Source organism: Neovison vison, chromosome 13 (assembly GCF_020171115.1).
Source record: "Neovison vison isolate M4711 chromosome 13, ASM_NN_V1, whole genome shotgun sequence".
Classification (NCBI taxonomy): Eukaryota; Metazoa; Chordata; class Mammalia; order Carnivora; family Mustelidae; genus Neogale; species Neogale vison.
The window spans coordinates 151,810,957-152,084,900 of NC_058103.1; the positions used below are offsets into that span (position 1 = coordinate 151,810,957).

Below are 273,944 nucleotides of genomic sequence, written 5' to 3' on the forward strand. Positions count from 1 at the left end.
TTAAAATAATCAGACAACCAGGGGTCACAGCAGTACAGGAACCGTCTAGAAAAAGGAGAGAAACAGTCCTGTGGGTCTCTAAGCACTCAGCCACGACTCGGGAGCCAGCTGCCAAGGATGAGAGGATCAGGGGTTGATGCTGAAGACACCCACCTCCTTCCATAAAGGCCAAACAAGAAAATTACACACCTGCCTGAAAGATCATGGTGTAGACACGAAAAGGTTTCAAAATGCATCCACACAAGCACATTGCTCTTTGAAATTTAAAGAAAAAATTTATTGAAGATCTGAAAAACAATTCCTAAAAGATTGACTTTTCCAGAAAACTGCAGCTACACAATGCATTGCGTCTATTATGTTAAAACGTGCATTAGACACAAATACAAAAACCATGAAACAAGCCACCGTTCAACAATCCGAGCGCAGGTAAAATGCCTAAGAACAACATGGATGGCCTGCAGGACGGGCTCCTTACCTGAAGCACCATTAAAAAAAAAAAAAAAGCACAAACGGATGAGTGTGTTCCGTTATATACACTGAAGTGAACCTTTGGCACTAGGAATCCGAGCATTTGTCATAGAGCATTAACACGTATTATAAAAGTGCGTAGTGTCAAAGGAATAGAACCACCAGCATTCAAAGCAGCTTTGTCGACTAGGCAATAGAACAGGCTACAGTATGTCCCTCTGTCGTCCGTCACTGAATACACTGGTAGCAACTTTGAAATGAAGAAAAAGAAAAGAAAAGAAAAAGGAGCTGTAACCCCTTTTATTTTTCTCTGTTTAAGGTCAAACAGAAAACAAACATCAACTCTGTTGTACACTAACATTTTCAAAGTACATCATTTGTACAGGAGGAGGACTAAACAAACTGTGTTTACAGAGGTCCAACGAAGTGCGGGCTGCCGGCCTCACACGGCCTTCCGGTGGTACTCGGGGGGCGCCACTTCGTAATCGCTGGCACTAAACAAGGCGGCCGAATTCTTTGCCAGGTATCTAAAAACAGAACGGGAGTCATTACAAAAATGAAGGAGAAGCCTACCGCGATCTAAATCACGGCACAGACGCCGCACCGAACCGTTTCTCTGAAAAGAGACCAAAATAAAGGCAGCCTCGCGGTCAAACACCTGCCACCCCAACTCAGATACCCGGGGCCACACACACCAGACAGTGGGGCGTGAGGACGAGAAAGCCCAGTCACTGCATTTCGGAACAGTCCAGAACAGCTGTCTGCACAAGACCACCCGAGAGCTGGGGCTGTGCTTAGGAAACAGATGTTGCACCCTAAAGGAACCTGCACTGTCTTCTTTAGCTCTCTGACACTCCTTGTATGAAATACAGATTCAGAAACTGCAACCGCCATGAAAACCGAAACGGGCCCTGCACTGAAGGGTCGGTGGCGTGACACTGCAGGAGTTCACAGCAAGTCCAGGCAGAGGGGACCCTCCTCGTCTGAAGGGTGAGGACTGCAATGCCACGGCCCTCTCCAGGCACGTGCTGCCGTCTTGAGATTAGAAAACATGGGGTTATCACTCTAAGGAAATTCAAATACAGAAACAAAGTAGAAACCGACTACCGCAACCTTTCCTCCCAGAACGGTGCCCAGGAACGAATCCACCATCTGGTAGGATCCACACTTTTCTACATCTTTCCCAGAGTACAACTGCTTCTCCACGAAGGGGGGCTCCCACCGCCACTGCTCCTGCAGCGTGGCTGTTTCCAGCGGCCACAAGGTGGCCAGCATCCCCATTGGGATACTTGGAGCTGCAGCCTTCAGCAGCGCCTGGCTGTGGAGAACGCGCTGCAGTACACGTGCATCCCACACCTGCGTGCTTTGGCACACGTCTGTGCACTTCCACATACCTACGGGGTCAGCTCTGGCCCGAGGGAAGCACGTGTGAACTTTCACAGGCACTGCTGAAATGGCCTCCGGAAAGCTGCCGGGAGCAGAACTGCCCTCTTGCCCGGTTCTGCAGTCCGGTTCATCGCAGCCAGCACGACAGAGACCCCCGACCGTGGAGCCCTGCGCACAGTTTCGGTGGCCGCCACTGCCACTGCCGTGGGAGCCCACCGTGCCGGCTGTCCCCGCTTTACTCACCGTGATCACAACTCTTCCGTGTTACTATTTCTTTCTGGGTCACTACTTTTAATCATGGGATTTTAACTTTTTACACAGTCAAGATGTTTATTTCCTCTATTGTTTGAGTATTTAGAAAGAACTTTCTCACTCTAAAAATAATGAAAATATTATCATTTTTTCCATCATTATCTTAATAGTTTCAATTTAAGATTTATGCTTTCGATTCATGTAGAACTCTGGTCTGTGACTTAAGTGTGCATCCCATTTGTCTCCTTCCAGAAGCCTCCTAGCCAGCTGTTCCCGGCAGACGCCGCTCCGGCAGACGCCGCTCCGGCACCCGCCTCCCCACTCCCGCGCTGCGCACGCGGCTCTCGCCCGTCCCGTCTACGGGGCCGACGGACCAGGGATGGCCGGGGCACTGCGCGAACTCATGTTCTTAATTCCAAGCCGACCCTTCCACTTACTTCAGGAAATCATGAAGATAATTTAGCAACAATGCAAGGCTCTTCTCATCCAGAGGAGTGTAGGCCAACATCGCTCCGATCCGCACTGAGTAAACAAGATCACGTAGTCAAGGTTACACAAGGGACAGCACTAGAAGCCCTGTTTTATTACGTGGGCAACAAATGCAATCACGGATTCCTTTAAAATACGTGACTTTAGAAACTCTTCACTTTTAAACAAATTTGGTAACATTTTAAATAAAAAGTTCGACTGAAATGGAATGTTCTATAATGTCATTTTCTGGTACCCTTTGATGTCAATTACGAAAGACAGAAAATATTAAAAACCCCAAGGACAGGGGCACCTGGGTGGCTCAGTGGGTTAGGCCTCTGCCTTCAGCTCAGGTCTTGATCCCAGGGTCCTGGGATCGAGTCCCGCATCGGGCTCTCTGCTCGGCAGGGAGCCTGCTTCTCTCTTGCGCTCTCTTCCTTCCTTCTGCCCCTCCCCACCACTTGTTACTCTCAGATAAAATCTTTAGAAAAAAAAGATAAAAAAATAAAAAACCAATGTATAAAAAGTAAATTTTTTCCCTCAACAGGACCTTACCGAATAATCTCAGTAGATGCGGTGCCCCGTACACCTGGGACATGGGCGCGTCCGGGTGGTCGGCAAGGATCTCGGCATACTGTGGTCTCTCAAATTTGTACAGGAGCTGAGTGCCCAACATCACGTTAAAGTACTCCTTTATCCCGGCCACAACCTCATTAACAGCATACTCCCTGACACAAAGACAAAAATATTTACTTTCAAAGCAGATCACTTAGGCGTGCCTGGGTGGCTCAGTGGGTTAAAGCCTCTGCCTTCGCCTCAGGTCATGATTTCGGGGTCCTGGGATCGAGGCCCGCGCCAGGCTCTCTGCTCAGCAGGGAGTCTGCTTCCCACCCCCCACCCCCCAGCCTATTTGTGACCTCTGTCAAGTAAATAAATAAAATCTTCCCAAAAAAATTTAAAAAGTCACTGAAAAGCACTGAAAAATGGGGATGAATTCAACCAGCATTAAGAGCAAGGGACTAGAACGGCAATGAACTTTTAACTAACAAAATTTTTTAAAGGGATTTAAACAAAAGAACAAGAAAAATCCATTCCAAAAATAAAACCAGTGGTAAGCAAACTACAGCCCTCGAGCTAAGAACAGTTTTTAAAAAACATTCGAAGCAGCTGTATTTCACATGGTTATGTATGTGCTCGTACATAATGGGCACCTATTTTTACCTGAAACATTTACTGTCTGGCCCAGAAAGAAAGCATTTGCCAACCAAACTCCACGTCGAAGCAATGAAATGCTACTTTGCTGGTTTCTGATGGCACTGTTTTTAAGAATAAGTGGCCATTTCAGAGGATTTATTTAGAAATAAAAATACTTAAAAGAAAAATATCCCTGTGTATACTTAAAAAATTTATATATTCTTACTTATTATCTGTGTTTCCTCGAGATTTCTTGTAATTCGCATAATCCTCTAGAATAGAATCCACGTTCTTCTTGGCAGGAAGATAAAAGAGCTACAAAAACAAAACCACACTTAAATAACACAGTATTTTTTTTTTTAAGAAAAATTACACTGAAAAGCTTTGATGCAACAAAAGACCAGCTAACAGTTATGAAATAGGAAATAGCACTGTTCAGCACTTACAACATGGGCTACTACTGTGGCTGCGGAACTAATAAAAATCTCGTTTTAGTCATTTCAAGTACGTAGCCAAGCCGTACTAGCGGTCACGGCTCTAAAGGCCAGTCATGTGCCAGACACAGCTTCCTGCCGTTCAGTCCGTGGAACGTGCCACAGAGAAACGCAGAACCGCGGCTCCCTGGCACTGACAGGTTTACTCTATGTGGGTCACGCACCAGACCCTGCTGGAAGCACACGCGAAACCGCTTTGCATCCTCATCCCCTCAGTCGTGGGAGGTGGGACAAGAGCACAAAAGGGCTGAGGAACCCGTCCGAGCTAAGTAACTGGCGAGGCCAAGGTTTGAATCCAGCAGTTCAGCTCAAGAACCAGATCAGGTCCATCTGTTGTTGTCTAGGCCTGACCAAGCAGTCCCACTCCTCGCCCCCCATCCCTGCCCACGCCATCTAAGAACGCGGCTCCTCGCTCTGGATCCGATGGCTGGGAGCGGCTGTTGAGGTCACAGCCGTACGCCCCGGTCCTCAGACCTGGAGCCGGAGAAGAGTCCGCTTCCTTAAACTGAAGGGAGCCACGAGCACCTTGCAGGAGGCCTTCAACAGTCAAGTCTGTACAATTTTTTTCTCAAAACTGTTTTCCACACTGGGAAGAACATCTGAGGACAATCGGAGTCGCGTTCAAGGTACCTGTTTTTGTCGGGTAATTAAGTCCCAGTCATCGACAAGCCACGGTTTCAGCTCCTCGGGAATCTTCACCTTCACTTCAACTCTGTTCATGAAGGTTTCCTCCTGGACAGAAAAGGGAACGGCATTAAAAACCCACTTTTTCCCATGGACACAAACTACAATTCAGGCCTTTCTCCACTTTTAGAGGCACCACTAACGTGCGCAGACGGACTGTGGAGCCGCCGCTCAGAAATTCTCAAATGAAAACCCCGAACGCTAAGGCGCTGGGAGGAGAGCATCTCGCCCTCCCAGGTAACTGGGTCTACTGGGTGCCTTTTCGGACCGAGGCCCCACCTCGTCGGCGCATTCTCTCCTGCAAGCTCGCGCGCGCTGCGCTCTGGCGTGGCACTTCCACATTTATATCACACGCCGCATTTACCCTCACGAGTATTTCCCATCTATTGTCGATATCCAAGGACTGTTCCAAGTGGGACCACCTTGAACTTAATACATGAAATTAAACAAACGGACTCCTAATGAAGTCTTTAATAACCGCCATGAAGGGGTCTATTCTGAGAACGTACCCCCGTTTCCTAACCTTGACGTCAGAAATGTAAAACTGTTACATCAAAATTAAATTAAAGCCCTACTTCCAAATTTGTACCTCTGGAAATCAGGAATGATTTTATCACTCAGAAATTCTAAACTCATGAAAACTAAGTTCTGCTTGCTCACTGCACAAAGTTCTACACCAACACGCGACGTACGAGGGTAAGGCACTACTCACGCTCTCCACGGTGGGGTCCACGCGGGCCCTCTTCTTGCGAGGTGGCGGCGGGGTCTCACTGGTGCTGCCGCCATCCCCATTTCCGGGTGCTGCACAGGTTTGGGAGAAGGGTAGAAACCTTAATAGCTTAATAGAGGAGAAACTCCTAAGGAAAACAGTCTGAAGCCCCAGGGTTCCCACCTGCCCATCACACAGGAGTTGCTCAGATCCGCCACAGAGAACCCTAGTCCCCCCACAAACAGCTCACAAACAGTTCTACCAAACATCTAGCGTAAGGCAACATTTCACAGTATCTTACATTTATTAAAAAAAATACTGTCTTCTCCACCAAAACTAAACATGCCACAGGTTCCTCCATGGTAAAAACAGTATCAGAGCTGGGTCTCCAGTCCCCCAGGACCACACTAGGATGTCCGGACTCGAGAATGCTGCCGTGACTCAGCTCTGACATGCCCAACAAACACACGCTTACTCTGCAAACTCTGTAAACGTTAACATTTAACACTAATTTCAAACTGCAAATGCTATAAAGATAAAATAATGAATTTTACCAAATTTAATATTCTTACCTTTCTGTTTGTTCTTTTTGGTTTTCCTAAAAGGAGAATGGGAGAAAAGAGAAAGGAAAAAAAGTGATTACTGCTAGCAGAAGTTCCCTTGGACCAGGTTTAAGTTCACAGAGAAATACCGCCTTGGAGGGTGAGACCAGGCTGTGAACCGCTCCCTGCTCAGACGACAACCTTCCCTGATGGCTGGCTACATGCACACCTCCCTGCACAGAGTACAAAAGTAAACCAAACCACGCTGGCAGACTCCAAGGATATTATTCATTTACAAGTCCACCGCATATGTTATGTAGTTTATAAGAACAAGTTCTACCCACAGTCCCGCAAGTTCAAGTATCCCCGTGAGCTAGGCACCGGACACCTCCGGGACGCACAAACCGCCCTCACCAGCCCCCGTCGCCCTGTCCTCCTCTCAACCAGATATTCCCTGCTCCGCTCTTCCCTGCACAGAACGAAGCTTCTCTCCTTCTTCTTGGTCATCTCAAATTGCAACTTAACTCCTGTCCATTTACAAACTAGCGAACAGCAAATTACTCATTTTAATTTCATACGTGACTACAAGGAAACCAGGAACCAAACCAGAACACTACAGGAGGCGGACTCTTCCGCTTTAAAAAACATTTATAAATATTAGTAACTCTACTGATGTAACTTAGAGCACGGGGTTCATTTAACAACTCAAATTCACTTTATATTCACGTTTTACCACAGGAAGTCTGGCCATCCAAAAGTACAGGGGTTTTTTTCCGGTCTCCCCAAGTTTGATTTCTGGAATACAAGTACTTGTTGGGACAGTACTTCTGGGTCAGATTAAACCATGAACGTTTACTGCTACGTGTCAAGAGCAGGGAGGGACCAAAAGAAACGGAGAGCCGGGACGCGCTCACTCCTTACCCACGCGTTCTATGCCACAGAATTAAAGAAAAACACTGACAACTGACCCTAACTCTGAAATCTATAAACTACACTTCACTGAATCACAGCAGTAAAGACTCACAGACATTCTTGCTTCAACCTTCTTGCTTACGTTAATTAAAGAAGCCAGTTTCTCCCACTATGCAGCCCATTTCCTACGGCAAACTGCTGGTGTTGTTTGTGGTCCTTTCTCTAACCCATGACTACGTATTATATAGTCAGAATAACAGCGGTTAGAGTCAATGTAAACAATAACTGGGGGCGCCTGGGTGGCTGAGTGGGTGGGGCCTTCAGCTCGGGTCATGATCCCGGCGTCCTGGGATCGAGCCCCGCATCGGCCTCTCGGCTCAGCGGGGAGCCTGCTTCCCCCTCTCTCTGCCTGCCTCTCTGCCTGCTTGTGGTCTCTGTCTGTCAAATAAATAAGTAAAATCTTTAGAAAAAGTAAAAAGGTAACTTCATATCTTCTATGTCTAAAATGAGATTCATCCAGCATATTCCTGGCGTTTTCAAGTTAAAATGTTCTAGTTTCCATTTTCGATAAATCCTAACACACGGTAAGTACCGAGTTTGAATTTTATTGGGAGAATTATATGCAAAACCGAAACAAAGCGCGTCTTACACGTCAACATTCTTCTGCTGCAGGCCGGACGTCTTCTTTCCCGGGGCGGCCCCTCTCATCTTCCCCTCTGCATACTGCTCCCTTCAAAAGTCATGTCAACGGTTGTCATTAAATGAGTGCTTATGTGGAAAAATAAATCGTCCCAGCTCGATTCCATTTGAAATTTATACGCCAACTGAGGTCCCACGCCCCCTTCCCAAGTGTAACTCCCACAGGGCCCAAGAGCCCAAGATCACAGGAATTCCCAACAACACCCGCTGTTTTCTATCGACCACTACAGACAGACTCAAGAAATGACCGGGATCTACTTCCTTTTTCTAGGAAAGGCTTCTGACTGCTTGAAGTTTAAAGCCCCAACACAGCAACTGACAGGTACCAAGAATCATTTTGTAGGCATGAGGCCAACATCATTTCTACTGTTCATTCCATTTTCCAAAATTAACTTACAGACATTTCTCCTCATTCTCATGCTACAAACCAAACTTACTGGTTGGCTTTTTGGAGTTCCCGCTGTTTCTGCAGATTGGTATCCACGTATTTGAGCACTCTGCTTTCTGGAACCCATTCATCCCAACTGAAATAGACAAAAGTGAAATTATCATTCAAAGTTATTTTATCACTATTCAGACTTCGTCCACCAATTTCTCTTTAGAGATCCAAGAGGTAAGACTTTGGATTTCTCTGATGACATCTAATTTACTAAGACTACAAATCCATTCTCAAATGAGTATCTGTTCTGTAAAGGAAGGAAACATTTCATACCCTCATAAGCTGCATTCCAAATCGCAGCCGCCATTTTAATTACAAAAACACATTATTCAAATCCTTCTTCAAATGACTTAGGAGCATGGCACTTAACAGGAGAGTCCCTAGGAACTACCCTTCCAGAGTAAAGAGATCCTGAAGAATGTTAACTCTCCCAGAAAAGGGAAAAAGAGTCCGTCAAAAGCTAATAATATGGAACATAACAGCAATGTTACAAAACTAGCTATGCATTCCTTTCATCACCTGTAAAATGGGGGTAACCGTACCTACCTTTATGGAACGGTTATAAAAATTAAACAGTACGTGTGAAACAGGAGTCTGACACGTGAGACACACTCAAGGCTGGTCAGGAACACGACCGGGTCTAGCACACTCAAACACCATCCGGGCCAGCTGCGCTAAGTCCGCAGATGAAACCATCCCCCGACGGTTTCTCAGACCACACTGTCCTCAACCTTCACTCACAAATGCAGGCACTAACTTCCAAGACCTAACCAGAAAGATCGCTTTAAACATCAAAAGGGAGAAGTATCCAGTTGTGGGCATCTGGGTGATTCAGTCAGTGAAGCATCTACCTTAGGCTCAGGTCATGACCCCGGGGACCTGGGATTGAGTCCCGCATCGGTGGGGGACTCTTCTCCCTCTCCCTCTGCCTGCTCCCCCTGCTTGTGATCCCTCTCAAATAAATAAAATCTTAAAAAAGAAAAAAAAAAAAAAAATCTAGGGGCACCTGGGTGGCTCAATGGGTTCCCGGGGTCCTGGGATCAAGCCCAGCATCTGGCTCTCTGCTCAGCAGGGAGCCTGCCTCCCTCCCGCATCCCCTACCCTATCCCACCCCACCCCACCCCACCTCCCTGCCTGCCTCTCTGCCTACTTGTGATCTTTCTCTGTCAAATAAATAAATAAATAAATAAAATCTTTGAAAGAAAAAAAAAAAATGAAGTTGCTTCAGCATTCTGGCACTTAGTAAAGCTCCTTCGAGATTTCTGATGCAGTTTTTCTCCAAAGGGGACATCAGAAACAAGGTACTTCGTAGGGAGCGCTGAACTAGTCACGCGAAGGGATTCTTTCCTCCTGCCGAGGGAGCTCCTTTAGTGACACAATTCAATGTATTTCAAAGCAAAATCTTTTATTGAATGATTCCCCTCTCTGACCTCTTACATAAGATAGCCAAAGGAGAGTAAGCAATTAAAGCGCAATCCTCAACATGATTTCCTAGAGAAAACTTGAAAACATGCATTTACCTAGAGGTCAGGAGGGGGTGGTGCACTGAGGGAGCTCCTTCAGGAACAGGAAAAAGGGCTACAATATCCTCACGTGTCTTCAAAGCTTTCTCAGAGCGCCTGGGCCTCCCAGCACTTCTGATACAGACAGCACAGTACAAAGTAATCTCAGTAACTAGCGCAGAATTTAGCTTAACTTTATTAAGATTTATTTACAAATGGAATATTTAAAATGTCTGTGTCAACAAGTTCCAATAAGGTCTTTGAAAATTTAGAAATATATTATTTCTATAGTATATTGTGCTTCTGAAAATATGTATATAGTTACTAAGTTTAAAAAACTCCAATCTGGAGACTGGGTTTCTGCTGCATGACTTCCTGAAGATAAGGTATTTGACAAACCATGTTCAAAATGAGACTCTTACTTTTACTTACACATCTACTATCTATTTCCACGCTCTCTAAATCAAGGGGAGCTGTCAATCTTTATTCACCACAAAGTTCCATTTTAGACCGCTGAAAATCCCTTCCCACTCCTATCCAAAACAGATCTAAACAAACACTTCCATCTAAAAACCAAATCAAGGGGAGCCTGCCTGGCTCCGTCAGCAGAGCGCGCAACTCCTGCTCTCCAGGTCCTGAGTTCAAGCCCCAAACTGGGCATAGTATTTACTTTAAAAAAAAAAAAATGTTTATAAAAATTTAAAAATAACAAAAAACAAATCAATTCCAGAGTTTCCTTTATGTGTCAGAAGCTGAAAACCCTTGCTGAACCACAGGAAGTGAAATACCTTTTGCTCTGAGGAACACCACGACTAGGGCAGTAACTGAAGGCCAGACGTTCAAAATTTTCCTAAGTCACAAGTCTAAGTTGAGAATTTTCTAAAGGTAGCTTGTCACTAATTCCCACAATTCCGGTGACCGGTGGCATTACTCACATAGTACTAAACAGAAACATAACACATTTGTTGGGCATTTGCTAACTCTTCCCCATTTCAAAATGGGTTTATTTAAAGGCTTCTCTAAATACGAAGATCAGATTTTCCACAATTATGCATTCTGACCTATATTCCAAATCACCTACAAAAAATACACCTTTGTTCATTAATATCCTCAATACACCTAAGAGATATTAGAGATCTCTAATGTTTAGTGCCATTTTTAAGTTCTCTTCCAAGGAATCGGTATATAAAATTAGCTGAAAATAAATCTACGCGGGGGGCGCCTGGGTGGCTCAGTGGGTTGAGCTGCTGCCTTCGGCTCAGGTCATGATCTCAGGGTCCTGGGATCGAATCCCGCATCATGCTCTCTGCTCAGCAGGGAGCCTGCTTCCTCCTCTCTCTCTCTGCCTGCCTCTCTGCCTACTTGTGATCTCTCTCTGTCAAATAAATAAATAAAATCTTAAAAAAAATAAAAATCAATCAATCAATCAATCTACGCGGACTATCATTTACTTGTGTTACTGAATTCTATCAAAGGAAAAAACATGATCTTAAAACCGCAGAATCAGGAAATACAAGCACTTGGCACTTTCAAAATTTCTTATGAACTACAAATGCCACTCAAAACCCAAGTCTTTAAACTATACAAATCTACCTGTAATTTTACACAAAATATTGTACATAAAAGAGTTAAGCACAAAACCAGTGTGTTCACAGCCATTCAGGAGAAATCTTAAAAATTATTTACACGTGTAAATAGGTAAGGGAGCAAATCTGTGCCATGAATTTGCGGCTTTCCTTTGATTTTCTGGAGAGAGTTCAACTTTCCCACACGACAGGCACGAACGAGATACTCTACTGCGTGGAGAGGACAGAGCATCTTCCTGGACTGCAACGCTCTCAGCTGTACCCGATGCTGACGGAGCGCCCCCGTGTCATGAATCTACTGCACGACTGCAGTACAGTTTCAGTATTTTCTCAATAGGGAAAGCTACAATACACACCAGGAGCCATACGATGAACTTTCCTGCATATCAGAAATAATTCAGATATTAGGAATCACACTTAAAATCATAGTTTACGGGGCGCCTGGGTGGCTCAGTCATTAAGCCTCTGCCTTCGGCTCAGATCATGATCCCAGAGTCCTGGGATCGAGTCCCGCATCAGGCTCCCTGCTCAACGGGAAGCCTGCTTCTCCCTCTCCCGCGCCGCCCCCTCCCCGTTTATGTTCCCTCTCAGTTAAAATCTCTTAAAATATTAAAAAATAAAAAAAATTTTTTGAAAAAACCAGTTTACTTCTACAAAACAGAAGGGTAATTTTCTCCTTGGTTTTCCCAATTTATTATTTATAATCCTATCGGTCATTATTAGAAATAGCTTGATTTCTAAGTGGGGGGAAAAAATCACAAGGAATGGGCTTTCACACATTTTAGATTTCCACCTTTCTACAACTGTACTAATGGAAGAAAAGTGAAGAGCCTGGTATTTCTTCTTGGCTAAAAGCATTCTGTGAAAAATTTTTCTAAGAAATAAAACTGGGCTGGGTCACCTAAGCAAGATCAAGGTCCCAGGGCCGGTGAGAGTCCGACAGAAGCTCCTCCCCCAGCACCGAGTGCTCACGGCATCCGACGGCTCACACGGGGACCAGGACACAGCTACATGATACAAAACCTTCAAAGTTGCTAGAAAACAACCCCAGAAGAACTACTTTCTGGCAATCTTTGAAGGACAAAACACCACCAATAAAAGTAATTTAAAATCTCTGATAGTAAAAATTACTGACTTCAATGTCGAAAACCAAAAATGAGTAAATTATTAGATGTGATACTTGTGGGTCCCCAGGAGAAAGAGTCATTGCTGAAAAAGAGAGCGCAGCTGGCTAGATATTCTAGAACACGTTCAGTCTACCGTCCGCTCCTGGTAGCGAATACGTACAGCACGCCTTAAAAAAAAGAAAGTCTAACCCTTCACGGTGAAAACTTAGGCTCTGCAATTAAATTTTTGTATCTTTATTAAACCATATTCTAAAAAGTGAACACGTGAAATCCCTCTCGGCCAACATTTACGTTGTCAAAGTTCAAAACATAGATTGGTCATTACTTCCTCATCAATCAACCTTATCCGTTTTCCTTTTTAGGCAAAAAATCCAACTAGCTTGGAGTCTAACTGTTTGCAATGAGTAACTGAGTGTATGCGAAGGCAAAAAACACGAACTGTCCTAAAATGTACCAAAACCAGGAAAAAAAAGTCGTTGGTTGCACGAGAAATAATGCGAAGAACTTGAGGTAGGACGGCTCTGCAGCCTGAAGTCTGGCACCGTCTCCATCCCACACAGACACAGGCTACGCTAAAACCACACGAGCACCGAAAGGCTTGGGTTCGTGACACACATGACACAGGCTACCTTGTTAGAAAGAAAACATTGCTTTTAAAGGTCTAATGCTAATACTCACTTTTTATTCCAACCACTGTAATGTATAAAGTATTTCACTTGTTTGTCCTTTATGGCAACCTTTACACACTGAAATAGAAAAGAAAGAATTCACTCAGAAACGGGTTTTGAGGAAGAGGATGAGCATCTGGTACGCTTTTCGGGTCACGTCATCTTTCAGACAGTCCACTCGACTCGGTGGCCAAAAACGAGGTCACGACCCGCGCTGGAGCTTCTCCTTCACGGACGAGTCGTCCGACCAGCAGCTGCCGGAGCAGGTCCAGCACCGCACACGAGGCCACCCTGACCCTCACGTCAGTGGCCCGAACTGCTCTCCAAGAACAGCTCCGGAAAGCCGTGTCTGCACTTGCTCCACACACGCCAGTCAGAAGCGTCCCACGTGTCCTAAACATGCAGCTCAAGAACGTCACGTATACCATATGGTCACAGGCGTCATTAACTTACGGGGGACAACGAACGGCTTCACGGCAGAGTATTGGCAACCAGCAAAGGACATGTTCTTCTTAAAAGCGCCAGGCCACCAGCACGCATGACAGAGAAGTGACTAACCCCGACGAGCCATCACTCCCCGCTCGGGATGGAAGTCTCTATCTCGGGCAAACCAGGAGAAGCGGGACAGTGAAGCTGGTCCAACGGCCACTTGCACACTGCTTACTGGAGTTTCTGCGGCCAGAGGGACTGGCCGGGTCAGGGGAGTTGACACAGCAAACGGGATATTCGGGGACAGAAATGACCAGCAGAGCCCACGAGGTACTTACAAACTGTCAGTATGACCTCACGGACACGTTCGCGCACACGAAGTTACCAGATTCTCCGTGAACCCAAGTTCAGCCATTTCAGACTTGAGAAACACACATCTAATCCGGGTACTCGAACCAGGAGAAACCGTGCGCGCGGCTATTACCCGGCCGCCGAGGGCCCTTTGAGACCGTGGGGGCCACTTTCACACACAAATGCTCACCACGAGTGCCGCGGACACCGCACCGAACTAACGCGGCACGTTCTGCGCACCGAGCTCGACCGCGACAAGCGTCACCCACCCTCCCAGCCTGCGCCCGGGCGCTAGAAGCCACCGGAACAGAACGCCAGCGACACTGCACTGGGGAAGGGCTCCTGTCCCGTGCCGCCGCGCGAACGTAAAAGCGGGCTCGACAGGAGGAGCGCGGCACTGGCACCGAGGCAAGGAAAGCCCTGGGATTCGCTCTGGCAGACGGCCCAACCGGGAAGGCAGGCGTCCTCGCGCGGAACGTCGGCACTGAGCTTGGCCCAGGCAGGCAGCTCGGGCTCACGCCGCGCTCCACGCTTCCACCCGAAGCCGGGCGCGGCGGCACGTGCTCCCCGGGCACGAACCACACCGTGCAACTCGCTCCCAGAGATCCCGTCTTCTGCCTTTGCCCTCGAATGCTCCTTCCGCAGCTGGGCCTTCAGCGGGTCGCAAGGCGGGGGGCAAGGCGGCCGGGCCGCGTCTGGGCCACTCAGCGAGCGAGAGAAGACCCAGACTCTAGGGACTGCTCCTCCGTGAAACAGAGACACGACCTGTCTTCCCACCAAGCCCTGCAGCCTGAGGCTCGAGAGTCGCGCAGCGGTCGGCTCAGCCGACTTCTCAGAGGGAACGGCGGCATACCTTCGCTTCATAAAGAAGAGGCCCGTGAAAGCACAGCACTCGCTCACCTGGAAAAGGGAGGAAAAACACGCGGAGTTAATTGCGATTTCTCTTCGTAGCCAAGGGTGACACGTGAGGGCCGGCACACCCGTACCCGCCCGGACAGCTCAGCAACCGGAGCACGGCCGCGCACACACTCACGCTTCGGCTCCGACCTCGGCCGTGCCCCGAAACAAGCACCTGAGCGCGCCCTGTAAAGAGCAAAAACGACGGGGATGTCCATCGTCTTAGATCATCCAATCGTCTACCTCCCAGCGAAGCCCATAAAACTCTGTAATACCTACCTTTCGGCAGAGTTTGAGTTTGGTTTTTGGGGTTTTTTTTTAAGGTTTTATTGATTTATTTGACAGAGATCACAAGCAGGCAGAGAGACAGGCAGAGAGAGAGGAGGAAGCAGGCTCCCCGCTGAGCAGAGAGCCCGATGTGGGGCTCGGTCCCAGGACCCTGGGATCATGACCTGAGCCGAAGGCAGAGGCTTTAACCACTGAGCCACCCAGGTGTTCCCCCCACCTTTTTTTTTAAAGATTTTGTTTATTTACTCAAGAGAACACGAAGGAGTGAGAGGAAAGGGCAGAGGGAGAGGAGAAGCAGACTCCCTGCTGAATAATGAGCCAGGAGCCTGACGGGCTGATTCCAGAAACCTCAGATCACGACCTGAGCCAGAATCAGAGGCTTAGCCCACTGAGCCACCAGATGCCCCTAGCTCAACTCTTAAGAAACCACAGGGCAATAAAGTTTTCACCATTTTAAAAGATTACTGTTACTTTTTTTAAAAAACTGACACTGGGGCACCTGGGTGGCTCAGGTCCTGATCCCGGGGTCCGGGGATCGAGCATGGCTTCCGGCTCTCTGCTCAGCGGGGAGCGTGCTTCTCTCTGCCTCTGCTGCACCTCGGCCTGCTTGTGCGCACACACGCTCTCTCAACAAATAATAAATAAAATCCTTTAAAAAAAATAATAAAACAACCCTTTTTACATAAATAAACTGGCAACTTACAAACCTTCAACATAAGTTACCCTAAAGCAGATCAGTATCTTCACTTTCGACATGTGGTACGCAGGCTCTCGCGTACCTACCGGGGCCCCGTCAGAACAGGGGTTCTGTACGGGGAGAGCAACGTTCTGCACTCTGCACCGGTTTCATCTTCCCGCGCCACAGGGGTGCGTGAGGAGCTGCCACAGAAGCAGCTGGTGCAAAAGCACAGACATGACCAGCCACCACTACCACTGGGGCACAGAACCCACGCAGCAAAGTAGGAATCCGAGGTGCACAGATCACGGAGTGCCGTGTCGCATCAGGAAGTCGGGACTTGACCCTGTCAGAAGGACTCCCAAATCTGCCCAACAGTCTCTTGGAGTTTTTAGAACTGCAGATGCTCCAGCTTTCCCAGAGGCCCATGAGCGAGCACCCAGGAACGCTCATCAACCCTCTCCACGTCACTCTTGTGCAGGGGTCCCCTCTGAAGACCCCGCCTGAGGCTGCTGGGCCTGTGCAGAGCCTCCCGTGGAGACCCCAGGCGGGAAGACCCGTCAAGGACCTCTCCGCGGACTCCGTGGTCTGAACCAAAAGCAGGGAGGAGGAAGGACAGGCAAGCAAAAGCAGCAGGTTTAAACTGACGTCCAGGCTGGGGCGGGCACTAACCGGAACAGGAAATGGAGGGAGGCGGCTTCGACCCGTTCTGGACTGCGCGACAAGGCTGCAGCCCGTCCAAAACGGAGCTCTAGAAAGCAGCTGGGGACCAAGTCCAGAGCTCAGGGGAGCGTCCGGCTGCAGCCACCCCTGGACACTTCCGGCAAGGACGAGACCCTGGGATACAGACAAGGTGCAGCGCCAACAGCAGCACCGGAGAGCAGGACTCCGTCCCCTAACCTCCCCGCCCAGCTGCAGTTCAGACCCTCGTGAAGGGCACCCGGGGGGGCAGGCTGGCCAAGCACCCAGCTCTTGATCTCAGCTCAGCTCATGACTTGAGCGTGGCGAGATCGAGACCCACCGTGGGGTGATCCCACGTGGGCTCCACCTGAACGTGGAGTCTGCTTAAAAACCAATACTGAAGACCCCCTGAAAACGGCCTTCTGCCAAAGACAACTGCAAGGAGGCCAAGGCCCTTCTGACCTGGGTCCTAGCTACCAGACCTGCTCCTCCTGACAGAAGCACAGTGAGCAGGAGGCCCGGGAGCCAGGAGAACACGCGCCCACAGCCTGCGCTGGGTACAAGGGGACAGACCTGCAGCGCGGCAGAAGAGCGGAGCGTCCAGGGTCAGACGCGGCCTGGAAAGCCCTGCTCCGCTCCCAAGACCAAGGTCAAGGTCCTCTGTCCAGGCTCTCCCAGGCAGGGCCCCCGAGGTTCCAATGCCCCCTGCTCCCACCGGTCTGGGCCACCACCAGCTGGCCAGCCCCTGACCGCGGGCAGCCGGCCGGTCCCTCCCCGCCGTCACAGAACTTCCAGGCGAGGACGCGGCCGCGTGCACACCGGCGGCCTCGGACACTGCTCACAGCGGAGTCGCAGTTCCCCGGAACAGGAACAAGAGCGTCCGACCACGCTGCCACCTTCCCAGAAGCAACGACGCTGCGCGGCGCCGAGGCCCCCTGCCGCGTCCCTGCCGGCACCCGCGCCCCAAGCCCGGCCGCGGACACCCAGCTGGAGCGGCCGAGCGCCAACGCCAGCGCCTCCCGGCCCGCGGGCCCTCCGCCGTCGCCCCTACTCCGTCCTCAACACCCCTTTGGTTGACGAGTAAAGCGCTTCCTCCAGAAAGCCCTCTGGGACTGCTCCGGACCCGGGCACCCGCTTCGAGCGCCCCCACGCGCGCCGCGGCCCCCGACAGGCCCGGAGCACACGGGTCAGCGAGGGAGCCGGGACCGCGGTGCGGGACACGCGGGCGGTGACGTCATGCCCCTGGGGTGGGGGCTCCGCACCTGTCGGTCCACCCGAGCCCCAAGCCGTGCGCGCCGCCCGCGCCGTCGGGCTGACCCGGCAGGCGGACCCACGGGGGGCGTCGGCGGGCCGTCCAGGTGGGAGCGAGGGCGCCGCGCACCCCGGTTCCCGGCCCCGGCGCCGCCGCTCGCGCCACGGGAGCCCGACAGACGGCGAGGGGCGGCCCGCTCCGCGGCACCCTCTCCGCCCAGCCCGCCCGCGACCCCCACGAGGCCGCGCCGCCCGGACGCGCGCCCGCGCCGAAGACGCCCGCCGACGCCGGCCGCACAAAGCCCCGCGAGGCCGCCGGGAGGGGGCGCTGCGCGCGCGAACGCCGGCGGCCATGATGGCGCGGCCGCCTCGCAGCGGCCATTTCGCAGCGGCGCGCTCCTCCCGCGCGGGGCACCGCCAGGCGCCCCCACGCCCGCCAGGCCGCTGCCCCGCACCCCGGGCGCCCCCGTTCCTCCGGCCGAGGCGGGCGGGGCGCCGGCCGCGGGGCCGTCCGGACTGGCGGGCTCCCCCCCACACGCCGCGCGCGGCCGCCCCTCCCCCACGCCACATCAGCTCCCGCCGCCGCCATGGCGCGCCCGCCGCCTCCCCACAATGGGCGTCCCCCGCGCCCGCTTTCCCCGAGGCGCCCGGCGCTCCCCGGCCTCCCCGCCCGCGCCGCGCCCGCGCCCGCGCCCGCCGCAATGCGCCTTCCGCACAAAGCGTCTGCCCGCGCCCCCCGGCCGCGGCCCGCGCAGCCCCCCGGCCCCGCCGCCCCCCGCCGCCGCCCGGCCGCCCCCGCCGCCTCTCCCCGACCGCCCGGACTCACCCTCCTGGAATTTGGGCTTCGGGTCCTGCTTCGGCGCCATTTATAAGTGATTCGCCGCCGCCTCCTCCTTCTCCCACCACCCCCGACTACCGCCCCCTACTCTCTACCCCACCCAGCGCCGCGTCAGACGCGCCGTCGGCTCCGCCGGCTCTACATCCCGGGCCCGATTTGCCAGCGCCCGCAGACCTCACCGCGCCGCGACCGCGCAGCCGCCGCCCCAGCCAACGGCCGCCCGCCGCGCACGCGCCGCTGCGCCGCGCCGCCCCGGGGCACGCCGGGACCGGTAGTTCGGCCGAGCGCGGGACGGGGCGGGGGAGCGGGGGAGGGGCGGGGGTCCGAGAGCGCGGGGGCCCGAGCCCGGCCCCGCCCGCCCGCACCCCTGCAGCACCCGGCTCCTCGGGGCCGCCCGCGTCGGGGTGAGCCGGGGTGGGGTGTGTGGCCGGCGGCGGTGGGCGCCCCGCTCCCGCCGCAGCCCCTCAGCCGCCCCCACGACCCCGAGGGCCGCGGACCCAGCCGTGCCCGCGCCCCGCGCTGCCCGCCCCCGGCACCCCGCCCCTGCCCTCCGTGCTCGCGGGGAGCTCGGGGTGCGGATTCTGCAGCCCCCCCCCGCTCGTTCCTGAGGCCGCCGCGCAGCAGCGTCAAACGCGGGGCGCAAGTGTGGGGACCCCGTCGTGCCCCTCGTGCCCCTCGTGCCCCTCCCCGGCCTGCCCCTGCCGTGACACAGCGGAGCCGATACCGTGGGTCTTCTGCCCACACCTGCAGTCACGTCTGTGTCCGCCTCCCGCGTCCGGGGGCTCACCGCCTCCCCGAGGACCCGCCGATTAACCGAGGGGACCTGGGGTCTCCTGCAGGGCCCTGGGGCTGCTTCCAGGGCCCCACTGTCCGGAACCTGCCGCTTCAACCTACACCACTGTGCACGTGGTGGTGTTATTTTGGGGCCCCGGATGGGGCATTCCTGAGTCAGAGGCTGCGGGCCTGTCCGCCGGCCTTCACCCGACGGTCTCCGAGAGCCCGTGTTTCCCGTCGGTGCCCACCGTGCTGTCCGGTCCCTACACCCCGGTGTCAGAGGAAGGCGAGCTGCGGCCGGGAAACCGGACCTGGAGCAGAACCTCCTCCAGAAATGGGGGGAGGGCGAACTTGAGGTGAGAGGGGGGCAAGGCCGAAGGGGGGCCCGGCCGGAGGGGGGGCCCGACGTGTCTTGGGTCCTTCTCTGCTGTGCTTCCGTGGTGCCTGCATATGTAGAAATTCATCAAGCCGTATGGTGTGAGTAATGCACTCGTAAAAACTCATCACAGTATACAGTTATGAGTAGTGCACATAAACAAAAATATCTCTTAAAACTCACTTTATTTGGGGATACCTGGGTGGGGCAGTCAGTTAAGCATCTGGCTCTTGATTTTGGCTCAAGTCACAATCTCAGGGTCCTGGGTTGGATGCCCCAATCCCGTTGTGGGTGCTGGTGTGGAGCCTGAGGATTCTTGACATTCTCTCCCTCTCTCTCCGCGCTGCCCACCCCCGCCTCTTTCTCTCTCTCTCTCTAAAAAACAAAGAAACCAAACCAAAACCATACAGAAAACTAGAAAGAAAAATACATTCCAGATCATGCCTGATTTCCTCAGTATGGCCCTCCAACACAGAAAGTCACTCTCTTACAGACCACAATACCATTATCATGCACAATTACCTGTGAGTCCCTAAAATCATATCATTCCCTTTCCAGATTTCCTCACTGGCCCCCAAATATTTGTATTTTTGTTGCTTTTTTTTTTCCAAAACTGAATCCATTAAATGACATTTCCTTTAAGATTTTATTCATTTATTTGACACAGAGAGATCACAAGTAGGCAGAGAGGCAGGCAGAGAGAGGGGGAAGCAGGCTCCCAGCTGAGCAGAGAGCCCGGTGCGGGGCTTGATCCCAGGACCCCGAGACCCTGAGATCACCACCTGAGCTGAAGGCAGAGGCCTAACCCACTGAGCCACCCAGGCGCCCCCATTAAATGACATTTTGCATTTGGTCGTTAAATCTCTTAAAACTATTTTATTTTTTTTTAAGATTTTATTCATTTATTTGACACAGAGAGATCACAAGTAGGCAGAGAGGCAGGCAGAGAGAGAGGAGGAAGCAGGCTCCCCGCTGAGCAGAGAGCCCGATGTGGGGCTCGATCCCAACCAGGACCCCAGCCGAAGGCAGAGGCCTCAACCCACTGAGCCACCCAGGTGCCCCTCTTAAACCTATTTTAAATCTAGGTCAGAAGCGCTTACGGTAGGAATCTATGGATGCAATTCCAAGGGTCCATGAACCCTTTGGTTCGTAGATAGCTAGAAAATTACATCTTTATTATCACCACATTCAAAGTGAAATCTAGCATTTCCCTTCATCAGAAATGAGGGAAACGAGCTACAGCAAGCCCTTGGCTTTGCCACCTGGCCCGTGAGGTGTTACAGTTCCCTGTGTATCTCAAGGCTGTCATTTACATTTCATCATGACCTTGGAATCACTGTGCTGCTTAGACCTGCTGCTAGATCTTGTCATTTAATGCATTAGAAATGGAGCATGTACATTACCATATTTTGATAACTCTATTCCAATAGAATTGTTTTCCTTTATCAACCTGTGTGTCTGTTTCGTACATTTGAAATCATTCTGAAAAGAGCTAACGACGGGCACTGGGTGGCTCAGTCATTGAGCGTCTGCCTTTGGCTCCGGTCGAGATCCCAGAAGGCTGATTCTCCCTCTCCTACTGCCCCTGCTTGTGTGCCCTCTCTACCTCTCTGTCAAATAAATAAAATCTTTAAAAAAAAAAAAAAAAGAGATAATGACTTCACCAGACTGCTGCACGGTGGGAGGGGGCTCTGGGCGGGAAACAGTCATCCACGCACACACTTCATTTTTACTGTCTTAGAGTGTACTCATGACCATGACCCTTGCTTTCTGAAGAACCTGAGCCTCGACTTTTTTTTTTTAATATTTTATTTATTTATTTGACAGATCACAGGCAGGCAAAGAGACGGCGTGGCGGCGGGGGGGAGTAGGAGCAGGCTCTCCGCTGAGCAGAGAGCCAGACTGGGGCTCGATCCCAGGAACTTGAGACCATGAGCTGAGCCGAAGGCAGAGGCTTAACCCACTGAGCCCCCCAGGTGCCCACTGAGCCTCAATTTTTGAATGTCTGACGTTCTAGATTTGTCTACTGGTTTACTCATGGTGTTAACTCCCTTCTCTTCTCCTTGTACTTTCCAGAAGCTTAAAGTTAGGTCTAAAGCCTTGATGAGATCTAAGTTGAGTGTTTTGGACAAGAATATCTTAAGCGAATCAGACACGTGAAAAAATGCTCATCATCACTAGCCATCAGGGAGATTCAAATTAAAACCACATTGAGATATCACCTTACACCAGTTAGAATGGCCAAAATTAGCAAGATAGGAAACAACCTATGTTGGAGGGGATGTGGAGAAAGAGGAATCCTCTTAACACTGTGGGTGGGAATGCAAGCTGGTGCAGCCTCTTTGGAGAACAGTGTGGAGATTCCTCAAGAAATTAAAGATAGAGCTTCCCTATGACCCTGCCATTGCACTCCTGGGTATTTACCCCAAAGATACAGATGTCGTGAGGGGCGCCTGGGTGGCTCAGTGGGTTAAAGCCTCTGCCTTCGACTCAGGTCATGATCCCAGGGTTCTGGGATCGAGCCCCGCGTCGGGCTCTCTGCTCCGCAGGGAACCTGCTTTCTCCCCTCTCTCTCTCTGCCTGGCTCTCTGCCTACTTGTGATTTCTCTCTGTCAAATAAATAAAATCTTAAAAAAAAAAAAAAAGATACAGATGTCATGAAAAGAAGGGCCATCCGTACCCCAATGTTTATAGCAGCAATGGCCATGGTCGCCAAACTATGGAAAGAACCAAGATGCCCTTCAACGGACGAATGGATAAGGAAGATGTGGTCCATATACACTATGGAGTATTATGCCTCCATCAGAAAGGACGAATACCCAACTTTTGTAGCAACATGGACAGGACTGGAAGAGATTCTGCTGAGTGAAATAAGTCAAGCAGAGAGAGTCAATTATCATATGGTTTCACTTATTTGTGGAGCATAACAAATAGCATGGAGGACAAGGGGTGTTAGAGAGGAGAAGGGAGTTGGGAGAAATTGGAAGGGGAGGTGAACCATGAGAGACTATGGACTCTAAAAACAATCTGAGGGGTTTTAAGTGGTGGGGAGGGTGGGAGGTTGGGGGAACCAGGTGGTGGGTATTAGAGAGGGCACGGATTCCATGGAGCACTGGGTGTGGTGCAAAAACAATGAATACTGTTATGCTGAAAATAAATAAAAAATAAATTAAAATTGAAAAAAGAATATCTTAAGCGATGCTATGCACAGGGACCCATGAAGACCCTGAAGTCTGGCTGTCTCGTCAGTGACGCTAGATCTGATCCCTGGGCTGAGGAGGTTAAGGCCATTTTGTTTTTTCATAATTAAACAGTATTTAAATTTATGGAGATTTAAGCACATATACAAAAGTAAAGGGGATGGTACGATGACCTATGCATCAGTCGGACTCTATGATCATTAACACGTCAATGTGTTAATACTCCCCAGCCCACTCCCCGCCCGCTACCGACCATTCCTCTCTCAGCCAAAATCCCTAACACAAGTCCCATACGTCATATCTATTTCCGTCATAAACAAGTCAGTACACATCTCTTTTTCATTTTTTTCTCTTTCTCCAAATTTTTAACGCCACATAGTTGACACACAGTGTAATATTAGTTTCCGGAATAGAATTCAGTGATTCATCACTTACAACACCCTGGTGCTCATCCCAGGTGAAGGGCTCTTTTTAAAATACAGTACTGTTGGGGCACCTGGGTGGCTCAGTGGGTTAAAGCTCTGCCTTCCGGGCTCTCTGCTCAGTGGGGCGCCTGCTTCCCTTCCTCTCTCTCTGCCTGCCTCTCTGCCTGCTTGTGATCTCTGTCAAATAAATAAGTAAAATCTTTTTTTAAAAAATACAGTACTTGGGTCGCCTGGGTGGCTCAGTGGGTTAAGCCGCTGCCTTCGGCTCAGGTCATGATCTCAGGCTCCTGGGATCGAGTCCCGCATCGGGCTCTCTGCTCAGCGGGGAGCCTGCTTCCTCCTCTCTCTCTCTGCCTGCCTCTCTGCCCACTTGTAATCTCTCTCTGTCAAATAAATAAATAAAATCTTTAAAAAAACACATTTAAAAAAATAATAAAATAAAATAAAAAATACAGTACTCTCAATACCCTTAAAAATAAATAACTTCTAAAAAAAATTAATTAAATAAATAAATAACTCCTTAGTATCTTCAAGTATCCAGTCAGCAAATAGATTCCCCAGATTGTGTCATACATGTGTTTTCATGAGTGGTTGGTTCAAATCAGGACCCAAACATCCAAATCAGGATCAGGATTCATACATTTCTTTGCATTTCATTTGTAAGGTATCTCCCTTTTTCTTGCCTTCTGCTTGTCAAAGACACTGAATCACAGAGAACTAGCCCGCTTTCATAAAATAAATCCTTTACAGAACAACTGAATGTCAAGTGTGCTAATATGAGTTCCAGGGACAGTCAGGTGTGCTGATTTGGCGTATCTTTGAATACATTCTTTTAGCAAAAATAGTCATCAGTCATCAGTCGGTGTATTAAATCACCAGCTAGCAATAAGAAAAGAATATTTTTTTTTCTTTGAGACCAAGCTCCTTTTTAAGTGTTACTTCTGACGGAACTGTGACCCTGACTCCCTCCCTGGAGCTCAACGTTTGCCTCCAATCAAACCCTCGCTTTTCCTAACGGTTTTAAAATGAAATGAAATGAGATGAGATGAATGGTAATTACTGAATATAGAGCATTAAGAAATCAATTTAAATCAAAATCCCCTCCTAATAGAACACCGATTAAATTAGTGTCCTGCGGCTACCATCACGAGGTGCCACGAGCCGGTGCCTTAACGTCAGACGTTCGCTGTCCGCCGTTCTGGCAGCCAGGAGTTTGCGGTCGGGGCGTGGGCCGGGCGCCCCCGGGCCGGGAGGGCCTGCCTGCGACTGTCGCCGGAGCTCCAGGGGTGACGCTTGGCCGCCCGGGTGGGGGCCGCTCCGCCCTGTGCCTGCCCGCGCGGGGCTGTCTCCCCACTGCTCAGGTGTGTGCCTGTGTCCAAACCCCCTGTGCCCACCAGTCGTGCTGGGTGCCGAGCCCTTTGGACTCCGGCGCGAACTCATCTTGACTAACGACATCAACGGAAACTCGATTTCCAGGAGGGCGGCCTTCTGCGAGACGGGCTGGGCCTGGACGGACGCATCCCGGGGAGCGCCCTCCGACCCCTCCGCAGCCCGTGTTCGGTTCCAGCGGAGGCAGGAAACGCTTCTGGGCGAGGCCGCGAGCTTAGGGCGGGGAGCAGGGGGCGGTGCCGGCAGAGCGGACTGGACGCCCCGACGGACGTGACCCTGTACGTTCGTGGAATTGAAAACCGGTGAATCCATACGTGGGTGAACCTCCATTGCCGTCCGGGCCATCCACCGCTCGCCTCTTCTCTGGTGCGGTTTTTGCCTTTGAGAAACCCTGCACCGCCCGCTCCCCCGCGGTGAAGACGGTTCACCTCGTGCCCTGACCGGGGCCTTTGGGGGTCTTCCTTTCCGAAGCGGAGGTTTTCCGCGCGTCTCCCGGAGCCCGACAGCGCGCCCGCCCCCGCGCCAGCGGCCTCGCGCGACTGCGGGGGTGCCCGGGGCCGCGGGAAGGGCGGGGGCGCCCCGTCGAGGGACCGCGTCGCGCCTGTGGGCAGAAACGCCCGGCTTTGACGCCGAGACAGCGGGTTTGGGGCCACCTCGGCCGCAGAAGGTCTCCGAGACTCCCGCGCGGCCGCGGGAAACGCTCCGTCTGGGCCGCTGACTCGGGGGAGCGGTCGGAGGGGCCCCGCCGGCCGATGTCTGAAGCGCTCCCGGCGGCTCCCAGCAGCGCCGGCACCGCGAGCCCTTCCCGGGCAGAAGGCGACGGCGTCCGAGGGCAGGAGTCGGCGCGCCCCGGACGCCCCGGGCGCCCCTGAGCTGCGGGCTGGTCGGCGCCGCCCAGTGCCCGGACGGCAGCCGGACGACACGGTCACGTGTGGGTCAGGAACACGCAGCGCGGCCTCCGGGCGAACCGCACGGCCTCGCCCCTCCAGAGCCCCCGATCCCTGACGTCGGAGCCCGGCCCCGGCCCCGGATGCGCGGCCGCCGCCGTCCCCCGTCCCCCTGCCCCCGGCATCCCGGGCCGCGCACGAGGGTCGCCGGGTGCCGCGAGCCCCGCGCAGGTCGACACGCCGGCGCCCCGGAAAGGAAAAAGACGCGCCGCCCAACGTGGGGCTCGAACCCACGACCCTGGGATTAAGAGTCCCATGCTCTACCGACTGAGCTAGCCGGGCCGGCGGGGACCGGCTGCTTCCCGGAGCCTTTCAGCGGAATCCGACTCCTCCGACCTGCGGCGGGCCTCGGGCCTCTCGCGGGTTTCATTTCTCCTATTTCGGGGGACGAAGTTGTTCTCTCCGCGCCGCAGCCGGATCCTGAGTCTGCGCGCGCTGCGGCCCCACAGCGGCGGGGGGTGGGGGGCGCGGGCGGCCACGGCGGCGGGGGGGGCGCGGGCCGGGGGTGGGGGGCGCGGGCGGCCACGGCGGCGAGGGGGGGCGCGCGCGGGCGGGGGGGGGGCGCGGGCCGAGGGTGGGGGGCGCGGGCGGCCACGGCGGCGGGGGGGGCGCGGGCCGGGGGTGGGGGGCGCGGGCGGCCACGGCGGCGGGGGGGGCGCGCGCGGGCGGGGGGGGCGCGGGCCCGGGGTGGGGGGCGCGGGCGGCCACGGAGGCGGGTGGGGGGGCGCGCGCGGCCACGGATGCCGGAGACCCGAGCGGGCGAGGGGGCGGGGGCGCGGGGCACCTGCTCTCGTCCACCGGAGACGCCGGGGCGTGCGCTCGCCCCCCATGAACGCGGGCCTAGGAAGGGTCCGACTCCTGCTCCAGTCCATCCTAGAGCTCCCCCACCCCGGGCGGGTGTTCGGCCCCGATGCAAGGGGCAGGGGAGGTGCCGGATACCTGCGTGGACGCGGACCCTGCAGAAAAGCTCAGAACTCAAGGAACCATAGTAGAGCTCGCTGGCCTCCGTGTGTCCTTGATTTTCTGGAATTTTTCTGAGGTTTTAGGGGATTTTGCAACCAAAGCACGGCATATTCTTCACACAGTAGGCTGTAATTGAAAAACGAAGGAGTCTCAGAAATTAACTGAAAATACCCTATAGTGTTGCCTCTCCCACAGATCTAAAGGGGTGAGGACCTTTATCTCCTAGACTCAGTGTGGGAAGGGACACTACTTCAAGGCTCTCCCCCGAAACTGAAAAAGTAAAGACTTGTTTTGCTTTTCTAGCAGGAACTGTAATTATCACCACCTACTTCCCCTCGATGAAGGAGTCCTCTGCTTCATGGGAAGGAAAAATCCCACAAACGTGTAGATCAGAAAAAGCATAATTTCGCAAACCCTTAGAAACAAGGGTTATCAAACTGTAATTAAACCATTCGGCTAATAGTTGGTGGGGAACTAGACATGCACACGGATCAGAGTGACCGGACCCACATGCCTCGCAGGCGCAGGAGGGGCCGTGGGATGGGAGAACACACAGACGGGTGGTCACCACCCTGGGAAAGTCATCTGAGTTTTGCTAGTGGCTTTACTAATTCATCCTCAACAGGGGAGTGCGTCTTTAGCAGTGATGCGGTGTGAAGGTCGCGGGGCCAGTGGCCTTTGTTTATTCTACCCAGAAGTGTCCTGCGTGTATCTGCCGGCCCGAGTGACTCCCGCTCTCCGGAAGCAACCAGCCGGGGGACGCCGCTCCGGACGCAGTAACACAAAATCAGAAGGTGGAAATGCTTTTGGGTTTTTTTAAGGTTTTACTTATTTTTAAAGATTTCTTTAAATTTTACTTGTCAGAATGAGAGAGAGAGAGAGAGCACAAGCAGAGTGAGCGGCAGGCAGAGGGGGAAGCGGGCTCTCCCAATAGGGGAATCGTTCCCAGGACAGCGGGACCATGACCTGAGCGGAAGGTGGGTCCTTAACCAACTGAGCCACCCAGCGTCCCTGGGGGGTGGGGACTCTGCAGGACAACGGGCCATGGGTCTTCAATGAGAACTGTGTTTCCAGAAAGGACTTCTGCTTGATGAAGAGGCCCAGGGGCAGGCAGATGGGATGGGCAATCCTGGATTGGAAGCTGTTCTGGGTAAGGAGCTGTCCAGCAGATTTGGGGATCAACGGGGCGGGGGGGGGGGTGGGAATGAACATAGCTGGACTATCCGGTGAGCTGCAAATTCACTCTAGAAAAGCGGAGGGGGCTGATTGGAAGAAGGGGACTGCGAGCAAAATGCAATCTCTCCTCTCAGGAAAAAGAAGGCCATGGAGTAAGTTATTAATGGTGACACTTGGGGCTAGGAATCCCAAGTTTTACTTTTCGAATTTTTGTTTGCCTTTATTCTCTAGCTCCCTAAAATGCATATAAATCCTTCCAAAACTGTTTTTTAAAAAAGGTTATTTAAAAAAAAATAGATGAGGGATGCCTCGGTCGTTCAGTGGACTGGGCGTCTGCCCTCTGCTCCTGTCTTGATCCTAGCGTCCTGGTATCGGGTCCCGCATGGGGCTCCTTGTTCAGCAGGGAGCCTACATCTCCCTCTGCCTGCTGTTCCTCTGCTTGTGCTCTCTCTGACAAGTAAATAAAATCTTTAAAAAAATAAATAATAAATTTAAAAAAACAGACGAGAAAGAAAAAAGAAAGTAAAACAAAGGTAGGACTGGAGAATGAGACCATGACCCGTTTTCCATGTTCACAGGTTGCCTTACAATTAGGCTGACAGAGATGAGAACCCAGAAGTCCTGAGTTCCTCTCCTGTGTAGGAGGATTGCCAATGTGGTCCACACCTTTCTAGCTGTCCAGGCGAAGGAGGAAAGCTGATCGTGGGGCTCATGGTACCTCCGATTTGAAGCCATTTAAACAAAACTAATTCCTGGGGTACCAGGACCAAAATGTTACAGCTCCACAGAGCCTGTTCTCAGAAGGAACAGCTGCAGACCAAGGATATCAGGATGCTTGCTCCTTTAGAAGTGTGTGTGCGTGTGTACGTGTGTGTGCATGTGTGCGCATGTGTGTGCGTGTGCGTGCGTGTGTGCGTGTGCACACGTGTGTGTTTCTCTTTTTCAAAATGGTGGTGGAATAACTCATGACGTAAAATTCCCTTTTTCAACCATTTTGAACCCCGGGGCTCTGGGGTATTAAGTGCCTTCATGTTGTCTTGTAACCATCATCCATCTCCCGGACTCTTTCATTGTCCCAAACTGACACTCTGGCCCCATTAGACTCTAGTTCCCCGTGCACCTCCCGCGGCCCCTGGGACCCACGATTTGACCCCTCCCGGAGCCTCACCCTAGTAGAATTATCAGTCCTTGTCTTTTTGTGATGGCGTATTTCGCCAAGCCTATTATCTTCAAGGTACCACGTTCTAGCAGGTGTCGGAAAGGCCTTCCCGTTCAAGGCTGAGCCGTATTCTGGTGCGCGTATGTACCTCCTCATGTTTATCTCTTCGTCTGTCAAAGGACATCTGCCTTACTTCACCTTCTCCCTGAATGTTGGTGTGCAAATATCTGTTTGAACCCCTGCCTTCCTCCTTTGGGCATACTTCCCAAAATGGAATTTCTGTGTCCTTGGGTAATTCTAAGTTTAATTTTTTGAGGCCATTCTGCAATTTTTAGCCTTTGTGCTGACCATTTCCCTAATGCGAGCCTCTATTTCTTCAGCTGCAAAATATGAGGGTGGGGGAGTGAGGGCGGGCTTCGGGAGGCCCTAAGGAGCTCATGACCGAGTGCCCGCCCAGGCCCCTGGATGAAAGTCCTGCTCTCCGTAGACTCTCCCTGAGTATGACAAGGATTCTTCCCAAGACACATGACCTGACTGCCATTAGGTGCTGGTCCTGGGAGGCCTGCAGGGGAGGGTGGACGGATGGAGGATGCGGGGCGAAGGTTGCACAGGCCCCTCTGCCTCACACCACCTGACCCCCAATTCTCCTGCCACTCCCGCTCTCCATTCATTTTCTTTGTTCTGAGGTCCCGGGCCTGAGACACAAAGACACTTGAAATCTCTCGCAGGGATTTTTCATTCCAAGGGACCTGTAGCATCTTCCAGAGTCACCACGGAGATGGCTGAGCTGAGAGCCAGCCCGGTCCCCTTCCCTCTGCCCTCGGGGTACCAGACTCCTCAATGATCTGGGGAGACCTCTGAAGCCAGCGCCATCTCTCGGATATTTCCCCTAAAACTCTCCAGGCTTGTCCACTGCCGGGATGAAGTCCGAGGTCGGACCGTCATCAGACCTGCCTGGCGTTGAGGAGTCTTGCTTCACCTCTGGGCCTTGATTCCCGACTCCCCCCACCCAGTCCCAACCCTGCTGCTCCAGCCACACTGAGCTGGGAAGAGAAGAACCTTGCATCCGCAGGCCTCCAGGAGGCCAGTGTCCTTCTCCCGGGCCCAGTGTCTCGCTCCCCACTCTCCTTTCCTAGCTCCATCCCGGAAGAGCCCGGTTAGGAGGCCCCTTCCCCAGGAAGGTGCTGCTTCCCAGATGGTGAGCGTGCTCTTCTTTGCACACACACGGTCAAGTACACTCCCTTCTGCCTCAGCGCTGTTTCTCGGCCAAGTGTGCAGGAAGTAAGCGCACGGGCATTGGTCTGAGACCAGCTGGGTCCAGATGCCCACTGGGAACCCATATAGCCTTGCTGTTCGTAAACCGCCTCCTGGACCCCGGAGAAGCCAGTATGCATGGCTTCTGTCTGGCCCGCAGAGCGCTGGACTTCCTCACTAGCCTGTGGGTCTGGCAGGACGAGGCCTGGCTTAAGTGAGGAGAATCCTGCCGCGCGCTCCCGTTTCGGGGATCTCTTTCATCTCCAGGACACAGGCTTGATGTAGGGAAGGAGTAGCCCCGGCCAGCGCTGGGCATCGTGGGGATGGGGTCAGGCGGCCGGGCGGTTCAGCTGAGGTCACACCCCACTGCCAAGTTCACCCAAGGCTGTCAGGAAGCCGACAGGCGACAAGAGCCCAGGTGAGGAGGAAAAGGAACCACAACCCTCCTAGGCTCTCGGCCGGCATGGAACACGGCACAGCCTCCAAAAGGGCAGGCAGGTCCTCCGAAGCTCGGGCCCAGAGCTACCCTCCAGCCCGGCAGGGCCACCACCTAGCACGGACCTATGAGAAGTGAGAAGTGGAAACACGGCCCCACAAGACCCGTACCCCGCGCTCGCAGCAGCGCCGGCCCCAACAGCCGCGACGGGGAAACCGCCACACGTCTGCCATCCGGTGAGCAGTAATCTCACCGTCTACCCCGATCCCCACACAGCCTTCGGCCAGAAGAGCAGCACGGCTAAGGGGGCAGCAGAGGTGTTCCTGAGGACACTATGCTCAGGGATAGAAGCGAACCGGAAAGACCGGGTACTGTAGGGTTCCACTCATGAGAATTGTCCAGAAGAGGCAGATCCGTGGAGATGAGACACAGCGGAGGCAGGTGGCGGGGGTGTGGGGGTGGACGACAAAAATGTTCTAAATTGCATGGTCATAATTCTACACCCATACATGAAAAACTCACTGAACTGTGCAGTTTAAAAAATGAATCTTATAGGGCCTCCAGGGTGGCTCAGCCCGTGGGGCATCTGACTCTTGATTTCAGCTCAGATCAGGGTCTCAGGGTGGCGAGATGGAGCCCAGGGTCTGCTCTGCGCTGGGTCTGGGGCCGATGGGGTTCTCTCTCTCTCTCTCTCTCTCTTTCCCTTTGACCTCCCCTCTCTCTGTCCCTCTAAGGAAAAAAAAAAAGTGAATTTTATAGTATGTAAATTATATCTCAATAAGCTATTTTAAAAATATTTTTTAGGGGGCGCCTGGGTGGCTCAGTGGGTTAAGCCGCTGCCTTCGGCTCAGGTCATGATCTCGGAGTCCTGGGATCGAGTCCCGCATCGGGCTCTCTGCTCGGCAGGGAGCCTGCTTCCCCCTCTCTCTCTGCCTGCCTCTCTGCCTACTTGTGATTTCTCTCTTCGGGTAAATAAATAAAATCTTTAAAAAAAAAAAAAATCTACCTTTAGGGACGCCTGGGTGGCTCAGTTGGTTGGACGACTGCCTTTGGCTCAGGGCGTGATCCTGGAGTCCCGGGATCGAGTCCCACATCGGGCTCCCAGCTCCATGGGGAGTCTGCTTCGCTCTCTGACCTTCTCCTCGCTCATGCTCTCTCTCACTGTCTCTCTCTCTCTCAAATAAATAAATAAAATCTTTAAAAAAAATATTTTTTAAAAATTTATTTCACAGAGAGAGAGAGGGAGAGGGAGAGAGGTCACAAGCAGGCAGAGAGGCAGGAGGAAGCAGGCTCCCCGATCAGCGGAGAGCCCTATGCGGGGCTCGGTCCCAGCACCCTGGGATCATGACAAGAGCCAAGGCGGAGGCTTTAACCCACTGAGTCACCCAGGTGCCCCTAAGCTATTGTTTTAAAAAGAAGTTGGGGGGGGGGATGCCAAAACAGAATGGGAGTTTAGATATATTCTAAATATTTAAGATAAATGTTTAGTTTTTTATATCTGTCCGTGTGGTTAGTGACAACATACAACCTCATTCTGACAAAAGGTCAAATGTCTAAAGTCTGAGTCTCAAAGCCTGGGGGAGGGGGGGCCTGGAGCCGGGGCCGCCGCTTCCCGAACCACCCCCCAGTTTGCTCTGTGACGTCAGGAAGTGTCTCTCCCGCCCCGGGCGCCGGATTCTTCATCTGCATCCCGGGGAGCGCCCCCCCCCATCAGGGTCCTGAAGGCGGTGGCTCCCCCTGACCTTCTGGGGAGCGCTGGCAGAGCCCCGGGAGGCTCCCGCGTCCTCCCACCCGGCCCTCCGGGCGCCGGCGCAGGTCGGGGACAGAAGGGGAACTGGGAGCCGCGAGCGCTCGCAGTGGTGCCATTGTGAGCCCGGCACAGCCTCTTTGTTCTCTTCCGCGCCGTCCCCCGCCGTCGCCCTGCCCCGGAGCCGGCTCTGCGACGGGCGGGCCGCAGGGCTGGGAGCGGTCGGCGGGGCGTCCCCGGGGCCGGAAGCTCGGTCATTCCGCCGGGACACGGGCCTGGCCGCGGCCGCCGGCTCACCGCGGCGGGGCTGGGCCTCCGCGCCCCGGTGCCGGCTCCGCGCCGTCGCGACCCCGGGACGCCGCCCTCGGCCCTTGCTCTCGCGCCGCCCTCGCTGCCCACGGCCCGGCGCCGGCCTGCGCGCTGTGTGGCCGCGCGGGCGTCGGGAGGGACGACGTCGTGCCCGGAGGGGCCTGGGGCGCAGAGGGGCCGAGGCGCCGCTCGCGGGCCCTGATGGACGACGGCGCCGGCCCGCACCTCCCCTCCGCAGGGCGCGCGCGGCTCGCGAGTCCCCCGCCGGGCCGAGCCCCCAGGGCCCCGAGCCCGGGCTGCGTTTCCGGGAGAGTCGAACCGGGTCCGCGCGGCGGGCGCACGAGGCTCCGGGGCGCGGACGCGGGGAGGCCGGATCCAGGGACCCGCCGGCCAGCCCCAGCGGCTCTTCCGACGGTGTTTAGAGAGGAATCAGAAACCTGGTTTTAACTAAAATGTTGGCAAGTAAGTTGTTCTTTTTAAGAAAAAGATTTATGTTAGCCAGGCAGCGCCCGTGCGCATGTGCGAGGGGGAGGGGCAGTGGGAGGCGGAGGCCCGCGGACTCGCCGCTGCGCGCCCAGCCGGACCCCAGGACCGGGATGTGGACCTGAACGGAAATCAAGAGTCCAGCCCTCAACCTACCGAGCCCCCCAGGCTTCCGGGAGCGCCAAGTGTATTTAATGCCCGCACCAAGCCCGCTGAACAAAACCCGCCCCTGGGCCTGGGGATTTGCCCGATTGTAGGCTAGCTCCAGTTTTCACTTTTCCAGGAACCTTCCCCCAGTGGCTGCGCCCCTTTGCATTCCCAGTACCAGTGTACTGGGGTTCCCTCTTCTCCCCAAGGAGCCAAAGCAATCTTGGAAAAGAAATACAAATATTTAACAGCAGAGCTGAGCTGTGGGCTGCTGGGGCCCAGGAGGCAGAAATCTCAAGTTTCTTCCCTGGGGAGTCCCTGTGTCTGCACTGAACCCTGGCCGACTTCCCCAAACCCCAGCTGAGGGCCTTCTGTGTGCAGGGCGGGTGTCTCTCCCTTACTTCACAGAGCAGCTCAGTGTGGTAGAGATGAGCGTCTCCGTCTCCCCGTCTCCCCGTCCAGCTCGGAGAGCTCAAGGCTCAGCGGGAGGCGCGGCCTGGTGAGCCCCGAGTCACGCTTGGACCTGTCTTGTCACTGTATTGCCCTCGTGAAGTGAACACGACACTGTACAGGAACTCACGGCACTTAACATTTTTAAAATAATAACCCTTTTTAAAAAGGTGTGCAGATTTGCTCGAGGTGACACAGAGAGTCAGGGAAGAGCTGTGCGGGTCTCCCTAAACTGCAAAATAAGTGAAAGACAAGCCACCCCGTAGCTAAACTGTCCCCAAACACCCACTTTGTGGATCCCGGCATTTATCAGAAGAAATGTTGATGGAGACTGAGGTTCAGCCATTCCAAGAGAGCTTTTAAATTGTCTTTCTTACAGAGTGAGTCCGTGGGAGACGGGCTGCACCAGAGATCTGGGGCTCGGGCACCTGGCAGGGCAGGGCAGGGCCTGGGCAATGTCAGAGCCTCCAGCAGTTCCAGCTCCCCCCACCCCCCACCCGCCAGGGCCCGGAGGGTCCAGGGGACAGGCTGGGCCTCAGCTATGTCTGCCAATTTCATTGCCCCCCTAGAACTTGCCTGGGAGACCTTAGAGACAGGGAAGAGAGAGAAACCGTGACCCGGGGGGGCAGGATGACCCCCACCTGGGTTGGCACACGTGTAGCACGGCGGGTCCCAGGTGCCAGAAAACCAGCCCCAGGCAAACCGAATGGGCCGGCTTGCCTTCCTCCTGGGACCTCGTCAGACTGAGGGAGAGAGGCCATGCCATGGGTTTCTGTCCTGGGCAACGTCTTGGGACCAGTCTCCCCATCTCTAAGGCAGTGGCTTGGCTAGAACCTGGGAGGCTGCCTCTCCCCCGTTCCTCGAGTTATGAACCTGGGTCTTGCTGACCGAACTGCTGCCTGTCTTCGTTTCTAGCTGGCCGTCTCCCTGGGGTGTCTCGGAGCAACCGCTGGGATTACCCATGGAGGCAGCTGGACCCCCGCAGGGGCAGCGCCCCCTGCCCCACATCCGCCCAGCGTGGCGGCGAGGGGGTTATTCATTCTCGGCACAATTCGGAAAGGAGCCCATCCACCCTCAGGCAGCTGAAAGTGGCTTCACAGATCTCTGTTTACTTGGCATTTTAACCAGTGACTTGAGAGCCGAGAAGCATCTGGTGGAAAGGTCAGGGCCGGGCCGTGCTCATGTGCTGTTCAGCCAGAGTCTCCACACCCCTCCAGGCGCGACAAGCAGATCAAGGAGGCCTGTCCCCGGCTGCTGCGGGAGGAGGCTCCTGCTCCGCCCGAGGAGGGGGTCAGGCCACAAGGGACTAAACTATGGGCACCCTGTGGCAGGTGCCCTGCAGGCCCCCAGGAAGTAGGGGAAGCCAAAACAAGGGGTGGCTGGAGTGCGTGACTTATCGGTGCACAGAGCGGGGATGTGCGTGCCGTTTGTCAGGCCGGCCCAGCCCGCTGCCCGTGTCCCTGACGATGCGCTGACAGGTGGGGGGCAGGCAAGGGAAAGGGGGTTCAGACCAGGAGGCGGAGAGTCCAGGGGCCGGAGAGCCAGGACGGTGAGCGCCACAGCCCCTGTGGGCGCACAGGCAGACCCCATCTCGCGGGGCCGGCCCCCCAGGCAGAGCCGCAGGAGTGGGTCAGTGCAAGGTCCGGGTCCAGAGGAGGCCGGCCGGGGAGCCTACGCGAGCGCCTGCTTCGCCGCCGCGCTGCCCAGAGGCTGCTCGGAGTATTTTCTAAGTCTGTCATGTGAGGATTTCTATAAAATCAACGTGGAGCCGACTGCAAACTGGATGAATTTTGAAGATAAAACTCAAGGCTGTAGGGAAGTTTTACTCCCAGGTGAACGCAGAGCCCTTCAGGGCCAGGCACAGGGACCCAGAGGGACAGCAAGGTCAGTTTTGCAGTTCATGGCCCCAGGGCACCGCACGTGGGTGGGAGGGCTCCAGAATGGGCCCTTTGAGTTGGGCCTTGATGTGGGCTGGGGTTTCAGCAGGGAAGGCTGGGGCTGGGAAGGGGGTCCGGAGCCCCTAGGGAGCGAGGGGGGAGAGGCGGAAAAGGCCAGGCAGGGCCTAGTGTGGGGCAGGATGTCCAGACCGACTCAGAAGCTGCAGGGGAGGGTGGGGTGAGGCTCCTGAGTCGGAATGCGGTGCCTGAGGGGGCGCCTGCCTCCTGCTCACGCGTTCCACGTGAAGGACCGGCCACGAGCCACTTCCTTCCAGGAGCTGAAGCTGAGAGCACGTCAGCTGCTCCGGTGGGTTTGGACATGAAGCTCTGCCGTGGACCTCCAGGCTGGCTCTGGCTCCCGCCTCGCCGCTCCGCCGCCCTGGAACCCTGCGGTTTTGTCAGCCGGGCCTTGTTTTCCTCCCCTGGGAAACGGGATGGGAGGTAGGAAGCGTCTGGAGCAGGTCTGACACCCCGCACACACGGAGGGCCTGTTCGCTGTCAGCGTTCTCGCTGTTCGGCTTTGAATGTGTCCCAATTTCCATGGTGCTTTATTTTTTTGCATCACTTATAAGCTTTTCGTGCAGCGGGCAGGATTTTGTTCTGCTGTTAGCGGGTTGTGACGGAGGCTGGAGGTCTGCCTGGCAGGACGGCACTCCTCCTGCCGTCGATGGTTCCGCGGCCGCTCACGGTGCATCTTTACGAAGTCACTTCCCCGAACACGTGAATGTCCTTTCTCTGTCGGCTGCGGGGCTTTGAACTTACCCCATCGATGGAGCTTGTTAATGGCATCGTTGAGGTTGTCTGTCCCTGACCTTTCATCCGCTGAGCGCCCGCTTCCCGAGAGCCGTGTCAAACCCCTGCCACCGCGTCACCCGTTGGCCCCGGTAACTCTGTCGGCTTTTGCATTATGTAATTTGAGGCTCTTCCATTTTGTGAATAGAAGCTGAACGTTTCCAAGCATCTTGCTGGAGAATTGTTACTTCGTATTGTTCCGCCGTGAGCTGCTGCCCCCTCACGATGCCTTCCTGCCCCTGGACGCCTTCCTCTGCCGCGAGCAGCGCGCGCATCCCCGTCCCCCGCTCGGATCTCCAGTCCCCGCCCTCTCGGCCTGCGGGCTGTCTGCGCCCTTGTGTTCAGGGGAGTCCGTGCAAACAGAATAGAAGGAGACTGTGAGGTGGTTTTCAAAGCGGGTCTGACAGCCGCTGGGCATAAACGCGTGTGTGAGTGTACATGTGTGCGTATGTGCGTGTGCATGCGTGCACGTGTGTCTGTGCGTCCACGTGTGTATGCATGTGCGTGTGTGTGTGTGCGCGTGTCCGTCGTGTGCGTGTGCCTGTCCTCGCCCCGCCCCTCGGCCATCCCAGGGCTGGACACACCGCCAGCCTGCAGCAAACGTGTGCTGGGTGGGAGCTGGCCGCGCGCGGACCGTGAACGGTCGGTAGCAGGTGGACGGCTGGGTCGGCTTACGGGTGAGGGAGATGGAGGCTACGCTGCACTTCCCTGCGTGGATCTGCTCGTGGCCTCTCGTCCACAGGGGCCGACGGTTCACGTCTCAGGGTGCGTGGGAGCCGTGGACCCACGCCTCCCTCCTCACCGTCCCCTCCGCTCCAGGGGCAGGACCGGGCTGTCCCTCGAGGCCACACCTGGGTCTTGTTCCCCACACTCAGGGCAGTCCCCAGTGAAGCCTCACGAGGGCCGGCTCCGAGCTGGGCTCGGGCCGTGACTGCCAACACCTCCTTGAGATCCACAGTCCTCCTCTGGGTGAGCACGCTTCGATGGTAAGAGCCAGTGAGAAGCGCCCTGACCTCCATCGAGGAAATGATTCACAAGAACGAAGAGTCAAAGGAACTATGATGCTTCTAGGATCTCCACTTTGTGGCAAGAAGTGACCCTGGAAACAGTTTTCATGGGAAGAGCACTGAGAAAAGAACACAGAGGTGTAAAAATGAGTCCCTGAATCACGGAGCCCTCATTTTATGGGGGAAGAAACCGGAGCTCAGATAGGCAACGTGACTCGCTCAGGGTCACACAGCAAGGCAGACCAGGGTCTTCTGACCAAGCAGACTCTAGGCTGAATGTCTCTGCCTCCCACACCTTGGCTGGTGTCCATGATGCGGTACATACGGACTGATTAGTGGAACTTTCTACAATAGTCTGTAAACAGGATGGTATTACGGGCACCTGGGTGGTTCCGTCGGTTGAGTGTCTGCCTTCTGCTCGGGTCGTGATCCTGGGGTCCTGGAGCCCCATGTCGGGCTCCCTGCTCAGCCGGGAGTCTGCTCCTCCCTCTCCCTCTGCCCTGCCCCCCTGCTCATGCTTTCTCTCTTACTCTTTCTCAAATGAATAAATAAAATCTTCAAGGAAAAAGAAATAGGATGATTTTTAATATTTTATTTGACAGAGAGATCACAAGTAGACGGGGGTGGGAGGCAGGCCCCCTGCTGGGCAGAGAGCCCGATGTGGGGCTCGATCTCAAAACCCTCAGATCATGATCCGAGCTGAAGGCAGAGGTTTAACCCATTGAGCCACCCGGGCGCCTTGAAAGGATAATTTTAGAACAGGCTGCCTGGGTGGCTCCGTCATTTTAGCATCTGCCTTTGTCTCAGGTCATCTCAGGGTCCTGGGATCGAGCCCCACGTCGAGTTCCCTGCTCAGGGGGGCGTCTGCTTCCCAGTCCCTCCGTCATTCCCCCCATTCATGCTCTCTGGCTCTGTTTCTGTGAAATAAATAAAAGTCGAAATTTCAAGAAATGACCATGTAAGAAGCTATTATGTCTGATTCAGAGCGCGCTCGGCTCCCGGACAGTCTCATGGCCTCTCAGGAGAGCACCCTGTGTCGCACTGCTGGTTCCTAGGGCCAGCGCTTCGGGCGGCTGCGGCCTGGGTGGCCGGAAGACAGGTAGGAACGACGGCAGGGGTCCTTCTCCCTGCTGTTGCTCCCCCCAAAACACAAGCCGCTGTGCATGAGTGAGAAAGGAGCTGCGTGGCTCTTAAAACGAACACCAAGAAGAATAATCACCATTTGGTGCTACCGGTGAAGGCACTGTGGGTCTCTCCTTTCCAAACACGTATCTCCTTTGTAAGCGCACACGCCCTCCAAGACACTAAGATTCTTCCCGATGGCCGATGGCCGAGCTTCAAAGAAGAGTTGTTGTGCTGTTCATAGCAGGAGACGCTGGGGCCTGCCTTCCCTCGGGCGCAGCGCTGGCCCTGGGATAACACACCTGCTGACATTCAGGTCGACCCAAGGTCCCGCCTGGACTCCTGGCCTGGACACCACGTGTGGCACATGGGTTCTTCCTTTAGATTCAAGCTCAAGTCTTCCTCCAGAGAACCGTCAGCCATGAAATTCAGGTGCAGATGGTTGCACCTGAGTCTGGCTCTGACTTTGACCCCTCCTCTGCAGCCCGGCTGCTGGTAATGTCTTACCGTGGCTCGGCGTCAGCACGAGCATCAGCTGCCGTCGGCCAGGGAAGGCACTTCAATCATGTGCCTTTTGATTTAGCTTCTGGGGCGCACATGGGAGCTAGGGGAGAAGGTACTTCCAGCCACATGACATGCATACTGAAGATATGCCCCCCCCAGTCCAGGCTCACAGGAGTGCAGAAATCACCTAGCACCTCCACACCCCTGTGGGATGCATCCGTCTGTCTCCCTCATTCTTTGTGACCAACCGGCATCTACTGGGATACCTCCAAGGACAGGGAGCTTACTACCTCATGATGCTAAGGTGCTCAAAAATGGGAAAGGTCTGTCATAGTCAAGGGTCAAAATCTGCTCCCCCTGACTTCTCTCCCCTGGGTGGCAGGTGCACCCTCTGTGGCCACCCAGGCCAGTGATGCACCCCTCCAGCACCCCACTCCATCATGCACATCTCAGGCCTTCAGGTTGCTCCCTGCAGCCCCTGATTAGTCAGAGAAGCCCCAGAATCTAGAGAAGACCGGAGGCAGGCAGGCCTCCTGGATGAGAGCTCAGAAGTCCCCAGCAACGGAGGGCTACCTTCCTGCCTTCTGCTTCTCCCTCGAGGACTTCACAGATGCTTACAGCTTCCTTACAAGCACAAAGGTGACACCTAAGTGGGAATCGGAGTAAGTCCTTAGAGGGTGAGGAGTGGACCTCATAGGGTTGGCGGGCTGGGGTGGGCAGAGGCTGCTGCAGGACATCCAAGCCCTGGACCTGGTAGGGTCCCCAGCGTTCAGGTAGGACAGGACACTGAGGCTGGGTGGGAAGGAATTCATCACCCTGGGTGTCCCAGAAGGCTGGTGGGGCGCTCTCAGCTTAAGGAACCTCCACGGCCCTCCTGGGCCAGACACTGCTTCTTGACGTCATCAGCCCCCACCCTGACCCCTGCAAGAAACCCACTCTGCCCCATTGCTCCCAGTACTGACATGGAGGGAGCTGTCCTCACTGAGAACCCCGCTTCCCAGGGTTCAGGCCTGGCTGGCCATGCAGCTGCTGGGGCCGCTAGGCTCTCCGCCCCCTCGCTGAATTCTCGGCTTCCGGGCACCGCAGGAGGCAAGGAGCCAGCTGGGGCCGCTGTTGGAGTGGTTGAGGCAGAGCTGGCTCCGCGGTCAGCACCCCCAGAGCGCGGGGCCCCGCCAGGCCCTCAGCAGGGCTGAGCGCAGCAGCACACAGGCCAGGCAGGGGCAGCAGTGGCAGGTGTCCAGCGTGGCCCGTGGCGAACACCCGCGGACGGCAAAGGGCGGGAGTGAAGCGCAGCGGGCACAGGCGTCCGCCACCGCGCCCCCCTCCCCACGCTGTCGGGGCGGCCGGCAATCCTCAAAGACTTGGCCGTCGGGCGTGGAGACTGTGTGAGCGTCCGCGACCCCCCGCGCCGCACCCTTTAGGCTCAGCTGCGGTCCCGCACCACGCTCCCGGTGTGGACGGGCCGCGTCCGCTCCTCCCGCCCCGCGACGGCCGCGAGGCTTCCGGGCACGCCGTTGGGTAGCGCGCAGCTGGAGCGGCGCGGGGACCCGCCCCGCGGTGCGCTTGGCCCGGACGGTGGAGGGGGAGCCCGGGCACAGCACGTGGTGCCCGCGTCGTGCCCGCCTCGCCACCCGCGGGCCGCTCGTGCGAGCGCTCTGCAGCCCTCGGTCCCCGAGCCCACCGCGCGCGGCCGTCGTGCGGGAGTCAGGCTCGACGGCGCGGACCCCAGCCGCGGCACCCGCCCCGCCTGCTCCGGGGCTAGCTCCTCCCGCTCCGTCCACTCCGCCCCCTCCGCGCTCCGCCCCGCCCCCATTCGGGGGTCCGCGCCCCCTCGGGCCGCTCCCGGGCCGGGAGAGGCGGGCTTGCGGCGCCGCGCGGCGGCACGTGGGAGAGGGGACTGGCCCGCCCCAGGGCCTCCGGGCCTTGTCTCTAGGGCCGTCCTCGGGACGGAGGCCCCGGGGCAGGGGAACCGTCACGAGGGTGCTACACGTCCAGCCGCGCAAGCCGGACCCTCCGCCCCCCGCCCCGCGCCCTCGGACCCCCCTCGCCTGAAGAAGGTGCTTCCCCCGCGCGGCAGCCGTGGGCCCCGCTCGCCCCGACCCCGTTTTGGTCTGTTAACGTATCCGGGCCCTCATTCGTTCCCAAGGCCGGCAGGGCTGCCGCGCGGGGCCTGGACACCGAGAGGTGACTAAGGCAGCCCGGGGAGCAGAAGCCGACGGGGGGGGGGGGGCGCCCTGCTGAGCGTACTCAGAGTAGGGGCCCCAGACCAGGGAAAGCCGGGAAGTCTTCCCGGAGGAGGCGGCTTTGCGCTGCTCACAAGACTCTCTCGGCTTGACGCACTCCAGTGGCTTCCTCTCCAAGCTGGAACGGAGTTACATTTCCTGCTTTGGCCCACGAGGCCTCGTGGCAGAGACAGACCCACAGCAGGGGCTTCAAAGCAAATCCGGAAATGAACCCCAGACCGTAGAGGTCGGGGCTGGAATCTTTAAGGCCTGGTATCTGTGAAGGCGCCTGGGCAGCGCCAGTGTGGCCGCCCTCCTCTCTGACCTGCCTGCCTAGACCCGGCGTCTGACCTAGGGGAGCCTAAGTGGCCCGAGTGGATCTCCTGTCGCACATCTTCCTGTGGCCTGGCCGACTCCTCAGCGCTGGCGCCGACCCCAATGCCACCCCTCGGAAACACCTTCCCTCCACGACCCCCTTCCTCACGTCCCCAGACGGTGCACACCGTGTGTGCTGTAGGCACTCTGCTGAACACTAGGGCTGCAGCCGCCCTGGGGAGCCCACCTTGTGCTGGAACGTAGGACTGAGGTCTTGCCGGGGGTGCGGACAGACAGGAGATGAGCTGCTGTGGGGAACGAGCAGCAAAAAAACAGAACAGGGAAAGAACACAGATGGTTCGTGACTGAGCAGGAAGCTCCAGGACCGTGGGGTGTCTGGGCTGAAGGATGGGAGGACCCCCAGGGGAGAGGAGGAGACCATAGTCCCCTTTAGGTCACCAGCCAGCCTTGTGTCCTGGGGCTGACCCAGTACCCTTGCCTATCTGTAAAGGAGGAGAAAGATAACCCTGGCCGGGGTCATGGGAGAATTAGCCCAGCGAATGGGGGAAAGGTCTTAGCCCTGGCCGCTGTAGACCCCTGCTCCTTCTTGCCTTCCTCCTCCTCCCCCTCCCTCTCCGTCCTATTCCCCCCCCTCCTCCTCTTCTCCCTCCTCATTCTCTCCCCCCTCGCCCCCCTCCTCCTTCTTCCCATCGTCCCCAGGTTCCTCTCTGGAAGACAGTCCCCCACTGGTCTTAGCTCTTGCCTTCTTTCCTGCCCTCATCAGGAGCTGGGAGGCAGTCCCCAGAGGCCAGATCTTCCCTATGTCTTCTGTCCACCATCAGTCCCCACAACCAGACCTGCTCCCAGACCTCTGCCTCCCTTGCCCAGGAGGAGAATCAGCAAGAAGTGGGATTCCCAGCCCAGTTATCAGAAAGGGGGAAATTAACCTGATTACCCAGCTCCAGTCAGGGCCAGACGCTGAATGAACTAGTAATCTGATAGAAAGTTTGCAAAATTAGTGGGATTTCTTCTTCTGGTGGGAGATGTCACGGTGTATCAGGTGGCTGGGGTTTTAGTCTCTGTGCTCTAGCCATTAACGTGCTGTGCGATTTGGGGCAAGTGACTTGCCTTCTCTGGTCCCTGCTTCCTCCTCTGTAAAATGGTCTGTAAGTCCCCTTGTGTTCTCATACCCTAAGAGCTCTCTGGGTACTTGTCTTAGTTCATTCACGCAGGACTTGTGGCGTGTTTAAGCCCAGGTCCTTTTTTCTCCTCTGCAGTAAGAGGAAAAGTCACACCACAGCATGCCCCCAACCAAAACCCTCCACGACCTCCTGTCCCATTTAGAGTAAGGTCCTTACTCCTCACCTGGGTATAGGCCCTGCCTGATCTGGTGCCTGCACTCTGACCTGTTAGAGTCCTCTAACCTCACACTCTGTGCTGGGATCCACCTACATCTGCCGGGGCCTCCCTCCAGAGCCTAAACCTTTGCTCACCTCCGGGGCCTTTGCACTTGCTAGAACCTCTGCTTGGCACTTTTCTCAGTTTCTTCCAAGACTGGCTTCTTCTTACCCAACAGGTCTCAGATCAAATGTTGCCTCCTCCAAGAAGTCCTCCCTGACTACCTATAATCCCCAACCCCATTCCACTTCAAGTCTCCCTCTCATCACCCTAGGATTAAAAAAAAAGGCTTTTAAGTAACTTTTTTTAAAGTAAACTTTTCAGTAAAATGTAAAATCCACAGACCACACGCATGCCTATGTGTCATAAGAGTATGGATGATGGGTTTTCACAAACCCAACACGCCCATATAACCAGCACCCACATCAAGAAGCAGAGCATAACGCATGGGGGGGGGGCGGTCGGTGAAGGTCCGTCATGTGAAAGCCTGGGGGACATCACCCATTCCGGGCCCAGCATTCAGGGACTCGGTTTGTCTCTGATGGAGACGGAGCTGGACCAGCATCCACGCTTACCCCCGGAGCTCTGGGGGCATCGGGGAGCACAGAGAGGGAGGAGCTGAGTGGGGGCACACGGTGCTGGGGTCCTCGCAGAGGATGTAGGCCAGAGAGGGAGAGCTGAGACCTGACTGGGGCCTGGAGGACTCATTCCTGAGCACGTGTGAGCACACCTTGTGTGGTGGGCTCTGTGAGGAGACCCCCTCCGGGCCTTGGGCCGGCAGAGCTGGAGGGGCCGTGGAGGACATGGGCTGGAAAGTGCCTCCACCAGGATGGTGGGGGGAGTGTCCCAGAGAGGGCCGGAGGGTGGATGGAGCCAGGGGAGGGGGCAATGCTGAGGCTGCGGTGGGGGGAGGGGACACCTCCTGTGTCCAGGCCCAGGGCCAGGATCGTCACAAAAATCAGCTCCTCTCCCTACAGCCCCCTGTGAGGTGGAGGACGGGGCCCCATTCCCACGGGAGGGAACTGGGGTGCCTCGGCTCTGCTCTGTGATGCTCTGATGGCATCTCCAAGGACCCGCACTCGGGATCCCCCCAAGACGAAGCAGTCACGGCAGGGAGAGGGTCGCAGGTTGGGGACATTTCGTTTTCTTTTGTAAAAGCAGTCTCTTGGCTATTGTTACGACAGTGGAAACAGAGCACTTCCACAGATCATGTTTCACCAGGGATGTGGTCAGTGTTTTTCCCTTTGGATGAATTCCCCCGCAGAGAGATTACAGGTGGCTGAGTCACTGGGCGCGCTGCTCCTGGGCTCCTGCCGCTCTGTCCCTGCCAAGGCCCCCCTCGGCCTCCCAGAGCGCCGGGGTGTGTGCGGGGAATTCTCCGAGACCATGTGCCCAGCGGTCCTGGACGGCCTCCAGGACACGCAGGGCTGGGAAGCAGGGGACAGCGGGTGGCAGTGGGGATAGGCCTGGCTCGGGAGCCCCCTTAGAGCCGCACCCCTCCCTGCCACGGATCGTGTGTGTGTGTCTCAGGGAGGTCGGAGCAGGGTTGGCGGCCGTGCAGCTTCCTTGGAGCACCGTTTGCCTCTTTACATCTTGAACGCATGTTACTTGGATATATATGTAAACTAAACACCAAAAGACTTTTACACATTGGACAGGTGCCAAGCGCTTCACGGGTGCCCGGTCCGACACTGCCTTCCTCGCCCCTCAGGACGAGTGTCACCAGGGCTGTGTTCTCGGAACTCAGCCCGAGCGGCCGGGGAGGTGGGACGGCGTGGGCCTGGGGCCGGGCGCACGCAGACCTGCTCTGGGTCCTGCACTGTCAGTTCCTGTGTGACGTCACGGCAGTGACGTAAGCTCTGTTCCTCTCGCCTGCGAATGGGATGCTCACCTTGCAGGGCTGCTGGAGGGTCAACTAGAAGATTCCGGTAAAGCGTCCGCCGTGTACAGGAGCCAGCGTTAGCTCAGGCATCAGAGGCTCGGACTGTGCCAGGAGCAAGCGGCCATAAGCGGGTGGTGGGTTGGGGGGTGGTGCAGGGTCCACACCGGGTGCACGGGACCTGCTATCCGTAGGCCCAGTGGCCAGGGCACCCCGCGGCCAGAGCCCGGGTGTCTGCTGTCCTGGAGCCTCCCGTGTGACCCACTCCAGTCCCAGACAGCTCCCCACAGTCTCCCCAGAACATGTGCCCACTGTGCAGAGAAGCGACACCCCCACCCCCCACCCCGCCTTGCACTCGGACTTGGGCTTATCTCTTTCATGGGGTTTCACGCCCGAGTCACAGGAGTGAGACCTGAGCTCTCGGTCAGAAGCCATGTTCCTGGGGACTGGAAGGCCGCCACTGGCCTCTTGCTCGTGGAGCTATGGGAGAGAATTCCCGCGCATTTCCGACCATGGTCTTCGAGACCGTTTTCCCCGCTCTGGAAACTCCGGATGGGACTTTTCTCGAGTCCCCGAGAGCTGGCTGGTGAGGAGGCGGAGAGGGTGTGTTCCGGGGTGGACCGGTCGGCTTTTTCTCCATTGTGCTGATGCCAGGACACCCTTGCAGTCTGGATGTTTCGGTCCCTCCGCCGGAGAGGCGCTCTCTTTGCTTGAAGGTCTCCTGTCTGGTCCCTCTGAGCTCTCCGGGTCTCCTGGTGTTTGGATGTTGGGTTTTCGGAGCTTTAGAATAGGGAGAAGTTTTCCTTTTGAGGTAGGCACATCTATTAGCTTTCTTTCCCCTACAGATTTTGCTGTTGATTTCATCTTTAAAGTATTCTTCCCAACCCCCAAATTATATAACCAGCTCCATTTTTAATGTTGGCGAGAGCAGCTTCGTCATAAGGCTCGAGCTGTTTTCCTTCCGCTGACTCCTCTCCACCGCGGGCAGCACACGTGAGTTTTCGTCGGGGGAATCAAGGAGAGAAACAAGGTATTGGTTACAAAAAGAAGAAAAACAATCCGCATAATCTATTTTATCCAGAATTTTAAGATTCTGTTTTTCTTTCTTCCCTCCTTCCTTCCTTTCTTTCTTTTTTAAAGATTTTATTGTTACATAATCATTACACCGAGTGTGGGACTCGAACTCGTGACCCCAAGATCCAGAGTCCCCTGCTGCCCTGACCGAGCTGGCCAGGAGCTCCGAGATTCTCGTAAATGTCAAAACAAGTATTTTCTTTACCAAAGTTAATAAAACCCATAGGAAAAAATGTTAAAGGATAAGTGAGCAGAAAGGGCTTCCAGGCCCTCAGTAAATGCAACAGAAAAGCCAAAGAAGTTTTCAGATTATTTCTAGACGCAGGGATGTGGGACCCCGTTGCTGAAGGGGTGGCGGGTCGGAGAAGGAGGGCAGCGGAGGTGATGAGCCCTGCAGCCTGCGGGTCGGAGGTGGGGGAGCGGGACCCGACTGTGCTGGGCTCCGGCTGGGGGCGCGGCTCACGAGGAGAGCTGCTTGGATTCACAGGCAACAGTTTCCTCCCGGGGTCCTGGTGGGCGCTGGCCTGGGAGACCAGGCCCGGCCCCTGAGGGCTACTGGGCTCTGGGTGGAGGCCAGAGCTGACTGCAGGGAACAGCGACACCATCACCAGGGTCCCCCTGGACTTAGCCTGGCTCCTGGCTCCTGGCAACGGAGAGGCGTTCAGAACGGAAGCCTCTGTGAATCCTCATGAAGGGGAAAGGGCCTTTTCCTGAGCACCTGTCTGCCTGAGGAAACAGCTCTGGGGGGAGGCGCTGCAACACAGAGACCCCCTTGATGACCACAGCCCACACTGGCCATCTGGGGAGTCAGAGTCAGGGACCCGAGTGCCTGGCCAGGCCCCGACACCTGCACGTGTGGGGCCCTCGGCAGAGGACGTGGGCTGTGTGCTCTGCACTTCTCCACCTGCACGCCCTGGAGAGGCGTGACCTCTACTCCACCTTGGGAGCAGGACGTTGCGAGACATTGCATGTAGGGCGTGGGGCTTGCACAGGGGACTCGGTGCGCGTTCGGTGTTCCACTTGGGCCTCCGTCTGTTTACTCTTCTCACTGCCCAATGGCAGTGAGACAGCGATGGCTCAGGACTCCCCAGGGGGACAGCTGCTGGGACCCCCATGCTGCTGTCCCTTTCCGTGAGGCAGACCACCCTCCAAGCTTGGGTAGCTGGTGCTGTGCATCAGAGATGGGGACAAATTGGCCCGAGTCTCTGGGCATCTGCAACAATTCCAGTCAGGCCTGGGCTGGTGGCTCAGTGACCCTTCCAAGGCAAGCATCCCTTGCGTGTCCCAGCCCACACTTAGTCCTGTCCCCCGGCGGGGGCGGGTGTTGGGGCAACCTTGCTCAGCAGTCTGGCCCCTACGCCAGAATTTAGAATGACTTTTGCAACTTTTGGGATGTAGTGGAGTGGAAGGGACCCACCAAAAAAGTTCCTTTAATCTGGGGCAACCTACCTCCCTGTCAAGGTCACAAACATGCAGGCCCGGGACAGTAAGCCCGGAGCGGGGCCCGACCCACAGATGAGCTCCCCCTCGTGCACAGGGGAGGGTCCCCGCCAGACACGGCTGCTTAGAATGCATCAGTGGGTAGAACACGGACTTCCTCCCCCGAGCGGTTCACAGTCTGGTGTGCGCTCGGCCCCACGCTAACCAGGGCTGAGAAGCATTTCCAGGCTAGGCCACTCACTGAGAAAAAGCCAGGGGCCGTTCGAGCGAAGCGTGCTGCCCCAAGCGTCCACACTCGTTTCCTGGCAGGATTCGTGGGAAACTGAGGCAGAAATGGCCCCCGGGAAGGAGCTCCGAGGGGCCGGAGATGACCCACTTTGGGAGGAGGAGTACTTTTCACGGTATGTAAAGGTTGAACGTTTACCCTGTGCTTGCCTGGCCCCCAGAACTCAAAGCACAACGAAGACACTAGAACATAAGCTCTTCGGTTTGCCACACAGGCCTTTGAACGATTTCGTCCTCTTGCCAGAGATTTGCAACCTGGACACTAGTGACGTTCGCACTGGACAACCCCTTGCAGTGGGGGCTGCCCCAGGCACCGTGGGAGGCTGGGCGGCATCCCTGGTCTCTACCCACCGGCTGCCTGTGGCACCTCCCCCTTGGCTGTGACGACCAAAAATCTCTCCAGACATTGCAAAATTCCACGGAAGTGAAATCACTGCTGGCTGAGAACAACCGCCCGAGAAAACCTGCGAAACGGGGAGCGGGGACCCGCGTCTCTGTCAGCCGGGCACGACAGTCCAGGCCCACAGTTTTCATTAAATTAAAAAAATTGTGTGCCTCATTTTACCGTTGTTACCTACTCGCTTATAACCCTAAACAGGCCAGGCTCCGCTCTGCTCGCTACCTTTTAAACAACCTGTCAATATACACATGGAAACATAGAAGCAGGACACTGCCGGCTTCTCCTTCAATTGGGTGAGTTTCTGGTCACCTTTTAGCGAAGTTAAATCTCCCTGGGGGTGTTGGGCCGCCTCGCACAGTGATCACTGAAACTTCAGCTACCAAGGTTGGGGTGGGGGAGTCTGTAATTGGACCTTCTGGACAGTTACATCAAACATGCTGAAATATCGGGCGCCTGGGTGGCTCAGTGGGTTAAAGCCTCTGCCTTTGGCTCAGGTCATGATCCCGGGGTCCTGGGATGGAGCCCCGCATCGGGCTCTCTGCTCGGCAGGGAGCCTGCTTCCTCCTCTCTCTCTGCCTGCCTCTCTGCCTACTTGTGATCTCTCTCTGTCAAATAAATAAATAAAATCTTTAAAAAAAAATGCTGAAATATCATCTCTCTCGTTTGGTTCAAAACGTACTCTTTGCTCCCCGAATTTGGAGTTGGCCTTGTCTTTCTGGCTGGGTTATGCCCCACGTCCCGAGGGCAGCACTGAGCTGGCCGTGCCTTTGCATCCCGGGCTGTCCAGCCTGGTTTGTGAGGAGGGGCGCCCGGGATGGAGGTCAGGACCTGGGACTGGAGCGGGAGCAGGCGGCTCTGTTGTCAGCCGTCAGAGAGGCCTCCGGTCAGTCTCCATGGCTGGCCGCGGGAGGGAGGGCGGCAGGTTGCGGGGCTGGCCAGGGAGGGCTGTGTGTCCCCTCACCGGGTCGTCCGGGTCTCTTGGGTGTCCTGTGCTGGGGGCTGCGTCCCGCAGGCGAGTACGACCCGACGTTGCCTCTCACGGTGGTGGGGTCCGCAGACCCACGCACAGACCGCAGGCATTCTGGTGATGGGCGCCAGGACTGGCGGGGCAGTGGGGGCTCTCCGAGCGCCGAGAAGGGGGAAGGGGAGACCGCCCGTGAGCGCTGACGCGGTCAGGGTCTGCAAGGACGAGTCTTGGGGGTACCAGGTCGGGGGTACCAGGTCTACGCCCTCTTCTCCCTTCACTGCGCGTGGCTGGCCCACACCCCTCCGGCATCCCCCCCCAACCCGTTGCTCCGCTCAAACGGCCCGCCCTCAGGTGCCCTCCCTGACCCTCCTCCAGTCTCCCAGCTCTACCCCCCAACCCCCGCCCCCGCCGCAGCCCCCTCAGCGGGGGGCCTTGTTTCCACGTCCGTCTGCTATGCCCGTGGTCTGCACGCCTCCTTCGGAGCGAGGCTCTTGACAACAGATACCGTGTCTGTGCTGTTCACTGACTTCCCCACATCTGCAGGGTGAGGAGGAGACGGGCCTGGCCGATGAGTGTGGAGTGGAGGAGCGGGGTGGGGGGCATCTCTAGAATGCTCGGGGCAGGCCAAGAGGAGGACTGAGCAGGGTCTAGGGGCTCGTGCACCAAAACGGAGGCTGGAGGAGGCGTGAGCCTGGGGAACCGACGGGAGGGGAGGGTCCACATACCCCCGGAGAGTGGGACTGAGGAGAGAAGCAGAGCGGGTGCTGGAGGGAGGGGTGCCCCATCCACGGGGGGCAGCATCCGTGTCTTCCAAAGGGTGCCCTGTTCACGGGGGCAGCATCCGTGTCTTCCAAAAGGGTGCCCTGTCCACGGGGGGCAGCATCTGTGTCTTCCAAAGGAGAGAGGCCAGAATGCTTTCAGATGGAGCGTGAGCAGCCGTGGGGACCAAGGAAAGAGGGGGCCCCAGAGCACAGTCCCTGGGGAAGAAGGAGGGAACGGTAGAAGCATTTGTCTCCAGCCGCTGGAGGGGCCAGATGCGGGGAAGCTCATGGGTGCCAGGCACAGGCTGGGTGCACGGGGTGAGATGTGCGTGGGGCTGGATGCAGCGGCCTGAATTGTCCCTGTCATGGGGGTGAGGGGGATGGAAGGGGGTTGGGTGGGAGCCAGAGGTCAAGCAGTGGGTGTAGCTAGGAGGGCAAGTGGGTGAAGCCAGGAGGGGGTGATGGGGGGGAGAGGAAGAAGGTGACTCGGGACCAGAGGAAGAACCCAGAGAAGGTCCTGAAGAGGGTGGTCTGGGGAGGGTGGGAAAGTGCCAGGGTCAGGTGAGAAGGTCCCGCCCCAGCCCTCAGGTTTCCCATGTGGGGCAGCTGGGAATGACAGCCTCGGCTGTGGGTAGCCTCGGCTGGTAGCAGAGGTGGATGAAAGGTCCCTGGGAAATGAGGGAATCAAGGAACTGAGTGGCCACGAACTCCCTGCGTCCTGGGAGGACAGCAGGGCTAAGGGTGCAGGACCTGGGAGCGACCTTCCAGGAAGGAGGGAGCGTGCAGGGGAGATGACAGCGAGGAGTGCGGGCCTCGGAGGCCAGGGGCGGGAGGCCGACCCCCGCCCAGCCCGGGGAACTCCAGGAGGTCCCTGTGTAGGGGACAGGGTGAGCGAAGGCCGGAGTGTCCTAGGACCAGGCTCCGGCGAGCACAGGAGGAAGGGCTGCGGCCACTGAGGACAGAAGGCGCGACCTGCGTCCACGGGACCCCGCTTTGGCCAGCGCTAACCCAACGGCCGCGCAGGAGAATGGACACTGTGGCTGCGGGACTGGCCTCACGTGGGAGCCACCGCCCACCCGCCAGACCACTGTCCTGAGCCGGCTTTGGAGTAGGGTCCACTAGGGAGTCCCCCGGTGGACCTCCGGACCCCTTTTCCCAGGGGGTCCGGCCTGTTCGGGGAAGGGCGACATTCCGGAAATTCCGGCTTGTAGCGGGGTTTGGAGGGTCGCGGCCCGGAGGCCCGGCTCGGCTCCGCCGCCAGAGGGCGCCTGCGGTCGGGAGGGCGGTCACGGCCGTCGGGGGGCGCCGCGCGCGCCCGGCCGGGACCCGCCCCCAAACCGCAGCCGGCGGGGCCCGCGGGGCGGGGCGGGGCGGGGCGGGGCCGGGGCGGGGGGCGGGGCGGAGGGAGGGGCGGGGCGGCCCGGCCGAGCGGCCCCCTCCCGCCCTCCCTCGCTCCCCTCCTCTCCTCTCCTCTCTCTCTCTCTCTCTTTCTTTCTCGCCGTCGGGCTCTCGGTCCCTGGAGCCTCCTGCGCCGCCGAGGGGGCGGGCCCTGCAGCCTTTGTTGCCGCAGGCCGGGTCCTGACGCGGGAGCTGCGCGCGGGCCGGGCATGTCCTGAGCCGGACCCGGGCCCGGCAGCTAGCGGACGGGACGGACGAGAGCGCGCGCGCGGGGTACCCCCCGGCGCCGCCCGCCCCGGCCATGCCCCGCCGCCCAAGCGCCCGCAGCGCCCGCAGCGCCCGCAGCCCCCGCAGCCCCGCGCCGCGGCTGCGCCCCCTGCTCCTACTGCTCTGCGCCCTGGCGCCCGGCGATCCCGGACCCGCACCAGGTGGGTGGCCGCCATTCCCTGACAGCCGGCCCCGCGCGGACCCCGCGCACCCCGGGGGATCGAGACCGGGAGGGGCCGGGGGACAAAGCCGCGCACCCGGCTGCCCCCGGCCCGTGCCTGGAGGCAGCCCCTCCGTCCTCGGGCGTACCGCGCGGGGCCCCTCCGGGGCTGGTCCGCGGGGCTGCACGGAGCGCGGTCTGCGCGCGGAGGGCTCCGTGTCCAGCCTCGTCGGCGCCCGGTCCGAGAGCAGCCGGCCGGGACGCCGCGGGCCGGGGCGCGGGGTCACAGCTCCGGGCTGCGGCGGGCGGTGGGCGGCGCGGGGGCCCTGCTCGCGCGCCCCCAGCACTTCCTGCCTCCCCTCCCCGGAGTGTGCAGACGCCCGAGCGCAGCGGACGGGAGCGGAGGGGAGCTTCTCTCCCGGCCCTGGGCTCGGCTCTCTCTGCCCCGCCCGGCCGGCCTCCGACGAGCCTCTGGCCGGCGTCCAGGTCTTCCTCGGCCGCGGAGCTCCAGGCGCGTCCGAGGCAGCCGGCCTGGGATTTTAGGAGCCAAGGGTCTAGGAGACCCCCGCCCCGCGCCCAGGGAGCCCCTGGTCTGATGCGGGTCGATCGGATAGCTTTGAGAGCCATGCCGGGCAAGCGGTCGGGAAGGCTTTGTAAGGGAGGAGAGGCCAGAGCCAGGAGGGACGGAGATGGATGAACTCGGGGTGGGCCGGAGGGAGTGGGGACGTCCCTGACGCCGGGCGTGGGCCACATTAGGCCTGCGTGCTGGGGATGGGGGACTCTTGCCTCTCCAGCACAGACACTGAAGGGAAAAGCGTCCGGGGCCGGAGTCTAAGGAGGCATTTAAACCAGATCTTAGAGGTTTTGGGGAGCCCTTGAGGGGAGTAGCTCATGGGTGCGGGGGTTTTAGGGAGGTTTCCTCTAGCAGCAGGGTATAGGGGGTGGAGAGGGAGCAAATATTTAATGCGCTCTTATTTCTCACCCTCTCTACAACAGCCCTGCAAGGCAGGTGATAGAAAGTTCTTTCAGGATCCAGGGGAGAGGCTCGGAGAGCGTGCCCTACCAGCTTGGGCTCCTTAGCTACCGTGTGAATCCTGTTTTCCCCCTGCCCAGAGCTGGGCCAGTGAGGACCTACCAGGTGATGGGGATGAGGCAGCAGGAAGTGGTTGCTCCAGCGGACTGTCCCTGAGCCCTTACTGGGGTCCAGGCCCCCTGGCAGTGGTGGGAGGGGGGGGGTCAGGACTCTCTTCACTTCCACTGCAGGCCAGCCCGTGTATGAGCTTGGCCGAGCTCCTGCCGCTCCAGGGCCGTAGTTAAGTGGGGAGAATGGTGTTTTCCCCAGCAGGGTTCTTGGGAGGATCCAGATGCTGGGTATCAGTTCTTAGCCCAGGGTAGAGTGACCGCCACTGAGACAGACCCACCGAGAGCAGGGAGACCCTGCGGAGTCCTGTGGTTCCGGCCTGCCGTTTGCGCTTACCTGACAGAGCAGGTGCCTTCTCTTGTCTGATCGGCCCCCCGCACTTCCGGGGGAATGTCTGTTCCGCTAACCCCTAGGTATACAGCATGGGGACCCCCGGCTGCCCCCACTCAGGATGCCTGAGCTGTGTGTCATTTTCTTTGGAGCTGACCCCGGAGTCCTAGACCAGGGGCCCTACCCTCTCAGCACTATCTTCTTTGAGACCAAAAGGGCCTATCTTGGACTCGCTTTTAGGAACTGTATCCTGACTTTTTCTTCTGTGACAAATCAAGGGGCTTGTGGGGGTTGATGGGACTGGGGCCCGGTAATGTCCCCATCCTCATTGCTGAATGGCACACATGAGCCCGGTGTGCATACGGGGCACATGCAGGCCAGCTGGAGGACACACATGTACACGCGCCCTGGTTATTTTTTCCTCTTTGACATGAGCATGGGGTCAGGTCGTTTGAAGGGCTGGACTGTGACTCAGGTTTTGGACAGAGAGGGGCGGGTAAACACATTGGCATTCTCTGGTAGAAGCTGCAAAGTGACAGTTCTGTCACCCAGAGGTGATACTCCAAGTACTTAACGCCCACCGTGGCAAGGGGCTCCGTCCGTTCAGCACAGGGCTCCTGACCCAGCAGGCGCCCTGCCTGGTGCCCGCAGCCGCACTTGCTCAGCCCTGTGCACCCATGGGGTCTGGAGCCACAGTTAGGCCCTGCCAGCCCTGGGGGGCTGAGAGTGTCGGCCCGTCTCTGCTAGGGGTCGGCTGTAGACAGCGGACGGGCTGTCTGCTTCCTAACTCCCCTGCCCCCCTTTATAAATCATTTTAATGGCAAAACAACTTAAGTTACAAAAAAGATGAGAGCAGAGCAAAACCAGAAAATAAAAGTTATTGTGGAGTGATAACTTCCTGTAAGTCTTTCTTTTTCTTTTTTTGATTAAAAAGCTCTTTCTTAAGCCATTAGGCAAAGAGAGAAAACAGGCTTTTAGGAAATCGCGGAGAACCCTTTAGAAGCTCGCTTGCTAACTCTGGGTTATAGCTTCGCTCCCGAGGGCTCCGTGCCGTCTCCGGTTCCCAGCACCTGCGAGGGAGCTCGTTCCACTCACAGCCCAGGGGAGCAGGTGCGGTGGTGGTCGCCCCCATCCGAAAGGTGGAGAAGCAGGCGGGGCGGTTGAGTTGCTCACCCGGGGGCTCACCTGCTGTCTGAAGGGCGCGCGAGCCTCGTGCCTTTGACCTGCCTTTCGGTCACATTTCTGAACCAAATAGGCTGCTTCTTTATAAGTCACCTCGAATTTCTGTCTTGCGTGGTTTGCCCAAGGTGGAGAGCAGGGATTCCCAGCAGGGCTGCATGTCGGGGCCGGGCGGGATTCCCTCCCCAGGGACACTTGCTTGGAGTTCTTGGGGTCATTTCTCCGCCGTCGTTCAGAATCCCCCTGTCATTCGCACCCCTGACCCCCTGTCTGATGCCCCAACACGTTGCTCTTGCCAGGAGCGAGCCACACGGCGGCCATTCCTTGGGGACCCGAGGGCTTCGGGCCGGCCCCCACGCCCCCTTCCCTTCGGCCGGCATTAGCGGCCTGGGCAGGGGTGGCCCATGCTCGGGGCACCGCTGGGAATGATACTGGAAATGGAGTTTGGGGATGCAGCCGCTGTGCCTTCCCTCTGCCTTCGTCCTTCCGCTCACGGCCCTGGGATCTCCGGGCAGGCGGGGTGGCGGAGGGTCAGCCCGATGACGGAGTGACGTCCCTGGGCCACACAGCTATGGAGTGGCCGAGCCGGACGAACCTTCCTGTGTTCCAAGCCCATGTGCCCGACAGTGCCGTATCTTGTCAGCGCGCCGTCTCATTTTACACGACATGTGTCGGGGGGCCCCAAGCTGGCCGCCTCTCTTGCCCGCACCGGTGGCATTTCCCGGGCCGGTCATGCGGCGTCCGCTCCGGGACGCTCCGGGGTCAGAGGACCTCACACCACCCTGTCCGATGAGGCTTCTCCTCACTTCTGTCCGTCGGGGCTGTGTCCCCTCCCCTCGCCGGGCCGCTCAGCACTGGCCCTACCCCCCTTTCTCGATGTTGAGGGGAGGGACAGTGTCTCACACGTTTTTCCCGGACTGTGGCTCACCTAACCGTCCCTCGCAGTTCGCAGCCGGGGGTGACGCAGCAGAGGCCACGCGCCAGGGCGGCCTGACGGAACAAACCCGGCGGGCAGCCTGTCTCTGGTTCCCCCGTTTCTGTGAGAAGTGCTGTGCTTTAGTCCCTGAAAGACTGCGTAGCCCAGAGGCCAAAGGGCAGTATTGGAGGGGAACACACTAGGGGGTGATGGGGTTGGCCGGGGGTACGGATCCCCTCCAGTGGGGCTCCCTGCTCCACGCCAGCCCCTTCTGCGAGGTGGGAATGGAGGCTGACGTGGATGGCTAGGACTTCTCAAGGAAAGCTGAAAGTGGAGAGTTTTGGACAAGATATGTCCCTTTTAAACATAGGCAACGGATTAAATATTTTTCAATATTGGTGCAAGCGAACATGAGGAAACAAGATCAACTCAGGGACGAGACGGAGCCCGCGGGCAGCACTGGACCCGAGTGCCCCGGCAAGGATGTCGGAGTGCGGCGTCTCCTGCAACAGGCCAGCCTGCTGGCTTCCAGAGCTCGGCCTTGGGGACTGTCACGTCACAGCCCTGCATGGCCAAGGGACATACAGACTCTGGGGCCCCAGAGTGCTGGGTCTATGCAATCCATCTGTCTGGAGGCCCCACAGCCTTTAGAGCTTGGCAGGTACTGCTGACGTCCGGCCAAGGTCACTCCCTGAGGAGGATTTCCGGACTTCCCTGATGATCACAGTCCCCTGAGGCGCTTAGTAAAAAAACACAGCTTCCCAGTCCCATTTCCTGGAGACATTGATTCAGCGGGTCTGGGATGGGGCCTGGGAACTTGGTTTAATTTGGTTTTCACAAATTCTTACCCGAAAAGTCTGGGAAACCCTTGCATTCCTGTCCTCCAGAGACTTGGAGAGGGAAGCTTTGCCCGGAGCCTCACAGAGTGACCCCACCCGTCCGCCTCAGACTGACCTTGCTCTTGGACAGCGTCCCGTGGGCTGCCCACCGGGCGGCCGTGGATGCTGGGGCGCGGCCTTGGCGGGGGCACAGCACTGGTGTGTGCAGAGCCGTCCGCACGCGGTTCGGCAGGAGACGGGCGAGGTGCTTTCTGCAGCCCAGATGGAGCTTTGGCTGGGCTTGGCTGCCCTCGCGGCCCCAACAGGCGGCCACAGAGAGGTCCCTGGTGGGACTTTCCCGGGCGCCCAGGCATTCCTACAGCCAGAAGGGTCATTGTCCTGGGCGGCCAGGATTCCGGAGAGCTGGGCATACACCCAGTTGGGCAGGGCAGGACCTCGGGCTGAGAGAAACATGGACGGGCCAGTTTCCTAACTGCTCCTCACAGCCTAGGGACACGAGCTTCAGCGCCAGGACCCCTGACCCCGACAGCGGCCCTGCTCTGATGTGCCTCTGTGTCCACACGAGATTCCTTTTGAAGACCAGGTCTGGTAGCTACACAAGTTTGCAAAATTGCTCTAGGGCAAGTCCTTTATGTTAGCGACTGGGAGACAGGCCCAGGCACGGACGGCTGTGAGCGCACAGCCGTGTTCCGGCAGAGACCGAAGCCATGTGGGGGGCCTGGAGTGTGGTCTCGGCTCTGTCCCTCTTGCTCTGTGGCTCTGAGCCAGTGTGGACATCCCCGAATCCCCCTGTGCTTTCTCCAGAAGCAGACTGCAGCCTTCACCCCGGGGGTCCTTGCCCGGAATCCCCGGCCCCAGGGACACGGGCAAGATGTACAGAACCACGAACTCCGACGTCTCTAAGACTTTGACCTCTAAGTTAGCGTTTTCTTCAGTTATGTGTGTCACACCCAACTACGGTAGCTTTAGCAGCCCTTGTGACTTTGTTTCCGACCCAGAAAACATGTTCTTCTGTCTCCAATACGGTTGTAGCTCATCAGTACTGCACGGTTACCGTAGCTGTTGGATTTGCCCCTAGGTCCTGCTTTGTGCATTCATGAAGGAACGCTGGCGTTGGTAGCCCACTCCCCAAATTATGCTGATGACTGTATTTCAGTATAATCTGCTTCCTTGGCACTCACTTGCATTGAATCCTATGCATTCGAGAACATTATTCTGACAAGGGGTCCATGGCAAAAAAGGTTAAGAGAGGGTGTGAGCGGGAACTGCTTGAGGACAGCAATGGGGATTCCGCCAACTGCAGGGGCCTGAGTGCACGTCTGCAAATTTTTTCCAGTCCTGGAACCTTCTCTCCAAATGAACTCTTGTGTGTAACAGAAATACAGAAGAGCCGCTCTGCTGGGGTCCGGGGGGGGGGCATGCATCTGGGTGGTCTTCCTCTGTCTCCCCATGCCAGGGGGCCTGGAGGCACATGCAGAACCCTCTGGCCCCTGAGTGCATTGTTAAATCCCCCAGGCTATACAGTCAATTTAGTAATCCTGATCGTCGGCAGGTGCAGTCAGCCGGCCAGGCCCCTGAGGGTTTGGGGGGGGGAGTGTCAGTTCACTGATTCCCACAAGAGCCCCCAGAGTACAAGCAGTGATTACCCCCATTCCACATAGTCACCCAGCGTTTACTGAGCAACTACTTCTTTTAACGACCCGGAGCAATAAGACACTCTTCTGGCTGGTAAAGTTCCAGCAAAGACTAAGGATTCTCGCCCTCCTGGGGTTCACCCGGGGAGAAAATCGACAAACGGAAACATAGTTGAAATGTGAAGCCACATGGTGTGTCCGAGGTGCTCTGGGGAAAACTACGGCCGGGAAGGGGGACAGGGAGCGGCGGTGTGAAGATAAGGTGCTCAGGGGAGGGCTCAGTGAGCCCCCGGAGCAGGACAGGACCCGGTGAAGGTTCTGGCCCGCGGAGCCCCACCGGCGGGGCAGCAGGTGCGAGGCCGCTGGGCCGAGTGGCAGGCGCTGGAGCAGGTGTAGGGAGGTGGGATGGAGCAATAGCCTCGCCCCGGGCCGCCTCACCCGCTGCCAGAACTTTGCCTTTTCCTGATACGCGGCCAGGTCAGGGTGGGGACCACGGCAGGGCGGGGCGCTCGATCCATCGGTTTGGCCGCCTGGGGAGGGGCGGGGGCTCGTGGGGGGTTAGCGGGTAACCCGGGCAGAGAATTGGGCTGGGGAGGCGAGTTTCGGCCGCGGCGGCGGCGGCACCGCGGCCTCCGGCTCCTCCGCGGCCCCTTCACTCCGGGCCGCCGCCGGCTTTCTCCCCGCAGGGCACGGCGTGGACGGCCGCGCCGCGGGGGACATCGTACACCCGGTGCGCGTGGACGCAGGGGGCTCCTTCCTGTCCTACGAGCTGTGGCCGCGCGCGCTGCGCAAGAGGGACGTGTCCGCGCCCCGCGCCGCGCCCACCTTCTACGCGCTGCAGTACCAGGGCCGCGAGCTGCGCTTCAACCTGACCACGAACCCGCACCTGCTGGCGCCCGGCTTCGTGAGCGAGACGCGGCGGCGCGGCGGCCTGGGGCGCACGCACATCCGCGGCCGCCTGCCTGCCTGCCACCTGCTCGGCGAGGTGCAGGACCCCGAGCTGGAGGGCGGCCTGGCGGCCATCAGCGCCTGCGACGGGCTGGTGAGTGCGCACCCCCCACCCTCCGGTGGGACCTGGACCTTGGCGGGCGTTGTCCTCCAGCCGGAGCACCCGCTGGCCTCCTTAACGCGGCCTGCGGTGGGTCCGGGTGGGTCTCCCAAGCCCGCATTTCCCGCCCTTCCCAGTGTGGAAGCTGCAGGGGCAGAGAGCCCCCTTTGAGAATCACTCTCTGTGTAGACCCGGGAACTCTTCAAACTTCAAACAGCGCAGCCCTCCTTCCTCGGGAGCCTCCCTTATGACTCTGTTCCCCCTCGGATCCCTTTAGGGTGTTCTCCGGGTCAGACAGCCGCCGGCTCCCTCTCCTCTGGGGAGACGGGGCCCCAGCCGGCCGCTCCCGTGGAGGTGCTGCTGGCTAGGGCTAGGGGCCGCCGTTGCCTCCCACTGCCACTCTGGGCAGCACAGGGACCTTCTGCTCCTGGCTGGGTGACCGGGCCTGCCCTCTATGGGAGGTGGGGGGCTGTGTAGGGGGGAACGTGTGTGCCCTGCCAGCCGTCCACCGTTCCCTCAGCTCCGAGGGCTCAGGGAAGCCGTGGGCTGGAGGACAGGCCGAATGACGGACAGCCCCCAGCACAGCTGCAGGCCACGGGGCCCTCGGGAGCCTGGGCCGGTCCTCCTTCAGCTCGTTAGTCTGGTAGAAGCCGCCCCAGCTGAGCCTGCGGGCGAGGAGACCAGCTCGGAGGGCACTGCCCACAGCCGCCCGGTTACACACTCAAACCCAGTCTCCGGGGTGCGCTTCCTGGCCCTCGGGGCTCTCGGCCCTGCCCAGCCTGAGGGGGGCAGATATGGGGCCAAGGAGGGAGCTGCAGAGGAGAGAAAACCCTTCTCCCTGCTGGAGGCCTAGGCTTCCTCTGGAGGTGGTGGGCTGCCCGGACACTTCCCAACACCCCCTCCCCGGCCTCTCTGAATGCTAGCAGACGGGCACCCGGAGACACCCCCGCCTGCCCCCTGCTCTGGCAGGCCCTGGGACCGGGGGCCAGGAGGTCCTGGTGCCAGCGCGCATCCCCGCGGCTGGGGCATGGGCAGAGCTGCCGTGTGAGTGATTCCCTGCCTCGGGGAGACTGGGATGCAGGCAGCCTCGAGAGGACACAATGGCTGGCAGCCGACAAGAGGGAGAGTGGTCTGGGGGCCTGGCCACTGACTCAAGAGGGCCCTCTGGGCCTGTGTGGAAGATGCCGTCTTAGATGTACCACAGCCCTGTTTCCTGCCCCTGACGGGTGAGGGGGGAGCGTCCTCCTGAGACTTGCGGCTTCCGAGCTCCACCATGGGCTGAGGGTTCAAGGCCCAGAGGGAGGAAAGTGTGTGCATTTGGAGTCAGTCAGGAGTGCTGGGAGCGGTGTGGCCTCAGCCGGCAGGACGGGCCTCGGGGATGGGTGGGCAGAGCGCCCAGTGCCAGCTCTCTCCGGTGACTCTGGCCCTTCTTTCCCAGAAAGGTGTGTTCCAGCTCTCAGACGAGGACTACTTCATCGAGCCCCTCGAAGGCGTCCCAGCCGAGTCCGGCTCCGCCCAGCCCCACGTGGTCTACAAGCGCCAGGCGCCAGAGAGGGAAACCGCGCCCGGCGACCCCATGGCTGCAGGCACCTGTGGGGTACAAGGTATGCGCCTCTGCTGCCAGCTCTGGGGAGGGCCTGCAGGCCTGGAGGGCTTTTCTGGAAACCTCCCTTGCCCACACGTCCATGCTCAGCTCCCCTGAATCAAAAGGATGCAGACAGGCCGGAGGACATCACCGTAGCCTCTGCCTTCCGAAAGGCCCATGCGCCTGGGGCCTCTGCTGCCAGGCCTGCCCTTGCCCTGGGCTCCTCCCTCTCCGGTGCCTCCCGTCCTCGCTCGCTGAAGCTCTGTTGGTTCCTCCCTGAGCAGCCAGCCCAGCAGTGCAGCTGGCCACCAGCTCCTTCCCGTCCCCACTCCGCCCAGCCCACCATAGCCAACCTCGGTTCCTGGGCAGCTCCTCCTCTGCCCGACGGCCACATCGCTGGCCAGTCGAGACGCCCAGCAAGCGCTGCGGGGCTGTGGGGACTGCTCAGTTGGCCTGCGGGCCCTGGGGTCTGCCTCGGCTCAGGGCCTCCGCTCAGCGGAACGGGACCCAGACTCACAGTCTTCCCGGCTTCACAGATGTGCGTCCTCCTCTCTGGGGCAGCCTGGGACAGGCGACCAGGTCTCTAGTGGGGATGGCCTCCCGGGTGGGCGTTGGGCCCGGGGGTCCCCTGCGCTGGGATCCACCTGGCTGCACGGACAGGGAGCGCCTGGGGGCCAGGGGGGAGATGGGGACCCATATCTACCCTACCATCATGCCCCGAGGGCACCTTCTGAGGGTCTGCGGCTGATTCCTCTTTACTCCTCTGGGGAGCTGGGGTCAGGGGTGGGAAGTGACCGGTGCAGGGTCACACAGCACAGGCCCGTGCAGAGCCACCGTGGGAGTCCAGGCCGCTAGCTCTGGGCCCGGCGCCATTCCCGCGGCCCCGGGGCGAGCTGCGGAGTAGAGGCCCTTGGGATGCACACCCTGGGCCAGCCGCTGACCCCCAGCTCCCGGGGCCCGCAGCATCGGCGGAGCCGGAGGCGCAGCGGGAGCGCTGGGAGCAGCAGCAGCAGGGGCGGCGGCCGCGGTCGAGGCGGCTCCATCAGCGCTCGGTCAGCAGAGAGAAGTGGGTGGAGACCTTGGTGGTGGCCGACACCAAAATGGTGGAGTACCACGGGCAGCCGCAAGTCGAGAGCTACGTGCTGACCATCATGAACATGGTGAGCCTGCGCGGGGCGCGGGGCACGGTGTTGGAGGCGCAGGACGGCCGGCCGGCTGGACCCCGCGTCCGGGCGGGAGGAGCGGCGTCCGGGCTCTGGAGTCCAGGCAGGCCGGGCAGGTGCAGGGCTCCACCAGGAGAGAGCGGGGCCCACGCCGGGCCTCTGGGGGGGCTGCTGCGCAGAGCAGGGGGAGTGGAGGCGGCGGGGGTTACAGCCGCTGTCCGCGACGACCTGGGGAGCCTTCGTTCACGCTGGTCTAAGCAGACCTTCCCGCTTTGTGCCGCGATCCCGGGGCGATGGGGACGTGGACACACCCAGTCAGGGCGGCCCCTGCCTGCGACACCAGCATTTGTGAGTGTGCGAAGGGTCTGTCCAGTGTTAGAGTCCGCCAGCTGCTGACCTCGGGCGACACCTGGCCTGCCGGAGCCTCAGTTTGCTCATCCGTGACCTGGGCGTGATGATAGGAGCCGGGGCTGTCCCTGCGGATCTGGGCTCCGCAGGCCGGTTGGGAAAAGGAGGCCGTGAGAGGGTGAGTGACCTGCTCAGGTCGCGCTGCACACGAGGCAGGGCAGACCTGGATGGGAGCTGAGGCGTCCTGTCCCCGCCCTGCCCAGTGCCCGGTGGCTGGAGTGGGTGATTCCTGAACTGCAGGGTGCCAGCCACCCCCTCCCTCCGGCCTCCCTGTGACAGGAAAGATCAGTGCCCCAGCCCTCGCAGGCCACCCAGGGGGCAGAAGCCACGTGGCCCCTCTCCTGGGTGAGCACGGTGTGCGCTCTGCGTGCCGGGGCCACAGTCGGCTGTGTCCTCTGCACTAGCCCCTAACCTCCCGCAGCCCCGAGACATCCAGCGTCTGGCCACCGCCTTCTAGAGGTGAGGCGGGGGTTCCAGGACAGGAGGGGCCTCTGGCCGTGGTCTCCGCGCCCCCACGGCTCCAGCCTCACCAGCAAGCTCAGCTCTGGGCCAGTTTCGGCCTGACGTGGCCGTCCTCAGGCTCCCGGCTCCTCATGCGGGGAGAGCCGCTGCCTTCCGCCTGGCAGGTCTGCCTTCCCGGAGACCTCAGAGCCCAGCCAAGCCTCCGTGCGGCCTCGTCTGCCCAGCACGGGGACGCCCTACTGGCCAGGGTTTGGGGGGACTGAGCCCCCGGGGGAGGACGAGCAAGGCCAGGTTCTAAGGCCACAGGGTCATCGACCCATCTCAGGGCTTAGCCCGACAGAGGCCCAGGAGCTGGGCTGGAGCCCCTGGCTCTTCATTTCCCCTCATCCTTCCTGGGAGTTCCCCATAGGCCAGGTGCTGGGCCCTCCAGGCTCCCCCATGGTGTCCCCTGGGGGATGGGTCAGCCATTTGGCCTGGGGCCTGGCCCCTTCCTTCCTCCCTGTCCAGGGGCACAGGACCCGTGCCTTCATTTTAGGAGCCCCGTCCCGGAGGAGGGGTTGGGGCTCTCATTGCTTTGGACCATATCAGGCTTTCCGGAGCCGGCAAGGCCGGCCTGGGTCAGGATGGAGTGAGATTGCCCGGGAGCCTCGCAGTGCTGCGCACCTGGGACATGGGGGCGGGTGAGGACAGCCTCCGAGAAGGGCTGCGGCCTCGTGAGCACCTGCTCGTCCGGTGTCCCATGGTCACGGCCTTGCCTCAGGCTCACTCCTACTTTACGGGGGAGGGAACAAAGGTTCAGAGAGGTCTAGGGACGTGTTCACTGTCACGTAGCCGATTGCTGGCCGAGCCAAGGCTGGAGCTCAGCTCTGCCTGCCTCCAAAGCCCCAGTCTGTCCTCTGCCCAGGGACAGGCAGCGGTGAGGCTGTGGTGGCCGGAGCTTGCTAGAAGGATGGGGGAACAGAGCCGAAGACATAGGCTTTAACCCACTGAGCCACCCAGGCGCCCCAACATTCAGCGGATATTTCTTTCTTTCTTTCTTTCTTTTTTTTTTAAAAGATTTTATTTATTTATTTATCAGAGAGAGAGGGAGAGAGAGCGAGCACAGGCAGACAGAGAGGCAGGCAGAGGCAGAGGGAGAAGCAGGCTCCCTGCTGAGCAAGGAGCCCGATGTGGGACTCGATCCCAGGACGCTGGGATCACGACCTGAGCCAAAGGCAGCGGCTTAACCCGCTGAGCCACGCAGGTGCCCCTCAGCAGATACTTCTTGAGTGCTCATCGTGGGTCAGCCTCTGGATGGGTCGCTGGGATGTTGGGGCCCACGCAGACATGGCCCGCGGGGAGCTCGGGTCTGGCCGGGGAGCGTGATGTTCGTGAAACCGTCATCCTGAGGAACATGCAGGTCAGCAGAGGGGCTGCTAGGAAGGATGAGTTCACGGGGCTTTGGGAGCGTCGGGTGGAAGGCAGGCTCCGGCAGATGTGCTGGAGGGGGAGGGCTGGAGAGGAGATGAGAAGACCGGTGTTCCAGGTGAGGGCACAGCATCTGTCAATGCCCTGTGGTAGGGACGCTCACGGGATTCTTGGAGTGAGCCAGATGGGTCGGAACCAGGCAGTGGGGACAAGGGAGGTGGTGAGCGAGTGGGTCAGGGCGGGCACTTGGTCCTCGCCCAGTGGACGGGAAGCCCCGCTGACTGCTTTGAGCAAGGGCACGACGGGGTTGGGCTTGAGTTTTGGCGGCAGGGGCTGCGAGGCTGTAGGTGGGCAGGGTGTGTGGGGACACTGCTGAGAGGCCTCCACAGCCGGCCAGGCGGGAGGTGCTGGCCCCTTGGCCTGGGCAGTGGCCTTGGGGGTGAATGCAGGGCAGCTGGAGGGGGCAGAAGGGGTTGCCTCGGGGGGGGTGGCACACAGGGCCCCCAGGCTTCCAGCCCGCGTGCCGAGGTGCACATGTGGTGCCCCTTGTCTAACCCGTCCCTAACCTTGGGCTCTCAAAGTGCAATTCGTCCCCGTTGTCAGGGCCTACGGCATCCTTCTGAAGCGTGTGTTTTGTCCATTCCTGTCCGAATGTTGTATCTCTGGATGGACTTACTTGCAGCCCCCCATAACCACCTGTCCTGCCATCTCCACCACCAGGAACCTGACGCCCGCCTGGTCCTGGGCCAGCCCCTTCTCGTGTTGGGCCTCCCAGAGAAGCTAGCTTTCCCTGGCCCTTTCCCTGTCCCTCGATGCACCTGCCATCTTTGGGGTGGCCTTCTCTCCCGGGACCAAGTGGGGAGCTCCGTGTAGCCACGGGGTCTCGGACACATGCACATCTGCCCCGCGGGACGGCAGGCCAGTGGGGAGACCCCGGGGGCTGTGCCCGCCCCACCCCTTCTCAGCTCTGCCCAGGTCTCCTGTCTCATGGGAGGGCTCAGTCCTGGGATGCTGGTCTGGGGTCCCCCAGGGCAGGAGGAGGCGGCCGAGCTGTCCCAGTGAGGAGAGCAGGCAGGCCAGGACCCTGGGATGGGCCGAGAAGCCCATATTTGAGCTGTGAGGCAGGGAAGCCGATCCCATGCCGGTGCTCAGGGCCGGCCGGGGCCTGGGAGGGGGTTACACGTGGACTCTGCCGGTGCTGGGCTGGGGACATGCGGGGACACGGTGTGCTGCGTGTGCGGCCTGTGTGTGGCTGGGGCTGTGCACACCTCTGCGTGGGTAGGTGGTGGCTGTCTACACCTTCCATCCAGGGTGGCAGCCCAACCCCGTCTCTCGGGCAGGTGGCCGGCCTGTTCCGCGACCCCAGCATCGGGAACCCCATCCATATCACCATCGTACGCCTCATCCTGCTGGAGGAGGAGGAGGTGAGAGGTCACGGGCCCCGGGCTGCCCCGTCCCCTGAGCCGCCCTGTGCAGAAGGGCGCCGGGAGCCAGCTCAGCCCGGGCGGGGCCCCTTTCAACCCCCAGTCCCTGGCCGGCCCTCTTTCCGGTCCCCTGGGATGTGCCTGCGGAGGGGTGGTCAGACGGGAGCTGGGACAGAGCCCACAGGCCCGGCTGTTATGCACCCCCCGCCCCCGTCCTCTGTCCTGCGTCCCCACGGGGGAGCATGGGGCCTGGCCCTCTGGGCTCGGGGAGGCACCAGTGGCCGCTCTCTGTGCCCCCAGGAAGACCTGAAGATCACACACCACGCAGATAACACCCTGAGGAGCTTCTGCCGGTGGCAGAAGAGCATCAACATGAAGGGGGACGCGCACCCACAGCACCATGACACGGCCGTCCTGCTGACTAGGTGCCGGGGCGGGGGCTGCCCCGAGCTGTGGAGGGTGGCTGGAGACCGGTCTGTCACTGTTCGGCGAGACCCTTCTCTACTGAGATGATGTGGGACGCCCGACACCGGCGCCCCTTCCCTGGGGCTCGCGACTACGCCCCTGCCCCTTCCCCGGTGCTCCCAGCGCAAGCCCACGACCAGGGCATGGACCCCGGTTCTGTCCACAGACCCGTTCGCACGTCCCCATCATGTGCACGTGTGCTTTATGCACTTTGATCGCACGTGTGAGTGCCTGTGTCCACCCCTGCAGTCTGCAGACAGGGCGGTTCTGTTGGAAGGAGCCCCCTGCCCCTGTTGGACAGCCAAGGCTGCCCTGGCCGCCAGCCCCCCCGCCCCTCCTTGGACAAATGCAAAGGGGTCGGAGGTGGGTCAGTCGGGGTCTCCCTCTGCTGGGTCCCAGCAGTGCCTTGGCACCCTCCCGGGCATAGGAACCAGAGTTCTGCTGGGCTGCTCCCCAGGCGCCAGCCGGTGTCCGTGTGCCTGAGGGCCCTGCCCCGGGCGTGGCTGCGGTGCCAGTGGGCTGTCCGGGCGGGAGGGGACAGCCGACCTCCTCGCTCGCTCGCTCTAGGCTCAGCTGGGCCTGGTGCAGGGCCAGGTCAGCCTGAGGGCGGCTTCCCTCTGCGCCCGCAGGAAGGACCTGTGTTTAGCCATGAACAAGCCCTGTGGGACGCTGGGCCTGGCCCATGTGTCGGGTATGTGCCAGCCGCTCCACAGCTGCAGCATCAACGAGGACACCGGGCTGCCGCTGGCCTTCACCGTGGCCCACGAGCTCGGACACAGGTACTCCGCCTGCTCGGCCCCCAGCTCCCCTCACTGCCCCTGGGGCACCGGGTCCCGGCTGGGGGGTCTGTCCTGGCCTGGCCATGCGCTGCCCCTGCCCCGTCCCCACAGCCAGGCTGCTCTCCGGTCCGGTGGGGAGAGGCCCGCGCGGGTCCCCCGGGGCCAGCTCAGGGAGAGTCCCGTGTCAGGTGGGGTTGACGTGGCCGGGACGTCGGCAGGGTCTGCAGCGGTCCCTCCACGGTGCCCTCCGGGCTCGCGTTCGGGCTCTAGGTCCCGCCACATGTGTATTCCTGGTTGCCCTGTGACCCCGGGCGAGTGCGCTGCCCTCTCTGGGCCTTTGTGCGCCCTGCTGGTGGAGCGGGTCGGATCCGGCGATGCTCAGGGTTCCGGCCAGCTGGCCTGTCCGCACGAGGCTCTAGGGTTAAGGGTGGTCCACGCGCTCAGCCGGCCGTGCGAGGGGGTCCGGCTGTTCGATGGGGCCGCGCCTCAGGCCGCTGCTCCGATGAGGGTGGCCCACAGCCAGGTCTGCCGCTCAGAGGTTTGGGGGTTCATGGTTTACCTGCTCGGGCTCCTTGGGGGACAGCGTGCAGGGTCTCGAAGACGCCCGTGGCGCTAGAAAGAGCACCGTGCCCTGGACTGCCGTTCCTGGCTGCGTTCCCTCGGCCGGGCGCCAAGCCTCTCTGAGCACCCCCGGCCGCTCTGAGGGCTGAGCGAGATGGGGTCTCTGCCAGGGCATAGCACGGCACCCCGCACGTCCTAAGTGCCAAGCCAGCATAGTCTTTCTTGGCTCCATCCCAAGGATGGCGTCCTGAGAACCTTTCTGTGGTAGGGCAGCTCAGACGCCCCTCCTCCGGCGCACAGTCGCAGGCTGAGGATGAGGTCCGGGGCTGCTGGGCCCCAGGGAGGGAGCGGGGGCTGCCCTCCCGCCCGTGCCCCCCACCGGCCAGTCCCCGCAGGTGCTGTCAGGCTCAGGCAGGTGTCCCTGGAGGAGGGCTCAGGGAGCACAGCTGTCCCTCCCCCACCGCAGGTCAGGGAGGCAGAGGCTCCCGGAGGGGTTGACCTTCCAGAGGCTGCACAACAGTCTGATGGGTTCACCCCGTGCAGGTGGGAGGGAAGGGGCAGGAGGCGCCGGGCAGGGTCGGGCAGGCACTCTCCACGGCTCACCTGCCCCGCGGCCTTTGCTCTCACACAGCTTTGGCATTCAGCATGATGGAAACGGCAATGACTGCGAGCCTGTTGGGAAACGGCCTTTCATCATGTCTCCGCGGCTCCTGTACGACACCGTCCCCCTCACCTGGTCCCAATGCAGCCGCGAGTACATCACCCGATTCCTGGAGTAAGCCCCACTGGCGGTGGGAGGGGGGCGGCCTGAGCGGCGTTCCGGTGCCCGCTGGAGGGTGGCACAGAAAGGCAGCCAGTAGCGCTGGGGGCCGGCAGGTGGAGCTGGGGGCGGGTCTCCCCCTCCCCCGGGGCTGGAAGGAGAGGCCGTCTGAGCTGGTCTGACAGTATCAGCTGACACACGTGTAGAAGGGAGCAGGGGTGTTTGCGTGGGGTCGAGGGGCTGGGATACAAGGGACCTGAGGGCTGTCGGGAAGGCAGGGGGAGAGTAGGGACTCGGGGACCATGCGTCCAGGATGGGGATGCGATCCTTGGGTTTGGGATGGGAAGGAAACCAGACAGGGCACAGGCCTGGCCACGTGGCCAGTGGAGTCCAGGGAAAAGTGCCGTTTAAAGTTTAAAGTGCCGAAACTTAAAAGTTATTCCTTTCTTTCACGCTCCCTAAATTTTGTTTATTTGCTATTTAATGTTTTAAACAAAGAAAAACTTAAAAATGTAAATTATTAGCATACATCTCACTGTTGACCTTTATTTTGTGCAGTGCTAGCTGTAAGGGCAAGCGTAAGAGCGTCGACCTGCCCCCACCCCTCCTGCCTCCTCGCTTCCGCTGTGGGCCTGGCTGAGACGGGGAAGTAGGACCAGCAACAAGGGACAGCACAGCTTCTGGTGGTTCATGTTTCTTGACACGTCACTGCCTTCTTTCTGCATTTGGAGCAAGTTCTGGTTCCAGGGGACAGTGTGGCCTCTGCCCCCTGTTCCAGCGTAGACCGGGTGCTTTCTGGGCCTGTCCTAACGTTATCCTGTGGGGTCATCCTGCTACCAACTTTAGAGGGGACGCTTCTCTGTTCTGCTGGAGCACATCGCCAAGTAGCTTTCTGAGAAAAGGCGTGTGGAAGTGAGGGGTTTGAAGGAGTTCCTTCTTTCCTCACCCCTGATTGGTAGTTGGATTTGATATCAGCTTGGAGCCAGAAGTCACCCGCCCTCAGCCTTTCAAATAATTTTTCCCATCATCCTCTGGCTCCTAACGTTGCTGCTGAGAAGGCTCTTTCCAGTCTTATTCCCAGGCCTCTGTCATGACCTCCTAAAACATCTGGAAGCTTTTCTTTCTCTTTTTCTCTTACAATGATTGGAAGTTTTGCAGTCGTGCCTTGATCTGTTTTTGTCTTGGAGGATTCTTTTTTTTTTTTTTTTAAAGATTTTATTTATTTATTTGACAGAGAGAGATCACAAGTAGACAGAGAGGCAGGCAGAGAGAGAGAGGAGGAAGCAGGCTCCCTGCCGAGCAGAGAGCCCGATGCGGGACTCGATCCCAGGACCCTGAGATCATGACCTGAGCCGAAGGCAGCGGCTTAACCCACTGAGCCACCCAGGCGCCCGTCTTGGAGGATTCTTGTTAGATGCCTTTTTTTTTTGGTTTTAATTCCAGTGTGGTTGATGCGCAGTGTAATACTAATTTCAGGTGTACGATTCAGTGATTCAACACTTGCATCCACCACCGGGCACTCATCACGACGAGTGCCCTCCTTAATCCCCATCACCTGTCTCCCCCGTGACCCCCCATTTCCCCTCTGGTGACCAGCAGCTTTTCCTCTAGAGTTCAGTCTGTTTCTTGGTCTGTGTCCTTCTCTTTCTTTACCCTTTTTGTTCATCTGTTTTGTTTCTTAAATTCCGCATGTGAGTGAAATCACATGTTGTTTTGTCTTTCTTTTATTCCGCTTAGCACAATATCCTCCAGTCCCATTCACATCATTGCAAATGGCAAGATTTTGTTCTTTTTGATGGCTGCGTAATATTCGTGTGTGTGTGTGTGTGTGTGTGTGTGTGTGTGTGTGTGTACACGCACCACATCTTGACCCATTCATCTGTCGAGCAGCTCTGGGGCTGCTCCCATATCTTGGCCATTGTAAGATAACGCTACAATAAACAGGGGTGCACGTATCCCTTAAAATTAGTATTTTTGTATCTTTGGTTAAATACTTTAGTGCAATTGCTGGGTCGTAGGGTAGCTCTATATTTAACTTTTTGAGGAACCTCCATCTGTTTTCCAGATTGGCCGCCCCAGCTTGCATTCCCACCAACAGTGTAGGAGGGTTCCCCTTTCTCTGCGTCCTTGCCAACATCTGTTGTTTCCTGGTGTGTTGATTTTAGCCATTCTGACTGGTGTGAGGTAGGACCTCACTGTGGCTGTAAATTGCATTTCCCTGATGATGAGTGATGCCGAGTGTCTTTTCTTGTGTCTGTTGGCCATCTAGATGTCTCCTTTGGAGAAATGTCTGTTTGTCTCCTGCCCATTTTTAGTTGGATTATTTGTTTTGCGTGTTGGGTTGTATCAGTTCTTTATATGTCTTGGATACTAATCCTTTATTAGATATGTTGTGGGTGAATACCTTCTCCTATTCCATAGGTTGCCTTTTAGTTTTGTTGATTGTTTCCTTCACTGTGCAGAAACTTTTTATCTTGATGTAGTCCCAATAGTTTACTTTTGCTTTTGTTTCCCTTGCTGGAGACAGAGCTAGAAAAAAGTTGCTATGGCTAACATCAGAGAAATTACTGCCTGTGCTCTCTTTTAGGATTTTTATCATTTCATGTCTCATGTTTAGGTCCTTAATCCATTTTCAGTTTATTTTCGTGTATGGTGTAAGAAAGTGGTCTCGTTTCATTGTTCTGCATGTGGCTGTGCCGTGTTCCCAGCACCATTTGTTGAAGAGACTGTCTTTTTTCCATTGGACGTTCTTTCCTGCTTTGTCGAAGATTCACTGACCATGTGACTGTGGGTTTGTTTCTAGGCTTTCTGTCCTGTTCTATTGATCTATGTGTCTCTTTTTATGCCAGGATCATAGTGTTTTGATTTCTACTTGTAGTATATCTTTGATACACTACAAGTATATCTACTTTGATTTCTACTTGTAGTATATCTTGAAGTTGGAATTGGGATGCCTCCTGCTTGGCTTTTCTTTTTTAAACTCGCTTTGGCTATTTGAGGTCTCTGTGGTTCCAACCAAATTGTTTGCTCTAATGCTGTGGAAAATGCTGTTGGTGTTTTGATCGGGGTTGCATTAGATCTGTAGATTGCTTTGGGAAGTGTGGACATTGCAATGATTTTTGTTCTTCTAACCCATGAGCATGGAATGTTTTTCCATTTCTTTGTGTTGTCTTCAATATTTTGTAGTTTTCACAGTACAGATCTTTTTCCTCTTCAGTTAAGTTTATTCCTAGGTACTTTACTATTTTTGGTGCAATTATAAATGGGATTTTTTTTCTTAGTTTCTCTTTTGCTGCTTCACTGTTAGTGTGGAGAGATGCAATTGATTTCTGTATGTTGAGTTTGTATCCTGGGATTTAGTTTTTCGGTTGAGTCTTGAGGGTTTTCTATATGTAGTATCATATTCTACTTCTTTACCAATTTGGATGGCATTTATTTATTTGTTTATCTATTTATTTAGTCTGACTGCTATGGCTAGGCCTTCCAGTACTATGTTTTGTGAACGTGGTGAGCGTGGACATTTTTGTCTTCTTCCTGATCTTAGAGGAAAAGCTCTCAGTGTTTTATCGTTGAGTGTGATGTTGGCTGTGGATTTCTCATATGTGGCCTTTATCATGTTGAGGTTCATTCCCTCTCATCTGAATCTGCGTTGTTGAGGGTTTTTATCATGAATGGATGTTGAACTTTGTCAGATGGGTTTTCTGTGTCTTTTGAAATGACCACATGGTTTTTATCCTTTCTCTTACTCATGTATCATATTGATCAGTGTGTGAACCTTGCAACCCCGGAATAAATCCCACTTGATCAGGGTGAGTGATTTTTTAAGTGTATTATTGGATCCAGATTGCTGGTGTTTTATTTACTTTATTTTATTTTATTTATTTTAAAGATTTTTATTTTATTTATTGGACAGACAGAGAACACAAGTAGGCAGAGGGGCAGGCAGAGAGAGGGAGAAGCAGACTCCCTGCTGTGCAGAGAACCTGATGCGGGACTCGATCCCAGGACCCTGGGATCATGAACTGAGCAGAAGGCAGAGGCTTAACCCACTGAGCCCCCCAGGTGCTCCGGGATTGCTGGTATTTTATTGAGAATTTTTGCATCTATGTTCATCGGGGATCTTGGCCTGTAATTCTCTATTTTAGTGGGGTCTTTGTCTGGTTTTGGCCCGGTAATGCTGGCCTCAAACTCTTCTTTAAGCGTTGGCAGAATTCATCTGGGAAGCCATCTGGTCCTAGACTGTGGTTTGTCGGGAGTTTTTTGTTTTTTAAAGATTTTATTTATTTATTAGTCAGAGAGAGAGAGCGAGCAAGCACAGGCAGAGTGGCAGGCAGAGGCAGAGGGGAAGCAGGCTCCCCGCCGAGCAGGACGCTGCGATCATGACCTGAGCCAAAGGCAGCTGCTTAACCAACTGAGCCACCCAGGCGTCCCTGTTGGGAGTTTTGATGACTATTTCATTGCTGGGATTGATCTGTTTAAATTTTCTGTTTCTCATTTCTTTTTGGGAAGTTTTATGTTTCCAGGGATTTATCCGTCTCTTTCATGTTGTTCAGTGTGTCGAATTGGAGTTTTTCTGAATTACAGCCCTTTGCATTTCTGTGCTGCCCGTCGCTACTTCTCATCCCCCGTCTCTGGTTTTGAGTCCTCTCTCTCCTTTCTCTCTGTCTCTCTCTTTGTCTCTCTCTGTCTCTCTGTCTTTGTTTTGATGAGTCCAGCTAAAGATACACCAATTTCGTTGATTCCGAGAAACGGCTCCTGGTTCCATTGATCTGTTCTGGTTGTTAGTTTCTTTCTCATTTATTTCCGCTCCGATCACTGTTCTTCCTTCCTTCCTTCCTTCCTTCCTGCTGGTTTGGGGTCTTGTTTGTTCCTCTTTTCCTGGCTCCCTCACAGGTAAGGTGGTTGGGTCATCTCCGTGAGACTTTTCTGGCTTCTTTAGACCTGGTGGATGCTTTTTCCCTAAAAGTCCTGTCTTTTCTGAAAATGTTCCTGTGTTATTTGATCATTTGTATTTTCCCCTTTTGGAACCCTCAACGTTCAGCTGTTCTCACATTCTTTACATTTTTTTCTACTGGTTTTTCTCTCTGTTTTCTGGAGGACATCCTATGTTCACCCTCTGTTAAGTTTTCTCCACTATACTTTGAACTTGTACTTCCTTATTCGCTAAAACCCATTGTTCGCTGCTGCCCGCTGCGGGGCTGCCTTGCTTCTCTCTGAGGTCATTCCTTCCGTGGGTTAAACTCTTCTCTTCCACAGCCTGCAATATCTTTCTTTCCTTAGTTTAGTTTTATTGATTTATTTAATAAATTTTGTTTTGTTTTATTTATTTATTTGACTGAGAGAGGACACAGAGAGAGAGGGAGCACACGCAAGGGGAGCGGGGGAGGGAGAAGCAGGCTCCCCCCGAGCAGGGAGCCCGATGCGGGCTCGATCCCAGGATGCTGGATCATGACCTGAGCTGAAGGCAGACGCCTAATGACTGAGCCACCCAGGCATCCCCTTTCCTTAATTTAAAAAACCATTTCATGTTAAAGGGTTTAAGCCAGTTCAGCTTCCTCTCGTGCCGGGGAGGCAGCCCTGGGATACCAGCTGGCAGGCCTCCGGGCCCAGCAGGCTCCTGGACTTGGTAGGGAGGGAGCGGCCGGGGTGGGGCTGTGTCTTCGGGAGCAGCGCTGAGGGCCCTTTCTGGAGCGGTTCTGTTTCCCCAGAGATACTGTCCTCTTGTCCTGGGAGCTGTGAGTCTGGCCGTAGCATTCTGGCACCAGGTGGGGAAGGGCCTTGTTGGTTTCCCGTCCTTCCCTGTGTGAACTCACACGTGTCCCCTTCTCTGTAGTCCCTCTGTAGGTGTCCCAGGGCCAGATCCCCGGGTCAGCCTCTTCAGAGAGTAACCCCGGCGCTCTGCAGGCAGGGCGGTGGCCATCACCTGGCCAGAGGGGTGCGGGAGCGGGGGGGGGGGGGTGCCTCCTGTCCCAGGCCAGGCCTCCGTGGCTCCCTGGGCCCTAAGCCTGAGCCCGTGTCGGGTTCGGCCCCCGGCTGGTCTCTCCAGCAGGCCTCGGCCACCCCCAGCTCTGCCCTCACTCCCATCGGCTGTCCCGCGTCCTGAATTTCGCTGGCATTTGTCCTGCGTCCTCGTCACCGCCCCCTTGCCTTGTGTCCTTGTTTATTCCTTTGCTGTCATCCTGGTGGGGGTGGGGGTGGCGTGTGGAGCTCCATCGGCCATGTTTTTCTCGAAGTCCCTCACTCTGGGTTTACGTGGGGACAAGAGCGTGTCCCCTGTGGGTGTGAGCAGGGACTCCGGCCTCTGCGGCGGAGGGGCGGCTGGGGTGAGGGTCAGGGCTGGACTCTGGCCTCGGCTCTTGCCTGTGTTGGCAGACACGGCCCGTGGGGCTCCTGACGGGCCTGCGTCGCGGCGGCTGCTAGCGTCCGGCCTGTCGCCAGCCCCGTGGTTCCTGTTCCGCGCTGGTGCCTCTCACCACGACTTCTAAGCAGCCCGATAAGACAGGTCTGAACCAGCGTGGTAGCCGGGCAAGGAGAGCAGGCCTGGAAAAAGTCCCAGGGGCGTGTCTCCTGTCCCCCCTCCCCCTGCGAGGGGGGTCTCCCCCACAACACCCCCAGGGCCTGTTCCCAGCCGTCCCCACCCAGGGAGCGCCCAGCACCCTGCCTGCAGGACGCACACGCACACGCAGGCACACATGGGGTCTCTGTGCTCTTTGCTGGAATGTATGAGGGCCTTGGCTCGGGGCCTGGGGCGAGGGCGGGAAGATCAGGCCAGAGCCTGAGCCTGCTGGGGCCTTTGGGAGGTTGGTGGGGGGAGGAGGGAGCACGGAGAGGAAGGGCACCAAGAGGGGCCGCGTGAGGGCAAAGGCCAGAGAGAGGCAGGCCTGTGTGGAGGGTGCTTTCCCGCCCCTCCACCCTGGAGGGCCAGGAAAGGGCCAAGGAAACGGGGTCCCAGAGGGAGGCGTGGTGCCAGCCTGTCCTCCATCTCCCTGCTGGGGTTGGACGGGCTTCACCCAGTAGGGTCTGGACGAGGGAGAGCCGCATGGACTCTGGGGCCAGGCAGCGTTCCCTGGGCCTGGGGAGGCTCAGAGGCCCTCGCAGGCTGCCTGGCTTTCCCTAGCGGACCGGAGCTCCCCGGCCCCCCTGCAGACAGCTGTGGGCATGTGTCGCGTGAGGGGCCTGGCGGGGAGCCGGCCGGAGGAAGGAAGGGCTGGCGGCCGCTGCCCGTGTGACTTTCCCGGGTAGATGCTGCTATTTATACCTCTGTAGCTCGGGCTCCCTCGGGCAGCCTCGGCCTCTGGAGATGAGGTCCACCAGGGAGTGGGACGGGTGGTCCAAGGCTGCCGACTCCCCATCTGCACTTGGGCCGGAATATGGCCCTGATTTTGGTGGCGGGTCCCGCGTGGGTCCCCAGGGCTCCCGACCCCTCACACACATGTAGGATGGCTACTCCGGCCGCCCGGCCCACAGGACAAGACACACGGCAAGTTCCAGCCGGGAGACAAAGGCCAGACTGGGGCTGCTGCGGGGACCTATGGGACCCCGAGCTGGAGGAGCCCCCAGCCTGGGTCTGAGTCAGAGGGGTGGGCCAGCCCTCCTGGCCGAGTGTCTTGAACTGCAGGAAAGAAGGAGCCCCAGGGCCAGGCTGACCCTGCCCCCCATGCCCCTAGCTGACACTTTGCCCCAAAGGCCAGGCCAGTGGTCAGAACGGGCCTTTCTCAGCCGGGGCTCTGCTGCCATGGTTTCGAACTTGCACTGGGGTGAAGCATTTGAGGTCAGGCGTGTGGGGGGAGGGGAGGGGCCGGCCCTGGCGCCGCCTGGCCAGTGGGTGTGTGAGGCCGCTGGCAGCTTGAGCCAGCATCCGAGCCTGAACTCCAGGGCCTGGGGGTGACCCAGGGCAGGGGACGCTGTGCTTCGGGCCCTGCGCGTGTGTGGAGAGGCAACAGGTGTTTGAGGAGCGACCAAGAAGCTGGCCGGTAATCACTGGGGGGCAGAGGCCTGGGTCCCCTTGCTACTCATTCGCCAACACTCAGTCTGGTTTCCACCAGCACGGGTGGTCCAGGTGGTCTGGGGAGGGGTCGCCAGGGTCCTCCGCAGGGTCTAATCTCAGAGGCTGTGTTCTTGGCCGCTCCGGGTGGAGCTCGGGCCTCAGGAAACCCCACAGACTCCCACCCTACCCTAGCCCCCACAGCTCCCCTCTGAAACTTGGAACTCCGGGATCCCAGAGGCTCCCTGCCCCGGCTTCCCCATATCTTTCACCGGCCCCGCTGTCCCGTGGTCTCCTCTGTGCCTGTCAGACCCCAGTACCTGTCACCTCTGCCCTTCTGACCCTAACCAGGATCCTCTGCTTATCTGGTCCCCCGCCTGCTACCAGCCACCCTAAGCACCCCAGACTGGAAAACTGGAGGGTTTCTGCCGACCCTCCCCTGCCTGGCTGGGGTGTCCTTGCTGTCTGGGCCAGCTAGCTACCCAACCTCACATCTCACTAGCCGCTGTTGCCCTGAGGGGGGTTCGGGGACACTTCTCTGACTCCTGCAGGACAGCAGTGAGCCCTGGGCTGGGTGCTCAGCCTTAGGGACGTGGCCAGGGCAGCGGGATGGACACTGGCCCCCAGAGCCAACAGCTTTGCCCAAGGGGCCCAGGGAGAGACGCATTGGCAGAGGTGGGTCTGAGCCGGCCTGGGATAACCTCTGCGGGGCCCTTCTGCCTCCGTGCACCCTGCCTGCTGGTGTGGGTCCCCTGCCGGGGAGGGCTGAAAGAGGGTGTACAGGGCTTTCCCTGGCCCGGTGGGCTGTCATCCCCCACAGACACCCGAGACCTCAGCCCGGGGTGGGGCGGACAGGGGCGGCTGCTGTATCAGCTGCCAGCTGATGCTCTCCAGATCCCAGAGTGAGGGGGCGCCGGCCCCAGGCTGCCGGGTGGCGGCTACAGGAGCTCCGGGCAGGGCCAGGGGCCGCCTGGGCAGGAGAGTTTCTGTAGGAGGGTGTGCAGAGCAGGCAAGGGAGCAGCTCGTGCAAATGTGTGACCCTGGGGAGTGGGGCTCGTTGCTCAGCGGCCAGAGGGACTGGAGGTCAAGGGGAGGGAACGGGAGCCCCCTGAATGCTAGATTGGGGATCAGAGGGTGGGCTGCAGTGAGCAAGGAGGGTTGGTGCTCTGTGCCCTGCCCTCCCCTCAGAGGCCTCCCCTGTGGGTCTCTCAGGCTGCCCCCCTTGCCCTGTCCTTCTGTGCCCTCTCTGCAGCCGAGGGTGGGGCCTGTGCTTGGACGACTCCCCCAGCAAGGATGTCATCGACTTCCCTTCCATGCCACCCGGGGTCCTCTACGATGTGGGCCACCAGTGCCGCCTCCAGTACGGGGCCAACTCCACTTTCTGTGACAACATGGATGTGAGTGTGGGGTGCGCACAGGGCCTGCAGTGTGCGCTGGTTTGGGCTCGTCCCCTTATGGGGTGCCTGGGAGACACCACGGGCTGTGGGGTCCACTGCAGCTTGCGTGGCACAGACCCAGGTCCGACTTCTGGGTGGACCCTTTGCGGACTGTGGCTTTGGGCAAGCCCCTCACCTCCCAGGGCTGCGTTATAAAGGGCAAAACAAAAGCTCTGCTGCGTGGCCCCGGGGAAGATCGCCGGAAGTGAAGGCCATCACCCTGTAAAAGAGTACCCAGGCTTGTTGGGGGGTGTCTTTCTGGCGAGTGGGTGGGGCGGGAAGAGGTGTGGGTGGAGCTGGCATGAGTGGGTGGGGCTAGTTTTGAGTGGGCGGGGCCGGGAGAGGCATGGGTGGAGTTGGTGTGAGTGGGCAGGACTGGGAGGTGAAGTTCTGGGGTGAGTGGGTGGGGTTAATTGTGAGTGGGCGGGGCTGGAAGGGCTGTGGGTGGAGTTGTTATAAGTGGGTGGGGCTGGGAGGTGTAAGGGTGGAGCTGGTATGAGTGGGCGGGGCTGGAGATGCTCTGGGCTGCAAACCCCAGGGCTGGGCACCCCAGCACCGCATGGTTGGGGGAATATGGGAGGGGCCCACTGGGAGTCCCATCTGCAGCCCCACCCCCTTGCCACCCCCAGAGGCCCCAGGCAGGGGTGAGAGTATGGCCTGTGTTGTCCTCCTTGCAGAATGTGTGCCACACTCTGTGGTGCTCTGTGGGGACCACCTGTCACTCCAAGCTGGACTCGGCCGTGGATGGTACCCGGTGTGGGGAGAACAAGGTAGGGGTGCTGCAGCCCCCGCCGTCGTGGTGGGTGCGTGGGGAGAGGCCCGGCTCCCGTCAGGGGCTCCATCCCGTTTTACTCCCGGGGAGGGCCTGGGTGCTGGGAGACTGGGAGGGGGCCCCTGACTCCTCCATCCCGCCGGGGCGGGGATGACGGGCGGCCCCGGTGCTGCTTCCACCCCCGTCTGTCTCAGTGGTGTCTGAACCGGGACTGCGTGCCCGTCAGCTTCCGGCCCGAGGCTGTGGACGGCGGCTGGTCCGGCTGGAGCGCCTGGTCGGTCTGCTCACGGAGCTGCGGCGTGGGTGTGCAGAGTGCCGAGCGGCAGTGCACGCAACCCGTGTGAGTGTGCGGCTGGGGACACCAGGGGCGGGTAGGATGGGGCGCCCTGAGCAGATCAGCCCCAGCCTCCTGCGCTCCGGAGTGTCCCCTCAGAGGCCACGTCTAGAGTATCCAGGGCCACCTTGGGTCACTCAGAGGGCATCCTGGAGGCAGCAGAGTCCCGGTGCTGGCCACAGTGCAGAGAGGGGAGAGGCAAGGCCCAGCAGCTCAGGAACTGGCTGGAGGGAGGTTAGACCCTGGACCTTAGAGGGATCAGGGTTCAAATCCCCTGTCTACCCCTCCCCTGGGTCTCAGTTTCCAGGGAAACCGTACTCTGGGGTGACTGCAGCAGGCAGCCCCCAGCAGAGCATGAAAACCCCAACTGGTCAGTGGGAGCGGCATAGTAAGGACTCACATCACAAGTGCCTGTGGGTCTGAGACCAGAGGGGACAGCTGTGTGCCCTGGGACAAGTGACTTCATCTCTCTGGGCCTCAGTTTCCCCACCTATAAAGGGTGATCTGAAGAATCAGGAGAGGCTGAGCCAGTGGTAGTGCGAACCGAGGCGCTCCCTGGCTCCTTCGGACGAGCCCTCTCGGCGAGGCTGCCCTTCCCAGTGCGGGGACTCAGAGCCGGCCTGGTCTCGGCATCCTGGCCTGGACTGGCTTGGGGGCAGCCACCCTGGCCCAGATGAGGGTGGGGTTCAGGTGCTGTGCTTGCGGGGGCCACCAGGAAGGAGTCTGCAGACACGGGGGATCCTTGGGACCCTGGGTCTCCTGGGCCAGAGATGGGGTGCTGGCCCCTCCCCAGCTCGTCCCAGGCTCCCGACAGTGCTCTGCATGGGCAGCACTGTCCCCATTTGACAGGCGAGCAGACATGGCCCAGACAGGGCCGAAGACATGCCCAGGGGCGCACTACAGGGTGGGGGCGGAGGCAGCTTCTGGCAGCCCCGGGTCCCCCCCCCCCCCGCCATCTTGTAGGTCCTCACATGCAGGGAGAGGGTCTGGGCCAGAGCCGGGGGCGGCGGGTGTTGGAGTCCCCGGAATCCCCAGAGTCAGCCCGAGGGCTTGCTCCCGGACCCACGTACACCGTCGGCGCTCACTGTGTGCTCCCTCGGCCCCACCTGGCTCTCCCCACAGGCCCAAATACAAGGGCAAGTACTGCGTGGGCGAGCGGAAGCGCTTCCGCCTGTGCAGCCTGCAGGCCTGCCCGCCCGGCCGGCCCTCCTTCCGCCAGGTGCAGTGCAGCCGCTTCGACGGCATGCTCTACAAGGGCCAGCTGCACAAGTGGGTGCCCGTGGTCAATGACGGTGAGTCCTGCTGCCCACGGGCCACAGCAGCCCCGGGGGCCGGGTCCTGGGGGCCCGAGGTCACCCACCCCAACACGGGGCCCCGCTCCCCCGCGATCAGCCTGGCTGAGAGCCAGCCACCCCAGGGCCTCCCTGACTCCCACCTCGGTTGTCCCTCATGTGACCTCTGCTTGGGGCCCCAGTGAACCCCTGTGAGCTGCACTGCCGCCCGTCCAACGAGTACTTTGCTGAGAAGCTGCGGGACGCTGTGGTCGACGGCACCCCCTGCTACCCGGGCCGGCCCAGCCACGACCTCTGCATCAACGGCATCTGCAAGGTGTGCCTGAGCCGGAAGAGCGTTTCCCCCACCAGCTCCCAGTGGGTTCCCCGCAACCTCCCCTAAGCCGGGTTTCCTGCCGGCCCCGCCCCTCCCCAGACTGTGCTATGGGCTTCCCAGCTCTGCCATCCCATCAGCAGAGACCCCACCCCTGCCGGCGCCAAGGCCCCAGCCTCTGCACCACGGACCTTCTCACCCCCTCCCTGCCCACGGTCCACGGCCTGTACTGCGCAACCCCCGCCGGGAAGCTGGTCCCCAGCTATGGCCCTGTGCCCTTCTGCATCCGTGACCCCAGGCAGCGGGTCTCTCTGTCCTAGAAAGGCAGCCCCCTCCTGCCTCCATATCACGGGGTTCACTGAGGCCACTGCAGGGTCCTGTGGGGCTCGGGCTGGCCGAGTGCGTCAGTGTTTGCTGGCGACACGTCGTCTTCTTTCCAGGACCAGCAGTGGCCTGTCCTCCTCACCTGTGTCCCTCTCTCCCTGCTGTCCCTGCCTTGCAGCCCCTGGGGTTGGGGAGCAGCAGGGAGGTGCTCGCCCAGGGCCTTTGACATTGATCCCTGCTTCTGGGAGACTGGCGTCCACCCTGGGTGGGCGTCCCTGGGGCGCCTGTGCCCCCCCTGCTCTCTCTGTTCACAAAACGTGCCCTCTTGTGCTACATGCCCCTCAGTGTGACTTTACAGCCGGGACGGACCTCCCCGTTTCTCACTGGGGAGGCACCCTCAGGGAGGCAAAGGGTCCCGCCTGAGCCAGAGGGCACGACCGGTGGGCAGGTCTCGAGTGAGGAGGCCCCTCCTCCCCGCTCTGGCAGACCCGGCAGCTGGAGCCGGGGCCCAGGGCTGGGGACTGGCGGCCGGCGCGAGGGCCTCCCTCCCGTGTATTCCAGAACGTGGGCTGTGACTTCGAGATCGACTCCGGGGCCGTCGAGGACCGCTGTGGCGTGTGTCACGGCAACGGCTCCACCTGTCACACCGTGAGCGGGACCTTCGAGGAGTCTGAGGGCCTGGGTACGGGCTGGCGCCCCTGGTGGGGGGAGCTCCTAGGTCGGTGTCCCCTCCTTGGCCCCCGGGGTTCCCACCCAGCCCAGAGATGAGAAGCAGGGAAGCCGCCCAGGCTGGTCCTGGCAGTTGTTGGGGCGCCTTGGCCCAGATGCAGAACTGTCTTCAGAGGGCGTCCTCCTGCCTGGGGACCCCGGGTTGGCTGATTGGGGTGATTACGGGTGGCCCCAGGCCTTTCAGAGGCCTCCTCCCTTCTGGGGAGGCTTCAGAGACCCCCAGCACCACTCCCACACCCCCAGGTCTGTTTCACAGACATTGCTTGAGTGCCTACTGTGTGCTAGGTGAGGAGGGCACAGAGGCGAGGAGCCCGCGGTGCAGCGTTTAGTTTAGGCTGAGAGCACTGTGGAAGGAGGTCCTGACCGGGGGCATCCTCAGGGACTTCCTGGTGGAGGTGGCAGGTTAGCTGAATCACAAAAGGCTCAGGGGAGGTGGGAGAGGTGTTGCACTGGGACGAAAGAGCCGGAGGCGCATCTCTGTCCAGGACCGTGAGGGTCGGGGTGCTGTGGGCCCTGAGTGTGGGCCAGGACACCCAGCCGCAGCCCAGAGTCCAAGGCACGTTACCTCGTTCCTTGGGCCTCTGTCTCCCTATCTGTCAGACGGGGGTGACGGCGGTACCCGTGTCCTAGGGGGAAGCATGTGCAGTCTGTGAAAGGACAGTGAGGCTGGCAGCGAGGACAGTGTCCAGGGGAAGGGCCAGGCTGGTGGCAGGGACCACAGCCCAGTGTCCAGGATGAAGACGCGTGGGTCCCAGTGGCAGGACTTCAGGGGCCTTCGGAGGTTTGCTAGGTGACCTAGGACAGAGAGATGCCTCTGCCTTTTGTGGATCTCAGAATCATGAGCTCTTGGTGGAATCAGGAGCCTGGGGGGCCGGGAAGAGAGGGGACGACCACGCCCCTTACCCTCGGCACCGCGCCTGGCCCACAGGCTACGTGGACGTGGGGCTGATCCCGGCCGGTGCCCGTGACATCCTCATCGAGGAGGTGGCGGAGGCCGCCAACTTCCTGGCCCTGCGCAGCGAGGACCCCGAGAGGTACTTCCTGAACGGCGGCTGGGCCATCCAGTGGAACGGCGACTACCCGGTGGCCGGCACCACCTTCACGTACCTGCGCACCGGCCACTGGGAGAACCTCACGTCCCCCGGCCCCACCGACCAGCCCGTCTGGATCCAGGTGCCTGCCGGCTGGGACTCGATGGGGGAGCAGGGGCGGGGCCTGAGGGGTCCAGCCCATCCCCCGCCCTCCTCTCCCCGCCTGTCCTGCGGCGGCCGAGTGGTCGGCTCCTTGGGGATGGCTGTGCGGGTGGGTAGGGGGACGCTTGGTGCTCATGGCCCTCGCCGGCCGCCCGCAGCTGCTGTTCCAGGAGAGCAACCCCGGGGTGCGGTACGAGTACACCATCCACAGGGAGGCGGACGGCCCTGGCCCGGTCGAGCCGCCCGAGTTCTCCTGGAGCTACGGGCCCTGGACCCAGTGCACGGTCACCTGCGGCACAGGTGAGGACGGGTCGGCCGGGGTCTCCGGGCAGGGGCCGGCTTCCGCCTCCAGCTCAGTGCTGACTGGCAAGCGCCCACGGACTGGAGCGCCGGCCCCCGGACCCCCGCAGCCCCGCGTCGGGAGTGGGGCTGCTGAGAGCCGCGTCTTACGGGCCTGCCGGGATGGGGCAAGGCCGGCCCCGTGCTGATGCGGCCCCCAGAGAGGCCGCGGCCAGCTCACACTTTGCTCTCTCGGCAACCCCGACGGGCCTCCCGCCTGTGCCCCTGCCCCGTGCCAGAGACCCGACCCAAGGCCCCCGTGAGTGTGGGCCCGGGCCTCCCCCAGCTCCTGCGGCAGACGGGCTGCCGCCCCCAGGCACCCCCACTGCCCCTCCGTGTCCGGGGAGCTAGGCGTCGGGAATCCAGGACAGACAACGGAGCGTTCCCAAAAGCGCTCGTTTGATGATGATAGGATGAACACTGCCCCCCGAACCCTGCCGCAAATCTTCAAAAGCCGTTGGAAGGCTCTTGTGCCACATAAGCATCCCTAAACTTACAACCATGAAAACAAATCCACTGGACAAACTAGACGCCGGGGCCTTGCTCATGGAGTGGCAGCGGTGGTCGGGGGTGCGTGCGGAGCTGGGGGTGCGGTCCCCGGTCCTGGCTGGCTGCAGCGGCTCAGGCCCCTGGGCGTGGTCCAAGCCGGCAGGATGGCCTGGGTGCCCTTAAGGACCCAGGAGCTTCCTCCTGTCGGTGAGTCCCCCTCACACCTGAGAGATGGCTCTCTCCTGGCCTCTTGTGCTCCAGGCAGGAAGGAGGGGCCTGGGGTTAACCCTCATGGAGGACTTGTGCCCTCTTCTCCCTGGCAGGACTGTGCCCCAGACCTCCCTTGGTGCACGGGGACTACAACAGGGGCCCACGATTACCTTCAAGCAGGATTATGTTAGGGAGGGAGAGGGTAGGAGGTGGGAGGCTCAGGCTGAGAAGATCCACTCTGCTGGGCTGTGAGGGAAGCAGGAATGAAGGCAGAGCCTGCTGGAGGGGGTCCTGCTGCTGGAGACGGTGTGGGGGTGCGTGGGAAGGTGAGCGGCACGGCCGTGCAAAGACCCAGAGGCAGGTGGTGGCGGGACAGGAGCATTGACAAAGGTGGCAGGGACTGTGGGGCTGGAGAGGAATGTGTGTCTGCTGGGGGAGGAGAGGTCTGATGAGTTTCCTCGAGGCTTCCCCTGTTCTGAGCACGGACCCTGCTGGGAGGGAGGCGCTCAGGCCAGGGTTGGGTTTGCAGGACCCCATGATGTCCTCCCTCGCTGGTGGCTTCGAGGCAGGTATTACTGTTACAGACAAAGACGCTGAGGTTCAGAGAGGCCCAGGGAGCTGCCCAAGGCCTCCCAGCTCAGAAGCCAGGGGCCTGGCCACCGTCCCCAGAGCCTGCACACTCTGCTCCCCCTCCAGGGCCAGAGGTGAAGGCCAGGAGGACTTGCTCTGGGAGTGACTAGCAGAGTGGGTGTGAGCTTGTGTTGGGGTGCAGGGCAGTTCAGGTGGGGGGCACCCTCGGTGCTAAGCTGAGGCTGAGCCCCCGCGGCCCCCAGGTGTGCAGAGGCAAAGCGTGCACTGCACCGAGCGACAGGCGGGGCCCGTGGACGAAAGACACTGTGACCCCCTGAGCCGGCCCGACGACAGGCAGCAGAAGTGCAATGAGGAACCCTGCCCAGCCCGGTGAGCCGGGCCCCCACTGCCCCCTCTCCTGGGGACCCCAGCGGAGCAGAGGGAACAGGGCAAGGCCTCTCTTCCCAAGCCCTGGGGGCTGATTGCCCCCGCCCCGCCCGGCCTGCCCAGGACATCCCAGCTGTTGTGTGTTCGGGGGCTCAGATTGGGCTTGGGACTTGCCCGGCTCCCCCAGGGGTGAGAGGGGGGAGGAACACGGGGGGCTGCGCCCTGAGCCATGGGGACCCCGACGCTGACAGCCTGGGTGCCCGGCAGGTGGTGGGCTGGGGAGTGGCAGCAATGCTCCAGCTCCTGCGGCCCCGGGGGCCTCTCCCGCCGCGCTGTGCTCTGCATCCAGAGTGTGGGGCTGGACGAGCAGAGCGCCCTGGAGCCGCCCGCCTGCGCCCACCTCCCCCGGCCTCCTGCCGAGACCCCTTGCAACCGCCACGTGCCCTGTCCGGCCACCTGGGCCGTGGGGGACTGGTCTCAGGTGAGCATCAGCACGGGAGGGCCCGGCCCCAGCTCCGCCATCGGGCTTGGGCTATGGGCAGGTGGAGGCCGTCTTCAGGGGGCCCTGACCTCGAGGCCCCACGGCGGGAGGGAGGGAGGTGGGGGCATTCCCCGGCTGGCCCGTGTCCCCATAGTCCCGGGGACAAGGGTGACCCGGCAACCCGCTGCCACCACCGGGCATGGTCTCGAGTTGGACGGGGCCAGAGAGAGCAGGCAGAGACCTCTCGTCTGATCTCGAGCAGGGGCAGGTACCCCACTGGGCCCCAGCTTCCCCTTGGTCTGTGCCCCTCAGCCTGGTTTCCTCTGCAGTGCTCGGCGACGTGTGGGGAGGCCACTCAGCACCGAAGTGTCTTCTGTACCAACAACACCGGCGTCCCCTGCGATGAGGCCCAGCGGCCAGCTACGGGGGCCCCCTGCTCCCTGCCGCCCTGTCCTCGAGGCCCGGACCCCGAAGGCTCGGGCAGCGGCTCCCCCAGCCACGAGTTCTTCAATGAGATCGACTTCTTCCCCCACCGCCTGGCCTCACGCCCTCTGCTCCCCTCACCCTTTGAGCCGGCTAGCATGGGCAACGCCATCGAGGAGGACCCGGAGCCGGGCCTGCCGGGGCCCGTGTTTGTGGACGATTTCTACTACGACTACAACTTCATTAACTTCCACGAGGACCTGTCCTATGGGCCCTTCAACGAGCCAGACCCAGACCCGGCAGGGGCAGGGGACTGGACACCCCCACCCCTGAACAGTCCTGCCGAGTCCCCCACAGGCACCCCCCTGCCGGTCTCCGAGCCTCCTGGGACCGCAAAGGAGGGCCCACTGGGAGACGGGACCCCTGCCCCTTGGCCCAGCCAGGCTGGCCGCGCTCTGGCCCCACCCTCGGAGCAGGCCCCTGGGAACCCCCTGGTCAATTTCTTACCCGAGGAGGACACCCCCACCGGGGCCCCAGACTTGGGGTTCCCTAGCTGGCCCTGGATCCCCGCTTCAGTCGGTGGCATGGAGACACCTGCTGCTCCTGGGGGCCAAAACAGGCTCCCTGGAGGGGAAGACGGGCAGAGCCAGCCGAGCCCCCCACGCTGGCAGGGGGCCAACAAGCTCTCTGAGGACGAGGAGGAAGACTTAGACGCCCGAACAACCAGCCTGCCCCAAGGGCCCCGCCCCACGTCTCCCCCTTTGCCCTCCTTCAGCACCAGCCGTGCTTCCCCCAGTCCTGACACAGGAGATCCGGGGACGGTGGGGACCGTGGCCTGGGAACCAGTTCTGGGTGGTGGCCAAGGCCCTGTGGACACCGAGCTGGGGCCCCCCATCGGGGGAGCTCCTTCCCCTCCTGCCCCAGCCACTCTGCCAGCCACCTGGGGCAGGGCCGGCCCCCTGGAACCGGGCACTCCCACCCCTTCAGCCCCGTGGGACCTGCAGACCGCGGCTGTGCCAGGAACCTTCCTTCCGATGCCCACCCCTGGCCTCGAGCACCCATTTTGGGAGCTGGCCCCAGGACCTGGCTCTGAGGCGCCCCCGAGCCCCGTGCTGCTGCCTGCACCGGCTCAGGACAGTTCAGCCAACAGCAGCAGAGTCCCCGAGGCCGAGCCCCTGGACCCCAGCCTGGCCGAGGACGGGCCACCAGCTGGGAATGCCAGCTGGGAGGTGGGAAACTGGAGCGAGGTAAGGCGCTGGGGTCGAGTAGGCCCTGCTGACCGTGCACTCGTCGGGAAACGGGCCCTGCCTCCCAGACGTGTGGGGATGCCGGGACGGTTGCCCGTGGCCCCACATCATCCTGTTGCCCTCCGTGTGCCCCCGGGGGCAGTCGGTCCTGTCAGCCTCAGGTTCCCATGTGAGCAGTAAGGGGGGGCGAGGGGCCCATCTGCCAGTCTCGGGGTCTCCCGAGGTCTGTGCCGGAGCAGACGGGGCCACAGTGCAGGGAAGGCGGAGTCGCACGCGGAGCGCGGCAGCCGGGACCCCGACCCTCAGACTCTAGCTTGCTTGCGCCCGGTGCTGCCCGGCACAGCTGTGCTGGTATGGAAGCCCTTCTGGGGTCCCCCAGGCCCAGTGGCCTCCCCGGGAGCAGTGGAGCTCAGCCCAGCTTCTCCAGGGGCCGCTCAGGCTCTCGTCACTGGGAGCCCCCTTGGGGCCCCACCCTGCTCGGTCAGGGGCCACGAGGTCTGACCTTGACGGACAGAGGCTGAAGGGCGCCCGCACATCATCCCTATGGAAGTTGTGTCCAGACGCCTCATTTTGGGGTGGGGAGGGACAGGCAGGGACTCCATGAGGGATCCAGACTCCCTTCCTAGGGGATTTTGGGGAGCAGTGAACCTGGTCGTGACCGCAAGGCCCCCTCCTGTGTCCCCGTGAGTGGGGACAGTTGCGTCTCCTTGGAGGCGGGCGGAAGAGCTCATTCTGCAGATGGGGAAGGCGAGGCACTGGCTCCCCTGCCCCCCGATGGGGGGCCCCGGCTGGGGGGGGGGGCACGGGGTGGTGCCCTCCCTCACGCCTGGGCCCCGGCCCCGGTCCCTAGTGCTCCACCACCTGTGGCCTGGGTGCCGTCTGGAGGTCCGTGCGCTGTAGCTCCGGCCGTGAGGACGACTGCCCTCCCGCTGGCCGGCCCCAGCCCGCCCGCCGCTGCCACCTGAGGCCCTGTGCCGCCTGGCGCACGGGGAACTGGAGTAAGGTGTGTGGGCCCCGGGCCTGTGCAGGCTGCGGCAGGGGGGCTCTGTGCCTCCGTCCTGGGGCTCGTCCGGCTGCCTCCTCCCCTTTCCCCGGGTTGCTGGGACCGGCTGTGAGCCCGTTACTGCCGGCTGCCCTCTCCCTCGGGGTTGCATTGACCCCGCCGCGCCCTTGTTCGTCCCCGTCCACCCGTGCCCTGGGCGGCTGCCCTGGCTCCTGGCCAGCTCTCTCGGGGTTGGGGCACGGGGTCCGCTCACCCCACACCCCGGCCTGCAGTGCTCCCGCAGCTGTGGCGGGGGGTCCTCCGTGCGGGACGTGCAGTGTGTGGACATGCGGGACCTGCGGCCGCTGCGGCCCTTCCACTGCCAGCCGGGGCCGGCCATGCCGCCGGTGCGCCGTGCCTGTGGGCTGCAGCCCTGCCTCAGCTGGTACACCTCGTCCTGGAGGGAGGTGAGGCCGGGAGAGCCCGGGGCGGGGCGGGGGGGGCCTCAGACTCTGGCCGCACCCCAGCCCTCTCCCTGCCTGTCCCTTCCAGTGCTCGGAGGCCTGTGGCGGCGGCGAGCAGCAGCGTCTGGTGACCTGCCCAGAGCCGGGCCTCTGTGAGGAGACGCTGAGACCCAACAGCACGCGGGCCTGCAACACGCACCCCTGCACGCAGTGGGTGGTGGGCCCCTGGGGCCAGGTGAGGCAGCCCGCGGGCGAGGTTAGGGTCCCGCAGCCCAGGCCTCCCTCTCTCAGGAAGGAATCGCCCCGTGCTGTGCACCAGGCTCTCTGGTCACCCCACACGGTGGTGGCAGCCAGGCCAGGGCCCCACTGTGCCGACGAAAGGAAACGGGCAGGTGCTAGGATGGGGTGCAGGGGTGAGGCCCGCAGGGCTCAGTGCTTGGAAGCCTGACGGGATGGAGGGCCCTGGTGGAGGCACTTGCCACCCCCTCCTCTTGGCTGCCCATGGCTGTGGCCGGCCCTGCCGCCCTGTATCAGGGTTTGCCCCCCCCCACCCTCCGGGGGCTCCTGGGCCCCTCCCCGGCCCTGCAGGGCTCTGAGGGGGCGGGGCGACGGGGTGGGAGGCGGCGGGTGCAGGGACTCGCACAGGGAAGGTACTGGCAGTGCCCCAGGGGTGCCCTGCCCCCCCAGGTCCCAGCCTGGCCCAGGGGGACCCTCACCGCCCCCCCCCCCCCCCCCGCGCAGTGCTCGGCGGCCTGTGGCGACGGAGTGCAGCGGCGTCTGGTCCGGTGCGTCAATACCCAGACGGGGCTGCCCGAGGAAGACAGCGAGCGGTGCGGCCACGAGGCCTGGCCCGAGAGCTCCCGGCCCTGCGGCGCCCAGGACTGCGAGCTCACTGAGGCACCCCGTGAGTCAGCGGCGCCGTGCGCGGGGTCGGGGTGGGGAGGACCAGGAGACGGGATCCTCAGTGGCCCACAGAGGACTGTGAGGCTGCGGGCCAGAGCTAAGGGGCCCCAGCCTCGTGGGCGCCCCGCGAGCACCTCTCTCTAGGGAAGGAAGGGGGGAGGCAGCAGACACGGCCCCCAAGCCGCCGTGTGACCTCCAGCACGCTCCCTTTCCCCCTGGTGTCCATGGCCCACTGAGTGAGGCCGGGCGTGGGTGAGCCGCCGGCCCCATTCTGGCCGGGGAGGGGTGCCCAGAGCATGCACTGCGGCCGCAGAAGATGGTCTCCCTGCCAGGGTCTGGCTGGCCGCCGGCGGCTGGCTCCTCCCTGGCCAGCTACAGCCTCCTGGAAGAAGGGCCCAAGCCAGAGGTGGCCAGGGACCTGGCAGCCCAGCCTCCCCAGCGCTGGACTTGCCCTGGACTCACACCCAGGCCCCCTCCCAGCTCTGTGGCCTTGGGCTCCACTTCCTGGGCAGCCCCCGGCCTGGGCAAGGTGGGGAGAGCAGAAATCAGGTGCTGGGGAAGGGCCCAGGAGCTGCTCGGGGAAGGTGGTGCCGGGGAAGACTGTCCGTGTGGGCAGCCGCCATGAGGTCAGGAAGAGGGCTCAGGGCCCCTCTGTCAGTGCGGGGACCCTGGCAGCTTCTCTGCCTCTCAGCCGCTGCCCCCCGCCCTGAGGACAGTCTGCGGCCGTCAGGGTGGCCGTCAGAGCCTCAGGGACTTGCCCTCACCTGCCGTCTTGATGCCACGGGCTCCTGGTGGCCCTGGTCCAGGCCCAGAGGAGAGGCGGCCTTGCCACGCTGCCCAGGGCTCCTCCCATCCCAGGGCCTAGACCTGCAGCGGTGCCGCTTGCCCTGCCCCGACGCCGGCCCCTGTGGGACTTGCCAGCAGCGGCTATAGCACCTGCCTCCACATCGGGGCCGCCCACGGCTCCTTGCCGCCCTTCACACTGGGCTCCGGGCCACGGGAGCTTGGGGGGCTGGGCTGTCTGCTGGGAACTGAGGCCAGGGGTCCGGTGGACTGCAGGCAGGGGGCTGGGGGGCTGGTTAGGTGGCTGAACCGCCAGGTGTCCCCCATGAGGCATTCAGGGCGGAGGCTGGTGTGGGGAGGGCACTGGGACGCCAGGATCCTGGAGCCCCAGGATGTTTGGATGGTTTGGGAGATGTGTGGCAAGACATTAAGAAAGCTTGGAAACCCCAGGGTGTGTGGTCACCATGGTGAGCGCTGACCTAGCGTGACCCATTGTGGGGAGGAGGGTCGCTGGCAGAGGAGGGAACTCTCCCCCTGCCCCCCGAGGTTAAGCTTGCGTGAGGTCACACCGTGATATCAGGACGCAGATCTGCAGCCAACAGCTGCTACCTCCTGCCCTCTGCCGGGCCCGCGGCTGTGCACGGCCTTTCCTTCTCTCCTCCCCCGGGACGTCCGCGGGCGTGAGCTGGGCAGCTGGGGGCCGTCCGCGGCAGCGGGAGCAAGGCCAGGAGGCTGGAAGCGAAGTGCTTCCCCAAATAGCTCCGATACGCGCGGGGCGGGAGGGCAGCCAACTGCAGCCTTCCTCCGTCCCTGCTCCGGAGGCCCGGGTTGTGCGGGGAGAGCCCGGGCCCACCCGCTCTCCCTGGGCCTCGCCCAGAAGCTGAGGCTGAGGCTGAGGCCGACCTGGGGGGCTGCAGGGGGTCAGGAGGGATGGAGAGGGGCGGCAGGCTGGAATTGGTCAAGGTGGTCGAGGTGGGGGTCCCAGGGCCTTTCCTCTGGAAAGCGGGGTGTAGCCGGGCCAGTTCCCCAGAGACCTGCGGGGACAGGCAGGACAAGGCCAGCGACAGTTGGAGCCCAGAGACCCTGGGAGTGGCGGGCGGCCCACCGCGGCGTCCAGGCTCCATCTTGAGGGGCCTCCCCGCCCTGCCTCCTGCCCCGTCCCCGCAGGCTGCGAGCGGGACCGTCTGTCCTTCGGCTTCTGCGAGACCCTGCGCCTGCTGGGCCGATGCCAGCTGCCCGCCATCCGCACCCAGTGCTGCCGCTCCTGCCCCACTCCGGGCCACGGAGCCCCCTCCCGCGGCCATCAGCGCGTTGCCCGCCGCTGACCAGCCCCGTCCGGGCCGCACGGATCCACTGACCCCTCACCAAGACGTACGGACCTCACGCCCCAGCGGGGGCTGCACCCGAAGGTGCTAACCCGGCCTGCTGGAGGCGGGCTGGGGACCCCTCCCCCAAGAAAAAGTATTTTTTTAAGTTTGCATAACCTTTATTGTTATTATACATAAACGAGCACCCAGTTCTGACCTGCCACGTGGTTTCCTCTCGCATCGGGAGATTTCAGGGCCCGTCTCCTGCTCTCCGTCCTCCTCACATGACCCCGAGGTGTATGGTGGCTCCATGGGTTGTGGGGAGCAGTGGTCCTGGCCACGCTCGTTCTGTGCCCCCAGCTCAGGCCCCAGCCCTTCCCCTGCGTCCCCACCCCAGGGCCTCAGAGACACTGCTCACGGCGACCGGTTCACGGCCCACCTCGGGCAGTAGGGACCGCCCCCGGGGACGGCCTTGAGGGCTCTGGACCCTCACGTTAACTCACCTGCACCAAAGGGAGGGGGCGGCAGCTCTGTGGAGCCTAGTGACCTCCCAGGGGTGACAGGGCTGCCGGCAGGAGCAGATGGGCGGCCATTTGTCCCTTTCTGCCATGGGCCTCGTGTTCAGAGATGGCTGGGCAGGTTGTAGCTGGTTCTGTCCCCCCTCCAGACCTCCACCCACGGAGCCGGGCCCCTGAGTGCGGCAGCAGGGGGCGGAGGTGCTACAAGGGGCTTTTGGGCTTCAGTCCTGCCCTGCCAGACCCAGCCGCTCCTCTGAAGTGGCCGTGTCGTTTGGAGCCTGCTCCCCAGTCCTGCTCCTGGGGCCTGGAATGCCCCTTCTCCAAATGGGGGACAGCGAAGTTCAGGGAGGTCCAGGCCCCCAGATGCCTGCAGGGGACACATCCTGTGACGTGCATGGTGGTTTCTGAGCTGTGTGTGGTGGGGTGAGGGCCACGTGGCCCTTTATGGCTGGCTGGGGTAGGAGGGCGCCGTGGAAAATCACTCCCCAGGGACCGAGAGCAAGAGACCCAGCAGCCGGTAAAGCCAGCGGCAAGTGCCAGCCGGTCCCTCCGAGGAAGGGACGGAGGGCAGAGCCAGTCTCCGGCTTCCCACTCTCCGCTCACACACAAGAGCCCTTCCAGGAACACGCCCCACGGGGCCCAAGAAGCTCCCAGCTCGGTGTGGGTCTGGCCAGGCCCTCCTGGAAGCTCCCTCCCGCTAGCTGCTGTCCCTGCAGGCCCCAGGGTGGCTGCATGCAGGGACAGGTGGGCTGAAGTCACTCCGGAAAGCAAGTCTCCCAGGCCCGTGAGAGCCCCAGCATCACTGCGCAGTTGGGGAGGAAGGGGTACCAGACTTCCTTCCTGTGTTTGCGACAGCTCCGCAGCCCCAGGAGGCCCTGGGGACCCATAACCTGTAACGGCCTCCCGGGGCCGGTGCGGTGCATGGCGGCAACCCTTCCGAGGTCGGGCCCTGCCTCTGGGCTCCTGCCCCACGCCGAGCATGGGGGTCCCTGTCCCAGTGCTGTGGCCTCAGGTGCCCCTGGCCTAGCTGAGTCTGTCCCCGGAGGAGACAGCTCAGCCCATCCTTATCCGCTCGCTCTGGAAATCCCCCCGGCGCCCCTCCCCCACACTGTGGAAACACATTTGGTCTTAATCATGCTTGCATGTGTTCCCGACGGTGGGGGCGGCGGGGGATGGCGTCCCCCGAAGCAGCTGGGCCGGAGCGGTCAGCCCAGACAGGAGGCAAACAGCCTGTGACTCAGGCGGGCACGACGCAGCTGTGGCAGGGCCTGGGGCTGCTCCGGCTCCTGACGGAAGCCCGGGACCCCGAAGCGCTCCCCTCGGTGCCCCCAGTTCCCCTGCGGCTTGACCGCGGCTCCCAGGGCAGCATGGCCGACCAAGACCCCCGACCCACGCACCCCGGGGCAGACCAAGAGTGTGGACCTAGAAACCCCAGCTGCAGGTCAGAGTCGCCTCCGCCCAGCCAAGTCCTGGCCCCTCCGAGCCCCATCACGAGGGACTGCATCTGCATCTCAAGCCAGAACGTCACACAAATTAGTAGTTTATTTGGGTTTTTAGTACGACTGCTCCAAAGTTCAGCTCAAAGAAGCCGCAGGGACACCGAGGGAGGTCACCTGCCCCTGCCCCCCACGCAGCCCCAGAAGCAGCCGCCGGCCTCCCCCGTCCCCCCGGTCGGGGCTGCCCCAGGCGGGCCCAGCTGCCCCGGGCACGTGCGGGAAGACGGCCCCGCACAAAGCCAGGGAGGGGTCTGTGCCTGCGCTGGCGATCGGCCCGGAATACCTCCTATGTGGACATGACGGGCAGGAAAGCCGACTCGGTCCAGCCCTGGGCGCCCTGGGGGCTGTGGGAGGGCGGGGCGCGTAGGGACGCGCTCCCTGGAGGAGCCGCCACACAGCAGCGAGGGGTCGTGCCGGCCACGGGGGGCGCAACCCCGGCGGCTCTGTTCCTCTCTCTCTCTCTCTCACACACACACACGCGCGCACGTGCACACGGAGCTATTCACAAAGGAGAACACGTTACATAAAATAGGTGTACGTAATCTAGAAAAACCTTGATAAAAATAGTTATAAAAATATAAACTGTAGTGAAAAATATACAAAAGTATCAACAGATGTTCGGCCTGTGAAATACCCAAGCAGTCCCCGTGCACGCCAGCCGCTGCCCTGCGCTGTGGGCAGTGGAGACGCGGGCACACGACCTGCCACTCTCCACCCCGCCCCCCGTCCGGGCCAGGCCGAGCGCCCCCCACCCCGCCGGACGCCCAGGGACGGGGTGGCCCCGGCAAAGCGTCCCCCACCTGCCCCCACGACAGCTCTCACGGCCACGCCCCGGCGACTCTAGCCCTGCCCTGCCGGCCGCGCCCGAAACCACAGCTCCAGCCGCACACAGGCACCTGTGCCCACCTCCGGTGCTTCGAAGAGGGGCCCTTCTGGGGCAGAACAGACACAAGCAAGTCCGAAAGGCAGCATCTTCCCCCAGGATACGGCCTTTCGGGGAAGTCAGCTTGGAAACCAGAGGCCAACCCTGCGGGGCCTCCTCGCTGCTGTGCCCCGCTGGTCAGCTGCCCGGGGCTGCGGCGGGCACAGTCTGCAGATGGCAGTGAGGCCACGGCCCGAGTCAAGCTCCAGCAGCTACCCCCAGCCCCTGCCCCGGAGCGCCGGTGCAGCAGGATCAGGGACGGTCCGCCGACCGATAAAGCAAGAACCGCCTTCCTGGGTAAGGCCTCTCTGCGGAGCCTCAGAAAGACGGCGCCCCCAGTCTGCAGGATGGCGAGGGCAGCCCGACCTGCTGGAGGCAGTGGGGACCCCGAAGCCAGGACCACACAGGCCCCAGGGAGGGGCGAGGCTGCCTGCAAGGACGCGCGTGCCTCTGGGCAGCACGGCAGGGGACCGCTCCCCCAAGCTGTGCCCCAAGCGATGGCCCTGGCCCAGAGGGTGGAGACCCCCAGCACCGGCGGGCAGTGTCACCCCCCGCCACACGCTGCCCTGTAGGGCATCCCCAGAAGCTTCCTGTGTCCCCTCCGGCAGGGCACGCCCCAGCAGTGGGCCTGCTGTGCAGAGCGGACGGTCTCCGCACACGGTGACTCCGCGGGTCACTCCGCAGACGGGAGGTCTCCCCCAGAGTCGCCCGGAGCCGAGCTGCGCAGAATGCGGGGTGGGACGGCCCAGCCACCCGCCGCGGCTGATGGGGCCAGGGGAGCGTGGGGCGTCCGGAGGGCCGCGGGGCACCGCGGGCAGCTCGCCCAGCACGGAAAGCGGCCGGCTTCCACAGGCCGCTTCTGAACGTGGATGTGCTTGCGCCGCTCACCTCACGGCCCCCGAAGCAGCTGGGCTTCGACCTGGGCTGGGGTGGGGTGGGGGGAGACGCGCAGCGCAGCGGGCCCGTGCAAGGGGGCCACCCGGGAGACGGCCCACGGCAGGTTCCCGGGGTGCGAGCCGTGCACCAAGCACAGACGGTGCTGTCAACGGGCTCTGGAAAGCGGCCAGCGGCTCCCCCAGGGCACACCGGGCAGTGCCCGCCCCACACGGGAAGGCTGGACGCAGAACAGACCCGCCCGCGAGTAAGAAAGGGCAGCGTGGCCGCAGACGTCCGCCCAGCAGACTTCTGGAGGCCACGGGCACCGCCTTCCACTTCCCGACGAGCAGAGACCCCCGCCGGGACCCTCTGGCACACTTTGGTTGTGAAGGCAAGAGCAGCGTCCTGGGGTGGGGAGCGCTCAGGTGTCCTCCTCCTCGTCACTGACCAGCTCGCCCTTGTCGGGGCTGGCGTCCCGCTCTCGCAGGAAGTCCTCGCGGATGGCCTCCAGCTCCGTGAGCTCGAGCCGCACCTTCTCCAAGTGGTAGGAGCGCCGGTTCCGGATCTGGCGCAGGGGGAACGGGTTCAGATCCCCGAAGGAGATGCTGATCAGCTTCCTGGAAGGACACAGCACGGGGACAGAGGTCAGCAGGGCGGGACACGGGTCGGGAACAGAGGTCAGCAGGGCACGACACGGGATGCGGAGAGAGGTCGTCAGGGCAGGACACGGGATGGGGACAGAGGTCAGCAGGGCAGGACACGGGATGGGGACAGAGGTCAGCAGGGCAGGACACGGGATGGGGACAGAGGTCAGCAGGGCACGACACGGGATGCGGAGAGAGGTCGTCAGGGCAGGACACGGGATGGGGACAGAGGTCAGCAGGGCAGGACACGGGATGGGGACAGAGGTCAGCAGGGCAGGACACGGGATGGGGACAGAGGTCAGCAGGGCGGGACACGGGATGGGGACAGAGGTCAGCAGGGCGGGACACGGGATGGGGAGAGAGGTCAGCAGGGCAGGACACGGGATGCGGAGAGAGGTCAGCAGGGCGGGACACGGGATGGGGAGAGAGGTCAGCAGGGCGGGACACGGGTCGGGAACAGAGGTCAGCAGGGCAGGACACGGGATGCGGAGAGAGGTCAGCAGGGCGGGACACGGGATGGGGAGAGAGGTCAGCAGGGCGGGACACGGGTCGGGAACAGAGGTCAGCAGGGCAGACACGGGATGGGGAGAGAGGTCAGCAGGGCAGGACACGGGTCGGGAACAGAGGTCAGCAGGGCTGGACACGGGATGGGGACAGAAGTCAGCAGGTCAGGACACAGGTTGGGAACAGAGGTCAGCAGGGCAGGACACGGGATGCGGAGAGAGGTCAGCAGGGCGGGACACGGGATGGGGAGAGAGGTCAGCAGGGCAGGACACGGGTCGGGAACAGAGGTCAGCAGGGCAGAGCACGGGATGGGGAGAGAGGTCAGCAGGGCAGAGCATGGGACAGAGACAGAGGCCAGCAGGACAAGACACGGGACGGGCCCTGGGGCATCTGTGTCACCTAGAGGCCAGCCCTTCATGCACAGAGGTTACGGGGCTGGCCCTGAGCCCCCGCCTGGGTGGAGGTCCATGCTGGCTGTGTCACAGGGCGGGTAAGGGTCCTTCCCTTTCTGGCTTCTGACTCCCTGTCTGCTGGGGGCCTGTAATGCCACCTCCCGGGGCGTGGGGTTATGAGTGCAGCCACCGGCGGCATGGGACCGTGTCCGGCACGGGCTGGGTGGCTGAGGGCCGGCGTGCCTGAGCGGGGCCAGCAGGAGGCTGGTTTGGGCTTTCCTGGGACGGCCCGGGGATACTCGGACTGCGCCAGCGCCGACCAGGGCTCGGACACGGTCCGCACACAGGCGGGCTGTCGACGGGCTTCACGGCACCCACAGGTCAGGCAGCAATCCCGCTAATGTGCCCCTGGCCGCCGGCCTGAGGGTTAACAGAAACAGAACGGAGCCCCCGGCTAGGGCTCCAGCAGGAAATGGGGCGGCCGCGGCCGCGCGCAGGCGAAGACAAAAGCCAGTCCCCCCGGCAGAGCTGCCCGCGCTCCAGCCCCAGCCTCGGAGCTGAGGCGTGACGGCAGCCGGCGGGCTCTCCGACGCCCACAGCTCAGAGAGCCTGGCGCCAAACAGCTCCCGCAGGAGGTGCCAGGTCAGAGAGCCCCGAAGGCCAAGTTCCCGCAGTGTTCGCGAATACAGGCGTGCGGGACGACGGAGCCGGCCTGAGGGGAGCAGGGCTGTAAGAGGCGTCTCTGGCGACAGACGTGCCAGCCAAGACCGGGGACCCGGGGCCCAAGCGATCAGACCCTCCTGACGCTCCACACCTCTGAGACCGGGCGCCCAGCCTCCCCCTGAGACGGGGCATCCAACCCCCGCTTTGCCACAGAAGGCAAACCCAGAAAGCACCAAAGTCTTTGGTCGGCCTGTGCTGCTGCGGCTGTCAGCCCCGCGGACACAGCAGGACGCTGCCCTGCAGGCCCGGCCAGGAGACCGCAGGTGTCCCGTGGTCAGTCGAGGCTGAATCCCCCAGAAGCCCCGATGTGAGACTGGTCTAACCCCATTAGCCCGACAGCCCGGAAGCCTGTCCCTTGTTCCCCAGGGAACCGCTCGGGTTTGCGGAACTGTGGGTCTGGGGTCTGGCTGCCACTGCGTCTGCGAATCTGAGTCCCGTGGGCCCTGACTTCCCGAAGCCAGCGGCTTCCACTGACAAGGAGGCACTGCCACCGAGGCCGGGGGGAGCTGGCGGCCTCACCGCCTGCACCCAGGTCATTCTCAACCCTGACCTCCCTGAATCTCCCGGAGGTTCACCCTGGACTTGGTGTCAGTGGCCGTCACCCTCCGGCCGCACACGGCAAAGCTGAGGTCACTGCTGCACGCAAGTCGGCACGCCCGAAGATACCCTCAGAACCTGCTTCCCGAGCGGGAGGCCCTACCAACGGCAACGGCTTCTGGAGTCAGGGGCGGCTTCCACCAGCCCCCATCTGCTCCCAGGGTCCCTTCCCCACACTGGGGCCCGGGGCTCTGGGGCCTGGAAGCTGTCCCGCTGTGTCTCATGGGCTGGCCAAGGAGGGGGTGCCTACCAGCTTCCCGGGGGCTCTGGGGGGGGGGGTCTGAAGCCTGTTGTGACACGTCCGTGGACAGAGGAGGCCATGTGGGGAATCGTGACCAGCATTTTGTTAACAGGGAATAAAACTCTCAGAATCTGACACAGACCTTTAGCAAGAACCAGAAACATTTCAACAAACTGTTTCATTTCTACACACTCTGGAATGGGCATCCCAGGTCCTCAGACAAAGCACCCGTCTTGGGAGCGACAGTCCCCAGAGACTGAAAGGAGGGCGCCCGGGGGGCTCTGTCGGCGGGGCGCCTGCCTTCGGCTCAGGTCATGACCCCAGAGTCCTGGGATCGAGGCTCGCATTGGGCTTCCTGCTCGGTGGGGAGCCTGCTTCTCCCTCTGCTTGCTCTCTCTCGTGCTCTTTTCTCAGATAAATAAAATCTTAAAGAAAGAGTCTGAAATCACAAGCCGCAGATGCTTCTCAGCGCTAGGACCTGTGGCTCTCACCGGGCTGCATGAGCCGGACGCGGCAGTGCACACGTGGGTGGGGACGGTGGCTCACGCCGGGCCCTGTCCAGCAGAGGACTGTGACCCATCCCCGGTGGCCCAGAGCCACACTGTCCTCCCCGGCCTGCCCAGCGGCAGGTCTGTGGGAGCCCCCGTGGGAGCCCTGGAGAGGTGGCCAGAGCAGCCACCAGCTGTGGTCGGGGCACACGCAGGACAATCGCCCCCAATGGGTGATACCGTGTGGCAGGGGGACAGGGGAGGGAGGGGGAGACGCCCCCGACACAGTTGCCAGAAGTCGCAGGGTCCTTCCGGGTCCCCGTCCTCTCCCACCCTCCAGGTCACGCCTCGTCCATCTCTGGGGGCACCTCCAGCCTCACCCCAGGCCACCCGGACGCCCCGGCCTCCCCTCCCCCCGCTGCCAGTTCTCTTCTTGTCTTTCCAACACCCCAGGGACAAAGCCTGGTCCCGCTCTGCGGCCTCCTGGCCATGCTGGCCTGCCCGGACCAAGCCACTCACACGGCCCCAGACACGCGGCCTCTCACGTCCCTGCCGCTGCCCCTGCTCCCCGGACCCAGGACACCCTGTCCTAGGTGTCCCTGCCCAGCCCTGCTCACCCCGCCTTGCCCCCCGCCCGGCTCTGTCCTGGGCCTGGGCTTCCCTCCAGCAGCCCCCAGCCCCTCAGACAGCATGTCTCCCCTCAGGTTCTTTATCGGGAACTGTCCCCCGCCCCCGCCCCCGTCACCCTCAGTGCCCGGTGGCCTGTCCTGCTGTGAAGGCTCGGCTAGCGCTTGCCGTCCCATGGGACAGGGGTCGGCGGCATCCAGGACGAGCCGTCCTCCCTCCTCGATCCCCCGGTTGGTGGAGGCTCCGGTGTCCGCAGCTGCTCCCGCTCCCCACTCGTGCACCGCAGGCCGGCAAGGCTGCTCTCCGCGGAAAAGGGCCGCCGCCGCCTCCTGCCGTTCCCGGGGCCCCCACCAGCGCTCACCGGGCGTCCAGGATGGTGCGCGTGAAGTAGCGCAGGTATTTGAACATGGACATCGGGTCCTGCAGCTTCAGGATCTCCTCCTCCTTGTACTTGAAAAGCGCCAGCGCAAACCGGAAAATGACCTGCAGGGAGCACGGGGACGTGGGTCGGCAGAACATCCTTTCCCCGCCCGGGCGGCCGCCTCCCGCACCCCAGCCCGCCTGCGGCCCCGCGGAGGGTCCCCTCCGGCTCGGGGACCTTCCTGCAACCCCGGCGAGCCGGCCACTCTGCCAGCACTGCCCGGTCGCCCGGCGAGCACACCCACCTTCGGGCCCTCGTAAAGGAAGGAGTCCCAGATCTTGAAGAGGACGTCGCTGACGACGCTGTCCACGAACACCACCAGGAACCAGTTGAACGTGATGAGGGTGTAGTCCACGCCGTGCTGCTCCAGGTGCGCGTGCACCCGCGGCAGCTTCTCGCTCATGAGGTCCCGGAACACGCGCTGGTCCACCTGCGGGGAGGGGCTGGCGCTCAGCGCACTCCGCCTGGGCCGCCGCTGTCCCGCTCGCCCAGCCTCGCGCCCGCCGTCCGCCAACGGTCACCAGGGTGCTGTGGCCTGGAAGCCGCCCGTGAGCCCGAGCCGCCCGGACAGGCTGCTACAGGGCACTGGGGGTCAGCCTCGCCGTCTGCCCGCGACCCGGGGCTCCCGGGCTGGAGGCCGAGTCCCGGGCCCGAGAGGAGCGGCGACCGCAGCCCGTCTGCCCCACAGATGCCCCCCGGGTGTGGGGACGGCATGGGGGTGTGGCTTCCAGGGTCCACGGGGTGGCCGGGGAGCATCTCACCCGCTCTCACGGGGCTGCGAGGGGTACCACAGGCCACGTGCAAACCACCATGGGACTCGGAGCTCTCGTCCTCCCCCCGTGCCGGGCACTGCGCTCCTCTGGGCATAGGCGCCCACCCACCCCGGCCCCCGAGGAGCGAGACACAGCGCGGGGCGCCAAAGGCCGGGCCTGCTGGGTCAGCGTTGGCAGCCCCGGGGAGGGGTGCTGGCGGAGCTCCCAGAGACGCGCAGGCGCCGTCCCGGGTGGCCGGAGAAGCACAGGTGGCCCAGGCTGCAAGCCAGGGATCCACGCAGGGGGCAGGTGTCCCCCGCGGGCTCTCCTGGCCTCCGGCGGGGACCCACACAGACACGCTGAAGTCACGGCCACCCCCAGCAGAGGCCCAACGGGGGCTCGAACTCACGACCCTGATATCATGAACAGCTGAGATCAAGAGTCATACACTTGGGGCAACTGGGTGGTCAGTGGGTTAAGCAGCTGACTTTGGCTCAGGTCACGATCCCAGAGTTCTGGGATCAGGCCCCGCATCCGGGCTCTCTGCTCAGCGGGAAGCCCGCTTCTCCCTCTCCCACTCCCCCTGCTTGTGCTCTCTCTCTCACTGTGTCTGTCAAATAATAAATAAAATCTTTCAAAAAAAAAAAAAAAAGTCACAGTCTTAAGCAACAGAGCCACCCAGATGCCCCTAAAATGACATTTTAAAAGGTTCTTCTTGGGGCACCTGGGGGGCTCAGTGGTTAAGCGTCTGACTTCCACTGTGCTCATGATTCCGGGGCCCTGGGATCGAGCCCCACATCAGGCTCCCTGCTCCGTGGGAAGCCTGCTTCTCCCTCTCCCGCTCCCTCTGCTTGTGTTCTCTCTCTCGCTCTGTCTCTGACAAATAAATCTTTTTAAAAAATAGCATATAGATTTTTTTTAAAAAAAAGGTTCTTTTTTAGGAGAATCTGAAACTTTAAACAAGCCCATGGTTCCTCCCTTTTAGAAGTTTTGATTTTTCCTTTAACATAGAAGCTTTAACAATCAAGAAGACTTTTTTTTTAAAAGGGTGTGGTTAGAGTCGAGTAAGCATTACTGGTTTGTATTGTAAAATTTAAAAGGCAACAAAACTTAAAATGCTAAAAACACTGTTACGAAATGATTATGTTACTGTTACAAAAATGATTCCAAAGCACCGTGAATCCCCCTCAGCACGTGAAAGACAACACAATACAGGAACCCTGCTGGAAACAAACGTTTTGGCCGATCTGCCTTCTGACTAGCGCAGGAGACCAAGTCTCAGAGATGAGAACGAGGTGTGTGTGTGTGTGTGTGTGTGTGTGTGTGAGCTATAACGGATACTCCTTAAAGCCCGCACAGACTAGAGCGCGGAAGCCGCTGTTGGAACGTCCCGCGGCGAGCAAACCAGCTGCCGGCCCCCCACACTGAGCCCCCCGGGAAAGCAGCCCAGAGTCTCACAGGGCAAGCTGGACGGCTGTCCCGCTGGGTGACACACCCCTGGGGACCGTCCCCGGGGAGCCCGTTCCTGTCGCCCCGCAGGGTCAGCGTCACCCACAAGATGCGGTGCCTGGACATTCCAACAACGGCCCTGGAACCCCACACAGGCAAGAGAGACGGACAGGTGGCCGCGGGGTGAGGGACAGCTGTGAGACTCCTTCTGCAGAGGAAGGGCAAGCAGGCGGTCCCCAGAGTGGGAGCGAGGCCACACCCCAGCCCTCCCCGGCAGGTGGCAGGGGGTGCCTGGCTCGGGAGGCCGCGTGCGGAGCAGCCCGCAGGGTCGACTCCAGCACCCTGCGCTCAGGAGGACGTGGAGGACAGTGTCCTCAGTGCCCACCAAGGTCCTGGCACCCAGCGTGCACTCAGCTGACAGGATGGACAGAGGCTGCAGACTGGCCCGTGGCGGCGGTCTGATGGGGACCTGTGAATCTCGGCGCCGGGGGCCGGCCACACTTGCTGCCCCACCGCTCGGCCTGACCCGGAGCCCGCCGTCGCCGAGTACCCGGGTTACGTGGATTTGCCCGGTGGAGGGCGACTGCCACCAAACAGGGCCGTGACAAAGCACAGAACGACACGGGAGAGCCCTCATGCTCTCGTGTGAGCCGCTGGGACATGCCCTGCCCCAGCAGGAGTCCCTAAAGTACACGAGGAGGCCCACTGTGGCTCCAGCCGGTCGGTAACACGGGGTTTCGTTTCCTTCTGAACATCGCGATCCCCAGCCTCCGCTTCTTGGAGCGCACCCACGACTCACTGTCGGGGAGGAAACAGTCTCTTTGGACTTGACAATGGCGTTTATGTGACAACACGATACATGTTTTATCTTACATCCACATAATTAAAACAGGTTCTCATTTCCTGCCTATAAGATAATCTACGAGTTTTTATGCTCCAAGCGCGAGCACAAGCTCGTAACGCACCACCTGAGTTCAGCCTGGAGCCATCTGCGCGGGCGCTGCTCACATCCCAGCCGGGGAGCTGAGGCGCCCGGGCGTGGACGGAGGTGGCCAGGCTCCACGGCTCACAGGCGGGAGGGCCTGGCTCAGAGGATTTAAGACAGACGGAGGCCTCACCTTCTTACTTTGAAATAGTCACCTGACATGCCCAGTCTGCAGCTGTTAGCACCCAGGCGTCCGTGACACACGGAATTTAATTTACTGACCTCTTGACTCCCATCAGACAGTGAGCACTGCCTTTTCCCAGGGCTCATTTCCCAGTTTACAAAATATTCTGGCAGAAAGAGCCTCCAGGTGACTTAGCAAAGTGACATGCTCACGGGGAGACCAGCGGAGCCTCTCCGGGGATCGGTCGGCCCTGTGGCACCAGGGCCGCTCAGGAGAGCTGCTTTGAGTCTCTGACCTGCAGTTTTCTCCCGAGTACAGTGGGGACAACGATGCCTCCACCAGGATGGTTTTGGCGCCGAGTGCCAGCTCCCTGTCCCCAGTCGGGACGTGCACGCACACCCGGCCACTGGCCACGTGGGGGAGCTGGCGATTCTGGACCGAGCATCAGGGCCACGGGCGGCCGCAGGACAAGCAGGCCCACAGGGAGGCCGCGGTCCCCCAGGCGCGCACCAGAGCTGTGGGAAGAGCAGTGGCCTTGGGTCAGCGGGCAACAGCCCAGGCTGAACGGGAGCTCTGTGGGGAGGCAAGCAGGGGACAGTGACTGGGGGTGGGTGTCAGCTGCACACGGAAAACGGTGCTTCCGCGAGCAAGGGTTCCATTGTAGGGCACCATGTGGTTCCAGCAGGGGACCCTGTGACACGGGGTGGTGAATGGGGAGGTGACACAGAGATGCAGGAACGGGGGTCCCTGGCTGGGGTCAGGGGTCAGAGGGGAGCAGGCACGTGAGTCGCCGGGCAAGTGGCAGTGACAAGAAGCCTAACTACAGGGCTGCAAAGGGACAGGAATGAGGCTGCATCCTGGCTGGTGGGCAGGGGCCAGGGGCAGGTGGTCACAGAGGCCATGCCGAGAGGCGCACACATACGGAACTCAGGGCCCAGCCAGGCAAACGGATGCCACCCTCACTGTCTACGACAGAGGGATCTTACGCGGGGACACGGCCACGGGTGAGAGAAAAGCCGAGAAGCCACGCGGCTGCTGGAGAAGTGGCCCAGAGGCAAGGGCAGGAAGCCCCTGCAGGCTGGAGCACAGAGAGGCTCCCGGCCTAGGGGCCTGCCAGACAGGAGCGGGCACCACGGAGTCGTCCAGGCCACGGGAAGCCAGCGTCCACGATGGCGGGGCGAGAACCGCCTGCCCTCCCCTCCAGCCCCCGCTGGTCCCCTGCCTGGGCCTCCTCTGGCCGCAGCAGGGCCGGGAAGTGAGGCCCATGAGCAGGGCGGCAGGCTGCACAGCGGCCCCAGACTGGCCCAGGGGAGCTCTGGCCTGGGCCCCAGGGGCTGCTCCTGAGCCAGGACTGCCCAAGTGGGGATGGCCCTGGGCTCTCGCCGCTCACATCGCCCTGCCTGCCCTGGCTTCAGGCTCCAGGCGTAGTGGGGCATGAGCTGTGCCCTCGTATCTCCTGCCAGGAAGGGGACAGCAGCCCACAGGCTGCCCCTCTGGGTCCAGCACTGCCTCCGGCTGCTCGCAGCCAGGGAGCGACCCCGGCAGGCCCCACTGTAGCCTGTTCCCACGAGACACACGCCCGGAACAGGTGGCCCCAGCGTGTGGACTCCCCACCGGCGTGGCCAAACTTCCTCTCTCTGAGGTCCGTCCCCCCGTGCCTCATTCCTTTCCCTGGTCTGGGGGTTCCCCAGCCTCCCCACTCCCACCCCCGGTTCTTCGCAGGTGCCTCCCCTCAGAAACCTCGGGCTCGTCCACTCCTGCCTTGGCCTCAGCTTCTCGGGAGAACCTGAAGTGACACATCAGGTTTCCAAGTACTCCTGGACGGCAGCTCAGCTGCCCAGATGGACAGTAGTGTCCGGGGACGGTGGAGCCCAGGAGGCAGCAGAACCGGGAGACAGCAGAGCCCGGGGACAATGGGGACAATGGAGCCCAGGAGGCAGCTGAGCTCAAGAGGACAGCAGAGGGGCACCTGGGGGGCTCAGTGGGTCAAGCCTCTGCCTTCAGCTCAGGTCACGATCCCAGGATCCTGGGATTGAGCCCCGCATCGGGCTCTCAGCTCAGCAGGGAGCCTGCTTCCCCCCCCGCCCCACCCCCATCTGCTGCTCTGCCTACTTGTAATCTCTGCCTGTTAAATAAATAAATAAAATTTTTTTTAAAAATCAAAAAAAAAAAAAAGAGGACAGCAGAGCCGTGGGGGCAGTGGAGCCCAGGTGGACAGTGGAGCCCGAGGGACAGCGGGGCTGCAGGGCTGGTCCACTTCTCATGGCGTGTAACGGCCAGCCCGGCCCACGGACTGCGGCGTGCCCTGCCCTGGGCGCCTGGCGCGGGGGTTGGGGTGGAGGCGGGAGCAGGAAGCCCCGACCGGGGCTCAGGTCGGCCCATCTCAGCTCCGGCTCCACGCCGCTGCCCGAGGCGAGGACAAGCGCGTACCTGGGACCCCAGCAGCGTCTTCGTGTAATAGTCTCGCGGCATGAACACCTCCACTATGGTGACGAGACACCAGAAAGCGTCTTCCTGCTCCAGATACAGGAGGGCCACGGCCACCAACCTGCAGGCAAACGACGGTACGGTGAGCGCCGGCCCCTGCAGCCCAGGCCGCGCGGCCGTCGGACCCCGGTGCCCCTGGTTCTCGTGGCGACAGCTCCTCCAGCCCCAGCAAACAACACCAAGTCCGCGTTCCTAGGCTGGTGAGCCGTTTTCCTCCCCTCTCTCTCCTCCTTCTCGGAGTAGTCTCCGCACCCAGCATGCGGCTCCAACTCATGACCCCAAGGTCACAGGCTCCACCGACAGCCAGCCAGGCGCCCACGTCTGATGTTCCTGATACTTTGCGAAAGTACGTTTGCTTCTCTCCGTTACTGCAGAACTGGGGATGCCGCATCACTAAGCCTAGCTGACGGCAAACCTGCTTTACGAGGTGGACCTTCCTCGGCTAGCCAGGAGGGGAGCGGATGGGCCGAGTGCGCCCCTGCTCAGACCCAGGAGGGGAGGGGAAGGCCGGGCCGAGAGCCCACCTGCTCAGACCCTGCAGGGGACGGGAGGGGATGGCCAGGTCGAGCGCACCTGTTCAGACCCTGGCAGTAGCCGATATCGGGGTTCCTCCAGGAGAAGGCAAGCAGCACGTTGCGCAGCTTCTGGATGCCCTCGGACGTGGGGCCGGAGTAGTGCTTGTTGTTGGGCAGGGTCCGCAGCAGGTCCAGCTCGATCTGCTTGGAGGCCGGGTTCTGTTTCTCCAGCGCCTTCTGCAGCAGCGTCTGGAAGTACCCGGGCTCAGTGCTGTCCTTGAACTTCCTGGCGTGCAGGTCCACACACCACTTCCACACCTTGGAACGGTGCTCGTGTGGGATGCCGGCCCGGATCAGGTTCTTCAGCTCCGGGGAGCACGCCATCTCCCGGTTCATCGTGCTTGCGAAGTAGTTCTCCCACTTGACCCCGGTGGACACCTCCTGGTTCTCCGTGAGGTGCAAGGTCTTCAGGTCCAGCGCTCGGACCTTGGCCACCAGCTTCTCCTCCTCGTCATCCTCTGGGACGGTCCTAAACCCGTAGATGTCGTACTCACTGTCGAGAGACACAGAAGGGAAACTGAGTGATGGGATTCTGACGAAAACACCAGCCAAAGAGAAAGAGCATCGGCCCCCGTGCACGTGGCCCTTGGGCCTGGGACCAGCCCCCGGAACTCGGCAAGCAAAGCAGCAGCTTCTTGATAGCAAGGGCAGGATGTGCTCTGTGGGAAGACATGAAATCTCTTCGTCCTAGAATAAAAATCCACTCCAGGTGGTTTAAAGCCCTTTGTGTGAAAAGCACAGGAGGAAAAATCGTGCCCAGTAGCCGGGCCACGTGGATATGGGTTTCCATGTCACACACGTCCACGTATAACTCGTGTGCTTGGAAAACACCATTTCAGAAGGGGAAAGACGGGGCAGAAAGCACCTGCGTAGATATCAGGGACGAAGACAGCGTAGGCGTGAGAAGCAGAACCACGGCCCCTCACCTGCGGCCGGCCACGCCATATGGCTGAGGTGCATGGCGTCCCTGGACGGGGCCAAGGGCAGGGCGGTCCCCCTGGGCTACCCTGGGCCAGCATACGTGCAGGAGCCCTTCACGGGGGGCAAGCAGGGCAGGAGCAGGGCGAGCAGGCCACTGCTGCCGCCAGAGGAGGGGAGAAGGGGGCCGGAGCCCACCGATGCCTGTGGCCTCCAGAAGCCGGAGAGGCTGCGCCCAGTAGCCACTGTGGGAACAGAGGCCTCGGTCTGCGAGCCCAGGAAGGGCGCGAGCGCGTGAGGGCACCCACTGAGCCCCGCAGCCCCGGGAAGGAGCAGCGGCTGTGATGCGCGAACACCCAGGGAGGCCCAGACGTCGGCCCGCCCTGGCTGAGCCGGAACACGGGCGGTGTGCAAGCCGCCACGTCGGGGACGATCCGTGAGGAGCCGCAGAAGACGGACACAGGGCCTCTTGCGCCTGCCGCCGCTGGCATGGCCCGTGCGAACCTGGCAGAGCTGAAGAGGCGTGTTCCCCGCGTGTCGGGATCCGCACTAGGAGCCGCACACGGGCGCCGGAAACACAAACCCCGACGCTGGCCGCCTCTCAGCTGTCACGAGGGAACGTGTTGGGACCCCACGTGTCCACCACGAGGCAGCAGGCATGACACCGGGGTTTGGGCTCTCCCACAGCGAAGGGGCACGAGGCCCGTGAAACACGGCTCGGAGGCCGCGTGTGTCCCCCTGGTGTGGTGGGTGTGGTGGGATTCGTGTGTCAGGACGTGGTCAGCTAGAGATACGCGCGGAAGCTCGTCAGGGGAGAACGCCTGGATGAGCCGGACGGTGCCCCAGGAAAAACCCTGGGGCGGGGGGGCCCAACCAGACGGACGGGAATTCCAGAGGGGGTGCGGGGGGCGGGGGGAGGGTCTGGAAGCTTCTGTAATGGTTAGGCAGACAGACATCAACGCGACCAACAGGAGGAGCCCACGAGTACACGAGGGGGACACACGCGCCCCGAGCCCCACGGAGGCCCGAGGAGGAACGCGAAGCCAGCTGCCCAGGCTGGCGTCCTGTTCCCGCCACGGCCACTCGGGGGCAGCGGCGGCGAAGACGTGAGGATGAAAACACCACCTCACCCTGTGAGAACGTGCATGGTGGGGAGACCTTCCCCCTCCCTCCGGCCCTCCCCCCTGGGGCAGCTCAGGGCACGTGGACACAGGGAGTGCTGTGCAGCAGGGGTGAGGGCCCAGGGCTGCGAGCCAGATCTGTTGCAGCCGGTCCTGCTGGAGCGAGGCCTCCCCTGGGGCGGGACCCGCAGTGGGCACCGAGCCACCTTGCAGGGCTGGCCGAGCCCTCTCCCCACGTGGGGGCCCCTCGGCTCTCCAGCCGTGGACGGGAGCAGCTGCGTCTCAGGACGGGGCCCCCACTCCTGCGGGGATGGCTGCACAGCGGGACCGGAGCCACAAAGGAGCCGACGGGAGCCGCAGACACAGATGTGCTCAGGAGAGGGGGCCTGAGCCCGGCCCCACCGCGCACCGGCTGCAGCAAGAACGCCGAGATCACCCGCTCTGGGGGCCAACGGTGCCGGTGGCGAAGGAGCAGCAGGACACACACACACACACACACACACACGCATCCATCCCCAGGACGGGGCTCCCTCCCCGCAGCCGCTGGTGCCCCCACCTGACGAGACGAGGCTTCACGAGCGCCTGCCCGGGCTGCTCCGGGCCGTCGGCCTGCAGGGCGTCCTCCAGCAGCTGCGCGATGACGCCACGCGCCGGGCCTGGCTCCTCGGAGCACACGGGCGTCTTGACCTCCTGCAGCAGGATCAGGTACTTGCTCTCCATCTGACACAGCTTGGCTTCCAGGCTGGAATACTGCAGAGAACGGGGGTCACCGCCGCCCCGACCACGACCAGGACACAGGAGGGGCCACCCGGGGCCGCGAGCCAACGGCGGGCGGCGAGCCCCAGCCACGGGGCAGTGAGCCGGGACTGCGTCGAGGACAGGAGAGTCCTGTCGCCTCGGGCCACCTGTCACGTCTGCACGGGCCACCCCAGGCCCCCGCCACCCAGGGCGCTGGCCCAGAGGACGCACTGCCAGTGAGACCCCAGATGCCGACACTGGCGTCTGTCCTGCACGGCAAAGGGAGCGGCAGGAGCCAACCACATGGCGGTCCCTACGGTCACGCTGAGTGGCACGTGGCACGTGGGCCATGAGAAGGGGCCTATGTGGCACTGACGTGTCCCGGGACACTGGGTCCCCAACCAGCTTGTCTGCTGCGTCGTCAGACACACCCCAGGACCACGCGGACATAGGTCTGGGGAGACGTGACCCACGGAGTGCAAAGCAAGGATTGCGAGGGCCGCCGAAAGCCACCGTGTGCCGGCTGCTGCGCAGGCGCGACCCTTCCAGCCGCCGCGCGACAGACGCGCACACCGACGGTTTCCCACCGTCCCGTTTACAGATGGGAAGCCAGGCCACACGACTCAACGCACAAAGTCACAACCCAAACCCCTCCGTTCGGGGAACCTGGGAGTTGGAGTCTACGGTTTTCTGTCAACCCCGTGACGCAGGCAGACGGGACACGTCAGGGTGCCTCTTGGAATGCAGCGCTCTACGGCTGTATTTTGGGTTCTTGTGCCCCAGCACAGGAGCAGGACTAGTTCAGGGTGTGCCGCTTCTGGATGTTCCGCGTCCCCAGCCACCGGGAAACAGCCGAGCCGCGCCCCGACCCACCTTGGCCATCAGATCCCGCTCCCTCCTCTCCGCATTTCTCCGCAGCGCCGAGAGCTCCAGGATTTCCTTGTTGAGGAACTTGTTCTGGGTTTTGTACCCCTGTAGGTTATCCTGTGGGCAGAAAACCGCCGTCAGTCCAGCCCGCTCTCTCTGATACGGTTAACGTACCGCCGTGTCCCCCGAGGGCCCCACCGAGTCCGCGCGAGACGACCGCCGGGCACATCCCGAGGACCTCTGCGGCCACCCTCGGGCAACGGAGGAAGGAGCAGGACCGCGTCCGCCGGCCGTGAACGCCACCTCCAACCCCGCACTGACGCGTCCCAAGGCCAATCCTCGTGACCATTTCCTCTCTAACTCGAGGAACGACACGTTCTCTGTGGCTCTCGCTGTCACTCAGGGGACAGAGAAAAGGCCACGCGGACACCCGGCACGCTCGACGGCGGAATCACGCCCGCCCCCCGCAGCGGACGACGCGCTCGGGAAGCACGTTCCTCCCGCGTGTACGTGCGAACATTTCCAGCTCTGGAGACGCCGGCGGCAAAGCGTGAGGAAGCGGACGCACCTGCGCCGAGAAGTCACCAGCTGTTCCCGTCGGCCGCGCCAGCTGCCGGCCGAGCCTCGCCACGGGGACGGGTTCTGCCAAGTGCGGCAACGCGCTCGGCGGCCGCCCAGGATCACCCGCAAGGAGGGGAAGCGTCTGGGAGGAACGAGCTCCGCCAGGCTCAGTCCTCTGCCCGCGTGCCCACCCCCCCGCTCTGCGGGGCTCCCGGGGCTGTGCTGGCCCCCGGGTCGCCGGGCTATTCCTGGACCGGCCAGGAGTGTCCGCCCCTCACGGGACGGAGGCCAGGCCTGCTCCTGGAGTCGTGTCCTGTCTCCGGGCCGGACGCCACCGTGGGAGTGGGGCCATAATCACCCCACGACGTACAGAGGAATGATAACGTCTCGACGGCCCCCTTGATGCCTAACACTTGTGGGTCCGCGTGAGACTCCTGGCAGCTCCGTGAGTGAAAGCCCTCGGGCCGCTGTCTCCGTGTCTCCGCTGAGAGCCGGCCACAGGGCTCCGGGCCGCACCTGACAGGCTCACAGCTCCTGCGTCAGCAGAACCGCACGTCCCGACAGACCCCGAGATGCCGAGGGCCAGCCCCACACGAGGCCTGGGTGCCCCAGGGCCCGTCCTCCCCCTCCTGCGACAGCTCTCCGGCCCCAGCCGACACACACAGACAGCAGAGCGGGCCGAGTACGCGGGCCTTCCGGTCACATCCTGTGTGACGTCGTCATGAAGACGCTCCCTAAACCAACGCCGATGACCACACAAGTGAGGCCCCTGCCTGTGCCTGCCAGGCCCCTAGTCCCTGCCGGACCCTGCCAGACCCCACCGGACCCCGCAGGACCCCCATCAGACCCTAAAGGACTCTGTAGGACCCCAAGAGACCCCGTGAGGGGAAGCCTGGTTCACAGGTGAACATGGTGGGGGCAGGAGGGGACCCGGCACCCAGGCGGGGTTCATACGCAGCAAAGCTGAGCGGCTCTGAGCTCCTCCCGTGCTTGCTACGACCGTGGCGTGTCTGTTCTGTACTTTCTGACTATTGTGGGTGCCCCGGGACAGGCCGCACACTCCCAGCACAGCCCCTGGTGTGTGGCTGAACCAACACCTGTCAGAGTCCAGAGGAGGAAAAGTGGCCAAACAGCAGGTCACAGAAAGACTGGCCGCACAGGCAGGGGGTGGTGACGCGGACAGCAGCCCCGACTGTGCCCGACGAAGCCATGGGGCCCCCACGCCAAGTGAGAAGAAACACAGAAAAGCCTGGAAGGAAGTACAGAAAGAATCAAGTACTTAGGCTGTTAAAATCCTACGACCCATGTACGTTCCTTCCTCAAAATACCCCAGAAACAGAAAGTGACCGCGTCCCAGAGCCAACGAGAAGCGTCCGCAGATTCCGAACAGGCAGAGTCAGAGAAAGTGGGTTGCGACCGTGACGGGCGAGGGCTCCCCGAGAAACACAGGCCGTGCCTCCCCACGGAGGTGTTCTGAGTTCAGGGTCAAGGCAGGAGGTCAGTCTGGAAACACGGCCGCCGTGAGAAGCAGGGACAGCAAGCACTCACGTGGCGGAACGCTGCCTGCATCCGCAGCCCCCGCCCCAGACCTGTTTCAACACCCGCAGAGCCGCCGTGGGGCCGGTGGAGGGAGCAGGCGGCGGCAGAAAGCTCGGGGCAGCCGCCGGCCCACTCGGGAGCCCAGGGCCTCGCACCCGCCCCTGAACAGCCAGCCGCAACCCCGGCCCCGTGGCCTCTCTCCCAAGTCACCTCATCACGGTGGTCTTAAAAACCGTGGAGAAACACTGGAGGAAAAAAGTCATAAAATCACCAAATGCATCAAAACCGCCCCGCCTGGCACGGCACAGAACCTACAGCGTGAACGGGGCGAGTCCTGCTCCCGATCAAGTCTGTCTGCTGCGTCCACAGGGCGCCGTGTGGACCAGAGACAAGCTGCTTGCTCCCGCACGTCCCCGCCCAGCGTGCCCACGCGGCCCGACGCGGTGCCGTCCGGGGTGGGCGTGTTCGCTCTCGGAACTGGCGCAGAGCCATGCGGTTCGGCCACGCCGGCCACGGCGGTGTGTGGTCCGGTCGCAGAGGAAGGGGCTGGAGCTCTGCGGCTGACCTCCCACCCCACACGTGTCTCGGAGCAGCGGCCACTCTGGAAGGTCACGTGCTCGTCCCCACGACACTCCCATCAGCCCAGGGTTCACCTCTCTTCTAGAATTCTCGCAGAGACCCCTGCGCGTCTACCACCCAGCTCCGTGCTGACAAGCCAGCGAGCCACTGCTGGGCACGTGGTAGGTGCCCACCGATAACCTCGACGTGCCCATCTTCGCCTTCAAGGAGAACGTGCCCTCGGGGGGCCAAACACCCCTGGTGCACGGTATTTATAGAAAGAGGGTACTCGGGCGAGCAGCACATTATGACTGGGTGGGGACTGGGGCTACAGACCTACTTGGGCCGAGCCGGGCCACATTCAGTGCCTCTCCGTGATCTGATGGCCGGGGGCACAGCCCTTCCCCACCTCAGCTCCGACCTGGACAGTCACAGTTCAGGAAGCAGCCTCCCCCCCAGGCCAGCCCCCAGCCCTCAGCGCCAGGCCCCTCCCAGCCTAGGTGCACGGACCCCGACTTGAGCAGGCCTGCCTGGGAGCCAACCCCGCACCAGCTGTTGGGAACAACAGCCCCTTGGCTCCCGCACCCCCGGGGCTGACGCAGGCCGTGTGCGGTGCTGGCCTGGGCGCTCGTGGGCAGTGGCTGACAGGCCCCGGGGCTACGTGGGGTAATGAAACTCTAGGGGTACAGAGCAGAAAGGGAGAGTGTCAGCTGTGACTGCAAAGGAGGTCAAGGTCCAGGAGGCCCCCGGGCAACGGCATGGTCAGACTCGGGACTTGCCACGGACGCTTCTCAGAGAAAGCCCGTCATCTGCCGGCAGGTGCTCCATCTGCCCCCAAGAGGCACCGCGGCTCCGCAGAGGCCCGCAGCCCTGGACGCCGTCCGACCCGCCCCGCAGCCGAGCCCGCGCCCCACTCACTTTCAGCCTGTCCAGCTCTAGCTGCTCCCTGCTGGCGGGGGCCGGGGAGCCGGGCACCCCCGCGGCGGGGGCCGGGACATCTGCGCCCTCGCTGAGCCGCCGCGAGAGCTTCATGATGACCTCGTCCTTGGCCTGGATGGTCTCCAGCAGCATGCCTAGCTGCTCGCTGAGCTCGCCCACCTTGCCCTTGAGCGTGCGGGCCTCCTGCTGCAGACTCTCTCTCTCCAGGGACAGCTGCTCCAGCTGGCTGCTGAGGCCCAGGATCTGGTCGTCCTTGCGGTGCAGAAGGTCAAGCGCGTCCTTCGGGACCCCCTCAGAGAGCCGGCTGCTGGCGAAGTACTTGTCGTACTGGGAGGACCGGACCGTCTGCTGCAGCAGCCGCACAAGCTCCTGGAGCCAGAGGGGAGGGAGCAGACGCAGTAACCATGTGATCTGGCACCGAGGAGCCCGCGCACGGCGCCCTTCCTCTCGGGGGGCTTGGAAACGCTGGCCCCTGGGCAGAGAACAATACTAGGAAACGGGAGATGCGGACGCGCACGCCATCCCCCCCCAGGCCCCCAGCACACACGCATCCGGGAGCTTGACCAGCAGCTCCGAGCTGCCCAGCAACGGGCATTCTCGGTCTCAGAGGGACACGGACACCACGTGGGGTTGCTTCTCTCTCCTGTTACTGGAGCAGCCGCTGCGCTGGGGTGGGAGGGCCCAGCAGCAGGAGACACACCCCCGCCCACGCCCCCAGAAACCCACGTGTCTCTGACGCCGACATCCAACTTCCGGGGAGAAGGCCCATCTGGAGACGGAGACCCGCGGGGGCCCGGGCTGCAGCCCCGTGGCACAGCCGGCGGCAGGGGGCACACGTGGGGAGGGAGGACGGCTACCTTCTGGCTGGACAGGTCCTTCCGCAGCCGCTCCAGCTCCTCCTGTTGGCTCCTGACCCCGGCCGCACTCTGCGCCCCGTCTGCCGATGGCTCGCCGCTGACGTGCCGGTTCCTGGACGATCCGATCATGTCTCTCAAAGGGCGCTTTCCTTTGTAGGGAATACGTCCAAAATCAAAGGGAAATCCTGAGCCAGCAACTCCTACAGAAAAACAAAACTTGTTTTCTACGTGCAGGACAAGCCGTCCTTCTGCAAACCCAGGAAAACGCATCGACCTCCCCCTGCCATCCTCCGGCAACTTCCCCGTCCGCGTGCAGCGGGCACAGGTGGGGCCGCCCCTGGGCCCCGACTCGCTCTGGACAACCGAGCCCAGACCCTGAGCCGGTCGCCCACTGCGGGTCCTTCCTCGGGAGACTTGCCTTGGGGTCCTCTCCCCAGAGCGTGTCCTGGCTGTGACTGCACACCTGCCTGAGCACGCGTGCAAAAGGGCGCAGGGCCCCGGCCCCGACGAGGGATTTAGGACGAGGCCGCGGGACACCTCGCTCAAGACTCGTCTGTGACACCCGCTCTCCCCAGATGCTCGGGTCTCGTCACCAGTCTCCCAAAGGGGACAGAGACACAGGCTGCGGAGGAGCACGGTGGCTCCGAGTTCCCGCAGCGTCCCAGAAACACGGAGTCCAGCCCCTGCCGCCCCTGCCGTCAGACAGCTCCCCGGCGGGACTCACGGACACGGGGCTTCTGGGCTCCCTTTGCTCACCAAACAAAGCAACACAAAACCGCCCAACACACGTTCTTCATCGTGAATGTGTGTTTTAAAGGGTGACTACGTTCTCTTCCTTAGAAAGGGGCCTTTAAAATACTGACGGATCCAAATAAATATCAGCATGAGCGAAATCACATTCACGTTCCAACCACGGGAGGAAACGCGCACCGGGAACGCGGGCTGGGCTCTGTGAAGCTGGAAAACAGACGACTCCCGGCTCCTAAGCCCGGACAGTGGCTGCCCTGGGAGGAGCAGGAGACGGGCAGGGCCGGCGGAGGGGACAGAGGCTGGGGGATGAGGGCTGCGGACGGGGGACCGGCGAGGGGCAGGGGCATGGGGGACCGCGTGAGGGGCCAGGGCTGGTGGACAGGGCTGGCCCGATCCTTTTCAGAACGTGCTGCCCGCGGGGTGCACTCACTGTGAAACCCACCGACATCCCCTTCCCGACGAGGGACTTTGCGCACTTGAGCGCAGAGGAGCAGATGGAGCGAGAGCTGTCCGTGCCCACACCGTGCAACACGGACACGTCGCGGGGCTGGGACAGGAAGGGTCCACGAGCCCGTGCGATCAGAGTCACAGCCCGTGTGGCTGCATGTCCGGCCCGGGGAGTTTCCAGCCCACGCGAGCCGCTCAGCCTCGCAGACCCTTCCTTCCTGACCGTGCTCGCAGGTCATTCCCAGGACCCCAGCCCCCCGGCTCAGGAGGCGCTGATGTGGGCCCTCGGCAGGAAGCACAGCACGCCCGGCCTGCCACCTTCACACCGCGTCCCACGGCCTGGGCCGCACGCCACGACCCTGCGAACACAGGCAAGCTCCCCGGCACAGCGGGCCAGGACCACCCTCCGGGGGACAGGAGACGTACTTCCTTGAAATACTTGTGCTCCCGGGAAAGATTTTGTAAGATCCTGCCTCCTCCTCCAGCCCCTGCTACAATCCAGCACGAGGCAGAATTTCCAAATCACTGTTGTTCTACATGAAAACGTCAACATTCCCTCGTGGATCCCTGGACGGGCACAGAAGTGGCCGCAGAGACAGGGCTGACAACACCGAGCCCTGATCCTCCTCAAAACCAGCGGGGGCCACACGCAACGTGGTTCCCACCGTGGTGCCGGGGACACGTGGCCCCAGAGACCCACCACAGCGTGTCCTCGTCCGAGGAGGTCAGCCCCGTGACCTCATGCAGGGCACGCGAGGAGCAAGGAGGGACCTGCCCTGCGGAGTGTGGGACGTCCTCGGCACAGAGACCGTCTCGGCCACACGATGCCAAGGCAAACGGAGGATGGGGACGGGGCGCTGCTCAGACGCAATGAGGCCATCGCACATCAGCGAGGAAACCCGCCTGCAGGCCTTGTCAGTGCCTCACGTGACTGGGAACATGAGCGTGCAGCCACGGAGCCTGGGCAGGCGTGAAGATTTACAGCTGTTTCTCGGTACGATAATGAGGCATCCTACGGTTCTAAGTTTGGACCCAGCGGATTCAGGTGTAGAACCCGCCCCGTTAAACCCGTTAAACCCGCCCCGCCCAGGGTGACGTGGGACGGCTGAGGCTTGGAGAGAGTGGCCCTAAGTTCAAAACCGTGGGGGCCACACGGGTCTACAGTGGAATCCATGACCCCGTATGTTCTACTTTCGTGTAGACACGAGTTCTGTAAAAAAGGGTTTAAAAAAAAAAAACGGTATATCCGTGAAGAGCGCTGCGACTTCCGGACGCCCCACCTCCCGAGAAACCTTGGGAGCCCCAGGCTGGGGTTCTTCCCTGCGACACCTCACCCCCAGGCCCGCAGGGCACATCCCCCACAGACGCGGCTCCTGCTTCCAGAAAGGCTGGGACCGCGGAGAGGATGGGCGACTGGAACCAGGTCCGTACCTTTGTTTCCTTCCGGGGCCGGCTTCTTCCTCTCTTCCTGTGCCATGGACTCCTCTAGGTCCTTGGGGCTCGGGTCTAAGAGCTCCCACTCTTCGTTGGTATAAAACACACTCTTCCGACTGTCGCCGTGGGCTCTGCCCGGACGGAGAGACGACATGGAGTTTCTGTTGGAGAAACGAGGGGCGGTGCGTGAGGCGCTGCGGAGAAAACCTGACCTCTCGCCTACAGGAACGGCGACACCAGCAGCTACGACGTCACGTGTCGGGAGGGAGTGGCGGGCGCTGCGGGCGGGTCTGAGTCACGGGAGTCCCACGGGGGTGCCATTGGCAAGACCCAGTTAAGGGGAAGGGATCCACCCCAAGACCCCGCGTGTCCCAGATTCCCGGGCGTGGGCATGAGACACGGAGGACGGCAGCCAAACACGCGTCCGCGGGAGAACAGGTGTGGCGGGCCGAGCGCCACGGCACCACAGACGGGAATCTGTCCGTTCCCACGTCCTTAGCACCCACCGTGTGCTAGCCACGACTCCAGCTCGGGAGCCACTGAGCCTGGGACACGGTCCAGCCCTGGTAAACACGTCAGCCCAGTCCCTCGTTGGGAGAGAAGGGTCTTTAGATGCCGAACTAAAGGCAATGGGACAGTGACAGGTAGTGACGGTGCTTCAGATCCTCGCGGGAACAGTGGTCACAGACGCTGTGCCTGTATGTGTGGCAAGACCACAAACGCCGGGATGCGGGTCCCGCTGCCTCCGTGAAGGGCAGGTCGCGGGCTGTGGCCGGAGCGCGGGACACGCAGACAGCACAGCGGCCCTCACAGTGGGACCCGGCCGGCCGGGGGCACCGCTGTGGGTCCCCGGTGAGGGGTTTACCCACAGAATGAGAACATGTGTGCGCACGCAGGGTCCGCACGTGGACAGCTTCAGCTGCCTGATTCCTCACACAAACGTGTCCCCGCATGCGGGTGGCCCCGGTGGGGCACGTCCACACACACCACACACTGTGCAGCAGAGACGGGAACCACGAAACACTCGTCAGCGCGGGGCAGTCCACAGAGGACAACCGTGAAGGACCACGCACAGCCCGGCCACGCTCACGCGGCGACAGCGACAGAGGGCAGAGCGGCGGCGGCGGAGACGGAAGTGCCCGGCGCCGGTTACGGCGGCGTCTACACGACCACGCACAGTTTCGGACATTCACCGGCCCGGACACGGAACAGGCAGAGTTTCCCGCAGGTCAGTCACACCTCAGGGCCGTGGCTGAACCGCAGAGTAGGGGGAACGTGCGCCGTGGGGCTCCCCGAGGGGGACGCGGCGCGGGGGCCGAAGCGGGGCTGTGGGCCCGCGGGAAGCAGACCGACCGCACGCACGCGGCCCACGGCCGTTTGTCAACGCGCTGTTTGTGATCAAGACTGGCTTTGGCTGATCCCACCGCATTGAGCTGCTCTAGATGTAAGACCCCAGGGGACCCGTCGCGGCGACGTTGCCGCTGCCGCCCCCGACAGGCACGCACGGCCTTCCGCTCCGGAGCGAGTGTCCGGCCGACACCTGCCGCGTGTGCTCTCAGCGTTTCCTCCCGGCCTCGAGGGAGCCGCCGCCCACGTGCTGCTTATCCCCCAGGCTCTCCCTCTGGTGGCCGAGGCGCGTCCGTGGATGCCCACAAGATCCCACGGAAAGCCCACACCCACACACGCCCATGCACGCCACCCACGCCCACGCACACCCGACACTCTATTCCCTTCCGCGACAGGCCAGAAGCCGCTGTGCACGGACCCCCAGCTCCCACGGCGGCTTCGGCGGCCGTCAGTCGCCCGCGTCACCATGGACCAGAGCGGTTACTAGCTCTCGGCGCAGGTCCTTCCTGGGCTAAGGGCAGGAAGGAGCCCCAGGGCAGGAGGGACAGACGCGGACGCTGTCGGGAAAGAACAGCTCTTTACCCAACTTAGGCCATCCCCGTCCCTGCGCAGCCATGCACGCCCCTGCCCTGCGGGGAGGCCCCGCACCAAGCCCCGGGGGAGGAGGAAACAGGATCAGACTCAAAGCTCAAAGTCCTTGACCTGAAGTATGGAAGAGCCCGTCCCCAGCTTGGACCTTCCGTGCCTGCGCCTGGGGGGCCGCAGACGCTGTCCTCACACCACATCCCCCCGCCCCGGGGGCAGACCACCCCCCGCCTGCACCACTGCACGGGGCTCACGGCCACGGCCACGGGGCCCTCCCGTCGGAGACTTGGGGCCCTTGTCGGAGAGAGCCTGCTCTTCACGAGACCTCCGAGCCGGCCCCTGTGTCCCCCAGCCCCACGCCGGGTGCGGCTCTGGTGGGATAATCGGCAGAAACGCACAGCGAGGCCCGCGGGCAGCGGCAGCGCCGGGATCTCCTGCAGCGGCTGTTCCCAAACAGACGCGTTTCAGGTCAATTTCTCCCCCGTCCGGCAAACACAGGCCACGTCGGGGATGCCGACACAGGGACACCACCCCGCCCAGGAACAGGTCCTTCTTCGGACAGATTCTCACAGAGACGGACACGCACGAGCCGGTCAGAAAACACTGTCTGACGTGACGAAAGTCAGAAACAGCCAGAAGGGGCCTGCGGAGGAGACGGAGGCCCGGAGACCCGGTCCCCCGCGTCCTCCCGAGAGGGCGGTGCGTGCCACAGCCACACCTGGACGGCCGCCCCGGGGACTGATTCTGGACTTGGGGCTCCCGGTTGGGAGAAAGGGCCGCTGCTGCTTCCAGGCTCTCCTCTGGGGCGTCTGCTCCGGCAGCCACACACCCTCCCCGTCCGCACACGAACCCCGGCCGGCTCGCAAGTCTGGGACCACACGCGTACGGTTCAACGGCTACACCGCCACCAGAGTGACATGGGAACGTGGTCACGGGGCCCCTGCCAGTGCCCGTCTACCACACGTGCACGGTCGAGCACGCCGTCCTTCACTTTGGGGCATGTCACGTCTACAATAGTATGTCCCATCCCAAAACACCACCTGAGCAGGAGTCATGGCACCGGCGAGCCCCCAGGCAGGGGCAGCGGGTTGGGTCCCCCCGCCCGACGCACAGACCTGGCATCCGGCCCGCCCTGGGCCCCTCCCGGGCACCACCTCCGCTCAGCACCTGAGCTCCCGACACGCAGACCTGGGGACTCAGGAAACCTGCTCTCGTGGCCGCTGCCTCGCACACAAACCCCTCGTGCAGGTCCCCCGTGTGCTCCAAGACCTAAGTCAAAACCCACGTCCTGCAGAGTGACCCCCCCAACACCTCCAAGTACGCAGGTCAGGGGGCAGTGACCGCGGGGTCAGCCCTCAACGGCTCCCCACCGCCTCGTGCGTGAGGCCCACCCCCCCGACCCGATGGGAGCGAGCGGCCAGTGGGAACCCGTGGACACCCTCAGCCCCACCCTGGGCGGAGATCACGGGAGATCACGGGCACGAAGGGGACTAGGAGGAAGGCGGGCTTCAGAGCCTGCTTCTCGGGTGTGAGCGGGGGCCCCGGCAGGCCACGCAGCCGGATCAAGGAGTCACGAGGTCAGCTCCAAGGGCCGGGCATGTCGTCTCGCACCCGAAAGCACCATTTGATTAACACCGACACTCCGTGACGCTCTGTCCGGGTTTCACGCGCTTCCCAGCAGCACACGTTACACACAAGAGGCTGTGGATCTCTGGGCAAAGAGGGGACGGGACGCTGCATGGGAAGCAAATGTCCCAGGCGGCCGAGCGGGACGGTGGCCCCACAAGCACTGGCCGGCCCGGCAGGACCGCACGGCACAGGTGCAGATAGGTGGGCGCTGAGGGCCGCTCCCCGGGGCACGGCAGGAGCCAGGCCTTCCCCTGGTCAGACCTTCCCAGCACGCGCCCGGGGCTGCGTGACCTGCTGGGGACACACGGGCTCGCGCGGGAGGTGGGCAACGGGCCAGAACGCAGAGAGATGTGGCAGGACTCGCCCGGCAGAGGGAGGGCAAGGCAGGGCCCAGGGGGACAACGTTTGAACAACTAAGGGAGCCAAGCAGGCCGGCCACACGGCTGAGCCCACGGGACCTCGATGGCCAGGCCCAGAGCACGGCCTTCAGCCACCGGCAAGGAGGAGCTTCTGAAAGGCCTGTGGCAGCGGGAAGGATGGATTCGGGTCTCTGCAACAGGAGGGTCTGCAACAGGGACACGGTGCACACGGGGTCCCCCTGCCAGCCCCCAACTCCAGACACAACAGGAGGCACGGCCTGTCATGCCCTTGGTGGCCCAGACAAGGCCGTGGTGTCCTCAGGTCGCGTCCCACATGTGCTGGGTGCCTGAGCACACTCTCCGCTCAGGCCTAATGGTCTGCGGCTCCTCTCGGGGCCGCGGTGCGGCCTCACAGGGTGGGGGACCTCCGGGGCGCAGGACCTCTGGGGGTGGCCCTTGTAGTGCGGGGCCAGCTGAGGTGGGGAGACGGGTGTGCCGGGCAGGCCCTCACGCGCCCCGGGGCCGCCGGCCCCCACCCTGCCAACACCGCACCCCACACCACGCTCATGCACACGAGGGGTTTGTAGGCTATTTTTCCAAGTCCTGTGCTGAGGCTGTGGCACGTCTTTCTGCACAGACCGAGCTGTGCCCACAGATAGACATATCTGCCCACAGATAGACATAGACCCCAGATACACATGTCCCAGCTCCGGCGCGGCCTCCCCACATTCCCCAAACGTCTGGGGGCGCGGTCCCAGCCAGGGAGACAGCAACGGCGCCCAGGATGGCCAGCCGCGCACACAACTCACTATGCCCACGGCCTGCGGGCAAGAGATGGAAGGGCTTGCAGGAGGGCAGGGGGGACACCTGTTGGAGGCCGGCCGGCAGGACGGGCAGGTGCTGCTGGCCAGCTTGGTCTCCGCTGCCGCCAGCTCCCCGACGGGAAGCTCCGCTGCGCCCACGGTCTCTGCAGACACGGTCACGTCTGCGGCAGCTACATCTGCAGACCAGCCCACGGGGAGCCAGCACCGAGCTGGGCAGCTCCTGGTCATGACCTCAGCCCTCACACCCAGTGTGTGGGAGTCATTCACACGTCGTGTGCACGCAGCCTGGTTTTCTACCGGAGAACTCAGAGCTCAGACAGGTTCGGTCGCCAGCTCAGCACACAGGGCCTCCTGCACAGAGCAGCGGCCGGGGCGGGACCAGCCCTGCACGGAGGGACGGCCGGGCCCTGTGGTCATGCAGCAGGCCGAGCTTGGCGCCCACCAGAGGGCCCAGACTCCAGGCCCGCAGAGGCACAGGGCACAGGTCATGGGGGCCGCCACACTCCTCCACGCACACCCGTCCCGCCCAGGCCCCTCAAGAGCTCTGGGGCACTTGCCTCCCCCTTTGCCCACACACACCTGCCTCCAGCCCCGAGCCCGCCCCCGCACGCAGACCAGGCTGAGCTTCCTGGGAGCACGGGCCTCTCTCACCTGAGGGGGCCGGACGCCGGTGGGTTAGCGGAAAGGCTGGTAAAAGCAGGAAACCACACCCTGCTCACCAGCGTGGGCGCCTCTGCAGTTACTGGGGCCACGGCCCCGGCCCCGAGTCCAGCTGTTGACCCCGCTCCCTGGCGCCCCTCCCGGGCCAGCCGTACCTCAGGACGTCACCTCATTTGTCCAAACCTGTTTGGCTTCTTTTAAAAGTGGACCCTGGACTTAGGGTTGGGAAATAATCCCCCTACAGAGTCTGTAGGTTGCTCACAACTTCTCCCTGCGTGTGTCGCCCATGTCCTGGGGGCAATTTTTTGGAGTCACCCCATTTTATCCAATTTCCCCCAAGTGTTCAACTAATTTTTCACACGGGCTTACCGTTTTGCCGACAGAACAACATAAAAATCCGGCAAATCAACAGTTTCCCAATTATGTTCTTACGATGGATGGCATGGGGGGTGCTGGGCTCCAGCCAAGGGACCCCAGGAGTCTTGTTGCTCTGTCGCACCCTGCCAGGGCCCTGGGCACGTCACCTTCCCGCTCGAAGCCTCCGCTGCGTAGCCCGTCGCAGGGAGAGACGGCGTCCTGGAGGCTCCCACAATCTCCAGAGTCCGCGCTCCGCACCTGCTGCAAGCGGTTTGAGCAGGACGTGTCAGGGGCCAGCGGTCCTGGGGAGCAAGGGTCCCGTGGCCGCACACAGGGCCTCCGGGGTCAGAATACGGGGACGCAGAGGCCTATGAGACAGACTGTCGTCGGACCGAGGAGACGCCCGCAGGCGGAGGAGGACCAGTGCTGCTTCCGACGTGGGGGGCCCCGGCAGAGAAGAACAGGACGTGGAGAGTGGACGACCCGACGAGCAGGGGCGAGTCTGCGGTGGGCAGGGGTGACCCCTACACCCCACTCGGCTTCCCTGCACACGGCGGCCGTGTTTTTACCACCGACACGTATGAGCTTCTTGGTTTACTGAACCCGACCAGAAGGCAAAGGGAGAACGGGCTGCCGTGGGAAACAGTGTCCCCCGCATGCGCGCGGTTCCCGTGGCCGCCCCCACCCAAGACCCCGTGGGAGCAGTTGGCCCACTGTATCCAGCCGGCGGCCCGCGGCGAAGCAGGGAGCCCCGGCCGCGCCCCCACAGCACCCACCATGCCGAGTGCCCGGGGCTCCGCGGCCGCCACCATGGTTGTCTCGAACACGGCGACGCGGAGAACTCCGCAGCTCAGCCGGGAGAAGCCAGCAGGGCGCTCCGGTTCCGTCCCGTGGGAGGGGCGTGGGAGCGGCCGCGGCAGCCCAGCGGCAAGCGGCGAGCTGAACGGCAAAGCCAACACCTCCCCTCGGACCCACAGCGGACAGGGACATGGGGCAAACGGCCGTCCCCAGGACGGGAGAGCCAGGCAGGACAATGCGGAGGCTCGGCTTCCTGCAGGGGACTCGGAAGCACGCCAGCGCGGGCTGGGATCCCAAGCTGTAATGGGCGGTCGCCAGAGGCTCGGGCAGAGCCTCCCCGAGGGCAGCAGCCCTGGGGCACCGGATGCCAGAGGCCCCCAAGGTGCTGTGAGGTTAACCTCCAGGAGCTCAACCAGGTTCCCCCTGAGAACATGGGGAAAAGTCCCCTCGGGATTCCGGCAAGGAGACGGGAAAGAAGTAGCTGTAAATTCTCCAGCGCACCCTGCTCTTAACAAGGCCTGCCCTCGGGGGACCCTGTTAGCCAGAGCCTCACTGACCTGGGCCCAGGGACCCCAGCACTGGCCCCTCTTCCATCCTGGCTGCCTACGAAGGAGGGAAAAGACAGAAACCCTTGTGGGGGTACAGACAGCAGTGGGGCTCACCCATCACAGAACAAAGCACCCTTGCCTCCCCACCTCCCCACCCCTGCTCCGGAGGCTGGTCTGTGGCCTTTCCTTCTCCCAGTGCATCCTGTCCAGCCCTTGAGGAAGGAGACGAGGCCAGCCAGCATGGCGTGGAGAGAGCACAGGCGGCGGCAGAACCAGACCAGGTGGGGATGCGGAACTTCGGGCCAGGAACGCGGAACTTCGGGCCAGGAACGCGGAACATCGGGCCGGAACGTCGAACAATCCCGACTCACGTGCTCCGGGCCCTAAGGGATCAAGCGTCAGCTCGCAAGGTCAGATGCACGACATAAACAGAGACGGAGACCCCAAGAAAGAACTGAAAAAAAACGACAGATTAAAAAAAACAAACCACTGCAAGACAAAGGAGAAGCGCCCGCTGGGCCCAGTGGTGATCGGACAGGCTGAGGGACAGACTCGGGAGAGCACAGACCTGACAGTCCTCCAGAGGCAGCACAATAAATACTTGAATCTGGGGGTTATTTCCCCAAATGACTGTCAGGCATCAACCACGGCTCCACGAAGCTCAGGGAGCACCAAGCGAAACAGTTTGCCAAACCCCCTCACCCTGGCACGCCCGGCCCACGTGAGGGAGGATCACAGATTTAGAGGAGATCCGGAGAGACGTCCCAGAAAACACGTGCCCAGCAGAGCTAAGACCGTCATCCTCATCTCGGCCGGCGGCCAGGGAGACGGGAGCGGAGGGAGAGAACGATCCCCGTGCTCCGCCGTGCCGGGCTCCTCACTCCGCGGGTCGGGCTTCCCCGGAGAAACAGGGAGGGAGCTTGTGGCCGGCGGCCCTGCGGACACCCGCTGCCCTCCGCAGACAGAAAGACGCCGTCCAGACGAGGGACTCGGAGCGAGCGAGAAAGAGAAAGGAGGGGCCAGGACGGCGGACGGGGAGAGTGAAACCCAGACCTTCCCTCTTCCGTTCCAACTGCTCTAGCGGCAACAGCTTCTTCCAGACAGTAACGCCATCGGTGCGCCGGCTTCTGTGTGTGCGTGCGCCCCCGCGCCCCCGCGCCCCCGCCATGCACCACGGCAGCGACCCCGGGACGGGGGCAGCGGCTGGCACCGCCGCGCTATTAGGAGGCACCCACCTGTGGCGCAGCACGCGGTGATTTTAAAGGGAATTGGATTAGCAGGAAATGCGTGTTGCAAACTCCAGAGCAACCGCTTAAAAAAAAAAAAAAGAAACAGCTAAAAAGGAAGTATAAGGGACATGCTAAGGAAGGAGAGAAAACGAAACCATGTAAAACGCCCGATGAAAACCTCAAGAGGCAAGGACGCCCCGTGGCTCTGCCGCTCAGCACGTGACTCAATCACAGGGTCGTAACTTCCAGCCCCGTGCTGGGCGGGGAGGTTACTTAAAAATAAAAGAAAACCACAGGAGGCAGGACGAGTGGGAGAGATAAACCAGGAACAAAGAAAAGGGCCACAAACAGAAAACAGTGATACGTTGATCTAACCGCTCCGAGAGTCACCCGCACGCCAGAGGCCCACGTGCGCCAGTTAAGACGGAGGTGGTCGGGACCAGAGGGGGTGCGTCTCCAGGAACCACTTCACACACGCGCACGGACGGATGAGACGCAAAGGGAGAGAAACGCGGCGTCCTAGTGATGCGGATCAAACGAAAGCAGGAGCAGCTATCCGCGTCCTGGGGCGGACTTCAAAGTGAGGGAAGTCGGGAGGATGAAGAAGGCATTTCACAATGAGCAAAGGTCAACCCTCCAAGGACATGCGCCTCTCAGGGCACACACCCTACCGGCAGAGTGCTGGTAAAACCGCAGCCCCAGAAGACCGACTACGGTAGTCTGAGCCTTCAAATCCCTAACCCAGAAAGGAGAGGACCCAGCAGGCAGAAAACCAGTAGGGCCCTCGCTGACGCCGACGGCCACCCACCAGCTGGACGTCACGGACGTGCAGCCGACTGTGACGACGGAATGCACACTCCTCTTGAGCTCGTGGGGAAGAGACCACGTTCTGAGCCACAAAACACAGCCCAACAAATTACACAGAACAGAAACCCTATGCCTGTCCTCAGACCACAGTGGGACTGAACTAGAAATCAGTAACAGAAACATTAATGAAAATCCCCAAATACGTGAATAAACAACACACTTCTTAAAAAAAAAAAAAAAAACCACACAGGTCAAAGAAGAAATTTCAAGATACATTTTATAATGTTTTAAACTAAATGAAAGCGAGAATGCAATTTATCAAAGGTGGGACACAGCCAAAGCGGTGCTCCAGGGGACGTGTGTAACCCTGAGTGCACACAGTGGAAAGGAAGAAAGATCAGAAAGCAATATATTTTTTTAAAGATTTTGTTTATTTTTGACAGAGAGAGACAGCGAAAGAGGGAACACAAGCAGGGGGAGCTGCAGAGGAGGAAGCAGGCTCCCCGCTGAGCAGAGAGCCCGATGCGGGGCTCGATCCCAGGACCCTGAGATCATGACCTGAGCCGAAGGCAGACATTTAATGACTGAGCCACCCGGGTGCCCCTAAGATCAATAATCTATGTTTCCACCTCAAGAAACTTTTTTTAAGAGGACAAACCAAATCCAAAAATCAGAAGGAAAAGAAATAATAATTAGAGCAGAAACCAATGAAATTGTCAACACAAAAGAGAAAAAAAAATCAATGAAATGAAAACTGGTCCTTTGAAAATATGCATTAGTTCAACAAGCCTCTCGTCAGGCTGGGAAAAGAGAGAGAAAACACAAAGTACCAAGATCAGATATAACACGGGGGGACGTGGCTACAGATCCCACAGAAACATAAAAACAGAAATTCTATAACACAAATGTGATAACTTAGATGAAATGGACCAGCTTCTTGAAAGACACAATCTGCCAAAATTCACACAAGGAAAAAACGACCTGAGTGGGCTGTATCTGTTACAAATAGGACTCAATCCCAACCTTCCGACGGGAGACACCAGGCCCAGATGGGTCCGCGGGTGAGCTGTACCCACCATTTAAGGAAGAGATTACGCCCGTGCTGTCCACTCCCTGCCAGAGGACGGAAGCAGAGAGGGTACCTCCTAACTCACCCGCGAGGCCAGGACTCCCCGGGCACCAAACCCACAAAAAGACATTAAAAGAAAACCACAGGTAATGCCTGTCGGGAACACGAATGTGAAAATCCTCCACGAAACACGAGCAAATCCAATCCAACAACATATAAAGAGAAGGACGCCCACACCCGGGCAGACTCATCCCAGCCACGCGAGACGCGCTCAACATTTGAAAACTCATTAACGTAACTAAGGACTAAAAATAAATCACGTAATAGGTTCATACCAATAGATGCAGGAAAAGCGTGACAAAGCGCAGCTCCTGCGCGTGATAAAAAGTCCCGGTAAACCAGGGAGGGAGGGAACTTTGTCCATGTGGTAAGGGCTATCTACAGAAACCCTACAGCCAACATCCTCCGTAACGGTGAGAAACTCAAAGCTGTCCCAGCAACACGAAGGCGAGGTCCAGCGCAGGGACGTCTCCTCTTACCGCTCCTGCCCAACACTGTGCCGGAAATCCGTGCTCACGTAACAAGGCAAGAAAAAGAAATTAAAGGTGTACAAATGGGACGCCTGGGTGGCGCAGTTGGTTAAGCGGCTGCCTTCGGCTCAGGTCATGATCCCAGCGTCCTGGGATCGAGTCCCGCATCGGGCTCCTTGCTTGGCAGGGAGCCTGCTTCTCCCTCTGCCTCTGCCTGCCTCTCTGTCTGCCTGTGCTCGCTCTCTCTCTCTCTCTCTCTCTAATAAATAAATAAAATCTTTAAAAAAAAATAAATAAAGGTGTACAAATAGGGAAGAAAGACGCAGCTGTCTTTTTATATAGATGACCACGTCATCTTAAACAAACTCTGAAAGAATAAACAAAAACTCCCGAATCAATGAGCAATCACAGCAACGTGGCCGGAGACGAGGTTCACCGCCTGCGTTCTCCTGCAGACCAACAGCAAACAGGTGGCACCTGAGATTAAAAACAGTACGACTCGGGCGCCTGCGCGGCTCCGTTGGTTGGGCCACTGCCTTCGGCTCAGGTCACGACCCCGGACTTCCAGGACTGAGTCCCGCATCGGGCTCCCACCTGCACGGGGAGTCGGCTTCTCCCTCTGACCTTCTCCCTCTCATGCTCTCGCTCACTCATTCCTTCTCAAATAAATAAATAAAATCTTTAAAAAAATTTTTTTCTAAAAAAATAAAAACAGTATGACTCACCTGAGCACGCCTGAGCAGGGAGTATGGGGGTGTGTGCGTGTGTGCACGCACGTGTGAGGTCCACGTGAGGACTGCCACGAAACTGAGGACTGGAGTCAGAGAACAGAGTAATGGACGCACACTCCACGGTCATGGGTAGGAAGACTTAACATCGTCAGGGTACCAGTTCCTCCAAAACGGATCCCAGATTCCACGCCAGCCCAGTCGGAATCGCAGCTGAGTGTCCTCTGGATGTCGACAAACCGAGTCTAGATGCACACGGGGAGGCAGGAGACCCCGGACAGCCAGCACAATGTCGACGGGGAAGAGAAAGCCAGAGGGCGACGCTGCAGACCTCAAGACGGTGTAACCCTACGGTCCTCGAGCCAGGGTGACGGCGGAGAGAGAGCTAATACGCGCACGGGACGGAAGAGAGAGCTCAGGGACACAGCCCGGTCAGCACGGCCCACTGATCCCGGACAAAGGGCAGAGGCAGCCTCCTCCGCACGTGTCGCTAGAACAGCCCGACGCGCACACGCCCAGGCGGGGTCGAGACCCAGGCCTTCCGCTCCTCACAACGACCCCCTCAAATGCGTCACAGACCAAAATGTAAGACGCGGAACTGAGACTCCAGAAGGTCACACGGGAGAAGCCCTAGATGGTCTTGAGCGCCGTGATGCCTTTTTAGATCCGACACCAAATACAACGTTATCGGAAGAAATAACGGTCAACGGGACTTCACGGCAACTAAAACGTTCTGCTCTGGAAAGACAGTATCGAAAGAATTGCGTCCAACTGCACCCAAGCCACAGACTGGGAGCCAATATTTGCAAAAGGCACACCTGACAAAGGACCGTCATCCAAAGTACACGAAGAGCTCTCACAACTCAGTGAGCACCCAACCCAGTCACCACGCCGGCCGAAGACTGGGTCCACAGGACGGAGGAGTCACAGACCCCCCCCGAAACTCTAACTGTAAATTATTTGAATATATAGGCAAGTTAACTTAATTTATAAGTAAATTCATTGAATTTAAAGAAAGAAATTAAAAAGAACAAAAAAGTGGTCCGAAGACCTTAACAGGCACCCCCCAGAGAGGAAAGATGCTCCACGTCACAGGCCCTCGGGGAAACGCGGATGAAGACATCAGTGACCCCCACCCCGGCCACACGCCTTGTGGAACAGCCAGAACCCGAACCCCAGGAGCCACGTGTGGGCAAGGAAACCGGCGCCGAGACCCTCCCCCATGGGCGGCGGGAACGCAACCCCGCCGGGCGCTTTGCCAGGCAGCTGGGTGGCCTCCGACAGCCGCTCACGCTCACGTGCCGCCCGGCTGCCGCACGCCTTGGCATCGACCCGAGGAGTCGAGGACCTCGGCCACACGGAAACCCGTGCGCGGATGTCCCTGGCGGCCCCGTAACCGCCAAACTTGGGAGCTCCGAGGACGCCCTTCGGAGGGTGACCGGACTCACGGCCCCACATCTCCACGAGGGACCATTCAGCATGAGAGACAGACGAGGTCTCATGCCGGAAAGACAGGGAGGAACCTCGCGTGCGTGTCACCAACTGGGAGAAACCGACGGGAAAAGCAGCGTTCTAGGCTCCAACAAAACGGACCTTCTGGAGAAAGCAAACCCATGGAGACAACGAACCGCTGAGCGGGCCGCGGCGGGGCCGGGCTGGGAGGGAGAGAAGTGAGCAGAGCGTGGAGGGGTTCTGGGGCCGGGAAAATCCTCCGCATGATGCTGTGATAGACACACGTCGGCACACCCGCGTCCGGATCCGGGGACGGCAAGCGTGACCCTGACGTGCGCAACGGACTCGGGTCAGGACGACGCGTCAGCGCAGGCTCGTCCTCGGTGAAACGTACGCATCCGGTGACCACGGGCGTGGGACACGTGTGGGGGCGGGGGTGTGTGAAAACTCTCCATCACGCCCTCAACTCGGCGTAACCCTGAAACTGCTCTAAAAAAGGGAATATTGGGGAAAAAATTGGGGGTGTCTGGGTGGCTCGGCCAGTTAAGCATCCGACTCGACTCTGGCTCAAGTCGTGATCTCGGGGTCGTGGATCGAGCCCCGTGGGAGACTCTGCACTGAGCCTGGACTCTGCTTGAGAGTCTCCCTCCCTCCGCCGCTCCCCACCGGCGCCCCGCTCTCCCCCCCCGAGAATAAAAATAGAAAATTAAAGAACAAGGTAGTTCCGCGCCTGTCAGCATGTGAATCCCTCCAAGATACTAAGAAGCAGACAAAGGGTCTGAGAGAGGCCTCCCCAAGGATCTACAAACGGCCGTCCGCACACAAGAAGTCGCTCAGGATCCTGAGTCACTGGGGAACGCAAATCCCCACCGCAAGAGTCCCGCTCCCCAGTGCGGATGGCGAGGGCCGCAAGACGGGGGACCGCCAGCCCCAGGGAGGGCGTGGGGGGGCCCTGAACCTCCAGCCGCGCTGCTGGGGACGCCTCATGCGCTGCGTCCAGAATGGCAGGCAGGTCCCCGCAGGTCACGCAGACTTACCGCCCAGCCCGGTAGGGCCACCGGAGCACGGACCCAGGAGAAACGGAAACACGTCCCCAGACCCCGTCCAGCGCTGGCAGGCAGCTGCGCCACTCCCGACGGCCACGCCGCGGAAGCCACAGCACGCCTCCACGGCAGGTCGGACAGAGTGTGCTCTGCGCACGGAACAGAGTCTCTCCGCCGGACCGGCCCCGGGGCGCATGCAGCCGCCAGCGCAGGGTCAGGGCCCACAAGCACGGGACTGGGGGACGGAGCCGGGCACCTGTCCGCAAGGGGATGCACAGGACGGGCAGACCCGCGGAGACAGGGGCCATCGGGGGTCACTGAGGGCGGCTGGGAAGCGGGAAGGGGTTGCGGGTACGAGGGTTTCTGTTGGGGTCAGTTCGGGATGAAAGTTCCTAAAATTGGTGGCAGTGACGGCCATTTGGCCACGAGTACTAAAAAGTGCTGAACCGCACGTTTTAAATGGGCGAACGGCACATACGTGAATTCTATCTCAACAAAGTCTTACACACTCACACACACACACACACACACCCGCCTTGCACCCCGCCCCCCGCTCGCACACCCGCCGAGGGCAGATGTCTGCACCACCGGCTGGAGCAGCCCCGGGGCGGGGACAGGGGGCTGTCCCGGGGAAGCTGCGCCGACTCAGCGGCCCGGGGGCCTCCTGACCTCGGACGAGCTCTTCCGGGCCGGTTTCTGTTTCTGCAGCCTGCCGACCGCGCGACCCGGTTCACAGAGCCGAGCGAGCAGAAACCCACCGCGTGGGCACGTCTGGCGCAGGGCGAGCTGTGCAGCACACGCTCTGCACACGCTGAGGAAATGCCCCCGTGCCCGAGGGGACCGGGCCAGCGGCAGGCGCAGGCGCTTTCACAATCATGACATGTTATCACACACCCACGTTCAGTTTTAGACGCCGCTTTCCAAAGACTCACTTGAGCTCAGTGCCCCACTGTTTGAAAGAGAAATTAATGGAATTTGGGTGCCCGGGGGCCGGCTGGTGAGCTGCTGCTTCTCCTACCAGCTCTCCGGGGGAGGCTTCCACAGCGAGGACGTTTCTGGCTTTCTCTGCAGAAGCATCCGGATGTGTGCCAACGACATCTGAAACACAGGCAAACAGAGGTCAGCCTCCACCCTTCCACACGGAACTCCCCGTCCCACGTGAGACACGGACCCGTGCGCCACTGGCCACGGGACAGAAACCATGGTGGCTTCAGTCACCGAAGGCCCTTCCATGTCTGTGACGTGGCTGGGAGGGACCAGGTCCCCTGTGCGGTCTCACAGATGAGCAGAGGCAGGAAACTGTGACCAAGGTCCACTCGCCTGAGCCGATGAGAGCCGACTCCCGGCATCCACCATTTCGCAGAAACACAAAGTGCCCATCAGACCGACCACGGACACTGCCTCTAAGAAAACGGGCAGGGGGGAGTGTCCTGCACACACGTGCTAATACTGGTGGTGGCAACCCGAGGAAGCAAGCTGGCACGTCCCAGAGCAGCAGCTCAGAAAGGTCATAGGAACACGGGCTCTAAGAGGTGATCAAATCTCAGTAGAGCTTTTGAAATACTGAAGGTTGAAACAGTTGGTGTGCAGGATTTCCTTCAAAATACCAGAAAGTGGGGGCACCTGGGTGGCTCAGTGGGTTAAAGCCTCTGCCTTCGGCTCAGGTCATGATCTCAGGGTCCTGGGATCGAGCCCCACTTCGGGCTCTCTGCTCAGCAGGGAGCCTGCTTCCCTCTCTCTCTCTGCCTGCCTCTCTGCCTACTTGTGATCTCTCTCTGTCAAATAAATAAATAAAATTAAAAAAAAAAAATAAAAACCAGAAAGTGAGTCGGGGTGTCCAGGGAACCCAGGAGGGCCCATGAAGCAGGAATTCTGGGAGTCACCCAGGAAATGTGGGGCAATGTTACAGGTTTTCTCTTTGCATAAAAATCCCTATAGCAGAACTTCTTTTAATGTTCTGAAAACCGTCCCCAACTGCAAATACTCTGCATTCTCCGTGGTGGTGTCCTCCTCTCTCCGAGGGCAGGGATGTTTGTAGACAGAGGACAGCCTGCGCTCCCCGTGCCCCTGCCCGTCACAAAGAGCCTCTCCTCCGGCAGCAGCGACCCTCGCTCGCTCAGAGGCAAAACCAGGAGCAGCCTGAGCACGGACACCCAGGAAGACGCGGCTTCTCGCGGGAGGAACCGGATCTGAGCGGCTCAGGAGGGCGTCCACAGAGGGCTGGCAGGGAGACCGACCCCAACCACGGGCGCCCGCCACACAGGCGGGACACTAAGCGACTGGGTAGCGTGGGAAGGGCTCGGAGAACCCGTGGGAAAGCACGGGGCGGGAGGCCGTGGGGACCGTGTATCCGTCGGGAGGACTCGAATGCAGCCCCAGAGCGGGCCCCTGAGAGGGACAAGCAGGAGGGGCGCTGGGGACACAAGAACGGGGGCGGGCAGCGGGTTGTAAGACTCAGCGACGGAGGCCAGAGCCACGCCTCAGCACGGTTTCCCGGTTCTCGGCTCGAGTCAGCACCGCCGGTGAGCACGGCGTGCGCGGTGCACGGCCAACAAGAACACGTCTGGGACGGACACACGCGAGAACAGAAGGTCACGCAGGAGCAGGGAGCCGCGGCACCTGGAGCCTGGGGTTCTGGAGGCGCCGCAGGGACCTCGAGGGAGCGGAGGGGGGACCCGCCCGAGCCGCCACCCACAGCAGCTTCTCTGTCCTCCGTCAGACGGGAGTCCCCGAGGTCCCACCTGCGAAGGACTCCAGTACACACAAAACGAGGTCAAACACTGTGAACCCGGTCCAGCCCCCTGGCCCTCGGGAGACAAACCCCGCACGGCAGGTGCCCCGACCGCACCGCCCAGGGTCGGGGACTGCACCAGGCGGTGGCCCACGAGGGGCACCCCCGTTCCTTCGGGAAACGGCAGCAGCCGAGCTCAGGAGGCCGAGGGCCGGTCTTCCCAGAGCTCGCAGCGAAGACCCACAGGCCGGGCCAGGACGTACACGCGGCGCCCGGCTCCCGACTGCAGCCTCTCCTGCGCGGCCGGGGGCCCTGCTGCGGGCACAGACTCCCAACCTTCCTGGAAAGCACCTCCTGCCCAGAGAACCCCAGGCCCTGGGACCCTCTCCCCCCAACACACACTGGAAACGCTTCCGAAGGAGCACGAGCCACAGGGGCCGGCTGCAGACAAGGGCCCGGAGGCCCGGGACGATACCGGCGGAACACACCGTCTCTGAAAGTAATTATTCCACGTGAAAAAGAAGCAATTTCCCAGTTTTGGTACGACTATCATTTTGCGTCGTCTTCGGTTTTTGCAGGAGTGTGTGAGATTTCCTTAATTAAGGACAGCGTCAGGCTTGCCCTCCCCCCGCAGCATCCGCGCACCAGCATTTGGGAGCCGCCGGGAGGGGGACGTAAACTAGGTCACGGCCGGCAGCCACCGGATCCCCCAGCTCTGGTCGCGGGAGCCGCGCTGAAGGCTTCTGGCCTCTGTTCTCTGCTCTTTCCAGCATCTGCAAACCTGGCAACTTGGACGCGTCCTGACCGCAGGGCTCCCCTCCTCACCGCTGCTGCATCGCAGCCAGGACGCCGGGTCGTCCACACAAGGGGAAAGGCCACGGGAGACGGCCACTCCCACAGGTGGCACAGAACACGGCAGCAGAGGGGGCTCTCTGGGAGCTGGAGGACAGCGCGGGCTGGGCAGGAAAATGCTTCTCTCCCCTTTACCAGAGTGAGTTTTAACCCAGATCGTGACGCAGCGGTCAGAGCTGTGGTCAGCTAAGGGCAGTATGTGTCCTCAAGTGCCAAAAAGGAGGGGCTCCCTGGGCCCCCAGCGGGCCGGTCCACGCATCCGGCCTGGCTGGTTCCACCCCGGGCATAAGCCTCGTGACCAGCAGGAAACAGGGGCTGCCGTGCACTGGGGACCTGGACCACAGACGAATAAAAGACGGACTGACGAGGGACCAGGGTGGGAGGCCCTGGACCTCCCCAGAAAGCCCACGTGTCTCCCTTCTGACCTGCCTCTCTGTCACCTCCCTTTGAGAGACCCCAGAGTTGACGTGGGCACCACACCTGGCAGACGACTTCCCTCTCCTGCCTGCGCCACTCCCCACCTTCTGCAATCTGCTCAGACCCCAGCCTGGGCGCCAGCGCCAACCCAGCTGGTCCGCACCCCCCCTGCCCACGGCTCCCCTGACCAGCTCGCTCGCGCCCCCGCCCCTCTGTCCATCAGCAGGCTCCAAGGAGGCCCCTTCCAGGCACAACTGGAAGCCACTCCCCGACACACGCACTCCCTTTCCCGGCCTGATGTGAGGCCAGACGGCGTCTGTTCACAGATGGGCTACGTGCTCCCGTCCCGTGAGCTCTCCCCACTGGGATCGGCTGCCTCCCGGGCACCACGCGAGTCACCGCGACTTACGCTTCCAAGCAGGTCACGGAGAGGAACAGCCTCTCTGATCAGCTCACGGGGTGACAGGTCTGCATCCCGCCCCACGTGGGTCTTCCCTCTGACCCGCAGTCCCTGCACTGACCGCTCCTGGCCCCAGAAGGAAGTGCATGTCTCCCCTCAAACCGGCCGTGCTGTCGTTTTCTCAGCCAGGTGTCTGGGCGCTGGTGTGCCCCGTGGGCCCGGACTTGCCAGAGCCTCGAGACAAGGTGTGGTCACCCTGCAGTTCGCCATCAGTCTGCACGGGAAGTGAGCGCGACAGAAGGAGCTCTGTGCGGCTCCTGGAACCGGGCCCTCGGCCTCCTGCGCCGGCTTCCTGCGGGTCTGGCTGCCTCGTGCCCAGCAGCTGGGAAGGGCTTTGATCGCTGCCTTTCGTCCTTGCCAAGTCCTCCTTCGTGTGGAAACGGGGTCTTCACCACCCCAGTGCCCAGATGCACGGAGTCCGTGTGTGCGGCACGGCGATCCTGCGGGGGCCGGGCTGCGGGCAGGTGGAGGAGAGGGACACAGCCAAGCCACCCCTCCTGTGCAGCCTTGCGAACGTCAGCTGCAGGCACGAGACACAGAGCGCTGAACTCTGGAGAAGGAACGTTCTGGAGGCCAGTGGGTGACGTGCTGCTCAGGGCTCCCCACAGCCTTTCCTTCCTCACAGACGCTGGTGGGGACGTGGCCATGGGCTCAGCTCAGAGCCCGGCCTCTCCCGCTCCCTCCGGGCTGGGGACAGCCACGCCGCACTGGCCAGTGAGGAGGAGGAGGCCAGGGACCCCCGCAGATCCGCCTCCCGTCCGCCCCCCGTGGCACCGCAGCAGGCACAGAGAACTGCCCCATGAGGCCCGTGAACAGAAACGGCTCGGCCAGCCACGGACAGCGCTTCCCGAGACAGACACAGCCCTGTGAGCCAGGCCGCCCACCGACGACCCCAAGGCGACCCTCGCCGACTCAGAGCGACACTTCCACAGGTAACGGGTCTGCCTTCCGCCCGTCGCAGCAGCAGCGTGAGGCATGGACGGCTCGTTCCCGCTGCAGCCCCTGCCCTGGGCCTCCCCTCCCTCCCTTCTGACCCACCTCCAAACCCTCCAACTCTTCCAGCACCCTGGCCCCGCCCCCTGCCAGGGCTGCGGCCACCATGGCTTCGAGCGGGACCCCAGTCCCGTCCCGCCCACCAGTCCCGTCCCCCGCACTCGGCCCGTCCGACCTGTCCCTCACCCTGCTCTCTCTCGTCTGTGATGCCCCCGGGTCCGGGCCCTGACCACCCACCCAGCTTTGCTGGCCTCTCACGGAGCCGGACTCCCGAATCGGCTGCCCCTTCTGCATCCCGAGGCCGCCCCGGACTCACCGCCTGTCACGGCGGTCCGACCGGCCCAGGCCCCTCACCCGGCCACACGGTCCTTGAGGACACGGGCTGTGACTTCTCAGTCCTCAGAGCCCAGATGCGCACCACACCGGCCAGACCGTCCCCGCCGATGAGCAAACAGGCTCGGACCGACAGGCCGGGCGCGGCGCGGTGGGGCTCAGCACCCCTCCCGACGGCCTGGTGGCGTGAAGCACGTTCAGCGCGTGGGCCGCCGGCCCCGGAGCGGTCGTTCCCGCGAGCCTCCCCCACAGCGACGTCAGGGGCTGCGGGCCCTGGTGGGACCGCACGGGGTGAAAATGAGAATGTCCCAAACCCAGGGGCGGTGAGGACAGAGGGCGGGAAGATTATTTTTAATGCAAATCAGAGTTCTAAACACATGCGGTAGCTCTGCGTCTCCCAGACGCACCCCGTGCTCCCAGTAAAGGAGCCGGCGCACGGGCTCGGGAACTACAGCCTGGACCTCTGGCCCTCGAGGTCGTGAGTCCGGGCCCCACGCTGGGCGTGGAGATTATAAATACCTACAGCTGAAGAACAAAGGAAGGGGCCCGACCGGTGCCCCCAACCCCAAGGGGCCGGGGGCGTCACGAATGCGCTCGGTCGGTCTCGAGGTCGAGACCGAGTCACAGGCTGTTCTGGTGCGAACCCTAGGACAGCGGCTGTCACACCCGCAGCGGAACCGTGACAGACACTGAGGGCCCTTCGGCTCCGTGTCGGCAGCGTGGACGTCCCCGAGAATGAGCTGAAGGCGTCACGGGACCGCGCGCGGGGACAGCCGTGACGCGCGTCCAGCACCGTGTCACCGTGCGCGGGGACAGCCGTGACGCGCGTCCAGCACCGTGTCACCGTGCGCGGGGACAGCCATGACGCGCGTCCAGCACCGTGTCACCGTGCGCGGGGACAGCCGTGACGCGCGTCCAGCACCGTGTCACCGTGCGCGGGGACAGCCGTGACGCGCGTCCAGCACCGTGTCACCGTGCGCGGGGACAGCCGTGACGCGCGTCCAGCACCGTGTCACCGTGCGCGGGGACAGCCGTGACGCGCGTCCAGCACCGTGTCACTGACCACAGGGTCAGGCCACAGGACCTGGCAAGCACTCGGGGGGGGAGCAGGGCAGCAGGGGCCCGCGGGCGAGGGGCCTGCAGGGGAGGGGCTCTGCGGGCAGCTGTCCCCAGGCTTGCGGGGAACTCGATGGAGACCGTGCTCCGTGGAGCCGAGGGCCGCGCGGGCGTCAGGAAGGGCAGACCTCACCCCTTCCTTGGACTCTGGCATGTGCGCCCCCACGCCTGGCTTCTTCAGGCCTCCGCGGCCTGCCCTCTCCCTGGAGGAAGCCAGGAACCCGGCGCCCGGCCCGCCCCGGCCCCCGCCCGACGGTCAGTGGCCACGTGCTGCTCCACAGTCACGAGGACGTCAGGGCGTGTCACTGTGGATCCTGGAGTAAGAAGCCCCTCATCGCCACACGGAGACCGTCTGCGAGTTACCGAGAGTCGTGGACAAGCCACAAATCTAGACTGAAATGGGGGCAGACGACAGGAGCACAGGCTTCGAGGACGAAGCGCGAACAAGTGACTGTGAACACGCAGGGGGGCGTCACCTCAGTGGGCACACGCAGGCAGGACAGGGTCACGCTCGCCTCTCGACTGCATGGGGAGCCAGGCATGGCCTCGGCCGACCCCCAAGGTCGTCCTCAGGCTGGAGTAGGACTCCGTTGGGGGAAACACCCGGAAGCGACGGAACGCCACCGTGGGAAAGGGATGGTCGCTACGTTGGGTGGGAGCTTGCATCAGGCCGCCCCGCCACGGCCAACGGCTGTGCGCAGGGAACGGACGCGAATCCCCCTCCCGTGACTCACCTGGGTTATCTCTGGCTACGAGACCCTTAGAGAAGTCCCCGGGGGTCGGGGAGGCCCTGCTGTCCCCCTTCACCATGTCCAGACCGCTGCAATACTCCCACCGCTTCTGCTGGAGCTCCTGCAGCCAGTAGGTCATGAGCTGACGGTTAGGGGCCTGCAAGGACGGAAGGGGAGAGCGTTACGGCGGGACGGGGGGACGCGCTCTGCCCGTGCGTGGACCGCGGTGGTGGGAAGCACAGGTCAGAGAACCCGCCGTCGGGACGAGCCGGCAGAGCACCCAGCACGGACAGTGGGAGCTCAGCCCCGGGGAGAGATCCTCCTGCGGGTCCTGGAAGTCCAGGACCATGAAACACCATCCACAGGCACTTTCGGGGCGGCTGGACGGCCTCGCGGCCCCTGCACGTGGCGCAGGCATAAAGCCTGTCGAGAGCTCACACCTCGTGTACTCCGGGGAGCCGTCCTGGGCGCACCACGTCGAATAACCCTATTTCCACCCGTGAGCCTCCACGGGCACTGCAGGCTGGACTCGGGCGCGTTCGATGGCCACGACTTTTCCCGTGGATGAGACCAAGTGGCGAGAGGGGTGCTGGGCCGCGGGCCGTGTCGCGACCGCCCCCACGGTCCCTGCACGGCGGGCACCCGGGCAGATGTGCTTGTAGGAGGATCCCCGGTTGAAAGGGGAAAGCCAGGCTGGGGAACAGTTAGAGACCTCGTGAGGCTCTCTCACCATATTCCCCAAGGCAGGAACAAACATGAACGTCACATGCTTTCAAGGTCTGACCCATTGTTCGCGTTGCAGAAGTCTGGTCAGTACGGCAGGGAAAACCGCCTCAAGGCAATGATTAACTGAGGCTCCTTCCCTTTTTAAAATCTGGAAGGCTCTGAGTGCATCTCGACCTCCACCCCGAGCAGCGGGCAGAAGGCTCTGGGGCTGGCACGGTCTGCGGGGAGGCAGGGGGCCGGGCAGAACCTGCCGTCAGGCGCCCAGAGCCCCGGACCGTCGGCAGAGGCTGGGAGGCTGGGCGGCACCCACTGCTCCAGGCGGCCTGTCCGCGGAAGTCCGGCTGCCGGCACCGTGTGTCCGCTCGGCATCTCTGCACAGAGAGAGTGCGGAGCAGAGGGCCGACCTCGCCCCGACCCGATTAGATCACGATCACTAACCAGCTCTCGGTCACCCCAGGTTCAGTCTGGGTTCACCACGGGAAGTCCATCTCCAGACCCGCCCAGCGCAGCGGCCCCAGACGCACGCGGCCACAGAGCACGGGAAATGCGGCGGGTACCACAGGACGGAACCCTCTGGAGGCCTCGGACTCTCGCCGTCCTTGAAAACCGAAAGCCTGTCACGCTCCCACTGTGTGCCGCTCACTCGAGCTGCGCAGGACCGTGATGGGAAGCGCAGTCCACTCTGGGAGCCGAGGCTGGTGAGAAGGCCAGGGGTGGGACGCAGCCTTGGGCCCTGAAACGGAGGCCAAGGGCATCGGGTTCCTGGGGCGACCCCACTGTGCCCCTCCACAGGGCTGTAGGACTCAAGATGTCGTCTCCAATCTTTAACCACGGAGATGCCAACACTGTTTAGGGACCAACAACGGGTCTGGCTCGTCCGGCTGACGGCTCACGTTTCTGTACCTCCTCTGCCCTTCTCCAGTAGGGTAAGTAGGACCCTCAAGCGATCTGACGTCCAAACACCTCCACGAGCCCATCACCAGGAGTGCCCCGCAGTGAGCCCCAGCTCGGCTGGGAACACAAGCCAGTCCGTGCTAAAGCCTATCGCCACCACACTGTATCTGCCCAGCACCCACCTGCCACAGGGATGGGCAGCAGGACTGGGAGAGGGGATCTGCCCCAGCCCCCCACTTACAGGGCTCTAATCCCAAATTCTGGACAGCCAGATGGGCATCCCAGTCATGCTGGAAGGGGCAGAGCCACAGCTCAGCTGAGACACAGCAGGTGCCCGTGGGACACAAGTGTCCAGCAGGAGGCCAGGTGCCAGCGTCTGTCGTCTGAAGACGTACCAGGGCCACATCCTGAGTCTCAGAATACCAGTCTGCCCAACTCCTATACATCCTGCAAAGCCCAATGCAAATGTTACCTCCAGAGGAGGAACTGAGCCTGCATGTTCTCTCCATCCTCTCAACGGACTCTCACCACACCACGTAACCCAGGTAAGCTTCCCACAGACATCGGCGCACTCCTCGCGTGTCCCTCATGGGCCTGAGCTCCCTGAAGCCGGAGGTCAGACCTGCTGCTCCCAACGTGGTCCACGACGCCTGGCGTACTCGCATCCGACTTCCTCACGTCCAGCTGCTCCTGACGCACCAAGGCTGCCAGTCCCAGCCAGACAGGGCACCAGTCCCGGCACGAACCACGCAGGACACCGTGGACAGCCGTACGTGTCAGCGTCTCAGGGGCCAGGGGCCAGACTTGGACTGGGCAGGCACGGCCCTGATCTGAGGCACCTGCTGCGTGGAGGGGCGGCGTCACACCAGGTCAGAGGATGAAAACCAGGCCACCCACATCCAGCCTGACGTGGACTTCAGCCCTCAGTGGCCGAGAGCCACACGACGCTCCAGCTGCTCCCACAGACTCGGTCCCCAGGCCTCCAACCCAGAAGCCCGCATGTGCGGAGCGGGCCCCAGCCCCCTGTCCCTTCCTCTGGACACTCCCCCCAAGCCTGGCTCTCTCCCCAGGGCGCAGAGAAGTCCTATCATAAGGTCATCTGGTCACCACTCCCGGCAGGCGTGTTCCCACGGGAGGGGCTTGTGCAGCGACCCGGCAATCGGCAATCACGGGAGCGGCGTGCCCCGCACCCACACCACCAGCGCAGGACCCCTGGGCGGAGCTCTGCACCCTGGGGTCTCCAGCCCTGTGGGAAAGAACTCAGCCACACAGAGCTTGTCCCCTTTGACCCGCATCATTCCTGGGCCTCTATCGAAAGGAATCCAAAAGAGGGAAAAGGGAAAGATGCCGTGTACACAAAAACGTTGGTTCATCTGCTCGGCAAATATTTACCAAGTGCCTGACTTGGGCCAAGTGCCGGTCCAGGCCGGGGACCCAGAACTGGGTGGGACCGGCGGATTCCTGCCTCGGCCACACCCAGGGAGCAACGGCTCCTTCACAACAGCAGTCAACAGCTAGACGCACACTCCCCATCCCAGACAGAACACGAAAGCCTGGCCTCGGAGACAGAAACCCTCGTGCGGGACAGAAACTTCCCAAAATCCCGGTCCGCGCTCTAGAGTTGCAGCAAGGAGACCACAGACTCATCCGAAGTTCACCCCTCAGTGATCCTGGACAAAACCAGGGGGGCGTGGGGCTCTGCCCTTCCAGGCACAGAAGCCTGTGAGGAAGGCGCCGCCGGGCCCAGCGGGCGAGCCCCGCAGTCCAACGCAGAGCTGAGCTGGTACGGAACGCAGGGTTCCAAACAAAATCAGGAGAAAGACTCACGATTCGACGATGGCCATTAGGACAGCTGGTTAGAAATTTGCAAAGAAAGAAAACGAAGTCAAATTTGGTTCCAGATTTGAATGTACAGTAAAAGTCATTAAATCACGCAAAGAAACTGCCTACATGATCAAGTTTCTGTCTCTTTTTGCATCCCGCAACAGCAACCAAGCAGATTTCCGCGGAATTTTGAAGGTGGGCTCGGGGGTCTGACTCTGGCCCCCTGTGATCCACGCGAAAGCTCCCAGCAGAGCGGAGGGTGGCTTCGGTCAAGCACCGTGGGCGGCCACCACAGGGGCCGTGTGCACCTGGGAGGGACCCCCGCTCCCTGAGGCTGAGCCCCAGACAGAAGGCCCAGGGACAGGCCTTTGAGGGCTGCTTCCTACACGTGGCCCGGCCCAGGAGTCGGCTCCAGGCAGGAGGTGCGGGTCCCGCCGGGCTGATGATTTTCCCCAGAAACAAAGGGGAGTTACTACTGCAGCAGTCCCAGTCTCTTGGAATGTAAAGACCTTTCTGCTCCCAGAAAGGAAGGCACAGAGAAAACCCTCTGTCCCGAACAACACAGAGAGCCAACAGCCTGCAGGAGCCGGAGGCGGGCGCGGCCGCCCTTGAGGGGGCCGACCGCCAGGACTCCTGCCTGCCTGGGCTCTCTCGTTAACAAACACCGCAGCAGAGGGTCGGGGGCTCGGCGGGTTGGGCGGACCTTCCGCTCGGGTCATGATCCCGGAGTCCTGGGCCCGGCTCCCTGCTCAGCGGGGGTCTGCCTCTCCCTCTGCCCCTCCCCCTGCTCGTGCTCCCTCTCTGTCTCTCAAATAAATAAATAAAAACCTTAAAAAAAAAAAACAACCCACAGCACATCATAGACTTTTATTTCAAACAACAGTAACGACCCAGGTTTGCCGTGCACTCTGGGGACGCAGGAGAAAGAGCTCCGGACCGCCAGCCCTTCCCCAGACAGCACGGCATCCGCCCTTGGCTGTGACTCCTTCCCGATGCTCTCCTGTCCCCCAGCCCGGTTTCCTTCACACGACAGACCGTGACGTGCGTCCCACACTGGCGACAGCATCAGACACCGTCAGCGGCGCCATCGCCCCGGGCCGGCGTCGGACTGAGCGCGGGCACACGCGGTCGTGGGTTGCGCACAGCCGTCCACGTACCCCAGTGTCAGCACCAGGCACCTGACGTCTGGGCTCCCAGCCCGCGTGCGGAGAGCGGCGGGGCCCAGACGCCCCCTGGGCGGACGCGAGTGACGGCAGGAACGTACTCGCCCCCCGGCGGCTCTGAGGGCCCAGCAGCCCAGTGCGGCCAGCCGGGACCGGCCGCACCTGCTCTCCCGTCTCCACTGTCCCCCACAACCTCCCGGTGGGTGGGTGGCCCCGTGAACATCCAGCCAGGGCCTGGGGTCCTTGCGGTCTCATGAGCAAGAGGAGGGAGCACGCCCAAGACCGCACCCATCTTCCCAGCACCCCAGCAGGACCCACAGCCGCACAGCTGTCCTCGAGGGCCAAGCATGCTGGGCTCTGGGCAAAGACGCCGGCTCTGCCCAGACACGGACTGGGGTCGGCACGGCTGCACGGGGTCAGGCGAGCGTGGCCGCGGGTCCCCACGGCCCCAGGATCCCGCACCGAGGACATGTGTGGCACACAGACCGCAGAAGCTTGGGCGGCGTGCAGGAGAAGCCACGCTCCAGCCCAGAGGCCCTGAGGGTGACGACCGTCCATCCTGACACGCCCGCTCCCTGCGCTCTCCTGACGGGCCCACCTTGCCCCGCAGCAGCGAGCTGTCCTCAGCGTCCTCCCCAGACCTGGCGAAGTCACACGCCCCGTGCTTCCAGACTCCCCGACGGTGCCGTGTGCCGCGTCCCACGCCGCACCCCGCTCCGCCGACAGTGGCCCGCCCCCGTCCCCCCCAGAAGCTGGCTCAGCTCCCACAGCCCAGGCTCCTGCTGCACCAGCGACCGCCTGCGAGCTCCTACTCGCTCCTCGACACCCGGCCCAAACGCCCCCCCAGAACCAATCCTGCGGAATGTGAGGACACAGCACCTGTCCTCCACGTGGGGTGCGGACTCTGGGCTCCCGGCAGAGCCACGGAGAGGAGGGTACGCGCGGGGCGGGCTCCATGCACACCTCACTCGGCGTGTCGCGTAAGAGGGCGCGGCGGCTGCTCGTAGGGAGGGAATGACGGAATGCTGTCTCCTAACCCTGAAGACGGATGCCTGCGCCCCAGGACGCACGTAAGCAACAAGGAACCGGCAGCCCCATGACACAAAACTCAGACGAAACACAGACTATAGCCACGTCCGGTTAATAACTTTAGGTTCTAAACTTCCCTTTGAACGTTTCAAAGTCACGGGCCTGGAAAGATCTCAAACGAAGCGGACGCGAAGCCCTGCATGTGAGCCGGTGGCAGACACCAGGACGGGGACCCAGGTGTGACCTCTGGGCCCCGGACAATGGAGAGCGGAGGCTGCTGCGCACGCGTCCACGCGGCCCTCCGTTCCTCCGGCGGCGGCTGCGCACACGCACCCCTTACGTCGCCACACGACCTCCACGTCGGCATTTCACATTCTCTACCAAAGCACTTACACGACGGGGACCTCGACCCGTCTCAAAGGCTGAGCAAGAAGCCAGACCCCTGGAGCGGCGTCCCCTGCCACTCACTTGGGAGGTGGAAGTCGGCAGGCTCCCCGTGACCACTCAGGCCCCTTCTTTGGACAAACAAATCCGCCGACACAGCTCTCCGTCCTGGTGCCTTGCTGGCGTCCAGGGGCCTCACAAGATGAGCGAGCAGAGGCAAGGACAGGGACAGGGAGCCGGGGGCCCAGACACGGAACAAGGTGAAGCACATGTGCAGGAAAGGGGCCCCAAAGACAAGGGCCGGGGATGCGGGCTGGGCCAGGTGACAGACTCGAGCCGCTCCGCTCTCCCAGCAGCAGGACGGGGGCACGTGGCCCCCCACGGACCACGGGGCTGCATCCCCGTGGCCCTGTCAGCTCTGCTGTCACAGTCGGGAACAGCCAGGGCTCTGCGAGCTCAGAGAATGAAAAAAGCCAGCAGCCTGGGGGGCCGCCCGCAGCACCCCTGCCGGGAAGTTTCCAGGCACCGTGAAGATTTAGGAACGGGGGTGCCAAGCTCCACCCGCCAGAGACCTGGGGGCCAGGAGAGCGTGGCAGCCGAGGTCCGCGGCCCTTCCGGCTAGTCTGCGGGGCATCTGGGAGGCACGCTGGTCTCTAACGGTCTTTCGTGCTGAGCCGGGTCTCAAGAAAGGGTTGGGTCATCCCGTCTCGCTCCCTTCGCTGGGTGAAGCCTGGGGTCTCCGGCGGTCCTCAGCAGCTACGCGGGGGAACACTCTCCGAACGCCCCCAGAGGAGCGCCCGCACTCGGGGCAGCCCAGGCCCCTAGCAGCCGGCACGGGGGACCCAGACCTCAGGGCCTCGGGGGATTGGGGGCCCCAAACCGCTGCTGGTAGAAAGTCGGAATGCAAAGTAGACGCGCAGACAGAAACCACAGAGCGTTCCCCCGAGCACGGGCTCACGCCTCACTGGCCTCGCCCACGCTCCAGTCTGCACGGGGAACCGTGACCACACGGGGCCGCTGGGTTCTCGGCAGGGGAGGGCGCGGCCACCCGCGGTCCAGGACGGCAGCGGTCCACAGAGACAGGCGCGCAGGCTGTGGCGGGAGGGTCGGGGCATCCTACGCGGTGGGTTCCTGGGGCACACCCTGGCCCTACAGCCGCACCGGGGTCTCTGGGGCGAGCCCGCCGTGTGTGTGCTCCGCAGGCCTCTCTCCTGTGTCACGGTTCTGAGCAACGTGCTTCCTGCGGACGCCGGCCACGAGGGCACTCGGCCAGCACGCCGCCGCAGGCCAGGATGCAGGGGGCGCGGTGTGAACCCTGTGGCCAGGCAGGTGGGCACGGCTCACTGGCAGCCACAGGACAGCCCGGCCGCTGGGGCCTGTCCCCGCCGACACGAGCCGCCCGAGGGAGGGCTCCCGACGTGACCCACACTTCCCGCTAAGCCGATGCCTCCCGGAAGCCTGCACTGCTGGCGTCCGGTCCCCACGGGACCCCACGTCTTGAAGCCACACGCCACAGGAGGAGACGGGTGGACGGTCAGTCTGGGGCCGGTCCAGCCCTGCCCCACACGAGCCCGCCGATCATGGCCAAGGGCGGAAACACGACGCGGACTGGGTTCGCGCGTCCAGGGACGTTCCCAGTGTCAGAGCTGCCACCACCCGCTGAGGGCCTGCTCCCTCGTGGTGGCGCCTGGGGTCACGGCCCCTTCAGCTCCGACTCGGGGACAGTGACCCCAGAGCTAGAGTGTGCACGGACCTCCTCCAAGTCACCAAGCCACTTAACGACACCACACTCGTCACAGCGCGGAGCAGGCCGGGCACAGCCCCCGAGGCCAGAGGCCACTGACTCCTGCGAGGGCCTCGTGCCACAGACCCCGCCAGGCGCTGCGCCTACTGGCCACAGTGCCCCGGGATAGTCAGGCCAGCTTGTCGGCCACACACAGAGCTGGACATCACAGAGCTGGAAGGGAAACAAAATAATGCCTCTAATCCAAGATCGACACCTCCGAGGGCAGGCCCGCCCACCCCGTCCACCACCAGGCCTCCAACCGACAGACAAGTTCTCCACCAAGGGGCACGAGGACTCGGGGAATGGTCCCAAGGACGCAGCTCTGGACCCCTCCCCACCAGGCTCCAGTTCCCCACGCGGTCAACCTGAGAAAGGCCAGCGAATGACGACACAGACTCCCACCGGACGGGGGACACGTCCGCGGGCGCGAGAGGCTCTAAGTGGTTGAGTTCTACCCAAACCTCCCGGCTCCCAGCCCCCCTTCTCCAGGGAGCACGCCCGACAGCCACGGCCCAGGCCTCCCCAGCTCTGCGGCGCCCACAGACACGGTCACAGAGACCACAGCCGTCTGGCCGGGGCCATATCCAAGCCAGTCCTGACTTCGGGACTCCCTCCTCTTCATCCCTGTGGGAAGACGTCCCATGGCCCCCCGGGTCGGGACGCGGGGAGCCTCGGACCATCACACCCCACGTGGACAAGGCCGACAAACACACTCTCCCCGCGAGGCCGTCAGGTGCCGGCGTGTTCGTAAAGTCCCCGCGCTGTCATCTCCGTGCACGGGAAGACGGCTGCCCTCTCTGCAGAAGAGCGTGAGGCTCACCACGTAGCCGGCGGCAGGAGCGAACGGACAGACCCCGCGAACCTCCCGGGTTCGTGGGAACCCGCTCAGCCGGCCACAGTGGCCTGAGCGCCGACGACCTGCCTGACCTCCCCCTACACGCCCGGGACACAGTGTGGAGCCGCAGACAATCGCTGTCCTGGGAGGCATGCGGTGCCCAGATACCTGGACAGGACTGGACCCACCTCACAGCAGCGTGTGCCCCTGGGATTTCCTGCGCAGCCTGATAAGCCATGTCTTATGGGGAAACTGTGGGGTCCCCAGGCTCCCCAGGGGCATCTCCTCCTGCGCTGCCAGAGTGCCCCAGTCACGGGGTTCTGCAGGGAGGGAGGTGTGCGGCGGGTGGGCCATCAGGGGTCCCGCGGTCCCCAAACTCATGACCTCCCACGGCTCCCTCTGGGCCGGCGGCCAAGCCCCACGGAAGCCCGGGCCGACAGCAGGCAGGCAAATGGCCTCTCCGCCATCGTTCATACCCGACTACACAGCTCCCCGAGACGCGACTACCCCCAACCAGAGAGTCATCTCTCCACGGAGGGGGTCTTTCCTGTCCTTGGGGGGAGGCTAACGTCTGAATGCCGTTCTGACCACACGGGAAGTCTGTGGGTAGAGCGCCCGGGCGAGGACACCTGTCCAGTCCTCGGGGACCTCAGGGCGGTGGCAGCTGGTGTCTGGGCCTCAAGCCTGAACGTGCGGGGCCCCTCCCCATTTCTCAAGAAACAGCTGCCCCCGCGGGAAGGAAGCTGGCACCGGGCACGAGAGTGACGCGGGCGGGGACGCGGGCGCGTGCGGAGGGAGGTCACGAGGGGCGCTCTGGGGCGGGCAGTCCACCCTGCAGGGCAGCCCCAGGGCACGCGGGCCCCCGAGCGGCCCCCAGACCCCGCTCCCCCTGCAGTGCCTAAGGAGCGAGGGCCCACGGCGGTTCCAACTTCACAGGACGTCCTTTGGGGCCCTCCTGCCAGTCGGTCGCCCGCAGGGCAGCCCTGCCCACCAGACCCCACGGTCCTCCGCGGAGACACGAGGGGCGGCAGGACCTGCCTCGGTTCGGAAACAGCCTCGCGACCCCCGCGTAGCACCCTTTGCCGACTCCTGCGGCTCCGCCCCGAACGCCTCCCCCTCTAAAGGCTGTGCCCCTTGTCCCCGGCTGCCCCCCAAACCCTGAGCCCTGCCATCCACACTCCCGCCTACGCACGTCTGCGCCTGCCATGCCCCCTCCCCCGCCCCCCAGCCGCCCTCCCCCGCTGGTGCGGTCAACGCCAGCCCGGCCTTCGCACCTCAGCAAGTCCGTCCACCCTCCCCTGTGAAGGACCCGGCGCCGTCACACGCGTCTCATGCTCACACCTCGTTCCTCCCACGCTGCAGGACGCCCGTCGCTGTGACCCGTCTGTCTCCCCATGCGACAGGGAGCCCCGCCAGGCAGGAACTGGCTCACGTCGGCCTGCTGTAGGCCCAGGGCCTCAGCTCAGGCTGAGAGAGTGAGACGGGCCGCAGGCCCCCCAAAACATGCGGGTCCGTGACCCACCGCCCGGGGTCACACCGGCCCACTGCCTGTAAACGTGCCCACACGCCAGGAACGGTTTTTACGCTGTTAAGTGGTTAGAAAAGAATGGAAAGAACAGTGTTTTGCGCCTGTGAAAATCACGTGAAATTCCAGTTTCGGACACACGGCTACGCTCACCGCGCGGCGGCTTCTGGGCTGTGACAGCAGAGCAGTCGGACACTGTGCGATGGCGAGACCCGAAATATCTCCCGCGTGGCCCTGGCGTCCGACACTCACCGCGGCTACACCGCGGTCCTGGGCGTCCGGCCAGGGGCACGACCCAGCACGGCCGGAAGATCAGGACCCTCTGCGCTCCGGGAGGCCGCGCCCTCCCTGCAGAGCTGATGCCTGCCCGGTTCAGCGGGCGCTCGTGCGTGCCCCGAGGGGAAAGGGTCTCCGGATACACCGGAGGGTCTGGCTCACCGTCCCAGAGGGCCAAAGCCCGTGCTTACTGGGCAGCCCCCGTCTGCGCCCTCCAGATTGTGCAGAAGCTGCTTGGAAGCTGGGGATCGAACTCCAGGAAGTGGGGTGCAGGCCCTGGCGTAAGGCGCGCGGGGCCAGGCATCAGGACCGGGCAAGCGCGGGGTGTACACGTGAAGGACGCTGCGCCAGCCTCTCGGGACGGCCCCGGCTGGGACGCCCAACAGACCCGCGAGGAGCGGAGTCAGGACAAGGCGCGGGAGGACTTCTCCCAGGACCCACGTGGGAGCCTTCGGGCGGGAGCGCTGCGCAGGACCCCGGCGCTGGCAGGCAGAGCTCCCCGCCCTCGTCTGTGGGGGACACGCGACCATGACCCAAGCTAAGAAATGTTTGTCGTTAAGCTGGGAGCCGTTTCAACAGCAGAGAATGCGCACCCTTCCCAGAAAACTGGGCCAAGACTGAGCTTGCGTGACTGGGTAGTTACGGAAGCCGCCCCAAGTCCTTCTGAGCACCGAACGGCCCCAGGAAGGGGTGGAGGGCGGGGAGTTCATCCGCTGTCCCTGGGCTGCAGAGGCCCAGCAGGGGAGGCGGGTTCCCGCTTACGCTCCCCTACCACCCGGGCAGTCACGCGCCTGCCTCACTCCAGAACCGTCCCCTGCTCCTCACACCCCTGGATGGCCCAGCGGGCCGCCTCCCCACCCCTGTCCCGGCACCGCTGGTCTCGGCCTGACCACCTGGCAACTTCCGAGTGTTCTGACGCTTGTTTGCTGCGTGGAAAGGACGGAAATCAAATGCAGTGAAGGGAAAAGCACCAAACCTTCTCTCATCCCAAACCACGGATGTTCCCACGCCGGTACCTACCCCACACCTCGGGCACTCGCTATTCCCGGAGTCCCAAGCTTCAGAGGGGTCTTGTTCTGGCTTCCCGACCTCAGGCACATCCCAGCCCCTCTCTGGCCTCCGTCCCCTCATCTGCAAAACACGGCGCTGGACCAGATCCCCGAGCTCAGCAACAGAGGAGCTTAGCAAGAAATTCCAATATCAGCTTTCATTAAGACTCAAGTAGTAAAACATTTCGAAAAAGCCCAGCGAAACCACAGCTGTGCCAGAGGCAGCCGAGAGACGCTTCAAAACAAGAAACACATGATAATGCAAGAAGGAAATTGCTGATTTTTCTTTTCTTTATAAGTCATCTGCCCAGGGATGTGGTGTCTGTAAAACGCTATGCGACCAGCTGAAGCCTGAGTTGGGCTCAGTCCCGGGCTGTGCTGAGACCCCGCTGCAAATCAGGGGCTCCCCTGGCCAAGGAGCCCTCGAGCCAAGCAGGAACGCGTACAGGACCGGACAGGTGACAAGGAAGGTAAACGGCGGACCCCCACCTCTACCGCCACGCAAGTTTTGCTCCCGCGGCTCAAAAGGGACGCCCTACACCAAAATGCACCCTCTCAGAGTGTGCCCCTGCTCGGGACCCCGCCGTCTCCTCAGCTCCCTTCTTCCGGAAAGCCCTGCCGGCGCTCCCATTCCCAGCGTTTCTGTAAAGCAGACCCTCAGCCTCGGGCATCCCGTGACGCTCAACTTCCTGTGTTCGTCACCCAGGACTCCGCATGAACGCGGATTTCCTTTTTTAAAAATATTCTGAACCTACAAGTAGATGGATGGAATGCTAGAAAGCGCCCCGGGGCACCCACCACCCAGTCCTAGAAACAAACACTTGCAAACACACCGGACACCGGCAGGACCCACTGCTGCTGCCCGTCTTCCTACGCGGCAAGTCCATCCGGAATCCAGGGCGCATCGCCCCACCCCCACGCGACTCCCCACTCACCACACGGCACAGACCATGGTGGGACCTTCTCGACGCTTCCGTCCTTGGTGCCGTCCACAGGCAAACCCCGGTCCCGCCTCCCTGCCCCGTTTTATGCGTCTGCCGTGTGGACAGCACTAGCTGTCAGCCCTTCGGGCTCTCTGCTGTAGAAACCGTCCGTTGCTCGGCCGGGCCACGCACTGGGCCACAGATGCTCGTCAGTTCGCACAAGGGCCTACGCTGTGCCAGACAGCCCCGCACTTCCAGACTGCTCACAACCCCCTAACAAGGAGGCGCGCGTCCCCCTAGACCAGAGGGGGCTGGGACACACGGGGCTGGGAGCCGCAGACCCGGGCGAACTCCGGCCCACTGGGCTCTCCCGCCACCCTCCCCGCCCGATTCTCCAGGCCCCGTGTGGGGTCGTGCCTCCATGACTCACATTCCTGCCCGGGAGACGACGGACAGACGGCTCCAAAGTCGGCTGACAGAACCTGAAACAGGACGCTCCATTTTCTCTTTTAACAAACAATTCCACAGGAAACCCATCTGACACACAGGGCCTGCAGTGAGGACAAGCCTTTCTCCGGCAGGCTCCCTGTGCGCTCCCTGGAGTCATTCCCAAGCTTACACCAACTGTGTCCAAGTCAGCCGGAGTCCTAGCGCACCCTGCAGAAGCAGGCTGTCTGCCCCCACCCACAGAGGGCACGGAGGGGCCGGAAAGGACCCGGGAGTCACAGTGGGCCTGAGTGGCAGCGGCTGAGCTGACCAGGCTGTAAGAATGACCCTGCTCGGGGAGGTCTCCGGGACGTCCGGGACTCAGAGGGCTGAGGGAAGCAGGCGCACCCACCGCGCTCAGCGCTTGGCCTGGAGAGCCAGCGCGGCAGCCCAGCCCAGCCCTGCCACTGGGGAGAGAGCCCAGCCTGAGGACGCGGGTGGGGGCGCCCAGCAGCCAGGCAGGGAGCGAGGCCAGAAGAGAGGCGTGAGCTCCAGCGCCAGGGCCCCTGGGGGCGGGGGGCGGGGGCGCAAGGCCAGGGGAGGCGCGGGGCACCAGGACCACGACTGGTGACTCTAGCCCCGGCCCCTCCGCCGGACGTCCCACGCGGGGTTTCTGTGCGACAGGACGGAGGACGCCTCGCACGGGCCAGGCAGACCTGGCGGGAGCAGCCCCCTCCCACGTCCCCCAGCAAAGCAAGGAGCAGGAGAACAGGCTCGGCCGCTTCCAGGCTGCGCGACCGTCGCCGACGCCCCTGCCCCACGGGGCGCGCACTGCGGACGACCACGGGTGGGGCCCTGAAGCGCACCCCGCCAGGGGTCCAGGGTCAGCCCGCCCCTCCCCCGGCCCGAAGCGGCGGCGGAAGCACCAAGGGGCCGGACGCTCGGCAGGGCCAGAAGCCCCCGTCGCGCGTGGGGGAGCCCAGGTGAGGGGCGGGCGCGGGGGCCGGAGCGCGCCGGGGCGAGGCGGGGAGGGGTCGCCGGGGCGAGGCGGGGAGGGGTCGCCGGGGCGAGGCGGGGAGGGGTCGCCGGGGCGAGGCGGGGAGGGGTCGCCGGGGCGAGGCGGGGAGGGGGCGCCGGGGAGGGGGCGCGGGCGCGGGCTCCGCTCCCACCTTGAGCACCGTGACGGCGCCCGCGCTGTGCACCTGGAAGTGCGCGGGCGGCTCGGCGCCGGGCTCGGCCGCCTCGTCGGGGCCCTGGTAGCTGAAGCAGGCGTCCGCGATGTCCAGGTGGCCGAGCGGCAGCGCGTCCTGCGGGCTCTTGAAGTAGTAGAGGTAGCAGCGGCGCGCGTCGAACACGAACCAGCGGCTGCGGTAGCCGCGCAGCGGGCCCTTGCCCGACAGCTTCTGCAGGTACCCGCACAGCCGCGCCGGCTCCCGCGCGCCCGCCGCGCCCTCCCGCTCCTCCTCGTCCGCCCGCGCCCCGGGCCCCGGCATCATCGCCGCCGCCGCCGCCGCCCTGGCCCTGCGCGCCCCCGCGCCGCCCGCGCCCCCGCGCCGCCCCCGCGCGCCAGGCCCCGCCCCGCCCCGCCCCGCCGCTGCGCCCGGCCCGCGGCCGCGCAAGGCAGCCTGGGACTTGTAGTCCCGCCGTCACGGCGCGAGCCCGCGGGGCGCTCGGGCTCCGCGCACCTGCAGCCCGAGGCCCGCAGCACCTGTGCCGCGCGCCCTTCCGGGAGGGACGCGGGGGACGCGCCACGGACGGCCCGCCGGCGGCCGCGACCGCGCGAAACTGGCCGTCGTCCGAAAGAGGAAGCGCGACGAAGGACGGGCCGAGCCCGCCGCGACCGCGTGGGCCCAGGGCCGCGGTGCCGCGAGGAGCGCGCGGGGGGAGCCGGGCCGCGCACGGTCTCGCCGGTCGGGGGGTCGGGAGGGCAGACGCAGCAACACAGCGCAAACCGGCGCTTCGGGGCGGGGAAGAGGCGCGCCCTGGCCGAAGGCGGGAGGTCCGGGCCTGCAGGGGCGCGGCGCGGGGTCCGCGGAGCAGGTGCAGCTCCGAGCGGGACCTGCCGGGCAGCGGCCCCGTGGACCGCTGCGTCCGGCGCCTGGACCTGACGTGACGCCGAGTGCGGACGGCGGCTCCGCGGAAGGACGGAGAGAAGGTTCTGGCTTCGCTTCAGGGGCCAGATCAAAGCAACCACCCCTCTTCCTTCTGCGTGTCCTCACCAGACGCGTGACAGGACACCAGGGAAGCTGGAAGGCCTCGCTTTCGGAGACGGACAGGGGACCGAACCCGTCGCCCACTCAGACACGCGGGCCGAGTGAGCCTCCCGGCCCAGGCAGCCACACAGGAGCGCGGGGTCCGCTGACCCTCGGACACCCCTTGCCTGGGGCCATCAGCAGTCCCGCAGGAGGCGACAGCGCGGCGACCCCACCTTCATGTGCCAGGTGCTCTTTGAGCACCAAACACACGGTGTGGAGGGGGGGCTCTGGAGTCAGGCAGATGGGATTCGTCTGGGAGCTCTGCCACTCTCCAGAGCTGTGACCTTGGCTAGGTCATTTGACCTCTCTGAGCCTAGCATCTTCCTCTGTAGAATGGGCTCATACAGCTCGTACTGTTGTTCCTGTGAGGTTTACAGGTGCAGTGCTCCGCACTCCCTCCAGTCCGGTACAGTTAACATAGATGTCCTGAGCAGGTAGCTTTGGGGGGGGGGGGTCGCTGAATCCAGCAGTGGCCCAGCCCCCACACAGGGAGGACGAAGAGCGCCCTGCAGGAGCCCTGCAGCAGTGGGGCCTGCCGCCCTCCAGGGAGAGGAAACCGAGCTGGATCTGGGCCTCGCCCTGTGGGTGAGAGGACTGACTAACCAGCTTGCAGGGTGAGGCAGCTGGGGTGGGATGTGACCGGGAAATCCCATGGAAAGGGGACCGGCTGGGAGCACTGGATCCGTGGAGCCGCAGCTCTGTGCACAGGAGGCCAGGGACGAGGGGGGACAGCCACTGTCCTCAGCTCTGTGAGCCAGGTGTGCAAAAGTGGGGGTGGCCATGGCCTGTGGTCCCAGAGGACAGAACTGAGCCCGGATACACCTTGCAGAGACTGAGATCTGCTAAGGGTCAGGAAGACACAGGGCTGAGTCCCCAGCCTGGGCAGATGGGACTGGACAAGGGACGGCTACCGTTCCTCGGCAGTTGCTGTCTGTGCTTCTCAGTGGACAAGCTGGGCCCCCAGCCTGACCATCCTGCACCAGAGCCCGCTGTCCCTCCCGGCCACCCCTGGCAAGGGAGGAGGCTGCCTCTACCCCCGGCTTCCTTGGGTCGGGCCACATCCCACATCATATCCAACACATTAAGATGCCCCACATTCTATGGTAAACATTGCTCTAAAAATGTTTGAGGCGTTTGTATAATCATGATGCTGGTATTTTCTGACTGTGAGGAATTCATTTTACTTTATGTCTGGTTGACAGTTTCTTGGCAATCATGATGTCTGTGTGGGCGCCCTGGCCGAGAGAGAAATCCAGCCCACGCATTGTTTTCAAAGGGAGTGACGTTTCTTTTTGAAGTTTATTTATTTCTGAGTGACCTGTACGCCCCACGGGGGGCTCCAGTTCACGACCCCAAGGTCAGGAGTCGTACACTCTGCTGACCGAGCCAGCCGCATCCCCTAACAGGACTGACATGTTTAGGATTACTGTGACTTTGCCATAACGGTACCTCTTGTGGACATCGGATTCAATGGGTATTAAAGTGGATCTTGCTTTTCCTCGTGGAGCCCCAGTTTATCTGTTTTAGGGTACAGACATTCCGTCAGCCCCTTGAGAGCTGGCGGAGGGCACCGGGCCTTCAGAGTCTACAGACAGATCACCCTGGCCAGGCCCTGAACGTGGCCCCCACTGTCCTGGGACCCCAGCAGGCCAGACAAAGTGGCCACAACCTCTCAGCCAAGTCCCTGTCCCTGCAGCCCCGCTGAGTAGACGTGGCCGAGAATTCAGGACCCACTCAACCCCCTCCCGACCCTCCCCAGCCCCCCGTACCTCTCCCAGGCCACCAGCCCTGTCCACTCCCTCAACCAAGACGCTTTTTTCCTGAAACACACTCTGTACTGTGTCACGCCGGGTCGAGGGGCTACAGGACGGCCCTTATCTCGGCTCCTGCTGCACTTCCCCCACCTCTGTTTGGGCAAGTTCAGTCAGTTTATGTAAAATGCTGAACAAACGCAGCTTCAGTTCCCATCCTTTCCAGGCAGGTCCCCGCTAGAGGCCTTCGTGCACGGGGACTCTGCCGGCTCCTGGGCCCTCCCTCGTGGCCCTTCCTCCGTGGCTCAGGTCCCCAAGTTTCTTAGCTGGACGTCCGCGTCCTGTGGCCAGGGTCCAGCCTGTGTAGTCCCCCCTCCCCATGTCTAGGACAGGCCTGCTTGGGGCCGCAGGGTCTGCCCCCTCTAGCCTCTTGGAGCCCAGTGACCAGAAGGAAGTGGCCAACCCAGGAGGAAGTGGCTGCTGTTTACCCAAAAGGGGAAATTTGGGCAGTGAGCATGCTCCCACATGGCCAGCCTCTGGGCAAGCCCCAGGGACACAGAGCCAGTGACTCATCCTGGGCCAGTTTCCCTCGAGAGGAATAGGGTGAGAAGCCCGGCCACACGCAGCCCCTGTGCCTCTCAGACCCCGGGAAACAAGCCTGCCAGGTCACTGTCCTGACACAGCAGGAGCCCCGCTGTTCTGTGGGGAGTCCAGAGAGGAGAGACCTCACTGCCTGCTGTGCTGTGTGTCCTCAGACTTGTCTGTGCCCTCTCTGGGCTGCCATTTCCCACCTGTACTGCCAGGGGCTGGGTGGCCAGCTGAGGCCCAGTGGGCCCGTGGGCCTTCGTCCTGCAGCTCCTGGGACCAGTGGACACTCCTCTTTCCAGCTTCTTGAGTGTTTCAGGCATCACAGCTAACCGATCCCTCCCTTCCGGGCTCTCTCGCATCCTGCCCTGTGGTCAGTGTAAGCATTACCCCTGGGGGGTCACAGGTCGGCCTGTTCCCTGGGCCCTAACCACAGCTCCCCCTCCCCCCCCACCTCGCTGCCGGGAGGAATGGCGGGCATGGAGCCCTCCTGTGCCTGAGGCAGAGCACGGGATCCCGAGGTCAGGCACAGGGGGATCTCAGGGATCTCAGGAGGACCTTGCTGACCCCAGAGCATGTGCAGAGGAAGCTGGCCTGGGAGGGACGGGATCGGAGTTCAGGGCCCGGTGCTGGAGAGCGAACCGAGGGAGCGGCAAGGCCCAGGGAGCAGCCCCACGGGGAGGCCTCACCACGGGCTCCGGGGAGATGGCCGTCCACGTGCACGTCCACACTGCCCCGCACCGTGCCTCCTGCCTGGCAGGGTGGTGGGAGGGAAGGAAGAGGGGCTCTGTGACTCCGGCTGCAGGAAGCGAGCTGGGCAGGCTGGGCGGCTGCGGAGAGGAACCCCAACCCCCTCCCCCACCCCGGCCCCAAGGACAGTCTCTCGGCCTGGATGTGCAGACCCTGGTTTCCAGAAAGCCTAGTTTCCCTACCAAATGGGCAGGCAAATCTCCACACCTTGTGATTGCCTTTCCTAGAGGGAGGTCCCCGAGGTGCTGGCCACCTTCCCAGCCCCAGGGGCCAGGGCTCCTGGGCTCCGACCGGCAGAGGCCTGGCTGCCCCAGGGAGCTGATGGAGGGCAGAGGGTGGGCAGAGGAGGCCTGCACCGGAGTGAAGGGGAGTCCCGGCAGTTAAGGCCTGGACCCTGGGGCGGGCAGTGGGGCTGCAGGGCCAGAGGCCCCGGGTCCTCCCTGTTCCCTGTCCTGTTTCTCAGCCTGGCTCTGTGCCCAGGACAGCAGCCCACCTGCCTTCAGGGCTCCCCCCCCCGCCCCCCTGCCTGCAGGCTTCCCCCTTCGCAGCCCCCCTGCGAGGCCCATGTGGGAGGTGGGGGGAGAGGGCCTCCTGGTTGGGCGAACGGGTCTCCCAAAGGGGTAAGAGGTGTTGACTCAGGCCGAGCAATGAGGGGAGCAGGGCTGGGGGGGGTCCCCAAGGGAGGGGCAGGGACATGAGGACACCCAGCAAGAGCCCACTTGGGGTCTGTTTTGGAGTGTTTGGAAGATAAGGTACGGAACTGGCCTGGCAGGGAAAGGCGCCCCCCACAGGGGAAGGGCAGAGGTGAAGCTGCGGTTCCACTGGCGGGGGCCGGAAGAGGGGGGTGTGGGGGTGGCCTGGCACCACCTCCTGCTTGGTCCGGACCAGGCCAGGCCTTCCCGGTCCTGGGTCTGTTTCACACCTCTGCGGTCACCGAGCCTGGGACAGGGAGGGGAGGAAACAGGGTGTATTTGAAGTGCCTGGTGCATCATCCTGGACCTGCCATGGTCGGGCTCCATGCTCCCAGCAGTCGGGGGGGGGGCACCCCAGGGCAGCAGGGCAGGCTGTTGGCGGGGGGAGGGGGGGGCCCAGGGCCATGGGGCAGGCTGCAGGGGGGTGCCAGGGCTGCGGCTGCCACCTGGCCTCTGAGAAACTGTAGAACAGGGTACTTTTTTTTTTTTTTTAATTATTTTATCTACTTATTTGACAGTGAGAGATCCTAAGTAGGCAGAGAGGCAGGCAGATGGAGAGGAGGAAGCAGGCCCCCTGCCGAGCAGAGAGCCCGATGCGGGGCTCGATCCCAGGACCCTGGGATCAGGACCTGAGCCGAAGGCAGAGGCTTTAACCCACTGAGCCACCCTGGTGCCCCTAGAACAGGATTCTTAACATTCGGTCTTTGACCCCGATCTTCCCAGTGCGCCGAGACAGACCTCCACGTGGCTGCCCCTCCTCCAGGCCTCAGTCGGCAGGGTTTCAGCTTTGCCTGGACTCAGACCTCACTGCTGAGACAGATCATCTGCGGAGAAAGAAGTTCACTTGTTCTTGACACTAAGACCGAGAGGTGGGGCACGGGGAGGCCGCTGGCGCGAGGGGAAGGTCTCGCTTTCCTCCACAGCATGCGCGGAGGCCGGAGCAGGGGTGCGCAGTCCAAGACAGTCTGTGGAGACTCCGTTTCACTTCCTAGCAGATATGTACATAGGATTCTGAAATGACAGTCTCATTTTACACTATTTTAAAAATGGGTGTGTGTGTGTGTGTGTGTGTTTGCTTTGAACTTTTGGGAAAATACTATTTTCATGATTTTGTTTTGGAATGATTTGGCTTTGAGAATTCATTAATTGGCGGCTGGTGATCACTTCTTGGCAGTTTTCCTGCGCACTTGGGGGTTCTGGGGGGGACCATCTGACCTCCAAACCGTTTCGGGTGGGATAACTCCTTCATGAGCCCTTAATAAAGCTGATGCAATTCTGCACTGTACAGACACTTGCGTACACACTTATTCATTGTGATTTTAAGGTTTTTCTCTTTCTGGATTTTGGAGCCAACACTGGTGCGGGCTGGGGGGTGTTTCCTCGCTCGGGTCCCAGACATTTTTACTGGCCCTTGTTGCGTTCCTAGGACCTGGCCATCCTCCTGTGGCTGCAAAGTGCCTTGGGTGGGAGCGGGGGTGCCCCGAGGGCATCGCTCGGGCCCCCTCCACACCTGTGGCCGTGCAGAAACAAAGCTGCTCAGCGGCATCAAGGGGCCAAACAGTCCTAGTGATGCTGGGGACCTCTCCCAACCAGCATCAGCCCCCCCCGCCCCGGTGTTCCTTGCAAGTGGGAGACCCGAAATGGCTGAGCTTGAAAATATTACGCGTCTGCCCCTCCTCCAGCTTCTACTGAGCACAGATGGACACGACCCCGAAAGAAGGCAATTTGGCAACATCCGTCAAAACGACAGAGCAAGCCCCCTTTGAGTGGAGGGGCCCCCCGGGAGACTGTTTTCTGTGGGTGTTCTGATGCTTGTGCAAGGTCGAGTGTGCATGAGGCTTCCACTGCCACGACGTTGGAAATAGAGGAACATTAGAAGAAATCAAGTGAGAAGCATACGGTGCAGCCACAGTGGGAATGTCCCACGGCCGCAGCCCGCGTGGCACCCGGGCATCCCCCTACGGGCAGGGCTCCAGGACAGGGCCCGGATTGTTTCATAAAGTGAAACACTGTGCGCACACAGAACGCCGCCTGGCACTCTGCCCTTCGAATAAGAATGTGCGGATCGAGGTGGCTGTGCACAGGGACACCCAGGAAGGACGTTGGCGGGGGGCGGCCCTGGGTCCCCGTGGGAGGGAGAAGGACCTGGGGCATGGGTTTTAATGCTTGGGCGGAAAGCGCCGGTACAGATACTTTCTTATATTTTTTATTTTTAAATGCCATGTGGGTGTATCCTGTACCTGGATGATAATTTAAAACATGCCTATTGAAGGAGCGTTGGGTGTTACACGCGAGCGATGGGTCGCTAAATTCTACCCTCACAGCTAATGACCCGCTGTATCTTGACTAACTCGAATTTAAGTGAAACCTAAGTAAAGAACTTAAGTTAAATGAAATGTGCCGGGGTGCCTGGGTGGCTCAGTGGGTTGAGCCGCTGCCTTCGGCTCAGGTCATGATCTCAGGGTCCTGGGATCGAGTCCCGCATCGGGCTCTCTGCTCAGCGGGGAGCCTGCTTCCCCCCCCCCTTCTCTGCCTGCTTCTCTGCCTACTTGTGATCTCTCTCTGTCAAATAAATAAAATCTTAAAAAAAAAAATGAAATGTGCCTGTTGGGCAAGCAACTGTGCCAAGGCCTGTCCCAGGCCCAGAACAGACTGGAGAATGGAGCAGACGACGGAGAGAAGGGGACGGCGCGCTGTGCTCCACGCCCTCGTGTTGGGGGGCGTATCCACGCCACTAACGGAATAACTAAGGGCAGGAAGACCTTATGTCCACAAACAGCGAGCACTGGGACGCACGCAGGAGGCCATGCTGGGCCCCCGCCACCACCGCACGGCTCCGGAAAGGAGGTGTGCGGGGCTGGAGCTGGGTGTCCAGTTAGGACAGCCGGACAGACCTCGGGGTGGCCTCTAGGAGGGCAGGCCAGACTGGGCACCCTCTGACAGGATCCCCTTTGGGATGGCCTGCTGCCTGGTACGGGTCCTCCAGGAGCAGCGTGACCTTGGGAGGAGAACCCGGCACCAGGAGGTGTCGATCCGACAGACACCTGGAGCAGGGGCTGACCTTTCTGGTCCACGTGCGTCCCTTCTAGCCACCGGCCTGCGCGCACAGGCTTCTGATGCCCCAAACCCTACCCGGGTGGTTTCTCCCCTCCATTTATATAGATGAGGGCACCAAGAGGTGGTGAGGGTTAGGACTGACCTCAGAGCTGCAGAGCCAGCCAGCGGGGACCAGGGTCCCAGGCCAAGCCCCTCCTGGTGTCCCAGGGAGCAGAACTGAAGGGGCACGGGCACACCAGTGTCCCCGCAGGTGACCATGGCGGGGACTGAGCAGCAGGGTCTGCGACGCTGTCAGAGAGCACCCTCCCACAGCCCCTCACAGAACCCCCGATGGCCCCAGACCTGGGCCTGGCCTGTCATCTGAGCACAGATAGACTCTGGCCTGTTGGCCCCACTGGGGATCCTCACCCTGGTCGGTAGGGCACAAAACGCCTTTGTCTTCCTATGCAAATGACCAGGTTCTGCCCAGGACAGCAGTGCCTGAAAGGGAGGTGGGGAGAGAGTGCTTCATGGAAAATCATAAAAACACATTTCTTTGCATTTGAATACGTGCCGGACCTCAGTTGGGCAGCAGACCGCCTCTGCGTCAGACCCCAGCTCCCCCAGCTTCCCCTTTGGGGTCTGGCGACGCCCCTAAACTTCTCAGAATTGCGCTTTTAAATGCACATAGCAGAACAGACGGCGTCCGGGTGAAAATCAGCCACACTGGGACAGGGCTCTCAAAATGCTTGTGACACGAGGTCTGTCTCCATCAGCTCCACCAAGGTCTGGGCTGTTCTCCCAGACCTCCAGCAAAGACCCCCCCCCGTCCCCCCGCAGGTGAGCAGCCTCTCTTCTCCCCTCCCCCGGCACCTGCCTGCTCCTGGCCAGACCCCCACTTGACCCCTGACCCCTGACCCCACCCCTTAGGGACAGGAGCCACGCCCTCTTCCCCCCGCTGCTGTTGGGTTGCCCATCACACTGGACACCGTGTTCTGTCCGTGGACTATCAATGGTCCGTGTCCACGCCATGAGGGAGAGACGCTCCCCGCTGTGAACCCGATTCCCCGGGCCGGGGCACGCGGCGCACGGCAGGCACTCGATGCATCTTGAGAGGAGAGCGCCATCAGCGCAGAACTTCACCAAAGTACAAGCGGCATCCACGAGGACCGAGGGAATTTAAGCCCCTGCTTTACTGAGAGCTGCTGGGCTGAGGACCTTAGCCAGGGCCTGGCAGAGGCAGAGGCAGAGGCTGGGGGTTGGGGGGGAGGGGTCAAGAAGTCCGAGGTCTCCCCTGCAATCCAGACCCCCCAACCTCGCTCTCATAGGACGCTCCCCGCAGTGTCTCCGGCCACACAAGGTGCCCGCCCCGGAGTCAGGAAGGAGCAGTGACAATAGGGCTCCTGTGTGTGGGGGTGGCTGGGCGTTGGGGCGGGCAAGGTCTCAGGCAAATGAGCGGGGCACCCAGAGATATAGAGGCCTGTGGGTGGTCTGCCCACTGCTCCCACTTAGCCGGCCAGAATGGAGGGCAGTCCGAAGCAGCCGTGCCTGCAGAGGGGGCCCCGGGAGGTGGGGGACAGCCAGGCCCTCGCCAGGCTGCAGGAACTAGCCCTGACATGGTTCACGGAGACACAGGCACCCTTCATCCTGCAGGATGGAACCCTGCCCCCCTGGTTTCACGGATTCATCACCCGCAAGTAAGGCTGCCCCGTCCCCCGCCGTGAGAGAGCTGCCTGGGCCCCCCCCCCGGGACAAGACGGGCCTCTGCGGCCCCCCTGGGCCAGGCAGGGAGCAGACTGAGGGGCGCCACGTGGGCAGGGCAGGCGAGTGCTGGGCCACTCTGAGGGTGGTCTAGCAGAGGGACGGGGCGGGCGCAGGGTGCGTTGGGACCCGTCCTGGAGAACCAAGGACTGGAGGGCTGTCATCTCTTCTGTCATGCAAGCCGGACACTCGTCAGGGAGGGTGAGCGCTGTCTTGAGTGGGCGCTGACCTGGGCCAGCCTGGACGTGCGCTGCCCCACTGTGCAGGCGGCATGGGGCCGGCGTTCGGGTTGCGCGGCCCCTGCCAGCAGCCTGAGCACGAGACAGAGGAGCGGCAGGTTCCCCCTGGCGCTCCCGGCTCAGCGCCGGCCGTCAACCAGGGCTGGCCACGCTTGGTGTGCGGCTCTAACCCTAACCCTGACCGTCTGGAGAGGCTCGATGTTCGAGTGAGGGGCTTGGCACTTTCATTTAGTGCTGGGCTTGCAAACTCTGGCGCGGGCCCTGCGTGAAGCCGGCACTTGGTAAGCACTGAGCGAGCAGGTGGTCCGGGGACTGCCAAACCAGAAGAGAGCTGGAACTTTCCATCACCTCCCCAGAATACTTGCCGCCATTCAGAAATGGCCGTGGCTGCCTCGGGCTGGAAGGGACATGGAGGGAGATGAGAGTCTAGGAATGGCCCTTGCAATCAAGCTCGGGGCAAAACAGCACCTTCTCCTGGTAGAAACGTGTGTTGCGCACAGCCTGCACAACCGTACAGTGGTCCTGTGGCAGGGAGCCCCCCAGACCTAAGAGATTCATTCTTACTACAGAGACATTCAGGTGGAGAGTGGGCAGCCAGGGTCAGTGGCTGTTGTACCTGCCGGTGAGGCTACAGGGGAGGGTGGTGCATGGGGGCCTCAGCACTCAGGCCCAGCCCAACCCCGAGTCGGGAGTTTGCTGGATGCTCAAGTGCACCCAGACCACAGTAGCAGCTGCAGGTCTGAGAGTCCCCTGTGGAGAGCTGGCGATCTGTACCCAAGGGAGCGGCCAGCAGCGACTCTGGGGCAGGCTGAGTCCGCCCACTGCTGCTGCCACACAGGCACGGGCCCCTGTTAATTACACATCCTCTGCCCAGGCAGACGGAGCAGCTGCTTGGGGACAAAGCTCTCGGCTCCTTCCTCATCCGCCTCAGCGACCGGGCTACTGGCTACATCTTGTCCTACAGGTAGGAGAGGGAGCTGTCAGCGAGGCCCCTGAGCCCGCCTTGCCCCCACAGCCTACACCGCCTGGCTTTCCCTGGGCGCCGGCTCCCCCAGCCCCCATGCCTCCCTCTGTCACTGAGCAGCACTGGCCACGGGATGGGAGGCAGCAGCCTTCGGAGGAAGCGGGCAGGGGGCATTGGGGGAGCTACAAGGGGCGGGGGCAGCGGGTTCCTGGGGAGGAGGGCTTGCGCAGGAGGGCAGGGCCGTCTGGTCAGGGTCCCGCTGTGGATGCAGTACCTAAAGACAGAGCCTGGACGGGTGAGGCCCGTGGGAACCCTTGAAAGGATGAGGCTACGATACAAAACAGAGGGCAGGACGACCAGCACAAAGCCGAGGGAGGTGGTGACATCAGGCCCGGGTTGGAGAGGAGTTTGGGTCCGGGAAGGCAGAGCTGGAGGAAGGGAGAAGCCTCCTCCCCATCAGGAAGCAAGGCCAGGGTTCCCATGCACCTCAAAGGCCTCAGATCAGATTCAAAGTTACCTCCTGCTTAGACTGCCCCAATCCTGACCTTGTGCAAGGGTATCCCTGTACCTCTGTCTCTCCATCTGTAGGGTGGAAACATTGTAGTACAGACGTAGCAGGATCGCTGAATGGGTAGGACAGGTTTACACATTGAAACATGCTTGGCACAGGGGCTGAATGTCCTATTGACCAAACAAACGGCAGTTCTACCCAAATGGGAATTGTTATTCTGTGTGCCAGGTACTTACCTAAGCACTTTGAAACACGTGAGCTCGGCAGCTTCCAAATGTCTTTTCAGCATCATGGCTCCTTGTCCTGAACACAGCTTGGGTGGGATGCCAACTTATACAATTGCTCAGAGGTCCATGATGGGTAGATGGACCCGTGGGCTCCCTGGTGTCCAGAAACAGTCCCGCGCTTGTGGTCACCTGCTTCCCAGCAGTTCTGTGGGGAAAGGCAGGTCTTTCCAGCAAGAAGCTCGGGAGCAGTCAGATATCCAGATGGAAAACAATGACCCCCCACCTCACGCCATACACAGAAGTCAACAAATTCTAGCAGGATCACAGCCCTGAGTGAGAAAAACAAAGCAGGACATTTCTAAAAGAAAACAGGAAAAAATTTCAAGACTTAGAGAAAGACAAAGATTCCTTAAGACCACACCTACTAACCATGAAAGAGAAGGTGGACACGGGGGTTTCTTTACAATTAAAACTTCAGAAGATGGCTCTTCAGAAGAAGCCAAGTGAATAAAAGGACAAACCAAAGTCTCGGGAGAAGTTACGAATCGTAGTGCGCGCGTCTAGCGAGGGCAGAACACCCGAGGAGCTGCGGAGAACCCCTGGGACAGAGACGACGCGGTACACAAGGGGGAAAGGCTGGAATGCGCTTCGCAGACGGGGCTGTGCGGAGGGCAACGGGCCTGGCGACCGGCGGCGTCCCTCTCCCGGGAAGTACGAACGCAGCCCAAGTGGGCGCACGGCGGGAGGAGCAGCCGCGAGGGTCCGGCGAGGGCGCGCTCCGCCGCTCGGCTCCCGCACGGCTCGCAGGGGCTTCGGAGAACATCCGCCCGGATCCGCCGAGCGGCACAGCGGCGCCCCCGCAGCCCCCGCTTCCCGCGCTGCAGTCTGCTCGGGAGCCGCCCCTGCGCCCCCAGAGCCGCGCACGAGGATGCCCGCGGCGGCTGCGCTCCTGGCGGAGCCGAGTCTGCCAACGAGCCGACGCGCGGAGACGGGGGCGGACGCGCGTGTTTGCCCGCCGGGGACCTCGCGGCATCGGGGCGGGACGCTCGCCGGGCGCGGACCCGGTCGCTCTAAGACGGAGGGTTGGGGCGAGGAGCCGGGCGGGAGATCGAGGCCCCGGGACTTCAGGAGGGGACGCCCCGCATTCGCGCGGGGCCGGGCAGGGGCCTGCGGGCGGGAGCGCTCCGGTGCGGGAACCGTCGCTGTGCGCACTGCGGACGCGGGCGCCTCACTGCAGCAGCGGTCCGTCCCGCCGGGAGGACGTGCCCCCGGGAGGGCGGCCATGGACCCGCGCCTGGGGGCGGGGCCGGGAGTCCAGGGGTTTGGGGCGCGCCGAGGAAGTGCAGGGCCGGACCACGCTTTGGTCGAAGATTTCGGGGTTCTGTTCATCGTGGACTTTGATTCTCTAAAACATCGCCTTGCCGGGCACTGTGGCGCCCCGCTGGGTGCCGCCCTCGCCCCACCGGGCGGACCCGGGGGCTTCCCTGCCACCTGAGGCCCGTGTTTGGAAGCCACTCCCCGGCTCCCGACCCGGCACGGCCACCCGCGAGGCTGGGCTCCGGGACTCCAGGTCCCGCTACAGAGGGACACACGGAGGGCTGTGCGGCCGGCGGGTGCTGGCGCCGAGGCTGGACCGCCCTTGGCCACACCTGCTTGCCTTAACAGGGGCAGCGACCGCTGTCGGCACTTCGTCATCAACCAGCAGCGGGACCGGCGCTACCTGGTCTCGGGGGACACGCACAGCCACGGCACCCTGGCCGACCTCGTACGCCATTACCAGGAGGTGCAGCTGGAGCCCTTTGGGGAGACCCTGTCTGCTGCCTGCCCGCGGGTAGGCACCCCTACCCGGGGTGTGCAGGGGTGGGGCGGGGTGCCCCCAGGCACTCAGTGCAGAGTCCTGGTCCCCTTTGAGGAGGGTTTGAGGAGGGTGGGCTGAGGAAGCACCTTCCCTGAAGTCAGGGCCCTGCGGAGCCTGCGTGGGTCCCTCCGTGGCAGGCCGTGGGAGGCCAGCAGGGAGCGCGTGACCACGCTCCCGCTGTGCCCCCACTGCCCAGCCGGAGGACAATGATCTATATGATGCTATCACCCTGGGCCTCCACCACACCCATCTGGGCCCGGACAACCCAGCCGTCACAGCTTCGCCAGCAGCGGTCCTGGACGAGGCTGCCAGCCCCTGCCCCTGCCCCAAGCCACAGGTCTCCTTCCTCCAAACCAAGAAGAGCCAGGATGCAAGTTCCTGCAGCTTCTCGGAGGAGGGGGGCGTGGTGGTAAGCGGCCTCGGGAGCCCAGTGGGTCCGGCATGCACCAGGCCCACAGGTCTGGCCTAGGCCTTTGGGGCTTGAGCTCCAGGCTCAGAGGTGTGGGCTCACCCACCCCTGGGCCGCCTCTGGCCTGCTGGGGCTGGCTCAGTTTACCATTTCTACAGTTCTTCTGAGGCTTGAATGAGAAAATGGGCAGGAAATGGCCTGAAATTCCTCTGAACTATAGGGGAATGAGGTGCGAGGTGGTGTCTATGAGAGGACATTCTCCCCCACAGCACCCCTAGGAGGGGCTCAGAGAGCTTTTCCTCCTATGCAGCAGAACACAGCATGCCCCAGGCCTCTCCTAACGTTTGGAAACAAGATGAAGCCTTTCCCAGGGTCCACGGGGGGCCTCACCAGGGGTCCTGCTACCTCCCCTCTGCACCCTCTTCTCCGACCTCTCTGGCACCTTCCCAGAACATGCCAATCTTACTCCCACCCCAGGGCCTTTGCACTTGCTTTACCTTTGCTGCAATGCTTTCCCTCCCAGATAGCTGCTTGCCCTCCTTTCTCTGCTTGCATGTCATCTCTCCAGAAGGGCCAAGACTGCAGGAAAGACCCCTTCCCACCTGTCATTCTGTCTATCCCATTCATGGGACCAGTCACGACCTGACAGCTTACCATCTTGTGACATGCTAGCCTATGTGTCAGGCACATGAAACCATGTAACAGACTGGTCTGCTGTCCATCGCCCAGGGTAGAAAGCAGACTTCAGAGTAGGCCTTGCTGCCCATCAAGTCCTTGGCAGCTGGAACCATGTCTGGCCCAGAGTTGGTGCCCAGCCAGCATTTAGGGAATAAACACACAAATGGCAGCCTTGGGGGTGACAGTCTATTCTGAAGGGAGGGGAAGCAGTGAGAGGAGGGGCTCAGGGGCTCTGAGGGGCCAGTGGAGCACTTGGGAGGGAGGACAGGGCAGGATGAGCTTGGGTGGTGCCTGCTGGCTTCCAATGCCAAGGAAAGACTCGACTCGGAGTGTGGGGGCTGACAGGGACAGGACAGTGAGGTAAACTGAGCCAGGACAGGGGCTGCGGCTGGCCGAGAGCTCCCGTTCACCTGAGGGCACCTTAGCGATGGGAGAGCATTCCAGGGGTTCTGTTTCTGTCTCCCCAGGTCCCCGGGAAGGTGCCTCCCCTCCCTGAGAGGGGTGCCTCCCTTCTGGATGAGTCCTTTGGAAGCCCCAACAACAGTATCTACTCAGACCCGAGGAAGCTGAACCAGGCGCAGCTAGGCCTGGGCCCAGAGGCGTCCGGCAGACCCAGGCCAGCTCCAGGGGGCAGCCAGCCCAGCTCCCCAGGCAAGGAGTCCCTCAAGAGACTCTCGGCTGGAGGTCAGAACAGGCCTGATGGCCTGGGGCCTGCCTTCTCTGGGGTGAGTCCTGAGCAGGGTCCCACAGGGCCTCCCACAGCCCGGGGCCACCTTCTGCCCCCCACTTCTGAGGCCCTGGGATCCTCCGCCACTCCCTGGAGCCAGGCATCTCCAAAGCTGAGCCACAGGGCTCAGCCAGGCTCCCAGGGCGCTTCTGCAGACACTTATCAGCTCCTGCAGACAGAAGGTCCCCTGTCGGAGCCCGGGGACGAGCCAGACCAAGAAGGCAGTGCCTATGCGGAGGTCCCAGTGCGCTGGGGGGGCTCACCCAGGCCCCCATGTCCCGGGACCAGTCCTCCAACTAGCAGGCCACCAGGATCCACAGACCATGGCTACAAGAGGCTCTCAGGGGCCCCAGAGCTCCCTGAGCCCGGGAACACCTATGAACAAATCCCAGCAGCCAGGAGCAAGGAGACTGGACGGACACACAAGGTGGGCGCCACAGGGGGGTGGGGCGGCTGCCAGCGCCGGCTGGTGAGAGGGATCAGTGGCCTTCATGTACGAGCAGGTCGGGTCACTGCGGCTGCTCCGAGGGGCCCAGGATTTTCTAGAAGTAACATGTGCTTGGAGGTGGTGGGAGGGGCTGTGGCTCAGCTTGAATGTAAGGTGTGGTCTTCTAGGCCCTTCTGAGGGCTTTCTCTGCAGACCAAGAGTCCTGGCGTCCTCCAAGCCACTTGTGCCAGACCCTCACTGTGGCCCAGGCGCCCCCAGCCACGTGGCTCCGGGGAGGCAGCTTCCCTGGCAGGCCTTCCTGAGACTACGTCCCAAACACTGCGGTCACTGCTCATTTTCCTTCAGCAACTCGACCCAGGACCTCCCTCTCTTCCTCTATACAATTGTCTAGAGGCCCCAGGGCAAGGCTAGACGTACTCCCCCGCTCAGGACGCAGCCCAGAGACAGCCTGGCAGAGCTGTCAAATAGAGGGTTTCTGCTCTGAGGACCGGGGGGGAAGTGGAGGGCAGGGGCTCCCACGGGGCGCAGGCACCCTCTGCCCCAGCACGCTCTACCTGCAGCCCGAGCCAGTGGGCAGGGAGGGTCCACTCCTCACGGGGACGGCTTCGGACCTCAGCTCACGCAGACCCTCGAGGTCTGGGCAGCGAAACCGGAGGTCCTTGCTGAAAGGCCTTCCCACACATCCCGGGGCGGGGTGTTCACCCAGTGCAGTGCGGGGCACCACAGAGGTCCAGGCGCTGCTGGGACCACAGGCCCCGCTGGCGGGCAGGCCCTCGAGGAACCCTGAAGCCACATCCACGGCAGTTCCCGCCCCCCCCCCCCCCACGGCCAAGCTCACATCCTCTCCCGTCCCTCCTTTTGCAGACCCCCTCCTCCCCTAGCCTTCTCAGAAGACCACAGGTCCTTCACCCAGAACGGGGTGGGGTTGGGGGCGGGCGGTGCCATTTCTGGCACCGCGAGGCTCACGAACAACCAGCAATCCTCCCAGCAGGCCTTTCTTGGGCTTGGGCCCCAGCGACCGCCCAGCGCCGCGCCTCTCTCCGCCCAGGGCCTCCAGGCCCCCGAGTCCCCGCCCTCTCTGCAGCCCCACCAGCTCTGGAGGCTCCTCTTCACCGACAAGAAGCACAAGTCCTGAGCGCCGAGCTCCCCTCCAGCAGCTCACCGGTGGGCTTCCCCGGCCCCTCCCCCTCCCCCGAGAGGAGTGGGGGGGGGGTGTCAGGGCCGGAGAGGCGGAGGGCTGGGCTGACCACAGGCAGGGCCGCACCCCACCTCCAAGATGAACTGAGGCCTGGGCTCCCTGACCACTCACGGAGCCCAGGCGGGCCCTGGGCTGGGGTGGCCGTTCTGAGCTGAGACCCAAGCCAGCTCCCGTGCCGGGGGCCCTCCCAGCAGCGGGGTTCAGAAGCCTCTGAGGCAAGAGTTCCGGCCCGAAGGCGCTGGGCTCCCAGCAGCGGCTCCCTTGGCTTCTCTGCCCCCTGCCACCCGGTCCCGCCAGGCCCTCACCCAACCCTTCTGTGCTGCAGATGGAGAAACCAAGGTCTGCAGAGGGGGAGTACGCTGCCTGAGGTTCTGGTTAGCTTCTGAGCACACACCCAGAGCCTGCCTGCCGGGGTCTGCCCGAGACCTGGTGCTGGGCGTTTCTGGAGCCAGTCGGGTGTGGACTGCCCATCCGTTCGACAAGGTCACCCTCCCCTGCCCTCTGGCTCCCACCTGTCCTGGCCCCGAGGGACGGCTCTCATGCCAGGAGGCCCACACAACAGCTCTGGATACAGGCACTCCTGGATCCCCGTCCCCCAGGGTCCTTCCTGCTTTGTCCCACTTCCCCTTGTCCCCCACGTCCCCACCTGTGTGAGGGAGCTTGTCTTCTGCTCCCCGCCCACAGTCCCCAGAGGCAGAAAACAAACTGACTGTCCCCAGAAGGAGCACTGTGGCCCCCACCCTGCCTACCCATGTCCCTCAGTGGCCTTGGCCCGCCTCACACCTGGGGGTAATGTCCCCTTAGCGTCTCTCCCCATGAAGAGCGAGCCCTCGGGAGCCCCTGCCTCCCGGGAGCCTGCGGCAAGCAGCCCCATGTCGGACTCATGGTTAGCGTTCCGTCAAGTCTCCCCACGAGCTCTACTGTCACAGGGAAATGGACACGGTTCTCACTAATGTCTCCTGTGGGGCTCACCTGGGGGTCTGAGGCAATGTGTTTCCCTCTCCAAAATACAAGCACTGAAATAAACGTGAGTGTCCAAAGCAGGAAGGCAACGCTGGGCCGAGGTGACCCACTCAATGTGGGATTTTAAGGGCAGGAGAAAGGGACCACTGAGCCCGTCTTAACGTCGGCAGAGAGAGCACAGGGACGTCAAAGTGCTTTACTACCGGGAATTCACAAATGTGTGGACAGCACGCACCAGTGAGAATTCCACATCTTTGGGGGGCGGTGCAGAACATGGGATGCCCAGGCCTCACAGCCAGGGACAGGGACAGAGCCCTTGACCCACTGTCCACACAGTTTCACATTGGGGGGGCCAGGGGGGCAGCCCAGCTGTGAGTTTTGCATAGCTCATGAAACCTTGTCCTCTTTCCCTTTTCACTTTGCCCTGGGTGACTGGGACACCCGCCCAGGACTTGGGACACATCTGGAGCCCTTGCCCTGTGAGGTCTTGCTGTCCCCTCCTAGTGGGGCCACTTCTGACGGGGAGAGGACGGGGGTCCAGAGGGCTTGGGGGCCCAGACAGATGGCCTATGGCAGGGCCCTGCTCCCCACAGCCCCCTTCCCTGGTTAAGGAATTTTTTGCTGAAAGGGCCGAGGAAATGTTGGTGGGTCTAAGCCCAGAGGCCACAGCCTCTATTCCGGGCAGCTCGGAGGTCACGCTCGTGTAGACAGGACAGCCAGAGGGTCAGCTTCAGGGCCCCCGCGTCCTCACCAGTGTTCTCAGATCCGGATGTGAAAGGTGCTAGAAAGAGAATTAGGGCCCCTCAGCAGGAGTCCCACTGGCCCCCGGCCCAGGGCACGGTCCCATAGGAGGATGCGAAGGACACAGCTGACCTCCGGGCAGGGGGGGTGAGCGGGAGCCCAGCTGTCGCCGGAAACCCCAGCCCCAGCCGCCGGGCCTCACCTGAGGAAGTCGGGAGCCTTGGCAATCATGTCCTCAAAGTCCGCGAAGCCCAGCTTGCCGTCGCCGTCCAGGTCGGCCTCCTCGATGACCTTGTCACACACGAGCACTACCTCGTCCTCGTCCAGCTCTGACTTGGTGAGCCGCGCCAGCGTGCGCTCCAGGTCCTCCTTACAGATGAAGTTGTCCGTGTTGAAGTCTGCGGGCGGGGGCAGGGTGCTCAGGCCCAAGCCAAATAGCACATCTGAGGAGTCGACACTCATGACCCCGTAAGACCCTGTGATGGTCCTCGGTCCAAACCTGGCCCGAGACCCTTCCAAGTCTGAGTCTGAGGCTTGGGACGGTGGGCCCTGTGCTCCCGCTGGAGCAGAGGAAATTGAGGCCCAGGAGGCCAAGCCACCGAGCCAAGGGCAGAGTGCTGCGTGGAGGGGGAGTCAGGACAGGTGTGTCTGCCGCTAAGTGCTCATCCACCATGGCCACGTTCTCCCAAAAGCACCATGTGGCCTCCTGCGGCCCCCTGCCAGGCGTGGCGGTGGTCAGGAGACTCGGGAGCCCTCAGAGGGAGGCCCAGGCTGGTCGCCGCGCACAGAGCGGGGCGCACGGCTCCAGTCTGCTTGGCAGACGGCACTACCGCTGCCCCAAGTACAGCCACCCGGCTCGCTGCAGTGACCCTGACACCCCGCACGCCACGTCTAGCTCGGCTGCCAGATCTCCGCCCCCCCCCCACTGGTCTGTCCAGCAAATTCCCATTTCTTCTCAGGTTTCAGATCAAACACCGCCTCTGGGGGGCTTTCTAGGTTACAGGGACCCCGCCGCTGGCCGCACCCTGACGCGAACGGCAGGGATGAGGAGTGTGGCGGCCCGCGGGAACGGCAGGGGCTCTGCCTCCTGGCACCACCCATGCAGTGGATTGGTGGGTCCAGGTCATGCACATGTGAAGAAACAGGGTCTTGCAGAGAGCACGTGACCCAAAGGGACACCCCTGGTCAGGGCTAGACCCTGAGCCCAGCCCTGAAACAGGTACCCGCATGGCCCATCTCAGGACTGGTGGGCAGGCATGGGTGGGATTTCCCTCGGCTCCCGAAGGGGCCCCCAGAAAGCTCTACAGAGACGTGCTGGCTGCCCAGCCGGCTGCATTCCTGTGCCGCTTTGATGGGAAGGAGCTGAGGCCCAGGAAGGGGGTGACCGTTGACGCGACTCTCCCCAACACCCAAGCCCGTGTCCCAGTTGGCCTTCCCACTCTGTCCCACAGCTGGGGCAGCAGAGAGTCTGGATACCCCTGAATCTGTCCCCACCTGCCCCCCACGACCCTCACGGGCAGACAACAGCATGCCCCACGCGTGCTGCCAGGGGTCCGAGGCTAGAGGGTGGCGGGTGCGGTGGGGCGTGGCGCGGGGAGGGCGGGCCCGCGGATGCAGTGCTTTGACACACACACGGGGTGCTGCGCGCACCGAGACCAGGCCCCGGAGGGCAGCACGGTGGCTACAAAAGGAAAAAGTCCGAGCGGCCCGGAGCCACAGGCTGGTCAAAGGTGCTGGGACACACAAGGTCTTTTGTAGCTCAGGCCCAGCCCCGCCCTGGAACTGGGTGTCCCCATGGGGGTACAGGCCAGCTGTGCCAAGTTCTCTCCTCTGGGGCCTGGTGTGACCACAGCCCCGGGAGCCCCGCTGCCTGGCCCAGGTGCCTTTTCCAGCCCCTGGCCTCTGGCGTACACGCCCACCACCCAAAGCCTGCAGTGGCCCCAGAGCCCCAGGTGCCTGGTCTAAGCTCCTTGGCTGGCTCCTTGCAGCCTGACCTGCAACCTCCCTCGGCTCACACCGCTTGGGTCTCTGCTCCTGGAGGCCTGGCACCTCCTTGCTGCTCCGTCCGTTGGGCACGCCTGTCCATAGACAGCCCCCAGGACCCCGCATCCCCAAACACAACCCCCCCCGGCCCCCGCCAGACCCCTCCAGGCCCCCACCGTAGATCTTGAAGGCGTAGTTAGCCTTGAGCTCCCGTGGAGCTGACTCGCACAGCACAGAGAACATGTCCACAAAGTCGTTGAAGGTGAGGTTCCCCTCGCCGTCCTCAGAAAAAGCCTCCACGATCCTTTCCTTGAAGGGGTTCTCCTGTAGGAAACAGCCACAGCGGTCGCGTGGGCACAGGGTACTGGGCGGACCCCAGAGAGACCGCTAGGCCTGTGTGGCCTCGGACAAGTGCGCCCCCCCGGCCGCCGGCACAGCTCGGCCGGTGTGTGACGGGATGAATAAAGCGTGATGGGGGTTGGGGGCGGTGCGCGGCCAGGCGCCCGGGCTCCTCCGGTCACGTTTCTCAGACGAGCATGGAGCTGGTGAGGCCAAGCTGGGCTCACCAGACACCCTCTCGTCTCAGACAGCCCTGGGCTAGGCCAGCTCAGGCCAAGGTCATGGGAGGCAGAAGTGGGGCCCCCAAGGCTCGGAGAAAGGGGAGGACAAATGGCAAGACTCGGGGGGGCTAGTCAGAGTCCAGGCCACTGTCAGCCTGCTCGGGGGCCTGCCGCTCCAGGAGCCACACCCCAACTCCGTCCTCTGGTCCCAGGTCTCCGGGGCTCCCTCTTCCTGGAGTCCCCACCCCAAGTGGGCTTGGCCGCCCCCACTCTGTGCCGGGCCAAGGAGACTCAGAAACCACCTGCCTAGCGGCCAGAGTGCCCCACACCCGAGTGACCTCCGGGCCGGCGCTCAGGCCCTTCTCTAGGCTGGCAGGCACACGTCAGGGCCAAGCCTGGGCCTCACTGTCCCTCAGGATAGAGGTCACAACTGGAACAGAGACCAGAAAGGACGCTACATGGTGCCCTGACCCTGAGTCACACATCCAAGGCTTGGCCAGGGGCTCCTGGCAACATCTCACAGCGGGATGCAGCTGTGCCCTGAACACCAGTCTCCCTTACCCCTGGCGGGCACTGGAACTCATGAAATGAAACCTTCCCGTCGAACACACATGTGGTCTGAGGTCCAGCAGCGTCCGCGGGCGAACGGAATCTCGCCCCCTCCACCCAGACCTGCGGACCCCCAGCGGCCTTCTGACGAGATCGGCAGGTCTGAGAAGGGTGATGGGGGGTGACCGGAGGTGAGAGGCAAAAGCCAGACAAGGCGGAAGATCCGTCTACAAAGGCAGACACAAGCGGGCGCCTGGGGGGCTCCGTCGGTTAAGCGTGGGACACTCGGACTGGGCTGGGTCATGATCTCAGGGCCACGAGATGGAGCCCCGTGCCAGGCTCTGCGCTCAGCGTCCACTTGTCCCTCTCCCCCTGCTCGGTCACTCCCTCTCAAAAAATAAATAAAATCGTACAAAAGAAGAGAGCAGACACGCTCTGCCTTGAAGAGCCGCCTGGCCGTTGCACAAGGGGCAGGGGAGTGAGTGCAGCCCCTGCGCCGCCCCTGCACGCCAGCCTGTGCATTCAGGGTGCAGGGGAGCAGGCAAGCCCTGGAGGGCAGAGCAGCCTCAGCTGGGGTCTGGGGGCATGAGCGGCCTGCGTCCCAGCCCCTCCCGGCGGCAGCAGCCTCGCGCGTACCCGGAGCTCCGGCATCTGGATGATGAGGCTCATGGGCACGTGGACCACGGGGCTCTTCCTGTAGTCCATGGGGACGAGGTTGGGGGCCAGCTCGTAGAACCGCGCGTGGAGCCTGCGAGGGAGGCAGAGGGGAGGAGCTGGAGGGGTGCACCCCGGTGCGGCCCACCCTGTACCCCAGTCTTGTGCATGGCACACTCCCCCCCACCCCGGCCCTTGCTCTGCCCACAGGGCTGGAACCTGTGAGGGAAGCCAATAACCAGGTCATGTCCTGGCCCCTTGCACCATCCCCCGCAGGCCAGGCCCCACTTGCGGGGTCCACAACCAGACCTTTGTGTTCCCCTTTGGGCTCCCATAAGGGTCTTCTATGTGCTAGGCACGTCCCCTTGGCCATGCAGATATACTGCAGGCCCAGCTCACAGCTCAGCAAACCGAGGCCTGAGGAGGCTAGAAGCCGTCTGTCTAGGACCCCCCAACTACAACTCTAAGGGTCCATGGCGGGAACAAAGACCAGGAGCTCTTTACCATTCTGCGGCCCCAAAGCTGCTAAGACCTGGCTGTTGGCTGCCCCTGCCTCAAGCCGGGCTGCGAGGCCTGGTCTCTGGAATAGCTGCCAGCCTCCCCCCCCCCCACCCACCCCCACCCACCCCCACCTCCACAGGAAGCCCCTGTGGACCCTGGGCCGTGAGGGACCTCCTCGCACCTCCCTGGGCGGCCTAGCACTCAGGTGGAGGCCCTTTCTTGGCTCTTCGGGCCTCTTCTGCCCTGTGTTTCTGTGTCTACGCCCCTAACATTGCAGACAATAACCCCCAACTCCCAGGCCCAGACAAGTACAACTTATGGGGGACAAGTGTGGGGCACTGAGCAGGGACTGAGGCAGGTCCCTTGCCCAAGGTGAGGCCCAGGGCTGTTGGGAGTGGCATCAAGGTGGCCCCAGAGCTCCTGCCCACACCTGCCCTGCGCCCCCAAAGCCAGGTCTGCTTGCGAGTGGTAGACCCTGTGGCAGGCCTGTGGGCAACCAGCCAGCCCTCTCCAGCAGAGCGCGGAAGTGTGCCTCTGGCTCCCCCAGGTGACGACAGCTCTGTCTAGCAAGTGCTCACTCTGTGCCCTGCTCCCGGTCAGTGCCCCTTGTGGACAACTCAAGGTCACTCCCACACCACCCCAAGACGCAGGTGTCATCCTCTCCATAGTTTCCGGGGAGGAAACTGAGGCTTCGAGGGGTACGTGCCCACCCAGCACACCAGCCAGTGAGTGGTGGGGCCCAGACTCGAACCCAAGGCCCTCCAGGTTCCAACCATTGGGCTCCTCCCAGCCCAGCGGCACCTGGCTCAGAGTCCGAGCAGGGCACAGGCAGAGCAAAGTGCCACAAGCCTACCCTGCCGGCCACAGGTTCCCGTAAACACCCCGAAATCACAATGAAGCTCTGGGGCTTAGAGACACAGCGCTGGAGGGAAACAAGCTGAGGCCCGTCCCCTGGCTGGGGGCACGTGAGCAGACAGCGGGGTGACCGGACCAAGCCGGACTCCCCACCGGGCGCACTCAAGGGCTTTCTTTGCTCTTGCTTTCGGAATTACTGTCCCCAAACACGGAGCCAGGACCTCCATACCCCAATTCAGGCAGCTGGGGTGGAGTACTTAACCCTGTGTTCAACTTCCAACTGTCACATTATGCCCCCGGCCCCCTGCCCTTGACCCTGGACATGCTGGGGCGTGATGCTGCGTGCGCCTGGGCATCACCTGACCCTTCCAAGGTCACATGGGGTCAAGTGAGGTGGCGGCTGGAGCCCGCACCTCGCTGGCTGGTGGTCTGACCCTGGGGTGAGTCAACTTCCCTATCAGAAAATGGGGACTGTCTTACTGTCCTCACATGTGGGGCTCAAAGATGGCACTACAGAAGCCAGCGGGACCTCAGCTGCCCCCCACCAGGAGGAACTGGGGAGAGGGCGCAGGGCAGGCAGGGTGGCGTGTCCCCTTGTGGGGGGGGGCCAACCTCCACCCTGACTCTAGGACAAAGTGACATGGCCATTTTTTTTCTTTTTAGGAAAACTTGAAGCGAATTGGGAAGGCTGAATCACTGTGGGAGAAACTCGGAACAAGGAAGTGCATCCCTGCTACCCCCTCCCAAGGCAGGGCCCGCTGCGCTCCTGGAGGCTTCCGCACGACGGACCCTGCCCTGTGGGGCGTGCTTCAGCGCGCAGGGCAAGCAGGTAAGAGCCTCTCCGCTCATCTCAGAGAGTTAGCAAGAACCCTGTCCTCTGACCCCAACGGGCGGCATCCAGGATGGGCCGACGGCGCACACACAGGTGCTAGAATCTTACAAGATGCGCCTACGTCAAGTCCAACGGAGTTGGAAGCTTCATGCACTCAGACCATGGAGGAGGCCTGCCAGGAATACACGGGTGTCCGAAAATCTGGGACCCCACGTCACAGCAATAGGTTAAAAACCATTTTTATTAACTTGGCAGCTGCATTTACGACTGGATGGTTGTAAGGACACGGGGAAGACCCCCAGACATCCGCAGGCCGTGTTCACACTGACGGTGCCCGCACGACGGGGGCGCACGGGAACAGGAGGACGGGGCTGCCGCCTGCGACCAAACCCACTGCCCGACGGCTTCCGGTTGTAGAGTGTTTGTTAACACAAGTATTCATGAAGTATCAATTTTTACCAATAATAAAGCTCTCTATGCTTAGTAACACAGAAAGAAAGGGTTGCTTCACACCAGCGCCCAGCCCCGTACTTAAACAGTGACCTAGCAGAGACCCCGGGAGTGTGGGACACCCACTGTCACGGTTGTCACACAGCATCCGTCTGAGAGCACTGGGCTCCGTGACCAGTCAGGGACATAGGCGGAGTATGGAAGTACTGGAAAGGAGGAGGCAAGTTATTTGCCAAAACCAAAAACTGTCAGTTTAAAGACTACCAATGAGAAATGGCTCAGCAGCCATCCAGCGCCAAATAGTTTTCTATGTTCCGTCATCCGCCTATTCAAAAATTAGATATAAAAAACCCAATTCACAATTAGGGGAAAAAAACCCCACCAAGACCCCCCAAACAACAAACTATGAAATAAACTCAAAGTGTGTAAAAAGAGAGGAAACGTTCAAGGGCGCCTGGGCGGCTCAGTGGGTTAAGCCTCCGCCTTCAGCTCAGGTCATGATCTCAGGGTCCTGGGATCGAGCCCCACATCGGGCTCTCGGCTCAGCGGGGAGCCTGCTTCCCCCTACTCCTCTGCCTGCCTCTCTGCCTACTTGTGATCTCTGTCTGTCAAATAAGTAAAATCTTAAGAAGAAGAAAAAAAAAAAAGATAGGAAACATTCAGGTGGTGGGGTAAGTGCCGCTCTTTTCCTCCTTGGAACCCCGTAACGGTGACAACGATGTCACCATTGTCGCACACAGTGACCACAACCTTAACCGTAGTCTGCAACAGGGTCATGCAAGAGCGGGCCGACCGGACTCCGAAGTCCGCCGGGCCGGATGAAGGCAGGAGAGTGGGCGCAGGCCTGGAGCAGAGGCCTCTGTGGCTGTCTGCCCCTCGGGTGTGAAGACGGCTGGCAGGAACAGCAGGTCCCCCGGGGGGCGCAGACGGTGCCCGTCTACAGAAGGGCGGTCCGTGACAGACGGCACCGGAAAGCACCGGGAGGGATGGATTCTTCTGGAAGTTGTGGACTGGCCGACGGTCCACATTTGGGGCTAGCACGCCGGGAACAGTAAGTAAACTAAGACAATAACCCAAACCGTAGCTGCCAAACAGACGAATTAGAACATGGCTTGAAGAGCCTGGATCTGCGGCAAGGCCACGAGCGACAGGCCCAAAGAAAGGGAAGAGCCGCGGGTGGGCCGCTCAGGGGTGGTGCGGGGATGCAGGCCACGGCCTTGACTTCTGGACCTCCCAGGAGCAGGAGGCCATCAGAGCCGGGGCCAGAGGGCCCTCAGATGCCAGGGCCACGGGGACAGAGCAAGGGGCCTGCGGGAGGAGGCCGGGTCTTCAGTGCTCTGTGACTCTGGCCGGCTGCGGAGCCCCACCTGCAAAGTGGCGATAAAAGCGTTCTCCTCTTACGCGGTCACAGCGAGGATTAAGTGACAGAGCCTGGAACCACCCACCATGGCGCCTGGTGTGCAGGACCAGAGCGGCGGAGAGCTCGGTTCCTGGCACAGGGCTGTGGGTGCCGGCGGGGCAAGCTCTGAGTCCACCGCCGCCTGAGCTCACGACGCTCCTCCTCAGGTCCAGCCAGCACAGCCAGCCCCCGTGAGGGCCCCAGCCCCTGCCCCGTCCCCTCGCCGGCGGGGGTGGGGTGGGGTGGGGGTGGACGGGGACGGGTGGACGGGGACGGACGGAAGCCGCACTTACTTGAGGATGTCCTTCTTATTGAAGAAGGTGCAGTCCTGCAAAGGGAAAACACACACACAGTCCCTTGCAAGTCCCAGGATCTTTCCTCCCTTGGGATCTCGCAGACTCATACCGCTCCTCCTCGCCTGCCCCGCCCCTGGCCAAGAGGCGCTGCTTCCCGAAGCTTCTGTCCTGGCGGTGGGGGGGGGGGGGAGTGTGTACATGGTGTTGAGCAGCATTCATGGGCAGATGGAGAGGTCACCGAGGTGCAGACTGCCCGGCGGGACAGCACGGAGAGGGGCTGGGAGACAAGCTGGAGCAAGGGCCCTAGGGCCTCAGCTGCAGCGGCTCGCCATCCTTAGCCTTAGCGCAGAGAGGGGGAGTCCGAGGTCCACAGGCTGGGGAAACCCCAGCATCTCCCTGACCTCTGAAGCCACCAGAAGAGCTGGGGTCACACAGGGAAGCTGGGGTGTGGGGCAGGACCGGCGAGGAGGCAGGCAGGCGGGGAGGGGCTGGTGGCACCGGGACAGAATCAAGGGTGGAGGCTGCCAGGGACCCTCAGACAGGTGTTTCTCCGGGTGGGGGTAGCACACGGGTCCTAAGGCCTCCTGGTCATAAACTCCTCTCAGCTGTCCCCCCCTGCTCTGGATGTCCTGCCCCGTGATGCAGTCGGTTACCAGGCCAGGCCACGGTGGGAAGTCAGCGGCGCAAAGATCCAGCAGCAGAAGGCTCCTGTGCTCACCCCTGCGGTCTGGACCCTCTGCCCTTGCTCGCTGTTGCCCATGGGAGCAGGCGGCCCCTGAGGCTCTGTAGAGCCCGGAGACCCCGAGGCAGTATGCTGTGCAGAGCGGGCCGACGAGGGGCTCGCGGCTGCTGCGCTGGATGGGACCTGAAACCGCCGGAGCAGCTGGACCGCGCTGAGGACAGTCCCAGCACTGAGGACAGTCCCAGCACTGAGGACAGTCCCAGCATTGAGGACAGTCCCACTGGGCGCCTCTGGGAGAGCTGAGTGGGGGAGCGGCGGGCGTTTCCAGGCCACACGTAGTCCGTCGGTCCTTCTGAGCCACACGCTGCTACCCAAGAGTTGCACTAAGAGCCCTCATGCTGCCCTGGCCTTCTAGGAACCTAGGAGCTTCTCCTGGAGGGCTAGGCTTTGCTGTGGGCCCTAGCTCCTCTGTCTGCCCCCCACCCCAACAAGCATGGAGAGAGAACGCCCTGTCCCGCAGGCCCCAGACACAGGCGGGGACTGTGTGGACTGATTTCCTCAAGCCCCCGGATCTCAGCAGCAGGTCCCAAAGGCTGCCCAGCTGAGTCGTCCAGGTACAGAACCCCCTCAGCCCCAGGGCTGGCTCTGCGGCCTGAAGGTGCCCAGTGAGAAGGGCCAAGGCTCTCCCAACCAGCCTGGTGGGCGTGTCAGCATCACCACCAACGGGGAGGCCCTGGCTTCTGGTCTCTGCGTCCTGGCCTATCCTCTCTTCCTCTCCTTGCTCCTCTGCCCTGGGCTGAAGAGTATGTGGGTCCTGACCCAGGGCCCTACAGGCAAAGATGCACAAGTTTCTCATATGATCCTGGTCCCTTATCAAACCACTTACATCTGTCCCCCTCAATGGTCCTCAAGGTGCCTGGATGGACAGCACCCGCCTCTCAGGCTGCACTCCAGACCTACTGAGTCACAAACTCAAGGCGGGGGCAGGAATCTGCATTTTTAGATCCTCCGGCTTCAGTGGTGCTGATGCCGGCTAAGTCGAGGGCCTCAGCTCTAGAGCAGAATCAGCTGGGGAGCTGTTTAACCTCCTGTGCCCTCTCCCAGCAGCCCCGGCCCCGGCCCCACCACTAGCTCTAGCCCCAGCAGCCCCAGCAGCCCCAGCAGCCCCAAGGAACAGATCCCGTAGAGCAGAATCCCCAGGGCTAGAGCCAGGCATCAGTTTCAAAGCTACTCTGATGCCTGCATGCACACCCCGGGCTGAGAGCCACACCTCGACCGGGCCTGGTCCCTGGGGCTCCGATTATCCAGTTCTGTTCAGTCCTCACCACTAGCCGATGGGGGGCCAGGGCGAGAGGCATTACCTCCCCATTCTATAGATGTGAAGACTGAGGTTCCGTGAAGTTGATGGTTTGCTCTTAGCTGTACATGCAGCCCAGAAGGGCTGACTGCAGCTCGGGCCTCTGTGCTTCCTGATCGTGGCCTGCTGCTGGAGGGTCCACCCACGACCACTGCACGTGACGGCGTCCTGCTCCCGCTGTGTGTGCTGATGCCCGGCGCACCACAGGTGCTCAATACGTGCAGATGGGATGAGGAACCAGGCCTCTGCAGGTAAACTTCCCGCTGGCTGCAGAAGGTGTCTGTGAAGGCGCTGACCCTGCCTCCCCTAACCTCGCCCGCCTCTGAGCACCAGCAAGGCTGCCGTGAAGCCACACATCAGCGGACAGTCTGCTTCTGCTGACTTATCTGCCTGAAGCCCGTGGCAGGAAGCAGTCCCCAGGGGGCGAATATGGCAGGAACCTTAAAAGCTTCTCAGGGTTCTGAGTAGGCTGGTGGGGTCGGCAAAGGAGAGGTTTTGTAGCCACATTCAAAGTCTGGTCTTGCTTTGGATCCTTAGGCGGAGACAGAGGCGGGCTCCCAGGAGAGCTACAGGACTTGCTCAGGGCTGAAATCATGGGCTGCCTGAGTGCAAGCAGAGAGCCAGGACGGAGCGGCAGTGGTGGGTTCTGGGGAAGGCAGGGAGCCCTGCTTTGGGGAGGGAGAGGCCTGGGGGATGGATCGATTGATCAGGAAGGCAGAGAAGTCTGGAGAGAAACCTGAACTTGGGCATCACTGGCACCTGCAGAGGGGGAGGGGGAAGGTGGAAAAGGCTATAACTGGGGCCCTGGCCGGCGAGGGGCTGCCTGGACAGCCGAGGGACAGGGCTGGGGCTCTCAGGTTTCTGAGCCGGAGAGGGGCGGGGAGGTGGCTGTACCTGGGGCCCTGACTGGCTGGACAGCCGAGGGCGGGGGCTGGGGGCTCTCATTTCTCCCAGCCTGCCTGGCTGTGGCGGGAGGATCACAACCCAGCCCTGGGCCTGGCTCAGAAGCGTAACCCAATACCTGCTGGTGTGCGTGGAAACCCAGGCCCCCAGCCACACCGGGCCACTCTTCACTACTGAGCAGTCTCCCTACTGATCGCCAGGGACCACGCGGCCCCTGCCCCTGGAGTGCCTCCTGCACAAGTGAGCCACTCTCGCCGAGTCCTGCAAAGCAAAAGCTCCTCTTCCCCGCGGTGTTCCGCCGCCCACCAGGGCCCTCCCCAGGAGCTGCCCGCGTTGAGGGCCTCTCGGGAGGCCGGCCAGCCTCCAAGACCAAGAGCACCCACAGTCCCTGCCCCCAAACAAATGCAGAGAGCCTTGGGCTAGAGCCCTGAATGGTGCCTCAGCCTCTGTTTACTGTTCTGTGAAACGGGGATGAAAAGCACCCGGCTGTGAGGGACCCGTTCCAGGGCCTGGTACCCGGCAGCCGGGCCGTGACTGCGGCTCCCTGCGCCTTCTCAGGGCCTCACGTGGAGCTGACAACCACTACCGACAGTCGGGGCCTCTGTTTTACCTCTGCCCACATGGGAGGGCTCCCACGTCCAGCCCACCACCAAACTAATAGCTGGGGAAGGCAGCAGGCGGCCTCACGGCTCCCACAGCACAACCAGGGCCCCCTGCCCGGGGGGAGTGGGGTAAGAGGCATCCCCTTGGGCCTTGGAGGAGGAAGAACGCAGGCAAAGGGAGGGAGAAAGAGCTGGCGCGTCACGGCTGCTGTGGGTAGTCGGGGGTGGCTCAAGTGGGCAGGGCAGTGAAGGGGCCTGGGAGGCTGGCCAGGGCCCCGGGGTCAGGGCTGGGCCTTCCTCCTGAACCCCATTCTGCGCCCCCGTCCTCCACCCACGGGTGGGAGGGCTCTGGACACCTGGTCTGGACAGTTCTGGGACTCTGTAGGCAGGAGGTCCTGGAAGGGTCTTAGGGGGTGGCTGCTGGGGGACTGGGGACCACGAGATGTGGACCGGTACTGGCCCGCCGCCCTGCAGCAACCACCTCCACGCCGGACCAGCGGGAGGGGCCCTACGGATCAACAAGGCGCCCCCAACTCAGAACTGCATTTGCGGCAGCTGCGCCTCACTCCCGACAGGACAGGACCCCGCTCTCCCGGGCTGCTTCCTGGGATAGGGGCTCCTCCCTCCAGCCCGCGTCTGATGACCCGCCAGCTCTGTGCCAAGGTGGGCGCTGGGGCAGGGGTCGCGTCCGGGCCAGGGCCCAGAGCAAGGCGGCTGAAGGCGGGCGAGCGCGCCGGCGAGCATCCCCCACGGGAAAGCGCTCTCAACGCGAGGGTGGGGAAACGGAGGCTCGAGGTCACGGCCCAAGGTCACGCTTGGAGCTGAAGCAGGGGCAGGGTCCGCAGCCCGCACGCGGCGCGGAGAGCGGAGGAGGGCGGGCGCCGGCTCACCTGGTAGTTGTCCAGCTGCTCCTCCGTGAAGATGGTCTGCTTGTTCCCCATGGCGGCCGCCGGCCGTCGCCGCAGCCCGAGCTCGCGGCCACCGCGACCCGCCCCGCAGCCCCGCAGCCCCGCAGCCCCGCGGCCAGCCGGAGGCGGGAGCGCGACCCGGAGCGGCGCGGAGGGGGCCGGGCGACTCCGCCCCGCCTTGAGGCAGCCGCGCCCTCCCCGTCAGGGGCCGCCTCTTCCGGCCTCCGGCCGGGCGTGGCCAACACTTCCGGCCGGGCGTGGCCGGGACTTCCGGCAAGGCGAGCGGGACTTCCGGCCGAGAGGGGGCAGGACCCCCAGCTGGGCGGGGTCAAGGTTAATGGTGGGCGGGGCCGAGACTTCCGGCCCGGCGGGGTCTGGACCACTCGCGGGGCGGGGCCGGGACACCCGGCTGGGCGGGGCCGGGCCCTCCCTCCCGGCCAGGCGTGGGACTGGGGCCCGCGGGGCAAGGCTGACGACGCGCGGGGCCGGGGCGCCGGCCGCGGAAGACTCCGTGGCGCGGGGATGCGGTGCGGGGGGCCTGGCGCCCCTTCACCGGGGCTGGGCGGCCTCGCGGCGCGGGGCGGGCGCTCGGGCGCTCGGGAGGGGTCGGGGAGCGGGAGGCCCGCGCGGCCCTGGGCCACGGCCCGGGCATGGCCTCTCCGGCCGTCCGGTCTCTTAGGCGGGCGGGCAGGGTCCGCTGGTCTGTCTTTGCAGCCCCGGGTGCCCACGCGGGACCGCGGAGGCCTTGCCGTGTCCGGAGAAGTGGGGCAAAGGCCGGGACGTTGAGCCAATGCCAGAGACCTTCGCCCGCAGACTCTCCGCTGAGTCCGGTCAGGGCTCCGGCCCAGACCTGTGCGTGCTGACCCCCGGGCAGCGGGTGCCGCCGGCGTCCTCTGCGGCGCGCGGGCGGGGACACGCGCTGAGAGCCCTTCAGTCACTCGCGCAGGTCCCCCTCGCCCGGGCCCCTCGGCTGGGCGGTGGCAGGGCCTGGGCTGGACGCGGGTGCCGCCTCCGCTGCTCCGCACCTGGGCTTCGGGAGCTCGGGACGTTTTGCTTTAAAACGGGTGGTTTGTTTCTTTAACCGCGTGGGAGGCTCCACCCCCAGGGTTGTTCTTTTTTCTTTTTTTAAATTTTATTTATGTATTTGACGGACAGAGACCACCAGCAGGCAGAGAGGCAGAGGGAGAGGGGGAAGCAGGCTCCCCGCGGAGCAGAGAGCCCGATGCGGGGCTCGATCCCAGGACCCTGAGACCATGACCTGAGCCAAAGGCAGAGGCTTAACCCACTGAGCACCCCAGGCGCCCCTAGGGTTTCCGATTTAATAGGTCCAGGGCGGCCCATAATGTGGGGGTCTAACAAGGTCCCAAGTGAGGCTAGTGCTGCTGGCTCCGGACCCCACTTTGAGAATCACTGCTGGAGGTTAGGGGTTCGATGGGAACAGGGGTCCCTCCCTCTTGGACAGATTAGCCCTGGTGTTTTTATGTTTTCCTTTTCTGCCGCAGGTTCCTGTTGCAGTTTCTCAATATTTCGCCACTTTCAGATGAGAACAGCAGCCATCAGCGAAGCGGACGAGCCGCCCTGTTCAAACCCCAAGAGTCCCCAGAGGCGTGATCTGTGGCTTTGAGCCGGGTGGGAGGACTTCAGAAGTCCAGGGGATTGCTGACCAGTCTTCACGTGAAGGGGACCCGTGTGAGGGGGGCCTCAGCTGCAGGAAAGGCAGTGGGATATGTGAGCAACGATTCAGAGAATGTGGCACTTCAGAGCCGAGAGCCCGTGTGAGATTCTCCCCCGTGTCAGAGCCGGGGAGAGGCAGCCCTCAGAGCAGTCGCCGGCGTGGGCTCTCGCGTTGCACAATCCCAGCCGTGGGCCAGAGTCCTGTCTTCACATTCTGCTCCAACCCTGTGCCTACCCTGCGTTCCAGGTAGAGGAGCGAGCGCCTCGGCACGGAGGCCTGTGTGTTTAGTTCTGGGATTCTGACCTCGGGAGAGCAACCGAAGCAACCCCCTCCCCGCCCCGGGAAAAATTCCCTTCAAACCCTTGTGATCTCTATCACCACTGCCCTAGAGGAGGCCCTCCCGCCTGAATTCTTCCCACAGGTGCTGTGAGGAGGGGCCAGGGACGTCCCGGGTTACAGTCACCGGACCCTGGGCTGGGAGAGGCACAGTGACCTGCCCAATGCCACCCAGCTAGGAAGGGGTAACAGGAAGCTCTCGCCTCATGCTGGGATTCCAAGCCAAGTGCTTCCACTGCTCCCGTGTGTGTGTGTGTGTGTGTGTGTGTGTGCGCGCGCGCGCGCGCAAAGGGAGGGTGGAGAGGGGGACGTAACAAGCATTGGTCACCTACTCTGTGCTGGACGCTGTGCATTTGCTGACCATGACTCCACGGACGCCTCCCGAGTCTGCAGAGTTGCATTATTACCTGTTCCATGTCTCTGAGAAGAGTGGCCAAGGGTCCCTCCTCCGGGAGTGGCTAGATTTAAATCTTGGTCCCACTAAGATGGGAACACGAGGTTTCCAGGCCTTCAAGCGGGCCAGCTCCTCGTCGCTCGTCTCCCGCAGTCTCGTAAGCGGTTCCGCCCGGGAGGGTGCTGCCGAGAGGTCGTGGAGGAGCCCACCGGAGCGCCAGGTCCTCTGCAAGCACTCCCCTAACTCGAGCTTTCTCGTCTGACCCACTCCATGAAGTTTGTTCTAAAATTTGGAAGGAAAACAGGAGGCAGCAGTGGTACGAAGCTGAAGCAGGGTCTGATAGGAGGTAAAGGGTCTGAGCGGCCACAACGAAACGTGCATCTCATCCCTTCTTCCCGCGCTTCCTCCTGGAGCAGCTGTGACTCTTCGCGATGAAGTGTCCTTCTTCTGCAAGCGGCTGCTCTAAGACTTAGGGTCTGAGGGATCTTAATGGTGGAGATGGAGTGTCCTGGGCCCGAGGCTGGTCGGGACATCTTCTAAAGTGAAGATGTTCCCTGCAGACCGGTCCTTCGTCCTTCGCTGTCCCATCTCTAGTCACTGTTAGCAGCTTCAGGGTCCCTCCGGGGATGCCCTGCCTTCTCGGACTCTTCTCTACCTCACAGGCTAGCCGAATCTCTTTCCTTCCCGAAGTCTTATCGCTGCTGCAGGGCACTGGTCATCTTGGCCTCTCCCCGAAGAGCTGTTGGTCATCTGTGAGCCGTTACTGGGTCCACCTCAGTCCCTCACACGTGCCCTGCCACTGCCCGTTACCGCTCCATCCCAAGCACTGGACCGTCTGCTCACGTCTCGTCTCCAGCGTTTGACACACAGCTTCGTGCTTGTGGGTGACGTCTGGGGCTGTATTTCCCTCCCGACGCTAGGGCTCAGGAGGGCAACAGCACATCCTATGGGGCTCCATCCCCAGGGTCTGGGGCAACGTCTTAGTGACCGCTGAATCCACATTCTTTAAAAGAATCCATCTTCTGGAGTCGTTCACACATTCAGTCAAGCCACTGCTCCTGGAGGGTCCAGTGACCAAGGCCGTCAGTACAGAGCAAGCAAGATGAGCTCGCTTTCTCCAGGCATGGCCCCTGTGGTCCTGCTCCGGACCCTCTGCCAGAAGCCATTCTGGATGTGGGCTATTCCTGGGTGGCCTAGAGTGGGCCCAAGCCAATGGTGACCGTCCTGTTGTTGAGGGAGGAGGGTCAGCCTCCTTTGCAAACTGTGTCGTCCCGCCTTTCAGTTGCCTTTAAAATCCTCAGAGGCGTGACCCCCTCCTTCCCTCACCCCGTATTCTGTCAGCAATGTCCCACTGCCGCGAGCTCTGGGTCCCCACTGCTTTGGTCCCAGCCCCCTTACCTCTCCTGGAGCACTGTAGGATGCCTGTCATAAAATGACCCAGGCAGGTTATTCACCACTGGGCTCAGTTTTGCCGTAGATCTGTGACATCTCCAGCGGGGAGCACCCAAATCTTGCTATGGGGAGGGGGGTACAAGGCCGTGCAAGCAGGCTGGATGGTGGGGCCACAGACCATCCCTCATTAGCAAGGAGTCCCCCTCTCGGTCACAGACGTGCTCTGTGAGCACACGGAGGACTAAAGAGCGTCCTTTCAGGTGTTGCCACAGGCTTCCTTGTTCAAGGATTTAGTCCAAAGCAGCAGCAACAATATTTGAGGAACGAGATGCAGACAGCTTCCAGTTCAGTACCAGATGACGGTGTCCTCGCTCAGCAGCGTGACCCCGAGGCCAGACAGACATCTAAGACCCGGATCCCATCGAGCCTTGTGCTCAAAGGGAGAGCAGAAGCCCTTGGCCAGCACCTTGCGGACGGGAACCCCGCCGTCTGAGCATCCGTGTGCTCACAGTGGATCCTCTGCCGCCCGGATGCTCTCGGAGTGTGGGCTTCTGGAGGAAGTCCCCGCTGCCCCAGCAGCCCTTCTCCCGGGACCTTCTTGGAGGGTCTGTGAGGTCGGTGGTGTTATCATCTCTGCTACAGAAAACACAAGTCGCTGTTCCCACCCTCATCTTCTCACGGGTGCAGGGGGTGCTCTCCAGGACTCCGCTCTATGACGGCAGGGGCACTGACGCGGCTGGCAGGGCAGTCCAGTGGTCTGCCAGCAGGTTAAGCCACCATCTAAAGACGTCTGCAAACATGTGGAACGCCGCCTCTCTCCTCACGAAATGTTTATTGTCTTCGAAAATACTCTTTTTCATAAAAGTACTTGAGCTAAGCTAACATATAGCGGGGTTCTTGTTATAGTTATTTAAAACACACCTGAAGGGAGCACCTGGGGGGCTCAGTGGGTTAAAGCCTCTGCCTTCGGCTCAGGTCATGATCTCAAGGTCCTGGGATCGAGCCCCGCATCGGGCTCTCTGCTCGGCGGGGAGCCTGCTTCCCCCTCGCTCTGCCTGCCTCTCTGCCTATTTGTGAAATAAATAAAAATTTAATAAAATTTATTTTAAAAAAAAAAAGACACACTTGAGGGATGCCTGGATGGCTCAGTGGTTGTCTCTGTCTGTCAAATAAATAAAATCTTAAAACACACACACACAAATACAGCCATGGGGTCATTTGCTATTTTAACTTAGGTTAAATATTAATAATCTATATTAACAGAGTTCAGGGCCTCAAATTTTAGGAGTGAGAAGTAGTGTTGAGGCCAAAATTGTCTGGACACCATGGCTCCGGGGCTCAGCTTTCTCCGTTTGGACCAGACAGGAGAGTTTCGGCTCTGCAGGGTCCGCAGCCCAGGGCTGTGCCCGTCCTCGCCGCGGCTCTGCCTGCTGTCATACCAGGCAGCGTGGGTGGGCTGTGTTCCAGCTACACGTTACTTATCAGCACTGCAATCTGAATTTTACATAATTGAAGTCCCTCAAAGCATTATCTTTTAATTTTTATGAGCCACTTATGAAAGCGTAAGTGTCAAAACAATTCTTAGCTGTCCAAAAGGAGGCACCAGGCCAAAGCTTGTAGGAGGTGGTTTTCTATAGTTATGGGTTCAAACCTATAACACACACGTACATCACATTTTTTAAACTGAAATATTTATTTATTTATTATTTTAAAAGATTTTATTTATTTGACAGAGATCACAAGTCGGCAGAGAGAGAGAGAGAGGAGGAAGCAGGCTCCCTGCTGAGCTTAGAGCCCGATGCGGGGCTCGATCCCAGGACCCTGAGATCATGACCTGAGCCAAAGGCAGAGGCTTTAACCCACTGAGGCACCCAGGCGCCCCTAAACTGAAATATTTAAAGATAATATAGCAGCTTTGCCTCTGGTTCCTGACACAGGACCCCCGAAACCTTTGTCACTTTCTGGGTGACAGGAGTGTCCCTTGTTCTAATGAGGTGACCCCGGGTGGGCTCCTGGAAGGGGGCTGATGATGAGAAAGACCCGGCAGCCACAACCCCCTCCCCATCCTCCTGAGAAGGGAGAGAGCCTGGAATGGAGTCACTCGTTCATCGTGCCGACGTGGGGAAGCCGCCATCAAAGTCCCTCATGTATGAGGTTTGGGGAGCTTTCGGGTCGGTGAACACATCCGCATGCCGGGAGGGGGACGCGCCCCACGTCCACGGGGACAGAAGCTCCTGCCTGCGCTCGGGACCCTCCCAGAGCTAGCTTGTCCCCCTTCATGGGGCTGTTCACCGCATCCTGTGTCCTGTCCTTTAATGAACAGGTACAAGCATGTCCCTGAGCTCTGTGAGCCACCTGGGAAATTAATTGAACCCAAGGAGGGGATCATGGGTATATCAGGTTTATGGCTGATTATCAGAAACACAGCTGAGTATCTGGGCCAGCAACTAGTGCTGTGCGGGGACAATCTGGCAGGACTGAGCCCTTGGCCAGGAGGAGGGACGGTGTTGCTGGAAGCTGGTGTCGGAACGGAGTTGGGGACACCCAGGGGTGCTGCAGACAGTTGCTTGTTTTGGGGAAAAGCCCCACATCTGAGTCACAGGGGGCCGGGAGCAAGACCAGATTTAGGGCCTACATACACCATGGTTAGAGCACTGGCTTTTACTCCGAGAGACAGTTGTTGCTCGCTACTCTGAACAGAGGAGGCTGTGTTTGCCTTAGGCTTTAACAGCATCCCCAAGGCGGGAGATGGACTGTAAGGGGTAGAGGTGGAGGCGGGAGACAATTCTGCAGGGTCCTGCCCTGGTTTTGCCCAGAGAGGACTCTAGACCTGGGAGGGAGCCGTGCGGGGGGAGGAGTATCTAATTCTAGATCTACTTGGAAAAACAGAGCCGACCCTCAAGGCTTCTGGCCCCAGAAGGGGAAACTAGTTGGATTTTACCATGTGGGAAGCCTGAGTCCGGGAGCAGGTCCCCTGCTAGTCTTTGCTCACATGCACAAAGTGATCGCAGAGCATAGAAGATAGGATGAGGGAGCCGGAGGCTCACAGAAGACAAAGCAGAAGCTGAACCCCTGGACCCTCTGCCCCCACCCCACCGCCCACTCCTGGGTGGCACCTGTGTGACATTCTTCGGGAATTTCCCAACTGTCTTTTTTTTTTTAACTTAAAAAAAAATTTTTATTTATTTATTTGACAGACAGAGATTACAAGTAGGCAGAGAGGCAGGCAGAGAGAGAGAGAGAGGGAAGAGCCCCATGCCGGGCTTGATACCAGGACCCTGAGATCCTGACCTGAGCCGAAGGCAGAGGCTGCAGCTCTTCGTGCCCACAGGTCCTGCCCTGTGCTTTAATAAACCACCATTCTGCACCAAAGATGTCTCACGAATTCTTTCTTGCCATTGGCTTTGAATCCTAATGTCCTCTCTCCTATCTCCTAGATAAATGTTAAATTCTGATACATTTTTTTTCTGACCATAAATAATTACCAAGATACCGAAAAAGTTTCCATAACGATCACTTTTGAGGGCTGTGTGGTGTCCCATTCAATTCCTTTGCTGTAATTACATGACCACTTCCTGTTAATCATCTAGACTGCTTTTCTTTCAATTAATAAAATTACAGAAAATCCTCTAATGAGTGTCTTTGTGCTGATGGATTTGTCTTTGTGGGTTTTCTCAAGGGATTCTCAGGAATGGATCTATGCAGGAGATGGGGTAAGAACACAGAAGCCAGAGACACAGTGTCTACAATCTTTTCCAGAAAGGGCGTGGTGGTGTCAGTGGGAGGCAGCCCGCCGGAACCACCATCTATTACAGAGTAGAGGGGATTAGCATGTTCGTACTTCCTAAAAAAGGGGGTAAAAAGGTTTCTAACTTTTAAATTTTTGCATGTACTCGATTATGGCTAAGGGTGGATGTTTTATTTTGTTTTCTTAAGCAGGCCCCCTGCCCAGAGTGGAGCTCAGTGCAGGCCTAAGCTTACCACCCTGAGATCAAGACCTGAACTGAGATCAAGAGTTGGATGTTTGGGGCGCCTGGGTGGCTCAGTGGGTTGAGCCGCTGCCTTCAGCTCAGGTCATGATCTCAGGGTCCTGGGATCGAGCCCCGCATCAGGCTCTCTGCTCAGTGGGGAGACTTCTTCTCTCTCTCTCTCTGCCTGCCTCTCTGCCTACTTGTGATCTATCAAGTAAATAAATAAAAAGAGTTGGATGTTTAACTAACTGGAGTCCCCAGGGGCCCCTACATTAAATATTTTAAGGATTTTTTTGTTTGTTTGTTTCTTTGGCTGTGAACTGATCATTCACATGGGTCTCTTGCCCATTTATTTACTAAAGTTCTAATGTTTAGGCAACTAAATGAGGGAAACCCTATTGAAATAAATTTGTGCTCCCTTTATAAAAAGTAACAAGAAGCCCTTGGTATGTGAAGAAATAGAACATTTTTGCTGATTTATTAAAGGTTGCTGTCTTGATTAAAAACATTGTCTTGGACTGGGTGGTGTTGTAGTCGCAAGGGCACACCCTCTAGATCCTTCTCCTGAGGGGCAAGTAGACGCTGCTGATGGCACGTCCGGATGCTACAAAGTGTAAGGACAGGACACAGGGGCTTGTCCAGAGGAGAGTGACGCGCATGTCGGAGGCGCTCCACGATGTCTGAGGGGTTCTGGATCCTGTGGCCTGGTCCAGAGGGCTGCTCCCAGCTGGGGCTGAGGCAGCGTTTGTCTCCTCGATGGCCCTTCAGCGGCTCAGCAGGCAGGGAGCACCGTGTTGTGGGAATTGGCTGGGAAACCTCCCGGGTCCATTTCAGTCCGAGCACCTGAGCTTCTGAGAATTGGATGCTTTCCTGCCTCCGAGTCTTTGCTGGCAACAGTCCCTTCTCCTGGCCCATCTCAGGCTGCTGACGTCTAGGCTCCGCAAGGACCACTTTAACTTCCATCTTCACAGTGGGATCTTCCCCAACCAATCCACCCTGTTCAAAACCCTTCAAGCACCTGTCCCTGTCTCAGTGTCTGGGTGTCTCCCTCACCAGACGGGGGGCGGGGGGCTCATTTCTTGTTCTCACAGTGCGCCTGACCAGACTCCTCCTGGGAAGCTGATGACCCCTCAGGAATTATGTTTCCCAGTGTAACGCGGCATCACTGCAGCCTGCTGTACCTCAGTTTCCTCGTGGGGCTGTTGTGGGGATTCAACAGAGACTGGAGCAAGTCACCTGGTCTTTGTTTTCTAGTCACTGGGGCTGGTTTCTGTTCCCAAAGCAGACTGCTGGAGGGAGATCTCCTCAAAGATATACAGCAGAAAAGAATTCGATAAGGCTCCCCAGGGGCGGTGGGAATCCAGGGCTGGGGAGCTCTGAGCAGGGAGAGGGACAGGTGGGCAGGTCGTGGGGGTTTCCCCAAGGAACCCACGTCCCAGCCGTCTCAGCAGGTGGCTGGAATTTCAGCAGGCGGGAAGGGGACGAAAGGGCCGCCAGGCAGCGGAGCGGCAGGAGCGTGGGACCAGTCAAGCACGGGAAGCATCTGGGGGCTGGCCAGCAGGCCTGCTTGCGGGCCCTCCGGGACTGCGCGGCGGCAAGGAGGGGCGGGAATTCGGCTTAAAATAGACCCTGGTGAGAAGCGAGCGAGGGAGAGCCGGGAGCTGGCAAGCCAGGGTGGTCCAGGGAGAGGGGAGGAGGGCTGGCCGGGGCAGGGCAGGGCAGGCCTGGAGGCGACGGAGGGAGAGAGTCCGCGGACCCTTCAGGGCCGGATCGCCACGCCCCAAGACGGCCAGAGCCAGGGGGAGGCTGGCGAGGTCCCCCGGCCCTGCCCAGGCCGCAGGCGTAGCCGTGGTGCATTGTTTTATCTCCCGGAGGCCCTGGGCGTCCTCTGTCGCCTGAGCACCACCTTGCAGGGCGGGCAGGGGCGGCCCTAGTGGGAGTCGCCGCGGCGCCCCGGGTCCCCGGGACGAGGCCTCCCCGGCCAGCCCCGCTCCGGGACGAGATCCCCCAGCGCGTCGCCGCCCCGCCTGCAGCCCCCCCCGCGCGGCCGTGACGCCGGACGGCAGACCGCCGGACTCCGCGACCGCTCGTCAGTGACGCTGTCACACAACAAGAAGCGCCTGCGACGGAGCGAGCCGTCCCCAGCTGCCGCACGAAGTTGCCAACTGCGCTGAGCAGCCGCGTCTCGCCGGTCCCAGCGCAGCGGCCGCCGCAGGGAGCAGGGGGCGGGCCTTCCCGATGCTTCCGGGTCGCGTCTCTCTACGTCACTGCGAGGAGAGGCAGGCGATTGGTCAACAGAGACGACGCCCGTCTGGGGCAGGACCAGACAGGGGCGGGACCGGGGCTCCGGGGAGGGGCCTGAGTAGGGGCGTGGCTCCCGCGGGGGGCGGGGCTCCAGCCCGGATGCGCGACTGCGCAGTGCTGCCGCTGCTGTCGTCGCGGCGCCAGGAGGGAGGCGATGGCGGGCCCCGCGTGGATCTCCAAGGTGAGAGCCCGGCCGGCGGGTGTGCGGCGCGCGGGGTGCGCGGGCCGAGCGGCGGCGGCGCTGCGCGCGGGCCTCGACGGGCGCGGGCGGTGCGGCGGCCGTGCTCCCGGACGCGCGCGCCGGCGGCGGGCCAAGGTCACGGCCGGGCCAGCGTGTGCCCGCAGGCGCCGCGCGGCGGCCGGGGTGGGGGTGGGGGTGTCCCGGGTGGCGCGGGGGTCCGAGCGCGGCCGGCGGGGCTGGGGGGGGATGGTGTCCCGGGCGCGGGCCGCGCCGCTCGCGGGGACACCCGGGCCCGCCACACACGGCGCGGGCCACCCCCCGCCCCCGAGACATCCCACCCCCGGCCCCGGCCCTGTCCCTGCGGAGAGCCCCGCGACCTCGAGGAGACCTGTCGCCGCCCTTGACAGCTCGGGGCGGGGGCCGACCGCGGAAGGGGCGTCAGGGCCCCCGCGGTTCCTGGGCTCAAGGTCACGCGGGGAGTCGGGGTCGGAACTGGGGGCGGCCCCGGGCGTCCCGCTTCCTCGTTGTCGGTCCCATTCTCCCTACTCGTGGCCAAGGTCACCCACATGACAGGCACAGGGAAGAGTAGGCCCTGGGTCTCCTGTTGCGCTTCAAGCATGGCCCCTGGGAATCTGCCGCAAGAAATTCCTTTTTCTTTGGTAAAACTTGGTGCTATTTTTCTCCTTTGCTTTGAGCTTAAAGAGCATCCCAGGTCACTGTGATTTAGGGACCAGCGCTCTCCTCTGAAAGTCTGCACCCCGTCCGACCTAGGTTTGCATCTGGGGCAGCCCTGCGGGTTGGCTGTGTGACCTTGAGCCGCTGCTTCACATCTCCGGGCTGTCGTGGCGGTCTGTAGGGGGTTGTTTGAGCCTTGGCCGCGGTCCTGGGAGGGCGCGAGTTCCCCCGAAGGCGCAGCCCCGAAGCTTCCCCAGCATTCCCTGTCCATCTTGCACCGCCCGGCGGGCGGCGTTCCTGGGCCTCAGGGAGCGGGGTCTGCTTTGTCGGCCTCTCCGGACCGGCTTTGTGCCTGACGGTCACTGTTCTGCCCCATTTGCTCCTGAAGGTGAAGTGATTTCTGGTCATGGTCTCAGCAGAAATCAAACCTTTCGTCATGGAGGTCGCCCCCACTTCCTGCCTCGTCTTCGGTGGGTGCCTTGCGCTTCAGAGGGGGGCTCAGGCGGCTGCCGGTGATGATGTGCCGGTCAGCCTGCTTTGCCTGCCGCGCGGACTGCAGGGAGAGACCACACGCGGGTGCTCAGAAGCTGCTGGGCTGTGGGATCCGATGAGGGTCTCCCCTGACGTGGTCGCCCGTGTGGCCCTTGGCCAGCATTGGACCTCTGTGGGGCCCGTTTCTCCCTTTAGGGGTTGGAGCGAGAAGGAGCTGCAGAGCCCCATGCTCCCCGGGATGCTGGGAGGCTGGGCTCATGCTTCGGGCAGAGTGGTTCCTCTCTTGGGGGTATGTGCAGGGTTTAATCTGAAAAAGTGGTCTGCAGCTTAATCTTTTTATCTAAAAAAAAGCTTTATTTAGAGAAAATCCTGGGTTTCTAAAGACCTTTCTGGTTCTGAAATGCCATAGTTAACAACGAGCAGGTTCCCCAGCAGCAAACATGTAGTGAGTGAGACCAGCCGTACATCCAACACTGTATTTGTGTATTTTTAAGTTGGGTTGTGAAGATGTAAAGGGAACAGGGAGCCATGGATCGAGACGGCCCAGCACCTGGTCAGCCCAGTTCACGCTCTGTGAGCCTGGCCCTAGTCTCCTTGTCTGAAACGGGCCACTGATACCTGCCTCTCCAGGTTTTGTAGCGGTAACATAATGTGATGGGTGGACAGATGCAGTGTGAGGTACAAGACAGTCTCTGCCTTAAAAAAATCGCATTTTATTTACAGTTCTGGGTCATTTTAGTGACTGAGGTGTCTGCTGCCTTAGTCCAAGATCACATGGGAGAGATGACCAAGTGGACCATCTGAGAGAAGATCGTCCCAAGTGTTAAGATGTTTGCTGGGGTGGGGCCTTGTCAGATAAAAGAGATGGTCACGGCCAGCCTGTGTCTCTCCAGAATGCATTCATTGAGCACCTCCTGTGAGCCCCGTGCTGTTGTCGGCACCAGAGGTCCGACAGTGAAGACATAAAAATCTTTGTGCTTGTAGATTGACATTTTAAATCATGGGTTGGTTGGGTTTTTTGTCATAGAACATGGGCCCGTTTTGTATGACTGTCTTCCCCCTCTCTCTCACCGGGATGGGCTGTGCTGGGCAGGGCTGGGCAGACGCGCTCATCACATTTTATCGTGTTCCTGTCACCAAGTGCTGTGACACAGCCTCTCTTCCAGGGGCCCGTCTGTCTGTGGATGAATCATATTCTGGGATTAAGATTTTTGCCACCGGTTTTGGCACAGAGTGTTCCTTTGGGTCCGGAGGGATGACTGTACATGCCAGTCCTTCGCACCTGCTGGGCTCTTGCTTCGTGTCTCGTTAGTGGACGCCAGGGTGACTGCAAAGGGTCGGGCCTCACGAGCACCGTCCCCAGGAGGGTAGACCAAGCCAGGGTGTAACAGATGGCTTACATATCTAGCGTGAAAAAAAATTACCTTTATAACATGTAATGAATTTTTAGTACCTGTGGTCTGTGGACCCAGTTTCTTAATAGGACTTTGTACCAGTTTTCATGACTCGGTTATTAAAGTTCAAAGTAACCTTTTAAAATTTGTTTCTAGTGTCTGGTAGCGTTGAGTAGAAACCAATATACCAGTGGTAACATCTTGGGCTAGTGGGGTTAGGGGGTCACTTTGCTTTTTTCCTGTATCCTCTTTCCTGACAATTAATAATAATGACCACATTACTTGTATTACTAGAAAAATAAGTAAAATCTTCATTCTGTGTGACATAGCTGTCAAATGGTATTAAATAAACTTTATTATATTTTGTTTTTATAAAGTGTAATTACTAAATACTCATGGGAGAAGAACAGGCACTTCTACTGGTTCCGTCAGTAGTTCCTTCCACCAAAGGAGCACTGGACTGGGAGTCAGGAGACTTGTAGTCTGGTCTCTGCAGCTGTAGGCAGATCCCGACCCTTGAGACGCCATGCCTCCACCTGTGTAATGAATGAGTTGGGCTCTGGAATGTTTAAGGACGCTTCCAGCTTAAAATTTGTGATCGTTTTCTTTGAATATGTGTTTCCCCCCCAAAATGACCCGGTAGTCAAGAATGTTGACCTAAAACCTTCCAGATCGTCTGAGAAAATTTCTGTGTTTGAGTTCAAAGGGATAGTTTCATTTGACCCTCAGCATTTTTTGGCAACTTAAATTCATCAAGTGAAATGTAAAAGTACATAGTACTGAAATTTTCAAGGCAAAGGTAAGCAAAAACTGAGGTTTTCAAATCTGAGATAGCTCGTCACGTCGAGCTAATATAGAAGTTCCTGAATTACGTGTGCAAACTTGCCGCATCCTCAGTCATCAGAAACGGCCTCATCTCGACCCCTGCCTGGACGTGGTTTAATTCTCTGCATGACATTGCTTTGTTGATATTGATGTAGGTCTCTCGGCTGCTGGGGGCGTTCCACAACCCAAACCAGGTGACCAGAGGTTTTGCTGGTGGTGTGAGTATAATTCCATCTTTTATTTTTTCGTTTTAGAAGTTTCTCAAGAAAGATGCTCTAACACATTTATGATACAGTTTTGTGTTGCCATTTACTTAAAATTTGGGAAAACCGTGTCCCACTTACACTGGATATTTAGATTCTTGGCTGACATGCGTAAATTCATCGGCTCACTTCACATTTAAGAATTACCTTACAGCTGGCTCTGTGAAGCCTGTCACATTGCGGTCTTCAAGGAGCCTGGTTAAAAATAGAAATCACCCTTGAGCCTGTCGCGTCCCTTCGCGATCTCACTTTGGTAAGACGGTTTCTTTCGAAACTAGTACAAGTTGAGAGAAAATTGTTGAGAAGCTTCAAAGCCTGCTTTGCATTTTTATTTTGTGAGCTTCCCTAAAAAGCGTAGAGGGACCGCTGTTAGGAGGGCCCCCGACTTGTCTGAGCTGCGCGGGCTCGCACGGCCTCTCACAGTCTTTACAGACGTGTTAGTGGATCTCCCATTTCTCATTAAATCTGCTGCTCTTAGAACCCCCAGCCTGGAATTCCGTGCTTCAAGAGCCGGCACCACACTGTCAGCGCATTCTAAGACTGTGGGCCCGCGACTTCCTGTGGGTTTTGGTTACCCCCTTCTTACAGAATCAGATTGCATTCCATGATTCCTCTGCTCCCATACAACGTCTGACTCTGGGGCGGGTTTGTAAGACCTTCGAACCTCTTTTCTTCCATTGACTTTCTGTGCTGTGGAAGAAAAGTGGATCCTTCTGGTGGCCTGATGGCGTTTGTTTTACGCGGTGGGAGAACAGGAGGAAGAAGCTGAAGGGTTCCTCGGGCTCCTGCTTGTGCAAAAGACGCAGAACGAGGCTTGCATTTCAGGCGTCAGGCCGGCCGCGCTAGCGTTTCGGGCGCGCTCAGAGCGGACGGGGCGACCCGCGCGCTCTGCTGTGATTTAAGCTGTCCGTTTCGTAGAGATATTTGCCCGGTGGGACGGGGTTATATTTGAAAGAAATAAGAAGAGGAACTAAATTTTTAAAAGATGTGTTCGGTAATAACAGAGACATTCAGACATAGTCCACCTGTTCAGTGAGAATCAGCGGAAGGCAAACGACCAGTGACCCTTGAGTCCATGATCTACAACAGTGTAGCGCAGGCAGCTGCTCGGGGAAAGACCAGACTTGCCGCTGAGAGCAAGTCCCCCTGAGACCTGTTGTCTCCGAAGGGGAAAGGCTGTGTGAATATGCTCTTACGTCACCGAGGTCCTATCATCCCGTCCCTTTACACAGTTTTATTTCTACGTTTGAAATGCCGGCTTGATTAGTTTGAGTCTTTGTCCTAAAGCTCTGGTGTTGCATTATAAACACCTTGTCATTCTGTGGCTAACGCAGACTCTCCGGTGTGACCATACTTGCTGCTCTTGTAGGCCCCACAGAAATGCTGCCGGGCGTCACCTAGGGAGCCGGTGTCACAGAGGGACTCAGGACCGCGGGGACTCCCTTGTGATTGGAAGTCCGATGTTCTCTGAGTTCTAGAACAGACCGCAGCAGTCCTCTGGGAACGTGTTTGAAAGTGTTTTTAAGCCTGAGCAGCTGGGGTAGGACAGACCTCCCCAGAGTCCCCGTGGCGAGGGAGCAGCTGCCTTCATGGGAAGCCCTCCGGACCCCGGGGACGGAGCGTGGTGGGAACTCGGTTCTCTTCGGTTGCCCAGACGTGAATTAATTGGCCTCTTTGTAGCTTGTCTGAAAAACATATCCATTGGGAAGTCTGCTCAGTCGTTGATACTTGTGTTATCTGAAGAGCATCACGTAAGCCTCACGAAGGCCTCGGAACTCAGGTGGAGCGAAGTCTCTTCTCTTGAGGGACGTGTCTCTTCCTGAAGGCCTTCCGGTCTTCCCGAGCAGCCCCCCAGGAGCTGGATTTCTCTGCGAGTGATGTTCTTTCCGGACCTTCCAGAGTTAACCCTGACTGTCCTCTCCGGTGATTCTCACGCCCAGGTTCAGACAGTCACTCTAATTCCAGGCGACGGCATCGGCCCCGAGATCTCGGCTGCCGTGATGAAGATTTTTGATGCTGCCAAAGTAAGTGCTGGGAACATGCGTGGAACGATCGTTGGTAGGGAACTTCCCTTGGGCATCTGGAGCGTGTGAGCTCTTGGGATAACTTGTGGGAGGTGGGTTGGTGTCGCCGTCGCCGTGACCCTGGCTCAGGGCGGCTCGCTGCGGCCGTGGGGGCAGGAGCGTAGGCCGCTTCATGGTGCGCGGGCCTGCGAGCCGTCCGCTGGGCCGTGGGCTCGTCCCTGCCGGTGCCCGTCCGCCTCGTCCCTGCCAACCCGACCAGAGCTGCTGTTTCAAAAAACCGCGTAGGAGATTTTGAAAGATGAAACCACATCCCCGCTGTGGGGTCGCCCGGAAGCGTGGGAACGATTATCGTGGCGGCGCAGCCCTGCGGAGGGGCAGGTGGCGCGGAGGGCCGGGGGCTGCTCCCCCGCTGTGAGCGGCCTGTGGAGAAGGACCCCCACACCAGGGGTCTCCTGTGCCGGCTGCCGGGGCACATCTGGGGAAGAAGGGGACCCTGGCGGGCCCGTGTGTGGATTATGGACCGTATCCGGGGTTTCCCCACAGCTGTCCTGCAGCACAGCCGGCCCGCCACGCGCTCGCTGGTTTGCAGCGTGGTCCGAGTGCGCGCTGGTCCGGGCGTGCTCTGAGCCGTGCGGCCAGCACCGCGGGCTACTGTTAGACCGTTCTCACCCCCCACACAGAAGTCTTCCTCTCCTCAGCGCTCGCCGCCCGTCCCCCAGCCCTCCCAGCCCGCCCCTCCCTCCGCCGGCCCCAGGGCGCCACTTGGCTACTTTCTGTCCACACACTGGCCTCTTCCGGACACTTCCTGTGCATAGTTTCCTGCTGTGTGGTCTTCGATGATGGGATGATTTCTAGTTCACGCCCGTGCCCTGGGCGGCCGCGGTGTTCTGACTAGCCGCGGGAGGAGTTGGGAGAAGAATAAGGGGGCAGGTGGCAGCCTGGAGCGGACAGGGCAGGCTGGCGCGGAGAGGCCCTCCGGTCACTCTGGGGAATGACCTCTCTTCTCGCACGCCAGGAACCTTCTGGACCTTGATTGTGCGTTTTCACCAGTGCCCCCGACGGGGAAGACGGGTCGTCGGAGGTGGGTGCCGGTCACCCCCGCGGCCTGCAGCTCACTGTGCTCTGTGTCACGGCATCTAGGCGCCCATTCAGTGGGAGGAGCGGAATGTCACGGCCATCCAAGGACCCGGAGGAAAGTGGATGATCCCTCCCGAAGCCAAAGAGTCCATGGACAAGAACAAGATGGGCTTGAAAGGTAGTGGCCGTGCGGGCTCGGGAGCGTGTCTGCGCCACGTGCTGTGCTCTCGCAGGGCCGCGCCGTAGGAGCCAGGGCTGACCGCGTTGCGGTGCAGCCGTCCCCGTGGGGCGGCCTCTGCCTTCCCCCGCGTGTCTGTACCGGTGTGCGGCTGACACACGCACGTGCTTGTGGGTGCACAGCGCGGAGGGTCACCTTCCCTGCCCTCCCGCTGGCGCCGCCGGAGCGGCCTGCTCACGGCACGGTGGTTTCTCACTTGGGCGTTTTCTCCCCAGTAAGAACAGTACGGGCCGCTGGCCAGTGTCAGACGGAGCTGTGTGTGGTCACCCGGATTCACCTTTGCTCACTTTCCACGTTTTTAATATTACTGTAATTAATACGTGCTTCAGGTCACGATCGAAAACACAAGCGCGTGCCTGGGTCCCGTGGAGCACAGGCTGTGGGCACGGACACGTGGGAGTTTGAGTGCCCTCTCCGCGCCTCGGTGCTGGGGGCTCTGCTGGTTTCTTTCTCTTGCTTTGTTGTTTCCTTCACTTTTAGTTTATTTATTTTTTTTAGTTTTCAAGATTATTTATTTTTTTGACAGAGCACAAGCAGGGGGAGGGGCAGAGGGAAGCAGGCTCCCCGCGGAGCAGAGAGCCCAAAGCGGGACTCGATCCCAGGACCCTGAGATCATGACCTGAGCCGAAGGCAGCGGCTTAACCCACTGAGCCACCCAGGCGCCCCTTCCCCTAAATGACAGCAGGAATGTTGTCACCTCCTAGGTGCTGGGGAGGGTCAGATCTGCCACACCCAGTCCTCCCCCGGGAGGGGTGGTGTTTTTGAGTGCAGTAACGTTCCGGAAGGCTTCCAGGCAACTCTTCCTCCCTTGTTTGAGTCCGGGAGGGGGACAGTCAGGGACAGGCCTTCTGCGTGCAGCCCAGGTGGGTTAGCATGTGGCCTGGGTGTGCCCACCGGACGCCCGCCCGGTGCCCGTGTCTCACGGCACTTCTCATCCTGACTACGCCCCGGTGGGAAAGTGAAGCAGGAAAACCTGGAACTTCAAGTCAACATTGTGTACTTGTGTCCGTAAAGAAGAAGAAAAGGCGGCCCCAGAACGTACCCCGTTGTCATCTGCGTGTCCTGAACGTGTCCTCTGGGTGTCCTTCTTTGTCACAGGCCCTTTAAAGACCCCAATAGCAGCTGGTCACCCATCTATGAATTTATTGCTGCGGAAAACGTTCGACCTCTATGCGAACGTCCGTCCGTGCGTCTCCATCGAGGGCTATAAGACCCCTTACACCGACGTGAACATCGTCACCATCCGGGAGAACACGGAAGGCGAGTACAGCGGCATCGAGCACGTGGTACGTTCGTCTCACGCACGTTCTCATCGCGTCACCTTCTGTGCACTTGGGACCGTCACTCGCGTCTCCCGGTGTCGGGAGCCCCTTGCGGGGACGGCTCCCCGTGACCTCTGTGAGCTGGGGGCTCGGACCCCGGCCTGGGGCGGGCGTCTGCTGGGAGTCTCGATCCCCCTCACAGGTGTGTTCTGGGCCGGGTGGCCTCTGCACCTCAGTTGTCCCCATCCGTTTCGTGGGCCCCGTGACGCCTGCCTCCCAGGGCCGGGGCTGCTGTGAGCCCCATGCGTCCCCCATGGCTGGGTGCCCAGCGTTAGCCGCGCAGTGAGGCTGACCCGCTCCCCCTCAGATCGTGGACGGGGTTGTGCAGAGCATCAAGCTCATTACCGAGGAGGCCAGCAGGCGCATCGCGGAGTTCGCCTTCGAGTACGCCCGCAACAACCACCGGAGCAACGTCACGGCCGTGCACAAAGCCAACATCATGTGAGTCCCTGCTGGGCCGCGGCCCCGCTTGCCGTCGGGGGGCTCAGCGACGGGCGTCCCTTCCTTCTCCCCGGCCAGCGGGCCGGGCAGCTCTGTCTGTGAGCAGACTGGCGGGGAGGAGGGACTGGGCATCATCAGAGCAAGACACCGGAGACTGGATCCCCAGCTGGTGTGGTCACGTAGCCGAGGCCACACAGGTTGAAGGGCAGGCGCGTCCCAAGTGGCCTGGGGCAGCATGTCTGACACGGCCGTGTGCCAGGGCCGTGTGCCTGGCCAGCGCCGTCTGACGGGTCCTCGGCGGTCACCCTCTGTTCGCCACAGGCCGCTGAAGGCAGCTCTGGACGGGCGTAGACACGTTTCCTGACCCGCGAGAGGGCTGGGGTGTGTCCAGCGGTATCACCATTTAACGGAGTCAGGCTTAACATTTTCTTCCGTTTCTTCATTTTTGCTGGACAGAACTATTAAAAATAATAGTTTTTATTATGACCAGACTATTTTACATTTTTATGCCCTCTTGTACTTCCAGAAAAATCCCCATTTTCAGTTTGCTTTTTATTAACTGCCTAAAAATTAATTTTACTATGATTGAAATCAGATGTCTGGGCTTCTGGAACTAACACTTCTTGACCTTCACTTTGCTCTCTGACCTGACCCTTTTCTTTCTGCAAACCTTTCTTTCAACCATTTTTATTTGATTAAATACAGGCGAATGTCAGATGGGCTTTTTCTGCAGAAATGCAGGGAAGTTGCTGAAAACTGTAAAGATATTAAGTTTAATGAGATGTACCTTGATACGGTGTGTCTGAATGTAAGTATCAGTGCTTGCTCGCCTGCTTTCCGCGACTGTCGTGGGCGCGGGGCCCGCCTGCTGGTCGCTGAACACACTGTGCGTCCCTCGCAGATGGTCCAGGACCCGTCGCAGTTCGACGTCCTCGTTATGCCGAATCTGTACGGAGACATCCTCAGGTGGGCCCCGCTCTGCGTCGTCACGCCTGTCGTTTATTGCACGCGCCCTGAAACGCACGTGGCTTAAGGGTTTCATTCAAATACAAAAAGCACAGCGTGTGTCGGGTGACGTGGGTCCTGGCGCGGTGGTGGGGACGTCAGTGATCACGGGCTGCATGGCCGACGCGTTTCATTAGCCACGTTGGCTCTGGGCCGCGCTCTGATGACCCGCCCCCTCCCTGCCGGAGCGGTTTTGTTGGTTGGTTGCCGTGTGTGTGGCCAGGAGGCAGTCCTTTCGACAAAATTGTTGTGACTTTTGACGTCATTTCAGACTTACAGAAAAGTCACGAGATGGACAAGGAACTCGTGTGTCCCCTGCCCCGCCAGCGCACCCCTGCTAACGTCACTTCTCCCCCTCGCGCTCAGCCTGCCTTCCCCCTCCGGGTGGGCCCCTCCCCAGCACGCGCAGAGGTGGCCGTGACTGCTCCGTCTGTTGGTCGGCGTTCCGCCGCGACGGTCGCTTCCCTTCTCTCGTAGTTACTTGTGTCCTTCTGTCCGTTTGACTCACGGGTAGAACCGTCACAGCCATTACCTGTGTTAGCCAGTGCGTGTCCTTTGAGCTGTCGTGTCTTCTGGACGCAGCCCACCGTCTGCTTTCTGCAGCAGTAAGCTGCCTCCGGCCCGTCCTGGTTTTCTGACTGGGGTCCCAGATAGCTGTCTCAAGGGGCTCTGGTTCCCTTTGGCAGAGAATGGAGTCCGGGGCGCTGGGGGCGCAGTGGGTTGAGCGTCTGCCTTCAGCTCAGGTCATGATCTCAAGGCCATGGGGTTGAGTCCCGCGTCAGGCTCCCTGCTCAGTGGGAAGCCTGCTTCTCCCTCTGCCTCTTCTGCTCCCCCTGCTTGTGCTCTCTCTCTCTCTGTCAAATAAATAAATAAAATCCTTAAAAAATATTAGATGAAATCCAAAGTCTGGGCGAGGTGTTTAATTTTTCAGAACACCCTTTGAAATGTTTTTCTGCCCCCAGTGACCTGTGTGCGGGACTGATTGGAGGTCTTGGTGTGACACCAAGTGGCAACATTGGAGCCAACGGGGTCGCGATCTTCGAGTCGGTAAGGACCCGGGTGACATGGGAAAAGCAGCGTTCACTTAGGAACGGCCCGAGGGTCCGGGACGGGTTATCTGCACAAATACGGTTCAAGTGTTGAGTTTTCCCAGGAGTCATAAGAAAACGGTGCTTTCGTTGGGTTGTTCATACAAGCGTGGTTCATTCATTCATCTCCCCCTTCTTTGTTTTGTGTCCTTGTTACGCTGTGTCCTTCCTCGGTTGCAGCACTCGTCAGAGGTTGGAAAGGGTCGTCAGTCTGCATTGTTGCGCTTTCCCCGTTATTCTGGCTCTTGGTTTTTCTGAGGCTTTCCGTCCTGGCCCCGTGGCTGACGATAAGGGACGTGATGGGGCGCAGTGTCCCTGGGAGGGGACTGTGGCTGTCCCCCAACCGTGTTTGCGTTTCTCGCCGGTAGGTTCACGGCACCGCCCCGGACATCGCAGGCAAGGACATGGCCAACCCCACGGCCCTCCTGCTCAGCGCCGTCATGATGCTGCGGCACATGGGCCTTTTCGACCACGCGGCGAGGGTGGAGGCCGCGTGCTTTGCCACGATTAAGGACGGGAAGGTACGGGTCGTCGTCTTGTGCACACTGCGTCCGGGCGGAGGAAGCAGGCTTCGGCTCCCGAGCACATGCGGTGTGTGCTCTGGGGAGAGGAGCTGCGGGTTTCTCCACGGAGGCCCGGGAAGCACCGGCCAGAGACACCGTGTGCTGCTGGAGGAGCCACGGTTCGGGGCCCGGAGCCTGTGAGGCCTCGATGTCCTGTGTTGGGCGCACGATCTGGGCCAGGTCCCTGCCCCTTCCCCCGCAAACCCGGGTGGTGCCCCTGATAAGGTCTGCGTGGTCCTCCGCGGCCAGGGGAGTGGAGGTCCCGGCCACGGGGGCGGGGGGCCAAGCGGTTTGTGCAGATCGGGTGTGCGGAGACGGAGCACTCCGTGTGAGTGTGAGGGTGAGGACACTTTCGTGAAAGCGGCCCTCGTGGCTGTCGGTGCCGCGTGACGGTGTTCCCCGCACGAGGCGTCTCTGTCCGTCTCCACCCCTTTGGGGGGCCCGGGCTGGGAGCAGCCTCCTCCCCCGTGAGGGAACCTGCCTTGTCCACGTTCCCACCGCGGCTCCAGGGCAGCCGGGGCTGGCGCGCAGTCGGGCTGGAGCCCGGCCTGCTGGTTCTGCGCATGGGCAGGGAGGAGCGGGGCCTCGAAGGCGCAGGCTCTGTTCCAAGCGGCTGTAGCAGCCCCGCAGGGGTCCACGGTGGCCCTTGGAGCTGTGCGGGAGGTGGTGGGACGGGAGAACTCAGTGTCTCGGGGTCCCTTTGTGAGCGAAGGGAGTTCAGGCTGGTGGACGGCCGGGCCGCAGGAGGGTTTCCCTCGTCAGAGGAGAGACGGGGAGCCGGTGGGCCGTCTCCGCGGACTGGGAGCCGCGCTGTCTCCGGCTTACGAGTCGGGCCCGGCGGGACTCACGCTGGCCCTTCAGTTCGTTTCTCAGCTTCCCCACATAGGTCAACTCTGCTTTTTAAACTTTGAAACTTCCCCAAGGGATTTGTGCTTCGTTTAAAGGTCCACAGTCGACTGTTTTCTTAGGCTGTGCTGTACTGACAGAGGCACAGTTCTGGAGAGCCTCCCTCCTTCCCTGTCACGAGCGTGTCCTGGCTTCGCCAGGTGTTCCGTGTGCGCTGACTGGGCCCGTCACCCCCGGGGGGGCCTTGATCTCCGGGGGTGGGGGGCGCGGCCGGACCAGCTCGGCCCGCGTCTCCCCGGAGCGCTCTGGGAAGCCGGCCTGGCTGGGCTCGAGCGCGTGGCTGCCTTTTATCTTCGCTCTTTTCTCCTCGCAGAGCTTAACGAAAGATTTAGGAGGGAACGCAAAGTGCTCCGACTTCACGGACGAGATCTGTCGTCGAGTACGGGATCTGGACTGAGGCCCCGCGCGGCGTCTGCGGCCGTCCGTCCCACCGGCCGCGCAGGTCACGCCCGTCGTGCCCACGTTTGCTTCGCTTCTTCCCTGATGGGCCACTTAGATGTTGCCTTTTCTGAACAAAGTCTGTGCAGAGGCTGCTGGTGACGTCCTCAGGCCTGCTCTCTGAGGACTTTCCCCAAGTGCTGGTTTTATTTATTCGGTGTCTACCTGGTATATGTTTTTTGTAAATTCTGAGTGGACTGTATCGTTTGCCATGTTAATCATTTTACATTTCGGTTAAAATGGTTTTTCCTCAGCTGTAAATACGATACAGAATTAATAAGAGAAAACAACTTTTTAAAGAAAACCTGTTTTCCTTGGTTTATGAAGAATGTAATAGAAACAAAATAGATTAGCGACATGTTAGTAAAGGTGATATTCTTATAAAACTACACGGGCACGGGAGAGGCCTCCTGGAAAGTTCAGGTCAAAACCAGTGGATACGGCATATTTCTTAGCGATGTGGGGAGTAGACAGGCGCGTCCTTCAACGTGAACTACTGACGTGAATAAAGACTTTAAGAACTAGGTAATGGGTGATGTAATTTTTGTTAATAACGCTTGTGGGTTCAGTTACTTTGTTACCTGGAGACGCACCCTTCTCGGGGAGAGCTTTGGCAGAGCGGGGGGCGGCGGCAGGACCCCGCAGCACGTGTCCCTCTGCCCGCAGCAGCCCAAGGCCCCCACCGCCTCGACTGCGGCTATGGTTAAACTGGGGGTGCTGGCCGGCCTGCCCTGTCCCCAGGGCACCGAGCCACTGCCCGCTGTCCTGCCTCAGCAGCGCCAGTGAGAGATGAGCCCGCGGTCCAGCCTGGGCTCCGCCACTGACCCCCCCCCCCGCCTCTTCCCCATCCAGCACCTTTGTCCTTGGTGTCAGACGCTGTCACTGTCGTTAGCGACTCCAGTCCTGTCTTGGACCCCGCTCGGCGTTGTGGACCCATGGGCTTTGCGTACTGTACCCTGAGCACGCGGGATTCCTTAGCGAGGGTCCCCGTCTGGGTGCTGCCTCAGGCTGGTCCCCACAGTGTCCCGTGTGGGTCGGTCTGTTCAGGCCGTGGCTTCCTCTGCTCAGCGGGAGGGGTCTGCTGTACTAGAGGCTCCAGAACGGACTGAGGGGTACCCTCTCACCGCCCGTCTCCTGGCGGGGCTCCGCGTGTTTGGGGGGTGGGGCTGGCGAGCGTGCGCCCCTCCACGCCGTCTTGTGCCCCGCGGGCTCCGGGGCACGATGGTCCCATGGGTGAAACACCCACGACTCCGACCCGGCCTGCCTGCTCCACGGACAAGAAAAACCAGGTCCTTGTTGGCAATTCTGTTAAACGGTTTAATACTCAAATCCCACCCGTACAATCAGATACGCGGCAGCGGTTTTATTAAGCATCAGGTCAGCTGGCAGGTGTCCTGGTGCTGGGACAGGCGCAGAAGCGGCCACGGTTCCAGAGCAGGTCAGCTCGGAGCTGAGTTCCAAGTGCTGGTGTCCTGCAGCGTGCAGAGGAGCTCCCGCCGTCCTCCCCACTGTCCTCGCTGTCCTCCCCAGCGTGAGCTAGCGACCTGCCTGCTACTTCTGCGGGGAGCGCTGAGCTCATGCGTCCCCTGAACAAAAAGCGATGCTTAAAATTAAAACTACCCACATGGGAAGCTTCTGGAGTCGTCAGCTGCTGCTGGCACCGGACCTGGCAAATGTAGAGGCCAGTGTCGTGGCCAGACACGGCGCCCTCAGAGCCCTGCCCGGTGTCCGTGCGCCCAGACCGAAGGCGACCCGGAGCTCAGGCCGGCCCTCCAAAGACCTGCCGTGTTCAGCGGAAGCCGGGAAGATGCCCCTCATTACTTCTTTTGCTCCTGGTAAAAGGAGTCGATGATGTCTTTGTACTTGTCCAGAACCATGAGCCGTTTCAGCTTCATCGTCGGACCTAAAGGAGCAAATGGAAAGAGGGAGTGAGGCCTGGACGCCGCGAAGCCTGGGAAGGTGTGTGTAAGGATCTGGGTGAGGCCAGCCCGCAGGGTGGTGCCCAGTGACCCAGCCCCTGCGGCTACACCCTCGTGTCCCCCTCCACTGCCCCAGCATCGTCCCCGCAGCCGAAGGGCCACCAGGCCTCACGAAAGACCATGAGGTGCCGCCTTCCTTATCCTGCACCCATTTCTGGTCCCCCCCAAGCATTTTCTGTTCTCTCGGGTGAATCCATGACGGAGACAACAGACCCGCACAACTACGGTTTCTGTCCAGGGCTCTCGGCGAGCCACTGTGCCGGGAGCACACGGGCAGCCTCGGGACAAGGCTGCGGCCAACAGCCGCACGGGCGAGCAGGCAAGCGCCTGACGTCCTGACGAGCTGCCGGGGACCGTGCACACGACAGCGCGGGGCTGTCTGCTTGCCCGGCGGGCGGGGGAGACCGGGAGCGCCACCTCCGCCGACCGCCGTCTTCCCAAACCCTGTCCTTGCTCCTCTAAAGCACAGTCACAAGCGCGACGTAGCTTGGGGGCCGTTTAGAGGCTGAACGCGCTGTGGGCTGTGACACCAGACACTTCAGAACCAAAGGCCTTTCCGGAGCTGGTCAGAGAGGACACCTGCCTCCCTCTGTTCGTGCCGGCCAGCCAGATGCGCTCCACGCTCTGAGGGTCTCTCAGCGTGCTGCAGCAGCCTCACGGGCCAGAGGCTGTCCTAGAAACCATCCCGCCTCCCCCGGCCGCGAGCCATGTGCCCCAGCCGAGAGTCCCTTCTCTGTCCAGCCGGGGCTGTACCGCAGCTTCCCCGGTTTTGCGGATCAGGGTCCAGAAGGTCTTCCTTTACCTGTACATGAGCTGAGCCCCCAGAGCCAGGGCCTTGGGGTCTGCCTGCTGCTCCCACTGTGATTTCAGGGGAGAATGGCCCCCCAGTCAGAGCAAAGTTAAAGGTTGTACATTCGAATTCATAGGCTCCAGCACACACTTAGTGCATGTGGCAGACTCTCCCCGGGCGCGAGCCGGCACCGCGCGACCGTGTCCTCTCTCCAGGAGGAGGCGGCCGTCTGTGGCTCTCTGCTTGCCCTGGCTGCTTCCTGCCAGTCTGCTGTGGCCCCTGCCTGCCCACACGGCCCCCGCGGTAGTGAGGACAGACAAGCAGGAAAAACAAAGCCCTACCCAGCTCTCCACCCGAAATGGAGAAGTCCCGCTGGAGAATGGCCCACTTCTGGATGCAGTAGGGTCGGGCGGCGGCCTTGCTGTTGACCCTCTGGATCCCCTGCTCGATGGCCCGGTACACGGCCTCGTCCTTGGTGTCCACGATCTCAGACACGGTGGTGGCTTTGCTGCCCACCCGCTGGCAGAAGGCCACAGCTGATTCGGTCAGGCTGTCCGTTGGCTCAGACGTGTCTGCATCCAGCACGCACTGAAGAGCCAGAGGTCAGATCGGGCCCAAGCCTCGGCCCACAAGACCCAAGCCCCAGTCTCGGAGAGGGTGGGTCACTGCGAGCTGTTCCAGAGAGCCCGTGGTGGCAGGACAGCCAGAAGGACCTCAGCCAGGAAAACCATGGGCTTTTTCCCCCGCTCAGCAGCCTGGGCTTGGAGCATCTGGTCAGGGAGAGCCAGGGCAGGAGCCCTGGGGAGCCAGGCTGAGCTGGACTATAACGGGTCATCACAGCCGCTTGTGACCTCTTGTGTTTCCCGCCCCCACTGCAGGCAGCCAGCACGTTAGCCCAGAACAGTCTGAGACGTAGGTGTGTCCCGGCCGAGCATGGCTTCTGCCTGGACCAGACCCACACTCCCCCAGAGCCAGAACCCCTGACATACCTTCAAAGTGAGCAGCATGGACAGGAACTTCCTCTGGTCCCCGATCAGCATGGCATTGCTGATGATGGGCAACTCCGTCTTCACGGCCTCCTCGATGGGCACAGGGGGCACATTCTCTCCGCCCGCTGTGATGATTAATTCTGGGGAGGCAGGGCCAGGCCCCCGGCATAGGCTTCAGTCCAGGTGCCCCGGCTGGACCAGGACCCAGCCTTGCCCCCAGCCTCTGGAGGCAGGAGCGCCTGGCAGCACTGGGGATACTCAGGGTCGGGGGGGCAGTGCCACGCCCTCAGAGGCTCCTCACACCCCCTGGGGGACACCTGCTGGGAGATACACCTGCCGGTGGGGGATACCTACTGAGGGACGGTGGCAGTTCCTGGAGCAATGCCTGGTTGGGGCTCCCACTCCTTTGCTCATCGTCCAAGACTCTGCCTGCTCAGGCCTCACCCAGTGCCGCGGACGTGCCACTGTTACCCCACAATTGAACTGCCGCTCCCTGGCAGGCACCCGGCACGCGCCGTGGGCCAGGCGCTGTGCTAAGTCCTACGTGTGCAGTGGTTCACTGAACCCTCACAACCGGCCTAGAAAGCAGCTCATTTTATAGATGGGGAAACTGAGGCCTGGGGCGGTTAGGTGTCTTGTCCAAGGTCGAGTAGCGTCTGGGAACGTGGTATAGCCTGTTCCTAAGCTCCTGCCGTGAGCCTCTCCCCCTCGCCTGCACCGTCCCAACAAGCCCTCCTGACTCCGTCTAACAGCCCACGTGCTCTTCTCAGGGAGCCCTTGTCCCTCTGGGGGGGCCGCCCCCCCCCGAGCTGCAGTCCCAGCGTCCAGGCCTCGTCCACCGCCTCGCTCGCTCAGGCATCGCCGCCGGCGCGTGTGCGAGACCAGCGTCTGCACTGAGCGCTCCGGGTTCCTCCCTGGAGGGCAGTTTACGGCCAGGCCAGATGGTGGTAAGCGGACATTTGCTCAGCACACCTGGCCTGCTTCTGCTGGGTTAGCCCCCCAGTTCTAGTTCAACAAGGAGGAGTTGGTCCCCTTGTGTGCAGGTCCCGTGCGGACACCTGGCCGCAGGCAGCTCCCAGGGTGTGGGACAGCGAGGCTCGTGGCCCGGCCGCACGTGGAGCGTGAACTGGGTCTCGTGGGCAGAGGGCACACATGTGCGGCCGGGGCGGCAGGGAGGCAAAGGCGGGGCAGCGGGGCCCCTCCAGAGCCCGGCGAGGGGCTGCCTGGTGGGTGCCGGCCGCTGAGCTGGGGCTCGGGGTTTCAGGACGCTGGCGAGCGGGCGAACGAGGAGTGGTTCCCGAGGCCGGCCGGACAGGAGGCGTGCAGACCGCGGTCCGTCGGCGGCAGCAGGGGTGGGGCGGCGAGGGCACCGCAGCCAGGCAGAGCCCAGCGGCCGTCAGCTCCCCGGCCTTTCTCTTTCTGGGGCTTTCTCTGGCCCCCTCCCCCCCCCACCAGTGTCTTTCACCCGTTAGTGTGCATAGAAGCCCTCAGCAGACTGGGCACAGAGAGGCGTCCCTTTCCAAAAATCCCCACTCAGGGATCGAATGCTGAGCGTTCCCCCACGATCAGGAACGGTACACGGATGGCCACTGTCCCCACATCTACCCACCGCTGCCCTGCCCGTCCTATTAGCGCAGGACGCAAGAGAAACACCCAGAAGCAACAGAAAGGAAGGAAGGAAACAGTCAGCATTTGAGACGATCGGGTGTTGTGCGCAGAGAGCGGGAGGGACGTCTACGAGCCACCAGCTTCCAACCGGGCGCCCCCGGGTCACATGACCCCAGCCCGTGGGACAAGGCCCTCCGCCGGCAGCGAGGAAGTAGAAGCACATTTTAAATGATGCTCTGTACAGTAGCACCCCAAAAATAAGATACGCGGGAGCAGATCTAAGGAGAAATGTGCAGAAACCTCCACACCGCACAGTAGGAAACGTGGCTGGGAGACACGAAGCCGAAGGTGTGAAACCCAGGGACAGGCCGTGTCGCGTCCGCCGTCGGTGCCCACGTCGGGAGCTACAGGTACGTCTCCCTGGCCGTGACGCCTGTCTTTGCTCCTGGCGGTTTGACCCCGTGGAGGTTTTTTTGTTTGTTTATAGCAAAGTCAAAATCTTGTAGGCAACTGGCCTGATTCCAGCCAAGGTCGTCTGACAGATGAAGACCGAGGCTGTGGGCCTCACTCAACCGGGTAACAGGCCGTGCCACAAGCTCCTCCGGTGCCAGACAGGCGGACGAGCGGCTCCCACATGGTCCCCTGAGGTGAGCCCGCGAGCACGGTCTCCTCCGCACGGAGGCTGGGCCGTAGATGCTTATCTGCAGAAAAGCCGGCTGGGCTCCAGCCTCTAACCATAGTATTTTAAATATTTTATTTATTTACTTGACACAGAGAGAGCCAGAACAAGCAGGGGAGCAGCAGAGGCAGAGGGAGAAGCAGACTTCCTGCTGAGCAGGGAGCCCGATGCGGGACTCGATCCCCGGACCCCGGAATCTTGACCTGAGCCCAAGGCAGACACCTCACCGACAGGGCTCCCCGCCGCCTGACCCCAGCGCCCCTAACCATACTATTTTGAAAGGAGGGCCAACTCCGGTTGGATGTTTCTGGTTACTCTCCCCATCAGCGTGCCGGCCCTCAGCCGCCGTCACCAAGCCGGGCCCTAGGCGGTGCTCTCAGGCCGGGCACCGGCAGAACTGTGCCTCCAGGGATCTCGGGCCCGGGCTGTGGGCTGGCAGCCAGGAGGGTCCCGGCTCCTCCCAGGGCTCAAGCCAGGCCTGCCCAGACTCTGCCCAGAGGGCCGGCCCTCTGCGACACTCAGAGCCCGGCTGGAAGGCACTCCTGCCTGCGAGATTTCCAGAGATGTTCCCCCACTCACGGAGCTGGCTTCCCTGGGCAGCAGGCAGAGATCTCCCCTCAGGGATGTGCTTGGGCTGACATCCCCTTGGGCAGTGAGCAAAACACTTTTTCCGTGCAAGTCCCCAGCTGTCCCCCTTGCAAGGGCCACATCCCTCATGGGAAATTTTTCTGAAGTCTCCTGCTTTATTCTAAATTTTATACCCAATCTGTGTTCTCTATATCATGTCCATTTTCCACGTAAAAATACATGATATTTGTGTCCCAGAATCTTCTGGAAAGACTTGCCCTGTTTCTCTAGGAGCTGGAGCCAACCCCACCATTTACTAGCTGGGTGACCGTGGGCACGTCCTTTACCCTCTCCGGGCGTCCTCCTTACGAGGCCGTCAGCCTGGGCGCACGAGCTCCATACGGGCTCGGGGCTCGGGGCACACAGGCCGCGGTGCGTCCCCCCCAGGCCCGCAGCCACGCAGTCGGCCGCGCTCACCTTTGAGTCGCCCGGTGATGTAGAGGAAGCCGTCGGCGTCCAAGCGCCCCGTGTCGCCCGTGTGGAGCCAGCCCTCGTCGTCGACGGCCTCCCGCGTCTTGTCCTCCATGTTGAGGTAGCCCATGAAGATGGTGCGGCCCCACAGACAGATCTCCCCGACGCCCTCGGCGTCCTCGTTCACCAGCTTGGCCAGGCAGCCTGGCACCACCTTGCCGGAGCTGGGGGCGGCCGAGGGGGCTGGTCGGGCCTCCGTCTAGGGTCCGGCTCTGCCAGGAGCATCCCCTCCAACCCCTCCCTCTCAGCCTCCAGAGCTTTTGTATTTTAATAGGGACATAGAGTGAGAAGCTTTAGGGAGAAAGGAGGAAGGGAGCGGGGAGAGAGCGGAAGGAAGGAAGGAAGGAAGGGCCGGCAGGACTTCCAGCTCGGCGATGGGCTGACCGGAAGGGGTCTTTTAAGCATGACAGAGGGTCCCTGCGCTCGCCCCAGAGCTGACTGCCCTGCCCTCCCCACTACAGTGGAGCAGGGACAGCCTGTGACAACACCTCACTCTACAGGAGGGAGGGGACGGAGCCAGAACCCGTGGCGGGGGACGGAGGGGGGAGCTTGCGACCTCAGGCCCCCGGGGACAGCATGGCCAAGACCACAGCACGGGACAGGCCTGGCCCCAGGGGCCTGGCCCAGGATGGAAGTGATGGCTCAGGACAGCCACTCTGCGGTGGCCCCGGGGGGTCCAGCAAGGGTAGGAGGCTTACGGGTACCTGTAGAGCCGGTAGTTGTTGGGGCTGGACATGAAGTGGGGGCCCGAGGTCTCGCTGAGGCCGTAGCCCGCATACAAGCGGATGTTGAGGCCCAGGAAGAAGTGCTGCGTCTCGGCTGTCATGGGAGCCGCACCGTAGAAGCTCTTCTGACACTTAGCAAAGCCCAGCGCCTGCCGGACCCTGCCGAGCACGAGGTAATCCGCCAGTCGGGCCGAGAAGGGCTTCAGGTCGCTGCGGGGAGTGGAGAGTGGTCGGCGGAGGAACACATGTGCTCACAGGGGCGAGGGGGGCATCGGGTGGCTGCTCGCTGGCCAGGCCGTCCGTGAGCGGGCCCGCAGCCCCGGTGTGTGTGCCCCGTGTGCCCCGAGCCTGGAGGTCAGCCCAGCGGGGCCGTGTGTGGGCGGAACCTTGCGGTCTGTTTGCACGGACACGCAGGGCCGCTGGGCGTGATCCCCGCTGAAGCCCACAGACGAGTCGCCCACACGTGTCCCCTGTCCCTGTCTGTGCACTCGAGGCCATGTTTGTGGACATGTGTGTGCTTCTCACGAGACCTGATGCCGGTTCACAGACTCACTAGTGATGGAAACATCTCTGCCGGGGGTGGCCAGGGCGATGCCACGGACCGTCCCCAGGGCTGTGTAGGCGTGGGACAAGCAGTCAGGTGGCTGTGGGGTCCCTTGGGGGCTGGAAAGGCTGGAAGAGGACGCATCACCGTGCCCCGTTCCCTGGCCCCCTATGGAGTCTGGAAATCCCCCAGGAGACCGCAAGGAGGTGAACGCCACTCCCAGGAGGTGAACGCCACCCAGAGGGAGGGAGGCCGTCCTGCCAGCCAGAACCTAGAGGTGGGGGACGGTCTCCGGCCCGGTGTGTGCTGGGGCCTCCGCACAGGGGTCCCCAGAACAACCCCAGCCCAGCAGATCCCCGGGTGCCTGCCGGCCCTGTGCCCCCACCCTGCCGCCCCCCTCCCCCCGGCCTCCCGTACCTGCCCGGGCAGGTGAGGTTCTGCTCCAAGGCCACCGACATGGCCCAGAGCAGCATCTTGCGCCGGATGAAGCCAGACTGGGCCGCCGCCTCCTGGATCCGCTCCATGAACTTCTCCCACACCCGGGGCACCCCCATGTGCGACGTGGGCTCCACCTCCCGCAGCGTGTCCACCAGGCTCCCCTGTCCGGCACCAGGGAGGGAGGCCCGCCGGCTCAGTGCCAGGAGGCCCCCACACCAGCGTCAGGGGCGCGGCCCCACAGCGTCCCCGGGTGCCCACACAGGCGCCCACGCACCCTTGCACATGCCATGTTCCGCGCGGTTTGCCGCTGCTGGGCGGCCGTCCCCGCTGTTTGTGTGGCCTGACGCTTTAGCGCAGCTCGGTCCCCTCCCAGCCCTCCTTCCTCTCTAACCTGACCTCTCCCCTCAGCAGTGACCGGTGCAGGATGGACGGGGGGACTTTTGGGCCTGGAGGTGTGGGGGGTGTTGGGCAGAGTGCCGGTCGGGGCGGGGGGTCCGGGAGTGCTCTCCGCCTGCTTAAAATCAGTTTCCAAAGAACGGGGTAGCGGATGAGCCTGGGAAGCAGGGGCCGTGCACCACAGCCTTGCTCTGAGGACGCCCTGTCCTTGATGGCACGTGGCCCCTTTCCTCCACGTACCGGCCTCAGCCCCTTGTTGCTGGGTCACACGGGCCGTGTGGCTGTGGCAGAGAGAGTTCTGGCGGACGAGCGTGCGGGGGACCCACTCGCTCCCACGTCCCCAGGTGCGTACACGCATGTCCACGGACCCCTGCTCGGACCGAGGCCGACTGACCTTGAGGGCGTCAGGCTCGGCAAAGCAGACCTTGGCCCCCCACTGGAGGCCCGTCCACAGGTCATAGATCTGGGCGGCGATGTGGCTGAGGGGCAGGTAGCTGACCACCACCTCCTGCTGGACCTCTGCTGGCCGGATGTCGCCCGCCTGGCTGCCGTACCGTGCTGTCCACGTGATCTAGAGGACAGGTACACGGGCCCGGCAGGGTCCCACAGCCGTCCTGGGAATGCTCACCCCGGGGGGCTTGGGTGACCCCTTCAGGCACCCCCCAACCCTGGGCGTCTCTGCTGGGAACTCCCAAGATAGGCCTCCCTTCCCCTCCCCATCGCCTTCCGTGGACTTGGTCTGGACCACAGACCCAGGGGCCATCCCATGTGTCCTACCCCCCTCGGCTGAGGGGCCAAAGGAGCATCCGCAGGGGCTGTAAGGGCAGGTCCTGCGCCCCGGTCCACCTGCGGCCAAACCCACCCCGCTGGGACCTGCGTACGTTGTCCTGACTCAGCATCACGCCCTTGGGGCTGCCGGTGGTGCCGGAGGTGTAGACCAGTACGCAGCACTGGTTAGGCCGCTGGGCGGCTATGACCGCGTCCAGGGTCTCCTCGGGCAGCCCGTCCCCCAGCTGCAGGAGTTCGTCCATCTGCAGCAGGAGGGAGAACGCGGCACCCAGTCCGTGGGGCGGCCAGACGGGCCCCCCCCGCCCCCCACGCCCCCCACGCCCCCACGCACCGTGTACACATTGGCCATCTTCTTCGGTGGGGCGTCTCTGTACATGACGGCAGCCCTCAGGTGGGGCAGCTGTTTCCAGGTCTGGGTTGGCAGGAAAAATAATGGGGTTTCATGGAAAAAGAGAAGTTACCTGCTGAGAAAAGCCCCGTCTCCGGGTGTTCTGCCTGATGGGCACTTTGGTCACTGGGTTCCTAGTGTCTGACCTGCAGCTCAGTGGGACACTCGCCCCTCTTGATGCAGAGCTGTCCCCTCATGAGAAAACCGAGCATCCCAGGGCCTGGTTGAGTGAAGTATGGCTTATCCCATGACAGAGAACTTTGTGAAAGACAGAGGGACAGAGGGGGGGGGGAGCGGAGGGGGGAAGGGTGAGGGGAGAGAAAGAGGGGAGGGGGACCGAGAGAGGGATGGGGAGGGACAGAGACAGGGAGCGGGAAGGGAGAACAGAATTCGGTTGTCGTGTCAGAGTGTAGAGTTCAGGAAAGCCAAAGCCATGGTGGCTAGAGTCTGTGGGACTGGACGCTGCTGAGGAGAAACTAGGAAGAGGAAGTTCTAGAACTCTCTCCTCAGATGTCCCGGGCTCCAGGGTCTTTGGCTGAGTCCCAGCACGCATGGCAGCCTCCGGGGCTGGAGGACAGAGCTCATAATGTGTGTCTATTAGGCGGCACGCAGGGGCTCCCGGAGACGTTCAGGGGAGACCTGGAAAGGTCAGATCTGAGCACTGGCGTGAAACCTGGTAAACCTGCCCCGAATGGCCAAACCCACGTCTCAAAGTTCAGAGACAGAGAAATAGGAAGGGCACATGGAATAGGAGTCTCAGGAAATGTTTTTTAAAAAATTGAAAAGCAGTCTGAGAAATTTCCACATTTGATTATAAATCCGCCAATATCAGACTCACAATGAGCCCCACGCAGGATGAGCACAAAGAAAAAACCACAGCAAGTCACAACAGAGCGGGTTGCTAAACATCAGCGATGAAGAGAAAAGCCTTAAAAGCAACCAGAGAGGAAAAAGGAGCGTCCGTGTGCTGTTGGCCAGGATGCCGGCTGGCGCAGCCGCTCTGGCCAGCGGTACAGAGGGTCCGCGAGACGCCAGATACGAGCCACCCTTACAGAGCCCAGACGTCCGCCGACAGATGAACGGGCAAGAAGACGCGGTATATTGCTATGCAGTATTACTCAGCCGCCATTTGCAACAACGAGAAAGGGACAAACCCACAATAACGATGGGCGACTCGCTGCTCCGTTTCTCAGTCCTGGACGGACCGAGGAGGCAGGGGATGGAGGAGACGGACGACCTGCCCATCGCGACGCCGCCCGCCGCGGACACTGGCACTCGGCAACCTCCCACCAGCGGCTGCTCGACGCCCCTCCCTGGGGACGTGCCGGGACATTCACCAGCACAGGCGGCCTCCCGCCCGGTGCGAGTACCAGCAGGTGCCCCAGGTGGCAGGGAGCCCCAGCTCGGCAGAGAGAGAAAGTTCCGGAAACAGTCCGGCGGGTGAATCAGAAAACCAGCTCTCACTTGCCGCCACTCACGAGATACATATTCAGGCCACGACCGTCCTCGGAGAAAGGTTGATGGGGAACGTCCCTGTGCGCGGCGCCCCCCACCACATGCTGACGAAGCCCAGCTCCCTGCGAGGGTCCCCCCACCCCGCCATGCCCCCCACCCAAGGCCGCAGGCATGGAATCCGCCTGTGGGGTGTGTGCCGGGCAGGGCTCCATCGGAACGTGGCTGCTTCTCCACCTAAGAGCAGGACCAGGTTAGAGAACCAGGGGAGCAGCAGGGGGGACGCGGGCGGGTAACCCCCACCGGCCCCTGCTTAACCGCTGACCTCGTTCCTGCCAGTGCTTGAAGCACCTGCAGGTGTGCACCCTCCCCACAGGGTGCGGGGCCGCACCTCTGGGCCGCACCTCTGGTCGGAGGGCAGGAGGCCTGGGTGGGGCCTGAGGATTTGCGTTTCTAACAAGTCCCGGGTCAGGCCGCTGGGTCAGGCTGCCGCAGTCCCCCGAGGTGGGGCTTCGCTCTGGGTCAAAGACACTCCGGGACCATCACGGCAGCTGGGGGGCCTTTAGGTCCTGATTCAAAGGAACCTACTGTTGACGGGCACCATTCTGAATGGTGACCTGCGGGGAGCATTTCCTCCCTCTGGGCCTCAGCCTCTGCAGACACAAAACGGGGGAGGACAGCATCCGGCTTGAATCAGGGGTCCCTGCCAGGGCTGCAGACTCTAGGGGAGGGAGGCCTTCCTGCCCTCTGACTCTGGGATGCCCACATGGACGCTGGGGAGAAGGGCCCGCCTCGCTGGCTCTCGGGGGAACCTTAGAGGCGGAGGCCCCGGCACAGCTGGCCTGGGGCCCTGGGTCCGCTCCTGGCCTGGGGCACGGGGGTCTATCGCCTCAGAGAACTCTTGGGGCTCCGGAGCCCCCAAGGCCGAGGAAATCACTGAGTCCCGGGATAGCCAGGTGGGCCCGTGAAGGGACGTCCCTGCTGGTCACCACTGTCCAAGTACTTGCCCCCCTTCTGTTTCGTGAGTGCTTGCGGTGGGGGCGGGGGTGTGAGGAGGGGTGCCCAGGACGGCTTGGGCTACATGCTGTGGCCCCAGCAGGCTGCACCCCTTCCTCCTCCCCAGTCCCAGCAGGATGGAGACCTTCCTGACAAGGTCCTGCAAACACATCGCAGAGGACCCAGGGAGGTGAGCCCACCGGCAAATCTTTAATCCTCCAAGGAAGCAGGTCCAAAGTGCTGGGAGAAAGCGGGTTTTCAGAAGAATCCAAAACTGCAGGGACGGGAGAGCCTGGTTCCCCCAACCCCCTCTCCGCCTGCCTCTCTGCCTACTTGTGATCTCTGTCAAATAAATAAATAAAATCTTAAAAAAAAAAAAAAAAGCACTCACATAGGTTGAATTGTGTCCCCAAAAAAGATCTGTTGAACTCTTAAGCTCCAGTGCCCTACAATGTGCTCTTACTGGGCAATCCGTTGACCCTGACGTGGCCGCTGTCCTCACCGAGAGGGATTTGGATGCAGAGAAGCAGACGGGGAGCGCGGGTCACGCCAGCAGGGAGGCAGAGATGACAGGCTGCCATGTCCCGAACACCTGCCTTCGCAAACTGAAGTGGGGGGCACGGCCTCACCGCGAGAGCGATTTCAAAACTCACTCTGATTTGGGGTTGCCTGCCAGCAAGTCTGGCTCCGGGGACTGGCGGCCACCGGGGCAGGCCCGGATTCTGATGGGAGCCAATGGCCAAGCTGGCTTCTTTCTTTGGGCTTGAGGGGGGACCTCCTCACTGGGGACGGGGGAGACGCCTGCTCCAGTCTCCTCTCTGCGCCTCCAGACCCACTGTCCCCCCAGCAGGGGCAGGTCAGGAGCCAGGGCCGGGCATCTCTAGAACCAGCACCAAGCCACCGAGTCCACCCCAGAGGCCTCTGGGATGCAAGGAGCCCCCGAGGGCCTCGCAGGTGGCAGGGCAGCGGAGGCTCAGGACTGTCCCTGGGCTGCCCAGCCCCGGCCGTGGTCCATGTGGGCCGCAGCCGATCAGGGAGGGCTCTGAAGTGAGTCCCTGGCCGCGGGGGAGGCTCGCTGGCTCAGGGGCTGATTTCAAGCCCTTGCTCTGCCCCCACTGTCTTTAGAAGACCTGACAAGATCCGCGGCCGGCCCCATCCCCCGCACCGAGGGTCGGCGTTGAGTGTTCAAGGTGCCCGGGCCCAGGGTCACTATCACACAAGCTGAGGATCCTGGTGCCCCCGGGAGGCAGCGGGCCAGCTGGCGGCCCTCACCCGAGGCTGTCACCCCATCCCGGGCTTCCTGGTCCTCAGTGTTCCGAGCTGGGCAGTGGGTAAGTTCCCCTCGCCTGGCTTTGTTCTGTGTGCATCTGTGTGGCATGGGGTCGCCGCACAGAATGAGGGCGACCCCAGAAGGGAGATGGAAAAGTCCTTTTGTAGCCAGCGCTCCCCCAGGACGCCGGCCTCTGGCCTCCGTGCCCACCTCCCCTCCGCTCCAAACCTTCAGGATCTTTTCCAGCTGCTTCTGTGTGTCGACCACGATGATGTTGGCGCGGCTGTCGTGGGCGATGTACTGGCAGGCCTCCGGGGAGCTCGTGGTGTAGATGCCGGTGACAATGCCGCTGTGGGGGACCCGGGGTTCACACGTGAGCCAGCGCAGACGGCCACGCCCTCCGCCCGCAACCCTGCCCCAGGGAGGGGCCGCACCCAGACAGACGGTGGGGAGGCAGGGGCGTGGTGGGTGGAGGGGAATGCAGAGGGGTCCTCAGAGGGCCCCTGGGGGGAGATGGGGGCTGGGGGGGCATGGGGAGCTCTGAGAAGAGAGATCGACCCTCTTTCCCCCTCTGCCCTCCACCGACCCACTGGACACCGCGCCCCACCCCCAACCACTCACCCGGCAAACACCGCGCCCACCGCGGAGAAGAACCACTCTGGGGAGTTGAAGCCCAGGATGGCCACGCTGTGCGCCTGCTGCAGGCCGAGCTGCGGGACCGAGGCAGACAGGCCAGGTCAGCGGACACGGGAGGGGTCTCCCCTTCCCCACCAGGCCGCCTTCCAGACCGCAGGGACCACCCTCCCGGCGCACGGAATGGGTGAATGCCGTGGGGCCCTTGCTGCCCCCACCCGGCACAGCAGCCAGCCCGGCCCGTCTTGAATGTGACCACGAAGGAAACCAGCGGCTGAGCGGCTGGCCCGTGGGGAGGGCCCAGCATGTACCAGCGGGCCAGGACACGGGAGCGGTTTTACGGTTATTCTCCCTAAAGTCTCGCCAGGTTGGGGGTCGGAGAGGAGGCCTACGGGGGTCCAGAGCCGAAAGGCAGGACTGGGGAGGGAAGGCTGCGTCTCAAGGGCCCTCACCTTCAGGAAGCCCTTGGCGGCTTTTCGGGCCAGCTGGTAGTACTGGGTGTAGGAGATGTGCTCCCACGTGCCCTGGCGCTTGAAGCCCATAGCATGGAGGTCCCCATACTTGTCCAGGGCCTCGGAGAACATCCGATGCACGGTGTAGGGGGGCTGTGGGCAGGCAGGGTGGAGGCGTGGACGCACGCGCCCGTCGGCCCGCGTTGTCCACAGCTTCTCCTCTGCAGGGGAGGGAAGACCACGGCTGGGATCACGCTGGCCTCGAGTCACCTCCCTACCCCGCCGGGGCCCCGGTCCTCCCAGGGGCAGAGCCCCCAGGCTGCCGGTCCCAATGGTGCCTCCGGGGCTGAGTGGAGGCAGACGAGCAAGGGACTGGGGTAGTTGGGAGGCTGCCTGGAGGAGGAGGTCAGATGGTCCAGAGGATGGGCCAGGCTTAGGGAGGCAGCAAGGAGGCGGAGGCCATGCAAACGCTGAGAGGCCTGTTCCTGCCTTCTTGCCAGTGAACCTGTCCCCCGAGGCTGGGTGGTCAGCGGCATTCGGGCCACCCCGGGAGAGGGGCCCATCAGACCGCCCGGTGCTCCAGACTTCCCACCCTTCCTCTGCCTCCTGAGAACTGCGGACAGACTCAGCTGCACAGAAGGTCAAAGCAGCAGGAAGTGCAGCGCTCCTGAGGGGGAGGCCGGAGACCGGAGGCTCCGATGGCCCGAGAAGTGGCCCCGCCGTGGGGACCGACTTCAGGCCTTCTGGCCGGACACCAGGCGCCGTGCCGTCTCCCTCCTGTGGGCGGCCAGTCGGCTCCACGGGGCTTGAGCCCCCGGTTTGCAGACGGAGCCGCGCAGTTCGGGGAGGCCCAGGCATTTCCCCGAGGTCACAGCGCTGGCCCCGTAGGCCCGATGCCACAGCTCACTCTCGGGCACCGCCCCGCCCGAAGCGTCGGGTGGCCGTTCCCCGCGTGGCAGGCGGATCAGCCTGACCGCCGCGTACCGGAGCCTTCGGCGCACCGTGCGGTCTCTGAGTCGGCTTCCTCGGAGGAGAGGCAAGGAGAAGACCTGAGGGACCATCGGGGCTCAGCAGAAACCGTGTCCACGAAGAACCCTGACAGAGGTGGTCTGCAGCACATGCACATTTCCGATTTCCCAAGTTCCCCAAATTCCCAGGAGGCTTGGCGGGAGGTCTAGACCCTTCCGTCCTCTGGGCTTCCTTTCCCCCCGGGGCCCGAGACAGTCCTTTGGAGCAGACGACCCCAGGAGGCTGGACCGCAGGGGTGGCCCCAGCCGCTGGATGTCCTCTCGAGGCAGCACTGACCTCAATTCCGTCCTGTGGGACGACCTCATCCCTGCCCTCCAGATACTCTTGGGTGGCACATGGACCCTCGAGGTTGACAGGAGACCCCAGGCTGGGACAGGACAGCCGGTTCCTCTTTCCAACGAGCCCACGGCATTTGCCACGCAAAGACGTGGATGTGGTCGCCATCAGGACAGTCAGACATGCAGACTGGCAAGCGCCCGTCCGCTGGTGGACAGAGTCCAGCGTGGCCCCCGCCGCCCACCATCCCCAAACGCAGGTCGGCTCAGAAGCGGCCGTCGCGACCGCTGCGGGCACGGCACGGTGGAAGGCGGGGTCGTGGCTGCCTGGCGGTGGGGAGTCCCGCCAACGGGCACCAGGGCGGAAAGGTTCTAAAGTCAGCCGGCAGATTTGGCGCAACTATAAACACTCGCTACAAATAACAGACAAAATGATTTTTTTCGGTGAAAAATAATCCCACTTCAACTGGGTCAGTTCGAGGCCGTACGGTTACCTCAGTGAACCTGCTCTAATGCCTGGGCAGCCGGAGGCCCTCTTCCCTTCCCTGGTCCCTAAACCAGAACAGGTGGCTTCTCCCGCGGGCGCTTCCCCCGGGGGCACGAGAGAGGAGGCGGCAGACCAAGAGGGAGACGCAGGCCCCTGCTGGGCGCGGAGCCCGCCGCGGGGCTCGGTCCCGACCCTGAGATCAGGACCCCATGAAGGCAAACGCTTCCCCGAGCCGGCTTCCCCCTCGGCGCCTCCCTGCTGGTATTCTCTCCGTCTCAAATGAAAACTCAAAATCTTCTAAACCCTGACGTGCGAAGACAATAGCACAGGAGTGGGGCGCTCCAGGGCCGGCCGAGTCCAGGCTCCTCCCCACCTTCCAGAGGCGCCGGCTCCGGGGTCCTTCTCCCGCTTCCCTGTTCTTCAGCAGGAATGGCACTCGCGAAGGGGGCCGCAGTCCCGGGGGACAGTAACTGCCCCAAGCCCCGTCCCCGCGCCGGGGAGGCCGCAGGGCAGGGCGGGGCGGGAGTGGCGGGCACAGCTCCTCTGCGGGGCGGCCGCCCTGGGCACCATGAGCTGGTGCCCAGCAGGAATGAAAACCGAGGGTCCCATGATGTCTGGGTGTCTGTGCGCAATCACCCTGTTTTCAAATGTTGGCTCACACTTTGAAAGAAACATTACACGGACCAAATCCCACGGAAGTGTCGAAAATCCCCCTCCTTGATTCTCTGAGCCCAGCGAGTCTCCCTGGCGGGGTCCGCAGCAGGGGCGAGCGCCCCTCCCAGACACTGCCCCGGCCACGCGTGCCCCCACGGCCCCCAGCTTTGGCCCTCATTCCAGGCTTTCCAAAGGACACGTCTCTAGACATGGGTCCATTGGCTCTGAAGGAGAAAGCATATAGGTTTCCACGGAGTTCCTTCATCTGACCTCTGCTCTCCCATGGACGGCAGGGCCCTACCTGGTGGTGCCCCCGCTCGGCACACGGGGACGGAGGGGACGGCGAGGAGAGGGAATATGGTGGGCCCTTGAGCCCGGCTGCTCTGCCCCGAAAGGAGAGCCTCCCCGGAGGGTCACGAGCTTCCCGTGCCGAGCCAAGCCGGCTGGGCCCCCGAGCCCCCAGCCCCGCCAGAGGAAGGGCTCTGGTGGGCAAGGGGCCTGCCCTGGTCCCAGAAGCCCAGCCACCCCCCTGCCCGCGGACGGCTGCCGTGGTCCTGGCTCGCAGTGAGCACCCACCTTGCAGCAGGTGGGCTGTGTAAACCTCCACGGCCCGGACGGCACAGCCGGCCCTCGGAGAAACAGGGAGGCAGGTCACCTGTGCGGCTGGTGGCGCAGCGGCCATTCCCACCTGCAGGCTGGTTCCCGGCCCCACACTGACCCCAGCGCCCGCGTCTCCTTTGGGAAAGGACTGTTCTACCTCCTGACCAAGGCCTGGGGGGGTAGCCCAGTAACCTTGGGCAGTGGCCACCAATGCCCCTTCCCACATTCTGTGGCTCCCAGAGCGACCTTCTGGAGCCCAGGTCTGACCTTGACCTCAGGGCGGTTTCCAAACTGCGGCCTCTGCTGAAGGCCCTCTGTGACCTCAGCACACCCTCCCCTTCTGGTCAGCCAGAGCAATTCCTGGTCGCCAATACCCCCATCCATGCCTGGGCCCGGGCTGCGTCTGTGCCTGGGACTCGCTCTGCGGCGCGCGGCTCTCTTGCATTTCCCGTCCCAGGTACCGCCGCTCCCTGAACGCTGGGCCGGCTGGGCCTGGCTGAGGGTCCCGCCTCTCCACAGCTGGAGGCCTCGAAAGCAGGTTTGACTCCTCCCTGGGGCCTGCGTGCGGAAGCCGGACCCAGAGCGGAGGTCAGGGGGCCTTCGGGGAGGACGGAGCTCGCTTCTGTCCCATCCCCGTCCCAGGGAGGCGGGACCGAACCACCACGTGTCTAGGGCACCCAGGCCTCCGTCCTCCGGTCACCGGCGTGGCCTGACGGAGGTGCAAGTCAGCTTCCTGCCCAAGTACCAGAGAGGCCGGCCCACCGAGTCGGGGCTGGCCTACGCGGCCCCGTGAACCTCCGTCCCGCGTGCCCGGGTGCCTGCCACAGCTCAGGGGCCATGGCCTCTGGTGCCCGCCGCTGAGCACCCATGGGCTTGGGGACTGAATGAAGGAAGACACGGGAATCTCCAGGCCTGGGAGGGTCTCACGCTCCCCTTTGTCTTCGCACGTGCACCCAGGCCCCCCTTTGGGCCTCTGCTCACGCCGCTCCCTCTCCCGACCACTCCTCTGTCCGAAGAGGACTCACCTCTGGATGAAGAGTTTTCGCTACCAGCAAGGTGGGCAGGGCCGTCGGGGGCGCCGGTGGGCCCACAAAGCAACGAGCCTTGGACCCTGGCCCTGCACCCTGGCTGCAGGAACTCCGGAGCCTCACGCCCTGGACCAGGCCCATGGGGTTCCCATGGGAGCCTCTGGGAGGCTCTCTCGCGCAGAGCACGCCTGGCAGGCCTGGGCCGCGGCGGGTGGGGAGCCTAGAGAGGCAGGTGGCAGGCGGAGTGTGCGCAGCGGTGGCCACGGGCGCCAGGAGCCACGGCGTCTGTTACTTCCCATCCCTCCGCCCGCCTTCAGTTCCTCCCACCCGGCCTGTGGTGGGACGACCCCCCTGGTGGAGCCGTGTCCGCTCACCGGCCCCCCAGCCTCCTGCCCGGGGCCTCTCCCCGTGTGAGGCAGCAGCAAAGACAGCGCCAGCCCCGCCGACCCCGCTCAGGACCGCCTCTGGCCCTGGGCCGTGTGGGAGTGGGAGTCGGTGCGGCCTCCCTGGGGACAGTCAGCCAGATACACCAAAGGGCTTTGGAGAGGAGGCCCCTGGGAGCAGCAGCCACACTTGCCGGACGGGCCCGTGCGACCGGAGCAGGGTCCGGAGCCTGCAAGCCCAGAGGCCCATCTGTCTGTGGCTCTGCTCTGAGCACGGTCCCTGGGACTGATCCCGGGTCCCAGCAGGGACGGGCGCATGCGTCGCGGGAGCCACACCAAAGACGCCGAGCAGTCACAAGAACACGGCATCGGAAGAGTTTAATGACACGGAAATGCCCACGGACGACATCCAGGGGCACGTGGGATCAGCTCGCAGGTGGAGGGGAAACGGGCTGCCTCTCAGATCCACACCCAGAACCGACACAGCGGGTACCTCCGGAACCTTCCCTCCTCTCCAGACAGACCTGAGCCCGTGCAAACACCACGCTCGCCGCAAACGTTCGCCAACAACAAGGTAAAGCTAATCCTGTGGTGTCCATCGTGGATGGGGACAGAGCCTCCGTGGAGAAGCGGCTGGGATTCCCACACACAGCACACCGGCGGCCTGAGAGGGCTTCCTTACAGGGGGCCGGGGTGGCCAGGGTCACAGCAGCTCAGGGCAACAATAGGGCCAGACCGCAGTCAGTCCCGGCAGCTGAAGGGGATGTAGGCGTGGGGGTCCATGGTCCATTCCCTTGGGGATGGTGTTGGGGGAGGAGCCGGGCCCCCTATCAGACCAGAGCAGGGAGGAGGGCCCGTGAGCCGGGGGGGGCTGCTCAGCCCGCCGCTCCAGGGGCAGTGTCCGCGGTGACTGCGGAGACAGAAATCAGGACGTGTTGCCAGGCCCCTTTAGCCCTTTCTTTTCTGTTTATTATTTTTTATTTTAAGTAGGCTCCATGGCCAACGTGGGGCTTGAACTCACGCCCCTGAGATCAAGAGTGCCATGCCCCAGCAACGGAGCCAGCCCGAATCCCCGAGTTGCCTGCCCTTTAAAGTGTCCTCGCCCCCCAACCCGGATGTTGGGCAGGGACGCAGATCCGCATGCCCCACCAAGCTCACGGCTCCAGGAGCAGCCAAGAATACAGCTGCAACCCAGCCAAGGTCCCTGGTCCCCTCGATCAGCCCAGTTAGCAGACAGTCTGCGGCCGGCAGCCAACCCCCAGTGCACAGGAGAGAATGCCAGCCGAGTGCCCGGGATGGGCTTTCCCAAGGCCCGGTCCCCCTCTGCTCGCCTCCTCTTGCTCATGGGGTCACCGAACTTGGCCTGACCCAGCCTGTGTCTTATCAATCACCCATTATGCTGGGGGTGGCCGGGGGGCTGGGAGCTGCTGTCCTTGAGGCTCTGGGATAAAGGCTTCTGAGCAGCAGAGGAAATCACGCTGAACTGGCTGGGAAGGAGAAAAAACTGGGCGAGCGCGAGGGCAGTGGGGGAGGAGAAGCCCGGGGCTGTTTACCACCATCTGTGGGGATGACTGAGAAGGAGCCTATTGTACAGTTGGAGGGATGCGTGGGCCTGGGGTGGGCAGGTGGGGAGGTAGGGCTTCAGGCCTGGGACAGATCTGCCTCCGAGCCGCTCCTTCCAGCTCTGGGCCCCAAAACCTCTGCTGTCGAGGTCAGCCTAGCCGGGGGCGGGGGTTGGACGGGGCCTGGACTCGGGTCTGACGGGGCCGGGCCAGGGCCATGGACGCTCCCTCTGTGCACAGGGACCCTTTGCTTCAGCCCTTGGACCCTGCTCAGACCCATGCCAGGCCCTCGTGGGGATGTTGAAGGGAAAGAGGTCATGGTGGCCTCAGAACACAACTCAAGATAAGGGCAAGGCCTGCCTGGGACAGAACAGCGTGTCCAGACCTTGTCCAGAATGTCCTAGAATGTGATTTTGGCTCCTCTGTGTCTGAGATGGGAGTGACCCCCTCCACCTGCTGGCCACTCCGCAGCCTTCTTGCCCAAAGGTTATGAGCTCGGGCTTGTGGCCACTCAGCAGGGAGAGCCTGGGCAGACCCCCATCCTCCCCGGGCCTCGGTTGCCCCACCTGAATTACAATCGGGCGGACAAGATTGACGGCCCCTCTGGGGTCACTGTTCTGCCCTCATGTTCCGCCCCCAGGATCCCACTCGTCCAGGCCTGGACCACTCAGTGGGGTCGCTGAGACGGGCTTTGCCTGCCTGGTGGTGGGCGTGGGCTGGAGACGCTCCGAAGCCCGGAGCCAGCCTCCACCTGCCCCGCGGAGCCCGGCTCCCCTCTGCCGGCACCCTCCTCAGGGACAACCCTGTGGCTGGCCCCCAGGGGCCCAAGGCAGTTTTCTTGTCGATTCGGGCAGGAGCCCAGCCTCCCAGCCCCTCCTTTGAACACGTGCCCCTCCGTCGTGGTGGGGTGGGGGTGGCAGGACAGGCAGGGGCAGCTCTGGGCCACGGGCACAAACGGACCATCAGCCTCTCAGCCCTGGGGCAACTCTTTCTGCCCACGGGGCCTGTCGCCGAGCTTTAATAAGACATTTTGCACCAAAGAAATTTCGAGGGTTCTTTCTTGACCCCATCAACCTCCCCTATACTCCGAAACAACATCAGGCACGACAGCTCTGGGCCCAGACAAAACGTCTACTACACGCTCCACAGAGCTGGACCCACGATCAGGGAAGTTCGCACAAGGGTCCCCTCTCTTCCCGGCTGGGGCGGCTGAGGTTCCCACTGGTCAGGCGCTGCCTGCACGCATCCGCCCTGTTCTCCAGGACGTCTGTCCTTCCCCAGCCCTCCCCCGCCAGAGGCAGAAGTGACCGTGGGGGGGCTCCCCTCCCACGGTCCCCACCCTGCCCCCTGCCCTCAGGCTGTGAGCGTCCCAGGACAAGGGTCCTATCTGCCTCCTTCCAGCCAAGAGCAGCGCTGTCCTTGAGGCATCTGGGCAGAGGGGGAGTGCAGGACAAGGAGCCCCGTACAGCCCTCGACCCGACCGCAGGCCTCATGGGGCTCAGAGCTCCCCGGGGGTGTGGGAGTCCGCTGGAAGAGTGGGCGTGGGGACCAGGCTCTGGCCAGCCCCTCTGCCGGTCCCCTCCCGAGCAGCTGCTCTCCCTGGACCCCCTCCCCTTCCCATGGTCTTGGCCTTGCCCTGTTCTAGCTGGAGTTCATGCTCCGCTGGAAAGAACTAGAAAGAACTGCCTCTCCAGGGCCTGGCACACGGCTGCCTTTGTGTGGAGGCCAGACTCCAGCAGCTCGCAGGCCCGACTCAGTGCGCCTGCCTCCCAGCTCAGAGCCTGGCCTGGGACAGGGGCTCGAGGGCCCTCCTGCTTCTGGGAACTCACAGAGGCCCCGGTGGCAGGTGATGTGAAAACAAGACTCCCCTGAACTCCCCAGGGGGGCTGCGGCTCAGAGGAGAACTGGAGGGGAGGCGGGGGCTGGTAGGCCCAGAGGGGGCCATGCTCCCCGGGGCCCCAAGACGCAGCGTGGCCTGTGAAGACTTCCACGTCCTACTAGCGGCGTGACGAGACCGTCACAGAACCTCTCGGAGCCTGGTTTCCTCTGTCACGTGGGGATGAGCTCCACGCCGCTCTCTGAAGGTAACATGCGGGACGGCGAACCCCTCGGCACAAAGCTGAGCACGCACCCCGTGTTCTCTGGGGCAGGCGGGTGGAGGAGGACTGAACCCACCCCCCCGGCCCCTCCCCACGACCGTTGCCCAGTCCTATGGAGAGCGCTTTTGGACAGGCAGCTGCAAGGCTACTTCCCCCCTCCTTCCCCGGGTTTGAACACGTGCCCCTCCGTCGTGGTGGGGTGGGGGTGGCGTGACAGGCAGGGGCAGCTCTGTCTGGGCCACGGGCACAAACGGACCATCAGCCTCTCAGCCCTGGGGCAGTGCTTTCTGCCCACGGGGCCTGTCGCCGAGCTTTAATAAGACCACATTTTGCACCGAAGAAATTTCAAGGGTTCTTTCTTGACCCCATCAACCTCCCCTATACTCCGAAACATCAGACACGACAGCTCTGGGCCCAGACAAAACGTCTACTACACGCTCCACAGAGCTGGGACTCGCTGGGCAGTCCCGAGAGCAAGAGGGCCCAGCCCCGGCACCAGGCGGGCGCGTGGTGGGCACTCGGTCCCTGCGGGACTCGGATCCCACTGGGGCCACACACCAGAGGCCCTGGGGCTGCACAGGACAGGCTGGCAGAGCACGACCCACGTGCCGGGCCTGTGGGGCTCCCGACGGGCCGGACAGCACCCCTGGCCCTGCCAACATCCCCGGGAGCAGCTCTGCCCCAAGGCGTATGCCCTCCTTACGCCTCTTGGCATCTCTTCTAGCACACATGGTGACCTTTGCCTTGACACTCCTCAGTCCTCCGACCCGGAAAGCCCGGCCGGAAGAAATCTGGGGGAGGAGGCCCGGGCTTCCCCTCCACCTGTTGCTGGCTCTGCCCTCCCCTCGGTCCTGTGCGGAGACCAGAAGAAATGGCCTCCCAGGGGCGCCTGGGTGGCTCAGTGGGTTAAAGCCTCTGCCTTCGGCTCAGGTCATGATCTCAGGGTCCTGGGATCGAGCCCCGCATCAGGCTCTCTGTTCAGCAGGAGGCCTGCTCCCACCCCCATCCCCCGCCTGCCGCTCTGCCTACTTGTGATCTCTTTCCAACTCTCTAATAAATAAATAAAATCTTAAAAAAAAAAAAAAGAAAGAAATGGCCTCCCCAGCTAGTTCCACTTGCTCCCCAAATCCCAGACCTAGTCTGAGCACGAGGAAGACACCAGGCAGACCCAAATTTAAGAACATTCTGCAAAAGATGCCCCGAGTTCCAAAGCCTGCACCCCAACACCCACGCGAGGGGGCAGCCTCGGGGTCATGCCTGGCTGCTCCCAGGAGCTCAGGGGCAGGTGACACAGGACGGCAAGGCCCCAGGGACCGCGCAGGACCTAGAGACGGCCATCTGTGCCCCAGGAGCTTCCTGTTTCTGTTTACCTCTGACCTGCGCTTCTGCTACAATGTTGTCACACAGCCAATAAAAATGAGCGAAGCGACGTGGCTACTGTCATTGTGATGACTCTTCGGGGTAAATGACGGTTCTGTGCCCTCCTTGGGCAGCCGTGGGAGAAGGTCTTTGCGAGCCTCCCACAGACTCGGCCTCCTTCCCGGCCCCGGCGGCCCCACGCCCCAGGCAACCAAGCTGCTCCCCGGCACCTCGAACCGTCCAGAGTCCCCAGCCGCCCCCTGTCTCTGTCCTCCCCACCAGTCACTGCCTTCTTTCATGCTGGGCCCTGACGTGGCCATAAGGAAAGGGGTGTGATGGGGCTCCTGGGAACGTGGAGACCAGCAGGATTTCCACCAGCTCCGGCCCCCAAAGTCTCGTCCTGTGGCTCCCTGAGCTCGCCTCTGCCCGGGCTCTGCCGCAGCCCCCCAGCACCCGGCACAGCCCGCAGTCCCCCCCCCGCCCCGGCTCACCTGAGCCATCCAGCTGGGCGTCCTTCTCCTCCCGGGATGAGAGTGTGAGAGCACGGCTTAGGGCCTCCTTGGAGAGCTTCCGCCCATCAGTCAGGGAGCTGGCGGGGAGGGGAGAAACAACGTGAGACCCTCGGGCCCGGCCTGACTTCCTGGTGCTCGCCCAGCACACATCTGGGCACCGGGAGTGACATGGGCATCCCTGCCTCCCGGTGGGGGTCGGGGACAAGAGCGCAGCCGCTGCAGGGCTGACCCAGCAGCCCCCCAGCCCCCCACCGTGGTTTCTCAGCGCTCAGCCCTGCTCTGCTCTGGATTGTGTGACTCTGGGCAAGGGCACAGCTCTGTCTGGACTCAGTGTCCCCAACTGGGCAAGGAAAGGCTGGGTGGGGGTCCAGCACTGGCCGATTCTGGACACGACTTCATGAGAGCCCCTTCTGCTCACCCAGACCCCTGGGCCTCAGGCGTCGGACACACTCATGCTTACAAGCTCAGACTGGAGCTGAGGACATTCCTAGGGCTTCCACGCGTCCTGTGCGGGCCCCAGCAAGGACCTCCCCGCCCCCGGGGCACCTGTGGGGAGGCCCTAGCCTACTCCTCCAGGGAGAGGACAGGTGTGGGGCCAAAGAGATCTGGGGCTCAGGCCATTTGCCTTCACCCCTGGCCCAGATCCTCCTCGCTTCCCAGGCATGGTGGCTGTGGACAATGGATCTCCATTTCCAGCTGGATGGCCTAAGGGGTTATGGGGCCTCTGTTGTCAGCACCATTCCTCCTCAGGGTTCAACTGGCCAGAACTCAGTGTCCTGGGTGAGGAGTGGATGGAGTTCAGAACACGCACCAGGGTCAAGCAGGGCTATAACCTCACTCAACTCCAGGGGCATATTTCACACGCATCAATATGTAAACAGAGCCTACTGGAGTTGTGCAGTGTGCAACCTGCACACTCAGTAGCTGGTCATGGCAGCCCTGAGGGCAGGACCCTGGCTCCAGGGAGTCTTGTCTGTCTGTCAGGGTGGGGCTGGTCCCATCCTTGCCCATTTCCCAGGCTGTTGCGCCAGTTACCTGCTTGTCACATTCGGCCTTACTCCTTGCTGGTTCTGCAGGTTCAAACTAAGTTTCTGAACGCACCCAGGCCCACCTGGCAGCAGTCTGCTTAAGAACCTGGGATAGGTTTTAAAGCGAAAGACATCAGGAGGTTATGAAGGGAGGGGCCTGGGGAGGGGGGCTGGGTGGGAGCCAAGGCGGTTTCCTTCCTGGGAACTTTGTGAGCAAGTCCTCGCTGTATGGGGCCAGGGGCCCCTGTGCTAGGTGGAGGGTCTGAGCACGTGGGACTTGTCCTGCTGACTTTGGGTCATTGGCCACCACCATTACCCTCTCGGGTCACAGACTGGATGCTGCCTCTGCTTTGGGACAGAGACAGTCATGCTGGTACCAAACGGCCCCCGAGCTCTGGGCACAGACACCGCAAATAGTGGGTGGATGCAGGACACGCACAGGCACGGGCCGAGGGTGCCCTGTTGGGAGCTCCTGAGCAGGCACGGCAAACTTGGTGCGGGGCCCACACTCTCCTGGCCGTGTCCTCAAAGGACGGGTGAGGCCACCCCAGGGGCAAACCCGGGGCCTACAGCAACGGGCCTCTGGACTCCCCACGGCCAGATTCACGGAGGCTGCCCACCACCAGCACAGTCTGCTTTAAATGCCCACCACTGGGGTGCCTGGGGGGCTCACTGGGTTAAGCCTCTGCCTTCCGCTCAGGTTGTGATCCCAGGGTCCTGGGATCGAGCCCCGTATCGGGCTCTCTGCTCAGCAGGGAGCCTGCTTCCCTTCCTCTCTCGGCCTGCCTGTGATCTCTGTCAAATAAATAAATAAAATCTTAAAAAAAAAAAAAAAAAAACGCCCACCACCGAGAGTACAGACAGCCTGTCCTGCACCTGATAGAGCTTCCGGTTTCTGCTTCTGTGTGGGGCCCTTTCCCGAGCGTCTGGCAGCCCCACGCACAGGCCGGGCTCTGGTGGCTCAGACGCGCTGCCGTCCACCCCCGTCCTGGGGGACTGTGACGGGGACACCTTGCTCCCCCTGCGCATGGCCCGGAGCCTGCCGAATGCTGGATGTCTTATTGGGAGAGAGCAGCGTTCCGTCTCCTGGTCGAGGAAGGTGTGGCTTTGCCTTTGCCGGAGCGTGGCCCCCGGAAGGGGTTGGCACCCTCACCCACCATCGGAAACAGATTTTGCAGGACCTCCCTGACGTCCTGGCCCCGCTCGAAGCACGGAAGGGAAGGGAGCCATGCTGTGTGATACAGGGGCGAAGCCCTCCCTGTGTGGCCACTGCCCCGTGTCCGGGCGGGGGTGCTGCAGTGGACGCTCCAGTGGTCCTCCTCGCCCCTGCTTTTGCCACTCCCGGGACGGGCTCCAGCCCCGCCCTGCCCCCATTTTGCTGGCCTGTCTGCAGCCGTCCTGGGGGCCAGGAGAGCCGAGCGCACCGGGCCAGCCTCTTCTGCCTGGGGAGTGAGCCCGCGGACCCAGCGTCCACAGCGTCCTCTGAGGGCAGCCACCGGGACGGCTCTGACCCTCCCACGCACGGGGGGCCCTTGGACTCCGTGCTCTGGGCAGCCCTGGGGTCCGGCGAGGGACCAGCAGGCAAGGTGGGTCCACCGTGATCATGACCAGAGCCCGTCCAAGGGGACGGATGAGCACAGTATTCCTGTCCCTCTGGCAAGCTAGACCCCCTCCTGCACGCACGCACCCCATCGGCACCTGGCCTCACGCCGCTGGCACAGAAACCAAATGTCCTTAGCAGCGGCCCAGTCGCCCTGGGGCGAGGAAGCTCTTGAAGGGCTTATGTGCGGTAATATACTGCAGGTGTATTCGAGGTTCATGGGCCAGGCGGAGGGGACTGTGAGAGCTCGCACTTCCTCTCTCGACCGTCTCTGGTCAACTCTCCTCTGTCCTCCTGTCCTGCCCCAGAAGCTGAAGCGAACCCTATGAAGACAGAGCTTACTGGGCCTCATTCAGCTCCTCCTTCAGGAAGCCCTCAGGGATTGTCCCCAACACCTTCTCACTCTCACGCCCTTTGGACACTCCGGTTTGGGCCTTGAAGGCCACTCACAACTTGGTAAGCTCCATGAGTCTCTCTGTCCTCCGGCCTTGAGAGGCCCTGAGGTACACAGCTGGAGCTCGGTAAGCATCTCGAGTTGTCACCATGTGTGTGACCCACAAGCCAAGAGGAACCCTCGTTTTCCATGGGAGCCCCTCCTGGATGGGGGTCCACCTCCTCGTTACTCGTTCTTTCTTCCCTTTCCACTTTCAACAGCCAAGCCACTGTGCCATATGCAACCTGTGTTCAAGAAATGCTTTCTAAGGTTCATCAGAACGGCCTGTCTGGGCTCAGCTCCGCTGGCTGTGTGACCCTGGGCAAGTCACCGTCCCTCTCTGAGCCTCGGGGCCCTGGGCCAGCCCTGCATCTGTGGTGAGGCTATGGGACCCTGCAAAGTGCCTCCTGTGCTCAGTGGTTCTCCCGTATTGCTGGGGGGCTGCCAGGGGTCTTCCCGGGGGAAAGGAGGAGAAAGTTCTTTGATGGGGGAGAGTGACTCAGCGGAAAGAACGGCACCAAGCCCAGGCCTGGGGTCCAGGCGCGGTGCCGTGCGGGGACTGTCTCTGGGAGGAGGGTGGGGTCCTGGTTCCTTACACGGTCCTCAGGACGGAGCTGGCAGACCTGAGCAGGAGCATCTCCGGCGTGGTCCCCGTGGGGCGGCTGTGCCCCTCGAGCTCCCCCAGGAGAGAGTGGGGACCGCAGGGGACGCATCAGCCCCAGAGAGGCCGCGCTCCACCAAACCGCCCTGCAACAGAGACACAGCGTGCGTCACGGCCCGCGGCCGGGCTGGGTGAGGACGCGGGTGCCCTCCCTGCTAGGCAGGACTCACCGGCTCCTGGGGCCGGGCACCTGACTGTAGTCTGCCGCCTGCTGAGCCCACACACCTGATTGTATCGAGAACAGCAGATTCGCCTTCGGGCTCCAGTTTCTCTTCCCAGGGCCAGGCGGCGCTGACCAGGATGAGCAAACCCACCGGGTCCCCGGGACTCCTGCACCTGCCCCCAACCCGCCCTGGCTGCCTTCCCTAGTCCTCTTCCCGTTCCCACCTCTCTCCGCCCGGAGTGCAAAGGGGACACCTTATCTCCGGAAACTCAGCAGAGGATTTCCAGTTCAGGGCCTTGCCCAGACATTCCCCGAATCCTAAAAGGCCCGGGCTGGGAGAGGAGCAGCTCCTCCTCCAGAACCCACTGTCCCCGCCGCAGCGACGGAAGTCAGGCTCGCCAGCAGCCCGGCAGAGAGCGGCTTCCTCGGGGCCTCTCCGATCCCCCCACACGGTGGTCCATGCCCCTGCTTCTCCTTAGTCCATATGGCCTGTCTCACCTCGAAGGTCGGTTGGACCCCCGCAGCTCTCTCAGGATCCCGGGTTCCGGGCCAAAAACCCCGTGGAGGCAGCCCCAGGTCCGGCCCCACGGGGGGCTCACCTGCAGGGACAGGGCTCGGCGTTCCCTGTGCGCCGCCGGCTAAGGCTCCCAGTGTGGGAGCTGGAGCTGCCTGAGTTCCCGGTGATGAGGCAGGGGGGCCGGGCATGCGTGGGGACCCGCCCCGGCCTGCCCCGGGGCTGTGGGTGAGGTGTGTCCCCAGACACCTCTGACCCACCTGGCACGGGCCCAGCTGCCCACCTGCGAGCCTTACACAAGAGGACGGGGAACAGGCGAGGAAGAGGCCCCGCCGGTGTGGGTGGGGGAGCCAGTCTGCGGGTACCGCCCTCGGCTGGGCACTGCTCCTGAAGCCGGCCCGGGCCCCAGCGGCAGGGTACAGGCTTGACTTTTGGTTTGGTTTTGACTTTTTAACTTTTCTGTACTAAATGCCCGCCCGGAGTCCAGCAGCCCAGGTGTGCCTTCCCCTTGCGGTCTCCCAGCCCTGCAGCGGAGGCTTCGTGGAGAGCTCCGAGCTCTGGGCGAGGGCTCGACGTTGTGTGCCCAGCCAGAGGCAGAACTGGGATGGGCTCCCGGGTCTCCGTGAACCTGGACACAATGGGTGCTACAGTTACCCATCCTCTGCGCCATGAAACAGTGCCCTGCTCCCTCACCTGTGCCTCGGGAGGGTCCCTGCCCCGCGGCAGCCAGCGTCCTGCCCTGTGCCCTTGTGCCCCCTCCGCTCCCCGCCCCGGGACTTGGCAGGATTGTCACATCGAGCCTAAACCTTCGAACACCAGGACCCCTGCTCCTTGGAAGCCTCCTCCCAGCTGCCCTTCCAGCCCGGGAGGTCCCCACCTTTACTCATCACTGGCAAGCTACGGCTTCAGGATCTGGACTGCCTCTGGGGGAGGTGAAGACACGCAGAGCCCCGCTGGGTGTTGAGGGCATTGTAAGTCCCTTCGGAGGGTGCAGGGGCAGGACACCGGTTGTTCCTGGTCCTGAACCCAGTCAGACGGCAGATACCCCCCAGACGGCCCCAGGAAGCTGGTATGCCAATGCCAGTGGACCAACTTCAAGAAAATTCTGCCTTTCACCAAATTCCAGTTCCTTCAAGTTCCCTTTTCCTGGCCATGCACGCCCACAGCGGCCTCAGGACACCCTGACAGTTTGGGTCTGGGGCACTAGCCCTGAGCCTCCCATGGGTTATGTGCTCCTTTGAGAACCTGCCAGAAGCCCCCTCCTCACCCTCCATCCGTGCTTTGAAAGGGTTCCCAGCCCCCACGAACCCCAGGAAGGAATGCAGGCCTCCTCTGTCCCCCCGGATGATGCCCGCTGAGGGCCAAGGGCTCCGCGCTGGTGGTGTTAATGATTAGAGTTGGCGTTGGGCATGGCTGTGGGTGGGGTGGGGGATGGCATCAGAAATGGCCTCCGTTCAAGGGCTGGCAGCTACCCCATGCCCAGGCCTCGGCACCCCCCGGACAGCTGGATCTACAGCAGTTCCTAAACAGACGAGGAGGCTGAGAGGCTCCTTCTGGGATCAGGGTGGCTTGGGAAATATATCGTCTTCACTTTCCATCCCCTTGCAAAATCCACAAGCTGGCCTGCCTCCTGTTCTCCAGACCCCTCCTCCTCCAGGAAGCCCTCTGGGAGGGACCCTCTGGAGCCGCTCTAGCTAACCCCCTCCCAGAGCACGCAGTCTAGAGGCTGGGTGTTTTTTTGTTAAGCATAACCGTCTACCATGAAGTAAAAATTCTAATGAAGCCCATATTCCCTGGAAATGATCTGACCCTTCTCCAGGACTGACAGCACCATGAGGATTCCCCCTTCTACCACGGGGAGTGGTTCAATACCTCCCCTGTGCGGGGGGGTCTGGGGGCCGAGGGAGCCAGCCAGCCTGGCTCGTGCCTCGAAGGCTGAGAGGTGACGGCAGTCCGGGGACCGTCTGTGAATGGAGGAGCATTCAGGGTCACTGGGACACCAAACCCAGGCTGGGGGTGGGCGGCGCAGCGAAATTAAAGGAGACAGTTGGCAAGGAGAGAGGATGCGTCTATTTGGCCAGAGATGAAGGATGTGTTCCGAGGGGAGGCCGCTGAGGCCCCGTGACAGACCAGCTCCTGGGGGACCCAGGGCACCAGTGGTCTAAGCCAAGTTTGCCACACCCACTAGAAGGAACATATTTGTGGCAGGCACCTGGGGACTGAGTCCCCAGGGCAAGGCCCCCACAGAGGTGTGTTTGGGGAGTGGCGTGCTTGGCTTCTGCCATGTTGGGTGAGGCCGGCCAGCTCGGTTCTAACCGAGCTCCTGCCACACCCAGAGTCTCCAGCCCTGTCGGGACAAAGCTCACAGGCCTGCATGGGGATGAACTCGTCCATCGTCAGGCTCTCTTGCAAAACCCAGACTGAGCCGGGAGGCAGTCCCGTCCTGCCCAAGACAAAGTGTTCTGGACACTGAGCCCTGTGGCTTCTAGCTTGGGGCCTGCCCCGGATGGGTGATCGTGGGTGAGTCCTTGGTCCTCTCTGGGCCCGCCTTGCACCGGTGAAGGGTGATTTGGCATCTGGGCCGGAATTCAGCTGCCTCGGGCAGGGACAAGGCTGCCAGATGGGGTGTTACCAGGCCCCCAGCCCAGAGGGGGCAGAGGGAAAGCCGGCAGAAATAATAATTTTATGTAAACAGCCGGTAGCTAGCATTTATGTGGCTCCACGTGTCAGGCCGTTGTCTCTACACCTTGTACAGACGTGAGCAGAGGCAGCCCTCTGACGGCAGACGAGGGCACTTCCTGTCCCTGTCCCTAGTGTCCACTGCTGCTCTTCTTCTTCTTCTTTTTTTTTTTTAAAGATTTATTTATTTGACAAAGAGCGAGGGAGGGAACACAAGCAGGAGGAGTGGGAGAGGAGCAGAGAGCCTGATACATGACTCGATCCCAGGACCCTGAGATCATGACCTGAGCCGAAGGCAGAGGCTTAACCCACTGAGCCACCCAGGTGCCCCTCATTTCACTTTTTTAAAAGTTCAAACTAACATGTCCTGAGCCCTTAGCATTCGGCAGGTGCCGCTCCAGTCGTTTTACATGTGAAAAGTCACTCAATTATACCCACAGTCCTGTGAAGTGGGTACCGAATTCTAATCCGCATCATACAGGCTTTGGAAGCACAGAGAGCTGAAGTGCTGAAGCTGATGCAGCTGGTGATCAGAATATTTGGGATTCAAAGCCAGGTAGTCTGACTCCAGACTTCAAACTCTCAAGCACCGTACACACTGCCCTAATGTGGCTGGGCGTCTGCCAGGCTCCGGGGCCACTGCACACAGCCAGCAACATGGGAACTCTTAGGAGTGACTGACTCAGAAAGGCAGAGCCCTGTGGCTGAGACACCAGCTGACGCTCGTGCAGATCTAAACCCTTTGAATCAACGTACTCCCAACCTATCATAACAATATCTAGCATATAACAAAAAATGACCAGACATCCGAAAAAGCAAGAAATTGGAGCCAAAATTGAGGGAAAAAGGCAGTCAACAGAAACAAACCTGGATCGGATGCAGGTGTGGAGATGAGCGTGCCAGGACTTTAACGCGGTTCCTAACACATGTTTGATGATTGAAAGAAAAAATAGCGACATGATTGATGAATAACGGAGGGTTGCCCATGAAAATGGAAAGTATAAGGGAAGTACAATCTCTGAATGAAAAGCCCAGCAGATGGGATTTAACAGCAGATTTGAGACCATCAGAAAAACTTTGTGAACTTGAAGACAGAAGAGTAGAAATTACTCAATCAAAAGAATAGGGAGAAAAAAAGGTTTTTAAAAATTAAACATAACAAAACATTGTTAAAAGAAATTAAGATCTAAACAAATGGAAAGTCATCTTAAGATCAAGAGATTTACTATTAAGAAGACAATTACACCCTCCCCCCACCAAACTGATCTACAGGTCAACATAATCCCTATCAAAATCCCAGCTGACTTAGTTTTCAGAAATTAACAAGCTGGTCTAAAGTTTATATGAAAATTCAAAAGCCCCAGAATAGTCAAAACAATATTGAGAAAGAGCAAAGCTGAAGGATTCACACCTCTTGATTTCAAACCACACCACACATCTATAGTCATTTAGACAACGCAGTGCAGTGCAAGGACACGTGTGTGGATAAAGGGAGAAGAACATGGAGTCCAGAACTCAAGTTTGCATATGCTGTCTACTGGTTTCCAACGAGGTCACCAAGACCATTCAGTAGGGGAAAAATAGTCTTTTCAACAAATAGCTCTGGGACAGCTGGATATCCACATGCCGAAGAATGAAGTTGGACCCCACAATACTCACAAAAAATTAAAGTCAAAGTCTTAACAGTAAGAGCCAAAACTTTAACCATTAGAAGAAAATCGAAGTCTGTGAGGCCTGGGGTTAGGCAGAGCCTTCTGAGACACGATGTCAAGAGCAGAAGCAGCAAGAGAAAAACACATAAATTGGACTACATCAAAATTAAGCCTTCTTGTGCTTCAAGGACAGCATCAATAAAGCAAAGAGATAACCTACAAAATGGGAGAAAACATTTGCAAATTATATTTCTGCTAAGAGAATTACATGCAGAATATACAAAGAACCCTTACAACTCAACAAGATGACAAGAAACCTGATTAAAACCAGGCAAAGTGTTTCAGTGGACATTTCTGCAAGATGCACGGGTGGACAACAGCTACACGCAGGGGCGCTCAGCACAGCCAGCCGTCAGGAAATCAAGACCAGGAGACACTCCACCCCGCTCCTGGATGGCTGTAGTCGGAGAGATGAGGAGGGGTGCTGGGTGGGTGGGAGGCATCAGAGCCCCTGCACACGGCTGCTGGGGACTCGGGGGGGCGTAGCCACCACAGGGAACAGTCTGGCAGGTCCTCAGAGTCATCCTATGACCCAGCGGCTCTACCCCCACATAGACACCCGAGGGAAATACAAACATGTCCAGATAAACCTCTGAGCATGTGTTCCTGGCAGCGTCAGGAACTGCAGCCATTGAGTGAAAACAACCCAAATGTCCCCCAGCTGGTGAGAGGGCGAGCAGAATGGGGCGCTTCCCTGCACTGGAATGTGAGCTGGCCGTCCGCAGAACGAACACGGCCACACAGCGCGACGCAGCCGAGTCACGAAAGCAGGACTAGTGAACGAAGCCGGTCACGGCAGGTGATACACAAGTTCACTGACATAAAATGTCCAGAAGAAGCAACCATTTGAACTGTAAAATTCAATAATTTTTAGTATTTCCACAGCTGTGCCGTCATCATCATGGTCACTTTGAGAACAATTTTGTCATCTCCAGAAGAAACCCTGAACCTCTTAGCAGTTACCTTCCATTTCGGCTCAAGCCCCCCAACCCTAGGCAACTGTTAACCTACTCTTACTCTATAGATTTTCTTCTTCTGGGCGTTATCTCTCAAGAAGCTGACAGAGAGGTCCACTGGCATAATTAAAGTCTTTGGTCAACAACCAATGTGGTAAATTAAAAACTGTCCCCCCAAAATATCCATCTCTTAGTCTCTGGAACCTGTGACTATTACCTTATATGACAGAAGGGAATTTTGCAGACGTGATTAAATTAAGGATCTTAAGACAGGGAGATTGATCTGGACCCTCCAGGTGGGCCCTAACCGCAGTCCCCTGTATGCTTACAAGAGCCAGGCAGAGGGAGACACACATAGGAGACAGTCCGTGTGACCGCAGAGGCAGAGATTGGAGTGGTGAAGCCCCAGGTCAAGGACGAATGCTGGACAATGGATAGCTGAGGGACAGAATCTCTCTGAGAGCCTCTGGAGGGGGTCACAGCCCTGCGGACACCTTGACTTGAGCCCCATGAAAGTGTGACTTCCAGAACTTCAGAATAAATGTCTGCTGTCTGAAGCCACCAGGTTTGTGGTGACCTGTCACAGTGTCCACAGGAAACAAATACAGTTTTCAGCAGGTCCTCCAAGTCCAGATGTCTGGCACCTGGCTGACCGATGCCTTGACTATGACCTCCAGAGACCCTGAGTCAGAGCCCCTCTGCTAAGCTGCTTGTGACCCATGGAAACCATGAAAAATAACAAATAATCGTTATTGGTTTGAGGCTGACGGGTATTGCACCAGAAGGACCATAAATCTCCAGAAAGGAATGAAAGTCACTGGAAATGCCAATGATGTCAGGAACAGGGAAGGATGTCCCCTCTACATAAGTTCCATTGGAGGTTCTAGCCAGTGCGATAAGATAAGAAAACTTAAAGACATAATGACTGGAAAGGAAGAAGTACAGCATACAGCTATCTTTATTAACAGATAAAAAACTTTGCAAATAAAAAATCCTAGGGAGGGCCTCCCCAAAAAGTTACCAGAACTAATAAAAGAATTTGTAAGATCACAAAGGTCAATAATTTAAAAAGTCAATTGTTTTACTATCTACCAACAATAAATGTTGGACAATTAAGTGTGAAATACATTTACATAGCATCAAAAGCCATACAATTCTTAGGAACAAATGGAAGAAAAGTGTGCAAGAAATCTACACTGAAAATTACAAATCACAGATAAGAGGAATCAGAGACCTAAATAAATGAAAATACAGACTATGTTCATGGATCAGAAGAGTCTCCCTCATTCCCTATCAAAGTTCCAACGGCCTTTTTTTGCAGAGACTGACAAGATGATTCTAAATTTTGTGTGGGGACACAAAAGAGTGAGTGTGTTAGTCATTTATCGTTACATAACAAGCATCCTAAAATGCAGTCACTTAAGCACTGATAACTTCAGAGCTACCATGGGTCAGGGTCTGGTGTGGCTTTGCAGGTGCCTCTGGCTCGAAGCTTCCCACAGGCCACAGTCAAACTGTCCTCCAGGCTGCGTCTCATCTGGAAGTTCGACTGGGGGAGGACCGGCTTCCAAGCTTACTCCTGTCTTTGCTCGTGTTTGGTCCCTGGCAGATCATTGGGCCGAGGGCCTCAGCTCTCTCGTTCTTGGCCAGAGGTCTCCCTCGGCCCTTGCCACAGGGACGAGCAAGAAAATGAAGGTGAAAGCATGAGCCTTTTCTGACCCAACTTCTGAAGCAAAATCCCACGGCTTCTGCGATTCTCCACTTGTTAGAGATGAGTCACTAGCTCAGTACACACCCAGAGGTGGCCCTTGCACAGAATCCGGAGGCAAGAGTCCTAGAACAACTTAGAGGCCGCCAACGGCACTGGCCGTTGCCCAAGCAGGAGGAAAGAACCACATGGGGGACCAAGACTGCCTGGTTTCAAGACTTACAATGCAGCCAGGACAAAGGAGACAGTACGGCAGGAACATCAGCAGGGAAGACTGGCTCTGGGAAGAACGTCCAGAAAAAGGCCCACATGCACACGGTCAAATGATATTTTTCTTTTTCTTTTTTTTTTTTTTTACAAAGGAGACTTGGCAGCTTAATAGTGAAAAAAAAATTATTTTCGACAAATGGCACTTGAATCAATGTGTGGAAAAATATTAATTTGACACAGATCATGTACATCAATGTAAAAGCTAAAATTATCAGTGCCTCCAACCATAAAAGAAAAAAGGAGATTGGATTTTTTAAAAAAGATATTATTTATTTATTTGACAGAGAGAGAGATCACAGTCAGGCAGAGAGGCAGGCGGAGAGAGAGGGGAAAGCAGGCTCCCCGCTGAGCAGAGAGCCCGATGCGGGGCTCGATCCCAGGACCCTGGGATCGTGACCTGAGCCGAAGGCAGAGGCTTAACCAAGGAGCCACCCAGGCGCCCCAAGGAGACTATTTTATCAAATAGAAGACGTTTTTTCATCCAGACAGCATTGCAAAGGGAAAACAAGCCGTCAGGTGGGAGGAAATACCGGCCCGTATCTAATGAGGGGCTGAAGTCCAGAACGTAGGGAGAATCTCGACAAGAGCAAACGGGCTGCGTGCAGTTGCGAAATGGGCGGGAGGCTTGAACAGACCTCACGGCAGAATGTGGAGAAACGGCCCGTCGGCGCTTGGAAGCAGGCTCCACACCATCAGCGGGGCATCGAGCACCGAACCCACAGGGAGATTCCACCCCTCGCCCCGCAGAGTGGCTCGCAAAGAGCAGTGCTCCCAGCGCCGGCAGAGATGCCGGACGGCGGAGAACGCCAGCGCGGCCGGCGCCGACGGCACGACCCGACTCGGTGGAGACGAGTCTGGTGGCTTCTTCGAACATCCCCCCCGCCCCCACCCGCGCCGGAGCCGGCAGTAGGATCCCAGGGGTTGAGCCAAGGAAACAAATACGCCCGTCACAAAACACGCTCGGCAAGAATGCTCCTTACAGCTCTGTTCATAAAATCCTCAATCTGGAAACAGCCCAAATGTCCGGAAGACAGGATCATCCAAGTGTGGAAGAGCGCGGAGCAGAGCTCACCCCGCAGCGCAGAAGGGTGAGCGGCAGAAACACTTAGCCACAGGGTGAGTCTCGCAGGGAGGCGGGAACAGGCACCTGCTGTGTGACCCATTGACAGGGCGTCCAGAAATTGCCAGAGCAGGGTCTGTTCCCACGGGCTGCTGACGTAAGAGGGGGCGAGGGCGGGCTGTCGGGGAGTACGAGAACGTTCCGGGATGATGAAACCTTCGGTGTTTCTAGCATGTCCCCGAGCCCACTGATCACGTCCTACTCACCTTCGTGCGTCGCACGCTGTAAACAACTTCCTTCCATTAATACAGGACGCAACCTATTAGGTTCTGCATATGTAAAGTCTAGTTTACAGCTGCTTGGGGCTAGAGTCTGAGCTCGGTCCCGTACGTCCCTCCCGTGGCCATGACCTTCACAGTTTTCAAAGCACCATCCCAGCCCTGACCTCAAGTGTCCCTCACCCGCTCCCTTGCAAGGGGCCAGGACTGCCTGGGTGGAGAGAGTGATGTAGGATTTCTCTAAATGAAACCACATCTTTTGCAGGGACAAAGAAGTAGTGAGTTCCCTATCACTGGAGCTTTCAAGTCAGGGTAGGTTGATAATTTATGAACATTGTGAGGGAGCAGGTTAGACTCAGTGACCTAAAAAAAACCCCCAGTGACCTGAGGGTCTACCATTCGAGGGCTTGCGTGGGGACAGATTAAGTCAGCTTTGGGCCCAGTGTCCTGACTCTAGGCCAGCTTAGGTTCTGGTGTCCTCAGCCAACAGCTTGGCATCCCTTGCAAGGTCCCAAGGCTGGCCTGGGCTGACCTGCTTCCCAAAGGCATCCGGATCTGTATTCAGGTGTCCGGGACCGGGGACTCTGACTCTACTGATGTGCCCTTTGCCCAGGGACTGTTGGCATCTGCACCAGCCTTCCTGGGGCATGTAGACTCCAGCTCTCTGCCTGTGCCCACTGGCCTTGCACAGTCTCTAACACTCCGAGCTCCTTCCCATTTCAGGGCCTTTGCATGTGCTGTGACTTTTTCCTAGAAAGCTCCCCTAATCACCCCTTCCTCGACACCTAAGATCTCAGCTTAGGTGTTGCTTCTCCTAAGGGGTTGTCACGCCTAGGCTGGACATCTGTTATGTGCTGTCCATAATTTCCTTAAAAATATTACCAACAATTTAAAGACAATTTTTATTGCGATAAAACATATGTAACACAAATGTGCCAGTTTAGCCATTTTCGAGTAGTGTTTGGTGTCATTGCTCACATCCCTTCCCCCCTTTCCTGAGTCCCTCCGTGGCACGTTCGCAATGACAAGTCCATAGGTCATTGCACAATTACAGTGTGACGTGGGTCTTCGTGGCACGGATGTAAACTCACTCCTCAGGTCAAGAGCCTGCCTGGTTTTCCGTGATGACTCTGCCGGACTCAGCACAGGGCCTGACGTCGTCAGTGATGAATGATTTTGCATAAGTGAACGTGTGTTTGTGAAAGCAGAGAAAAACAATAAGATGCCGCAACAACAAACCAAACGCCCCGCCCTAGCCGTGTTTCGTACACAGGGGAGCAGGGAGGAGGCCGGGGAGAACCTGGAGGTACTGGGTAGCCCCCCTGGTTTCGAAGGCCTGTATCCTTCCCCTAGTATTTGCATTTGAACTGTTCCTCCTAGGCTTACCCAGGGCAGAGATGGGGAGCTCACCCCTTGTCCTCCTTGGGAAGCTCCGTCAGGGAGAACAGCCTCCTTCCCCAGGCTTGCTGGGGCCGGGCCTGCCTCACGTCCCTGGCTCCCGCGGGCCACCTCTCTGCACCCAGTCTTTGGGTGGGCCCTGCCGGGAGGGGCAGCTGGGAGCCCAGGGCAAGTGTGGTCTGTCCTTGCCTGGACCAGACTCGGCCCTGCAGGCTCCCGTCTCTGGCCTCCAGCCTCCAGCCCACCCCGCCAGCTTCCTCCCCCCGTACTGGGCTCTCCTCTGCTTCTGTGCTCTCGGGGCTCCTCAGGGCCAGCTGTTCCGGCCGCAGCCACCCCTCATCTGGCCACACCAGCCCGTCCAGACCTAGAAGTTAGCCCGTTCTGACCGGTCTAACGAGGCCCTTGACTTCCCCTCACCCACACCTTCAGTCCTGGCGGTGCCCTTGCCTGCCCCCTGGGCGTCCACGACCGCCCAGCCCCAGAATGGCTGCTCCCCCCGGTTCCTTTGAAGGCCTTCCTCCAAGCTGGGCTGCTTCAGCCTCGGACAGCTGCTCTCTGTACCAGACAGAGACTCGAACAGGGGCTCTGCACACACCCAGTGGTGCTCCCGACGTCCGGCATGGCTCCCACCTCGGTCTCAAGGGGACCCTGCTCCGGCCCCACGGCTTCTAGCTCTGCCGGCCTGGGTCTGGCTCCTTCCCCTCAACCCTGCCCAAAAGGCCCAGCGCCAGGCCTGCCATCAGCTCGGCACAGAAGGGAATTCTCGTGGGTCTGGCTGGTGCGCCCTCCCTCCTCCGGCTCTCAGTTCCTCTCCCCTCCGACCTCCAGTTGTCCCCTCTGCAGTCCTGGGAGCAGGGTGGGCAGCTAAGGCCCCTCTCGGGCTACCGGAGGAGAGCTGGCCCACGGTCTCGCGGTATCACAGTCCCTGGACGGACGGCGGAACGGAGGCTCTGCCAGCCAGACTGCCCAGGGTCAGAGTAGGTCCGGAGCAGAGCGTGCTGGGAACCCAAGATCCCCTGCCACCAGCATCCCCCCGTACCACTAAGAGAGTTCCCCGTGTTGCCAGGATGTCCCCTGTGCCTGGGAGATGGCCTTCTGCTTCCGGAACCAGGCCATCCTCTCCAGCCTACGGGATCTGCCCGACTTCTCTGCAAGGCCAGCGGGGGTCAGGGTCCGTCTTCGTGGGCACGAAGGGTGGGATTGAGGCTCAGAGAGGCCAGACGACTTACCCAGAGCCTCGAAGCAAGAAGGCAGAGGGGCAGGTCCTGTAACTGCTCTTTTAGCCCTCTTTCCCCAACGGGGGCTCTGTCCCTGTCTGACGGCCTCCCTTTCCCGGTGTCTACAAACCAGGCTCAGCCTCTGCGGACCCTGCTCCCCAGCCGCTCTGAAGGACGTGCACAGGACCCTTGGCCACCCCTGTCCCCATGGACCTTCTCGGCGAACCTCAGAAAACCCTGGGCTCCTGACACCCCCCGCCCCAACTGCTTGTCCGCGGGCATGGGGAACCCAGAGAACCAGCAGAGCCTGGTGCTTCCTGTCAAAGGGTGAGCTTTTGAGGCCCGCCTGTGAGCGCATCGCTCCCAGGATGGAGGCGGATGCCGGGACGACCCGTGTGCAGCGCTGTCCAGAAGCTACCCCTGGGTGAGGCTGATCCACCAGCCACCTCAAGGGGCCTGCTGACCCTCGGGATACGGCCTATGTCCAGGGAGGGAGGCTGGACCTCCTGCACTCGTGGCCTTGCGGGCAAGGACCCCCCACTTCTGGAGGGTTCCCTGGAGACGCAGGGCCCAGCCCTTGTAGGGGCCTCTGTCTCTGAGGCTCGTTAACATTCGTCCTGTTCTCCTACGCTCTCTCGGTAGAATAGGGGCCGGGCACGCTGCCGCTCAGACCTGGCAGCTCCCCTTCGTTCCCCTCGGACCCTACACAGCGGGCGCCCCGACTTCTCCCATCCCTGAAGTCCCCGACTTTCTGCGTGTCTTTTCACCGGCCGGCGCCCCCAGTTAGAAGTCTCTCCCTCCCCAGCGGCCGGCGCCCCTTCTGGGCACCGAGCACAATGTCTGGAGATGTCTGCCCTCTCCTGCCTCCTGGCTGAGCGCTCTGTGGCCGGGACTGGGTCCCTTCTTCTCAGGAGCCCCCGCTCCTTGGGCGGACAGGGCCTGGGTCTGCGTGGGTGCCAGCAAATGTCTGATTCCTCTGAATCGCGGGTTGTTAGGATACACAGCGCCAGGGCTTCGGGGAGGCCGCAGCCCAGAGAGGGGCAGGGACGTGCCAAGGTCACACAGCCAGCCCGAGCTCTCCCCGTCCTCGCCTCTTATCGACTCCATGAGCCAAGGGCCCTTGGGGAGATAGGGAAGGTTCTGAAGGACTGAGGGGTCCTTCCCGCATTCCACTGCAGCCCCTGGCTCACAGCCCGGGGGGCCCAAGGAACAGCTCAAAGGACTCCCGTCCCAGCCAGCGCTCATTCCACGGACCATCCGGACCCTTCCTTCCATTTCCCAGATGGGGAGGCCGAGGCTCAGAGAGCAGAGCTGCCCCAGGACCCCGGGCAGAGCCCCCAGCCCAGAGCTCGGACACGGGACTGACGGCTCACCTGGCGGCTGAGCTTTCCCGGGCGGGCCCGCTGGCCTGCGGGGCCCCCGCACTGTCCGGCATGCTGGGCTCCTCCGGGGTGGCCGCGTCCAGCTCCAGAGCTGCGTGGCCTCTGCGGCGGGTGTCCCACGGGGCGGGAGGCTGCCCTTGAGTGGGCAGTGGGGGCGGGCCCCAGGCTGGGAGGCGGCGACCGGAGCGGCCCCAAGAGGCCCATTTCCTCTCTATTTTCAGAAGCTCAGACCGCGCCTGCTCCTGGTGGTGAAGTTGCTCAGGACGGAAAACTTCACTTTTCTTCGCAGTTTTGTTTCGCTGGAGGCTAGGAGAATTTCAATGGAGCGGCGTTCTTTATGATGCAAATCTACCGGAAGCCTGGCCCATGGGCTCCGGCTACTGCCCCCCCAACTGTCCTCGCTGGCCTTGCAGGCAGCGCTGGAGCAGAAGGGGATCCCAGCCCCCCAGTGCGCCAGACCCTGCCACGGCTGCTGCCCCCAGGGCCCACAGCCTGCAGCCTTGCGGAGCTCGGAGCTCGCCGTCTGCCCCACCAGCCCCGGCTGGCAGTCTCCCCCCCCCCCCACAGACCTCCCTGCCCAGGCCCTGCCCAGACAAGGGCCAGCTGAGGGGGTCCCTGACTCCTGTCCTCCAGAAGCCCAGTCTCGGGGCAGGAGAGACATTCCCGCCCTGAGGACTGTCCTGTCGTTGTCACAGGCAACTGGCCCAAAGCAGAGGGACCAAGGACGGAGAGCATCCAGGGCACCGAAATACAAGCACGGATCTCCCCTTCTGCGGAAGGCACACAGGGCTCCGATGGGCTTGCGGCCGCGGAGGACGGCTGGACGCGGGGCAGGGAGGACAGGGGGCTTCCTCTGGACCCCAGAAAGCCCCCCTCCCACTGTGTAGAGGTCCCTGAAGGAGGCTGGAGCAAAGCACCACAGAATGGGGGGCATGAAACGCACAAGGTCATCGTCTCCCATTCCGGAGCTCGGCCGGCCGCGCCCCCTCCGGGACTCCAGCAGAGCCTTTCCCTGGCCTCTCCCCGCTCTGCTGGCGCCCTGGGCAGCCCAGGCTTGGAGGTGCCACACCCCAGTCTGTGCCTACGTCCCTCACCCTGTCCTTGCCACGAGGTTGGCCACCCGGGGACTGGGGCCCGCCTGACCCCATTCCACGTCGTCCTCATGGGCCCGTCCGCAAAGGCCGTCCTTCCAAGTGAGGACGCACTCTGGGGCTCTGAGTGGGCGTGAGTTCTGGGGACACGAGTGGGAATCCCATGCAGGAGCTGTTGGCGGCGACCCCTGTGTGGCGACCCCAGAAGAGGCGGTGGGTCCGCCGGGTCGCTGGGATGCAGGTGGCGGCAGGGGGACGAGGAGGAGCTGGGCAGTGTGCGGGGAAACTCGGACATCGGCCTCCGGCCTCGGGGTGCTGCCTGCCGGCGCTGTTCGCCGTGCTCAGGACGGGGCCCCAGGGCCTGGCTTTGAGGCCGGAACCCTCACTCCTGCCCCCTGCCCTGGGACCTTGCGTGGGTCCCCGTCCCTCCCTGGGCCTCCGCTGGACTGACTGAATCATGTGGGTAAAGGTCTGAAACTGGCCACCGGGACAGGGACGGTGACCGGTGGGGGGGCCTGTGTCTGAGCTCGGGCGTGCCAGGGGACCGCACCTGCCGTGGTGGTCGGGGAGCCCGCAGCCGCGCGGCAGCAGAGTCGGAGAACGATGTCCAGTTCTTGGCTAAGATGAGGGCCTGGAAGGGTTTGGAAGGAGGTGTGCACGGGCCGAGCCAGGACACCCTGCCCCTCCCCTCCTCCTCCAGATTTTCAGGGGTCCTAGGAAGGGAGCTGCCCTGGGGAGGAGTGCGGGGAGGGGCTTCCTTGGGCCATTTCTGAGGTAGAGATGACAAGGCCCCTGAGGGCCACCGAGGAGATGGTGCCGGGCCCCAGAGATGGGAGGGTCTGGGCGGCCCCCTCCTCAGAGCCGCGGCCCCCCTGGGGAGATGGCAGAGCTGGCGGCTGGCGCGAAAGGCTGCTGGCCCCCCCGTGCTGGGCCCCGGACCAAGGGCACAGGCTGTGCAGAGAGGGTCGGTGCTGGGCTCAGGGCTGAAGGGAAGGACGGGGAGCGGCCAAGCCTGGTTGAGCTGAGCTGTGCGGATGTCCGCGGGATTGAGCTAGGCCCACGCAGGGGGACACGGGGTGAGGGAGAGGCTGGGGGCTGCGTCCTCTACCCACCGGCGGCCGGCGTGGTCTGCAGCAGCGTCCGCGCTCCTGTACGCGGCCCTGCGTGGCCCCGGGGAGGGCCGCCCCTCCGGGCTCCTCGGCCACCAGAGGTCTGGCTCTCCCGCCCCCTGTCCTGGGAGCACCATCGAGGTTGTTTGCTGCAGCGAGTGGCGGTGCCTGGACCGTCAGCCCTTCCCCCCAGGACAAGCCCCCACAGTGGTGCTGCTGCGGTGGGACTCAGCTTAAAGTTAGAAATGACAGTGTTGGGGACAAGGACAGACGGAACGTTCTGCCATTAGGAGGAAGAGGGGAGATGGTTACAATTCTTTTCACAGGCTTACAGAGGAAGAACGCCGCAGTTCGCCCCTGAGTGTGTGGGCTGGGAGTTCCCTCCTCCTGCTGCAGCAGCTGGAGGGCCCCCTCTGCTCGGTACTCGGTACTCGGGGCGCAGGGTGGGGTGGGGAGGGCTTGCTGAGGGGCATTAGGGTGTCTCCAGGATGCTCCAGGCCCAGAGGTTAGAGGGGGTTGTGGTGGTACAGGTGTGTTCCTAGCTGGGGGTGTGGGAAGTTCCTGGAATCACAGGCTCTGTGTGTCCCCACTTGTCCCCGTCTTTCTAGGGACAGGGTTCTAGCCCTTAGCAGACCCCGAGGTGATCGGACAGTGAGCAAGCACAGCAGGAGGAAAGCCCTGAGCTTTGGGGTTAACAGACCACGGTTCAGCTTCCCGTTCTTGTGCTCTGGGGCTGAGCGACCTTGGGGAAGGGACCCTAGCCCCGGGAGCCTGCGCGTGGCCGCAGAGGGGTGGGTTTGGAGGGGCGACTTGGGAGAGTCGTGGGGGAGGAGTGAATCACAAGGTGGGGAGGTGCCCGGCACGGAAAGGCAGCCAATGGGGCTTCCTCGTGGCACCACTGCATTTGCGGGAATAGCCTGGTCTCTGCCCCCTTCCCTGCACTGGGGCCTGGGGAACAAGGGTCCCCCCACCGGTCCTGCCCAACTGACCTGGAACGAGACCGTGGGAATGTGCGCACAGAAGGCATTTCCCTCTCTGGGAGATTAGATCGGGCGGGTTTGGGAAAGAAGAGGGAAAGGGCAATGAGGGGGCGGGCGCTGGACTGAGGGAATGAGGGGGTGGGGCTGCGGGAGCGGTGCGGGAAGGAGGAGTCCTGGAAGGGATCCGGGGGACCGGGTGTGCCGGCTGCGGGTGGAGCCCCTGCCCCCACCGGCTGTGGACGACTGGCCTTCCCAGGCCTGGACCTGAGGGAGCAGAGGGGAGTCTTGGAGCCGCGCGCAGGGGTGTGGCCACTCAGGTTAGGTTAGAGCTGAGAGGCATTGCTCTTGTGCCAGACCCTTCCGAAAGCTTCCCTTGTCAGAATTAAAGCCACAGTCCCAGCACCTCCTACAAGCGCTGGGCCCCCAGCCACACCAGCCTCTTTGCCGTTCCCACTGCCTCAGGGCCTTTGCACGGTGTTCCCTCGTGTGGAACACACTGTCCACAAATACTGGCTGTCTCTCCTTCACATCCCTCAGCCCTGCCCAGATGTCGCCTTCTCAGGACGCCTTCTCCAGGCACCGGGCTGGAACCTAGCTCCCCCCAGCACGCCCGCCCCTTCCTGTTTATTTTCTGTGTGCGCCTTACCACCACCAAATTCTGGGATGCTCTGGTTTTTATCATCTACCCATGCGCCAGAATGCGCGCTCCTGGAAGGCGGAGTTTCTGTGTGACCCCGGCTGCTGGGTAGCTCCTTTAGGATCTTTCCTAAACGTCTCCCTGCACAAGGGGCCGTCCCTGGGACAGGCCTGCTCCTGACTCAGTGGCCGCACCCACAGAGCTGCCGTCTGGTCAGGGCGGACACAGAGCAGCAGGACAGGCGGTTTGGAGTGCCAAGAAAACAACCTGCAAAGACAAATCCTGGCACAAAGGTGAGTGTGGCAACGTTGTGAACAGCTGGGGAAAAACCAAGTGTGCATGTCCCTACGGATCCCCTGCCTGGAGGACCGAGGCCAACTTTGTTTCGTTCCAGACCATCGCAGTCTTCCAGGTCTGCACACCTCTGGCCTCCTGCACCCTTAAATAGTCCTCTTGACTTTGACCCACTTTTAAAATCTAGAGCCTGATGCTGGTTCCATCCTAAGCCTTTCTGTCAGTGACGTCACCAACAGCAGGACTGGTTCCACACACGTGTTTCCCAAGGCACGCTGAAATTCCCAGGAAATTTCCAAAAAATGTCCATTCCACATATTCCGTTGGGTCAGGGGACACTTTGGAATCTGCTATAGAAAAAGCCAGGGAAATCTAGTTTAATTTTCACTGAAGGGTGTACATGTTCTTCCTCTGAAGCACGCCAGCGTCAGGGAGCGGCTGCCCAGAGCCTCACACGGGTGAGAGGGGGGCTTAGGACCCGCAGCGACGCGGAGGACTCCCGGGTTCCATGGACGCGGCTGGAGCGCGGTGGGGGGCATAAGGGCGCTGCTCAGAGCTGTCGGCGAAGACCACAGAGCCGGCGATCGGAGCACAGTGCCTGAGCATGGGCAGGGGCCGGGGGAGCTAAGTGTCCTACCGGGTGTCCCTCACCGCTGATGAACCAAGACCGCGGGAGATGATGCAGGCTTTAACCCCGTGGAGCCCTCTCAAGACACAGGGGTACAAACAGAAACGGGACAGCCCACGGGCGCGTCTGCAGCTCCAGCTGGGGCAGCCTTGCTGTCTGTTTTCAGCATCGACTCCTCTGGGTTGTTTTCTGATGCCATGTGTATGTATTCCTAGGGCATCGTTTTTGTGTTTTAAAGCTTGACATGCTACGCTCTGGGGCCCTGACTTAGGCTGCCTGCTCTTAGCCGTGGGCTCAGGAGAACGGCCGCAGCTCCACGTGCCGCATCTCCAAGAACTACCGCCGCCCCCAGGAACTACCTTTTTGCCCTGGCCCTTAGCAGGCCCTTGGGGCCCAGGGCCCAGTTGCCAGGCCCCTGTGCACCCAAGGGCCCTGTGGCCAGGGCTGTGCCTGCGTCCCGTGGTCAGGAGGGCTTTGGGTCCCCTGCTCTGAGCTGCATTTCCTCCAGCTCCAGACAGAATCAGAGGGGTTCAGGGGGTCCCTGAGGTTCAGACCCCTCTCCCAGGGTCTCACAGACTCACCGGGGCAGAGCTTCCCCGGAGCTGGGGCTGAGGAACGGGATGCGTTGGGTTCTGACGAGCGGGTGCGTAGCCGGGTGGGGGCGGGGGTCTGCCGGGGAACGAGCCCTTTGAGGGAGGAGACTGGCGGTTGAGGAGCAGGTGGGCATCAGCGGAGGCCTGCCCGTCCGCAGAGGAAACCCCTTTCCTTCTGCCTTCACCTGGAAGGCCCAGACCGGCGGCCACAGGGCTGGGATTTTCGGGGCAGAGCCTGAGCCCTGGCGTAGGATTACGACCCAGCCCAGGACAAGTCACCCCCCTCCGAGTCTGTTTCTTCATTTATAAAATGGGGACTCTTGGTGGCCAGGGGCAGAAACTAGCTTTAGGAACAAGGACCACACAGTGATGTACTCCAAGGCGGGGTTAACAAGTCATCGTGGGAGATGGGGTGGGGAGGTTGCGGGGGGACCTGCCGCTCTGCGCCCCGGCCCCGTGCCTCCCAGCGGACCCTGAGCTCCCAGACACTGTCGGCACCCGCTCCCTCCCGTGGAGACAGACCAGACCGGGAGGAGCCCGGGGATCCCACGGGCTTGAGACCAAGAGCTGCTTCCCTGAACCGCAATGGGCCACTAGCTCACTACCTTGCATTTGCTTTCCACCACTTTCCGCCTAACTACCCCCACCCCGACCCCGCAAGAAGTGCAGCCCAACAAAGCCTCAGGGCAGAAGCGTTGCCTCGGGCTCTGTTTTCTGGGGAGCCCAGGAGGACACCGCTGCTCACAAGCTGTGTGACCTTATGTGACCTCTCTGCACTTCAGTTTTCTCATCCGAAAAATGGAGCCCTAATAACCCGTCTCACGGCTCACAGTGAGCTAATCACACAGAAAGCGCCGAGAGCCGTGGGAACTTCCAGCAGGAGTCAGTGTTCGTTGTTTTTATTACCCTGGGTCCCGAGAAAGCTGCAGATTGGACAGGGGCAGGTCCTCCTGGAGGGGGTGGGGGGTGTGCAGCTTGTGGCTCAGGTCCTCGCCGCAGCCCACGCCAGCTGCCTTTGGAGCTGGGGCAGGGCTGGGGCTGGGGAGGGAGCCCCAGATGAGGGTCCACAGGCCTCGGCGGCACCCTGCACCACCCTGGGAGAGGTCTTTGTGGCCCAGAACCTCAGTTTCCCCACTTATGAAGCAACATTTATGTGCTTACCTGTCTCAGGGCCTCCCCGCGGCTGGGCCCATGGAGCTCCAAGGGCTTCACTGACTGAAAATTTAGTGAGTCTTTGCCCCAGGCGAGGTGTGTGCGTGCCAGGCCTGGGCACCTTGGCCTTTGTGATACACCTGTGGGAACTGAGGCCCAGAGAGAGGACGCAAGCTGGGCCGTGTGGGGAAAGGCCCTGGGCACACCCCCCTCCCTCCCAGGTCCTAGCGCAGACCCCCGTCAGGGAGCAGGGGGCAGGGTCTGGGGACCCTCCGGCTTCTGTCTGTGGCCTCTCCAGCAGATGGCCCACCAAGGCCTTGGAGTCCTGGCACGTGGCCTGGGCAGCCAGGGGATGGGCCCGAGGCCCTGGGGGAGGCCAGCACTGGTCCCTGCTGGGACTGAACACACAGGCACGGAGCGGGTGTCCTTTGCTCGAATGCTGTGCTGTAGTTAATGGCCAGCCTCCAAGGCCGGGCAGCAGGGTGTGACAGAGAGCGTCTCTAGCAGAGTCAGGCTGGGGCCTTTCGAGTTCTGACCCTTTCCTGTCCAGCCCCTGCTCCTTGATGTCCAGAGAATACCAGCCGGAAAGCAATGAGGTGCCCCAGTGCTCAGGTGTGAGGGGCCGCATCCTGGCCTCCTGGGGCCGGCAGCCCGGCCCCCTAACACGGGAGAGGGGAGCAGGGTCACGCTGGTGTCCCACGGGCCAGAACCATGCCACGTGTCCGTGCCTGAGGCTCGCATGTGTGTCAGGATGGCCCTGCCAGGAGGCATCCGTGTAACCCCGCCGTGCAGACGGGGTACTCTGAGAGGCAAGGATGTGCCGAGGTCCCATAGCAAACTGTCACAGACTTGAGGCCAGAACCCGTGTGGTCTGACCTCCCAGCTGCGGGGCCTGGCCCCGCAGGGCTGGTGGAGCTCGGGAGGTGGTTGCCCTCGGTGTGAGACACATGGAACACGGAACGCAAGCCAAGGACATGTGGCAATGCCTTGTCACTAGTAGGGAGCCCGGGAGACAGCTCCCAGCGCCATCTCCCTTGGGGTCACTGCAGGAGGCTCACCTGGGGCCGGACACAAGCGCTCGGGTTCGGTCGTGGGCCCGCAGGCTTCAACGTGCCGCTGCACACGCTGGCGGTCCTGAAGTGGTAGAAAGCCCCAGCCCAGGCCCTCCCGGTGAAGGAAGCTGCTGGAGCTCACTCGGAGAGGGCTCGGGGGCCATCGCACCCAGCCCAGACTGGCTCACGGAAGGCGCTGCCAGGTGAGACCCCTACTTGGGCTTCCTTCCTGGCCCTTCCGCTGACAGCTTTCGGCCCTCTGATTGGAGCCACGTCCCGACGCACCCGAGCTCACAGGGAGGGCTTGCCGAACGTGCTGGGAACTCTGGGGAGGTTCCCTGACGGGGGGCGGGGGGTGAGTGTCTGTTGTGCTCAGGGAGCCCCCTGAATGGAGCTCAGGGCAGGTACAGCCGCAGCTAAACCCGTTGCCCAGGAGTCTGAAAAGCTTCCCCCCCCCCCAAATAAGAGTCTGATCACCCCAATAGACCGTTTTTGCTATGGAGGACTTCAGGAGATCCAGCCTTTATGGAGTTCTCCCTGGGGCAGAACAGAGTCAGACTCTGAGCCCCCAACCCCCAAGAAGACTGAGTGGAGCCCCAGGAGAGAGCTGGGGGCTCGGGATCGGCGTCCATCAGTCCTTTCTGAGGACCCGGGTCAGAGAGGAGCGAGTTACCCCCAGGGACCTTCTCAGCATCTGTAACTGTCTTCCCTTGGGCTTACCCCTGTTCCGAGCGGGCATTCACGCCACAGGGCCATGGGAGGCTGGAGAGGTGATGGAAAGGGGCACAACGCGGGGAGGGCTGCCTCCCCTCACTCCAGGCTTCCCACATTCCCCTCTTCTGGGAAGCCTTCCCAGATACCCCTATATGCTCCCGCTTCTTCTGGTACATTCCATGGAGGCTTGCTCCCTGCCCTGCACAGCTACGCCAGCCCCTCTGCTCAGTCTGGGGCTCCTCTGCTTTTCCCAGTGGCTCTAAGGACTGGCCACTTGGCACGGGGATGAGGAACACAGGTCTGACGTTGTGGAGTCCAGCCTGGCTGGGAAGGGGGCTTTGGGCATCAGTAACCATGGAAATGGGACCACTGTTTGAATCAAGCTGTTCTTTATCATGCTCTATGCTACAGCATTTTATGCACATTCTCTAGTTTAGGCCTTATACAACCTTAAAAAAAAACTGTGTTATTATAATTTTACACATGAGGACCCTGGCCTGGGGTCACACAGCACAGGACGGAGCCAGACTTTGAGCCCATAAGTGCCACCTGCTGGAGCCGTTATCCATGCACACAGCTCCGGGGTTCCCTGGTGAAGGGGGCTCTTCAGGGGGTCGGGGGCACTGAGTCTGAGAATTCCAGGAACGAGGCTGTGGGAATAGAGAGGTGCTGCTCAGAGAACCCGGGGGCATGTGGGCCGGGAGAGGAGAGCGTGTGTGTGGACCCACCAGGCAGTTCCTGGGTTTGGGGCAGGATTACGGCCGCGGAAGATCTCCATGTCCTAACACAACCTGCGAATATGTTAATATCCACGCCAGAAGGGACCTGGCCGGTGTGCTCAAGTTAAGGACCTCAGGATAGGAGCCTATCCTGGATTATCGGGGGTCCCAATGTGGTCATAGGGGTCCCTATAAGAGGGAGGCAGCAGGGCCTACAGGAGGGGAGATGTGACCACGGACACAGAGTCAGGAGACGGGGGAAGGGCCCTGAGCGCAGCAGTCACGGGGACAGACATGGGGACAGACAGGGGGCTGCTGACCATGTCCAGTGTGTTTGCATTTTAGAAAGCTAAATTCAATCCCACAAATACTCACCGAGCGCCTTCCCTGTAGTGGGCAATGCGCGGGGCCTGGCGAACACAGGGGCAAGGGGGACGCTGCGCAAAGGCAGGGAGGGCGTTCCAACCCCCAGAGGCCGCGCAGGCCCAGCAGGTTATCACCAAGCAGCAGCCTGGACAGAGCCAGGGCCCGGCCTGCAGGTGGGGCCTCTGTTTATCTGTTAAGGGTTATCTGGAGGGTTCTTCGGGGAGCCTTTCTCTGCGGACGCTCGGGAGCTGGGGGCGGCGGGGGCGGGGGCAGTGCTCCGCTAGAGCGCGTCTGTGCCCGCCGCGGCCTGTCTGTGCCCGCCGCGGCCTGTCTATGCCCGCCGCGGCCTGTCTGTGCCCGCCGCGGCCCTCGGCCCATTCTGCGCACGCCCACAGGGACGTCTCCACGCCCCAAGCTGAGGTTTTCATGGGGTGAAGGGACCGGGAGGGGGAGAAGCAGCGCCACCCACACCCACGCGGAGGTCCCACCCCTAGGGCCGGACCTACAGACGTGGACACATGTGGCCTCGAGACACGCACGATCCGTGGCCACACTAGCCCCAAACCCGAAACACCCTGAATGCGCATGCGAGCAGAATGGGAGACAGACGCACACCGCGGGGCACCCAGTGGCGGAGAGAAGGCGTTACTGTCAGACCGAAACGGGTAATTCTCACCAAGCTCACCCCGAGCAAAAGCAGCGAGTACAGAAGGACACGTGTTACCGGACTCGCTCGCTCAGACCACGTTCACAAAGAGGGACGGCGACTCCGCGTGCTTGAAGTCGGGGCGGCTCCCCGGGCGGGGGTGTGCGGTGCTGGGGGGCCGTGGGGGCTGCTCCGACCCCCAACCGGGGTTACTGGGGAGTGTTCACTGTGTGGGGATTGGATGAGCCCTGTACTTGGGGTCGGTGTGTTTCTGGTGGGACATTATAGCGTAGTAAGGAGTTTATTTTTCCGATCCCTGAGCCTACACTCGCCGTGAGCGCTGGGTGCGACTAATATAATTATGTTAACTGTCCTGGAGTAGAATGAGAGCAGAGGACAGTGGTCAGGGCGTTCTGTTGGCTGTGGTACGGGGCTCGTCTGGGAGCGAGGGGGGCTCGGGACGAAGATGCGGTGTGACCCTGAGCAAGCTGGGGCCACTCCGGTCTTCATTTCCTCAGGGTGTGGAGGTGGATTATACGATTTTTGCAGAAACTGAGCAAAATGTTTGCCCTGTAGCTAACCAGCCTCCTCATAAAAGACAAGAAAGAGGCCAAGACTCTGTGGGAGCTGAAGAGGTTTTCCACGTCCTCGCGCTGGTCACGTGAGGGTTCGGCTGTACCGGCACCGGCCCTTCTCCGCCTCGGCCACAGGCAGGTGTGGCGGACTGGGAAGAACGCGGAGGGCGCTGGATCCTTCGGATGGGGCTGGGGTCCTGCCGGTGTCCCCATCTTCGCAGTCTGTGACCCGGGGTAAGCCGTGGGTCTGTCTCCTCACTGGGGAAATGAGGGCGATCGTGGCCGCGCTGCTGGGCTGGCGTGAAGCTCGGCGAGGAGGGGCCGGCCATGGTGCCTTCCCTCCAGCTGGCGAGCTAGGCCTCCTGCGGGGACCAGCCCAAAGCCAACGTCCGGTCCTCCTGACAGCGCGTTCACGCAAGCTACGCAAAGATACGGAGGCCTCCTAGGGCTGACCAAGTGCCTCGAGGGCCTTCCCTTGCCAGCCCACAGCCCTGGGAGGGTCAGAGAATCGGGAGGAGTACGTGCTGGTGTTCTGGGGCCCTGTCCTCACTGCCTGTGTGGCCTTCCCAAGGCCTGTGGGCTTGCTGACCCCAGGCCCAGAGACACCTCACTGGATGGCATTCCAGTCTCTCTTCCCATGCTCAGCTCCAGGCCCCGCTCTGTGAGGCAAACAGGACTTCGGGGAGGGTCCTGACAAGGGAGGGACAGCTGAGGAGGCTGCTGGGCTGGACCCCGTGGCTCTGAGAACTTTCGAGGGGCCCCATGTCCGCACCTCTGCAAACCCAGCAGCCTTCTGGGTGGACACTGCTGTTTTCCTGGCCCGGTCTCAGAGATCCAAACCTGTGGGGTTTTTTTGTTTTTTTTTTTAAGATTTTATTTATTTGACAGACAGAGATCACAAGCAGGCAGAGAGACAGGCAGAGAGAGGGAGGGAAGCAGGCTCCCCGCTGAGCAGAGAGCCCGATGTGGGGCTCGATCCCAGGACCCTGGGACCATGACCTGAGCCGAAGGCAGAGGCTTAACCCACTGAACCACCCAGGCACCCCTAAACCTGCTTATTTTTAATGACTTTTCCCTAAGTGTATTTTATATAAATGCTCATGCAAAAAAAAGAGATACACACAAAGAAAAGCAGAGTAAGAAAATAAAAGTTACACAGAATTTCATCATCCAGAAGTGGTGGTTGTTGGCATTTTTGCGCATGCCTTCCTGAGGTAGGTGTCGAGTTCCCTGATAGGTCTCGTTGGTGAGCATTTTTGGCCGTGGGCACCAGAAAGTGGCTCTGGCCAGCTCTGTGAGCTCGGGCATGCTTGGCTGATGCCCTGGGAAAACCTGAGAACAAGATAGCTCTTCCTGACGCGTCAGACTCGGAGGCAGAAGGCGGCTCTACTGCACAGCACACGGTTTCCCGGGTCACCTGCCCACATGCAGTCGCGGGTAGGGTCTCCCCTGGCGCAGGAGGGCTCCAGGGCCTGGCGTCCGAACCCTCCCCTCGCTTTCCATTAGCTGCCTTCAGACCCGGGACCCCCTACCCAAGGGCGGTGGGAAGACCTGCAGAACGGGCAGGAGGCCAGACACCAGCTTTACGGGCTGCGTCCCTCCGGGTGCTCTCGGGGCCGTGCAGCCAGGAGCAAGAAACAGGCCAAGCGCCCGGGAGCCCTGCCAGCCCCACGACAGCTGCCTGGAGGCCTTCCTCCGCCTGGGTCAGTCTCGTGGGACCTGGTGTCTTAGAAAGGAGCACCTGGTGGCCAATTCCAGGTCATGCCCTCATCCCTGGCCTCCAGGAGGGGAGGCGGGCTCTGCCGGGGTCACTCGGCCCCTCCCCAGGGAGAGACTGCTCTCCGGAGGGCTCCTGGGACAGAAGACCGGCGCTGGGCAGTCGCATAACCATGTTGGGTAGGACACGCTTCACTGCGCTGGGCTGCCGGGCGGGGCTGCTCCTTAGGCCTCTCCCCGCCGGCACAGGGAAGTCAGAACCGATCTGGTCCACGCACCTGCCCAGGAGCCTCATGCGGTGGCTCAGCGCAGGCCGCATCTCCCCATGGTTTCTGTATTTGGGCCCCAAATACACAAGGTCAGCTTCCCCAGTCCTCCCATCGCCAGCGGGAGGCGGCAAGAGGGTTTGGGAAGGGAGGATGACAGGTGTATACTTCCCCACCCACCCCACGTGGTGGAGCTGCGACCTTTGGGGGACCCCCCATGACGCCTGGGGCCCTTGACATCCCCCAGCCGGCATTCGACAGCGGGTACAGATGCCCAGCATGCTGGGTTCTCAGGGAAGCCGACGGAAGCCTTCCACTAGGATGACAGTCACCAGGAATGACAGTCGACCAGGCTGGTGACACCGGTGTTGGCACGCTGGGAGGCTGCAGGGACCGCACACGCTGCCGTGGGAGCTCACACGGATGTAATGGCAGCTGCGCGGGGAGAACGTGAACGTCACGGCCGCATGGGGGGCCGCAGAGGGCACAGCTGTCCTGTGGGGCCAGAGCTCAGCATACAGAGGATGGGATGGGATGAAGGAATCGTCCTCTCTCTGGATCCGGGCGGTGGTCACATGGGTAGACACTTCTTTATCCGTTCATCTGTGGGTGGACATCTACTCTTCCGCAGTTCGGCTCCTGTGGATGTTGCTGCTATAAACTTTCGGGTGCACGTGCCCCTTTGGATCCCTACATTTGTATCTTTAGGGTAAATACCCAGTAGTGTGATTGCTGGGTCATACAATAGCTCTATTTTAAACTTTTTGAGGAAATTCCATCCTGTTTTCCAGAGTGGCTTTACCAGCTTTCATTCCCAAAATGGTACACTTTTAAAAAAATTTTAATTTATTAATTTGAGAGAGAGAGAGCACGAGAGAGGAGAAGGTCAGAGAGCGAAGCAGACTCCCCATGGAGCCGGGATCCTGATGTGGGACTTGGTCCCAGACTCCAGGATCATGACCTGAGCTGAAGGCAGTTGCCCAACCAACTGAGCCCCCCAGACACCCAAAATGGTATACTCTAAACATGGGCAACGTGTTGTATGCCAGTGCTACCTCAACAAAGCTGTTAAAAAAAAACGATACCAAGTATATGATGAGATGAAAATATTTGCAACTTTTTTTTTTTAAGATTTTATTTGACAGACTGCAAGAAAGGGAACACAAACAGGGGGAGAGGGAGAGAAAAAAGCAGACTCCCCGCTGAGCAGGGAGCCCGATGCGGGACTCCATCCCAGGACCTGGGATCATGACCTGAGCTGAAGGCAGACACTTAACTGACTGAGCCACCCGGGTGCCCCATTTGTAACATTTTTACAGTAACTGTTATTTACCTTATGTGAGCCCACTGCAATGTTTGAACACGGTGCGTAAAACTTCACGATTCTTTTCTGAATCTAAGCATTGAGAATTTGGCAATGCCTCAGAAGAGCGAAGTGTCTGCAGATCAAAGCGGAGTGCGGCAGGGGCTCCGGAAATGTTCTGGACTAAGCAAAAATAGAAGACAACATGCGCAGAAAGCCTGTTTATTAACGAGCGTGATTTTTCTGAGATCATGCAGCAATACAGGTGTGGACTGTAAACGTGTAACAGGTCTGGGAAGGAGACCCCCCCCCACCTGGAACCCAGCAGGCTGCAGGCACGAGTGGGAGAAGCTGCGGCCCCAGCTCCAGACAGCGCCGCGGAGCGGGTCTCACTGGGCGGCCCTAGCGTGAGGCTCCCGCTGCTGCGCTGGGCTCACCTACGCCGTAGCCGACCAGCTGTGCCACAGCCTTAAGTGCAAAGGATACAATGTACGTACTGCAAAAAGGCTTTGTTGCTAAAAGAAACTCGAACCATCTTCTGACGCTGGCGGAAGGTCTTGCCTCGGATCGGAGGGCTGCTGACTGATCTGGGTGGTGGTCGCTGAAGGTGGGGGTTGGGGGCTGGGGCAAGTTCTTTCTCAAGATTAAATTTATTTCTTTGAGGGGGAGGGGCTGAGGGAGGAGGAGAGAATCTCAAGCCCACTCCGCGCTGACCGCAGAGCCCCACGTGGGGTGGATCCGGGCTCGATCTCATGACCCTGAGCCAAAACCGAGAGTCAGATGCTTAACCGGCTGCATCAGACAGGGGCACGGGCAGCTTCTTAAAGTAGACGATGACAACGTCGGATGCACGGAGCGACTCTTCCTTTCATGAAAAATTTCTCTGTAGGGGGTGATGCTGTCTAAACGTCTCTCAAGATGAGTCAGGCCTCTGAAATCCTACTGCCTCCCCAACTTAACTTATGGAATATTCTAGACCCTTCGTGTCCTCCTAACAGTCTTCACAGCATCTCCCCCAGGAGTAGATTCCATCTCAAGAATCCAGTTTCTCAGTTCGTCCAGAAGCAGCAATTTGTCCATTCAAGCATCATCATGGGATTTTGGCAGTTCTTCTGATTCTGGCCATTTTGCTTTCCCACATCTGCAGTGACATCCTCCCCTCAGTCTGGAACCCCTCAAAGTTGTCCACGAGGGCTGGAACCCACGGCTTCCAAACTCCTGTTTGTTGTTTTGTCTTCTTCCCACCGATCGTGGATTTTTTTTTTTTTAAAGAATTTATTTGACAGAGATACCAAGAGAGCACAAGCAGGCAGAGCAGCGGAGGGAGAGGGAGAAGCAAGCTCCTCACTGAGCAGGGAGCCCGATGTGGGGCTTGTATCCAGGACCCTGGGATCATGACCCAAGCCAAAGGCAGTCGCTCAACCAACTGAGCCACTCAGGTGCCCCGATCGTGGATGTTCCTAATGGCATCTGGGATGTGAACCCTTTCCAGAAGGTTTTCCACTTACGGTGCCCGGATCCTCAGACGAATCCCTGTCCAGAGCAGCCATAGCCTTGCAAAGTGTATTTCTTAAAGAACAAGACTTGGAAGTTGAGATGACTCCATCCACAGGCCTCGGACAGTCCACAGGTGTGAGGACAGCCCGAACCTTGCCCATCTCCATCACAGCCCCTGGGGCAGCCGGTGCGGTGTCTGCGAGCGCTCGCACCTTCCCAGGGACCTTTCTCCTGAGCGGCCGGCCTCAGCAGCGGACTTAAGCCAGTCGACCGTGCCGTGAACACACCCGCCGTCATCAGGCTTTGGCCGCTGACAGAGCATGGCCGGAGCGTTTGGAGTGAGGCTCCTGGCGGCCCGGGGATGTCCCACGTGGTTCGCGAGCATCGGGTCACCTTCGAGCGAGCAGCTGCCCGAGCCCCTGAGCGAGTCCACCCGGCCCTGTGAAGCCGTGAAGCCGGATGCGGACTTCCCCTCTGCGGCTGCGGGGCGAGCCGGCGGCGTCTTCCGTGGAAGGCTGGTTCGGCCGCGCTGACAAGCTGAGCTGCTCAGGGAGCCGCCTTCCCGACCGCAGTGGGATCTGCCCGGGAACGCGCGCCCTCCCCGGGCACTGCTGCGTTCTGGAGGCGGTGTCCCCCCCTCACACCTCACAGACCATCTCCGCCAGCTCCAGCCCTGCCCCTGCCTTCACGGACCCGAAGCGCGCGGGGGCCTGGCTCCGGGCTGGGCTCCGGCAGAAGTGGGTGCTGTGGCTGTCGGACCTTCCGTCCAGGCCGCACGGACTTTCTCCGTCCGTATCAGCAATACAGCTCTTTCCCGTTGTCGTTCCTGCCTTGGCAGGCATGGTCCTTTAATTCCCTTTGAGAACTTTTCCCTGTATCCCCCCTTGGCTAACGGGTGCGAAAGGGCAGCTTTTGGCCCATTTTGGCGTTCGACGTACCTTCCTCACTAAGCTTAATCTTTTCTAGATTTGATTTAAAGTGAGACACAGGTGACTTCCCTTTCGTGTGGACACTTCGAGGCCCCTGTCGGGGTATTAAGTGGCCTAATTTCAACCCTGGTGTATCTTGCGGGGGAGAGGACAGGGCAGCTGGCGGTGGGCGTTGGGGGGGCAGTGGGAACATACCCAGCTTTTCTCAGCAAGTTCACAGTCTCCCACAGGTGCTGTTCCTGGGGCCCCTAGACAGCGACAGTAGTAACATTGTAGGTCACTAACCTCCTTAATAGGAGAAAACGGCTGGAAATACTGGGAGAATTATGAGACTGTGTGGCACAGAGACACAGAGCGGGAAGTGCTGTTGGAGCCGTGCAGCCGGGTCCGTGCGGGACCCAGCGCCGCGGACCTGCTTTCCTCTCAGTTCAGAGCCTCCCTCACCCTGGCCCTGTGCTCTCCGCCTTGGTTCTGCGTCGCTGCAGCACAACCTCCCTTCCCCTTGGCCCAAGACGGCAGCATCGCTTCTGGGGCACGGCTGGTGCTCGGTGCCGACCTTCCTCCGCAAGGTGCTTCCTGCCCTCCCCGCCCCGCCACGTTCGTTAGAGGACGACGGGTTTAATATCGCAGTGCCGAAGAGTCTGCTTCTAGGTGTCCAGAAGTAACTCAGTGCTCCCAAGAAAGGATGTGGGAGTGGGGGCCGGGGGGGGGGCGGCTGGGGAGGGGCAGGCCCTCGCAAGGAGCCAGTGTAGACGCAGGCACACCAGCTGGGTCTGCTGGCTGCGCTGACGGCGGGTTCCACCCTCTCACAGACGCTGGAGACGGAGGCCCAGCTTCAGGTGTCGGCGGAACAGACGGTAACAAGTCGCAGCAGCCGTGAGTTACTCACGCGGGACTTCGGGGGTTGGGGGGTGGTGGGTCATCTCAGGGATGCGGCCGTGAGCTGCCGGAAATCACGTCAGTGTCTGTTCCAGCCTTTAGAGACCAAGGTTGGGCCTAGTTAAGAAGAGCCTGGGTCGATTTCACAAAGGAGAGATCTCTGCCAGCTGCTTTAACTTAGACGAAAGCAGAAAGACAAAAAGTACCCCAGCGTCTGGAGCCGGCCGGGGCCTTCTCACAGTCAGGAAACAGACACTACTACTATTAACCCCATGAAATTCCAGGAACGTAAGGCTCAGAAAGGCTAGTCACCTCCCCAAGGTCAAACAGCCAGAAGTAACCCTGTGGGGATGTGAACCCACGTCTCATGGCTTCCAAGTTCATCGCCCTATTCTGCATGCAGAGGCCGTGGCCAACCTGGCTGGCTCTCAGGCCGGTGTCCCTGATCTGGAGCACTGAAGCTGGTGGGCACGGGCGCTAGGCAGCGGCTCTCAGCCCTGGCTGTTCCTGGAATCACCGGAGCAGCTTTGCAAACGCTGACTCTTCGGCGACACCCCAGAAGGGCATGGGTCTGCAGTGTAGCCCAGACCCAGAAGCACCCCTAGAAGCACCGGGTCGGAGACCCACGGTGCCACGAGCCTCTGCTATTCCATCCCATCTGATCTCAGAGAAGCCGGAGAGGTGGGCAGCAGGTGGCCGTGAACAGGTCCTGCGGACGAGCTCCGGCGAAAGCTCGGGTGGCGGCTGCGGAAACTTGCTTCCTGCCCGGCAGCTAGACCTAGAGGTCTGATCTAGAGCAGCCTGATGGACGGGGAGAACAGCGCCTCCCCAACCAGAAGAACTTGGCTTGAATTTTGCTGGGATGTTCAAAGTCACATCACTCTCCCGCAGACCCGGAAGAGGGCATGGAGCCTGCCTCAGCCACAGGACCCCAAACAAAACCGGGGGATCCTAGAAGAGAGCGGTGGCTTCCCCTCCCTGACAGTATCCAAGACTGGGCTGGAGCGGGGAGCCTGCAGTTTACTGATAACACTCCTAGGCCCGTTTCTGCTGTGGGGCAGGGCAGGCCACAGCCCAGGTGGGTGGGACACCTGTGCCTGCAGCCTCCCAGGCAGGGCCCAGCTCCAGCACCAACCCCCACTCTCAACGGGCACATCGCTGGGCCCACCAGGTGGGCCCTCCAGCCGGGTCCAAGTTAGTGGTTCTGAAGGTCCACCCCGCCCCCCACGACAGGAGGGGCCGCTGCCCACTCTTGGGAGACCGGGACACGTGGCTACTCACCCCTGAAACGCGTCACTGCGCACACGCCCCCGACATCACTGCTTACCTGTGGGGACAGGGGGGAATCCCACTGTGCGCAGCGGGGAGACCCTGGTCCACAGATGGGGTGGGCAGAGCACCCCAGCGCGAATCTGGAAGGGCTTATGCTCCTGCCAGCCTCGAAGATGACCCGGGGGGTGCCAGCAGGGGCAGGGCCCCGGAACCAGGGTCCCGCCATGGCCGCGGACCCCCGCCTACCCTCAACTCCTCAAGCATGCAGCCGTGCGCTGCAGGCCTCCCCACGCCTCCCTATGCCCGCCGGCCGTGACCGCACAGAGGGCGCCCCCCCCCCCCCCCGCCCCCGCCGGGCGCGGCCCAGCTCTGGCACGCAGCTCGCCCAGTCCCACCGCTCGGGGCAGGGTTTCCGCCCGCGCGACCCCTCAAGCCGGCCGGTCCTCGGGCCAGGGGGACCCGGAGACCCACGGAAGGGCAAGGCGGCGGCCCCTGGGCGGCGGGACGGTCGTCGGAGGGCAGCAACTGCGCCGAAGCCCCCTTCCCAGCCCCCCGACATGGCCCGGGGTGGCGGTCAGAACTGGAGTTCCGGGGAGTCTGACGGGCAGCCGGAGGAGCGCACGGCAGAGGAGACCGGGTGAGCCGGCGGGGTCGCGTCAGGCCCCGCGTCAGGGGCGAGGGGCGGGGGGGGGGGGGCAGGCGAGCCGGGGGCGGGGACAGAGGGCCAGGTGAGTCAGCCATCCGCGTCCGGGGTCGGGGGCCAGGCAAGTCGGGGGTTTGGGGTCCGCAGCCAGGCGCGTCGCCGTCGCAGGTCCGGGATGAGGGGCCCGGGGTCTGAGGCTCTGGGGGTCGGGGGTCCGCAGCCAGGCCAGCCGGCCGTCGGGGTCGGGGGTCCGGGGTGTCTGGGTGGGGCTCTGAGGGTCGGGGTCCGGGGCTCGGGATCGGGGGTCCGGGGTCAGGGTCTGGGGGTCGGGGATCCGCAGCCAGGCGCGTCGCCGTCGCAGGTGGGGGGTCTGGGTGTAGGGTCTGGAGGGCGGGGGTCCGCACCCAGGCGAGCCGGCCGTCGGGGTCCGGGGTCGGGGGTCGGGGTCTGGAGGGCGGGGGTCCGCAGCCGGTGAGCCGGCCGTCGGGGTCGGGGGTCAGGGTCCGGGGAACTGGGGTCCGCAGCCAGGCGCGTCGCGGTCGCGGGTCCGGGGTCGGGGGTTCCGGTGCCCGCCGCGCCCCCGCCGCGCCCCCGCCGCGCCCCCGCCGCGCCCCCGCCGCGCCCCCGCCGCCCCGCCCGCCGCCGCCGGAACCTCCGCGAAGCTTCTGGGCCTTTGTGGCGTCACCGTCCCTCGCGGAACCTTCCGCCGGCGCCGAATAAAACCCGCGGCGGAGGAGCCGGAGGCCGAGTGCGGCGGCCCCGGGCGGCGGGAGCCCAGGGCGGCGGGAGCCGGAGCCGGAGCCGGAGCGGGACGCGCGGGCGGGCAGCGGGAGGTCCGGGCGGCGCTGACCCGCCGCGCCCGCCCCGCCCGCCCGCAGGGACAAGATGGTGAAGGAGACCCAGTACTATGACATCCTGGGGGTGAAGCCCAGCGCGTCCCCGGAGGAGATCAAGAAGGCCTACCGGAAGCTGGCGCTCAAGTTCCACCCGGACAAGAACCCGGATGAGGGCGAGAAGGTGCGGGGCGGCGGGGGTCGGGGGCCTGGGGTCGGAGCAGGCGGGGCTGGCGGCGGGGGTCGCGGGCCTGGGGTCAGGGGCCTGGCGGCGGGGCCGGGGTCGTGCTGCGGGGGCTTGGGAGGCTCTGGTCCGGCAGTGGAGGGGCAGGGGTGGAGGGAACGGGGTTGAGGGGCTGGTGCGGAGGGCAGGCAGCGGGGGTTGGCGGCCTGGGGTTGGGAGAATTGAGGTTGGGGGCAGGCGGTGGGGGTCAGGGGTCGGGGGTCTGGGGCAGGTGCTGGGGTTGCTAGGTTGGGGACAGGCAGTGGGAGTTGGGAGACTGGGGTCAGGGCCAGTGGAGGGACTGGGGCTGGGGACTAGAGTTGGGGGCAGGGGTCAGGGGACTGGGGTTGAGGGGCTGGCAGCAGGGCTGTGGTTGGGGAACTGGGGCTGGACTCAGGTTCAGGACAGGTGGTGGGGGTCAGGGGGCTGGGGTGGGGGCAGGCAACAGGGTCGTGGCTGTTGTGGTCATTGGGGTGAGAGGGCAGATAGGGGGAGTGGGGGGGTGGGGAGGTGGGGGTTGGGGCTGCAACCAGCACCGGGAGCCCTGGAGCCCCCCACTCCTCCATGGCCACAGCAAGCCCACATGCCACCCAATGTGTCCAGCTCCCAGGGGCGTGTGGTTGGCACAGCCTCGGAGGGCAGGCCTGTAGGAGGGGCTGCTGGCAGCCCCGGGAAACAGAGGCAACACCAGAAGTTGTGCACTTGCCGGAGCCGGTGGGTGGAATGGTTTGTGCTTCTTCCTTGCTGGTGCATCAGCACCGGGAACCCCGTGGATTTGGTCTGTGTGCCTGTCTCCCACCTGGTCAAGGTCACGAGACACTGAATAATCTCATTTATTAAGCAGGGACAGGGAGATCTCTACCCTGACACAGCACTTTACAGGAATGGTTCAGGTTTTTTGTGGCAAATGACCCAGAGTCGATCTTCAGGACCCGCGGCCGGCAGGAATGCTGTGCGTGGTGGCGATCGGACTGGAACAGCCGCCCTGCTCTGTCCTAGGAGCCCGTTACCCACTGAGCCGGTGACCGGCAGGACAGCCTGCTGGTTCTTGGGAAGGCTGCTTAGCTGTCCCCGTTCCTCCTTCCACAGTTTGCCGCTTTCTTAGAAAACTCCGCAGTCTCAGGTGGCGTGGGGGAGGGTCTCCTGCCGTAGGGACAGCAGAGACCCCTAGGGGGCGGCTGAAGCCGCTGATCCGGCATGGAGAGGCAGGAGCCCTGGACGCCGCCCGTGTGTGCCCGCTCCCATGCTGGCGGCTGGCGGCTGGCGGCGGGGCTGGGAGGTTATATTTAGCCACATGTGCCGAGTGCGGCTGTCACAAGTTTACCATGCTTTCCGCAAGACCGTTCGCTGCTCTCTCGCGTTCTCTCGTCTATATTTAGAGGTCACTGTGGCTGTTTGAGGGCCTGGCTTCGTCCGTAGTGTGGGGAGTCACAGAGGTGCTCGTGGCCCTACTGGAGCCTGTCGGGGAGAGCCTCCTGGGGGGGGGGGAGCAAGTCCAGGCTTCTTGGCGGACGCCTCTGAGGCTGGCTTCGGTCAGGGCTCGGAGCAGCATCCAGGAGCGTGCTCAAGGCTGTGTGCGTGCCCTTGGAGCAGGTCTGCTCGAAAACTTTCACTTGACCTCCACGACGTTTCCCGGGGGTGCTGCCTGTGCGTCCCTCTCAGTAGACCGTCCGGGTTGCTCCAAGCCGGTACTTACTCAGAGCCGGGCACCGAACCAGTGTCCCATGTGAGGCTTCTGCCGGCGGGCCTGGGGCGTGGGGGTCCTGTGATGTCCCCACCGCTCATGAACCTTCAGTTCTGTGGTCCCAGCAGGCTGAGCCCTGCCCTGAGCCCCTGGCCCCGTCCTCCTCCTGGCCTGGTGATAATTCTTGTCTGATTCCTGCACCCACCTCCGCCCCCTGGCCCCCACGCTCACTCCCCGGCCTGCTATCCCGTGCAGGGGCTGGAAGGTGGTCGGGCTGGTGGAGGGGGTCAGCACACCCTGTACAGACACGGTCTGGGACGGCAGTTGCTGTGGAAGTGGGGTTGGAGATCAATGGGGGTGAGGTGACAGTTCATGGAAACTCTGAGGGGAGCTTCCTCATTCATTCACCAGATCCCCGTTTTTGTCCTGCTGTGTGCTGGGCCCACGGTGTAGACGTAGACATTGTCTTTCTCGTGCAAGTCTGTGTGCGGGTCCTGTCCACCTTCTCTGTGTGGGAAGAACTGGTAGAACCTTTGTTGTTCCTCCTGAGTTTGTATTATTCATGTCTCTTCAAAAATAGATTAAGCCGGTGCTTTCGCCCGGTGGGGAGGCGAGTGAGCCAGCCAGCGGGGGTGGAGGGAGTGGCCTTTGTTTTGTGTCCTGTTGTCCTGTGTTGCTAAGCATCGGGCAGCCGCGCTGGCCACCGGCCCTCCTGGGGTGTGTGGGGCCCGCTGTGGTGGCTTGTCCACGGGGTGCTCGGCCGCGGGCCAGGGGGCCCCCCTTTGCCGGTCAGGGCTCTCACCTTCCAGAGCTGGAGAGGAATTCAGGCTTTTGGCCAACTTCACTGTAGCTTTTCATTGGAATAATAGATTTTCAAGTTAAAAATCACACGTGAGGGGCGCCTGGGTGGCTCAGTGGGTTAAAGCTTCTGCCTTCAGCTCAGGTCATGATCTCAGGGTCCTGGGATCGAGCCCCGCATCGGGCTCTCTGCTCAGCGGGGAGCCTGCTTCCCTCTCTCTCTCTGCCTGCCTCTCTGCCTGCTTGTGATTTCTCTGCCTCTCTCTGTCAGATAAGTAAATAAATAAATGAAATATTAAAAACTCACACAAGAGCGGAAGTGTGAGAAGGAGAGCCGCCGCTCCGGGCCGCTGCGCACACGGGCTCCCGCGGGGTGACGGTGGTTTGCTCGCCAGCCCACGTCACAGACACGCTTCCAACCCGTGACGTCATCCCGAAGTCCTGTTTTCCTAGCCACGCGGTGACCTCGGTCCCGCGACATGACCCCAGCCGGAGAGGTGGGCCGGTGAGAGTCTGAGCTCCAGCTGAGGGGGTGGGACATCCGGAAGGGGGGGCTGGAGCCGCAGGGGTGTGGCGGGCCTGCTCGGGGTTGCGGGTGCCCGCACCCTGCCGGAGATGCGGCCCGTTGTTAACTGCTCAAGGGACAGGGCGTTTCCGCTTCTTAGGTTGGTCATTGGGTGACTTCTAGGTGTCGGGAGGACCTGGGGAGCGGTCCTTGTGGACGTTCCCGGGCCGCGTATTCATCGGGTCCCTGACGTGCAGCCGGGCCCGGAAGGTCGGGGCTCCTGCGCCCCACGCCGCAGTCTTCCTGCCGTGGATGGTAGGGGCGAGGGAGGCCCGCTGCTTCGCAGAAACAGGGAGAAACAGCGGAGCACAGGACGTGGCTGCCTGGAGAGCGAGCCTGACGTCCCTCGAGGACTGGGTCTGTTAAATTGGCTCGTGGCTTCTTAGCGCGTGCTTACTGTTGGTTGATTACAGTGGATCTCGCTCAGCGATCGGAGGAAACTCAGCTTCTCTGTGTACTTCCATGTTCGGTTGCTTCTGGCACGTTCTCCGGCTGTGGAGCCGGCCATGCCGTAGGCTGTTGACAGGGACCCGTCTGACAGTCTGGAGAGGACTCTGGAGGGCACCCTGCGTCCCGTACTCATTTCTGAACTCCTGGCCTCGAGCCATTCATCAGACGCGAAGACGTGGCTCTGGGTCCCGGGTCGTGGCTGAGCGTGGCTGAGCGTGTGCCCTGCGCTCGGACTGGCCGCTGTGGTGGGGGCGGGGGGCTGTAGGGAGCACAAGGCAGCGGCTGGCCGGGTGGCCTAGCTTGGATTCTGGGGCCACAGGCCGCCTCGAAGGGCTGGGGCGGTGGGCTGGGTGCCGTGGGCTCTGGGTGCCGTGGGCTACACCGAGGCCGGCACGTGGAGGACAGGGGCAGGCCCTGGGCGCAAGGTGGCCTCTGCGGCGTGGGCGTGCGCTGTGGGGAGGACAGAGCGCGGATATTTCATAGTGTTCTGATTTTATTGTAAAAACATCCATGTTCCCCCTGCCCTTTGATTAAAAAAGAAAAGTATGTACCTAGAGGAGCGTGGGGCAGTGAGCGCTGGGCCCCCTCCCGCCCCCACAAACGTGGGGCGCCTGCTTCACCTCCCGGCCCTGATGCTCCCTCGGCTCCGGACACACGGCCTGTGTGCGCCGGCCTCGGCGGAGAACTCGGAGCCTGAGGAAAGACTCGCCTTTCTGCAGTCGCTCCAGGGCCTCTTGTAGTCACCCACCCCCCCCCCCCGGTCTGCGGTCACACGGGGCACTTGGTTCCCTGGTCTGTCTTGCTGAATGTCTTTCAGTCCGGGTTTTCTGGTACTTCTGTTTACAGCCGGATCCCTGTGGCACGCTGGTGGCAGGGGCGGTGTCTTGGGGACTGGAGCAGAGGGTTTGCTGCCAGACGAGGTGTGAGGGGAGGGGAAGCACGGTTTTGGCGCTGGCGGTACTGCAGATGGGGGACTGGGCCGGGCCCGGAGGACGGGTTCACATGGTGTCGGCAGCACGCGTGGACAGATACCCCCGAGGCGTCTGCCGCTGCGTCCCTGTGCGGATGAGCTAGTGCACGGGCGGCCGTAGCCGGGAACCGGGCCCTTGCTGGGTGCCGGGTTCTACCCAGCCTGACCTCACGGTCTTTGGCTTCAAGCTGGGTGCAGGCGAGGCTGGGGGGAGCGACTGCTCCCCGCAGGCCCCGGGGCCCCCCCGCTCCAGAGCGGTTCCCGAGGGAGCGCGGCCTGCTGGGGAGCGTGACTGTGTGCGGAACCCCCCCGCCAGCGCCTCAGAGTCGTGGTCTGCCGAGCGGCTCACACCTTCTCTCTCTCTGTACTTTAAAGTTCAAGCTCATATCCCAGGCCTATGAAGTGCTTTCAGACCCGAAGAAGAGAGACATCTATGACCAAGGCGGCGAGCAGGCCATCAAGGAAGGAGGCTCGGGCAGCCCCAGCTTCTCTTCGCCCATGGACATCTTCGACATGTTCTTCGGGGGCGGGGGACGGATGGCTCGAGAGAGGAGAGGTGAGTGCCTTTAGAGACGCTAACCCAGTTTCATAATTTTTGAATGCTACCGGTCATGGGAATCGGGGCAGGTCATGCCTTAAAAGGGATCATTAGCCTTAACTAGCTCCCCCACCCCCCAGCGTCCAGACCACCCCGAGCCTCTTGGCACCTGGACACACACCTGACACCTGCGGACACTGCCCGACAGGGAGCCCGCGGGTGTGAGTGGGGGTGGGAAGGACGTTCCTTTTGCTGTCTGCGTCTCGCTCATGGGGGTCAGGCCATGGGGTGTCCTACAGGACATCACAGCTCCTCCTGTGCCTGCCCCCCGACCCGGTCCGTGCGCTCCATTTCCGGCCGGCGCTCTGTGGGCTGTCTCGCTTTCTCAGGCTGCTCGGGTCCCGTGCCCCTGCAGGTGCGCAGGTGTGACCAGGTCGGTAAGAGCCTGCCCGCCTCGCACTCCACT

The 273,944-nt window shown here is 61.4% G+C and overlaps 8 protein-coding genes and 1 non-coding gene across 25 annotated transcripts in view; 4 read left to right on the forward strand and 5 right to left on the reverse strand.

The window, feature by feature from the left end:
- Positions 1-255: 255 nt before the first annotated feature.
- MORF4L1 (mortality factor 4 like 1) lies at positions 256-18,718 on the reverse strand. Of its 2 annotated transcripts, XM_044231629.1 has the most exons (13): positions 18,530-18,718; positions 14,764-14,810; positions 13,141-13,208; positions 9,768-9,884; positions 8,246-8,332; positions 7,759-7,839; positions 6,228-6,253; positions 5,659-5,747; positions 4,893-4,994; positions 3,995-4,083; positions 3,130-3,302; positions 2,544-2,628; positions 256-995 (listed from the first exon to the last, which is right to left on the reverse strand). In XM_044231629.1, the coding sequence occupies exons 1-13, from the start codon at positions 18,567-18,569 to the stop codon at positions 911-913; spliced, it is 1,089 nt and encodes a 362-aa protein (XP_044087564.1). In that variant the 5' UTR covers positions 18,570-18,718; the 3' UTR covers positions 256-910. The 2 variants fall into 2 exon arrangements, with proteins under 2 accessions (XP_044087564.1, XP_044087566.1); XM_044231631.1 differs by lacking the exon at positions 9,768-9,884 and having other exon boundaries at positions 18,530-18,715.
- A 7,143-nt stretch (positions 18,719-25,861) lies between these two features.
- On the reverse strand, positions 25,862-25,934 carry TRNAK-CUU. The gene has a single exon. It is a non-coding gene; the product is annotated as a tRNA-Lys (tRNA).
- Positions 25,935-51,578: 25,644 nt separating this feature from the next.
- Positions 51,579-90,988, forward strand: ADAMTS7 (ADAM metallopeptidase with thrombospondin type 1 motif 7). Its single transcript, XM_044232434.1, has 24 exons — positions 51,579-51,705; positions 58,430-58,785; positions 60,230-60,395; positions 61,340-61,536; positions 65,157-65,240; positions 65,541-65,665; positions 66,335-66,484; positions 67,677-67,820; positions 77,042-77,186; positions 77,903-77,995; positions 78,192-78,337; positions 79,454-79,623; positions 79,806-79,939; positions 80,822-80,942; positions 81,918-82,162; positions 82,341-82,482; positions 84,054-84,180; positions 84,445-84,658; positions 84,988-86,328; positions 87,179-87,331; positions 87,604-87,777; positions 87,863-88,009; positions 88,516-88,678; positions 90,628-90,988. The coding sequence occupies exons 1-24, from the start codon at positions 51,579-51,581 to the stop codon at positions 90,783-90,785; spliced, it is 5,022 nt and encodes a 1,673-aa protein (XP_044088369.1). The 3' UTR covers positions 90,786-90,988.
- Positions 90,989-93,569: 2,581 nt separating this feature from the next.
- TBC1D2B (TBC1 domain family member 2B) lies at positions 93,570-152,178 on the reverse strand. Of its 7 annotated transcripts, none has more exons than XM_044230155.1 (13): positions 151,925-152,178; positions 137,919-138,072; positions 131,215-131,380; positions 116,315-116,478; positions 113,687-113,886; positions 112,809-113,198; positions 109,239-109,349; positions 108,184-108,377; positions 105,587-106,081; positions 104,957-105,074; positions 99,461-99,646; positions 99,157-99,278; positions 93,570-95,196 (listed from the first exon to the last, which is right to left on the reverse strand). In XM_044230155.1, exons 2-13 carry the CDS (start codon positions 138,052-138,054, stop codon positions 95,001-95,003), a joined length of 2,478 nt encoding a protein of 825 aa, XP_044086090.1. In that variant the 5' UTR covers positions 138,055-138,072; positions 151,925-152,178; the 3' UTR covers positions 93,570-95,000. The 7 variants fall into 7 exon arrangements, with proteins under 7 accessions (XP_044086090.1, XP_044086086.1, XP_044086091.1 ...); XM_044230151.1 differs by having other exon boundaries at positions 113,687-113,835; positions 151,925-151,982; XM_044230156.1 differs by lacking the exon at positions 151,925-152,178 and adding an exon at positions 150,760-150,838.
- A 9,162-nt stretch (positions 152,179-161,340) lies between these two features.
- On the forward strand, positions 161,341-168,211 carry SH2D7 (SH2 domain containing 7). The gene is given in 6 exon segments (XM_044229797.1): positions 161,341-161,521; positions 162,699-162,788; positions 165,192-165,357; positions 165,581-165,793; positions 166,939-168,036; positions 168,038-168,211. Coding segments are annotated over 6 exon segments (1,836 nt in total). The 5' UTR covers positions 161,341-161,345; the 3' UTR covers positions 168,131-168,211.
- Positions 168,212-169,964: 1,753 nt separating this feature from the next.
- CIB2 (calcium and integrin binding family member 2) lies at positions 169,965-183,164 on the reverse strand. 4 transcript variants are annotated; one of them, XM_044229794.1, is made up of 7 exons: positions 183,062-183,138; positions 180,671-181,425; positions 178,625-178,659; positions 174,277-174,388; positions 172,708-172,855; positions 170,751-170,946; positions 169,965-170,588 (listed from the first exon to the last, which is right to left on the reverse strand). In XM_044229794.1, the coding sequence occupies exons 4-7, from the start codon at positions 174,343-174,345 to the stop codon at positions 170,567-170,569; spliced, it is 435 nt and encodes a 144-aa protein (XP_044085729.1). In that variant the 5' UTR covers positions 174,346-174,388; positions 178,625-178,659; positions 180,671-181,425; positions 183,062-183,138; the 3' UTR covers positions 169,965-170,566. The 4 variants fall into 4 exon arrangements, with proteins under 4 accessions (XP_044085729.1, XP_044085728.1, XP_044085730.1 ...); XM_044229793.1 differs by lacking the exon at positions 180,671-181,425 and having other exon boundaries at positions 183,062-183,164; XM_044229795.1 differs by lacking the exons at positions 178,625-178,659; positions 180,671-181,425 and having other exon boundaries at positions 183,062-183,157.
- A 10,083-nt stretch (positions 183,165-193,247) lies between these two features.
- Positions 193,248-206,607, forward strand: IDH3A (isocitrate dehydrogenase (NAD(+)) 3 catalytic subunit alpha). 2 transcript variants are annotated; one of them, XM_044229503.1, is made up of 11 exons: positions 193,248-193,332; positions 196,874-196,936; positions 198,922-199,005; positions 200,146-200,260; positions 201,419-201,606; positions 201,950-202,083; positions 202,789-202,891; positions 202,985-203,049; positions 204,051-204,135; positions 204,545-204,697; positions 205,959-206,607. In XM_044229503.1, the coding sequence occupies exons 1-11, from the start codon at positions 193,306-193,308 to the stop codon at positions 206,040-206,042; spliced, it is 1,101 nt and encodes a 366-aa protein (XP_044085438.1). In that variant the 5' UTR covers positions 193,248-193,305; the 3' UTR covers positions 206,043-206,607. The 2 variants fall into 2 exon arrangements, with proteins under 2 accessions (XP_044085438.1, XP_044085437.1); XM_044229502.1 differs by having other exon boundaries at positions 198,947-199,005.
- Positions 206,608-207,386: 779 nt separating this feature from the next.
- On the reverse strand, positions 207,387-248,426 carry ACSBG1 (acyl-CoA synthetase bubblegum family member 1). 5 transcript variants are annotated; one of them, XM_044230826.1, is made up of 16 exons: positions 235,782-235,826; positions 234,955-235,105; positions 232,333-232,431; positions 231,277-231,374; positions 221,310-221,530; positions 220,846-220,934; positions 220,453-220,573; positions 216,450-216,530; positions 216,211-216,360; positions 215,724-215,900; positions 214,913-215,094; positions 213,931-214,161; positions 213,173-213,390; positions 209,842-209,981; positions 209,194-209,440; positions 207,387-207,986 (listed from the first exon to the last, which is right to left on the reverse strand). In XM_044230826.1, exons 2-16 carry the CDS (start codon positions 234,993-234,995, stop codon positions 207,901-207,903), a joined length of 2,181 nt encoding a protein of 726 aa, XP_044086761.1. In that variant the 5' UTR covers positions 234,996-235,105; positions 235,782-235,826; the 3' UTR covers positions 207,387-207,900. The 5 variants fall into 5 exon arrangements, with proteins under 5 accessions (XP_044086761.1, XP_044086759.1, XP_044086762.1 ...); XM_044230824.1 differs by having other exon boundaries at positions 235,681-235,823; XM_044230827.1 differs by lacking the exons at positions 234,955-235,105; positions 235,782-235,826 and adding an exon at positions 248,348-248,409 and having other exon boundaries at positions 209,194-209,371.
- Positions 248,427-267,321: 18,895 nt separating this feature from the next.
- Positions 267,322-273,944, forward strand: part of DNAJA4 (DnaJ heat shock protein family (Hsp40) member A4) — a 12,446-nt gene continuing 5,823 nt past the window's right edge. The window contains exons 1-3 of one of the 2 annotated variants that reach the window (XM_044231905.1): positions 267,322-267,411; positions 268,296-268,434; positions 273,316-273,496. In XM_044231905.1, coding sequence (XP_044087840.1) covers positions 267,332-267,411; positions 268,296-268,434; positions 273,316-273,496 — 400 coding nt within the window. In that variant the 5' untranslated portion in view covers positions 267,322-267,331. Of the gene's footprint in view, positions 267,412-267,757; positions 267,779-268,295; positions 268,435-273,315; positions 273,497-273,944 lie in introns of those variants that run through there. The other variant, XM_044231906.1, reaches the window with a different exon arrangement.

Coding starts and splice junctions, on each gene's coding strand:
- MORF4L1 (XM_044231629.1), bottom strand. CDS start 18,569: ATGGCGCCGAAGCAGGACCCGAAGCCCAAATTCCAGGAGG. Junction 9,885..13,140: donor TACAGTGGTTGGAATAAAAA/GTGAGTATTAGC, acceptor TGTCTGTATCAG/AAGTGCTGGGAGGCCCAGGC. Junction 5,748..6,227: donor CAAAAAGAACAAACAGAAAG/GTAAGAATATTA, acceptor AAACCTGTGCAG/CACCCGGAAATGGGGATGGC.
- ADAMTS7 (XM_044232434.1), top strand. CDS start 51,579: ATGCCCCGCCGCCCAAGCGCCCGCAGCGCCCGCAGCGCCCGCAGCCCC. Junction 77,187..77,902: donor CTTTCTGTGACAACATGGAT/GTGAGTGTGGGG, acceptor TCCTCCTTGCAG/AATGTGTGCCACACTCTGTG. Junction 82,483..84,053: donor CACGGTCACCTGCGGCACAG/GTGAGGACGGGT, acceptor CGCGGCCCCCAG/GTGTGCAGAGGCAAAGCGTG.
- TBC1D2B (XM_044230155.1), bottom strand. CDS start 138,054: ATGACCTACTGGCTGCAGGAGCTCCAGCAGAAGCGGTGGGAGTATTGC. Junction 113,887..116,314: donor GGCCCCGGAAGGAAACAAAG/GTACGGACCTGG, acceptor GTTTTTCTGTAG/GAGTTGCTGGCTCAGGATTT. Junction 108,378..109,238: donor AGCGGGATCTGATGGCCAAG/GTGGGTCGGGGC, acceptor CGTTCTCTGCAG/TATTCCAGCCTGGAAGCCAA.
- CIB2 (XM_044229793.1), bottom strand. CDS start 183,112: ATGGGGAACAAGCAGACCATCTTCACGGAGGAGCAGCTGGACAACTAC. Junction 174,389..178,624: donor AATAAGAAGGACATCCTCAA/GTAAGTGCGGCT, acceptor CCTCCCTCGCAG/GCTCCACGCGCGGTTCTACG. Junction 170,947..172,707: donor CTACGCCTTCAAGATCTACG/GTGGGGGCCTGG, acceptor CCCCGCCCGCAG/ACTTCAACACGGACAACTTC.
- IDH3A (XM_044229502.1), top strand. CDS start 193,251: ATGCGCGACTGCGCAGTGCTGCCGCTGCTGTCGTCGCGGCGCCAGGAG. Junction 202,084..202,788: donor GTGCACAAAGCCAACATCAT/GTGAGTCCCTGC, acceptor GATTAAATACAG/GCGAATGTCAGATGGGCTTT. Junction 202,892..202,984: donor TTGATACGGTGTGTCTGAAT/GTAAGTATCAGT, acceptor CGTCCCTCGCAG/ATGGTCCAGGACCCGTCGCA.
- ACSBG1 (XM_044230823.1), bottom strand. CDS start 248,409: ATGCCGGACAGTGCGGGGGCCCCGCAGGCCAGCGGGCCCGCCCGGGAA. Junction 231,375..232,332: donor AGGCCGAATGTGACAAGCAG/GTAACTGGCGCA, acceptor CCTCCCCGCCAG/CTCCCTGACTGATGGGCGGA. Junction 209,982..213,172: donor CATCACCGGGCGACTCAAAG/GTGAGCGCGGCC, acceptor CTGCCTCCCCAG/AATTAATCATCACAGCGGGC.